This window comes from Cyprinus carpio, chromosome B7 (assembly GCF_018340385.1).
Source record: "Cyprinus carpio isolate SPL01 chromosome B7, ASM1834038v1, whole genome shotgun sequence".
Lineage (NCBI taxonomy): Eukaryota > Metazoa > Chordata > Actinopteri > Cypriniformes > Cyprinidae > Cyprinus > Cyprinus carpio.
Window position 1 is genome coordinate 36,676,054 of NC_056603.1, and position 242,337 is coordinate 36,918,390.

The 242,337-nt window shown below is 37.7% G+C and overlaps 7 protein-coding genes across 9 annotated transcripts; 5 read left to right on the forward strand and 2 right to left on the reverse strand.

Moving 5' to 3' along the window:
- Positions 1–22,731: 22,731 nt before the first annotated feature.
- On the forward strand, positions 22,732–42,504 carry cdh15 (cadherin 15, type 1, M-cadherin (myotubule)). Its single transcript, XM_042728493.1, has 14 exons — positions 22,732–22,960; positions 32,198–32,362; positions 32,771–32,926; positions 33,309–33,453; positions 34,078–34,259; positions 34,359–34,487; positions 34,585–34,764; positions 36,054–36,292; positions 37,726–37,868; positions 37,990–38,223; positions 39,539–39,778; positions 39,866–40,011; positions 40,665–40,859; positions 41,240–42,504. The coding sequence occupies exons 1-14, from the start codon at positions 22,910–22,912 to the stop codon at positions 41,438–41,440; spliced, it is 2,406 nt and encodes an 801-aa protein (XP_042584427.1). The 5' UTR covers positions 22,732–22,909; the 3' UTR covers positions 41,441–42,504.
- Positions 42,505–43,247: 743 nt separating this feature from the next.
- spg7 (SPG7 matrix AAA peptidase subunit, paraplegin) lies at positions 43,248–53,398 on the reverse strand. The gene is made up of 18 exons (XM_042728494.1): positions 53,228–53,398; positions 52,772–53,107; positions 52,384–52,483; positions 52,157–52,240; positions 51,200–51,441; positions 50,955–51,094; positions 50,739–50,841; positions 50,525–50,650; positions 49,027–49,189; positions 48,767–48,940; positions 48,195–48,319; positions 46,451–46,553; positions 46,254–46,364; positions 46,041–46,156; positions 45,391–45,547; positions 44,872–45,035; positions 44,639–44,716; positions 43,248–43,574 (listed from the first exon to the last, which is right to left on the reverse strand). Exons 2-18 carry the CDS (start codon positions 52,943–52,945, stop codon positions 43,359–43,361), a joined length of 2,376 nt encoding a protein of 791 aa, XP_042584428.1. The 5' UTR covers positions 52,946–53,107; positions 53,228–53,398; the 3' UTR covers positions 43,248–43,358.
- Positions 53,399–54,045: 647 nt separating this feature from the next.
- ankrd11 (ankyrin repeat domain 11) lies at positions 54,046–186,613 on the forward strand. Of its 2 annotated transcripts, XM_042728495.1 has the most exons (13): positions 54,046–54,765; positions 97,742–97,823; positions 161,662–161,807; positions 167,590–167,728; positions 173,558–173,731; positions 174,987–175,187; positions 175,361–175,503; positions 175,607–175,754; positions 175,855–182,876; positions 183,205–183,303; positions 183,671–183,814; positions 183,906–183,998; positions 185,250–186,613. In XM_042728495.1, the coding sequence occupies exons 3-13, from the start codon at positions 161,721–161,723 to the stop codon at positions 185,433–185,435; spliced, it is 8,436 nt and encodes a 2,811-aa protein (XP_042584429.1). In that variant the 5' UTR covers positions 54,046–54,765; positions 97,742–97,823; positions 161,662–161,720; the 3' UTR covers positions 185,436–186,613. The 2 variants fall into 2 exon arrangements, with proteins under 2 accessions (XP_042584429.1, XP_042584430.1); XM_042728496.1 differs by lacking the exons at positions 54,046–54,765; positions 97,742–97,823; positions 161,662–161,807; positions 167,590–167,728 and adding an exon at positions 167,781–167,908.
- Positions 186,614–192,499: 5,886 nt separating this feature from the next.
- On the forward strand, positions 192,500–204,169 carry slc22a31 (solute carrier family 22 member 31). Its single transcript, XM_019115751.2, has 9 exons — positions 192,500–193,017; positions 195,150–195,253; positions 195,616–195,770; positions 198,148–198,316; positions 198,725–198,870; positions 200,012–200,120; positions 200,665–200,879; positions 201,096–201,207; positions 202,944–204,169. Exons 1-9 carry the CDS (start codon positions 192,511–192,513, stop codon positions 203,374–203,376), a joined length of 1,950 nt encoding a protein of 649 aa, XP_018971296.2. The 5' UTR covers positions 192,500–192,510; the 3' UTR covers positions 203,377–204,169.
- A 7,400-nt stretch (positions 204,170–211,569) lies between these two features.
- On the forward strand, positions 211,570–217,776 carry ist1 (IST1 factor associated with ESCRT-III). 2 transcript variants are annotated; one of them, XM_042728497.1, is made up of 10 exons: positions 211,570–211,726; positions 212,487–212,583; positions 212,672–212,852; positions 212,932–213,019; positions 213,108–213,191; positions 214,332–214,442; positions 214,554–214,730; positions 214,833–214,943; positions 216,270–216,318; positions 216,402–217,776. In XM_042728497.1, the coding sequence occupies exons 2-10, from the start codon at positions 212,496–212,498 to the stop codon at positions 216,566–216,568; spliced, it is 1,056 nt and encodes a 351-aa protein (XP_042584431.1). In that variant the 5' UTR covers positions 211,570–211,726; positions 212,487–212,495; the 3' UTR covers positions 216,569–217,776. The 2 variants fall into 2 exon arrangements, with proteins under 2 accessions (XP_042584431.1, XP_042584432.1); XM_042728498.1 differs by having other exon boundaries at positions 216,309–216,318.
- Positions 217,777–219,840: 2,064 nt separating this feature from the next.
- pkd1l3 (polycystic kidney disease 1-like 3) lies at positions 219,841–231,750 on the reverse strand. The gene is made up of 21 exons (XM_042728499.1): positions 231,412–231,750; positions 230,453–230,581; positions 230,197–230,309; positions 229,669–229,731; positions 228,736–228,873; positions 228,507–228,610; positions 228,309–228,426; positions 227,814–227,942; positions 227,386–227,605; positions 227,073–227,254; positions 226,757–226,987; positions 225,194–225,295; positions 224,924–225,102; positions 224,117–224,251; positions 223,454–223,656; positions 222,856–223,040; positions 222,612–222,747; positions 221,913–222,108; positions 221,377–221,593; positions 220,694–220,778; positions 219,841–220,576 (listed from the first exon to the last, which is right to left on the reverse strand). The coding sequence occupies exons 1-21, from the start codon at positions 231,734–231,736 to the stop codon at positions 220,530–220,532; spliced, it is 3,237 nt and encodes a 1,078-aa protein (XP_042584433.1). The 5' UTR covers positions 231,737–231,750; the 3' UTR covers positions 219,841–220,529.
- Positions 231,751–232,438: 688 nt separating this feature from the next.
- dhodh (dihydroorotate dehydrogenase) lies at positions 232,439–237,809 on the forward strand. The gene is made up of 9 exons (XM_042728500.1): positions 232,439–232,564; positions 233,261–233,473; positions 234,352–234,551; positions 236,014–236,096; positions 236,356–236,543; positions 236,963–237,076; positions 237,169–237,322; positions 237,463–237,622; positions 237,724–237,809. Exons 1-9 carry the CDS (start codon positions 232,547–232,549, stop codon positions 237,806–237,808), a joined length of 1,215 nt encoding a protein of 404 aa, XP_042584434.1. The 5' UTR covers positions 232,439–232,546; the 3' UTR covers position 237,809.
- The last annotated feature ends 4,528 nt before the right edge of the window (positions 237,810–242,337 follow it).

Consider the following 242,337-nt stretch of genomic DNA (forward strand, 5'->3'; position numbering starts at 1 on the left):
CTTGCTTGTTTGTTTATAATATGAAAAATTATTCTTTTACAAATGTAAAAGCCTTTTCACAACAAAATTGTGTCATTTTTCTTAGTATGGTTGAACTGGATCATCGAAGGTCAGTAGCAAAGACATTAGTTAATAAAATGGGATTAAATAAATGACATGTGAGAAGGTGGGATCAACAGAGAATGGTCAAAGTACTACAAATGCATGTGCATAGACTGTATGAGGACTGAGAGCAACAACAGGAAAACAAAGGCAAAAACCGGACGTCTTATGTCATTTAGAAATCTCAATCAAGACGGGTCTGGGAAAACAAGAATGTAATGTCACCTTAGCCATGTTACTAAATTTGTGACTGTTAATGCTGTTCTGGGCAATGCGAATGCAATGAAATTTTGTACAGAACAGATGTAATCCAACTGCAAATGCGAATTGCAAAGTTCATGGTATATAACTTTCAGAATCTGGAATCGGATTGGATTCTATTGTATTGATTCATTTTAACATATTTTCTGCATTCATTGCACCACATTTTGTCACTGCACATTTACATAATGTTGAGCTCAACTGATCAATGTTGATCTGGCCTGAACACCGCCTGGCTCAGACACCGCTATCAAGTTAAAATCAAAAAAAGAGAAAGGGGTGGGCGGGGAAGGAAAAATCGATAAGAAGAAGCCAGCATTCTAATGCCTCGTTAATGGGCCGGAGTATTAATTATTCAGCTGAGGCCATTTTATCTGCTCGTTAAAGTGGCAGCTGGGAGGAGAAATATGCAGCATTGTACAACATGTCTAGGGTCATTACCAAACCTCTCTTCTCCTGTCTCTCTCTTTCTCACATACACACACACATTGTGCACCAAGATGACCTTATCTACTGAACCTCTTTACCGAGAGAACATGTGAGTGAGAGTGTGAGGCGAATAAAAAATACCAGTGCTATCCAGATGCAGATCAGGCTATCACTGCGCCTCTCCCATCCAATCCATCAAGCTCCAGTCCGTCTCGAAAGCACGCAGGGGGAATTCAGATTCCTCCAGCTGGCCCACCATGGCTCTGCATCAGCGGCGTAGGCTCGGTGGAGGTGCGTGACACGATTCCTAATGACACTGCAGCAGGACTCTAGATCTCATTTGATTTATTTCTCTGTCCATTACCACCACAACAACACACGCACATCATCTTCCACCATCACTGTCATTATGACATCACAAAGTCAAATGTGCATGCATTGAGCTTTGCTGCTGTAGGATGGCGGTGTCAGGGAACATCTGTCAGACGCTGCCTTTGCCACATGGTATTAAAGTCAGGCTGGCCGGCCCATGGCCCGTGCCTGCAGGGTACAATGGTATCTGCAGGTCCGCCTTCTTCTTTGTCTGGTTGGGCTGATGTGGAATCGGCTTGGAGCACTGGGGACGGTTGGGGGAGTTTTGGTGGCAAAGGCATCAAAGGGCTTGACAGAGTGTACCAGTCTGGATTCTGTAAGCTCCAGAGACCCATAACAACAGTTCTGTTTGACCTGTTTAATCTCGCACATTTAGACTGTTTAAACTGTTTCAGTTCAGTTGAGATGCTGTCTATCTTACCATACAGGACAGATATCAATCAGGATGCTTTTGTCAGTTCAGTCACAGATAGCCTCTTCTCTGTGTGTGAGTGTGTGTGTATACATTGTATACCAAATGTCCCCACAAGGATAGTAATACCAGTAATGTTTGACCTTGTGGAGACTTTTTTTGGCCCCCATGAGGAAAGCATCTTATAAATCATATAGAATTTTTTCATATAAAGTTTTTTGTGAGGGGTTGGTTTAGGTGTAGGTTTAGGGAATAGAAATTACAGTTTGTAAAGTATAAAAAACCATTGACAGACTGGACTGTCCCAATATAACATGGAAACCTATGCGTGTGTGTGTTTCCTGGTATAAATGGTTTATGAGGACCCAAATGTGTACAATGACATGGGTATTACAAAGTGAACATGATTTATAAGGACACTTACTCTGTCCTTGTAAACCAAATGGCTTGAAAATATACTAAACTGTTTTTGTTGTTGTTGTTGTTGTTTTTTGCACCCTAAAAATGCAGAAAGATTTGTGTAAGGGGTATAGGGGAAAGGTTAAGGTAAGGGGATAGAAAATACAGTTTATACAGTATAAAAACTTTTATGCCTGAATCTCCCCATAAAACACAGAAACCTGTGTATGTGTGGTCCTGGTAAACCCTACGTTATGGGGACAAAATGTCCCCACAAAGATAACAATATCTGAATTCCTTGTCATTGTGGGGAAATTGTTGGGTCCTCATGAGGAAACAAGCTTATAAATCATACAGAATTAAGTTTTCTGAAAATCTAAAAATGCACAAAGTTTCCTGTTAGTGATAGGTTTGGTTGTATGGTAGTTCATACAGTATAAAAACCTTCTTTCTTTCTTTCTTTCTTTCTTTCTTTCTTTCTTTCTTTCTTTAAATCTTATTTCTCCCAAACTTTTTAATAGTAACACAATTTACACACACACACACACACACACACACACACACACACACACACACACACACACACACACACACACACACACACACACACACACAAATGTTAAGCAGCAAAGCTATTTTCTGCATTGATAAAAATAAGAAAAGTTTTTAACCACCAAATCAGCATATACTGTAACTTATGGAGTAGCTTAGGAAAATGCAATTTTTATCACAGGAACAAATTATATTTTTTTTCTTTTTTTTTTTGTCTTAAATTAAGTTGTAATTATCTTTAACAATATTTTTGTATTTACTGTTTTTTTTTTTTATCAAATAAATGCAACCAAGGAACGTGTTTATTCAAAAACATTAAAATAAATTGCAATTATCCCAAACTTTTAACCAGTAACATAACTACTTAATACTTTTTCAAATATGTAGCTTGACACCAGTAACTCGTAGCCTCACTGATTTGTACTTGGTTACAATGGCTTTTTTTGGGACTGTGGTGCAGTAGTTCAGGGTCATCAAGGGTGACACAAGTCCCAGTCCAGCTTCTGATGTCCTGATCTGACTGCCCTGTCTTTCAAAAATGATTTCCTGTTGATCTCCATAATAACTGTTCAATAAAATTCCATTAAGTAACATATTTAAGGTTTATATGATACAAGTTGCATGCACAATGTTGAATGTATTTTTACTCTACTTCTAACCTGTCCTTCCACAGATCTCCTACTCTCTCTATATATACCCTCTGTTCTCTGTTCCCTCCCTCTCCTTATTTGCCCTCGTCTTCCTCACAGGCTGAGGTATTTATCATCTTTATTCGAGGAGTTTGAGAGTTGTGGGTCGGCTGCAGTGTTGGGCTGATGAATGGGGCAGTCAGTGATGTGCAGCCACCTCAGGGGGCCAAACGAGACAGCTATTTAGTGAGTGAACAAGACACATCGCTTTTCTTTTATTGTTTTCAAACTGCACAGAGGGAGATAAAACTCAGTCTGGCAATAGGAACAGAAAAAAAGGAATATCTTGCAGGCAGACCCAGACATAGGAAATAGCATCTGGATCCTCACTGTGAATACATACATACAGAGAGGCTGGAAAATCTTGATTCATAGTTGTCCATTCTGTATGTGCACTAGCTAAAAATTCAGTTGCCAGCAGTGTCCATTCATATTCAGGTGATTTTTCCTGAAAATCAACTGAAAAAAATTATTTCATCATACACTGTACATCTTAAAACAAAAGTCAGATTCTTTTTACAATGCACATTTCTTTCAGCAGAGCGTGCAGTGATCGTGTATTGTGATGGATATTAGCATGTCCATTTCTAAGTGCTTTACCCAGCAGGAGTCAGTCACGCTGTAGTTCATGTGCCAAAGGGCTGTGGACATGTGGAATGGAATATCCATGTTCCGCTTGCTGCATACTACCGTATGTACTGTATGAAAAATAGTATGTGAAGAAATGTGAAACTAAACTGCTAAACTTGGTCAGCTTACATTCATGCTACAATATTACAATAATTGCATCAATGCAATCAATGGCAAGACTGTTAAAACACTCTCAGAAGAAATAAAAATAAAAGTATGAAAGCTGTCACTTTTGAAAATGTACACCTTTGTACTTTATAAAGGTACACAATTGTACTTAAAGAGCACATTAGTTCCTAATTGTACAAAAGTGTACTTTTTGAAAAGGTATCACCCCAGTGACAACATTTGTACCTTTCTTTTCTGAGGGTATAGGAGCCATGGACTGCCACATAACTAAGTATTTTAAGATTGAAAAATTACACACATTACCTTACATTTACATTTACATTCAATCATTTAGCAGATGCTTTTATCTAAAGCGACTTACAAATGAGGACAATGGAAGCAATCAGAATCAACAACAACAACAACAACAAAACAACTGTATAATAAATACAAAGAAAATAGAGAATAGAGAAGATAGTGTTAGTTTATTTATTTGTATTTTTTTTTTTTTTTTTTTTTTTTTTTTTTGAAGAAAACAAGCAGTTAGTAAATGAATAGAATGCAATACTTGTAATTAGGTTATGTTCCATTTTAAAATGCTCCAAATTGTAAATAGTCATTCAGTGATTTATTTAACCATGTTATTTGCTGTGTCCTTGGAAGGCTTTTGTCTTTAAACACATTAAAATGCACAAGTTCATACCATTTCTTATTTACATGTAAATGAATGCAGGGTTCCCAAACTTTTGTGATTCTTCATTTTCTTTGATGTAATTGTAATTTATTAGAAGTACCCCCTGAGATGTGAAGTAGTTAATAAATCAATAATTTAACTCATTTGCATGTTCACAGTTCTCTGATGTTGATTAATAGTCACATGATATGCAGGTAAACAAATAAAATATTCTTTTTTTCTTGCAAGTGTTTTTTTATATGTATTTTATTTTTAAAGATTTAATTAATTATTAGCTTTTCTTTAACTTACGAAATCCTGGGAAAATCCTGAATCCTGGGAAATCCTGACAAAATCCTGAATCCTGGGAAATCCTGACAAAATGTAATGTATAATGCATTTTATGTTGTTGATTACAAAGAATGGAACATCTTTTCTTTCTCTTTATATTAATTTGATATGAGATATCAAATCAACGTGACAAATAAGTTTGGTCAAAAGTAATCTAAACATAGTCAGATTATATTGTAAAATGTGTATGTAAAATTGTAATAGATTATGTTCCTAACTACAATTTTCATCATGTAATTTGTACTCAGTAACAGACTACAAATTGTAAGTAAAAGCCAGCCAGCACAGTATAAGTTAGGATGGCAAACATATTCAAATATTGAATTATTGCATATTGCATTTTCAAAGTAATAATGTTATTACTGCTTATTTCCAAAGCAGTATTTATCTTATCTATAGCGATCCTCCAGCAGTTGTAGTCAGAACAAATGTGGGCAGAAGAATGTTCTAGAGAATAGGAGAATGAGTAAAATTGAGAAGCACAGATTTTCCAGAAAATACAAAAGGCTTTGAAAAATGGGCTGAAACATGTTTTGATGTAGTTGTGGTGGTAGAGAAAGAGAAAAGGAGGGAGACGGAGATGAGGTTAGGGAGGGGAGGGTAAGGTTACCGAGAGACGAGTGTAGGGGACGACAGGAAAAAGACGGAGGCTGCCCATGTCCTCGCCTCTCCTTCCATACAGACGAGCATATGTGGGCTGACAAGCTGACATTGCCAGCGGAGTGTGTGGCACCAGGCAGGCATTAGTGTGTGTGTGTGTGTGTGTGTGTGTGTGCTGACATCCAGAAAGCAGACAGCTGATAGCACAGATTAGCTTCAACCTTACTGGTAACTGTCAACCACCACCATTCCAGCACCACTTACACACACATCTCACCACTATGACCCCTGACACACACACACACACACACACACACAAACCCACTGCTGCAACACCTCACATAAAGACCCTATGAATATGTATAAAAAATGTCTTTTTTTTTTTTTTTTTACTGCTCTGTTCACAAAAAATAGGTAGTAACCATGAGATGGCCTTTTTTGGTGTATTTTCCACAAATAGAAAAGACTGTAAATGTGTACATTTGTTAAAAGTGAATTGTTACATTAGAAAATGGATATTTTTGTGGATTAGAGAATGGGTCTTTAATGTTGAAGAACTCGATATTTAACAATTTTTAATTCATTTTCAACACACATTCAGGAAATGGGATGTTTTAACATTTCAACATCCAAAATGGAGTGTTTGGGAAATGTTTGGTTGGGAAACAAAACTTTCTTAGCTAAAGTAAAGATCCACTGAACTGGTTCCTTACCTTCAGTTTGATTCATCAGCATCATTGTTGATTCAGTCCAGTAATCTTGATTTAAACGATTTAAATATTATTCTTACATTTACTTTATAAATATATCAAGATTTAATTGCAAAAACATGTCTTGTAGAGTATAGCCTCAGCTCGTCCCGTACCATACCTGCCTGGAAGATTCTAGTAACCCTGAAGACCTTGATTAGATGCTTCAGATGAGTTTAACTGGAGCTCAAATTTGAAAGACACTGGCCTTTCTAGAGCAGAACTGGACATCCCTGCTTTAAATTAATTTTGTATAATTGTACAGAGTAAGCACTGTGCTGACTATTAAGGCAGCAGGTGCACAGCTGCTGGTGGCCAGAGTACCGTAGATAACTTCTCATAGAAGAAGCTGAGACGCAGTATTTGTAATTGGATATTTATGTGTTAATGTTCAGTCGTTTTATTTTTATGTGTGTATACACCAGCTGACATTTGCTCTGACAGCGGCTGTAGGAGGTATTTTGAGGAGAAAGGAAGACGGGGTGTCATCGATTGAGCTGCAGACTGAGCCCTATTATCCCGGTCCGGTCCGCGGTTCACAGCCGCAGTCAAGCAAGACGCTCCGCGTGTCATCCGCGTTCGCTTTAATTGGCAAAGCGTGCCAGTGCGGCTACCGTCTCCTCTAATTCAACCCATGTCCTTTCTTTCACCCTCAAGCACTCTGTCTGTGCACATTTGGGTTGGTGTATTTGAAATAAGTTTATTTTTTGGCAGGGTACCCGGACGGTTGGGTAATCTGACCTTCCTGTCCAGATAAGCAGCGGCACAGAAGTGTCAGGCAGGAGAGGCAGTATTAGGACTGTGTTCGGGGAGCTCATTAAACAGGAAAAGGCAGCAAATCTGTCAAGTAACTCTTTTGTAAAATGCACTAAATTCACAAAATGGAAAAGGAGAAGATGGTTCTTAGAGCTATGTGCTTGTGTGTGTGTGTGTGTGTGTGTGTGTGTGTGTGTGTGTGTGTGTGTGTGTGTGTGTGTGTGTGTGTGTGTGTGTGTGTGTGTGTGTGTGTGTGTGTGTGTGTGATGAGTCATGTTGTTTTGTAGTGAACACCCAAAGCCCCACAGCCAAAACGAGCCTTTGCACACACATCACTGCACTGCTACAGAGAAAATATGAAAGAGAGAAAGACGTGGGCAAAAGGGAATAGAGAATTGCTAGAAAGGTCTTGTGAATAGCTAATAAATCACACGCAGCAGATACGTCTGATGAATGATTGACACTTAAGGGAGCGGCGCGATACGGTCCTTATTTTGTCAGATTCAAATGAATTCTTAAAATAAATCTTCAGCTCTGTAGGTTTGTGAGGAAGAGTTTGTTTTATAAACACAAAATTATAGAGAAAAAAACTGAACTATTGAGGCAAGTAGAATATTGCTGCCAGGTCTATTTGTGCAGCCACTTAACTGATGATCTTAAACTTTTAATAAATATCTTCCTGACTAACAGCTATGGAGTTTTGTCTTCTGTAGAGGACATTAGTTTTCAGACCTCACATGTCGCAGTGTTAAGTCTGTCCTGTAAAGAGCACATTCAGGGCTTTTCAGAGATATCAAATAATATCAAAATAAGTTTCACCATGAACACTCCCTCTCCTTGGTCTTTAAAAATGGCTGGCATTGATTTAACACAAATTTAACACTCTTATTGAAATTGATCATTTCAATCTGACTAATTTTCAATTTATTTTTGTCATAAATCAACATCTCAGGAAAATGTTATGGGGTTTCAAATCAAAATATGACTTTCTGTTATGAAACTGGACATCAATTTCACACGTCCACTGTAGAGGACATCAGGATTTAAAGCATGTTTATTAGGCATTTTGGAAAATAAATTATATTTCAATATTGCTATGAATATATTATTATGAAAATCTTGACAATTATTACTCCCATTATTACACTAATTTTTCATTATATGTTGCCCCAAAAACACATTGATATGCAAAATAGATACAGTTTATGGATACATTGTTTATAATGGGAAATCTTGTTTATGGCCATTTTACACGTTTTTGCTAAAGAAAAAAATGGCATATCAAATCATTCTGTTATATCTTTAATAATATAGTTGAGAATCATCTTTATACAAAGTTTGGTATAAAAAAAATTCAAATTGAAAAAAAAAAAAAAAAACTGGTGTCCTGGTGTCCTCTGCATAGTATGTAGCATTACATATGAATAAAACATTTTTTTTTTTTTTTTTTTTTTTTAACAAAAACATTTTTATTTTTTTATTTTTTTTTCATGGAGGGGGCAAAAATACAAAATTCACAAAACTTTTTTTTTTCCTAGTAGTCAGGAGGATATGGATATCACATTTTAAACAAGATTTATTGAGATTTAATTCCCGAAATGTATAATATTCCTGCATTAGGTAATTGTTAGGAACAGCTTTCTGTAAACATAAAATAAAATATTTAATTAAAAAAAAATATTAAAATAAATATTTCTAAATATATTAAATAAATATTTATAAAATGTTTAAGACTGCATGTGATGGAAGAAGACTGAACACTGTGTTATGTGAATAGCAATCAAACTTTGATTTGTGAGGGGTGATTTATAAACTGGTTGATGTTTGGTAGGGGATATTTTATAGCTATTAGAAAATTGTAGAAAATGGAACAAATGCATTTCACAAAGTTGAAAAGTGTCATTATCAATCTTGAAACATGCTTTTAAATTCCATTAAACTCTATAAAACAGTTTATATAGTTCATCCATATGGTTTGAATGGAATATATTGAGTGCATTAACGGTAATGGAGAACAGAGACAGAGAGGAACTGCAACCAGAGCTGCAACTGAGTCAGACAGTACAACACTGCCATCTGCTGGCCACTGAATATAGCCATTTCTTTTGCCACTATATGTACATAGATATGTATCCATCTATCTGTACACACACAAACCTATGAAGCTCAGGTAAAAATAAATATTAGAGCTGTTACTTTAGAGCTAAAATGAAATAATGTTTAATATCATAGAAAACAATATAAGGTTAATTCAGGTGAAGTGGACCACTTTTATTAAACTTGTGATTTAGATTCCTCTTTTCTTTTCTTTTCTTTTCTTTTCTTTTCTTTTCTTTTCTTTTCTTTTCTTTTCTTTTCTTTTCTTTTCTTTTCTTTTCTTTTCTTTTCTTTTCTTTTCTATATATGCATAGCTAGTGAGACATGTCTGATTTATATATATAAAAAAGACTTATTTAAAATATTTGTAACAAACCCAAAAACATATAGCCAAGGCTATGAAAAAAAAATCATAAATTCACTAAAAAAAAAATAAAAAAAAATAATAATAATAATAATAATAATAATAATAATAATAATAATAATAATAATAATAAAATAAAAAATACTCTGGTTCTGTTTTGCTCCTTTCATCCTTTTTACCCCCGGATTTTCTTTCAACTCCATGCCTTGCCTTCCCTTTCTGCTCTTTCTTTTTATCCCCCCCCCCCTTTTTTTTTTTTTTTTGAATATCAAACATGAATTTCATAATAATAATAATAATAATAATAATAATACATTTATATAGATCAGTGCTGCACACTTATCTCTGTTTTCGAAAAAAAATTAATAAATAAAAAAATATACATTAACAAAATAATCAGCGTATGTCCATTTATTTAATAAATGTGAGTAGGTACAGTGAAGGTTCAAGGTGGCCCACTTTTTCCTAACACATTTCACAATAGTGGGCTGGTAATATCTAACCAACTTAGATGTTTTTTTTTGTTGTTTGTTTGTTTTGTTTTTTTGCATTTTAATCCATGTTGTCTGCAGTAACAAATAATACAAGGACTGTCACAAATATATTTGTTTACATTTAGTGAGAAGCCTTATGTGTTAGAAATGAAAATCTGAAAGTAAAATGTTCTTGCTAGCTTTCACGATGCGATGGAGGTGGCCACAATTACCAGGGTAATACTGCACCAGCCAAAACTGTTTTATCATTTAAAGGAATAATGTTCCTTTAATTAGAGACCATTGTTATGCTCTGAGAGTGAAAGCCCATTGAGCAAAATACAATCAAGCTTAAACAGCTCACTTTACCTTGAATTCATCTTAATATATCAGCAAGAATGATTGTGAATGGCGTAACTACACCAGCTGGGAGTAATCCTGATTTCTCTATGAAGGATGCTGTTTACATTCAGTCTAAAGTTTGACTTTGAGTACATTTGTTCATTTTCAAAGTGTGTCAATGGTTGTACAGTGTTTTCATTATACTTTTATTTGATACTTGGTAAGTTACAGTCAACACAACATAAATCAAATTTCATATATACAAAGTAACCAATAACACACAGGGAAGCCTAGATAGAAAAACAGCAGCTGTTACCATACCTACACCTGCAGAGGGCGCCATTACAAGCAGTGCGAGGAGAAAACAGCTTTTAGATGCTTTACAGATAATTAAGTATTACTGTAGCTGTAGGCATATGCAAACAATTTAATAACTATTTCACAGGAAAAAAAAGAGATTTCGATCTTATAAGTGACTAGATGTTGGCTCACATAAATTAAGAACGTCAATGGCGTTTTGACACATTTCTAAATATATTCAGCATTGCAAATTCATTAGCATCTGCAGGCAGTCCATAGAGAGGAAAAAATGATTAATAAGAAAAGCTGCCGTGTCCAAGAAATGTGTGGAACCAATCTTTAGAAGAGACAAAAACAGTGTGGGAACCAGTCTTTAGAGACAGTTGAGTCAGCAATGGGCAGCAGAGACGTCTCTCTCTCTCTCTGAAGTGAAGGGTGGTTTTGTGTGGATGAAGGAACAGACCGGCTCCTGCCAGCTGCTGCCCAGTGTGACAGAGACAGGTGCTGTACATTCATCCCTCAACACACACACACACACTACACATATTTGCTCACGTAGTTGACAAACCACCCATTTTATAGCATACTACAACCTTATCAGTTTTCTTTCATTTGTCTTATTTCTTATATGCAGTAACCAAATGTTGCTATACACTCATTTTTATTTGCCTGCTTAATATGACTTCTTGGACTTAAACTGACAAAACCTTAATAAAAATGCTCTATTCACAGCTTTTATTAGGTTTTATTTTGACAGGAGTCTTCATCGCATATGAGTGTACATGATTTTAAAAATACACTGGTGTAGGATCTGCTTTAAAACAATTGCTGGTAAATTTTGCAAATAATTCCAAATCAATGCCGAGTAACACACTGAATTAAATTTTGAATCAGAAAGACTGAAATGGTGTTTTCTTTCTATTTACAATTTATAAAAAGTGTTACTATGTTGTTTCTTTATGTTTGGAAATTTTAAACTTAAACCATGATATGTGTCATTTTAATGATGGCAGTGGTGCACATAACCTAAGAGTAATTCTGGCTTGAATTAGGTTTTTTGAAACATATGGCTTTAAAAATTGAAATCAAAACCATACAGCACTGGGGTAAAAGTAACTTAAAGGGTAACATCTATTTTAACAAGTGTTATTTGAGTCAATAAAAAATAAAAAAATAAAAAAATAAAAAAATATTGACATCACTGTACCAACATCTCATAATAATAATTCTGGAGTGAGTAAACATACAGATAACTTTATATGAAAAAAAATAAATAAAAAAAAATTATGGGTTAAATTAGATATGAATAGCTCTTTAAGGTAACAGTTGCAGGTTACTGTACTTTTTACAGTGAGATTTTATAATTCTTAATATCACCAAAAAAAAAAACATTAATCACAAACTAACAGGCAAGAACTATTATAACTTTTACCCATACATACATTCACATAAATCAATTGTTTATTTTGTCACCAATTTATATAGTCATATTGCATATGAACTACATGGCATTAAGGTATTTTAAACAGTACAAATATCTGTACAACTAAGTAAACTATTGCTAAACTAAGTAAAAAAAAAAATGATACAAAAATACAGTTTACTTGACTTCTTAAAATTGCTGATTGTACTTTTACCATTCCCTGTTTATAATTCTGCATACGTCATTTGTATTTCTCCAAATATTTCGCCAACAGTGGAAACTCATACATACATATCTGCTATACAGTCTGAACACTAGGACACTAACCATGCATTCATGAAGAACTTGGAAACATTCACGCCCACCCCCAGCTGTCATATTTCAACTACCACGCAGAGCGGGAAAAACAGCAAACGAAGAAAAACAATCTGGGGGCCAGAGGTCTAGAGCCTGAGTGTCCAATCAAAACAGGAACAGATCTACCCCGTCTTACAGCATCAAAGACCTTTTAACACCAGTGACACGCATGTACTGTAAGATGAGTGGGACAACCATCAAACTACAATCTACAATTCCTATTCAATTACACTTTTCCCATTCTTGTTTTACCAGTGCTGTGCTTTTATATACATAACGATCCAGCCACTGACAATACCATATCATGCAATTATCCATGTTACCTGGGCAATTATAAAAACAGTATTAACATAATAATCAATTTAAAAGGATTGTTCAACCCCCCCCCCCCGAAAAAAAAAAAAATCTGTCATAGTATACTCACCCTCAAGTTGTTCCAAATCTGCAAAAAATATATTTTGAAGGAAGTTGGTAAACAAACGGTTGATAGTAGCCACTGACTGCCAAAAAAACAAAACAAAAAAAAACCCTACAGTATGGAAGTCAATGGTTAACTGTCAATTATTTGGTTTCCAGCATTATTTAAAATATTTATTTTTGTATTCAACAGAAGAAAGAAACTCATACTGGTTTAAACCAACTTGAGTAAATGCTTTCACTTGAGTAAAATAATAATAATAATAATAATAAGCAAACTATTAATGCTTTAAATGGATACTTCGCCCAAAAACGAAAATTCTGTCATTAATTACTCACCCTAATGTCATTCCAAACCCATAAGTCCTTTGTTCATCCTCAAAACACAAATTAAGATATTTTTGATGAAATCCAAGAGCTTTCTGACCCGCATAGACAGAAATGCAACTGACATGTTCAAGGCCCAGAAATGTAATAAAGACACTGTTAAAATAGTCCATGTGACATCAGTAGTTCAACCATAATGTTATGATGCTACAGGAATACTTTTTGTGCGCAAAGAAAACAAAGATAATGACTTTATTCATCAATTTCTTCTCTTCAAGGTCAGTCTCCACCACCAGAATACCATGACGCAAGCGCACAAAAAGTATAAAACGTTTCAGTTGCTTTGCTGTCTGGAGGTTCAGAAAGCTATCGGATTTCATCAAAGAAATTTTCATTTGTGTTCCAAAGGTCTTATGGGTTTGGAACAACATTTTGGAACGTAATTTTTCTTTTTTCAGTGAACTATACCTTTAACATTTATAAATTGCTCAATAATTTAAAGCAACACTGTGGGGGCTTAATTATTGTTATTTGAAATTATTTAATGTTGATTTGTCAACAAAAGTCAACAAATTTGGTTTCCAAATCATTTTTATTGCATATCCAGAGGTGTCACCTTATTTATAATGCCTTATACATTGCAGATTGTTTCGACACAGCTTCACAGTAATGAAAAGGGAAATCTTTAAACTACAGAGCTACTTGAACTACTTACAGTGTTGACAGCTTTTTTCATTATATATCCGGGTGATCTATTTTTGTTGTGTTGTTTTTAATGTGTTGATTTTAAGTTGTTTGTGTTTGTAGTTTTTTTTTGAAACAGTTTAGTTTGTCAGAGTTGCCTCATTACAGTCGCACTTGGTCTCAACTGCTTTAAGGCAAATTCTTATGGCACAAAACACTGGCGTTGTTACCTCTGACATGGCATGCTGGCATGCTCCGAGCTCATATGGAAGATGTATTTGAGCATATGTGTTTGTATGACACCTGAGTCATATGAATCTTGGTGAGATGATGGTGCACATGAGAGGAGGGGCCTAGCAATCTTCTCCATCTGCAAGAGGAACTTAACCTGTATGTGGACATGCATGTGGAATGCAAGCTGAGGATCTTTATGGTATCACATGACCAGTCGCTGAGTTTGATGTAAGCATGTCCAGTGGTCATGGGTGTTTGAGTGGAGCAGTTTGCAGATGGGCAGACTGACACCTAGAACCAATGAAGGGTCACGGCAGTACTGGATATCTATAATACCCACTAAAAGACTTGGTGTGAAAATACACACTTTTGATTTCACCAGTGTGTCATATACTACCTTGTGAAAAATAAGAACACTTTAGCATACTTTCAAAAAAGAGTTCTTATACAGAAATAATATACTTGAAAATGATATACTTCAGTGTGAATTTAAAGTAATGTTTTCAGACACTTAAAGAGATAGTTCACCCCAAAATTAAAATGCTGTCATCATTTACTCACCTTCCACTTGAAAAAAATATATATTTGATCTGAAATAATATGATAGAATAAATCTGTTTTCCCATCTTACTAAATATTTCTTTAGATATAAGGCATGCAATGTTTTCACCTAAAATAATAAAAAAAAAAAAAAAAACTTTTGTTGGTCAATGATTAATTTAGTGTGCTTACTATAAAGAAAACTTCTTTTTAAAATATGAATCATAGTTTGTTTTACTAACAAACAATCAAACAATAATTAAATTAATAAAAACTACAAAAATAATCAAAAATAAAAATGTATAATAATAATAATAAATAAAGCTGCAAGCAGTGATTACAGGGGTTCAAACACTTTAAGGCATTTATTGCATATAAGCTGTTATGCCCTAAAGGCCAAACTGAAATTTTGGACTGACGTTACAACACATCCCCGATGAAGAATATTGTAACACACACATACTCAACCTGAAATGAAAGGGCTTAAGTATAATACTTAATACAAAGTAAGCAAACTTACACATGCAAACACATTTTGTTGAAGATATAGAGATTTAAAATAAATAAAGGTTAACAAAAACTTAGTGCAAGTCTTCTCTTTATAATGCAATTTTCAAGTCTCACTGTAATCATGTGTGGCATAATTGCAAAATGTGATGCCTCCAGGTAAATGAAGTGTTAAAGGTTGACAAGATGTGATATTGAACGTTATTATTTTAGTGACTTTATAATTTATAGACATGAATACAAATGAAGTTCAGACCTGTAAATAGAGCTGTATTAGTGTGCAGAATGAGCCAATTGATGGTCTTCCGCTGCCATCTAGTGGTTAAAATGACAATTCCAGGGATTTTTTAAATGTAATTTTAAATGTACTGTTTTTCACCTTTTTAACTGTTATAGAGGCAACTAATGTCTGAGCAGCATAAATTTAGCATTTTGCATGCTTGTCTACAATCATATGACACGTGATCACGTTCATGAAGTGTTGAGCGTTCTTTTGATATTTATAAGGTCTTGGGTACACTATGTCAAGGCCATAATATTAAATGGCCCTGTTATAACTGTCCAAATACAAATGTTCAACATTTTTTGTGATAAATATTGACCTAGAGAGTCTAAAGTGATTTTATTGATTTTGAGTTTAAAACCTAGGACTAGTTCACAAAAGTAGGTTTTTTAAATATTTTTAAATATTTAATGAACAGTTTGATTGATAGCAGTGGTCCTAGAGGCAAAGTTGTTCAGAATGAGTAGATCTATCATACAATATGAAAATGTAGTGTTTGTGTGAATATATGGACATGTTCTACAATTTGAGGTAATTTTCTATAGAAATATTGTGTTTTTGAGGCCTTTTTAACTTTATAGCTGTTATAGCGCCACCTATGGTCCGATCTCCATGAAACTTTGCATGCTTGTTAAGAGTCATCTGACACATGTTTTCAAGAAGTTTTGTAAAGTTTTCAGTTTTCTTTTAGGTTTTATAGGCTTGTGGGTAAACTTGGCCATGCCTCTTTTCTAAAAGACCCCATTATAGGTAACCAAAGGACAAAATAATTTTATATATATATATATATATATAATAATTTTGACCAAAGATTGAGCTCTTACACATGTGTACTGAGTTTGGTGGAGATATCTCATTCCGTTCAAGAGTTATAGCCATTTTAGTAAAATTGGCCCTGTCCCTTATGAACTTTTTGGTCGAAATTTCAACTCTTTTTGATAATTATTGATATTCACTGTCCAGAGGATTTTTCTGCACTGGTTTGGTTCCGTTTGGATGAAAAACGTAGGACTAGTTCGCAAAAGTAGGTTTTGGACAAATTTCAAAATGGCAGGAAAATTTTACCAAAAACCAATAACCATTTTGTTTGTCGTGAGCCAAGGATTCCAATGATATAAGACACTAGTGTCTACAGCGGTCTAGGAGATATGAGCAATTTCACGTTTTTGTTTGCTGTAGCGCCCCCTACTGGCCGATTGGTGTGTGTCTTTGTCAGGTTCTCCCCAAATTGAGCTCTACCATCTGGCCAAGTTTCAAGTCTCTAGGGTCACGCTGGTAAATGAAAGATCCAAATGCAGAGATAACAGGAATAACAGTCTTTAATGAAATTATATATAACAAAGGCAGTCCGTCTTTTCAGCACACAGAACTGGTAAATAGAAACTTGAACAAACGGAAAGACTCCTGTCTCGATGAGTAACAGAACAGGACTCCCTTGTAGCAGACTTGAAGCTCAGGAGTAGATAACTCAGGCAGGGTGAGAGAACCACATTGGGTCTACAATCAGCAGCAACAGCAGCAGAATACAGCAAAAACTTTGGGGCTAGACTGTTCCAGGCAGACAAGACAAGAATAGGTGAGTACCTCTCAATACAGACAGGATGTAACTGCTGACAAAACGCATGACATGTAACAATAATCCAACAAAGAATCTACCAGAGCAAACACCAGATAAAGGGTGAACACTTAGGCAAAGTAGAAACAGGTGTCTTAGCAAATCAGCGCGAGCGCTGATTGCAATGACAAACAGGTGCATGAAGAGAGAGAGGTCAGCGGGACAGAGAAAGAGTAATATAATAAGCTAATAAGGTGTGTGTGTGTGTGTGTGTGTGTGTGTGTGTGTAAATGAGTGAGAGCGTGCGAGAGCGAAAACGGAAGAAAAACCTGACTCATGACAGTGTGCCTCCCTCAACGAGCGCCACTAGGCGCTCGAGGAAGGAGCCTGACGGGACCGGTAGAAGTCGTCAATCAGCGAGCGGTCCAGGACATCCCGGGCTGGAATCCACCGCCTCTCCTCAGGACCATACCCCTCCCAGTCCACCAAAAACTGGTGACCACGCCCCCGGGGACGAACGTCGAGTAGCCTTCGAACTCTGTAAATGGAGGCCCCCTCGTCAATAGGAGGAGGGGGAACGGAGGGACGTGCGGGCGCACGAATAACGGGTTTAATGCAAGACACGTGAAAAACCGGATGAACACGGCGCATCTGACCAGACAGTCTTAGCTTTACAGCGACTGGACTGATGACCTTAACAATAGAAAAGGGTCCAATAAAACGAGGCATGAGCTTGCGAGACGTCTCCTGAATAGGCAAATTGCGGGTGGATAACCACACCCTCTGACCGCAAAAATATCTGGGAGATCTCACCCTGCGGCGATTAGCGGCACGACGAGTACGTTCCCTAGTCTGACATAAGGCAGATCTCACCCTCCTCCAGGTACGCTTACATCTCTGAATAAAAGCCTCGACGGACGGAACCGAGGCCTGAGACTCCTGGGCGGAGAAAACAGGCGGTTGGAAGCCAAGGCAACCCTCAAACGGAGATAACCCAGTGGCGGACGATGGGAGAGAATTATGAGCATATTCGGCCCATGGTAACTGCTCGCACCAAGACGCGGGATTCTGAGAGGTAAGACTACGCAGCATGCGACCAAGAATCTGATTGGTCCTCTCGGCTTGCCCATTGGTCTGTGGATGGAATCCTGACGACAGACTGGGGGAAGCCCCTATCTGGCGACAGAACTCCCTCCAGAACAGAGAAGTAAATTGCGGACCTCTGTCAGACACAATGTCCGAAGGAAGACCATGGATCTTGAAAACGTGATCCACCATAATCTGTGCGGTCTCCTGAGCCGACGGTAATTTAGGGAGCGGAATAAAATGCGCAGCCTTAGAAAAAACGGTCCACGACGGTGAGAATGACCGTATTGCCAGACGAAGGGGGAAGCCCGGTAACAAAATCCAACGCAATATGCGACCAGGGACGCGAAGGAACGGGAAGAGGTCTGAGAAGACCCGCCGGAGGATTATTACTAGACTTAGTCTGAGCGCAGATAGAACAAGAAGCAACAAAACGACGAATATCGCGCTCACGAGTGGGCCACCAAAATCTCTGGCGGATGGCCGCTAAAGTACCTCTAACTCCGGGATGCGCGACTAATTTAGAAGAATGACCCCAGCGAAGAACCGTCGAACGAGCAGCCTCGGGTACAAACAAAGTTCCCTCAGGAGCGCGGGGCGGTCTTGCAGTGTGAGAAAGAGCACGCCTGACCGCTTATTCCACTCCCCAGACGGCTGCCCCGACCACACAGTGCTGAGGTAAAATCCTCTCATCGGTCGAGGCACCCTCTGATGAGTCAAACTGCCGAGAAAGGGCGTCAGGCTTGAGGTTCTTGGAACCGGGTCTAAATGAAATGGAAAAATCAAAGCGATCAAAAAATAATGCCCAGCGGGCCTGACGAGCGTTAAGACGTTTAGCAGAGCGAATGTACTCCAGGTTGCGGTGATCCGTCCAAACAATGAATGGTACACTGGCTCCCTCAAGCCAGTGTCGCCACTCACCTAGCGCCAGACGGATAGCCAAGAGTTCTCGATTACCCACGTCATAGTTGCGCTCCCGCGGGCGAAAGACGGTGGGAGTAAAATGCGCAAGGATGAACCTTGTCATCCTGGGAGAAGCGTTGCGACAAGACAGCTCCTATCCCAATTTCGGAGGCATCGACCTCAACAATAAACTGACGTTCTGGATCAGGAGTGATCAGGATGGGCGCAGACGTAAAAAGCATCTTAAGACGGTCAAACGCATCCTGAGCAGTCTCAGACCAAGCAAATTTGGACTTGGACGAAGTGAGAGCGGTAAGAGAGGGGCGGCAACCTGGCTAAAGTTACGAATAAAGCGCCGGTAAAAATTCGCAAACCCCAGAAATCGCTGGAGTGCGACTCGAGAATCGGGAACAGCCCAATCCAGAACTGCTCGAACCTTGTCAGGGTCCATACTAATCCCCTCCGCTGAAACGACCGAACCGAGAAAAGTAACCGATTGGGCATGAAAAACGCATTTCTCAGCCTTGACGAATAGGCGATTCTCTAATAAGCGCTGCTGCAGGACACGGCGAACGTGTTGAACGTGTACCTGGAGAGAGGGTGAGAAAATTAAGATGTCATCCAAGTAAACGAACACGAAAACGTTTAGCATGTCTCTTAAGACATCGTTTACTAATGCTTGAAATACAGCGGGAGCGTTGACCAAACCGAAAGGTAGAACCCGGTACTCAAAGTGACCGACAGGAGTGTTGAACGCGGTCTTCCACTCGTCTCCCTCCTTAATACGCACTAAATGGTAGGCGTTGCGCAAGTCTAACTTTGTAAAAACCCTTGCGCCCTGTAGGATCTCAAAAGCCGACGACATAAGAGGCAAAGGATAACGGTTCTTGACTGTTATGTCGTTCAGCCCTCGATAATCGATACAAGGACGCAAAGAACCGTCCTTCTTCTTTACAAAGAAAAACCCAGCGCCGGCGGGAGACGAAGAAGGAGTAATGATCCCCGCATCGAGAGATTCTGTGAGATATCTTTCCAGAGCCTCTCGTTCGGGCGCCGAAAGAGAGTACAGTCTACCGCGAGGAGGCGTGGTGCCAGGAAGGAGCTCGATAGAGCAGTCATATGGACGGTGAGGCGGTAAGGAAACCGCCCGGGAACGACTGAAAACCGCCCGCAGATCATGGTACTCCTCCGGGACACCAGACAAATCATCAGGCTCCTCCTGGAAAAGAGGAACAGAAGACACGGGAGAGAAACAGCGGAAACCAGACAATTTACATGACAAGCTAAACTCCATGAATGAATAGACCCCTTAACCCAATCAATGTGAGGATTATGTTGGATAAGCCAGGGATGTCCTAAAACAATGGGGGTAAAGGGAGACTGAAAAACATAAAATGAGACTGTCTCATGATGATTGCCGGAAACAGTGAGACTAACCGGACTGGTGACACGACGAACAGAAGAAAGCTCTCTGCCATCCAGGGCAAAGACAGTGGCGACATCAGTCAAATCAACTAAGGGAATCTTGTTCTCACGAGCCCACATCTCATCGATAAAATTGCCCTCCGCACCCGAGTCGACGAGGGCAAGACCGGTAACAGAAAAACCAGCCCAACGGAGAACAGCGGATATAGTGGTTCGAGACCTTGGTGATGAGGAGATGACAGAAGCGCTCACCAGTACTCCTCCGTCTACTGGCGAGCTTTGGCTTTTAAACTGCAGGATGAAGCGAAATGGCCCGCCGTACCACAGTAAAGGCAGAGACGGTTAATAATTCGCCGCTGTCTTTCCTCCGGGGAGATGCGTACGCCCCCCAGCTGCATGGGTACAGCATCAGGTTGGTTCTGAACAGAAGCAGTAGCAGAAGGAAAGTTATCACAGGATGTGAAAAGTGGAGAACGAACTCGACGCCTCTGCTCGAAACACTTGTCAAGGCGGATGGCCAGGTCGATAAGTTGATCGAGCTGAGTTGGCGACCCCCGCGCGTAGATCTCCTCCTTAAGGTCTACATTCAACCCTTCAAGAAAGCGAGCAGTTAGTGCAGGATCATTCCACTCACTTGTAGTAGCCAGAGTCCGGAACTCTATCGCGAAGTCAGCTACAGATTTTCTGCCTTGACGTAGCACAGCAAGTAGACGTGATGCCTCGCTGCCGAAGACGGATCTATCAAAGACCTTGATCATCTCATCCTTGAAAAGAGTGTACTTGCTGCAGCATGCAGATTGCGCTTCCCAAACTGACGTACCCCACTCGCGTGCTCGTCCCGTGAGGAGAGAGAGAACATAAGCAATGCGGGCCCGATCCTCTGCATACGTCTGGGGCTGAAGGGAAAAGACAACTTCACATTGGATGAGAAAAGCTCTGCACTCCGTAGGCTCACCCGCATAACAGGAGGGATTGTTGACTCGTGGCTCAGAGGGCAGCTGACGATTGTGAGACATGGCAGATTCCTGATGCAGGTGAAGTAAACGGGCAGATAGATCAGCAACCTGAGCTGAAAGACTCTTAACAGCCTGATGAGCGGCGGCCAACTCCTGCTCATGTTTGCCAAGCATAGCTCCCTGGATCTCGATCGCCGACCGGACAGGCCTCTCATCTGCTGGATCCATGATGTTTGGATTATTCTGTCACGCTGGTAAATGAAAGATCCAAATGCAGAGATAACAGGAATAACAGTCTTTAATGAAATTATATATAACAAAGGCAGTCTGTCTTTTCAGCACACAGAACTGGTAAATAGTAACTTGAAAAAACGGAAAGACTCCTGTCTCGATGAGTAACAGAACAGGACTCCCTTGTAGCAGACTTGAAGCTCAGGAGTAGATAACTCAGGCAGGGTGAGAGAACCACATTGGTCTACAATCAGCAGCAACAGCAGCAGAATACAGCAAAAACTTTGGGGCTAGACTGTTCCAGGCAGACAAGACAAGAATAGGTGAGTACCTCTCAATATAGACAGGATGTAACTGCTGACAAAACGCATGACATGTAACAATAATCCAACAAAGAATCTACCAGAGCAAACACCAGATAAAGGGTGAACACTTAGGGCAAAGTAGAAACAGGTGTCATAGCAAATCAGCGCGAGCGCTGATTGCAATGACAAACAGGTGCATGAAGAGAGAGAGGTCAGCGGGACAGAGAAAGAGTAATATAATAAGCTAATAAGGTGTGGTGTGTGTGTGTGTGTGTGTGTGTGTGTGTGTGTGTGTGTGTGTGTGTGTGTGTGTAAATGAGTGAGAGCGTGCGAGAGCGAAAACGGAAGAAAAACCTGAATTTTTTTTTTTTTTAAAAATAAAGGTTCCAAAAAAGGTTTTCACCTCATTGAAGAACTTTTGTTTTTTATATAGCATGAAGATCATTTTAGAATTCTAAAGAACCCAAGAACCTTCTGTGCATTTAAAAAAGTTCCATACATTTTAAAGGTTCTTTGTGGAACCACTGATGCCAATATAGGACCTTTATTTTTAAGATTGTAGGCTAATACAGGCCGCTAATACAGACGCAGATGTGCATTAAAAAAAAAAAAAATTAAAAAAAGTCTTAGGAAAATGTTTATATTTTCAGCACTAATTCTCATGTTTGTTTACTGTTTAGGATGTGTATTATGTGTCCTCCTTCAGTGTTCTGTTCTCGATGTTCTCTTCATTGGAGGTATATAATTGTCACTGAATGGGTCATAGATTTTCGAACCTAGAAGTTGTGGGGTGTGTCCATGCCATGGGAGAGTGTTGTGGGGGCTGGGTTCAGGAGGCCCTGCACACATGTGCTGTCACTCAACCAGACTGAGAGACGAGGAACAAGAGCTTCTAGTAGCCTGGAGACGCCCGTGTCCCTGCCTCATTGCAAATTTAGCTTGGACACTGCTGTCCAAGTCTCCAGTGTTGTATCATTTGGCAGTGGTTCATTGTGAGCAGTAAGGATCAGAAGCCAGATGATGAAGGCTGTGGCGGTCCTGGGTGCACTGCTGGCTGTTGCGTGTCAGGTGAGTTGAGCTTTACATATTAAGTGTATTCTGTGGACTTATACTTCAGACTCAGTAAACTGAAAGTTTCACTGTAAAATATTTCAATGTTAATATAATATTAAAATACATGATAGAATCAAGCAATAAGCCCTTTGAAGTTACTATTCAAGAACAATTTTTCACACTGTAAAAACATTTTATTTTTTATTTTATTTTATTTATTTGTTTTTGAAATTTTGAAGAAGAAACAAGTAAAACAAGCATAACTGGTGCACATTTTAAACGAAAATACTATTTTAGTTTTTCTACTTCAAAATGTCATATTTAGTTCAATTTGAAATTGTTTGCATGTAAGGCATGGCAACACTTTTTTTTATATTATGAAATTTTATATGTAAATATAATATTAATTCAATAATACATAATTATTCATTATGTTTATCTGCATTTTACAATAACATTTATATTTTATGCTTTACTTTTATTACTGTCATCATATCTTCACGTCCTAAAACTCAATGACCACTTTTATGAACATCAGATGATTTTTTTTCCTCAAATGTTTGCTTTAGATTGTCAACATGGTCTTTGATAATTATAGCATGACTTGCTCAACACAATCAAATGCTAGAAACCTCAACAAAGGTGAAGCTACTGTAATTAGTTCTTCATGGCTTGCAATGAAAAGCAGTTGTATTGGGCTTTAAGTGTTAGTTTATCTTGTTGGCTAAAGATTCAGTGTTTAAGAAGTGGTTATAGTTTTGGCCTTGGGGCACATTTGCTAAAATCATCTTTAGTGGTATAGTGTTTGATAATTGATTGTTAACTTTGTCTTCAACTGGCTGAACTTACAAGCTGTCAGATGTATTATATTGTTGGTGGAAATGAATGGTCTAAATGCGTCATTTCTGATCAATTGAACGATGACAGATAAAGAATAATAAACCTCGTTTGACATTACGTTTCAAGGCCCCTTTTGGTCTGTCACTAGTGTAATCATGAAGACAACAAATCAGAATGCAAACAAAGTCACACTGCCGTAAATATTCGCCACAATCACTGATCAGAACTGTTTAGATTTGCAATGGGACACAGATTCTAAAATGAGAGATTTGTCCTGTAGTTGCCCTCATGGGCAAGCTTTCATCAGGCTATACATAAACAGGAGAAAGCTAGTGGTTCCATGTTATTAATGAGCAATTCAGGAACAATTGCTTCAAAGTTACTTAGGCTTCATGTTTAAAGGTACTTTGGCCTTTTGATTTAATCCAACCCCTTTTCCAAAGCATTAGCAATTAGCATTAGAAAAATAACTCATTCATAACTCATTCTGTTTTCAGATGTGTTTCATTTAAGGCTTAACTTTGTCTCAAACTTTTTGCCTAAAGTACTTTAGGAGAAATATAAATAGACGGTCAATACATAAAGTATTGAGCTATAAAAATGAATGTGGGTATCTCAGATAATTTAGTTTTTTTATTATTATATTCAAATCTCTTTTGAAATCTTGCCACACCTTAAAACATTAAGAATTCTTCTGAAATTTTACTAGGATATTACACTAAGGAGAAAAAAATGAACTCAGAGACAAAATCTTTGAGATCTGGTTTGTATTTTTTTTCTATTGGTGTAATTCTGTGATAAACAATTCTATCATATGTACATTTAATGTGTTTCCTTTCCTCAACTGATGTAACAATACAGAGAGAATGTGCAATACATTACATACAGTAGTGCATGCTAATGTTAGAGTTGAAAGCTTCTATATCATTGTCTCAGCTTGCTGATAACTTTGTAATTTTCTTTAATTCTGTTCATCAGTGCTGGCGATTCATAACTTTGGTAACACTTTATTTTAAGGTGTCCTTGCTACATGTTACATATACGTACTATTATAATAACAATAAATTAAGAATAATTAGATGCAAGTAACCCCAAACCAAACACTAATCTTAACCCTAACCATATAGAAAGTACATGTAGTTAATTAATATTACTCGGTATTTAAATGTATAATTGCACTGTAACAAGGACACCTTAAAATAAAGTGTAACTGTTAATTTTTATAGCTCTGGACCCATTGGTAATAGTTAATGTATTTCATGTAAGATAACTTAGTTTGTTAAAATTCTCTGGTGATCAGGCAGGGAGTGCTAGGAATTCCCAAAGCTCATGTCCCACGAGAGGCTTATGTCTCACTGAGAGTATAGTGGGGTTCATTGAGATTCACACATGCCTCTGGTGGCGTGGTCCTGACATGATGGTGCGCAGCTGTTACCAGATGCAGATTCAACCCCATTTGTCTTACATGGTAATCTTGGCTGCGGAAATAGGAGGCCAACACTCCCAGGCCATGCAATGAGCAAAAAATGTGTTAATAAAGCAGCCAGTGTTGAGTTCATGCACCAGTCCAGCTGGTGATAGTCAGTCTAACTGGCGACTCTGGGTTTCTCTTAGTCCCATCCTGGATGACAGCAGGATCAGTTCTTGGAAAGGAAGAAAGAAAGAAAGAAAGAAAGAAAGAAAGAAAGAAAGAAAGAAAGAAAGAAAGAAAGAAAGAAAGAAAGAAAGAAAGAAAGAAAGTGTAGTACTTGCAGATAATATAATATTAATGAAATAAAAGGACGTTTAACAGTACACTTTTAAGTAGTGCATTTTTTTTTATAATGGATTATTGTTTTTTTTTTTTGTAGTTTTTTTATAATTGTTTTAATAATCTTTTATCATGCTTTAAAGTGCACTTATTTTGATATGTTGACTAAAGTACTAAAACACATGCAGAGTACTTAATATATATATATATATATATATATATATATATATATATTTATATATATATATATATATATATATACAATATTTAAAATGAAGATATTTGAAGTGTATTAAATTGCAAAATCATCTTTACAGTTGTGTAAGTACACATTATTTAAATACATGTCAAGTTTCCATAGAAATGGCATTAAAGTATATTTTAGTTTAGAAAGAAAGAAAGGGGTGACCTTGGACACAAGGCACTTACTGGACTTGAGAATGACATGACAGAACATGGCCACCTGTGTGACCCCTCCAACCTCTCATCCAGCCCAGCATTCTGTCATGCCATATACTGTCTCTAAAACACACAGGATCACGCATCCCAACACCAGTTAGATAAACAAAATGCAAAATTTGGATTCATCAAAGAATTATGAGGTTTATATATACATGCTGGCCTTTATCCACAAAGCTAGTTTTAGTTATATACTTTATATATATGTGTATGTATGTATGTACAGGTCCTTCTAAAAAAATTTGCATATTGTGATAAAAGTTCATTATTTTCCATAATGTAATGATAAAAATTAAACTTTCATATATTTTAGATTCATTGCACACCAACTGAAATATTTCAGGTCTTTTATTGTTTTAATACTGATGATTTTGGCATACAGCTCATGAAAACCCAAAATTCCTATCTCAAAAAAATTAGCATATTTCATCCGACCAATAAAAGAAAAGTGTTTTTAATACAAAAAAAGTCAACCTTCAAATAATTATGTTCAGTTATGCACTCAATACTTGGTCGGGAATCCTTTTGCAGAAATGACTGCTTCAATGCGGCGGGGCATGGAGGCAATCAGCCTGTGGCACTGCTGAGGTGTTTTATGGAGGCCCAGGATGCTTCGATAGCGGCCTTAAGCTCATCCAGAGTGTTGAGTCTTGCGTCTCTCAACTTTCTCTTCACAATATCCCACAGATTCTCTATGGGGTTCAGGTCAGGAGAGTTGGCAGGCCAATTGAGCACAGTAATACCATGGTCAATAAACCATTTACCAGTGGTTTTGGCACTGTGAGCAGGTGCCAGTTCATGCTGAAAAACGAAATCTTCATCTCCATAAAGCTTTTCAGCAGATGGAAGCATGAAGTGCTCCAAAATCTCCTGATAGCTAGCTGCATTGACCCTGCCCTTGATAAAACACAGTGGACCAACACCAGCAGCTGACATGGCACCCCAGACCATCACTGACTGTGGGTACTTGACACTGGACTTCAGGCATTTTGGCATTTCCTTCTCCCCAGTCTTCCTCCAGACTCTGGCACCTTGATTTCCGAATGACATGCAAAATTTGCTTTCATCCGAAAAAAGTACTTTGGACCACTGAGCAACAGTCTAGTGCTGCTTCTCTGTAGCCAAGGTCAGGCACTTCTGCTGCTGTTTCTGGTTCAAAAGCACACGCCTGTGCACGGTGGCTCTGGATGTTTCTACTCCAGACTCAGTCCACTGCTTCCGCAGGTCCCCCAAGGTCTGGAATCAGTCCTTCTCCACAATCTTCCTCAGGGTCCGGTCACCTCTTCTCGTTGTGCAGTGTTTTTTGCCACACTTTTTCCTTCCCACAGACTTCCCACTGAGGTGCCTTGATACAGCACTCTGGGAACAGCCTATTCGTTCAGAAATTTCTTTCTGTGTCTTACCCTCTCGCTTGAGGGTGTCAATGATGGCCTTCTGGATCAGCAGTCAGGTCGGCAGTCTTACCCATGATTGCGGTTTTGAGTAATGAACCAGGCTGGGAGTTTTTTAAAAGCCTCAGGAATCTTTTGCAGGTGTTTAGAGTTAATTAGTTGATTCAGATGATTAGGTTAATAGCTCGTTTAGAGAACCTTTTCATGATATGCTAATTTTTTGAGATAGGAATTTGGGGTTTTCATGAGCTGTATGCCAAAATCATCAGTATTAAAACAATAAAAAAACCTGAAATATTTCAGTTGGTGTGCAATGAATCTAAAATATGTGAAAGTTTAATTTTTATCATTACATTATGGAAAATAATGAACTTTTATCACAATATGCTAATTTTTTGAGAAGGACCTGTATGTATTAATTTAGTTATCTTAAAAAATTGCATAATGCATACATTCATGAATATAACTCCAAAAAGCACTAAAACTAGTTCAAAACTCTGTTGGACTCACATGCTTAGGCCTAATGTGTTCCACACTCACTTAGTTTGTTCTCCTCCTCAGAATTGTAGCATATCTCATTCTGTTAGTCACGCCTGCACCATCAGTGCCATGGTTCAGACCAGCTGACCCTGCCATATGTCAGTGGAGCTTTAGGAATGCCTTACTCCGGTAAAAGTAGAGCTAAACTGGGATAAATGTGACCCAGAGAGCAACAACTGTGATTTTTTTCTTTTTTCTTGTCTTTTATTTCCAGAGTACTAAAAGGCCCAAAATGATTACACTTTCTCAGACCTTCATAAAACTATCATGAAATAAGTCTAGGCTATGTTTTGGTGGATAACTGAATGAGAGTTTGGGGGTTGCCACAAAGTCTGCGGTTGGCACCTGTCGTCTCTGGGGGTATTAGTATTTGGTTCAAGACAGTAGGGTATTTTCAGCCCTGTGACAGATTAGTGCTTCCCTTGAGCAAATGTTTTCACATACAGCTCACATTGCTCAGGAGACATAATGGAGTCTCACTTACGTCTCATTCAAGTATTTCTCCCAGAGTTGTATTTTACAAAATTCCTTACGAGAAGCAAAAATGGACGAATTTGTGTAAATATTAAAGTAAGTCAGATTTGATTCACAGCATTTAGTATTTGGGCAAATCCGAACTGTTTTTTAAACATTGTTGAGATTTTAAGGAGAGAGATGTGAGATTACTGGGGCCTTTTTCTGAGGAGAAAGCTGTGTTCATTTACTCTCCGTTTAATTTAATCTCACTGCTTCTCTCTGTAGGAGAAACAAATGTTTAATCTTTCCAGGAGGACAGTCTAGGAAGTTCAGATAAGAATGCACAGACTAAAAAGCACTCATGCACGTCGTAAATGAGGTGAGGAATTACATAAGCAGACCCTGGGTAAATGATAAGAGAAGTAACCAATTGTGCAGCTCTGTTAAAGACATCAAGAGACCTCCTGTAAATGCCACCCAGAATACTGACTTCCCACCAACACACACTTTGATCTAGGAGACTACAACTACAGCTACAACTCAACTGAAGTCAGCTGAAACTCAAACAGCCAACTCGCCATGTGTCCGGATTTCTGCTGGTTGATATTATGTTGATATGTAACTATGACAATAAAATATATACAATTATGCTTAAAATAAATGGAAATGAAATTATTTTTACAATATCTACATAAAATTCACAAACAAAATATTTGAAAACAAAAAAAGTAGAAAGGGATTGACCCTTGATTTTTGGAAGGGATACTAGTTGTTTCTATATTAATATTTGTTACCAGATTGAACGATACAGATCTATCACTAATTTGAATTGAACATGTCTTTTCATTTGCATGTTTATTTGTGTGTGTTCAGTTTAAAAATGTTGAAATAGTCAAAACATGTGACTGTTGTTTGGGAACTGAGTCCTGAAATACAAGAGTAAACACCTTAGAGTGAGTGGAATGCAGTACTACACTAGCAGAAGGGAGAATTCAGGCTGCTCTAAGATTAGTGCGCTCTAGCAGGGTTTGTGCATGCCTGTGATGTCCAGCATTCTGCATGGGCTGCTCAGAGGCATGCCTTCAGGAAACAGTTCCACCACTGCGCCCATGAGGAAATCAAAGAACTATGACAGCCATCGCTGCTATTTAAGATTTGATTTGAATTCTTAAATGAGGTCTTCTTAGTCTTTTGTTCCTCAAATGTGTCACACAGACTCCAAAAGGAACACTTACAGAGCACCAAATGCACAAAAAAGAATTGCCTTTGGTGAGTACTGGCCAGTTTATTAATAGCTCTTTTTAGGAATTGCAACATAGTGCAGCAGAATGTTCAAAACAATATTTTGGACTTTTGGATTTTATTAAATAAATAAGTAAATAATTGGAAATCACACTTTCTTTCTTTTTTTCAAATTTAAATCATTAATCATTCAATAATCATTTGAAACAAAATACCCTTGTGAAAAGGAATTACACTTCAGCTTACTTTTAAAAAGAGTACTTATTATGTAAATTCAAGTACAAACTGAAATAGATAGAAATAGAAATGTGTGTCTGAAGTATATTGTTAGATGTAATGTCATAATTACTGCTAATGTCTTTGAAATATGGTTAAACTGATGAGCATTTATGGTAAACTAAAATATACTTTAATGTAATTTCTACTGAAACCTGGATATCATTTAATTATATTTGTAAATACACAACTATAATGATTAATTTGCAATTTAGTACATTTAAAATATAATCATTTTAAATGTAATGTTGAAAAACACACTATAGTTCAAATCATAATCAAGTAATTCATGTCCTTTGCACATCGTGTCATCAACACCAAAATAAGTGTATTTCTTCACACTGAAATATTGTTAAAACATGATTTATAATGTACTCTGCATTAAAACTTTTAATATGACATTTTTACAAAGTGCTCTTTTTAAAAGTGTGTTAAACTGTGTGAAACTGAGTCATTATATGATGTGAAAGTAAACTTTTTAAAAATATATACTTGTATGATTTGAAGTACACTACAAGTGAGCATTTAAGCGCACTTCTTTTTCACAAGAGTATCCTAAATATAATAAAACAAAGCAAAGCAAAATATATTTTCATGGATGTAGTATTAATAGAGGTATTTATGGCTGGTAAATTTTAATTACATACTCACCAGTGACAGGTGTGGCAAACAGTTCATTTTAGACCCTGATGTTGCAGTTTATTTACTCAAAGCCATTTACATAATGTTACTTCTCCTTGCATTTATCTTAGGCAAATGACTACAGTTACATAGTTCTTGTAGTTTCATAAATCAGGCTTGGTCCATAGTGAGAATTTTTCACTGTTTGACACACATTGTGTCAGTGTATGTGAGGATTCTGTCACCGTGTGTGGAATTTTGTCACTAAAGCACGTTTAGCAGCTGACCTCTGACCCCAGTCAGGTGCAGGCAAAAGAGAGTGTGTTTCAGAGTGACAGGCCTCGGGTCGTGAAAACTGAGCCTGTTTCCCTGCTAAACAGCTGCATGAGTGTGTGTGAGGGAGAGAGAGGGGAGTATTGTATGAGCCCTTTATTTTGGCTGAACATATCCATATAGACCTCGATATATGATAGTGTTTATGTTTATGAAAGAAAAAAAAGAGGTGAGGAAGAAAAAAAAAGAAATGTAAGTTAGGTTCACTCCACTCCCACAGGCCTTCAAAGCACACTGGATTCCACATTAGAGACGCCATGAAAGATATCAGCTCCACACGCTTTGTGAAAACACTTTGAAGCTGGAAAAAAGAGTCAGAACTGCAGTTGTACAATATAATGACAATACTAACATATGCAATCAACAATTTTAAAGCAATCCAAATGAATGTGGTTGTCAGGATTTCCTGCAACAGACCCCTAGAGGTTTGTGGTAGAAATGCAGGTTTGTGAGACTGTGAAAGTACCAACCCTTGTAAGGCTTTATCATACTTTTTCTTAAAAGTATGCAGATAATATCCTTTGAAAGAACTTAATGAATGTAATGCTTTAAAACACTTGACTGCATGTTATTTATAATTACCTGAAAATTTATTATTTATATTTACTTAAAAGTGCTTTTCCGACCCACTCAAGAAGGACTTATGTACATCTGCATATCTCATTTCATAATTACTTCTATTGTCTTTAAAATATGGTTAAAGTGTACTGCAGAATGTACTGACAAGCATTTACGGTCAACTAAAATATATTTTAATATAATTTCTATTGAGACTTGTATGCAATGGTTTTAATACATATTTGTAACAACATTTAAAAATATTAAAATTTTAAATGTAATATCAATAATACACTACAGTTAAAAGTACTTTTTTTTACATGTCAAAATAAATGTAGGCCTACTTCAAAATAAGTATAGGCCTAATTCTTAAGTGCAAGTGCCTTTTATTTTATTAATATGATATTATCTGCAAATACATTTTTAATAAATATTCCATATACTAGATCTAAAGTACATCTGAAGTGCACATTCAATGCAATTAAGCACTTATTTTACAGAAGGGAATGCTGAATTAAATCAAATTAAAATGCCTCATTTAATGATTAATGTGTATATGAATGTATAACTGTATAAAAGGATTGCAAAATATTTAAGTCAGAATACAGAGGTACTTTTGAGTCCTCAATGGAGAAAGATTGCTTTTCATGACATCAGCCAACAGGGCCATTATTTTTGCAATTTACTGACATTAGCGGCACAGAAATTATTCAGATGTAGAAAGACTGCAGTGGGTTGTGTGCATGTCAGATTATAAATAACTGCTCCATGTGTTTTTTGTTGTAGGTCAGCAGCAGCAGTCGGGTAACACAGAGCGATCTGAAGCCAGCTGCGCTGTACCCATGGAGACACAGGAGTGCAGGTCCACAGGTCAGGGTCAAGAGAGACTGGATCATTCCACCAATCAGAGTATCAGAAAACAGCAAACAGGTCCCTGAAGATCTGGTCCAGGTAAACACACAGCCCACCATTAGTTGCTCAACATAGATCTGAAAAAGATACTGTGTAAAAAAAAAAAAAAATCAGTGATCACTGGAGTATACTAATTTAAAGAGGTAATGTATTTTTATGAATATAACTATCCAACAACAAAATTAGTACTTTATTTGTTATATTATTCTGGTTTAAAACAATTACAAAAATATCACAAAGAGCTAAATTTTTATAATATATGCAACAAAATAAAAGAATTAGCAAGGCTCTGTGTGTAACACACACACACACACACACACACACACACACACACACACACACACATAGTAAATATCTGGTATAACATGTAATATATCCTCACACTCTATGAGTAGATATAAGCTGTTTACCATACGGCTGTAACACGTTCCATGTCCACTCTCACAGATCAAATCAGACAAGATTTTCACCGGGGAGGTGATATACATGCTGGAGGGACCCGGGGTTGACCAGGACCCCAAAGGCCTCTTTGAAATTGATGAAAAAACAGGATGGATCAAGAGCAAAATGCCACTAGACAGGGAAAAACACAAGAGCTTTAAGGTAAACATGCTTGTTGGAATTGTGTTTTTATAATGAAGTCATGAACAGAACCGAAGTCTGAGACCGCTGGTGAAAATGGGAAGCTTCTATTGCATTTTTAATGAAATTGAATAATTGTGACCAAGAAATAATGTAGAACAGTATCCATTATATGATGTTAAAATATATAGTATATATAAAATATACTAATTTTATGTCTTAAGCTTTCTTTCTTTTGAATTTTTTATTTTTTTTTCACAATTATAATACTGTTTTTTTTCCATATTTACAGTATGGTCCCAAACTTATGAACCCCACTAGAGCTAACAGATAAGAGATTCTAAGCTGAAGCTTGATGAATTATGTGATATTTTTGAATAAATTATATGTATAATGTCCTCAGCTCAAAGCTTTTGCACTTTCCCCAAGTGGAGAGAGACTGGAAAGTCCCACCACGATTGAAATCTACGTTTTGGATCAGAATGACCACAGGCCTGAATTTACCCAGAAGGAGTTTGTTGGCACTATCCCAGAATTCTCTGTTCCAGGTAAGATACGCATTTCAAATAAATATTTTACATAAAAGAAGAAAACACTGTCACATCAATGCAATGGATAATTATATCATCACCTTAATTTCCACTGAACCGTGTATGTTTTTCTTTCTTCTTCTCAAATTTTGTTATTGTAGGCTGTTCTATTCCATATTCCACATCGCATGTTTAAAATACATGCAAGCATCAATTAAGTTCATGCAGCATGTCTTCTTCTTCTTCTTTGGTGTCGAGTGCACTGTATTTCTGGTTGTAAGCAAACAAAGATATAATTGCGTATCATAAATGGATCAGGACCTCATAATGAGGACATGACTGTTTTTGTAAAGTAAAAACTTAGATTTTGTTCTATTCCTCACACAAAGCTATCATATTGGTTTAGAAGTCTTGGAATATATGACACAAGTCATACAGATCACTTTTATAGTACCTTCTGGTACTTTTTGGAACTTCAGCAGTCAGGGTCACCATCCAGTTTCATTGGATGGCAATTCTGTTAAATATCTTCTTTCATATTTTACAGGAATTTAGAATTTTTAGTGAATTGTGCCTTGACGTCAGGCAGTCAGACTACACATAAGTATCATAACTGTTATGTGTGTGGCTCTCTGTCATCAGGAACTTCAGTAATGCAGGTTACAGCGATAGATTCTGATGATCCAATGACAGAAAACGCAGCTCTGAGCTACTTCATTGTTGGACAAGAGAGTATCCCTCCTCACAGCATCAATAAGACCATGTTTGGCATTAACAACAAAACTGGAGTCATCTACACTCGGGATGTGGGACTAGACAGAGATGTGCGTTATATTGTGTCTCAGAAATAAACAGCACAGACAAAAATACTGATTTCAAAGTCTGAACAAAGAAAGCAGTAACATGCCCTGATGTGTTGTCAGGTGGTGCAGTCCTTCAAGCTGACTCTGCAGGTGGCTGACATGTCTGGAATGGGCCTAACCTCCACCGGTCGTGCCATCATTCACATCTCTGACATCAATAACCATGCTCCGAAATTCCATCCTACCATGGTATGTAACAACAAAAAAACAATTGAAAACATGCAGAGTCTGTGATGTTCACTTGATCATTGTTTTCTGAGCTCTTGGTCCAATTCTGTGACTGCAGTACAACATGAATGCAATGGAGAACAAGAACATTGCGGAATTGGGCAGGGTCAATGCGACAGATAAGGACCAGAAAGGTGGAGATAACTGGAAGATTAAGTACACCATTGTAAATCCTTCAGGGCACTTTGCTATCCGCACAGACCCAGTTTCCAACCAAGGCATCATTTCTGTGGCTAAGGTGAGATTACTGCCACAAATGTGATAAATTTAATACTGTAGCCATGGGACTATCAAAATCAGTTACTGGCCAATTTCGACTGGCAAACCAAGCTTGTCCCATTTTTAAAATAGATTTAATGTGAAACCTTAAGATTAACATATTCATAATAAAGCCAGAAAGCTTCAGTTTTGATTTTAGGGGGACTTTAAAGGGATACTCCACCCCAAAATGAAAATTTTGTCATTAATCACTTACCCCCATGTCGTTCTAAACCCGTAAAAGCTCCGTTCGTCTTCAGAACACAATTTAAGAAATTTTTGGATGAAAACCGGGAGGCCTGTGACTGTCCCATAGACTGCCAAGTAAATAACAGTGACAAGGTCCATAAAAAGTATGAAAGTCATCATCAGAATACTCTATCTGCTATCAGACGTGCAATCTGGGATATATGAAGAAAACAAAAGAAAACGACTTTATTCAACAATTTCTTTGTCAACAGTCTCCTCTGTGTCTCTCCATATCACCATATACTGCGTACACTCTTCTATATCATCCGCGCCACAAGGATGCGCTGTTTTCTTTCAAATCAAAGCTAAATACACGTAGAAACAGCGCATCTTTGTGGCGCGGATGATATAGAAGAGCATACGCAGCATACAGTGATATGGAGAGACACAGAGTCACTTCATATAACCCAGATTGCACGTCTGATGGCAGATGGAGTATTCTGACAACGATTTTCATACCCTTTATGGATCTTTACACTGTTTTTTACTTGGCAGTCTATGGGACAGTCACAAGTCTCCCGGTTTTCATCCAAAATATCTTAAATTGTGTTCCGTAGATATACGAAGCTTTTACGGGTTTGGAACGACATGGGGGGAAAGTGATTAATGACACAATTTTCATTTTGGGGTGGAGTATCCTTTGAAGGCTAAGTATTCATCATACATTAAATCCATTAAATCAACTAAAAATAGCACAAAACAAAAGCATTTCTCAGCTGAACTCTGATTTGACAGTGTTAAACATGATGTATAATAATAATAAAAAAAAATGATTTTACATTAAAAAGCTACGTTCTTAAAAACATTTAACTACAAATTTTAAAATGCAATCTAAATGTGAGCCTAAATCAACATTTACATTTAGCCATTTATAGTACAATGGTTTAATTTACATAAAATGTAATAGTTTGAGGTTTCATCCCTTCTCTTTCTCATCAGCCCATACCTCAGAAAACTGTGATTGTGTTTCTTATTATTTCTACACTACATTTCAAATGCAATGTCTCTACTCTCTTGCAGCCACTAGACTATGAATCCCAGGCAGAGTACCGGCTCATTGTCAAAGCAGAGAATGAAGTCAGGCTTAAATCCCCATACAAACAAATACACAGTGCTACAGTCACCGTCAGAGTGATGAATGAGAACGAGGCTCCAGTCTTCTATAAAAATCCTATTAAAGTGACTGTTGCAGAGTCCATTGTTCCCGGTACTGTCCTGGTCTCAGATATTGCTCACGATCCAGATAATTCCAAGCTAAGGTGAGGCTTACTTATCTGTACCATCATTCCACACACACTTTTATTTTGCACAGCACAATGAAGCCATGTAGGAGATGTTCTTGGATCGACATCCTTTGTCAGTTCTGGAACAGCATTCTTATCAAGCAACCATGTGCAATACCCTTGAGCTTATGCTACTCATAAAAAAAAAAGGATTGATTTATTGATTGATTGAAGAATGTTATTAACTCAAAACCTCATTTGATTGGTAGATTAATAACAAGGATATTGATTTTAGGAACATGAATCTGTATACTTAAGTGTAAAAAGTTCACTTTTTAATAATATCAAATTAAAAGTTTAAAGTACATTTTAAATTCCATTGTCCTCATTTGTAAGTCGCTTTGGATAAAAGAGTCTGCTTAAAGACTAAATGTAAATGTAAATCACTTATTTATTAGTCTTTAGATATGCTTATGCTTAAGAAGTACATTTATTTTTATGTGTTGACTAACAAACTAAAACACATGTAAAAAAAAATTATAAATAATTTTAACTGTATAGTGAGATATTAATATATTTTAAATATCACAATTTGTAATCACAAATACATACATTAGAAATAAAATTTCTAGTATAGTTTAGAATAGTATAGTTTAGTATACATTAAATATATTTATAAAATTGGTGTAGAAAACATTTTCACTTAGAAATTGCTCATAATTTTCACTATTAATTGAAAAGAAATAGCAAGTAACATGCTAAATCAAACATGAAATTAGAAAGTAGAAACATATAAAGACTGAAACTTTCTTGTAAAATGTACCCCAAAAATCTTTATTTACAATTTTGAAAAATTATTTCGTAAATATTCTACAGTACTTTAACCATATTTCAAAGACAACAGCAGTAATAATGAAATTACATGTAAATATGTACTTAAGTTCTCATTTTCATGAGTTAACAGCACTCTCTAGTTTAACTAATTCCATTTAATATCAATTTAAAATATAAATAGTAAATATATATTAGCTTAGTCATAGGTGCATCTTAAAAATAAAGGTGCTTCAAAAGGTTCTTCAAGCGATGCCATATAGAAGAACCATTTTTAGTTCCACAAAGAACCATTCAGTCATAGGTTCTCTAAAGAACCATCTCTTTCTTACCTTTTTATAATCTGAAGAACCTTTATTCACCACAAAGAACCTCTTGTGAAATAGAAAGGTTCTTTATGGAACCATTTACACAAAAAGGTTTTTCTGTGGCACTGTGAAACACCTTTATTTAAGAGTGTAACATGCAGTTAATTGTCCCAAAAACAGTTCACACTTATAAATTAATTACAGTATTAATTCTGTAATAAGTGATCTTCTTTTTTCACAAGGGAAAGATTACATACATGAATCCTTATGCACTGTATGTTATTAATTTTATGTCTAGTGACCTACTTAGGATTGAGAATTTTTGTTCAGGTTTGAAATCATTCAGGATCCTGAGAGTTGGCTTGCTATTAACCATGCAACTGGACAAATCACAGCCAGGAGATCCTTCAACATCCGGTCTCCCCATGTCAGAAACAACATTTACTCTGCTATTGTGAAAGTCATAGATCAGGGTGAGCACCTCAGACTTGAAGTACCAAAAATCTGATACTGTGACTATGCCATCACAAAATAACCAGTGTGCCTTTGTTTTAATAAAAATGGCAATCATTCATAAGATAACTCTCTTTTCAGATGCTGATGGTATCTCTGCAACAGCTACATTGGAGGTCAATCTGTGGGAGACCAATGATTACCCACCAGTGCTCATACCCTTGAGTGGGACAGTGTGCAGTGATCAGGACAGAGATAAACTGGGCCTTCTGCTTAGTGCTGTGGATGAGGACATGTCCCCTCAAGCTGACCCCTTCACTTTTTACATTGCTGATCAAAACGTGGCTGCCAACTGGACCATCATAACTCTTAATGGTAAAACATGAGACATACATTTATTTTTTATATCTTTGTACCCTGCTGAAAGCCAACTTAGATTAGTATGAAAGTCCTTGCTGGTCCTGGTTGATCTGGGTGCTGGTTTGGTGCAAGTATACCTGGTGCACCAGCATAGCCATAGTGAGATGGTTAAGCCAGTTAACCAGCATGGTCTTTCAGGTGGAACTGGTCAATAAAGTAAGTCTTGGATAATCAAGCTAGTTAAGAAGCCAGGAGTGGAAACAGACTGGTTTATGCTAGTTCGGTACTCTTCTAGATGTTGTTTTATTGGTCTTTGTTGAAGCTGGAACTAGAAATCTTGCTGATTTGAAGTTCTGACAGGTGGAGCTGGGGAAGGTGAAGGGTTTTTGAAGCAAACTGCACTGCTACGGCAAGCTCTAGTCATATATTCGAATGCTGAGCAGCGAGTTCATTGGCTACCAGTACAGGAGAGAACCAATCAGCTGTGCCATGTGATAATGATGTCATTACGTCATATTGAGTTAGACCTATCGGACTGCGCCATCTAGAGTTTCATGCTAGAACTATTTAAGAAGACTGCTGCATTTTTAAGATTAGATTGCACATCATATTTAGAGAAAACCTTAATCAAACACACTTGAACAAGCTAATGAAGGTATTCAGGATTATTAGAAAGGCAGGTGAGTCTGATCAAGGTTGGATCTAAACTCTACAGAAAAGTGGACCTCAAGGGCCAGACTTTAGAGCAAGGGTAGCTAACCCTTCTCCTGGAGGGCGACCATCGTGCAGAATTTAGCACTAAACTCGATCAAACGCACCTGCCTTTTCCTTTCTAGCAGTTCTGACCTTGATATTTTTTTTTTATTTTTTTATTATTATATAATATTATAATATTAATATTTATATGAGTAGGGTTGGAGCAAAACTCTGCAGGAAATTGAACTTCAAGTGTAGCTAACCCTGCACTTGGAGGGCTTGTTAAGATGAATTTGAAAAGGGTTGGAATAAAACTCTGAAGAAAAGTGGATCTTGAGGGCCAGAGTTGAGAATCACTAGTTCAAAATAAGGGTAGCCAACCTGGCTTCTTGAGGGTTTACCATCCTCCAACCATAATCAAAAATATTTGAAGCTAATAAAAGTGCTCAGGATTACCTGAAAATAACAGGCAGGTGTGTTGAAGAAAGGTTGGAAGTTAAGTCTGCAGGAGGATAGGTAGACCAATAGGAGCAGGGTTGGCTGCCCTTGCTTTAGAAACAGATTTCACAGAGTGTACTTTGATTTCTAAGACCCTCTTGTTTCTGGTTCTGTCTCTTTACATGTCCGTTACCAGAGACCCATGCGGTTCTCCATCCACTGATAGACATAGAGAAAGGGGAATTCTCTATTCCTGTGGTCGTATCAGACTCTGGCTCTCCTTCCCTTTCCTCTAATGCTCTGGTCAACGTGACTGTATGTTCCTGTGACAGTTTCGGTGACTGCAAGAGCTACACTGCAGCCGTCTTTGGAACCAAAATGGGAATAAGCTTCATTGCCCTTATGATTATTATGGGATGCATTGCTCTTCTGTTGTGTAAGTAAACACTATATTTATGTGAACATGCATAAGCTGTAGAAGATGTACTTGAAATTTGTTCTAATAAATCTTTTTTTTTTTCAGTTCTGATTGTTCTTGCTGTGGCGGTGAATGGCTGCACAAGGCAGAACATTAGAAAAGGAGGAGGTCTGCTGGTTGGAGTGTCTGATGATGACATCAGAGACAATGTCTTTCACTATGATGAGCAGGGAGGAGGAGAAGAGGATGAAGTAAGAGCAATGACAAAATTTAATACATTTGATTTAACATGTAAATACATTGTATTCCGAACTAGAAAGTGAATATATAAAATATATCATGCAAAGATCACGCAACATAGGAGCAGATGTGGAGAGTAACTTACAGGAAGGACATACTATGATTTGTACACAGTATGTGCACTTTGCCAATTCTGCATATACTGTACTGCAGAATGGCCTACTAAAATTATCAAAATGAATAGTAAACAACACAGCACACCAAATAAATTTTTTCACACAGCAGGATTAAAATGAAAAACTTTTTTTCTAAAATAAATAGACACTACTCGCTAAATTATATGCCTACATTGTGTGGTGAGCTCATATGCATTACACAGTGGTATCCCATTCATCATAGGATGAGCATTGAACATAGCTCCTGTCTGAGTCAAAGACTTTGATTTATCCTGGGGATTTTGCCCATCTGACACATGGATCCTAGAGTGATTGAGTGGACAGATGTATAGGGCCTTCTGACCCACATTAAATGCTTGCAAAATCCGTTTTCAATCTTTTAGTTCAGTCAATTATAATAAAGCTGAATGTTTGTTGGATTTTTTTTTTCTGCTTTGAGGTGAAATGTTAAACTTCCTGAAATACCTAAAGCGGTTTCTCTCCTATAGGATGCATTTAATATTGATTTTCTGAGGAACCCAAGAGACATGGTCCCTGCCCCAGCCTCATTTTTCCCACAAAACTGCAGCCTGCCCAGAGGAAAACAACCTCTAAGAAAAGATGCACCCCATAACCTACCTTCTCCTACATATCCACGCAAACCTCCCGGAGACCCAACAGACATAGAAGATTTCATCAATGTTGTAAGTGAGGTTTTTTTTTTTAATTATTATTATTATTTTTTTAATATAAGAATTAAGATTCTTTCTGGAATATTTGTGAGTAATATTAGGAAATTTCCTTAGCATTTACTTTGAAAAGGTTAGTAAAAAGTAAAATATTAGTTAGTGCTATTTTTACTCTAAGTTTGGAAATTACAAATTTAATAGCTAAATCAAGAAAACAAAATTCAAGAAAAAAAAAAAACTACATTGTAAAAGAATCGAATCAAAGGCATATATAAAACTTTATGTGACCCTTAAAATATAATTAAGATGAATGTAGACACATTCTCTGACTGCTATGCAATTACCAATGAAAATCAAATGCACTTTTTTTCATTTTTTCTGCTTCACCTCAACAGGGGCTTGACGCTGCTGACAATGACCCTAACGTCCCACCATATGATACAGCTCTGATCTATGACTATGAGGGCGATGGGTCGGTAGCAGGCAGCCTTAGCTCTATCGCTTCCATGGGCTCAGACGATGACCAGGACTATGACTACCTCAATGACTGGGGACCAAGGTTTAAAAAACTGGCTAACATGTACGACCCACGCTAGGCAGCAGACTGAAATGTCCCATCTTCAATATGAGAGAGTGGTCATGATGTAAGGACGAGGGGGCGGAGTACATTGTTGATATTGTAGATAAATGGGGGTCTCTATCTATTCTCCAGTGATCAGTGTAAAGGTCATCATTGTCAAAAAGAGACTGCACACACTGTCTTTTTCCTTTCCTTCATGGGTCAGTGAACTATTTCAACATGCTGATGTGATGTGCTTACTGTGGGCAAGAGTGTAAATGGCTCACATTGTGAAAGCACCAACTGGAGGGAGGAACCATGTTAGTGCATACTGATTACACATGGTGCAAAAAGAGATGCCTTGTTCATAAACCATGCGTCATGTTCTTGAGAGATTATTTTAGCTGATGACCAATACAGAGGTATGCTAAGCATGTGAGGTACACAGAAGGAATAATTCACCCAAAAAAGAAATTGATATTCATAAATTGTCATTTACTTATAATCAAAATTCTAAACCCATATGACTTTCTTTCATATATCGAACACAGAAGGATGTTTTATATGTTGGTAAGCTTCAGAGCTGCTCTTTTCTATGTATATAAAAAGATATTGTCAAATATGGTGCATCAAGTTACATAGTGCCAAATTTGAATAGTAGTAACACCAAAGGACACTGGTTTTAGTGTATAAAGATGAGAGTGAAAGCACCAATGAGAAATATTCAATTGTATGCAATCAAAAAAAAAAAAAAACACTCAATGGTAGGTATATATCCCTCATGTTTTCCACCCATGGAAACCTTTAGTTGTACGGAAAACAGCAGCTCCCAAATTATATATTCTTGTGTATGCATTAATTGTTCAATATCTACTTTTAAGACAGATCGACTGATAAAATGATTTATTCCTTTTATACATTGTTAGTATCTTGTGTAATAATTGTGCTTGTAATACTATTTTTGCTTGCCTGCAGTTAATGTCAGTAAGAAAAACAAAGACATTTAAAGATAATTAATATTAGGAATAATTATCATTTTCATATGCAGCATATTAACAGTTTGCCAAATGAATGATGCCTTAAATGTATTTTTTTTCGTTCCCCTCAAGAACAAGTTTTTCCTAATTACATAATGCCTATTGTAATAATTTTGGTAGTTTCTGTGTTTCTCAGTTTTGAACTACATAGTTTTGTTTTTAATATTTATTTCATAATAAAATGTGAAATGTTGTCGTTATCTTTTCTTTTAGTTATGAATAAAAGACTGGAATGATACCAGTCTGTATTTTTCATAATAATAAAAAAAACAAAAAACATTTAGTCATCTGCCAAAAACATTTACGATCAATGGTAAAATAAAACTAATAATGATAACTAAATAAAGCTAATTGGTAAAAAAAAAACTGACATTCAAAACAATTTTTTCATAATTTATTGCATATGGTGCAGAATATCCACTGACATCACAAGATGATCTCAGACATACCACTGGCAATGCTTATCTGGTCTAACGAACCGGTTTCTTAGGCAACTAAGAGCTGATCTGTATGGTCTGGAAAGAAGCTCAAAAAGCATTCATGAACTTCTCAAAGGAGGTATCTACTACTCTTTAAGAGAGAGCTACCTTATTAAAAAAAACACTTTAAATTTTACCCTTTAATGTTTGATTGATGCTTGTAAGTTGTTGTTGTTTGTCGTAAAGACATTTCAAATATAATTACTGCTCAATGATCAGCCTAAATCAAGCACATACGTTGCCATTATTTTTCAGGCAATCAGAGCAGAACGGAGCTGGAACATCAAGGGCAAGAATAGCATTTTTTTCCCTTAAAAAAAAAAAAAAAAAAAAAAAAATCACACTGATTCTCAAAGGCAGCCGATCCACTCTTGAACTTCCACGTGTGCCCGTTAAAGGCTGTTTACACATGTGAATGTGACTGCGCGTGTTGTGGAGCTCACGCTGGACTCAGGTTGATGTCATCATCTTTGTCTTTGCGGAGGGGTCTCTGGGGTCTGCGTGGCTCATCTTCACCAGTGTCCTGCTTGTCTCTTTCAGCCTCCACCCAGCTTTGAGGGGCAATCATCTTTTTGGGTCCAAACGGAGGAGGTCCCAGCAAAGCCTCAATGTCATCATAGTTGACCACCTCTCTCTCCAGCAGGGTATTAGCCAGCTGAAAACACAGCAAACAACAACAATGCAACAAGTCATCATGCAAGCCAAAAAAAGTAATAAAAAAGGCTATACTATCATGATTTTCTACCTAGTTTGACCATTTTTAGCTTCTGTAATATATATATATATATATATATATATATATTACTTAAAATCTTATGTACATGAGAATGGAACAAAAAGTGAGTGTATTATGAGTATAAAATAAGAGAAAATGAGAAATTACTGAATCAGCTAAGATGATTTGGAGCCACAGTTAGAAAATATTCTTAAGAAAAAATACATATTTTTTCCCCCTTATTTTCTAACTTTTGTTAAACTGCATTCTGCATTCCCAAAAAAACATTTCTTAAGAATGACATATTTTTTGAAGATCTAAAGCTTAAAAGGATAGTTCAACTTCAGTTGCTGGTCCCCATTTAATTTTTTCTTCTTCTCCATACTATGGAAGTCAGTGGGGACCAGCGACTGAAGGTGAACTATCCCTTTAAGATCTTAAAAACAAAAAAAAACAAACAAACAAAAAAAAAGGTCTGCTGTTGACTGGTTGTCAAAATGTAAACAATCATCAGTCATGATTTATTAACAACTCTACAAAAACGATTGATATAATGCATTCATTTTTAATTCTATTACGGAGATATAATTTTTGGCAGCATTCAGCACTTATGATATTGTGTATTCTCACTCTAGCAAAGTAACTATTTAAAAATACAGAGCCCATTAAAAAAATGCTAAATAAATTCTGAACTCCCTTCAAGCCAGTCGTGATGAAAATAGTATGCATGTTATGATTATCTGCATGACAAAAAGATGGTCTTTAAAGTGTTTTTCAGTGAGTCTTCAACAAGAACCACCATACAAACAGGTAACCCAAAGCTTGCCATTTTCCTCTAAAGAAAACAAAAGATCTCAATTTTTTTTTTTTTTAAACTTCCTTAGAAGAATTTGACACTCTTTTCAAGAACTACAATTAGGAACATTTTTATGAATGTCTTAGAATGATCTTTAGAAATTTCTTAACTTCTTTCTTGGGGAGATTTTCATGATTTTAGATCTTACCAAAATAAGTTTGTCTCTGTTGTCCAAGAGCAATTTCTCTGTGTGCCTGTAGGCCTTTGCTATTAGCATCTTAGCTTCCTGAACATGAGAGAAAAGAACACAAATAAACAACCACACAAACACACACACATATAAAACAACTGATATTTAACACCCATACAACCCTCTGTAACATCATACCACCCACCCCACACCAGTACAACAATAAACAGGGAGTATGTTCTTTCACTAACATGGTCCATATGCTGTTGGAGTCCTTGGCTGAATGGTCTGCGTCCAATACCGCCCTGATCCTCGGAGTCAGGGAAGGACACCTGGCCCACACTGGCAACCATGCCATACTGCTTCACCATGGAGTAGGCCACGCGGGTCACCTTCCTCAGGTCATCCTGAGCACCTACAAAAAGTTTTGAAGTTATCTGATGTCTAATACTACCTTTAAGTATTTATGAGGTCAGGTCTGCATCTGTACTACAGGGTACAAAATTGCTCTTTGCAAATAACTATTTCCTACTAGTCAATATGCATTCGTCCTCCAGGGGGCGCATGAAAGCTCCATTTAGATATTTTTCTCTCACTCATGTGTCATAATAACAGAGAAATCATTACATAAACACCCTATTCTGTTATCACACTGTTTCATGCTAATTACCATTCTTTCTGCTAGTTCTGTTTCTCTAATATGTATTCATAATTCTCTTAAAGGTGCATGTGTGTTATATTAGATGTGTGTCAGTGTGTATTTGTCATACCTGTGGTGACCTTATTGAAGGTGATGGCTTCAGAGGCTCGTCCACCCAAAGCCATACACATCCTCTCAAACAGCTGCTCTTTAGTAAATAAATACTGATCCTTTGGCAGGATCTGAGCAAAGCCCAAAGCAGCATTTGTTCTGGGAGCAATTGAAACCTGGAGATCAAGTCCACAGTTAAAAAACAAACACGATATCTCAATGGATTCGGGTTTATTAATACATTGTTAATATTAATCACAAAGTATTAGGGCTTACTTTGAAATGATTTTCACTCAGAAATTGCTAGTAAATAACATTAATAAATTTAAAGAAACAGCAAGCACCACACTGAATTAAACATGAAATTTGGAAGCAGACAGATTGAAATAGTATTTTCAAAAACCTATTCCAGTAATCTTTGGTTTATTCACAGCTCATGTCAAATCTGTGATCTGGCATTACAACATGTTCATAATTGTCGCTGGATTCCTTTATCACTCTTCTGATGCCTAAACCTGAACAGGCCTACAGGTAGTTCACATAAAAATGTAAATGCCAATATTTTTAACAACCAAAAGTTTGATCTGTCCCACACATAGCTTTTTTAAAGACTTGAGAATATAGCACAAAATTCACATGGACCACTTTTATAGTACTTGAGCTGTTTACCTTCATGACAGCTTCTGTGTGTTCTAGCAGCCATCCCACTAAAGCATGACCAGACTCATGAAAAGCCACCACCCTCTGCTCTTCTTTAGATAAGATTTTACTCTTCTTCACACTCCCTACAAATCACACACAGAAGAGCCCATTGTGTAGAAATCTGTAATGCAATATCAGAGTACACTATTTTTAGCTCAACTGAATCTAGGAGCTGAATACCTGCGATGACTCTCTCCACAGCATATTCAAAGTTAAAGGTGTCAATAGACTTGTAGCCCTCTCTGGCAGCATGAAGGGCGGCTTCATTGCAGATGTTGGCGATGTCAGCCCCTGGAAATATGAACAATGCACAAAGGGCAGCTGTGGCAGGATGTGGTGTTAGGAGATAACACAGTCACAGTCAAAACAACACTCACCACTGAAGCCTGGTGTCAACTCTGCCAGACGCAGAGAGTAGAAGTTTGCCGGCTGAGTAAGCTTCAGGATCTTCAGGTGCTGCTCAAAGATTTCCTTTCTCTCCTAGACCACAATCACACAATCCTTCAGGAATCATTCTAGTATGCTGATTTGGTGCTAATTTATTAATAATAGTTCTTCTTCTTATTATTATTATTAATGTTAAAAACAGTTATATTTTTGTGATGCATTTTTTTCAAGGTTCTTTGATGATTAGAAAGTTCAGTGAATAATGTTTATTTGAAACTTGTCAATGTCTTTGTTTTCATTTTTGAACAATTTAATGCATCCTTGCTGAATTAAAGTATTATTATTATTTTATTTTTTATAAAAGTTATTTACATCAAAATATTAAATGGTAATGTATCGTGGTTTCCACAAATACATTAAGCAGCAAAAAATTGTCAGCACTCATGATAATATAAAATGTTCTTGAGCACAACATGTTCATCACTGTTTTTACAATATTTTGATCAAATAAATTAAAGGGATACTCCACCCTAAAATTTAAATTTTGTCATTAATCACCTACCCCCATGTCATTCCAAACCCGTGAAAGCTCCGTTCGTCTTCGAAACACAATTTAAGATATTTTGGATGAAAACCGGGAGGCCTGTGACTGTCCCATAGACTGCTAAGTAAATAACAGTGTCAAGGTCCATAAAAGGTATGAAAGTCGTCTTCGTCAGAATACTCTATCTGCTATCAGACGTGAAGTGAAAGTCGTGACATTTGTCAAGTATGGTAACCCATACTTGAAATTGGTGCTCTGCATTTAACCCATCCAAGTGCACACACCGTGAACACACACCCGGAGCAGTGGGCAGCTATATCCAGCGCCCGGGAAGCAACTGGGGGTTCAGCGCCTTGCTCAAGGGCACTTCAGCCGTGGGTATTGAGGGTGGATGAGAACGCTGTTCATTTACTCCCTCCCACCTACAACTCCTGCCAGCACCGAGACTCGAACCTGCGACATTCTGGTTACAAGTCCAAATCTCTAACCGTTAGGCCACAGCTGTGCAATCTGGGTTATATGAAGCGACGGGAACACTTTTTGTAAGCGAAGAAAACAAAAATACTGACTTTATTCAACAATTCCTTTGTCAACGGTCTCCTCTGTGTCTCTCCATATCACCGTACGCTTACAAAAAGTGTTCCTGTTGCTTCATATAACCCAGATTGCACGTCTGATAGCAGATGAAGTATTCTGACGATGACTTTCATACCTTTTATGGACCTTGTCACTGTTATTAACTTGGCAGTCTATGGGACAGTCACAGGCCTCCCGGTTTTCCTCCAAAATATCTTAAATTGTGTTCCGAAGACAAACGGAGCTTTTATGGGTTTGGAACAACATAGGGGTAAGTGATTAATGACACAATTTTCATTTTGGGGTGGAGTATCCCTTTAAGCCTTGGTGAGTAACATGACAAATTTTGGAATGTAGTCTACATGTGTTTATCTCAGGACAATTATTAGAATTTACTTAGAAAAACTGCCCAATTCACCATTACTAGATTGAAAGTCTCCAGAAAGAATGCAGAGATGTGATTATGCAAATGTAATGCAGTGAGCAAATCTACTTTATAAAGTTATTTACACTTGGAACATCTAATAAGCAATCAAAATCAAGAACTTAACAATAGAATAAGCCGGCCTATAGCTGCTATATGTTCCCAAAAAAGCATTTTGAACATTCATTACCTGAAGAGTTGGCAGGTCTATAAATATGTGTCTATCAAGTCTGCCTGGTCTCATAAGTGCATTGTCCAGAATGTCTGCCCGGTTAGTGGAGGCCAGGACAATCACATGATCTGTGGTACCCATTCCTAAAAAGAGAGAAGGAAAATATGTTGATAATCTCAGAAGGTCACATACTGATCATGTTAGCCAATACAGACATTTATTAAAATCAACTGAATAAATATGCAGTGCAGCACCAACTCAATAGTCTACTACATAAAAAAAAAAAAAATCTAATAAAAGTTAGGTCAGCACAGTCAAGGTTTTGCTGTTATCCTGTTACCATAGCAAACACTTACGCATCCAGGAGACATAAATGAACTCATGCAAGATCTGAGGTAAACGATTTTGTTTTATTTCAAATGAATGTATTAGTTTTAAAATGTAACATTAACATGACTACAATTAAACACAGCCTTTAGCGTACATTTAAAGCAAAACATATATGTGAATAAATAAATAATGTAATTTAGTATTTCCCATGTAAAGCGCTTAGATTTAGTTGACTAGTCTCGCATATCCCTAATTATTACCATCCATCTCCACAAGCAGCTGGTTAAGGGTCTGCTCTTCCTCTGTGTTTGAGAAACCAGACATGTTTGTGGAGCGTTTCTTCCCCACAGCATCAATCTCATCGATGTAGACGATGCATGGCGCTCGAGCACGAGCCTCTTTGAAAAGACTTCGCACTCTTGCAGCACCAAGGCCTGGGAGGGGAAAGATCATTCAGATGTGAATATGAAGATGTTGCTAAAGGATGATGAAATATATAGAGTTTATTGCACTGAATTACCTCCGATCACCTCCACAAACTCTGAACCTGCCATGGCAAGGAAGGGCACCTGAGCTTCTGTTGCCACTGCCTTAGCCAGCAGAGTTTTACCACAGCCAGGGGGCCCCAGGAGCAGAGAGCCCTTAGGTACCTTGGCCCCAAGCTGAAGGTATCTATCTGGATTCCAAAAAGAAAACAGATGATATGCAAAGAACTCTTTGTAATGTGCATTCCTGCATTACTGTGGCAGTAGCAACCCAAGTACTCAAGGGGGCGATAGAGTTATCTTCAAATGTCTGTACAAAAACTAGATGTGTTATTATTGAGCTAGCTAGTAATAAACATGTTGACAGCTAAATCTTTTGCTCTGCCATGACAGCGGCTGCCCTGAAAAAGAAAACTGACTGTAAAAGAAGGTTAACACTTATTAAAGATTACTGTGATAATTATACTGCAATAATAATTGTGCTAACAACAAGAACTGTATAATTTTAAGCAATTCCAAAAAATAAAAAACAAATACATGGTCTACTGAGTATGTTACTCACTTTGCGCAAAAAAAAAAAAAAAAAAAAAATTTTTCTGTTTATTTCGATATTCAAAGATTTAAGTATTAATCTCATAGCATTATTTATGGAATTGCAATATAAATATTTTTTATTTATTTTTTAAGATTTAGGTGGAGATTCTGTGGCACTTCTGTTGGTACTGAATTCAAATGATTGGTAATAGCCTATCCACCTTGTTTTTCAATGCAGAAGTAAGCCGTTTTCTCTGAATGTGCGAGATTTCCGGTTCATTAGCCGCTGTAGGGAAATAATGAAGAGAAAAACAAAGTGCCGTAAACGGTGAAATTGTTTGCACTACAAACCAGTGTGTTCATAATTAAGATAATACATTAATAATAGGGTAAGAGACACCAGTTTGAAATATCAAGCGCAAAACAAGCATTTTTGTACAGTTAAAATTAGCTGGAAGCAGATGACACCGCAAGCCATACACATTAAATTTACAAATGACTGCCTGCTCTTACAGGAAAAATAAGGTGGATAGTGTTGCACAATTCTATTCAAACTAACAAGTTATTGACTAAATGGAAGAATCTGACCTGATGCATACATCTAACAAGGATAGGAAAGAAATTGCCCTTATAAAAGGTAAAAGTGCCTCTGGAAATCAGTTTAAGGGGACATGAAAAGTTTCTAAACACCACACAGAATATGAAAGCTTTAGGAGTCAGCTGTCCACAACAGGCCTAAACCAGTTAAAGCACCAGCACAAAAACACAATCAGCAAAACATTGTCTAATTATCGTTATTCCCAAAATATCAAGATGGCACAACTGTAGTTTATGCTAATGCCTGTTATAGGGTCCCCTTTTGCTGAGAATGCAACATTCTCAAATAGCATTATGAATTGCTCTCGGTAATGCAGCACCAAGTAAAACTGAGCATGGAGAAGATTTCACTGCAACATAAATGGAAATAAAATTTTGGGTCTAACTTTCAGATGCCCTTACCTTTAGATAGTCCACAAACTCTTTGACTTCCATCTTGGCCTCGTGCATTCCCGCAACATCTTTGAAGCTTACACCTTTCCCAGATTTCCCATCGACAATAGTGAATTTAGCCATTTTTAATTGATTCTGGTGGAGCAGGCAGATTATTTGCCATTAGAAAATATCTGAATTGTACAATTCTAGAACGAATGTAAATGACGGAATCCTGACTTACAAAAGCACTAAAGCCGCCATCTCTCCCACCCATTCCTGCCAGACGGAAGATGTACCAGAGAATTGCAACCCCAATGGCAGCCATACCGAGGGCATAAAGAGCACTGTGAAGGACAAGAAATTGATCTAGTGATACTTTGTTTTGCCAACAGTCGATTTTAATCTTTTTTTCAGCTTGCCAGGATTGCACTCTCTGTGGAAGGTCCAAATTACTCACTTCCCAAAGAAGCCTGTGCGCTTGTAGGTCACTGGTATTCTGTCTCTGGTATCTATATTCAGCTCTTCCTCTGCTGCTCTAAGCTTCTCCTCAAACTTGTCGATATTGGCCACCTGCATTCGATACATCAGGGCAAGTCTCTACAACAGACAAAAGGGAAATAAGCCAAACTGGAATTAAATAGCAGCATAACGATAACAATTATTTTAAAATCAAATATGGCACTTGTACATGAAATGACGTACAGGTCTGCCGAAGATGACTGCGCCAGGGTGAAGGTAGATCTCTACAATGTCACTCTCTGGTACCACCTGTACTCGTGACACCTCCCCTTTGGCCAACATTTCATTTACGAAATCATTCCAGGATATGTTCCCCCCACTGGTGTTGATGGAGTTGAGCAAGCTCATGATGACAGCGATAATAAAGAGTGTGCGCAGTCGTTCCCTATACATCTGGTCCTCCTGCTCTCGTCTCTTTTTCTCTTCTAGGGAGTAAACAATGAAATAAAGTAAGCATGAATATTCTGGCATGAAAGTATATCTGCCTGATTGAATTACTTGTGTCTGATTGGTCAACAAATTGCATTTATTGACTGTTGCCCCATTCAACTTGATGTCCTACATAGCTGTGCCAATTCCAAGCCTGTCATTTTCTGTCTTTTTGGTTTATGGTTTATTTTTTTAATTTTTTTTTTACTCAAATCACCTGTTTGTAAATGAATTCATTGAGTTTCAATGACGCTAATGGACATTGTAGGAACGTGTGATTTAACGCTGATTACAGAACTGGCTTTACTGATGAGATGTGCATTAATATCGTGCCGATATTTATCATGCATCCCTAGAAATTTTTAATTTAGTTGAAAAAAAATGCCCTTATAAAAGGCAAAAATCATGAGGAAACTAAAGTAGTGACAGACGTTTTGCGCCGTATTGTGAGGCACATTCCAGTGTAACAAATTATTGAAAAAGAAAAAAAACGTCTTTACAACTTGGTTCTACCTATCAGTTGTTGATTGGATTTAGAGATTTACAGACGCAGATGGAAACAAGCTTGTCAGAGTGGGTTTAAGCAGGCTAAATGATCGGAGAAGTCCTGCATATGATTTTCTAAATTAAAAATATACAGACAAACCATTCACAATAAGATGCATTTAGAAAGCAGTTTGTAAACTATGGTTTCAAACATTCAGAAAATACCTTCATCCTCCTCTGGGGTCTTCCCTTTTTCACCTTCTTTCTTTTCATGTCTTCGGTTGGATGTGCTGAAATAGTGAGTAGTGCCTGACAGATGTGGAAACATATTTGCATTATGCCATGCAACATAATTCAGAAAAAGCATTAAGATTCAAAAATCAAAAGTTCTGCATCACAACTCTGTCCAGCCAAAACAAAAAACTTAATTACTTACTAAATTTCAAACTTACCTAATAGTTTCCAAAGTTTCACAGGATTTGTGACCAATTTGTGGCGACAGTGGAACTCAAGTCCAATAAGCCTCGGGATTAAAGGCCTTGTCAAAATGTTCTGTGAAACAATGGCAACCTGGTCAATCACAGTCATGCTCATGCATAATCATAGAGATTTTAGCTATTATGATGATTCATCTGCTCTGTTTTCTCAAGAAAAAAAATAACAAATTATACCAAAAAATATACCAAAAGACTAAATAAATATATCAAAGATAATGGACTAATTTATTGCACATTATGTGCAAGCTGCCCCACATATACTTAACATTACTGTTCATAGGATAGCATAAATTCGTAGCATACATAGTTTACATAATGCTTGGTCGACGTTTGAATAACCCACCTGAACATGTCCTGATTTTAGACCTCGTTTGTTAGGAGTCACTAAAGGCAAGTATGAAGTCACACTGCTCTCCAGGAGTTTTTTGTAGGTTTGAAAACAGCTGAAACGAGAATATAGCGACCAAACCCGTTTGTCGCAACATTTGCTTCCACGCTGCAAAAGTAGCGCTGCCATGCTTAATGCTGGTTTATCGCGTCGCTTGGATCATAAACATACTAAACCAAAACAAATGGCAGTCTTTAATGTGACCTCCCTAAGAGGTGCTATCATGCATCTGTCATTGTGATCCTGCAGGTCTTATCCAACACAGCCAAATATAGCTGCTGAGCGCGTCTCCTGTTCGAATATATCACACATATACAGAACAAATACAATGCTTTAATACAAAACGGTCTTCAATTATACAATTACAAAGCTGTACTGACTACTAAAGCCGTGAACTTTAATGACGTTTACCGTGCGGGCTTGAAAAACATGTCTGTTCAACTTTCACCTTCGGAATCAGCCAATCAAAACGGAAACAGCTCGAGCACCGGCTGACGGGAAATGTAGTTCTCCTTGCATGTTTACGAAACCAAAAAACTACAAACAGTTCTAGTTGCGCATGCGCAAAGACAGCGACTGTAATCTGATATTTAAAATTTAGTTATAGTGGAAAAATAAATATAATATAGTTATAGCGCAGAAATATAGGCAAGATAAATCATTAGTATTTAGTTTTATTGGAATAATATATATATATAGTCATGTTTATTGTTTTTTAGGATTTGTATGTTTTAAAATTAGTTATTATTTAGATATATATATAGTTACGGTCTCATAGGCAAGATAAATCATTAGTCATTATTAAGATATATATATAGTCATGTTGATAGTCATGTCGCACTAGTCAGCTTTTTTTTTATGTTAGGATACGAAGTGAGGGCAGAACACCTGAGTGTAATAAGATGGTCGAGAATAGAGGATATATCTCAGACAGCTAGTTTAAGATATTTTCAATAGAGGGAGCCATTGCGTTATTCTGATCGCAAGAAATCGGTGTCAGTCCTGAGGCTTGTGACGTCAAATTCTGATCGCAAGAAATCGGTGTCAGTCCTGAGGCTTGTGACGTCAAATCGAAATTAAAACAAAAACAAACCCATCTACTATACATTTACCAGACAACAGTCAAAGAAAGCAAATCGTGCTGTGGCTGATGATATCGCAATCCGTCACCGACAAACAGTTTATACTATTTATAAAGTATGCTGTAGATAGAAATAAACTGGTGTTTCAGATCAGTCTCAATTAAAACGGGATAAGGAAAAACAATTCCGGTAGAACTGTTCACTCGTTACTTAAAAAAAAGCAAACAACTTTACTACACAAGTTATACCCAAGCAGGCTCTCCATTTTCCTCTCACTCAAATGGAGCTCGCAAAAACATGCCACTGTCTCCGCCATTACGGCTCGAGGTCGCCAAAGAAAACCGGAAGCGTCCCTGGCAAGAACCACAATGGCGCCAGTTTCGCCGTTGCAACGGGGAACAAACAGTGACCGCCCATACGCGTCAGCCTATCACAGTCCGCGTATCAACGCCTCGCGTCCGCTCTTCGTCAGCGCGAGTCAAAGGCCGATCGAGACTGTTCGGAAGGAGTCGGACGGAGAGGATTAACTTAAAGCGGAATTTTATTTTACACCTGAAATCAAGCCAAATCAGCAAACTTAACGTCACTGAGACCCGTGGACTTTTAAAGGGGCGGATGGAGAGTTTATAATCCCTTCTCTTACCAGTTTATCGGAGCCCTGAGAGATTTTAATCATCGCATTTTTGGAGGAGGTTATCAGTGATTAGCTTAGCACGCTGGCGCGAGCGCGGACTGCGATGAGCGTCGCGCGCCTCGGATGTTCCCGCATCGGAGCTCGCTGAAGCAGAAGGCCTCAAATGGGAAAAACAAGCATCGGGAGGGAATACCAAGTATAATTTTGTAGATGTAGCTCACGTTTTGAAGAAGGTAAGCAATTTGAAACGTCCCTTTACTCTTTTGAAAGCCATTTCGTGTCGGGAAACCTCTGTACGTCCTCTCCGCCGTCGACTTTCACGGTTAGTCCACTAACGGCTTTAGCTCCGTTGCTAACGGGAGTTTGTTTTCCTCCCCCACCCCGAAGTCAAGGAAATGTTGGCGTATTGCTCAAAATATATGCATTTTGTCAGACTGTGCACCTTTATTCATTCCTACGGGTTGTAGAGCTCTATAATAGTGAAGGTCTGCAATAATTGAAGCTGAGCGTCTGAAGCTGGAGAAATGAAAATAATCCTCGTCATGTTGATGTTCTCTGGGAATCGGATACGGCCAGACGGGCTCAGCTGCAGAAATCAGCTACTGGGATGCATGTTAATATATGCATGTTTCAAGGGCACATATGGGAGGAAATATCGTCTCCACATTGATTTTAAGTGCTGAAGTAGCTGCAGAGATTATGGAAATACAGAATAAGACCTGTAATAAACATTTACGCTGGGTTAGCAGCGCACCAGTCAGACTATAAATACTAGATCACTGCAACACTCAGTTCTCAGTGTGTTTATGAGATTGGTCATATTATGATGGCGACACGAAATCAGTTTTGGTTTGGTTTTCAGTTCTCATGTTTGACAGAGGAATTTGTTTCTGACGGGAAACGTAGTATAATAGCCTAAAGATTTCACTCTATATCCATTAAGGCTGATCACTGCTACAATCATTGTATTTTACCAAATAAAGGGTTTCTCAGTGCAAATCTGTATTCTTAATGTGGCTAACCATTCTCGGTATATTAAATGTTTCTTTTGATTTGGAACGATAGTAAGACCTGAACTTCACTGTTTCTTATGTGGTGTGAGCAGAGGCTCTGAAAACACATTTTGTGAAGGCTGCATGTGGATGTGACCTGTCTACGTGCTTGTTTAGACATTATGTGGCGTGATTGTTTGCTTTATCAAGGAGCTGCATTGAAGCAAGACCTTACAGTACTTCTTTAAAGGGTGATCTGAAGGATAGAGACAGAATCTATGAAAGTTTGTAATGAAGTAAACAGAGCTGGTGTTGGTGCAGTGGAAGAACACTGCGGCGGTGTTGGGGCGTTAGCACACTCTCTCTCCCTCTCTTCACATACTCTGCTGCCACTTCACATCCCTCCCTTCCTCACTTTTGTTTATTTCTTCTGAGCACAACTTTTACGCAGCAGCATTGCAAAATACACTTTCCTGTTTCACCCCATAAGAAAACTCAGTTGACTTATGGCACTTGCAGACTGTTTACCAGAAGGTGGTTTAAGAGCACTAATCAGGATTTAGCTAAAGTATGATCCGTAGGTGTTAGTCTCAGGTTGTCAGGCCTGTTTGTCTACCCAATTCTTGTATTTCGAGAGTCCTGCTCATTGTTTGGCAGAGAGGGGAAATGGGCTTTTGGTTGGGGTGTGGGGTCAGGAATGCTGTTACTGGGAGCTTCAGAAAGCATTTCCTTTCTTTGACGATGGCAGTCATACTCATAATTATTTGCTTTGTCTCACTCAATGTAGCCTTTTGAGAGCTAATTCTGTCAAGCTGAACTCATAGAGTGCCTTAAAGATCCTGTCATTTAAGTTATAACATTGCTGTTATAAATGTCAGCATATATGGTGTGAAAGCATTTTTTTGGGTTTGAAACAAAACCATGCTTTGCTCAGTCACGATGAGAATTATGACATATTTGGGTCTGCTGGGACTTGCCTTTTTTGACCCAGCGTTCCTCATTGCCGGGCTTTTTTCAGTCTTACTTTTTGCTAACATAATCAGTTCTTTAAGGACAGTATGTTAACAAAATTCTAGGTCTTTCGTAAACGTATAGAATATGCTTAAAGGCCAGTTGGTTTGTGGGTGTCTAATAGTTTGGAGGCAGCTGTTGTTTTAATGCTTTGGTTATTGCTAGTCAGTGTCTCCTTGATGTTCTGCTGATACTTGGAGGTTTTAGGGTTCCCACGCCAGGGACTATCGTGGAATGACTCTTCTTAGAGCCATTTCCAGGCCTGGGAAAAAATAGTAAAAGTCACATTTCTGTAGTTTTATTTATTTTGTAAAGTATTTTAGTTATTTGTTAGGACATTTCTGGAAAGCTTATTTAGGACTGGGTATCAATAACCAAGTTACAATACATATTATAATAATGAGGTGCCAATATGTATTCTGGTATCCATCATTACTGACCTAATTTTCTTCTAGCAGGTTATTGTGTAACAGCTGTTTATTGAATGCTGTTTACAGGGCCGGTGCTAACAGAGTAGGGCCTCCATGTTATACACATTGTTCAGATATGGAGGTTCTCCCAGAAATTGTGGTGTACTTACTGTAGTAAATTCTAAAAATTAATCTCTACATTTTTGAAAGTGAAAAGCTTCTCTCAAAAACTGAAAAATGGAGATATAACTACTATTTCAACATTTCCAGCTTATGTTTTCTCATTAAAACAGGAAAAAGATGGACTATTCAAAGCCAAGACATTTTTAATGTGGACCAGAGGCTGCTATGTAGCACATTTATTCAAGAGCCAAAATCTTAGACAGTTGTAGATGTTTGGATTTATTATAGTTTATCACTGAGATGGCAGATTTAGTAGCAGCAAAAAGCACACAAAGCCTCCTGAATGGATACAGACTTGCTCCAGTATGCTTTTCTTTAAGTAGAATATTGCGCTGGAGATCTCCAAACTTCAACATGCTTGTTGTAAACATCAGTGTTTTTCCCTCAGTGGAGAGAGAGCATTTGTGCATGATTGCCATGTTGGGAAAGTCAATTATAGTGCTGTGCGTTATGGGGAAAATATCTAATTGCGAATTTTTTTATTTATTTTTTTTTTTTTTTTGACAAATATTGCAATTGCGATTTGATTTGTGATTTTAAATTTGCAAAGTCAAGCTTCAGCTCAGTATTATCAATAATGTGCAGCACAGAACAAGTATCAAAAACAAACAAACAAAAAAAATTCCAGGAAAAAAAAAATCACAGAAATTCTTCGTTTCCATTAAACCATTACAAAATTCCTTTTTGTTTTTGGCATTATTCCAATAGGAATTACTGTTGTTCTATTGGCTGCCATCTGCCATATTACATCCTACCAATAGAATCCATCAAATAGACACCATTATAGTTTACATTAAAACCAGTACAATTCCTATTATAACCCTGAAATTTTGGGAGGGGTTCTATATTTTTATTTATTTATTTTTCAGTAGGCAAGATTATAATGGTATAACTACTTTGACAGAATTAACGTAATACTAAATTTCACTGGAAAGATTTATTTTTTTATAAATAAAGAACTGTATTTCTTTAGTCAATTATTAAAGTATTACATATGCAACATTGTATTTGGGATTTTAAGAACAAGTGGAAAATGTGCTGATTGTTTCATTTCATCCAAGTGAAATTAGCAAGCAGTTATACTGAATTTACATTCGTTTTAAACGCGGAGCCAGCCGCCAGTCGACGCAGGTTATGCACGTGCGTCAAGCCTCATCCATACTGCCAGATGCGCTCGTGGAGATTTGCGGTTTAGGGCCCCGCGCGAATATAACCGAGCGTTACAAAAACAGGCTGCGTGAGTGCGGCAAGTGTGACCGGCTCGTCCGTGACGCAGGATTCGCGCAGCGTCGGGAAGAGAGGAGCGAGTATGAGAAGCATTTAGAGACACAGGCTGTGTGTGCGGTCTTCTGAATTGGGAATAGCGAACATGCATTATAAACTTATTTCAGATTAATCTGTTGGTGAGATAAAATGTGCAAGATAATGTTCATGTACTAACAAAACATCTAAGAATGTATCTTTTATTCTCAAGTACTGAAAACAAAACCGATAAGGGATGCTCTTGATATGCATTGTTACGCAGCTCTTTCAAATGACCTTTTTTGTTCGTTGTCTGTCATTTAGAAGCTTACATTACATACGTTTTTCTTTAGTTTTAATTTGCCTAACTATCGATCTGACCCTGTAGACACCATAATCACACTCTGTCTCTCTCCCGCTTTTGGGTTTTTTTTTTAATGGTGGGCATTTACGCAGTTGGCTAGAGCAGTGCTGATTGGGGAGAACGGAGGTGCGCTCACTCTATTGGTTAGTAAGACTGCCACTCAAGGCTGGCAGTCATGCATACACTCTGGAACAGAGTAATATTGCGTCCACATTGCAGGCTTTTGCGATTAGCAAATCGCAGCGTCTCAAATTGCGATTCGATTTCGATTAATCCCACAGCCCTGAATCGCCTTCGATAATGAATGCGATATTGCGTAGCTTGTCAGTGAACTACGGCCCTGTCTATTGAATGGTGCTCCATTTGAAAGCAGGTGATGGTGATTTTTGCGGTAATCAGGGAACCGGATTTACTGATGAAATGTGCGTGACAATCGCATGCAATATATCGCCCAGCCCTAACTGGACTTGAGAGCTGTCATGTCATGTCGCGTCGCCCCACGCCACAACAGCTATAGGCTGTCTATAATGGACAAGGCCATTGCAAATCATTTGTGACCCTGTACCACAAAACCAGTCTTAAGTATCAATTTTTCAAAACTGAGATTTATACATTATCTAAATGAATAAGCTTGCCATTGATGTATGGTTTGTTAGGATACGATGATGTTTGGCCGAGATACAACTATTTGAAAATCTGGAATCTGAGGGTGCAAAAAAATCAAAATATTGAGAAAATCGCCTTTATACTTGTACAAATAAAGTTCTTAGCAATGGATATTACTAATCAGAAATTAGGTTTTGATATATTTACGGTAGGAAATTTACAAAATATCTTCATGGAACATGATCTTTACTTAATATCCTAATGATTTTTGGCATAAAAGAAAAATCTATAATTTTGACCCATACAAAGTTTTTTTTTTTTAGGCTATTGTTAAAAATGTACCCCAGCGACATAAGACTGGTTTTAAGACAAAACCAGTTATAAGAGTCAAAAATAGTGTAACAGTATATTGGCTCACAGCAGTTTAATATTCCTGAGTCTTTTTGTGTCAAGAATGTCTGCAATTTTTTTTTTTTTTTTTTTTTGAGTAACTTGTCAGTGAAATTCATCTGTGTAGTAAATGCTGCTCCATCTGAAAGCACGTGATGATGATTTACTGCTGATTACAGAACCGGCTTTACTAATAAAATATACATGACAATCGCATTCGATTAATCTTGCAGCCCTATCCAGAAATGACTTGGAGTTCTTGGAAATATAGAGGAAGTGGTGTGGAAACCCAGGAGATGTATTGCTGAGGCTCCGTCGGGGGTCTAATGTAGTGATTTTGTGCTGCTTTTATGTCTTTAACTCTGTAAGTGTTCAGATGAGGTTGAACTCTTGGCTAAAATGTTGGCATATTTTAGGGGTGCACGAACCGGCTTTTACTGACGAGATGCGCATTAATTATCGGCCGATATTTATTGTGCACCCCTAGCATATTTCACCAATAGGGTGGCAACAATTAATTGATGATAAAAATAAATTCCACTATAAATTTAATCAAGTTGTGCATGGAAAAGCTCCTACAGTCACATCATTTTATGGCTGTGAAAAAAAAATTATGAAAAAAGCTTAGCTAAAAAAAGGGCGAAGGTCGCAAAGTGAGCGTTTGTGGGAAAAGTGCACAATTCAAGTGGTCCAAAACATGACAGTGCTGCTTAAAACTCTTGTGGCAGATCAATGTTTGTGAAGAAAAAAATATGTGCAAAATGTAATAAAGCAGAGATCAGTTAGCTCCTCACTATCTGTGCTGAAGCTAATATCGTTCACCAGCTTAAGTGAAACAGAACACCTCGCATCGTAATGTCACGTGTCTTGACAGGATCTTTATACATAAACAACAATGTCCCTAGTAGCTGATTAGCTGCCATGTTTCTAAAGCAATAAAAACACTTCCGCTTTGCTTCTTCTACTTCTTCCCGTTTCTTGGTGGCCTAGCGTTTTCAGCTCGTACATTACACGTCACATCCTGATGTCATGTGTCATTACGGGACCTTTACGGGTTGTCCTTGAACACACGCACAGATTCAGGGAAATCACAGGCAGTGTGAATGAACCAAAATCTAACGAGCTGGGAACAATTGCCGGGACACAATACCCGTGTATTATCCAGAATCTCAGTGTGAAAGGGGCTTTAGATTTGACAGTTATTTCTTGTCTGTAAATGGTAGAATTTCACACAAGTTATTTCCATTCTGACGGCAAGTGAGTCTTTGCTTAATGGGTCATAGATTACGATTACACCTTTTTAAATTTAGTTTCTGTGTAATGCAGCTGTTTGAGAAGGCCTACAACAGATAGCTGGTAGGGACTTCAACAAGCTACTTTCTGGGTTAGTGACATCACAAAGTCAACAGACTGCTTTAACAACAATGGAGAAGCGGTGCATAATAATGGTAAAATATGTGAAAAATACATTTTATATAAATATATATATATTATTTTTTATTTTATTTTTTTACGAAGCATGAACCAGTCACAGTGCACCCTATAAACATAACCATAAACATAACCATAACCAACATAACACACTACAGTGTTGCCAAGTCCGCGGTTTGGGGAACCCCTCCATAAAACGTGTATTTTACTGCCTGGAATACCGGTGGACCCCCCTCGAAACGCGATTGGGCTAGTTTAGAGTAACAGTTGGGTGGGTTTTGTTGTGAAAACCCGGCAACCCTGACACGCTATATGCGGAAATGTTTAAAAGTGTATATAATATGAACGTACTTTTAAATGGCACATTGAAATTACTCAATCAGTAACAGTGTTATGGTGCATTTCATTATTGAAGACTTCGGCCTTAAAATAATATATATAATAAGGTAATATATATGTATTTATTTAAAGTCTTTCTAAAGCACTGGTTTTCAAAGTGTGGGGTGCGTGGGGCATCAGCAGAAAAAGAAAAGAAATAAAATGGTAAACAGCCAAAGGAGTCGGACCTAACTTAGAATGGGAGATGGATCGGTTTGTGAAAGGGAAGAGAAAAGCCATAGATGATGTCGCACAGACCAAGGCAGATGCTGGTCATTCAAAAGCTAAATGCAGAAAATACTACAGTTGTCACGTTACACCGCAACAGCTCTACTGTACACAAGACAAAACGACCATTCCAAATCATTTAACTTTGTGTCAGTAAGTCATAAATAGAACAAGGCATCAGTTTAATGTCGGGTTTTGTCGCACCTCGCCGCATCCAGTGTAGACAGCGTCACTGATTGGTTTTTCTGTATTTTGCCGCTCGCGTCCGGTGTGGACACGGTGTTTAATATCGTTGGTGAGGAGGAAAGCCTGTGTGTGTCCTGACTATGCCTTAGCGGACAGCATGAAACCCACAATAAATGAATAAATAAATAACAGAGAGAATAATAATAATAATAAAAACAGTTATTCTCTCTATGCCATTTTTCAATGTTTCAAGTGTTGCAGGTCTTTTTTTGCCTGTAGGTTTTTAAATTAAAAAAGCATACATTTTTCACAATGTTTAGTGAAATTATTTGGCGCGACCAAAAAGTTTGAGAACCACTGGTCTAAAGTTAACAGACCGTGTTTAAAAAGTGCAGTCCATATGTAGTGTGGTAAAGCAACAGATTTGTTTTTATGTTTTTGAAATATTGTTTTGTTTGTGTTTTTTGTATGATTGTTTTTTTATTTATGCTTTTTTGTTTTTTTTTTGTGTTTTGTTTATTATTATATGCTTACAAGGTTGGAAGTTCAACAAATCAGTCAATATACTACTGTGATTGTAGTTTTTTAATAAAAATGTCATTCATATCAATTCATGCATCACCTTATTTCTTCGTAACATAGGCCTGGCCTACAGAAAAGAATATTTCTGTTTAATCTATCTAATATTGTGCTGGTCATACTATACAATGATTTTTAGCTTGTCTTTGTTGATAATACTATTATAATATATAATACAGAATATTATAATAATACAGAACACAAAGAGCTTTAAAAAAAATTGCATATTAAATCGCAATCGCAATATTGGTAAAAAAAAAAAAAAAAATCGCAACTAGATTATTTTCCAAAATCGTTCAGCCCTACTATTGGTGTACTGTAATAGTGTGAGCCAGTACTCACATGACATTATTGTGTGCTGGTTTCCTTTGGCCTTCCCCTTCCTCATTGCATAGCGTCTGTAAACAGGAACGCTCACTCTCCTCTCTTACGTTTCACTTCTCTCCTGTGGTGTAAATGTTTTATAGGCCCCTCAATACTCCTTGGGCATCCAGATGCCATATAACCCCCTTTGAAATGCTCTCTCTCTATGGCAACACACAAATGCACGAACGCAGTCAATGCTGAATGGCATCCACCCACAAACACCTGGGAGGGGGAACTTGATTTTGGGGTTTGAAGGTTTTCTCAGCCTGATGCTTCTTCTCTTGGGCACAGGTTGTGCTTCCACTGCAGTGTGTTTGATAACATTTCTCCCCAAGTCTCACACATCAAAGGAGACACTTCTTTCTCCCCTGCTCTCTTCTTTGCCGCATTTCTTCTCTCTGTATATTATCACTCAGTGGTTTGGTTTGATCTTTCAGTATCAGCTCTTATGAACTAAGGCTTATCTCTTAAACCATGTGTATAGGGTGCGATAGTACGGTCTTAGTACGGTACTGTTATATCATATATTGGCTGCATTATACAACAAAATATTTCCTTTCCTGTAAATGTTATATGTAGTAAAATTTATTTATAGTGAATTTAAGGTTGCAAATGACATCACAAGATATTTGTTTAGCAAATCTACTATTAGTCAAATGACAGTATAAAATTTTTAGCTAAAGCTTTTATCACAGTTTTAAGGTTTAATTTAAGGTTAGGTTCACTGATTTTCAATCAGATTTGTATTGTATTGTTTTTCTGTGTCACCTGCATCAACATATCCCCAATATTTTGTGAAAACTACATATCAAACTTCCACCTCACTCATGGATAGTGCATTACGGGTGTTGTTTTTCCTTTTTAAATCTTTTTTGTTGTTGTTGTTGTTGTTGTTTTCTCTAGTCATGTAGGACCAATTTAAAAATAAAAACACATTTCTACTGTATAGACACCTAAAGTTTATTAAAACCACATAAGGGATAAGCCTGGCTCACACTACAGGATTTTTTAAATCCTAACTGATTATGAAATCTGGCTGCAGCACACACATTAGGAGAATCTTCGCAGATTATCTTCACTCAAATCTTAAATATGCACACACTACAAGATTTGAACATCGCGGCGCAACACACACTAAAAGATAGCATTAAGATTATCATACCAGAGGGAGCACCTCACGTGATGTCACGCAGCAGTTTGTCAATGATATTTGTTTACGTATGTTAGCTAGCGTGCTAGCAGCTTTCTGCACTCACCCAGTGCATTCAAAACTGAGGCAGTTTTTACTCCAGCGCTTCTCTTTCTCCTTACGGTTGTGATGCGTTTTCGACACATTATACAGACTGTCGTGTTACTACAAAATGTCAAGAAACAGTTTCCTCTGTCTCCACTATCCAACGGAGCCGTACATCAGCTGTTTTGCACATTGGCTGTGAAAGTACTGACATAATCATATAGCCATCATCATCCTGATTTAAATCCTAAATATCAAACATGTTTGATATTAAATGATTTGTGTGCGAGCAGATCGGGAGGTGCAAGATTCGATTAGTGAACGCCTCACATTACCAGATAATCCACGCCGAACATCGGGACCGATCGAGGTGCTCGACAAGATGTTTGCTTCGATTCTCGGGAGAGGGAAATCGGGGCTAAATCGGGCTAAAAATCCTGAAGTGTGAGCCAGGCTTTAGTTCACCCAAAAATTAAAATTACACCATGTTTTACTCACCCTTAAGGCATTCTAGGTGTACATGTCTTTCTTCTTTCAAGATGAATCCAATCAGAGTTATGTTAAAAATTGTCCTGGCTCTTCCAAGCGTTAGAATGGGAGTAGGTGGGTAGTTTTGTTCATCAGTCCAAAAGTAGTCAAATAAAGCGCATCCATCCATATTAAAACATGCATCACGCCGAAGGCCTCCTGTAGTGAATTGATGCATTTTGTAAAAAAAAAAAATTATAAAATCCATACGTAAAACGATATAAACACCTTTTTCTCACTTCCACTAACTGACGTGGGAGAAGGAAAAAAAACATTCTATAAATCTAGATGTCTAGAATTATTCATATTATTTTAAAATGCATACGTTAACAATACAGTGCATATTGTTCAATACAGTTCAATATTAGGGATGCACCGGTTGACCGGCCATAAATCGGGACCGGCCGGTTTTTGGTCTTTTTTTCGGCCGATTTTTCTGGAAGTGCGCCCGCGTGCACAGACTACATTGTTATTATTCGCTATCATGTCATTTATGTGGAAGTATTTAGAAACCTGTGCGCAGGACACGGGCAGCCGTTCAGCACTGGAAGTGCAGCGCTGCATGTCTGAGGCACAGATAGCAGGAAGTGAACAGCCTCCTGAACAAAATAAGAGCCCCTTTCCTGCGCTCAATGAAGCTGCGCGAGGGTACTGTACCTGTCCGCACCCGGCACAAGCGCAGACAGTGAAGGGATGTTCAGCTCAACTTTTCACGTGTTGGATGACAAACGAAAAGGACTAAAAAGCTTTTTTTTTTTTTTTTGTAAAGTAGAACTTGCATACACGTTTGAAAAGCCAGAAGTAAATATCAGTTCTGTATAGGATGATTATTTTTATTTTACCTTAAAATTACATCGACTTTAATTTGATTTAAAAATCACCTGCTGTAGCACACTGAAAAAAGTGTTTCATTCATCCAATTAAATTTTCTTAGGGTATTGATTAACATCTATTTTTTTTTAACTTAAGCCAATAGTTATTTATTTTTCATTGGCTCAAGTAAAAAAATACAGATGTGAATCATTACCCTATTTTTTATTTTTTTTTAATTGGACAAATGAAACACTTTGCATCTTTGTTTTATTCGCACCAACATTATTTGATTTTAACATTTTGGAATAATTTATTTATATAGCATACTTTTATTTAGTCTCACAGGTAAAGACCTTTTTTTTATTTAAAACCAAATTTAAAAACTAAAACAAATACTGAATGCTGATTAAGAAACATCTTATTGAATGTGTGTTGATTGTGTTGTTTGGATTGTAGAACTATGCGGTTTATGTAGTTTCAACCCAATTAAAAAAATAAAAAAAAGCGAAATGCTAATGTCTCTACCATCTATGTTCGTATTGAATGTAGGCTACTTACTGTGCAGTTACTGCCGTTAATTTCAGATGGTTACGGTTATTGTTTTCAATAGCCAAAAGCCAGTTTGGCCTATTAAATACCAAATAAACATCTTGTTTATGCATACTTTCCTTCTTGTTTGTTGCTTAAAAAAAATGTAAAAAAGAAATCGGTATCGGAATCGGCCAGTTTGCTTGTAAAAAATCGGTATCGGAATCGGCCATGAAAAATCATGATCGTGCATCCCTATTCAATATGACCTTATATTGTGTCACAGAATACTGGTACATGTCTATTTACCTTCAAAAGCATAAGAGTATTTTGTTACAATTTATGTTGTTTACACTTAAGTTGTAATGGATATGAAAGAGGTGGAACTTGTTTGGTTACTGATGAGTTCAGTTTTTACCCTGTTGTTCAAATGAAATTCAGCTCTGAATAAGCTGTATATAGATGCTGATGGCAGGGGAGGCAGAAGATTCACTTGTGTGGGCAGATGTGAGTGAGGTCGGGGAGGGGGTTGGGCAGCAGGAGACAGTGGTTGTTTTGATTGGATGTACTGAGGTCTGAGTAATACATCTGTATGAGTGGCACAGGCTGTTGCTGGCTTACTGTTTACCAGCAGATACTGGTCTTCAGTTGCAGAGATGTTGTATCAGACCTACGCTGTTTGTTTTGTTTCTGGTGTTTTTTTTTATTTAGAAATGGTTTTCTCAATCTCTTTTTCAGTTCTCAGAAATCATCCACTACCTTTGTGTCCTGTTGCACCGTCTCTCAAACATATCATAGGACCATGAATTTCATTCTTCATCACTGCTTTCAGGATCACATTTGCTCAGGTTTACATGGGGCCATTTTCTAAATTGAAGAGCACTTCCTGCGGGCTGCCGCTCGGCTCTTCTTGTGATATGTGGGGGTGGGGGAGCGTGGCTCGGCTGAATCTCAATGACTGTGCCCTTTAGCAGCACTGTCCTTTTGATGGGGCAGCTGCAGCCATTCAATCGGCCTATTTACATTGAAATGCAGGGACAGGAAGGGGGGAGGGCCGAAGCCTGTGCGTGACTGAAAAGCATACCTAACCAAAGACCAAAGAGAGGAGGTCCACTGCGGGGCTCTGACACCTCTTTGTTTTCGGCAGCCCTGGTGCCTAGTGCATCGCACAAAGGCTTTAAGCACCCTACTTTGACCACTGCGCTCATTTCCACTACTCAGTTTTTTGCATTTCTTTCACGCAGACTGTCTGTAGTCTGTCGGTCGGCGCGTTTGAAATGGTCACTGAAAGACATTTAAGTACACGTCTGTAAAGAAATAACTTGCCTAAAAATCTTTTGAATTTTTTTTTCATCTTTTAATTACATGTGTCCTTTTAAACCTGTATGCTGGTGTTGTCTTTAATTGGTTTTTTAGTTTTTAGTTCTCAGCTGATTACGTTAACTTAAGACATAACTGATATACCATAAGACATAAAAATAAAACTATATGTTTTTTTTAGGTAGCCTATTTGTATGAAAACAGTAGTCTAAAAACATTCAGTATAAATGCACACATGCTATAGCTTAATCACAAATACATACTACAATTTTATACCATTACTCTGATGGAGATTTGTAGATTGAAAAGCCTTCTGACCGTCTCGTTGCACACAGCGTTTCTCCTGTTTGGCTTTAAACTAGTTTAAATCACTGAGTCATTTGTGTTCATTGCTTAATTCAAGCGCTTCACACTGGATCTCACAGCACTGCGTGACAGAGTAAACGCATCTGCTCTAGTGAGCTTGCGCCGTGCGTTTGAACTTTGATCCAAGTGCATAAATGGTCCGTGTGGCGAAATTCAAATGAGTTGCGCTGTTTCGTTTTGCTTTTGGCGCATAAACATTATATCAAACATTTATCGAACTCTTCATATCGTTTTATCTAGGAAAATTATATCCGGATAATTACTGTTATCGAATTGTCGCCCAGCCCTACTACTACAACTCATAATTTATCCTAACAGACTCCTGGAGACTTTTTTACATTTTTAATATTTTTGTTCAGATTGTTAGGTTTGTTTTGTGGGATAGAATTGCCACTTCTGCATTACTTTGGTCTGCAAATCCAGTCATAAAATAGGAATTCATAGTTTAACGCAAAATGTCACGGAATTTGTCAATTTGTTTTATGAATTAATTCATTAAATTAATAAAGCTATTACACAAATTGCGATATGGATTCGTATCTGTAAATATTAAGCCGCAAAAGTCAATTTAAATATCAATTCTGCATGTTCTGTGTGTCTCTGTAAATGAATGGTGCAGACGCTGGGTTTCATTTATTACACATACTGAAGTGTGAGTGACACTCGCGGTGATTTCAGCATCTGTAGCTCACTAAATGAGGACATAAACACATTAACAACATCTCCAGAGCTGCTCTGAGAGTCACGTTATGAGCATTTGGCCGTTTGATTTGAGTAAACCAGCATCATATCACATACACAGAACTATAAAGGTATTCATGGCAACCCGTCACAATAAAAGTCCGGTTTGATTTGAAGACAAAAGAGTAGAAGTGGTAATATAACTGCATGAGAGGATAATAAGAGCTGTAAATTTCGCGCTGACATGTTGCAAGTTTTATTTAACATCACAACTGACAAACATATGGAATAATCGGAGTCAGATATGGAAATGATTTTTGACATCACTAAAGGGAAATAACCTGATTTATTAATAAAGTCATGTAAATGCAGAATATTTGCGTTGTCAGGTTACTGACGTGCATGTAAACGGGGAAACCTGCTTATTTTAATAAGCTGATATTTGTGAGTTATCAGCTTACTGGTGTGCATGTAAACATGGTCATTGTGCCTATTATTATTATTATAGTAATTTATAGAATTATAGCCTACTACTACTACTACTACTACAACTACTATTTTTAAGGAATAATCACACAACGTTTCTTCCATGTTTTAATTTTAATAGTAAAACCCCTTTGTTTGCCAAAAAATAAAGTTTGCTTAATTTTCAATAATTAAAAGATAAATTAATTGTTTTAGTGTTGTCACGGTACCAAAATTTCAGTATTCGGTACCGATACCAGTGAAAATCCACGGGTTTTTCGGTAATTACCAAAGCAAAAAAAAAACACTCTTTTTATCACTAAAAATAAAACCAATGCCATTCTTTATACTTATTTACAATTGTGTTTAAAAAATTTTCTACAAGTAATATAATTATGAAAAACAGTAAACAAGTTTCGCCCAAATTTAATTTGTCTTTTAATTAATGAAATTTGAACACATTTTATTTTTTGTTAAATAAAGGGGATTTGCTATTAAAATTAAAACATGGAAGAAATATTGTGTGATTTATTTATTTAAAAAATAAAGTTTTATTACATTTTTCAACAGTAGTAGCAGTATCACATACATTCTACTAAATAATAGTAATATTTCTAGCACAATGCCTTTATGTAAAAATTAACTTTTATTTTGACGGGTTGCAGTGTTTCCCACAGCCTTACACTCTATTTGGGACGGCACTCCCCCGCCCCCATATATACATATATATGTAAAACAAATTTCTGCCAGCAGGAGGCGCTTTAAGAGCGGGAGAGATAGAGGTTTCTCCGGTAACCGCTGCAAAGCAGCGCTGAGCTCACAAACGCTGCCTTAGCAAGCATTACATGCAAAATGAAATGAAATCGAAAATTTTCTAAATACAGTCGGTTTCCTTCTGAAATACAGTGATATAAAAACACCCGCATTGGTTTTTGATTTTGAAATGTGCAGTGCTCATGTTTATTCAGTGAAGTCAAAGCCTTTTGGAAAATCTATTTGTGACGGTCAGTTTTGATATTGTGGTGGCCCGCCACAAATAAATCAATGTGTGGGGAAACCCTGGGTTGCCGTGAATACCTTTAAATTGACACTGGTTTTACTCAAATGAAACGGTAAAATGCTTGTGAAGTGACTCGGAACAGTTCTGGTGATGTTGTTTATGTATTTATGTCCTCATTGAGACGGCAGATGCTGAAATTTCTGCAAGCGTCACACGCTTCAGTCTATGTAGTAAACAAAACCGCACATCTCTGCCATTCATTCATTCACACAGAGACTCGCAGAACATGCAGGATTCATATTTCAACCAACATTTGCGGCATAACATTTACAGATACTGGTCCATATAGAGATTTGATTTTATTAATTTATGCTAACTTTGACAAATTCCGTGACTGTCCATATTAAAATGTAAGTTCATTCAATCATAGCGCTGTATGCGTCAAGAACCGGGTTGACCGGGTACTCGGTACCACCGGTACTTAAAGAAACCTGGTACCGACTTGGTACCGAAGTACCGGGTCTTTTGACAACGCTAAATAGTTTTATGCCTTCATTTGATAACCAGAAAAAAAAATAGATACGTAACAAATAATTTATGAGAGCAGAATTTATAGAAAAAAAAAATGCATAAGGCTACTTTAAGAAAAAAATTAATGAATTAAGTTGTTTCATGCATTCAAATAATTAGACATGCTAAAACACAGAATTTGGTAACAATACAAAATATGGTGAGAAAAAAATAAAAGTAATTTTTGTTAACCTTTTAATATACTGATGTGAAAATGTTTAAGTTTTGTGGTTTTTATTATTTAGACATGGTTTTTGATTAATGAAATGTAATTTAACTATTAGTAAAGTAGTCAAGAAAAATTAAAATGGGAAAAAACAGAATCCAGAAAAATTTAAATGGGAAAAAATGAAATTTGGAGAAAAAAATAAAATAAACCGAATTTAGGAAAAAATAAAACTGATTTCATAGGGCCCAAACTCATTCCTGTCAGACGTGCAGTCAGAGTGTTTTAGTGTGTAGGCACAGTCACGGCACACAGCGTGCAGTGAAAATATATGTGCTCAACTCCTCCATAGTCTCTACATCCATCACCGTTGAGTGGAATCTAAAAATTTATTAGCCAGATTAGGTCATTGTTGAATGCTATTTAGCATGTATATGAAACCATTCTTTAAAAAAAAAAAGAAAAAAAAAAGCTGCCCGTTTATTGTAAGGGGGGAGTGTTTTTCCACTGCTCCTTGTTGGGACAGGTTTGGTAAGGTTGTCATCCTAAACCCTGAGGGCCTTTCTCTCCTTTTTGCTGCTGGGTTGCACAAGTGAGTCGCAGATTGTTTTGAACCCAAATACTTGTGACTTCCTGGTGCAACAGCACACAAAACCAGTTTGTGGTTACATGAGAGTGTTTTTCAATAGCAGCATGCTGCTGTGCCCATCTGCCGCTTTAACAGCTTTTGGGTGAGCTTCAGATTTGAACGCTCAGTTTCAGCCTGATGCTGTTATTTACGCTGCATTTTACATTTAAAAGAATAGTTCACCACAAAATTTTCCTTTTCCTGTGGAACACAAAAACAGTGATTGCCTATGCTGCTGTTTTTAAGCCATGTAATTGGGTAGTAACTCAGATTGTCAAGCTCCAAAAATGCCTTAAAAGCACCTCAAGACACAGCATGCCGGTTTGATGCCACTGACGATGAACAGCGTTTGTCACACTTGTTTGCATTTGCTATTGCTTGCAGTTTCCAATGAGATTTAAGCGTTTTCAGCGAGTACGTTTTTGGACTTTCTCTAGCACAAAGCTATCATATAGCTTCAAAATATTTAATGACTAGGAAAGTAGATATTAGTTGTGTTGTGTCATAGTAATCACTGGTAATTTAATGAGTGGTTAAAAGCGAATTCTAATTCTTCCTGTTCCCATCTACTGTGTATTTTGTGGTTTTTGTCAGCAGGCCCTATAGAGTGTTTGTGTACTGCTACCATTGTCGAATGCACTGCCCATAATAGAATCCACGTGTTCTTCCAGTGCCAAACTCCCACATCGCTCTGTAGCTTTTAATAGAAGCACACTTGTCTTCTGTGTGTGAAGCAGAGATTGTTTTCACTGTGCATGGGACTTAATTTTTGTTCAGCTGCTTTTGTGGTTTTCAGTGGTAGGTACAAAGTATGAGTTGCAAGAGACCCTTTAATGTAGAAATCAGTTGTTTGTGCTGACAGTTACAAAAATGCAATGTATGGTGCACCACAGGATTTAACCCAGTTTGCACGGTTCACTGATGAGGACAGAATAATTATAATTTGGGAGCTTCCCCAGTACTTTCTGTCCATGTCTCTTGTATGGCTTTTATTTCTTGCATTTTTGGTGCTCTTTTACCTGTTTGAGTTGCTTGACTAAATTTGAAAGCTATTTAAAGCAACAACCGTTGCTTCATGATGAATATTTTACATAATGAATAATTCAGTTGTGCGTAGGGGAATATTTTTGTTGGGGAGAGTGGTTTCTCTACAGGGGCTGCCCAGAACTGCTCATGTTCACGTGCTTTCTCTTTCTCCAGAACAGCAGGGTTTATCTCTGTCATGATATCTTCCAGCATTTGCACATTAATATAATTTTGCATAGGTCACAGGGTTAGCACTAGGGCTGAAACGATTCCTTGAGTAACTTGAATGTGAAAAATCATTGAGGCAAATTATTTGCCTCAAGGCTTCGTTTAGTCCATTTACTGCAACTACACACGGAACACTGTTTCCACACGGACCATTATTACTGATGCACAACCCAATAAACGTTGGACATATTTAAGACTGTAAATCAATATGGTGGCTAGTTGTGATGTCCCTAAGTTAGCTATGTTTTGTGAAAGACTAAGCACCATTCATGTTGATTGTCTCATTCTCTCTCTGACACACACGCACACACACACATACACACACACATACAAATTCCCCATACATTTATGCATAAAAATACCACAGAAAGAAAGTTTTTAAGTTTTCACCTCTAAAAATAACCATGATTACAAATGTGATACTGATTTTTATTTAACTTTAAGTTAATATTAAGGGATTATGTTTTAGACACTTTATTGCTTGTTTTGCTCTATTTCATCAAAAAAAAAAAAAAAAAAAAAAAAATTCCAAACCCTGTTTTGCGTCTCTGAGCAACATGACAGTGTTTCGTTCCTGAATGAATCAACCGCTGACTAATGAGTTTATGGACACTTAATGGTTATTCTGAGGTAAATGTATATTACGGCAATGTTTACAAGCTTTACACGTTTTCTGCAGTTTGAAACACTGAATGAGCTTTTACATGAGGCCTTTCATTAACTTGTCCTGTAGGCTTTCTTATAAAATAGCCTACCTTTTGATATTAATTCATGTTCATTATGTACTCTAGTAGTAATGAGAAAGATTAAATGGGTTACTTGCCCTTGAACTGAGGCGCCAAAACGACCGCGCCTGCTGCATTAAAGAGTGCCAAAACTGTATTTATTGTTTGAATTTCGTTATGAATTTAGAATAGTTTTAAAGCTGGTACTTTGTTAATTAAAAAGTGACAAAGTACAGAGCTTTTTGTGATAACTGGACAGCAAATGTGCTTCAAATAATGTAGTTCACACATTAAAAGGACACAGACCAAGATCTTGTTAAGAAGCAGCAATATTAGTAATTATTATAAATGAGAATTGTTAACGATATTGCCAATATCCACACAGCTGACAGCTTTATCTATTGTAGTTTGTTCAATTTGTGCACGAAATAGACGCTGTTTTTCTGCACTTTCCCTTCTTACGTCTCCGTCATTTCTCTCTCTGTCACGCTGCACATCTGAGTTGCGTTTAGCAGACTGTGTCAGCACTGAAGTGCGGCAGAGATGAGGACTGTTTAAAAATCTTTTTTTTTTTACTAAAACTTTGATGCACATCGTCTCAGTTTAATACGTGAACATAAAAGATGTGATCGCAAAACAATTAGGAAAACAGGCATCACAGCAATCTGTCAATCCACATTAAAAGGCACCAAAATGGCATTTATTGTTTGAATACTGCAATACAATGTACAGAATTTGAAATCTGAGACTTTTTCGTATTAAATTACCAAAGCACATATGTTGCGATATGTTGGATGGGAAGTGCCCTTCAATGTTCTGTCCATTGATTGAAAACAGGCTAGACTAATCGATTCTTGGGATTTAAGAATCGATATCGTTCCATAAAAATAAGAATCGATTAATATCGAGAGGCATGTAATAATGCAGCAAAACTGTCGGCAGTGTGAAAGTATTTAAAACTATTAGAGAAAGACAGCGAGAGACTGTTTAGTGCTGCATTACATCTCCGATGAGAAGAAGAGGTGGCTAATGCTGGTGGTTAGGTTACTATATGATGATTGAAATTGCAAAATTACCTCAAATGATTAGTAAATAATATGTTGGTTGTTTTATTTTTTTTTGAACGCAGGAATTGTATGTATTCTGACAGTTCTGCACGAGTTGGTGGTGCAAAGGTTCAAAGTCAAAAGCGCGAGGAAAATCTGAGCTGAACTTGTTACTCGTCAGTTGCTCAGTAACATTTTTGTGAATTTTTTTAAAGGCATGTGACAATGTGATACGTGCGACAAACATCTTCCCAAATTCGTAATGACAATCATTTATAAATCTGCACGCTGTTTTCAACAAAAGAAGCACTGAGATCTTCCTGTGGGTTTCTGCCAAATTAAAGCAGAGAAACTCCATCGACATTCATTAATAATAGTATTGTAATTTTACTGTCGTGATAATAATAATTACTCTACAACAGCTCTATTAATACATTTATTATAACATCCACATATAGTGTTAAAATTGGGATCTGTAATATACTAATGTTTTAAAAGATCTGAAAAGCTTCTGCTCAGCAAGGTTGCCTTTATTTGTAAAGTGAAAAAAAAAATACATGCCTGATTCAAGTTTCAAAAATGGCAAAAAAAATATTATTTTATTAACTTGTTATTAATTTTAAGTTAAATTGTGCTTTGTTGGTATAATGTCTGCTAGAATGTTAAAAAAAATGTTTGGTGTCATGTAATTATTTTTAAGTTGTTGTTTTGTAATGGATTTTTTTATTTGAAAAGCAGGACAAAACAGTAAAAAGCACATTTTGGCAATTCAATAAATGCAATGGTGAAAAAATGGCAAAGTATGCCTACATGGGGGAAAAGTGTGAAAAACCGTATTCATCCTTCAGCCCAGTGTTTCATTTTGTGTGGCTTCGGCCAAGAATTTTCATTTCGGTACATCCCTATTCTCAATGCTAATTTTAATAGCAGAGCTTAACATGCTATTGAACTTGCTAAATAGTTTAATAATAAAAACATACATTGATATTTACACTGAACAAAATTATAAATGCAAGAAAACCAGTCAGTATCTGGTGTGAACACCATTTGCCTCACGCAGTGCAACAAATTTCCTTTGCATAGAGTTGATCAGGTTGTTGATTGTGGCCTGTGGAATGTTGGTCCACTCCTCTTCAGTGGCTGTGTGAAGTTGCTGGATATTGGCAGGAACTGGAACACGCTGTCGTATACGCTGATCCAGAGCATCCCAAACATGCTCAATGGGTGACATGTCCAGTGAGTATGCTGGCCATGCAAGAAGTGGGATGTTTTCAGCTTCCAGGAATTGTGTACAGATCCTTGCAACATGGGGCCGTGCATTATCATGCTGCAACATGAAGTGATGGAAGTGGATAAATGCACAACAATGGGCCTCAGGATCTCGAATGCCATCAATAAAATCCACCTGTGTTCGTTGTGCATAACATACGCTTGCCCATACCATAACCACCATGGGCCACTCAATCCACAATGTTGACATCAGCAAACCGCTCACCTACACGACGCCATACACGCTGTCTGCCATCTGCACTGTACAGTGAAAACTGGGATTCATCCATGAAGAGAACACCTCTCCAAAGTGCCAGACACCATCAAATGTGAGCATTTGCCCACTCAAGTCGTTTACGACGATTAACTGCACTCAGGTCGAGACCTTGATGAGGACAACGAGCATACAGATGAGCTTCCCTGAGACGGTTTCTGACAGTTTGTGCAGAAATTATTTGGTTATGCAAACCGACTGTTGCAGCAGCTGTCCGGGTGGCTGGTCTCAGACGATCTTGGAGGTGAAGATGCTGGATGTGGAGTTCCTGGGCTGGTGTGGTTACACGTGGTCTGCGTTTCTGAGGCCAGTTGGATTTACTGCCAAATTCTCTGAAACGCCTTTGGAGACAGCTATTGGTAGAGAAATGAACATTCAATTCATGGTCAACAGCTCTAGGGGACATTCCTGCAGTCAGCATGCCAATTGCATGCTCCCTCAGAACTTGCAACATCTGTGGCATAGTGCTGTGTGATAAAACTGCTCATTTTAGAGTGGCCTTTTATTGTGGCCAGCCTAAGGCACACCTGTGCAATAATCATGCTGTCTAATCAGCATCTTGATATGCCACACCTGTGAGGTGGATGGATGATCTCGGCAAAGGAAGTGCTCACTAACACAGATTTAGACAGATTTGTGAACAGTATTTGATAGAAATAGGCCTTTATTGTACATAGAAAAAGTCTTGGATCTTTGCTCATGAAAAATATTGTACATAGAAAAAGTCTTGGATCTTTGCTCATGAAAAATTTTTTTGCAAGTAGTTAAATCAGTAAAAATAAATAAATGAGTGAGATCTAGAGCTGGGAGATTTTATTTTATTTTTTTATTTTTTTATTTTTTTTTTTGGTCAGATTTTTTTTTTTTTTTTCAAATTTAATGTTTTGCCAGTGTGGCACTGTAACACAAAATTGTAAATCACCCCTCCTGACTGCAGTCCAATAGTAGGGCCCTATGATTTCCGCAATGCCGAAAACACGGACGGAATTGCGGTATCCAGTCATAAAATCGGAATTCACAGTTTAAGACAGAATGACACGGAATTTGACCAATTTTTAAATGAATTAATCAAAAGTAGGTCATTACACTTAAATCAAATCATGATGCGGACCAGTATCTGTAAATATTAAGCCGCAAAAGTCGATTTAAATATGAATCCTGCATGTTCTGCGTGTCTGTTAATGAATGGCGCAGACGCGTGGTTTCATGTAGTCTGCTAACTGTTACACATAATGCACACACCTGACGCTCGCAGTGATTTCAGCGTCTGCCGTCTCGCTAAACACATGAATAACATCTCCAGAACTGCTCTGAGAATCACTTCATAAGCGTTTGACCATTTGATTTGAGTAAAACTAACGTCATATCACACACAGAACTGTAAAGGTATTCACGGCAACCCGTCAAAATAAAAGTCAGATTTGATTTGAAGACATTTTTCAGTAGAGTGTACAAAGCCTACTACTACTACTAAAATGAAATAAACATTATTTTTTAATGAATAATCACACAACATTTCTTCCATGTTTTAATTTTAATAGTAAATCCCCTTTGTTTGCCAAAAAATTAAGTTTGATTAACTTTCAATAATTAAAAGATAAATGAAATTAATTTTTATGCCTTCATTTGATAACCAGAAAAATGTAAATACACAACACAGAATTTCTGAGGGGGAAAAAAAATCATAAGGCTACTTTAAGGAAAAAAAAAAATAAGTTAAGTTGTTTTACGCATTTAAATAATTAGACTTGCTAAAACACAGAATTTGGTACCAATTTGGTACCAATTTGGTACCATAAAAAATATGGTGAGAAAAAAATAAAACATTCCATAGAGCCCTCAATTTTAATTTTTGTTATACTTTTAATAAACTGATGTAAAAATGTATAAGTTTCTTGATTTTAATTAATTAGATATGCTTTTTGATTAATGAAAATTTTATTTAACTATTAAAAGTGAGTGAAGAAAAAAAAAAAAAAAAAAAAAAAAACAATCCAGAAAAATTTAAACAAAAAAATTAAACATAATTTAGGAAAAAATTAAATGGATTTCATAGGGCCCTACAATATAAGACAACAGTATAGGGTGGGAAAGATTTACACAACAATAAACAAAAAAGCTGTCGTGTAAAGGCCCTGATGCTCACAATACACTCATCATCACTTTTTCGTTCTTTGCTTATGGGTAAAAAGTTCTGTATTTTCAATATTTGCAAGCAGCGATACTGCTGAGAGCAGCGTTTAGATGAGCATGGAAAAATGTGCTGCTGCTTTCTTCTCAAAAATAAACACGCAACAAAAATGACAGCAGTGAGAAAGCATCTGTTAAGAAAGCATTTGATCAGAGATGTGGACGTTTACACAGGCTCTGCGAAAGGCACTCTAGTAAGGTCACATCACTTTTATAATAAGAATGCTTTAAAGCAAGCAGCTTTAAGAATCAGCTCTAGAATAGAATCTGTGTAACTCATTATTTTAACTCATTGCAAAAGCTGAGTAATTGATCACAGCCGATTAGTCTATTATCAAAATTATTGTTTGTTGCATCACTAATGTTTACTGTGTGTTTTGAAAATGTTAGCCAGCTTCATTTCAGAATACATGTCCAGTTAATCTGATATACAGAGAAGAAAATTCCAACAACATTTTCTCATGCTTCCACCATGTCCCTTCTTTAAAGCCCTCTGTAGAATTGAGCCTGTTCTCATTTGAATTTTAGTGGCTGTATGAGGAGTTGACGTGCCCCAGGGTCATATTGATGATTACATATGCATGAATTCAGAAGAAATTACCCTTTCCTCTGCAGGGTGGAATTGTCAGCCGGCATGATGGCTGCTCTGAGAAGTGTACTACTTTATATTTAATTTGGATTTTTCTGTCAAGGACATTTTTAGTCTGTCAGAATGCTTTCCAGCATATTGCCACTACAGTCTTGCTGATACAGTTTGTTTGTTTGAGAAACAGAGTGAATGATTGAACTTGCTGTAATGATTTGGACCTGTGTAATGTTCATTTACATTTCATGATGGCATGTCCTTTTGACCTCCATTTTTGTCTTGGCTCTCTGGCCAATACGAAAGGATGCTTGCGATCTCAACGCTGTTTTTGTGTTGCCTGTAGTAGGGCTGTGCAAATAATCGAATACAATTAGCATGCGCATCTTGTCAGTAAAGCCGGTTCTGTGATTAGTAGTTAATCTCCATCACGTGCTTTCACAGGGCCGTAGTTCACTGACAAGCTACGCAATATCGCATTCATTATCACAATGTAACACCTCCGATAATGAACGCGATTTTGCGTAGCTTGTCGGTGAACTATGACTCTGTGTAGTAAATGCTGCTCCATTTGAAAGCATGTGATGGAGATTAACTACTAATCACAGAACCGACATTTGATTATTTGCACAGCCCTAGCCTGTAGGAGGTTTGGTGAAAATTATGAATCTGTATGCATTGACAGCCCATTCAAATGTGACTTGTTCATGAGGACAGCTTTGGATTGGCCTGTGTATTTCAGACTCTGAAAGAACCTGAATTTAGTAATCTGATTCACATCTTCATTTACATGTGTGTTTGTGTAGATAGCCATATTCAAGCGTTTATATGCTTGATTTTTTTTTTCTTTCCCTATTGATAGGATTATTTCAGGTCTACACCACCCCTTTCCTTATAATGAAAATTTCATTCAGATCGAGATTGTAAACCCCCTCAGTCATCAGTCTGATTTTGAACAGATTATTTTGGTGCATGTAAACGTATCTACTGAGAAACTAGCATTACAAATTATTTAGTCATGCTGCTATTTATTAGTAATGCTTACTAAAGCAAACCCTAACCCTAAATATTACACTTTATCCCATAACACCCACACAGTCACTGCTTAAATTGAAGGAGGAACCTAAGCAGTATTATGACACCAGAATATCTTAGTGACTTGTGCTCTTTTGACTTTGTGACATTAAAAATCAAGCAGATCGGCTCATCAGTCAATCAGGACATGGCACATTTACACTTGGCAACATTCTTCTGACAGTTTGGGAGAGAGGGGGTGGGGTTTTGTTTGACATCGACCATTCCGATCAGAAGTGCGTTTACACTTGTCTTTTCAATGTGTATGTGAACAACATCCAAATACAGTGTGCATGTTGCCACTGTATGACATGAATAGGCATATGACGGTATGAAATTTTCATGTTGCGATTAATTGCTAATGCTTTTATCACACGGTATTTTCACGGTATTGAAATTTAGTTGCAAAAAAAGTGTTAAACTATAACAGGTTTAACAAAAAGAACTGAACATTTACATACAATAAAGTAATACACAAAAAATGTATACATTTTAAAAGACATGAATCCCCCTAACTAAATAAACAATTAGTCTTTTTTTTGATTCGCTGAAAATTAAAGGGGGAAAAAACATTTTGATCTTGATATTTTTAAGTAGCCAAGCATTAACATAATTGTTCTCCATTGCTGTAGTGCTGTTATTTTTAAGTAGCCAAGGATTTAAATTGTTTTTACTATGGATTTGATCACTTCGTTCCTTAGTGATGCAAGTGTATGAAATCACTGATTCTGTTAGTCCTGAACCCTCACTGAGTGACTACGTTAACATGGACATCAGTAATCTAATAATTTACCTTATTCTAATTAAGACAATATTTTGATTAATGTGTTTACATGAGTTGTTTTTAGAATATTCCTTTCATGTTCCCGGTTTACATGTCATTACGTCACCACGTGACGCCATCCGACGTACCCTCCAGAATTTCACGTTTAAACATGTAGTTTGTCTTCGTGATGATGCCATATACAGTTTTGGTACAGTTAATTATTTGTGCGTGCATACAGATGATGGCGGTGTTGAAGCTGTTTTATTTGCTGTCAAATGGTTGACCATTGCTGTGTTTGTATCTTGTCGCAAAATGCGGTGAAAAGTCATACACAATGGTAATAATGTGATTAAGGTGTGTACATGTCTATGCTGCACTTCAATAATGCAACTAAAATAGGAATACATGTCTTAATTTGATTTGTGTTTACTTCGAGTATGACTTTAGCGAGATAAAGTTAATCAAAAATCTGTTTACATGGTAGATTCCTAATCAGAGTATTGTCTTAATTGTGTTAAAATCAGAATATTGTTGTCCATGTAAACGTACTCACTGATTGTCCTTGTTTGGTGGTCTGCCCCTGTGGTAGAGAGAAGCAGTCACTCCTTTCAGGTAGACTTTGGTTCAAAGCACATATACACGCACACACTTTCGCAACCTCCTTTCCACTGCCAGACTCGTTTTCCCCTGCGTTAACTCGACCGTGATTCTGCCCAGCCTTAATTCATACATATCCACCTCTCCTAAAGAGACAGGTTTCCGATGAAGAATAAATGAGAAACTGGGGGAAAAGTGGAGTTCGGTGGTGGGTGGTGTTGTGCATGTCTGATGGGAGGAGATTGGATGTGACATAAGGGCCACGCAGAAGACGGTGGTCCTCTGAAATGTGACTGCTGGCCCACACGCTCCTGACACCTTTCCTTTGCCCCGCTCATCAACTCCCATTACCTTGAGGCCCTGACCCGAGTTCTGCGTCACTATCTGCAATAGGACCAGAAGCCCCTCTCTGACCCAATTACTGTGAGCCTTCACTCGGCCCAGTTGATAGAGGAGAGCTGACGTGAGAAGATTATGTCTGCAGAAGCTGCTATACCTCTCTCCTGTTATTTACCAGCTGTGAATAGTAGCAAGGTTAAATGTGGAATAGTTCTCTGGGCTTCTACTTGGAGTGCCTAATGTACCACCTTGGCTGTCGAGCATTACTCTCTGGCTATGCTGACACTCTTACTACCTCTCTTTTTTTTTTTTTTTTTGTCGCTGGTCTGCATGCTGTGCCCGTGTTGTTGCACCACTCAATGCCTCTGCAGTTCCATTCATCCCTGAATCTTAAGTGCATTTAGACAGGAGCTTCAGAATCTGGGGAATTTCACAAACCCCAGCCCACTCTCTGCTGTTTAACATAATGTGTGTCAGATCTCCATATCTGCATATTGTGGAAGCAGTACGTTTTCAGGGATTTCTTTAGCTCGTTCTGTTACTGTTCTGAACGAGCATCCTTGCATCTGTTGCTTATGTAACGTACATGGATTGTGCTTTAAACATAACAATGCTGCCTCTTTAAAGTAGTCAACTCCAAGTGAGCACAAGGTAATTTTGGCTTGTATTTAAAAATCATCTTCCTCTTTGAATAGAGAAATTGTAACATAATGATTTGTAATGGCATTGAATATGTGCTTTACGTTGTTTGGTTGAAGCAGTGTGGCATGAGAGGCTGTGATAATGGGAATATTGTCATGGCTAAAGGATATTGCTACACTGTGTCCTTACTGTGAAGTAGTTAGAACATCACTTCATGATTCACATACTTACAATGTAATTTAAATTTTATATGCTGCTTTTATTGATTTTTGGAATGGAGCTGATGGTTGCCTTTGTACATGACCACAATGTTTTGTATACAAACAAAAAAATATGTGTCCTTGATGGCATTGGCACTTCATTGTGAAAGAGCAGTTTTATTAGATGCATAACTTGGAGATTAGCTTTGCTTGGTTAATTACTTTCTATCACTGTTCTAGTCTACTGCAATAGAATGCGTAGATTGCTAAACCTTGCAATAGGGATGTCAATTTTCGATAATTTCCATGATCGATCATTGTTTAAATTAATTAATTAATCGATTAATCGTTAACCTTAATGCTGCAAAATGCGTTTATTGCAGCGGCATGCAGTCACCGTATGACAGGATGTGCAAAAGCCACATAGTTTTGGGTTTTTTTTTTTTTTTATATTTAAATTATTTGTTTAAAAATTTGTTTAATTGTGTTTTGTTGTTTTTATTTTTTATTTTTATTTAAATTTGTTTAATGATCTGAAACTTTAAAGTGGGACAAACATGCAGAAAAAATAAGAAATCAGGAAGGGGGCCAACACTTTTTCACACCGCTGTATATACCGTCACTGTCACTCACAGCCGCTCGGACGTGTTTTGCGCACGAGCCTCACGCAGCCCAAAAATAAATAGCTTAATCGACCATCGATAGCTTTAACCGATTGCATCTCTTATCGACAATTAATTGATCATCAATTAATCTTTGACATCCCTACCTTGCAGAAACATTCCGTTCATTTAGCGTTCAGACCTTGAATTGCCTTTGCACAGGAGGAATGTACAGTCATTGCGTACAATTGCCATAGTGACAGTAAATCAGAACCTGAACTAGGACACTTGTCAGGATGTGTGTTGAATTGTTGGATTCATGCCCGTGTTTCTCATAAATACTTGACTGTTAAATTGAGGTTGCACAATTAGTCATTTATAGAAATCCATTGTTATACTTTTATAGGCATAAATCACAAGATTAGGCCGTATATTTACATTTCTAGGAATGTGGGAGTTTTTTTATCCTCTTGTCCAGAGAAACAGTTGCCTTGACAACAGGAGAGTGTTTGAGCCAAGCACGGCTGTGCTGTAGAAAACTGTGTCAGGAATGGTGCAGATTCTCAATTCACTGAGCCGCCTCTTCTGCAGTTTTTTCATATCACACATTTCATATTTTATCCATACACTCTTCATGGTTCATTATCGCTGATTCTTTGCCTCTTCAGTGGTGCTTGTTTTGTAATTTCTCTTCACATAGATTGGCACGTTTGCAGCAGTGTAGGCTGGAGCAGAGCTGAGCTGTATGTGTATGCCAGATGGACTAATCTGCTCATGTTGGGCCGTCCCCATCCCCCCTCTCCCTGAGCTTTTGCCACACAAAGTAACTTGTGTTTGTGTGCTATTATTTATGATATTTTGGCTGGGAGATTAGAGTTGCATGATGACAAAAATTTTTGGGTTACACTTTATTTAAAGGTGTCCTTATTACTGTCTAGTTTTACAATTAAGTACTGAGTTACATTAACAACAAGTGCTGGACTATATGGTTAGGTTTTGGATTGGGTTAGTTGCATGTAATTATGCATAATTTACTGTTAATTATTATAATAAGTTATGTCACAGAAAACAAGGGCAAAATATTTTATTACAGATTTCTGTAGTAGATATCAGTGAAATGTAATGATGCATAGTCCAATTTCAATAGCACTTAATAGCACAAAAAAAATAAATAAAGTTCATTATTAGGTTGCATTTACACTGCAGTGTTTAATTTGTGGGTCCAGTATCTTTGATTTATCAGTGCTCAATGCTAAGGATTTTTTTTAACATCCACAGGGTTCGTACAAGGTGCTTGAAGTGCTTGAATTTGACTTTTTGAAATTTAAGTCCTGGAAAACCCTTGAAAACAGCCATATTTATGAAAGGGACTTGAACAGTACTTGAATGTTTAAAAGGCAGTATATGATTTTTTTTTTTTTTTTTTTTTTTTTGATTAATACAATTGTTTTCTCACAAAATTAACAAAGCTGCACGTCTGATATTAATATAGAGCCATTTCTCCTGGCTTTAAGCAGCACACGAGATCTCACGATATTGCTCCTTGAGGTGAAAAGCGGACTCGCGATATCAGTAAAAAGATGATTTTGTGGTGAAACCTTTGATAGTGCTTGCATTATGTTGTTCGGTCTTTTATTGCATGCTGGTGGTTTGGGTTTCATTTGGGAATGCAATAAATAGTGGTCGACCGATATATATGGAAAAATGTATAAATTTTTCTGCTTGGCGTGTGTTCGAGGCTTTTATTTTGATGGCGCGCCAAAAATTTTTAACGGAGCTGCTCATATTCTCCCTCTTGTTTACTGTCATTGTTAACAGTTCTGTCTAATACAGATAGAAGTCTCTCTAATAATCCGATAGAACAGTTAAACAAAGTAATTAATGTATACAGAGAGTATTATAAGCATTGCTTTTATATTATTAGTAATAGAAAGACAAACATTATAATACTTTCTCGTTTGCCGTCTGCATTAATCAAATATGCATTTATATAATTTAAACAGATCTTTGAATGACTAATGAATTAATTTCACAAACCTTGCTTAATCGAATCCAGCTGTGAGATCTTGTGAAGTGTGCATTTTTATCCAGCATGATTGTTGTTCTCTGTGTGACGGTCGTTCCGTGCGAATTGAATGCTTTAAACTTTAACTCTCCTCAACCACCACCAGAACCGGGGATGGAAATTAACTTTTTTGTCCACCGGCCACTGTGGCTGGTGGATTTCAAAATCTACCAGCCACTCAAAGTTTTTACCAGCCACTTTCTTGTTTTTAACCGACAATGCGTAACTGCATGTGAAAATTAATACTACAAGATCTACAATACTTAAGCTGTTCATTTAATCTCAAGTCTCAATGAAATACTGACATTTTCTCTTTCGGTGATGCTCAAAAATGCTGCCTATCTAGGCAGCTTACTAGATTTTGAAACAGCCGACTCTTGCTGAAGTAGCTCATTCTCACAACTCCGTAGTCCAACCGGATGATACACTGCACTGAACCTTTTTAATGCACAGAAACATTTTTGCGATATTAAAAGACCAGCATCTACATCAGATGGACACGGTCATAGTGAAAAAGCCAAAGACAACAGACCGGAGTATTCAAATGAATCCTGATGTTCTAAAAGATGCATGCATAGAGCTAGTAACTACCAACGGGAGACCATTTACATTAATGGAAGACACCGGCTTCAGAAAAAGTATCGAGCCAATACAAGAGGCTATAGGAAATGATTTTGCCATCAACTCCTCAAATATCTGTGATATGGTGTCAAATGTTGCTCTGGTGTGAAGGGAAAAGCTCAAGAATGAGTTAAAGGGAAGGCTACTAATGCTTAAAATGGATTCAGCTACATGCAGAGACCAATCTGTTCTTGGCGTAAATGTACAGTACACCGACGGAGAAAAAATTGTGTTGCGCACTTTGGCCATAAGATAGCTAACTGAACAAGACACAGGTGAATACATTTCATCCGTGGTGAAGGATGTATTAGAAGAATGTAATGTTGAATTAGGGCAGGTTTACTCAATAATGTCAGATAATGGTGCTAACATGTAAAAGGCAGGGTCTTTACTATCTGATATGCAAGAGGGGACCCCATCCCATGGGCACAGGAATGGAAGAGGATGAGCTAGCTGCAATCCAGAGCGAAACTCCTGATTTGGTAATTGAACTTGACTCTGTGATATCAGGACTTGTGTTGTGCAGTGTGAGGTGCTCGGCTCATACCCTGCAGTTAGCAGTTGATGACGCATTAAAAGAGCAATGATCATTCAATTTGATGTCTAAATCAAGGTGTTGTAAAAAAGTTGCGAACACAAAATGTTGTCACTCTTCTTAAGAGAATGGGGCACAAAAGGGCAGTTGTTGACTGTCCAGCGTGCTGGCATTCTACACACGATATGCTGGAACGGTTTTTAGAGCTCAGGAACTTTTGCGAGGACATGTCACCAAATATTAAAGAACTACATTTAGGTGAGAATGCATGGGAGGCAATATCCAGCTTAGTGCGTGCACTGCAATCAGTGAAAATTTCTACGAAAAGCCTCCAATCCGACCAGCTCACAGCGGGTGACTTCTACGGTATTTGGCTTCAGTGTGTACTGTGTACCGACAAAATTGACAATCCCTTTGCAAAACGCCTTGTTCAGTGTCTCAAATCATGACAGACAGCCCTCTTTGACAATGTCTTTGTGGCTGCTTTATTTCTCGATTCTAGATACAGACTTTTTCTTAGCGATCTTCAATCCGAAAGCGCAAAAATTCACTTGTCGTGCCAGGGAAGCCATTCAGAATCTATCTGGCAGCAACACGATGGCACAGCACAGTCCCACAGCACAGTCCGGTCCAATCATCTGAGGATGACGACGAGATAGAACAGCTGTTGATGGCAAAAGAAAAAGAACGCACAACAATAACCCACTCGTCCTTCAATCTCATCTGTTTTGGATATGTATTCCAGAGAAGCACGCCTTAAGAGGAGTGAGTGTCTTTTTAAGTACTGGGCAAGTGTTGTTCCTACTAACCCAGATTTGCACAAACTTGCTATGAAAGTAACTGCACTACCTGTAACGCAAGTCAGTATAGAGCGCGAACAGTTGAACAGTTCAGTAAAACGGGTCAATATTTTTCCAGCTGTTTATGTTTTATAATTAATGGTATTTCTGTTGTGGTTTTAACCATGTTATGCATTAAATGTTCAAGTTTAACTATCATGTGTTAGCCTATGTTATTTTTGGGTGAAAATGAGTTTGTTTCTACATTTGTTTAAAGTGTATGCAAAATGAAAAATATTGTTATTAACCGTTATTTTTTCAAATGAAACCAGTTTCGGAACGGTAATGTTTAATGAGGAATGCAGGAACGGAAACGTTATAATACCGGTTCTGTGAACCGAAGTGAACCGAAATTTTTTTTTTGTTTGTTTGTTTTTAAGCCCTGCTCTAATGTTCACTAAAAATATAATCAGCTGTGTTTGTGATCACAGGGATTTTCAGGTCATTTTGTGAGCATTTGCAAGCACAAGTCACAAAAAAAATTTGTTTTGCTATTAGCATGCTGTGTTTGTGGACAGAAATAGGCTTTCAGACAGTGTGGATTTTTTTCTCTTCTCATTAACCTCTTATTGTGCTTGAACATTTAGACTGACAAGCCTTAAAAACACATAGTAAACTTTTGTCGACTGTCCTGTTTCTCATGCTTGTTGTCCCCTGCATTCACTTTAGACAAGATGACCGTTTACAATAATACCTTTGCGACATTGACCCATTGACCAAAACAATCTAATTCGATTCTCTGTGCATACAGCCACATGAGTATTCAAAACTAGCTGCCAGACTCAGGAGGACCGCTTAACATTCTACTACAGCAGCTCAATAGAAGTGTAGCTAGCACTGTGGTGGAATGGTGTCCATAGTTGTATACCTAATGGCCCTGTCCTTGGCCCAGTTTCATTGGCCAGATAATGCCATTGGATGGAACATGGAGTGGTTCCTACAGAAGCCAAGCTGATCAATAATGTAGATGTCTTTGAAGAGGAGCAGAGATCAGCTTTTGCTACTGTATTACATGGCTTTTCACAGTCTCTGGCTCTTCCTCTTGCTGCTTAGGAGATGGTGTCAGGTTCCTCTGAAGGTGCATGGGACAGATAGGATGGCTGAATTTAATTTACCTAGCTAAGATATTACAATAAACTGCTGTTGCTGATATTTGATGCCGGACTCTGCTTTTGGTCTCGTCAAACCATTGTTATGAATGTCTGGTTTCAGACGCTGGTGAGAGACACTAGAGAAGCCTTCAGCTCTCAGTTTCCCTGAATAAGCAGTGTGCAAAGCATGCTTGTGTATTTTTTTGTTTTTGTTTTCACAACTTCTGTGTGTCCACTACTGTCCGCAGGTCCCCTGCGATTATGTGCATTCTGCTTTGTCTTCAGTATTCAGACAGGGCATCATGGCCGCAGTCAGACATGTAGTGAGATAAGAGAGGCAATGTTATCTGACAAGAGAGGCACTTTGTGGCATAGGGCGGGGGGAGGGTAGCTCCCGCAGCCTGATTTCCCACATAAATGGAGCTGACTGAATTGTGGAAATGGTGGCGCTTCCTGTAATCCGATGCCCTGGGGAACAGCACAGAGAGTACGGGCTGCAAACAGAAGAGATGTGGGATAAAGGATGGCTGTGCCCTCAGGCTTGCATTAAAGCACCCGTCTCCTCCTTAATCCAACAATGCCCATTGCCCCATATAGGTCTATAGCCACCTTCACACAGCAGCAGAATACAGTTGTCAATCCTGTGTTTGAGTCCTTAATACGGTTCCTTTCACATACAGTACGGTTATTTGCAGGTAGGGTGTTGAAATTAATCAATGCATTGTGATGTGGACAATACTGCATCGATGCAGTAATAGACCATAATCAGTGCTTGTGGTTAAAGTACTTTAAAATGTAACGTGATGTGGGGGTGATTTTTGTCTTTTTCTCTGAGGACATTTCATCTCCAAAGCACATCACACATGCATTGCGGCTTTGAGTGCAGGAAATGCATTCTCTGTACAGCCGCTGACTCCACAGCATGTGGGAATTGTTTTGATGATCTCGAGTTTGATTGCTGTCGAGAGCATGTTGGCAGACATGTTTCCATGTGTATATCTTCTCAGATATGTTTTAAGGTCCTCCGCCAGCCATTTCCATCAGAACTACTAATGGACTAGACCACCTAGTGGTTTCTCTCACTTCTCTCTCTCTGCTTCGCTCTATGTAGTTGAATGTCATGAAACCCATTGAGAACATGCCTGGGTTATATTTTACACCCCACCCTTAATTCTTATTACATCATCTTAAATGATGTAATGATATGTATATGTAGTACATCTGGAATAAACTGTAGTGGGAAGTAGGGCTGTGCAAAAAATCGTATGCAATTTTCATGCGCATCTCATCAGCAAAGCCGCTACTGTGATTAGTAGTAACAAGTAGTAGTAGTAGTAGTAGTAACACTGACAAGTTACACAATCGCGTTCATAATCGGCAATAAATCATCTGAAGTTTTGAACACGATTTTGTGTAGCTTGTCAGTGAACTACGGCTCTGTGTAGTAAACGCCGCTTCATCTGAAAGCACATGCTGGAGATTTAGTACTAATAACAAGAGCGGCTTTACTGACGAGAGGCTCATGAAAATGGTATTCAATTTTTTGCACAGCCCTTGTGGGAAGTAATGTCAGGGCTCCAAACTGCAACTAAAATGGTAGCATTTGCGACCAGAAATATTAAATTGCGAGTGAAGTTTTTGCTGAGGTCGCCACTGGTGACTAGGCCTATCTATTTACATGTTATAACTTAAAAATTTGCATGTAATGCGTTTCTTCACGATTGTTTTGCGATCGCATCATTTGCTATGTTCACACATTAAACTGAGATGATGCGCATCAAAGTTTTAGTGGAAGAAAGAATTTAAAGAAGTTTCAATATTAACTGTTTAAAAAAAAAATCATTATTAACTGAACCTCTCTCTCTCTTCTCTCTCTCTCCTCTCTCTCTCTCTCTCTCTCTCTCTCTCTCTCTCTATTCTATATATATATATATATATATATATATATATATATATATATATATATATATATATATATATATATAATATATGAAATTCTTTTTTTTCCCCAATTGAAGGTGTTCTCTGTATTTTATTTGCAATGCAGTAGATTCGCTTTTACGGATCAGAGTACTTTATGTGCAGGCATTTTATTACATGTTGGTTGGTTGGTTTGATATGGTAAGAAATCTTTAGGACATTAATTGTGGAAGTCTTGAAGTTTGAATTTTGGTTGAATGTGGTAGTCTTTATATGAGGTAGAGTCTTTAAATCAAATTCATCTTGATCATTTGAAATAAGGAATCAATATACTATGAAACCTACTGTAACCCCAAACTTCCTCCCCAGCCTAAAAATATTGCTTGAAACTAAGCAGCAAAAACTGCAGAAACTCAAGAGTGTTCACCGAATTTTGTGCTGATTTCTGGCTGTTTGTAGCACCTGCTGTTCTACATATCCTTTCAAAGGATTCCAGTGTAACAGGCAACTTTCATAACCCAGAGTGAAAAGCAGTGCTAAGCCCCGCTTTTAAATTACTAGTATAAAAGTACCTTTACGCAGGGTTAAAAGTGGGGTTTAGAATGACAATTACCCAGAGTTGAGCTAAGTGGGAAAGACCTAATGTTTATTTTTAACAGTTTAATTTTTTTTTGTGTCACATTTGAGTGTTTTATGAACCTGTTATTACAGATTTATTCAGGCTTTGCAAAGAAACTGTTATTGAAGGTTGGAGCAGCCCAAACTATATTTGACCCAACTTTAAACCGGCAGCTTGTGAATAAATGGAGAAAAGTGCTGTTTCTCAGTTCACAATGTTTACACACTCTTAAAAGCCCAGCAGCTAGTAAATTTCAGTGTGATTGTAGAGGTCAGAAAAAAGATGGAAAGTAGTCATAGAAACCCAAATTATGATTTTATTTATTTAATAATTTTTTTAATTGTGAGAGAACTTCAAGAAAACTTTTCTTAAAATAAGAAGTACTCTTAATGTTTTGAAAGAACTTCTGTTTAGTGTTTTGCTCTTTAAACAACACAAACACCTGTAGACAAATGTATAAAAATTATGTAAATATTATTGTTATTTACATATTTATTTACCCATGTTTGCATACTAATATATATATATATATATATATAAAAAACCCTGGGTAAACTTGGGTTAATTAAGCCACTTGTGCAGCCACTTGTGCTCACCAAGGCTACATTTATTTATTCAAAATACAGTAAAGGCTTTAATATTGTGAAATTTTGTCAATTTGCTTTATCTATTTGAATGTTTTAACATAGAGGCTATTGTATTCCTGTGATGCAGAGCTGAATTTTCAGCATCATTACTCCTGTCTTCAGTGTCACATGATCCTTCAGAAATCATTCTAATATGCTGATTTGCTGTTCAGTAACCATTTCTGATTATTGTCAATGTTGGAAACATTTGTCCGGCTCAATATTTTTAAGGAAACTATTTATTCATGATTCTCTTATGAATATTTGAAATGGTCCTTTGTGTCAGAGCACTGAAAATCGTCAGAAATAGAACACGGCTTCAGTTTACTGTCATGGATGTCGCGTCGTGCCGCATCCACAGCAGAGAACATAACTGGGGTTCTATTTGCTTTTGTCATGTCGCGCCGCTTGCGTCTGGTGTAGACACATTGTTGTGGTATTTGTGAATCTTAAGTATGTTCATGATCTGCTTTACATCTACCTGGCACTAGAAGACCTTTCACAAACTTGTAACTTTCATGCTTAGAGCAGAATCATGCATCATTCATTTTTATTTCTACATGGCTCCCTGAAATACAACTCTGATTATGCAATCGTACTATCTAGTGGTCTGTTATTGATACAACTATGGATGTTTATTTCGGTTATTTTTCCAAACCAACAACTGCCGCTTATTAACCGATTATTAACCGTTATTAACCGTATTAAGAATCGGAATCGATAAAATTCAAACGATACCCAACCCTACCCTGTAGGTGTGTTTTGAAAATTACTTTTTACTATTTTTGCAAAATACACAATGTCAAGACATCATTAAAACAACATTTACAATATTATCGCAGACGATATATTGCACACCCCTACACATTTGCCGTAAACTGGTCTGGGAAGCTTAAAATATAAAGAACTACTTTTCTACCTGATCTCAAACTGGTTTTGACTAACACAAGTTGAGTGAGTTTTTTCTTTGTCATTTCTAGTTTTTATAAATTCTAAATGACTTGTTCAGCATATCCTCTCATAATAACCTGGTGGTCTTTCAAGCTGGAAACTTTTGGTGGGTTTAACTATGGCTAGTTGATGTGTATATGAGCAGGGAGCCAAGCTACTCTTTTTCTCTGTATTCTGAGGATTTTCTCTGTAAGATTACGGTTTCGTTTTGAAGCCCAATTAAGAGGGAGTTCTCTCCACTCAGGATAAATCCAATCTGGCACATTCCTGCTGGGAGAATCCTCAGGGTTCTGATCCTCTCAGACGCCCAATCTGAGTGAGGACTGCCCTTAATGTGGACTCTTCTATTCTTATAGTGACTGGAGGGGGCCTTCGACACTCGAAGTCAGATGATAAAATTTAGTATCTTTTGCATAAGATGCGTAATGTGTTTTGCCATATTTATGCTTCAGACAAGAATGATACTTCTGTTTGTTTAGATTGTTGAAAAGTCGTGTACTACATGTTTTTCGAAGTGATCTAATTTGCTTTTTTTTGCCTGCCAGTTGGTGAAATATGCTAAATAACCCTGCGAGGAGGTCTCATGAGTTTTTTTCATTTATTTTATGACCCATAAATATTATGTTTGATGTTATAAATCTTTTCTTTTACCTGTTGTTTTTGGCAGAATGGTAGATTAAGGGTTTAGAATGCTGCAGGGATTATGTATATTTGTAGGCCAATGCAAAGGAAAGAGTTAGCATTAGTGTAAATTGGCCTACATCTAAATGCCTCTTCAGATGCAGCTTCTGTGTTTCCTCTGCCTTGCAAAGATGAATTTTGATACTGATATCATGTGTTTGGTAACAGCCCAAATGTCTTATTATTAGGGCTGTGACGGTGGCAGATTTTTACCACCACGGTGGTAATGGGACCAACTACCGCCGGTAACACTGTGTTGAGATATATATGTACATATAATAATTTATATTAGATTAAATATTAATTTAAACATAAACTGAAAACATTAATCACCTGCACAACTGCTGCTTCTGTCACTTTTTCTCTTGACAAGAAGTGCATTTGTTCAGTCGCAGAATGACTGAGAACGGGAGACGTTTCAGACGCGTGCTCCTCTTCACTTTAGTGCTGTAGCCTGTATCCTTTCATATCAAAGCGCGAAATAAACTGCAAGCAATGTTGTGGTCAGTTAAGTCATGAAAAAAGGTGATTAAAGCTGACTTAAAACTGTGCATTCATTTAATAAATTTTATATGAGTCACATTTAAAATCATGTCTCTGGAATGGTTTTCAAAACTGTCCTGGAGCAGCCCAGCACTGTCACTCATCTAACACACCCGATTTAACTCGTCAGCTCGTGTTTATTTTAGCACTTCCGTTAGTGATTACGCAGCCTGCAAAATACTAAATCAAATATCAAACAAATAATACAGTTAAACAAGAAAGTAGCCAAAATAAGAAAGTTAAATACACCCTGTCTACCGAACGCAAGAGGCGCGGTGCGACAAAATACTTTATAACTCATTATAATAAGTGATGCTACACTGGATGCGGCACGACACAACATGACAAATCCCGACAGTAAACTACGTCGTCCTATTTATGAGGTACTGACACAGAGTTTAAATGTCCTGTTTAGACCATAGACTGTAAAAAAAATATGGACGTAGTGTCCGTGACGTCACCATAGACTCCTCAATAGCGGTTTTGAAGCTCAAAGTGTGCAGAGCGGGCCGTGCCATCTTGGCAGCGCGTCACCGCGCGACTCTCCCGGAAAATCGAAAATGGGCAAAAAGGCGGGAGCTGGTTGCAAGCCACGCCCCACCTAGCGCGACGCATTGTCAGCACTCCACCTGTCACGTCAAGTGGCCACTTAATTATGAGAACTTTAAGGCTTAATATAATTTAAACGGATGAAAAAAAATTCACCCCCTCACAGTTGTCATGAAGGGCAAAATAAGTATAGACCAAAATCATTTTTTTGAACCAGGCTGTAAAGCATGTTTTTTTCTGCTGTAAAGTTGGGCATTTTAACATGGGGAGTCTAGGGAACTGACTCCCTTTTTTGCAGCCAGCCTCAAAGCGGCCAGTCGTGAATTGCAGTTTTAGTCACTTCCTTATTGGCTTCACGAGAGAAGAGCGCGAGGTTGCCGCCCTGTTTAGACAAGAGACTCAACCTGTTCCGCCGCCAAGCAAGCGGAGCATTAACTCCTCATCTGCACGAGCTCTCTTTTGAAATAGGAATCGTTGCCACATTTCTTGTTAACATATTTCATTTATCGCTGTCTCATTTGTATTTGGCCAGTTTGGAGAAAGCCTCGCCAAACCTGACCAGCCAGGCGTTTGCGATCACGGGAACTTGAAGACACTTGTACAAACGCGGATGGGTGACATGAATGGAGATGGCTTCAGATCAGCGATGTAGTATTTGGTTTCCCAACAAGGTCCATCGACCTAAAGAAAATTAATTTGCTGAATGCATAACTGTTTTCCTGCGCTCAAACCTGCCAATCTAAAGGAAACGCTGCTTATGCCGTTTGAGGTCATTTGTGGATTACAATAGACAGTCTAAATAAACCAATTTGCAAATATTACTGTTATTACACTTGTATACAAAACTTATTATTATGCTTGTTATAGAGTGCGTGACGTCACATGCACTACCGACGGTGGCAACCGACCACCACGGTGACGCGGTTGTCACGGCGACCGTCACAGCCCTACTTATTATTATAATTTTCTGATTAAATGTAAGATTTGACTTGCACACTTGCACACTTTTAGAAAAAAGGCTTTATAAAGGTAAAAATGCCCATAAAATTTAAAAATCATTTTAAACTTATTGGAAAATATTCATTTCTATCACTGCTGTGAACTGACCAGCACGCAGAATTTGAATGATTTTAAAAAAACAAGCATTACACACACACATTTACACACACCAGTATGTAAAGGGACATTTAACAGGGTTTATTCTCCAAATAACTAATTTCATGTTGCAGAAAAATCTGTTTAGAAATTGTGTATGGTCTCTTGTTCTTGTTCCAAGTTACCTTCCTGTCCACTGATTTATGCCTTTTACAAAAGCCACAAAGCCTTCCAAGAAGACTGTGAAGGATTGTGTCATGCTTGAGCTTTAGTTAGGCTGAAACTTGAAAGTTAAGTTTCACAACATAAATGCAGTGTTTAGGTATTATTATTATTATTATTATTACAATTATTTTGATTTATGTCTTATTTCTAGTTGATTTTTTTGATTTATATTTTCATTTTATTGATTTTTTTTTTATTGATGTATTTGCATTTTGAATGTATTTTGCCAAATAAATGCATTAATTGGGTTTAGTTTTCACGGTTATTAATGTATGCAACTTTGGCAATAAAAATATAATTCTTTCTGAAAAGAAAACAAATTAGTTGTTTATTTTAAGAGACCTATCTTATTATCTCTTGTATATTTAGTATTGCTCTTTAACCCTCTGGAGTCTAAGGGTATTTTTGGGGCCTGGAGAAGTTTTGTCATGCCCTGACATTTGTGCTTTTTTCAGTTTCTTATAAATATCTAAATGGCTAAAGTCTAATCTCACTGTAATCAGCACAAACTAGGCTATAATAATATGTGAGCAGCATGTATGTACATGATTGTGTTTTTGAGAAAAAAAAAAATGTTATGCGTGGCTTAGTGAAAAACTAAAAATGTTAAATCACTTGAATAAGGCAATAAAACACATACAGAAAATTGGTTCCCAGATATTTTGAGAAACTGGAGCTTGAGCCTAGATTTTTTTTTTTTTTTCTAAATGATGTGAAAATCATCTTGTTTACTCACTTACAGAAAACAATATATTGATTTAAATTTTCTAAGACACTTTTTGTTGGTAAAAGTCATATGCGAGTAGGCGTCAACTATCATGAATTCACACCTGAGAAGACAAAGGCCTGCATAATGAGCTGCATAATGAGCCATTCAGTCCGCTGTGTCACTGAGAGGGATGAGTTACCAAGAAAGAATGTGAGGACAAAATAAATGTATATAATTTTATGTTTGTAGTTTATTTAGAATATATTTAATTATCCCACAACATAATTTAATATTCACTTGTGAGTGCAGTTAAAACAGTTTATTAGGATCAATCAAAGCTGACTTTCAAACTGATTTTTTTGCATCATTACTCCAGTCACACAATCCTTCAGAAATCCTTTTAACAATCTTATTTTCTACAAAAAAAAAACATTTATTGTATATTATATTATTATTATTATTATTATTATTATTATTATTAATGTTGAAAAGAGCTGAGAATATTTTTTTAAGGTTTTTTAGGGGGGATAAATTGAAAGAACAGCAATGTTTGTTACATTTGTTACAGTTACATTTATTGGTACATTAATATTATTTACATCAAGCTTTTGAATGGTATAGTAGTGTATATTGTTATTGAAACTTCATAATATTTCACTTGATTATACATTTAGTCAGGAATTATAGTTTGGAAAAAGTCTAACCAGTAGCCTAAAATGTTTACACGTTATGTGAAAACTAGTACAAGTATATAAATAAATAAAAAGAGACTTACTCATGTTTATGATCTCTGCTGAATAAACTGCTTCATTCTTTTTTCTGAGGAAATCCAAATCTCAAATCCTCAACCACATCACATCTTTTTGGGGTGAATTATGTCTTATTCCTCTCATCGCGAAGCAAACAGTAAAATAAAAAAAACTTGAAGAACAGTCTCGCTGCGTTGTCTTCTGTTGTGTGGGCGTATTCAAAAGCCGCGCGCTTCAGTGAAACATTTGAATCTCAAAAGCGCGCTCGGCGCGGGGGCGTGGTCGCATTAGAAGATAATGAAGGGAGACGTGAAAAACGGACATTGTGTTGTTTTCATATGGATTACTTTATCACAGAATATTTGTTTTCAGCAGCACTTGTTTAGTTTAAAAGTAGACATGTCAGGCTTTCTATAGATATCTCTCTCATGTCTCTTCGTGAGTTACAGTTCATTTTAATGACGCATTTGTAACTGAAGATCAGCGCAGACAAAGGCTGCAGACAGCGCTCCTTGTTTGTTATCTTTATTTTATAAGTGCACAAAGTTTTGTTGTTATTATGTCTGTATACAAAAAAAAGTAGACCCTTTACAGATTCGATTGATGTATTGCTCTTATCTGATCAAAACTGAAAGTGTAATTTAAGTTCTTTTCGGGGTTATCAGGAGAAAATACCCCAAAACGCGTATACGCATTAATCGACTCCAGAGGGTTAATAAAGAAAAATGACTTATCCGATTAATCGATGGAATAATCTGTAGAATTCTCAATTACTAAAATAATTGATAGCTGCAGCCCTACTATCAAGCCTTGAATACCACTCTTGTTGCAGCTGTTTATCATGATGAAACTTGCAAAAGAGCTTGTGGGATTGGGTGACAGTGACATAGGAATGTGCCCATCGTGTCCCAGCACACCAACTGTCCCTGAAAGTGTGATTAACCCATTCCTGGACCTCTAACCCATTCCTGGACCTCTGAGCAAAAATCACAATGGATGAATTTGCTGCTCTTTTTCTCGTCTGAACTGGCCTTCCACATTCTGTGTGCTAAAATCAAGGAATACAGTAAAATTAATCTGCGCTGAGGAAATGACTCTGTTCATGTTTGAAAGGTGAACTATCAGTGTTTGGGAGATTAATCTGTCTTTTATTTTGCTTTCGCAGGATTCCTTGGACTTCACAGCCACATCTTCAGCATTTTTAGCTGGATTTTAACCTTTCCCACCTGAAGACGGCCATGGAATCGGTAAATCCCTTCTTTCTTTCTGTTGCAGCTAGTTATGAATATTTCTGTTAGCGGCTAGTTTCGTGTTTTTGGTGCGAGGAAGCATAACTGAGGCTGCAACTGTCTGACTTCGGCTGCAGTGGGTGTTTTCTTTAGATATTGTTCGTTTTAGTCAGTTTGAGAATAGTGACTAGGCACTTTGAGCTGGTGTTTCTCACTTGCGTTAAATAGAGTATATATGTTTGAACATGTAGCTTTTATTTGTGAATGTGATTCCTTTGAGTTTGTTGGCGCCCCTACTAGTACCAACAGGCAGGTGGACGGCTCAGCTGTGGAATGTGTGCATTAAGAGCAGGGCTTATTGCATGCCTGGGCCCTGCCTGCCTCTGCTTTTGTAAAGGGTTTTTGTTTTTGAGTGTGGATTTTGCCTCCTCTGTGTATATGTGTGCATAGAGGCTGTTGTGAAAATGGGTCACTGCTTGCAGAGAGCTCGCTTTCTCTAATCTAAAGTCCCACTCCAGCACGCAGCTCATGTGACCATGCTTCTTCATCAGTAAGCAGCGGCAGCCTATGACAGTCATTCCCCCATGGAAGCCAGCAGACCCATAGTAGTAGAACAGATAATGTGCTGTAGTGTACTAAGAAAAGCTTAAGAATAGTTCACCCAGAAATCAAAATCCTGTTATCACTTACCCACCTTTCAAATCAAGGCCTTCTTCCATGGAACTTGGTACAACCAATTGGTATACAAAAAGTGCAGAGCATTAATGAATATTAATTCTTGTTGTTTTTCTCAGAATTTGTGTGTCAGATGGTTTCATAAGACTTACAAAATATAGTTTATCTCCTTTTGTGTTCCACCAAAGAAAGGCAGGGTTTGGAACAAATTTTAATTTTCGAGTGAATTATTGCTTGAAGTTTTGTATGTAGCATGATATTTCTACATTTGTGAATGCTATTATCTCTCAGCATACAGGCTAGCAGAGTGAAGTCAAGCTCCTTTTTTACCCTCTGATGTGCTGATAATTTCCTCCATTTTTGCTGTCCATGTGGAGCTCTGGAGCTTAGAGATCTTCTGGTGTTTAACTCTGAAATCAGACTATATCTGCTTACCATCAGTGGAAACCAAGGAGAATTATCTCAAAGCTCATTATGCCTGCAGTACGCGCTGTGTGTGTGTTTCCTCGCCCCCTCCCAAACCCCTTCCACTTCTCCTCATGTGATGCCAGTCACATGGTTTCCAGGCACCCGTAGCAGTAAATCAGAACTCTCTAAATCCACCGCCATGCTGATGGTTAGCAAAGGCACTTGCATTAGCCCTCTCTACCCCCATTTCCCCTTGAACCCTGCGCACCACCTGCCAAAGATCTGATCATATTTGCAGCATTATCTGCTGACTGCAAGAGGGGAGGTGTTTGGTATGGTCACAGATGAAAGGAAGCCCTCTGCTCATAACAAGCGTGTTTTTCTTGTCCTCGCTTCTTTCCAGAGCAGCTCCGTCCCTCAGTGAGATTAGTCTGCAGTACTCCAGTGGGGAAATGCAGCCTTGCCAGTCAAATTATATAACTCTCATAGCCAGGCTTGAGACAACTATAGAGGCTTTGTTCCTAAGTTACTCCCCCTCCTCCTTACCCTCTTGGCGGCCCACATGTTAATGTGGTATTGAAAGGGTCTGTGTGCTTCGAACAGGCCCAGCTCTGTGGTGAGAGAGCAGAAAACTTGCATCATTAACATGCAAAATGGCATCATGCTAGTATGCAAGCACAAAGATTAAAGCAGCAATCAGTCTCTTCCTGTGAAAGACAACTTTGCATTTTGACTGGGACTTTTAAACTGTGCTTCAGGGCAGTGGGGCTTTCTCTGCGTGTTGAGCAGTGTCCTTTTTCTAAATGAGTTGAGTTTTGTGCTTATCCATTCTGGTGCTAATATTAGTCAGGACAGCAGAAATGAGAAGTCTTACTGCATAAGTCTGCCTGTAACACATGCATGCAGGATGAGGCTGAGCTTTTTGTATTGACAGACATGCTATTCATAGGGCCCTATGAAATCAGTTTTATTTTTTTTTTCCAAATTCTGTTTTTTCCATTTTAATATTTCTGGAATCTTTTTTTTTTTGTTTTTTTTTTTTTTCTCGACCCCTTTTTAATAGTTAAATTAAATTTTATTAATGAAAAAGCATGTCTAATTAATTACAATCATGGAAATTATACATTTTCACATCAATTTGTTAAAAGTTTAACAAAAATTAGTTGTTTAGGGCCCTATGAAATGCTTTTATTTTTCTCACAATATTTTTATTGTGACCAAATTCTGTGTTTTAGCATGTTTAATTATTTGAATCATAAAACAACTTGATTTATTCATTATTTTCTTCAAGTAGCCTTATGATTTTTTTCCTCAGAAATGTTGTGTTATGTATTTATTTTTTCTGGTTATCAAATGAAGGCATAAAACAATTTATTTTATCTTTTAATTATTGAAAATTAAGCAAATTTATTTTTTTGGCAAACAAAAGGGATTTACTATTAAAATTAAAACATGGAAGAAATGTTGTGTGATTATTTCTTAAAAAAATAATGTTTGTTTCATTTTAGTAGTAGTAGTAGTAGTATTAGGCTATAATTCTACTGAAAAATAATAATAGGCACAATGACCATCTTTACATGCACACCAGTAAGCTGATAACTCACAAATATCAGCTTATTAAAATAAGCAGGTTTCCCCGTTTACATGCACGTCAGTAACCTGACAACGCAAATATTCTGCATTTACATGACTTTATTAATAAATCAGGTTATTTCCCTTTAGTGACATCAAAATATATTTCCGTATCTTACTCCGATTATTCGTTTTTTCAGTTGTGATGTTAAACAAAGCTTGCAACATGCAAGCGCTAAATTTACAGCTCATATTATCCTCTCATGCAGTTATATAACCAATTCTACTTCTGCTGCTCGAGATGAGAACACTCTTTTGTCTTCAAATCAAACTGGACTTTTATTTTGACGGGTTGCCGGTTGCGTGAATATCTTTATTTTTCTGTGTATGTGATATGATGCTGGTTTTACTCAAATCAAATGGTCAAATGCTCATGAAGTGACTCTTAGAGCAGTTCTGGAGATGTTGTTAATGTGTTTATGTCCTCATTTAGTTAGACGGCAGATTCTGAAATCACCACGAGCATCACGTGCGCTTCAGTATGCGTGTAACGTTAGTGAATGAAACCGCATGTCTGTGCAATTCATTAACAGAGACACGAAAATTTCTCATGTTTAAGATGGTCACACAAATTCATTGTGCTGACCAACTGAAAGCCACTTGGGTTGAAAGTGAAAGTGCTTCATGCATGTCTACAGCATGGTAATTGGACTTTGTTTGCACACTGATTTTTGCTATTTAGACTGCATCTTTAGGGTGTAGAAATTGAAAGTATTTTACTGTTTAGTTAAAAGTGGAAGTATTAGAACGTGAATCTTTAAAGTTAATGGGTAGAACTTGGGTTTGCATGCAAAATTTTTGCATCCAGCTAAATGTATTTCCTTCATTTTATTTTCTACAACTCTTCTGTTGCGCAAGAAGGTTTTTAGCAGTATTAGCATGCAAAAAAAAACAAAAAAAACCACGCATGGATGCACTTCACAAATCCGCTGGAAATAGTTTACCATCTGGGTACCTTTTGGCATACAGCATGATTTGGAATGCACTGTAGGCTCCGGCATTCAGTGCAAGTCCTGCCAACTGCTCTGGTTTCTGATTGGTTATGGTGCAGCTCATTTCAGTTTCAGTCTCTCAGAGTCAGCTCAACATTAATATACCTTGTTTAAACCAGACACACTGAGAATGTTTCAGAGCACAAGGTCAGAGGAAGCGCTGTAGGTTGCTTGTGGTTGTGGGTGTGGTCCTCCAGATTACATGCAGCACTTGTGAGCAAGGAAGTGCAGCTCTGAACACTTCACTTGCCTCATCACTCATCTTCCTTCTCTTTTGGCAAAGGAATGGACATGTCCATTTAGTAAATGAAGAGACGCTCGTATCCAGAGTGATGTGCTGCCAAGACTTTAGAGCCAGTGTTTGTCCTTCTGCTTGTGTCCCACACTGATGGAGAACAGAAACTCTCCGAGACCCATCATCATGGCTCTCGGGAAGTTAAGATGAGGAACAAATTATTTGGGTGCTGTGGTGGGACAGTGCAGTGTGTGATTTTGGTATGTCAAAAAGAGTTGCTTAGCCTATGTTTTTGTCCTTGGTCTAATCTTAGCAAAAAAGCAAAAAAGATGGCATTTGCCTCAAGCAGCTCCTTTAAATTTTTTTTTTTTTTTTTGTTTTTTTCATGCAAACACCTTGTTTATTGATACTTGGTGACTTAGGATCGACTTCCATAGTTGTGTCTCTGCAAGACATCTTGTTTTTGTGGTGCAGCTCTAAAAGAAAATGACATTTTAGGTGTTTCCCCCAGGCCTAGTAGAGCCGCCACAGGTCTTGAGCATCAGACCGTGTTGCTGTGTTATGCATTTACACGGCATCAAATAAATGCTAAGCCCACTTGACAGACAAGAGGCCCAATGAACTACAAAACCCAATGGAACAAATTAGAGTTTTATGTTCTAATCTGAGCCAAAGAGCCCTCCCATGGTGCCTCAGGGCAGTCATGATTTTAGAATGCTGGTTCAGCTGTATGGGGCTCCTGCACGGTGATTAAAGTACATTGAGAACTGCGTAGATGGTGCATTGTTTTTCATAGACGCCCTTTCAACTCAGTCTGCGAGCAGTAATTGGATTCTTTGTAAATGTATTTTATCTTTACTTTGTCAGTACAATGGAGGAAGTCCCTGTCTCTTTGCTAATATACTAAATGTATAAAATGCCAGCTGCTGGGGCTCCACAAAGCTGACCGTGGAGCAGAGGTTTTACATTTGCACATGTAGCATTTGCAGAGAAATAGCAGTTAAATGAACTGTTCCCATTGACCATTTGTCATAGCAAATCAATGTTTCCGAGGTCACCTGAAGTTACATGTGCTCTAAATGTTAATAAAATCTTGCATGTCAGTGTCTCTATTGCCAATCATTTCTTCATGAGGGAAAAGAAAAGAACAAGCACGCAAGTAAAAATCTGAGCTTGTATGTATGTATGCACTCGTGCTCTCCACACACCCCCTCCTTTTCATTCCTCAGTGACGTTTTGGTTTTCCCCCTGCTTCCTTGTATTGCTCTCTCCCTCCCTACATGCCATGCTCCTCACTGGCTTGAATCATGATGACTGTGCTGTTAAACTATTGTTGCTGCTAACAGAACTGATTTATAACCGTAATGTCTGATCTTAGGTTATGTTCACACAGTCTGTATTTGGGATTGACAACCGTATTTACTGTGTTAGTGTCAACAGAAAATCTAAATTTGTATCACTTTTCTGATTTTATATGAACAATTCATCAGTGTGTTATTCCAAAGGAAAACATGTAATCTTTCATTAAAATATAATATCTTGCTCAACATCTGAAATGACTGAAATTAAATTTTATATAAACAGGAGACTGCATGATTCACTTCAGCGCTCAGAAATATCATGGATAGGTTTGATCACGGCAAGGAGTAATGCTATCTATCAGGAGGTGCTACCAACACTGCTGTTAGGGGTTAGTGTTTGTTTCACAATTATGTAAGCGATCAGTGCTGTGATTGACCTAACCAATTACATTTTTAGAATCTTTTGGGGCTTGGGCCAAAAACCTTGGGCCAAAGAGGGCCAGCTTATACTTGAGGAGTGGCTAGGAACAAAGGCAGAGTTTCTCTGCATCTGGATAGCATCAGTGCCGTGGATTATTCCATATAATTAACAGCTATAACTCCAGCCATAATGACTTTTAAAATAATTTTAGCTCAAAAATCACTTTCAGACAGCAGCGATTGTATGAAATAACTTCTGTGTGAGATCCGATCTGGATTATGATCACCGTACAAGGCAGAAATTTTTATAAGAGATGCAAAGCACACTAGCTATTACCATAGTAAACATGGTAAATATGAACGTTTGAAGAAATCAGACAAGTCATATAGTCACAATTGTGTATTTATTTAGTAACATATTTTATCTGTCAGTAAGTATCGTCTCGTTATACCTGACTGTCTGATGTTCATATTTAGCTCCACGTATGTCATAAAATATATCATAATCATTGTTTTTGTTCGGAAGCTCCCTCTGCTACGCAGGTCGTATTTTTGATGGAAAAAAAAAATATAGAAATGATAATTTTTTTTGAATGTGATGTATACTGTGACTGCAAATAAACAGAAAAAGACGCGAAATACCACTTTATTTCTGAGACAAATTTTCAGTTTTGACCAGTTAATTATGATCAATGTTTCACGTATTTTTGTAAAACTAGTAAAACATTGATGTTTTAAATCTTTAAGTAAACAACAAAAAATGAAAACAAATGGCCACTTTTTAGGGCTTGTCTGAATACCATTTTTTGAGCTTCAAAGCTTCGGTAGTAATCAACACCGAATATTTACATAGTATAAGTTTATAATTTTTTACACAAAGCAAACAAAGTATTTACACAAGCAAGCAAATTTTAAATAATTCCAGAAAGAAAATGTGACTGTGTATCATTATATTGCATCTGTGCATCGGGTCTTAAAGGGACAGCGGCCTATAAATACTGCTGCAGTCGTTAATGATCATCAAACAACAAAACAGCTGTGATAAAAAATCTGTATTTAATTTATACAGTAAATACTCTGCGGTGTTATTTTTCTGTATTTGAATACCACCAACCTTATTATATTTGTAACATATTCTGTTGTATTTATCTATGCTTGCAAATTATGTACTTGTTCATATTTTTACTGGCTGTTCTGTTGTCTCTTTGATCATGTTTAAACTTTCTTAGTTAATCTAGTATTATTTGCTGTGGTATCAAAGAAGTACTTCGCTTAAAGTAATAAATGAAAAGCAAGTTAAATTGAAATATTTTTCTTTTCTTACTGATCCGAAAAATGATCCGATCCGTGGGTCAAAAACCGTAATGTGATCCGAACCATGAGATTTCTGATTCGTTGAACCACTAGTTAGTACTTAATGTGTAAGTGGATATTTTTCTAAATGGCAGGCAGTGACTTATCACACCTTATTTGAGAGCTATAATTGCAGAGCACCTATTTTGGGGAGCTGCTCTGTGGATTCAAAACCAGAGATGAAGGCTTGTTCACCAGCATCTAACCATAATGACTTTGATTTTTCATTGTCTGTGTTAGACAGACTGTGGTTTGAGGAAATAGTGCTGTTAACATTTTGTCCAAATATCTGAATTCCTATAAAAGGCCTGAGAGCTGTGTTCTGTTCCCGGTCTGCTTGGGCTGGTCCCGCATTCCCTTTTCCCAGCACAGTGCTCCATGACCTTGCTGTCATGTGTCCCTCATCTGGTCTCAAGCCAACAGCACTCTTGGGATGGAGTGTCTTTGTTCACAACCCCTCAGTGTGCGTGCATGCCTTTCTCTTCTCTCATAAGAGGTGCTGACCTTTGCTCACTGTGATATTTGCATGTGAAAACAAGAAATTGGGTGAAAGAAGATGCTCGTTTCTTCAAATATCCAGTGTCCTGTTGTGTAAATATTGTCAAATTGTGTAATCTGCATTAGGCATATGACTGTATCAGATTTTCATGTTGTGATTAATTGCTAATGCTTTTATCCTAGTATACGGTATTATCACGGTACTGACATTTACTTGCAAAAAAAGTGTTATAAACTATAACAGGTTTAATAACTTTTGCTGCTTTGTTTACGGGGTTTCCAGGGTAACGGCTACATTTCTGCAGTTCAGCACCATCTGCTGTCGGAGAGAGAATGTGCTTTCATTCAGCGTGTCTCCTTCACGTTTACGGCCATGTGCTTCTCAACGTGCTTGTTTACATGAGAGTGTGCATGCATTTTTCACGAAGCATATAACGTGTTGTGAATTGTGACCAGTTGATGGGAAAAATATGCTTAAAATGCATTCAAAAAATCAGAATAATTTGTAGTAAATAATTATTCACAGTATTTTGAAGTGCCCACGATAACAATATCGTGCAAATTCATTAGTTATATATTGCATTACCGAATACTGGCACATGTCTATTCTGCATATGACTCTCTTTCACCTCAAGAACTATGGCACAGGCCTCACTAACTGGTATTAACCTTGGCCTGGAACATACTTAGTGTTAAAAAAAAATAAAATAAACAAGCTCTTTCATGTTGTTGCTTTCTGAATGCTGACACCAGAATTCATAAAGCAACACAAAAACACTTTGCTTTGTCACAAAGGATGCTTTAGCAGATGTTAACATGTATTTTTTCCATAGAAGATGTTAAAGGGTTAGTTCACCCAAGAATTAAAATTGTCATTAATGACTCACCCTCATGTCATTCCAAACCAGTAAGACCTCCGTTCATCTTCGGAACACAGTTTAAGATATTTTAGATTTAGTCCGAGACCTTTCTGTCCCTCCATTGAAAATGTATGTACGGTATACTGTCCATGTACAGAAAGGTAATAAAAACATCATCAAGGTAGTCCATGTGACATCAGAGGGTCAGTTAGAATTTGTTGAAGCATCGAAAATATGTTTTGGTCCAAAAATAACAAAAATTACGACTTTATTCAGCATTGTCTTCTCTTCCGGGTCTGTTGTGAGTGCGTTCACGTTTTGTTATTTGGCACAACATGGCAGCGGCGCTGGCAGCAGCAATAATACTACAGCCAGAATAAATGTTGCGGCGCCTTTCTTTGCTTGAACATTTGGGCGGCGTTATGCAAATCTTCCCACACAGTGACGTAGATGTGGGGGCGTGTTAGAACGAGCCAATTTAGGAGGGCATGGTTGACTCTTTAACTTTTATAAAGAATATCTCTTTGGATTTGAGACTTTAGTCTTTGCAACTTTACAGATCTTCTTTATGCACCAAGAGATTGTAACACTCCAAAGAGAAAGGAAAAAATTTAATTGCATCGTATGACCCCTTTAAGTCTCCACTTCTCTGGGTGAATGAGCAGCAGTTTCATCTACTACATGTATTCAAGCACGCATGATGCTTGTTATTGTTTTTTTCCTCACTGTGAGGACAGTCCACATTAGTGGTCAACCGATATTGTTGTTTTTTTTTTACATCTGATGCTGGTATCTTGGAAAGCAGGGTGGCCAATGGCTGAAATAAAGCCAATGTAATTTTATTTAATAAGAAATTTGAAATCATTTGAAAATTGATTAAAAAATAAATGTGTAAAATAAACATGCTTTTAATTTAAATGACAAAGTATTTTTCACAAATATTTAATAAAAGTATAATTAAAAAAGAAGTAAACACTGTAACCGACAGGGCACTCAGTAATCTGGGAAATTTGTGTGCATTGAGAATCACATTTTTTCAAATAAAGCCAAGGTAACAGTCATTTTACATACAGCACACAGTGAAAATGACATGAATATGACAGTCAATAAAAGCATGAAGCACAGCATAATTTGCAATCACAAGTTTAAAGTTTGTCGATCGCATGTTTTAGTGAAGCTGAACTCTCCTGTCCGTATTCAATTCGCAAAGACCAACCGTCACGCAGAGAGCACGCGATCATGCAGGATACAAATGCACACTTCACAAGATCTCATAGCTGGATTGGACTAAGTTATGTAAAAGCATATTTGCTGAATGCTTTCTGTTACTAACTATATACAAGCAATCATTATAATACTTTTTTTCTGTATACATTTTATTTCCCTTGTTTAACAGTTATATCTGATTATAAGGCAGATGACTTCTGTCTGTGGACAGAACTGTAAACGACAACAGTGAACAAGAGAGAGTGTTCAGGCGCTGCCGTTCTCAGAGCCGTAAAAATAAACATGAACGCATCAGCCAAACAGAAAAACTTAGCGGGCGATGCCGATATTTGAAAAATGACAAATATCGGCCGATATATTGGCCTTGGTGATATATCGATCGACCACTAGTCCACATTGACTTTTTGTAACATTTTATTCATTAACGCTGATTGTGATAAATTTGGAATCAGTTGTATTTTTTTTCCTTGTTCACAGCCAGTGTGGGAAAAATACAACTGATTTTATAGGGTCCTAATGTTTGCACACTTTTTTTGACTTTATATTTTCACATTGACATATTTAATGTCTTAATATTGCCTGTACGGTTGGTTGCTGTTATCTGTTTCTATTGGATTAGGGGTTGATCACATAAGCTCCCTTTCTGCAACAAATACCAGTCTCTGCCTCAACTTTGTGGCATTGTCAATAGTTACTGTCCTCTGGAATTGCCAACTTTTGTTGAAAATGAATCACTTCCGATATCTTTGTTACTGTAAATTGTTCACACAATCTGTTGTGTTCCACCATTGCAGCAGATAAAAGGTTAGAAGTCAAGGAAGCATTTGTTGAATAAGCCCTGTTGTTCATCTAATCTACATTTTGTTTGGTCTCCATATAGAGTAAAGTTTTCTTTATAGAGAGATGATGTATTGTTCTGTTGAATGTTTTAAAGCCACTCTTATCTGAGAGCATTCTTAAAGCAGGTGGGAATGTTTGTGTGTGTTAATAACCTCACTCGAGTCTCACTGAAAGAACTGTGCTTACTGTGTTTTGACTCTAGAGAAGGTTGGAGCTCCTCCGGATCCAGGTGTTCTTCATATCACAGGGCTTGCAGTGACAGCAGCCATGTTTGTGTGTGTGCCTTATCCCAGTGTCTGGCTTTGATTCCTGCCAGCTGAATGGACAGAACCAGTACAGAATGGGCCTGAACTTGTGAAGAGGAATTTATGTTTGGCATTATGGCTTTCAGTTGTTTCTTTTCCTGGTCTGCAATGAAATATGTAGTGTAGTGCTTGTATTTAGTAGGGCTCAGTGATTTATGCTAAATATGTACAATATATTTCCACTTTTTACTAGCTATTTAAAATGAAGGAACATGGTGAATGTTGCAGCAATTTTGTTACATTTTTGGTCCTTAGTTTTAAACAGAACATGTCTGATTCAGGGTTTTGAGCGTGAATGAAATCTATATTATAAAAGTGTTTACAGCTCCATAATGCTCACATCGCCCCATTTTTGGTATAAAAAAACTCTGATAATCCTTAAGTTTTCTCCAACTGAGCACACATTTGGACTAAAAGCCCTGCCCTAATGAGTGTTAATTAGTTAATGACAAATTGTTTCTTTGCATTTATTTTGTCAGTACTTGTCATGCAGTTCACACGGTGCTGTGTGTATGGGTAGCTGTTTTCATCAGCCACCAGCGAAGACTCATTTTTGACCCAGGAAAAAACTGCAATTTCAGCATGAGAATGTTAAGAGGGCTGTTTTAGTAACGTGATTTAAAGAGCATATTAATTAATATATAACCTTGTATGAAAATACCATATGAACCGTTAATGCAGGATTTGAAAATGTTTTACAAGACGTGAGGGCACAAATTTCTCAAAAGCTGTTTTTTTTTTCTAACATCGCGTCATTGCGTCACGAGAGGGAGTCGTGTGCTGAGCTCTGCTTTGAGTGGGCGTGAGTCAGTGTGTTTTCAGTAGTTATTTTTATTTAAATTTTTCATCGTCATGGTAAATCATTGTGTTTGTGGAGGATGCACTAACTCCAGCCTGTCAGGACATCGTGTCCACAGGTTTCCTAACAAGAAATAGGACGGTGTCTTCCAGACCTGTGTGCGTTTGTGTAGGTGAAGAGACGGGACTTCACTAATGCATCTGCTTTGAGAAACGCGGTGGTGTGTAAAGTGATCACTTTACACTGGAGGAGGATTATCATCCTGGCGATATGATGCAGTTCAACATGTGATACCGAAGCAAGAAGCGAGTGAGACTCCGAGCTGATGCACACAGCACCTTCATCGGGTCCCGGTGTTCGCCTGTGGCTCGGCCGCCGGCGGGAGACGTGATGCTCACGGATCCGTCAGAGATGCTGCCCCACGAAAACGTCAACTGTGCACCGTAAGTCTTGTTTTTAAACATTTGCTACCTACCAAATCAGTGAACATAATTATTTAAATAATGAGACACAGCGAGATGTGTATAGGTTGTTGTAAAGCACCGCAGCTAGCTTGTAAGCATTAGCAATAACGTTATATATACCGTGTAAAAACGTTACCATATGAGAAGGCATAGCTGGAAGGTTAACCTCAGTTTGCTAATATTATAACCATCAAGTCTATTTACAGCTTAGTGACATTCTTTGCACATCTAATTGTTTTTTTGTTTTTGTTTTTTGTGTCATGTGGTGTTTACAAGGCTTTGGGAGACATTGCAAGTAATGAGGGAGTGTGAAGATCTGAAGCAGTGGAGGCCAGCTGTTATTAACCACCTCTACTGGACTGCAGCTTCTTCTCCTAATGGAAATGCAGATGTGATGGAGGCCATGTGGAAAAGCCGGGTCAGCAGTGAATGTGATCTAAACTTGTGCTTGCTTCTCCCAGCATGCATCAGGTCTCATGGAGTCTCTGAGAGAGGAATAGTGCAGGTCACCACAGGCTCCACGAGAACGCAGCACTGTCTTGTCCTCCACTACACCTGCTCCTCTTTCCAGATCCCTCCAGAGGATCAATAAGATGAGGCTGTTGTGTATCTAGCACAGCATTCACGATTTAACACACATTAACAATACATTAGTGTGATATCCACAATGAAGATTGTTAAATGTTTTTAAATTGGCCAGATGGTATATTTTTTTTTTTTTTTTAGGTTGTATATTTTTAGTACATTAACATTTATATATATATATATATATATATATATATATATATATATATATATATATATATATATATATATATATATATATATATATATACATATATATATATATATATATATACACATAAATACACACACACACACACACACACACACATATATATATATTTATATATATATATATATATATATATATTTATTTATAAAAATGTATTTAGCTCAGAATAATAAATGATCTCTGCCATAAACATACATGTGTCTGCTGGCCTGGGGAGGTCAATGCTCCTGTCTTAAGTGCATATAGGCTGTCTGTAGCACATACGGGTTCAGACAGCAAATCTCAAAGCCTGGGTGCAGAGTCAGACGCTGCACAGCAAGTGTGAGGGTCAAATTCTCCACTGAGACCCAGTATGCATCTAACTCCCTGCAGCACTGACTTTCCTCAGCTGTGACCATGGCCTCACATTTCCCACACATAATGAAACAAAAACGTGTTTATCTCTCTCCTGCGGTGATGAGAAATCGCTATATCACATAACGTTAGAGTCGGATATTAAAGAGTGTGACACGCCTAATCAACGCTTATCAGTTTCTGTTACTGGTAAGTATCAATACTCATAGACGACCAATACTAGCTTTGCTATTGCCTAATTACATATCATTAGCCAACGTGTGTATATTTGTAAGCTAACACTGGTCTCTTACCAAGACACCTGCCTTGTTCTCCTCACACAACTCAGTTTGTCTCCTCTGACCGTTGTTCTGTCTAATCCTGGCCTGTCCCTGCTCTCTTGGCCGCATAGCAGGCTCATAATTGTATCTGTGGTCCGTCATAAGTGTAAATAAACACTTAAAATTTCCTCAGCGTCCAAACTGTCATTGCGATCCATTGTTTTCCTATTGACCACACTCCCTCTCGCACACTTCCGGTTTTGAAGGTTTTCAGATGCGGAAGTAAAATTCTCTCACAAAAACGGCTCCAGAAGCCTGAATAGTGTATTTTAAAGTATAGTTTAAAGAAAATCTATTTCCTACATTATTTTTCTATACATCGACTCACTGGAGTCTCTAACCTGGAATATGTACTTTACATTTTTTCTTTTTTTCAATGGCTCTGAATCATTTTAAACTGTTCATTTAAATGAATTGATTTTAAACAGTTTCTATGATTTATCTGCTTGAAAGCTAAAAGTGCCTGGTTGACATTTATGTATTCAATTATTTAGATAAAATTATATGTATATTTTGTGGGGGGGTTTTCTACAGCTATATTGGTGCATATAATGCATGTTTGTATTAAATTTGGTTCATTTAGTGAAAAAAAATATTGTGCAAAAACATGCATTGATTATTTTGAACTTGATAACATTTTGAATCTAATTAGCTACAATGGTTGTCTGATTGAAATAAAATCACCATTTGAAACATTTTAAAGCAAAAACAAAAAATACAAAAATAGACTGAATTCTATAAAAGGGCTAAAAATATTTTCTCTGATGGCATCAGAGTTTCTTTAAGAAGGGGCTGGGACATTCTGGGCATCCGTGGGTAATCAGCTACTCAGAGACTGAAAGAAGTCACAGTTCGACTTTGTGGCCATTCTCTGCTGGAGCCAAGTAGGGGCCAGCAGTCAGCCTGCACAACAGACGAGTCGGCAGATGGGGCCTGCTCAGACTTAACCCTTCCCACGCCACACATGCCCCATCTGTCCAGCCTAGCATACTTAGTCCGCCATCTTACTCAGCCTCCCCGCTTCCTTCTAGCCTGTCCGAAGTTCACGTGAACCGTTGAGGTCTCTAATGGGTGGCAGGCCGGCATAAGGACATATGGCCTCCTCAAAAAGAGGAAGTCCAGAGTGCTCCCCTTGTCTGTTTGCTCCCTCCCCCATTTTCCCCTCATCCTGTGCCACAAAAGCTTCAGTAGAGGCTTGTTTTGCTCTGGTTTTTGTGTGTGCAGACATGCCACACCCTGGAATATCAGTTGGCAGGCAGCCATCTCGGTCAGATGACTTAAACTGGCACAGCCCTCGTCTGTGTGTAACACTTTTCACATGAAGAGGTTGGGCGGTATAACATGGTAGTCCAGTTTGTCTCACAGGGTTTCTTTTTGCTGCTCATTTTACTGATATGGTTTTTGTAGCTATTCATGAATTGTAAACTCATTTGTACTTTTTGATTGTCATTTCTGAGCAAATGTTGCAGATGGTTTTCCATTACTTGGGGACGATTAATAGAGACTATAGGGTAATTGGTTAGCAGAGGGTCTAAAATGTCCCCTTATCAGTGATTGAAAGAGCACAGAGCCCTCACTCTGATTTCAGAAGGATTGCTTTATTGTTCTAGTGTGTTTTAACTGGATCTGCAATTTGGTGTTCACTTTTATTGTCCTCTTTTGGTTTAACTGGGTCATCTGCTTTCACTAGTGGCAAATGTAAGTGCATAGTTTTCTCTTATTGTTGAGATTACTTATCAGTTGTTAAGAGGAAATGCCATCAGTATAGCAGTGAAATCACAAGTGTCATGCTCTTGAATAGTCTGTTAGTCATTTGTTGTCAATGAGCGTTGAGATTAAGCAACAACTGAGAATGACTGTTGGCGGTGGGGCAATTTGAGTTCAGGCAAATACAGTGATGCAATACGATAAATGCAAATTGGAGTGCAGAAAGTAAAGTTCATGTGATTCACTCCCTAATACAGTTGAATACCGATTCAAGTTTGAATGCCTGCTGGCAACCAACAGTACAACCATTTGGAGAACTCCACTGATTTTAAATGCATTGTCAGTATGAACATCTTTTTATAACATAGTGGTAATCTGCACTTTAATGCAGCTGCATAGCAGTGCAATGGATAGAAGAGATCTGAAAAAGTGATGTAAAAGATGATGCTTGGCAGTTTTCCCCTCTGCTCGTGGGACCTCCCTGAGGCTCGGTCACATCTCTAACTGAGAGAAGCAAGAAGAGAGCTTGGAAAAAATAACTAAACTAGATGGGTGTCAAGAAGGAGATGGGTCTCGGCTCTTTTCAGTTTTTTTTCTTTGTGTGCTGCTAAGCTATGAAAGGGAGCTCTTTGTATTATAGGCCCAGCGGCCTGACCTTTGTCCTGATAGGAGATCCAGGGTTTGGTCAATGTCACGTTGCTCACCCCTCCTGCTCTGTTCCCTGCTCTGCTGGGGGTGCTCGGCAGCTCTCTCCATATTGCTTTTGTGCGGCTCTAGTTGTAATTTCACTCAGGCAACCTTTCAGGACACAAGTGGCCTTTTCCATGACCTCTCACTGGGTCCTCTGACTTCTCAATGATAGACAGAGGAGCTTTACACCCTTCCTAAATCCTATTGTATTGTTACTGGACAGAGGGAGAAACTGCCATGGGTCCTTTCAGGCCCAGATGTGAGAGCAACGGCTGTTGTGTGGCCTCAGATTGCACCCAGGACTGAATGAACAGTTGCCAACAGGGTACAAAGTTAACACTCCCCAAGCAAATGAAAGCAAGAATCACGTTGGTAATAAATATGGAGCTACTTGCCATTTGACCGGTAATGTCCCCCCCACCCCCCAAAAAAGTTTATACAGCTGATACTTTATAAGTAAAGGAGATCCAAAAGAAACAAAGTGTACTAGAGAAATGGTCTGTGACCATTGCATGCCTTGAAACTATGTCTTCAAACAACGATGAACCTGATATTTAGGTAGTACCCCCCCCCCCACACACACACATAGTGTAAGTAGGTGATGAAGTGCTCTTGTCACTAGGTCACTGAAAAGAAACTCTTCAGAAACAAAATTTAGATTGGTCTTGCTGGTTTTATGAAATGTGGAGTTCTGAAGAACTAGACTACAAATCAAGTTAAAATCAGCAGGGTCAGGGACTAACTAATATTGAAAGCTTTCCTTTTACGTGGTCTACTTTGCAGATTAAATTGTCTGCCATTCTACAACAGAGTCTGACAGACCCCTGCAGTGTCAGACTTGGAAGGGGTTTACTACCCTTGTCACCAGCTCTTGTTTGACTTGGACTCAACCAAAGAGACCCATTCAGTAAATTGGTGTTTAAGGCTATTACTACATGTGCTGCCTTGTGTATATTTGCTGGTCATACTAGGGCATTGGTGAAACACTAGATCAAATTGAGTTCATTTTCAAATGGGTGGAATATAGGTACTACTGGTCAATTATTCTCTGAAATAATCTTCATGGATGAAGAAATGGTTTGTTGCTGTCAAGATCTTGCTTTGCCTGAAAGGAATGTGTTGTTCCTGCCATTTCACTGTGAACTTGGTTCAGAGAGCGCCACATCCGTCTGTTTTTGTCACCGAGGCACTCTGTGAGTGAGTCACAGCGCCCATCCATGTTGCACATTTCTGAACTGAAACAGCATGGCGATCAGTGTATTTCTTTCATTATCTTTCTTTCTCTCTTCCACCCTCTCCTTTACTCCAGGAGAAGAGATGTGTAAGTTTCCTGTGTAATTACATTTGCTATAATCACTGCATAGCTGTATGCCATGGTAGTTTTATCTTTCTTTTTAAATCACTTGGTAAATGTTACCTGTAACATTTAACCTATATAAATGTATGTCTAACTGTTTTTGTACATTGAATTTTGATTATGATTGTTAGTGCAAAAGTTTTCTTGGTCAGGTTTTCACCTTTTCATAGTATAGTACATTGTTTCTTTTTTGCCTGAGTTTTGACTGACCTCTCACCCTGTTGAAGTCCAGTCTCATCTCTCAGGCCTGTGTCACCTGTGTGGCCAGAGTGACGTGGCTCCATTGCCAGTGCAATGGCAGGGCAGTGATCATCCCTAATACTGTTTCTTTCTGTTTGTCTCTTCCTTTCCATCTCAGTCTCTCTCTCTCTGTCCCCAGGGTTGGCGCATTATCTCTCTGACTGTAAGAACTCCATTATTTACTGAGCACTGAGCCCATCCTAATATAATGTTCCATTAGATTGCATCAGCCAGATTTATTACTGGGTTTTCTCTCTCTCACCCCCACTGACTTTTTCTCTCTCTCTTTTGCTTTCCATTCTGTCTTTTCCTGTCTCTGGCCAGTGGGAATAAGGTCTTGAGTGGGATTTGGTAGGAGGGTGGGATTTAAGCAAGCATGTTAAAGCCCATGCATTATAACCATGACTAATTCGAGACTTCTGCCATGTCAGCATGTCTGTGAACTGTCATCCTGTTTTTCAGGTAGATGAGGATACATTGTCACAGCTGTCAATTTGCATAATAAGTCACTTAACTTCCATGGCACTTAAAGCAAAGTGAGCTAATCACAGTAAAGGCCAGTTCACACCGACAACGATGATTATATTAACGTCTGCACCAACACACGATAATGTTCTGTTTATTAGATGCACATGCTGCAGTCTGCCCCTTCAAATCAAAGTCATTCCGATGTTTTTTTTTTTTTTTTACTGTATTGTTATTGTCATTGTGGATGTGTATGCTTATCAATATAGTTATGGTCCTTGATGTGAACAGTCCTTAAGACTACAATGAAATTTCCCACAAGCCTGTTTCTGTTTAAAATTTATTTTAATATTTAAAGACAAATCTCACTTTGCCTTGCACTAAATGTAAGCATAATATACAGTTAGCTGGTCATTATAGCAAAATTAACCCCTACAGTCTTGTATCACCCTAAAGGGGTTTATTTTGTGACCATGACCTGCTGACTGCACATTTTCCTGCTTATTACGTAGCCACTTACTAAATTCACAAAATACAAATGGACAAATCCTTTAGAAGTGGCTGTGCCAGTGGAGACAGTGCCAATGTGTTAATCATAAATATTAAGGCCATTAGGATTGTTAATTGAGGGTGTGCTGTAAAAGTGCTGAGAAAGCACAGCTGCATTACTTGTTAGTTACATTCCACCCTCTTATTGCTCTGCTTTCGCTCTCTCTGTCCCTCACTCTTTTATCCATCAATTTTCTCGTATCCTTCATTGTATATTCTCCTTGTACCTCCTTCCCTGAAGCTGATGTTCCCCTTTTGCTCTCTCTTTCTTTCAGTCTTTCTTTCCCTGTCATCCCCTTGCTGCTCTTATGACTCTATCAGCTAAAGTGAAATGCCAGTCTAATCTAGGCATCTCTGCCTTTGCCAGAGCTGCTTGTGCTCTTAGAGCCACAGTGCTGATCAGGTTGAAAGTGCCTGTCGATTGTAAGACATGAGCTTGCATCTTGAATATTTCCACTAAGCTGGAAACACGTGCTGCATATTGAGAGAGCCGCCCCTGCCCACACCAACACACAGCCCCTGCCTTCTACCATCCTCTAAACCGCACCGGGCCTTCAGCACGCATCCATCAGATCATCTTCCATCATCGTGCTATGTCTGATGGGTTAAAAATGCTGCCTGCTCTTCTGAAGGAGCTGTCTGGGGAATTGAGACGAGAGGGTTGAATATTACACAGGCTGAATGTGATGTGAATGGGTGGAGGATCAATAATATTATTAGCATGAGAGGGCATGATGGAAAGGAGAAAGGGTGTGTGATGTAGCGAGAGAGTAGGGCAGTAGTAAATGGAGTTCAGGGCTTTTTTTGGAGGTTTAAAAACTTATTGAAATGCTCTTGCCCATGTCTGTAATAATATAGACAGCCCTGCTGACATGTTTCACCGGTAGTCCATAGTTTTAAAATCATGTAGGAAAAATTCCACGTTAGCTATGCAGTATGATCACTAGTAATACCCTTATACCACCGTTTTTTTTTATTTTTTTTTTTTCTGATTCTAATAACCAAATACTGAAACATCTAATTAACAAAGTTAATTAATGGAACTGAAAAAAACAATTACAAACTATATATAATGTGGAATTTAATATGAAAACTGATATGATAAATACAACAGAAAATACTAAATATTATTAATCTTTCAATTAGCAAAACTGTCATAGTATGAAAGGCTTTTAGATTTGTCCCTTCTGTCCAATACACAGTCACGCAAAAATGGTCTGTATTGGTGACGGTACTCATTCCTGTGTTGGATCAGGATGAGTTGGCATCAAATCTTTGATCTTTAATCGTATCTGTGCAGTCTCATAAATCTGTCATTTCTGTAATAATTGTTTTCTGTTATCCTGTTCCCAAACTGACACAGCATCAACTATTTGTTAACCCACATCACAACAACAACATAACACAAAGCCAACCAAACTTTGTGTTTGTGACTGTCAGACAGTTTCTTCCTATCTGTTTGAGCAAAACAAACTGTAGAGTTGACCAGACTTGATGCCAGTAGTCAAGTTTGACTGATGCCAGTTTAGCGTGAGTTCAGTATGTTGTTTTTGTTTTGTTTTTTCATCTCGATTTGTTGTCCTGATTTGATGTGCTATGAGCAGGTCAGTATGTTCAAGCTATTTCTATATACAAAGACGTAAGCTTGATTATCTCTTACATAAATGATCTATTCCACTCAGTTTGTTCTCTTTCCTAAACTAGCTTCTCTTCTAATCCTTGGCAGCATGCCATTGCTTTTGGCTCTATTTTTTGCTAAAATATATTTAAAGGGCTCAGTTGTGAAGTAAACAAATCTCATTCTTGGTTAACATGGTGTTGAGTTTGCCAGCTGTTGCTTCTACATTTTGTCATGGTTACTGTGTGGCTATTTTAGCCGTGACTGCTGCTTTCAGCGGATGTATTGTGCTCCTAATGCTTCTCTGTGTTTGCAGTGATTGGCTTTCGATAAGAAACAGGATATGCACAGCTTGCCTAATTTATTTTGCTTAAAATCTGTAAGAATGACACCTGTTTTGATTACCCCAAAATAAGTGATCTATTCACTGTTACTTATCTGTTACTGTTTATTACTTAGATTTATAATCACTGTTTATAACTGCACTTATGAATATGCAATATGATATTCTGCTATGCGTTTCAAATGTGCAATCTTTGATGAAACAGCACTCTTGTTCACTGTTGAACATTTGAAATCATCCCTAGTAGCTATTTTGAAAATATGAAGGGTTTTGTACATTCGTATGCGATGGGGCTGGCCACTTGCAGTTGCCTTGACAACAGCCCGTTGGACTGCACAATTTGCATGGGGGGCAGAGAAGTAAGCATCAGCACATTACGTGACTGGGAATGAGATGAGCCTGATATACTGTTCACCTGCACCTACTTTGACAAACACAGCTTATATAGCGACCTAACCCTTCTGAGCTTATGACTAAATGGAAATACAGAGGGAATAGTATGGAACTGCACAGGTTTTGAGTAGAGTAAGTTTGATTTCATTCTATGAAAGACTGGGGCAATGTGCAGACCACTGGGTTCTTTCAGCATAGTATGTGTCTCCAGCACAATTAAATAATGCTCTTTCATTTTTTTTTATTCTAATAATTACCTGTAAATGAATTACTTTGTTTCACAGTTTTCTCATTTTGCTTACTTAAATTGCATGCAGCAATGCTGAAAAGGTTATTTATTTTTTTTTATGCCAGTAAAGCACTTTGAAACTGAAAGTTTGAAAAACATTCCCAATCTTGCTAGTTCTTAATGCATTGGAGTAGACACTGTGTCCTTTCATGTAGCCCATCTCTACTGGCCTTTCACTGACACTGAAGGCTGAAGTGGCCTCTTGTACAAGCTCCTGTCTTTCTTGCTTCTGTACGTTGGAGTGCTGTGGTCAGGGGAAATAAAAAGCCACGTCTGTCTGCTCCATATTAGATTTCCAGCTCCACAGACACGTCCAGTTGAGATTTTCCAGGGCTGTGACCTTTAGTGAGACCCCAGCCGCCCTCCTTCTTTTTTTCGATCTCTGCCAAAGCCATGGCAAAGGCACAGCACTTCAGGCCTGCAGATTACGCCACGTCATGGGACCTCGGAGAACTACTGGACAAACAAAGCAGTGCTGTTCAGTTTGTTTTGTGCCTTCCACGCAAAACCTACACAGAATGATAACAAAAATAAATAAATAAAAAAAATATAAAAAATAAATAATGTGTCATCATAGCAGATGTGAATTAAAAAATGGCCAGGAAATAGTATCACTTTAGTCAACCTGTGACATTTCTGTATGAACCCAAAAACTACAACTCTGCCTGTGGTTAAAACAATTTTACATTATAAATCAGACCCTTCCACCCTTCCCCATCACACTTTCCTCTGGCATGGCTTTCGGACTTTCCATCACCAACTGCTAAGTGTATGCCCAGTGCTTCACAAGTTTCGTTTGGCCAGTGCTGTAGACTGCTTGGACACAACACTGAATGCTGCCGGTGAGACTGGAGATTTCTTGTCCATTTCTTGTCCTAAACCTTTCACCAGATGTTCCGCTTAGACCTGCAGAGCCTTGTTCCGTCTGGCTGGGACAGAGAGGAATGGCTGTAAAAAGCATGTCTGTGCACAGATGCTGAGCGTGGCAATTCCGGCCTTAACATCTCTGGTACCGCCTCCTCCCCACACCGCATTTTGACTTCAGCAGCAAGGTGATTGTGAATAAATTGCTGCATGGGCCAGGATTTTGTTCTGTGCCAGGAGAATTTTCAAATGCCAGATTTAAAATTGCACTGTTCTCTCCCCTTATCTTTTTTGATGCTTTGTTCCTTGGTTGAGCAGGCAAAGCGTTGCAATGCAGAGCCATCATCCATGCCGAGCCGCATTCATGTGGCTAGGCATACTGATGAAATTGCGTGAGAGCACAGAGGGGAGGTTGAGAGCGTTGCAGAGGCTAGCCAGTTTATGGAGGTTGCCTTTATTTATGGTGCCATAGCTCATGGCATCTCAATCACCTCCCCTCTTTCTTCCTCTGTTCTTCCTCCCCCCTTTCTCCTCTTTCAACTCACCAAATCTTTTCCCCTCCTCTTCATCTCTCTGCAAGTGATGAGCCATCTGAGGAAAAGAGAATGTAAGGAGTGGGAGGAGGGAGCCAGGCCTAGAGTTGTGAGGCTCAATGGGGGGTGAACAGCTAAATATAGAGCAGCTTTGGAGGAGTGATGTCATGGTCTGGCAGAGAGGTGGAGAGCTGCTTGAATCTCCAGGATGGAATTTAGAGTGTGCGGACACAGGAGGCGGCAAAACCACAGAGGTTAAAAGATGTCTAGTCAGCTTAAATCAGTACAGATTCTATGGCAAAATAGACAAAAAATGCAGGCCAAATTTTTGAGTGGAATTTGTAATTTTTTTTTTTTTTTTTTTTTTTTTTTTTTTTTTTTTTTTTTTGATGGTCATAATTCAGTGCAAAGGAAGTGGACTTTGCTAACTATCACACGTTCAAGAATACTCTCCCAGAGTTACAGCAGCATCAATAATCTATGCACAACATAAATCAACACCTGTTCTCAGAGTACCAGTTTCCTAACCATTGCAAGATTGCAACCTTGCATGTTGGGACTAGCTGTGAATCTAGGTGTGTTTTGGGCAGGATTTTACATAGTGCTACTTCTATTTGCTGTTTGCTATAATATCAAATGTTTTGCATGTGTTTAAGATGTCACTGGCAAAAGGAGAGCTGGCAAAAATTTTGTTGACTCCAGTCCAGACTGATTCATTAACAGGCCCCACAGCTTCCTCAAGGTCAAGGACGGGAGCACACAGGTGCTGTAATCCAGTGCCGGGGCCAGGTCTAAAGCTCACTATGCTCACACCTATACATCCTTTGGATCACTCTGACCTGATGGCTCTTGCCTAGGCAGATTACTAGGTATGCTTAGAATCTGACCCCACACAAACCTGTTAACAATTTAAATGCCCGTCATTCACAAAGTACAACTGTCTTCTTCACTAAACATTCTGCTGTGATAGTAGTACTCTCGACTCTGTTTTGTAGGTCTAGTGGAAGGATGGCCCATAGTAAACTGGAAATTTGAGGCTTTTCAGTGGAGTTTTAGGAGATGGTTTAATTTGGTGACAATCTTTCCTTCTGTCGTCCCCCCTAATCTTATTTGCACTTGCACACAATAAAACATGGCATCTCAATACAGGGTATGTGAAGTGACATCAAACATCAGTGGCTTCACAATGTCTTGAGAACCATAACGGAGCAATGATTTTCAGTTTTTGAATTGAATCCTGCTATGAAAGAGATTTGAGATCTTCAGAAAAGATTTTCATCACATAACTTTGAGGTCAGTCCTTTACACAAAGCTATCGTAAGGCTTCAAATGACTATAGCGCAAAAGTCACTTTTATGGTTGAGCCATTTTCTTTATTCTTCAGTGGTCTGCTTAGATATTGGAGCTTGGCAAGTTGTGTGGTTTGCTAGGTTTGTGAGTGTGTGCACAGTGCCTTGGCACCTATGCAGAAGGAAACAGCAGGCAGGCGACAAGGTGGTGGGTGGCTGCAGGTGTTGGGCAGTGCTGTGGGGAGTGGAGCCGAGGGCAAAGGACAGGGAGTGTCAGAGACATGGAGAGCAGCTGTTGCTTGAGCAGGTGTGAGGTCTGTCCTGCCCTATCTAGTCCAGCTTTCACACAGCCATGATCACTCATTGGAGAGTTATCTCCTACAACTCCACCATTCTCTACTTTAAGGCTACACACTCCTTTTGTGAGAGTTTAGTGCTATGTCTTTGGCCTTCCTGAAGTTTCTTGACAGTGGAGTTGTGTGTAAAAAGTTAATACACTCCCCCTCAGCCACAAGCTTATTTAAAGCATTGGGAACTAGAAACTTTCTGTTCTTACTGCTCATGTCTGAGAGGTAGTGAGGGCAAGTGTGTATGTTTGTTGGAATGGAGCATGAAAGGGAGAGAGTAAATGGCAATGCTTAGTTTCTGAAGAAAAAGTGGCATTGCAGTGAATGTAATGAGAATGTGTGTGATTAATTTGAAGCTTTACTAAGAAGACATTTTTACTTGCTTTTATTGTGCCACATGTCAAATGCAATGGAGTTCAAGGTGAAAGTCTTCTCAAATTCTGTTTTTTTAACCTCTCTACATATTAATACATGTCAGCAGTGTGTGCTGTTTCAAAGAAAAACATTTGTCTTAAACTTACATTCAGCAGTCCCACCCAATTTCCTGCTTCACTCGAAACTGATATAGAAGTAAAAAGGGTTATAAATGGCAGTTCATGTTTATTTTAAAGACTTAGGATTGTTGGTTTTGTGTCTCAGTTTATTACGATGTGATTCAAGGTTTTGAATCTGTTCAGAGGTTAGAAGATTAGATTTAGTGTATTAGATGTTTTGGTAGTACTGCTTCTAGGCCGAAAGTGCTCAAGATATATTTAAAGATGATTTGTTGATTGTGTGAGTGAGAGTTGGTGTTGTAAAGTTGTGAGGTCATGTTGATTTTATGACATGTGATGAAGAGAACACATTGCCCCTCATCTCCTGTCAGTCCTCACTGTATCCCCCTCTCATTGTCTCGTTTATGTTCTAATTCAGCACCAGAACACTGCCATTACCATTCACACTTCCATAGGATTTTGCCACAATTGTCTGATCGGTTTAATTCTCAAAAATCAGCAGTTAGTTTATGCTTGTGGAGTAAACAGCCTGTATTGGAAATCATCCAGCTGTTGTTTAAGGATGTTGGCGTACGAGGGGAAAAAAATCTGTTTTGGACCAGAAAAACATCTCCATGGCAATGGATGTCACTCTTTACCCGCTAATTGTCCTTTGCCCTTCCTGTACTTCAGAAAGTAGATGGTCAGCTGCTATATTAAATAAAAATACATTCTGCTTTAGCCTGTGATCCTTCCCCTTAGTCGATTTAAAGCTGTAAAGGGATAGTTCACCCAAAAAGTCTTTTATTAATTACTCACCCTGATGTCATTCCAAACCTGTAAGACCTTCGTTCATCTTCAGAGCACAAATTAAGATGTTTTTGATGAAATACGAGAGCCTTCTGACCCTGCATATATAGCAATGTAACTGAAATGTTCCCAGGCCCAGAAATTCATGTAAATACTATATTAAGTTTCCCTGGTTTGGACCTGTGCTGCCAGATCTGCCATTACGTCCATCACATGTATCCCCCTGCAGTGTAGCGTGAGTAGGTTGCTTAGCAACATGCCTAGATGTCCGCAGGTTTAGGGATCTTCAAATTGTCTGAAATTGAAGGATGAATGAGAGTGAGGGTGCACTACAGAATAGATACTTGCACAATGTATCAGGTGTGAATTACAGCCAAATTACAGCATTATTACAGACGTGATGTCTGTAATGCTGTAATTTGGCTGATTTTGAAAGTCAATAATCAGGGCTTCTTTTGCCGAATTTGTTCTGTGTTTATGAAATACACTTCTATGTTGTAGTATTTTGTTGTCTGTCTGATTTAATTCAGTGTGTATCAGATGCTACATAGCATTTTTTTTTTTTTGTAAGGCAAAACTTTAAAAATATAAACCTAACTTGGCCTGTTTATACATCACTTCATCATAACATAATTATCGGATTGCTCAATTTTGATGTCAACACATCCTTGAGTTTAATAATAGTGGTAAGTTGTGACCAAAAATTTGTCACAGATACTGTTCTGGTTTGGACAGGAGGGGAAAGAATAATGCTGAATGAAGTAATAAAATGTAACAAATGTAACTAACTTGCCATCTTTTAAATGGGAGGAGAGAACCAGTCTTTTTTGTGTCAAAAACTGGAGTCCAATCAAACTTTATTGTATTTTTGTGCAAATTTATCTGTTGATTAGCGGTGTGGCTTTTACTCATACAGTATTTGGCCCAGTATTTTTTCTTTTGGCCCTAAAACGGCCAACTAGGGAATGTCATCTTCCTACAGGAATCACTGATGTTGTTGTTAGTACTGCTCTTCTTCTGCTTCACTTTAATTTTTCTTCACTAGCCCGCCTAATGATAACAGTCGTATTCCAAAGATAGATGGTAAAATCCATCCTGTTTGCTTTCCCTGTGTTTATTTATTGATTTATTTATTGATTTATTTATTTTATTTGTACTTTTTATGCATGAATGCACTTAATGTGTGTCACTTTGTTAGTGCATTTAAAAAGTTGGCAGCACATTTTCTTATTCAGCATATATCATTTTAACAGTTCTGCATATTGTTCGACCAATGCAGTTAAAAAAAAATAAAAAATTATATATATAAATTATTATTATTATTAACTCCATGTAGAATTGTTGTTTACATTCATAAAGAAATTCTAAAGAATTATCTTACAGCATCGAGTCACCACTTGACATGAAAGCAATTGAGAACCCCTGGTTTATAGGGTTTACTGCTCAGTGACACCAATCCGAGATTACTATTTATTTCTGTCAACATAAGGGAATAACCTTTCACTGAAATCTAGTAATTAACAGCACAGAGAGAGACGGGGCCACTCCCCTGAACTGGATCTGGGCACAGCTGTAGAGGTAAAAACTGGCCTGGCCATGGAGACCAAACAGGAGAGACTGAAAGAGAAATGACTAAAAAGAGAGAAAGAAACAGCAGCGGCGGTGACGGTAGCAGGAATGAAAAGCCTTTGTGTGCTTAATAACAGTGCTGGCACTCAGCCAAGGACTCGGGGAGTGTGGGATTAGCCTGAACAATCAGGACTGCAGGATCAAAACAAGGAGGCAGGAATGACGAGGTCACTGAGCTACCATCTGCGCTGCCGCAGTGAGGGGGAGGGGAAGCGGCAGGCTGGCGGGGAGAGAGAGAGAGGGAGGACTGGTGGCACAAGCTCTACAGGCAGCAGCAGTGATGGAACTGAACACACTCTGAATACTCTAGAATCCAAACTGCAGCTTTGCATGTGCATGAATTCTGCACATCCGGCTTTGTTGGGGCTGTATATCATCAAATGGTCTGATAATGCCTAGATAACTTGATTATTCAGTCAAACTGTTTGATAACCCCTGGTTTAGATACTTTCTCAATAAAAGAGACATTTGTGCAGAATAGTGTTTCTAAGTGAGTGTTTTTATTTTTTTATTAAATGTACAGATTTGAAGGTCACAGTTTTATACTTGCAGTATGAATGTACTTGCTTACCTTGTGTGTGAGAAATACACTAGGCCTCAAAAACATGCAGCTTTGTGCGCACGCTCGTCTATGCAACATTGCAATTGCCATTGTGTTTGTTTGCTATAGAGAAGCTCTATCACACCGCTGAAAAGCTCATAGAAATCACTGGCCTTCAACGCTGATGTGCACAGAAGACATCCCACTCCTCTCCTATCCTTCTGTTTATTTCAATGTCTTGCTACGCATGATTTCTTGCTTTGCTTTTCTCTTCTTAAATCAATTTCCTGTCTTTTCCTCTTTTGCAGTTATGAGCTTGACATTTTGTTTCTCTGTGTACAGTCTAACATGTTTGTAACAATTTGTTGGACACAAAGTGTGCATTTTAAATCAGATTCAATGAGCAGGGGAATAACTTGCCGTGATGTATGTTTCCATGAGCTGTGATTGGTGCAAGTTGTGAAATCATGCCTCTGCATGTTAATATTACCCTCTGCAGTTAGGCCTCTTCTCACTACCATGTGGACTATTAATTATCTGCAGTGCAACACCATATTGTTTGGAATAATTGACAGCACACCTGCATCTTTATTAAGTAAGATCTTTGTGCATGTTTTTTTTTTTTTTTTTTTTTTTTGCTTTGCTTTGCTGCACCATTCATTAGTCAAATATGTACTGGCACAGAGATTCAAAATGGTACAAGCCGTTTATGAGGTTATTGAAGGTAATGCACACTCTTGTAGCCACAAACCCCAAACGTTGAGTATTATGCTAAGGCACATAATCGTTTTTTTGTTTCACAGTCACCTTCAAGATTTGCGATTGCACGGACTCTGTTTATACTATGGAGCGGCAGTACTTACCATACATTTTACAGGATTATATTTTTGTCAATGGTATTGAGGATCTGCAAATCATTCGCCATCATCCTCAGTCATCTGTTCTTACACCGTGTCTACACCGGACGCGACAGTTGTCGTGTGGCGCCGCATCAGCTAAAGACTGTCTACACTGGATGCGACAAAGCGACCGTTGAAAATCATTTGAAATTTGTGTCAGCACGTCATAAATAGAAGGCAGCAGCAGTTTACTGTCAGGGATTTGTGGTGTCACGCCACACCGTGCCGCATCTTGTGTAGACAGCATCACTGATTATACCGAGTTCTATTGACTTATCTATATATAATGAATCTCTATTATAGATCAATGGTTCTATAGTATACATCGTCCATCCCAATGTTTCACTGTAGACATCGTCCGATGCCAAATTTGTAGACAACGTCCAACCCTAATTTCTGGTTGTTCTTGTCCAGCTTTGAAAAATGCAGGTTAGTATTACTATCCAGTTACAAACTGTTTGCAAAATGTTTTTGAATGTTGCATTTATAGATCAGTGTTAATCAGATTTTGTTTTCCATCTTGTGATCAGGATCCATGTGGACATTTTTCATTTATGCTGCAGATGGGGTGAGTGAGTGGATGCGGGAGGTTGCTGGGTGATGTAATGTGTAACGCTATATTCTTCACTTTGTATGGATGTTCTGTGCATTAGGGCTTCATAGCCCTGCCTGCCGTATTTTGTCATCAATAATGCACAACGTTTGCAACACACACACACAAGCACCATTCTATCTGTCCAGTCATTGTGGGCCACGTCAGCATTCATCCATACTATATATTGAATTTCATATCCAGAATGGGCCACTGCTCCCTGCTGGAATCAGCCTGATACGAATCATGTTGAATGGAGTCTTGTCTTGTAGGTTGAATGAGGACTTAGGCAGTCATATAGTAAGAGCTTCTTATAAAGTGGGGGCAGTGCTGATTGAGCGTAATGAGTCTTGTCGAGTCCCTTCGGGAGGTAGCCTCGCAGACAAAGATGAAGTAGATGGGCTGCCCTGGTCTGCTGTTGTTTGCTTTGCTTTAAGAGCAGCTCCGATTGAAAGCAGACATCCTAAGTCTGCCGCCTGCATTGCCATAACACTATCAACCACAAGCTCAAAAAAAAAAAAAAAAAAAACACAGACCAGAATTACCCTCACTTCTGATGCTGACACTCTCTGATCAGGCTGAAGATGTGCAGGATGTAAATTGATGCCTTAGTGGACTCATGCTTTGACCATTGTTGATTTGATACCAGTGCATTTAGTGTGGATTGCTACAAAGTTGTCAAATAATCGATACAGTGAATCAAATAATAGATTTGGGGGGATGGGGGGGTGTTATTGGGTGTGCACAAAGCGTGAATCCGTTTTTAGAAAGGCACAGAAAAAAACGAATAACAATTGCTAACGGTTGACTGTTACATTAAAGCGCATAAAATTTCACTTATCACATAAACAGAGTAATGAGAGATGACTGAGGATGATGGTGAATGATTTGCAGATCCTGAGCACCACTGACAAACATATGATCTTAAAATGTGTGTTAAGTACTGCCGCTCCATAGTATAAACGGAGTACGTGCCATCGCAAATCTCGAAAGTGATAGTGAAACTAAAAAGCGACCACGCATTCAAAACTAGATTCAATACAATTTGGATGGGGATCATGATGCTAGCTCAACATGGTATCGATGGACGATGGCATCGTCTATCGGCCCAACCCTAATTTGTACGTTCATTTATCTCCTATTTTTACACTTTTATACAGGTGCATCTCAATAAATTAGAATGTCGTGGAGAAGTTAATTTATTTCAGTAATTCAACTCAAATTGTGAACACGTGTATTAAATAAATCCAATGCACACAGACTTAAGTAGTTTTAGTCTTTGGTTCTTTTAATTGTGATGATTTTGGCTCACATTTAACAAAAACCCACCACTTCACTATCTCAACAAATTAAAATATGGTGACATGCCAATCAGCTAATCAACTCAAAACACCTGCAAAGGTTTCCTGAGCCTTCAAAATGGTCTCTCTCTTTGGTTCACTAGGCTACACAATCATGGGGAAGACCTCTGATCTGACAGTTGTCCAGAAGACAATCATTGACACCCTTCATAAGGAGGGTAAGCCACAAACATTCATTGCCAAAGAAGCTGCCTGTTCACAGAGTGCTGTATCCAAGCATGTTAACAAAAAGTTGAGCAGAAGGAAAGTGTGGAAGAAAAAGATGCACAACCAACTGAGAGAACCGCAGCCTTATGAGGATTGTCAAGCAAGATCGATTCAAGAATTTGAGTGAAATTTACAAGGAATGGACTGAGGCTGGGGTCAAGGCATCAAGAGCCACCACACACAGACATGTCAAGGAATTTGACTACAGTTGTCGTATTCCTCTTGCTAAGCCACTGCTGAACCACGGACAACGTCAGAGGCGTCTTACCTGGGCTAAGGAGAAGAAGAAGAAGAGAAGCAAGTTTTGTATTTCATTTGGAAACCAAGGTCCTAGAGTCTGGAGGGAGGGTGGAGAAGCTCATAGCCCAAGTTGCTTGAAGTGCAGTGTTAACTTTCCACAGTCTGTGATGATTAAGGGTGCAATGTCATCTGCTGTTGTTAGTCCATTGTGCTTTTTTGAAAACCAAAGTCACTGCACCCGTTTACCAAGAGATTTTGGAGCACTTCATGGTTCCTTCTGCTGACCAGCTTTTTGAAGATGCTGATTTGATTTTCCAGCAGGATTTGGCACCTGCCCACACTGCCAAAAGCACCAAAAGTTGGTTAAATGACCATGGTGTTTGTGTTCTTGACTGGCCAGCAAACTCACCAGACCTGCCCCCCATAGAGAATCTATGGGGTATTGTCAAGAGGAAAATGAGAAACAAGAGACCAAACAATGCAGGTGAGCTGCAGGCCACTGTCAAAGAAACCTGGGCTTCCATACCACCTCAGCAGTGCCACAAACTGATCACCTACATGCCACGTCGAATTGAGGCAGTAATTAAAGCAAAAGGAGCCCCTACCAAGTATTGAGTACATGTACAGTAAATGAACATACTTTCCAGAAGGCCAACAATTCACTAAAAATGTCTTATGAAGTATTCTAATTTGTTAAGATAGTGAATTGGTGGGTTTTTGTTAATTGTGAGCCAAAATCATCACAATTAAAAGAACCAAAAACTTAAACTACTTTAGTCTGTGTGCATTGAATTTATTTAATACACAAGTTTAACTATTTGAGTTGAATTACTGAAATGAACTTTTCCACGACGTTCTAATTTATTGAGATGCACCTGTATAACCTTTATTGTTATCTAACACTCACTTACAGTTAATCTTTCCAAACACTACTTTAATGAGACTGTTAAATTTAGTCTTTAGCAAATCTATATCAAAAATATCAAATCAAAAATATGGTAGGAGTTTAATATTCATTGGGTATCAGATCTAATGTGAAAACACTAATAGGTATTAGACAGAATTTTAATATTAATACATTCCTAGTTTTGAGGTTTGTTCAAATGTCACTTGTGCTAATATCGCTATTGTTAATAATAATAATAATAATAATAATAATAATAATAATAATAATAATACTGTGGTTTGTAGCAGCAGCTTTACAGAGAGATTTGTCCTCTTTAAAGGGATTGTCCCCTAATTTCAGTAGACATTGGACAGAAAAGTGTATGGAGATGAGCATGAAACGTTCTTGTCTGGGGGAAAAAGCAATCCAGACAGAATAGCGAGTGAAATTAATAGAGCTAATTACTCTGATCTGTAGCACACCTGAGGCCAAGCAGGTTGTGAGAAGGTTTGTCTGGAGTCAGTCCATCGACGTTGCACTGTGGTGGGTTGTTGCTCATGCTGGGTTTGTTTAGTGCTCACCTCTTGCCTGATCAATGTACTGCTTTTCTGTTTTCTATTCTTTCTGCTTCCACAAAAAGAAGGAAAGCTTAAACAATTAAGAATATTTAGCTTGCTCTCGCCTGTCCTTACCTTTCCATAAAGTGCCTTTTGGTTTCATTAACACTCTGTGATTGGAAAACTCTGGGCTGCACTGACAGTAAGCCCCTGTGCCATTGGCTGAGGGTCTGCCTCAAAATGTGACATTTGAAGACTTGTTTTGTGCCAGTTTTTGTCTAATGTGATGTAGTTAAGAAAGATATTGGATAGAAATTCTCTTCCTCTTTGGTTTCTGCCTGAAGTGGCATTTCTCTGTTGTCCTTCTGTAAGCTGCTGCTCTGCTCTTAAATGTAGTATGTGAAAACAGCTTCATTGTATTGGAAAGGAAAAAGGGTGGGGGTGATTAGGAAACCAGATCCAGGCCTCTGCTTCAAAGGGAGCTGAAGACCTCTGCAGAGCCTATTGATTAAAGATAGAATGTAGTTTGCCCTCGCACTGCAAGAGAAACACTTCAGTACAGCCAGCCTTGAAGGTACATTAGACAGCAAGCTAGCCTCACGCTAATGAACACAAGGGCCATGAGCTGAATGCTACTGCTGCATAATGTGTGTTACTTCTTACCCCTTTTTTTTTTTTTTTTTTTTTTCAAAAACTGATGCTACCGTGTTTGAATAGCATCCAGTATTACAACAAAGTTTGGCTTATTATTTTTTACCATGATACTATGTATTTTTTTTTTCTGTTTAAATGCCCCATAATGAATAGGTAAAACATTTCAAAATATTTGTAATGTTTGCATTAAAAATATTTTTGATTATTAGTAGGAGGAGGTAGACGTTAATGGTGGTCAAGACTGCAACAACTGATTAGTAGGGCTGGGCGATACATCGCATGCGATTGTCACGTGCATTTCGTCAGTAAAGCCGGTGTTCGATTTGTCCTACGCTGTCAGATTTTCATACCTCCCATTAAAACAGTGGGTAGTAAAATACAGTAATTATGTGTTATATTCGCGGTTGAAGCTTGAAGGGATACATTTACAGGAAACCAACAATAAATATATTTTTTCTGCCCATTAGATTGCGTTTTATTAAAGTCTATAACTATCCCAACCCTAAAACTACCCTTACAGTGATGCAGATACATTAAATGTTGTTTAGCATGAGAAAAAGGGCGCAATATTGCTGTGCGCATACGCAGTAAACACTGGTGGGAAAATCTGACGGGTAGGATAAAATGTCAGGACACCGGTTCCCTGATTACCACTAAATCGACATCACGTGCTTTCAGATGGAGTGGCATTTAATAAACAGAGCCGTAGTTCACTGACAAGCTACGCAATATTGCTTTGGTTGTGTGATATGTTTAACGATCAATAATGAATGCGATATTGCGTAGCTTGTCAGTGATCTACGGCTCTGTCTATTAAATGCCGCTCCATTTAAAAGCAGGTGATGGCGATTTAGCGGTAATCAGGGAACTGGCTTTACTGACTAGATGCACATGATCATATCGTTCGCTATATCGCCCAGCCCTACTGATTAGTAAAACTGATAATTGTTGATGACAACAAACAAGAGATTTGATTATTGAGGTTAATCACATCTGTGCACTGTGCTGGTCATGTCATTTTACAGTGATGAACAATTTATTTTGGTGGGCAAACTGCATGACATATAGCAAAAAATGGCACATAACAAGGACACACAGTGGGCTGCTCCAGGACCCAAGTTGTCCTATACATGAGTGTATATTAACTTGTAGGATGTAGAATAGCATTTTTTAAATAATAGATTAAAAGTATTTTTAATAAGATGATTGCAATTTAATAATAATATTTGGATTTTTATTAATCGTGCAGACATTTTTGATTAATCGATTGTCAAAATAAATGTTAGTTACATCTCTAATGTTTATGTTGTGATTTAAATGGATACAAATTGTTATATTTGTTTTGGACTACAGCTAACTATTAACTTAGAAATAATATCCTTTTAAGGGCCCTATGATTTCCGTGATGCGGAAAACACGGACGCAATCGCGGAATCGAGTCATAAAAACCGAATTCACAGTTTAACGCAGAATTTCACGGAATTTGTCAAATTTAGATCAAAAAGAAGGTCATTACACTTAAATCAAATCGCGATATGGACTAGTATCTGTAAATATTAAGCCGCAAAAGTCTATTTAAATATGAATCCTGCAAGTTCTGCATGTCTCTTAATTAATGACGCAGGCACACAGTTTCATTTACTAACGTTCCACACATAAGCATGCGTGATGTGACGAACACATGAACAACATCCTCATTTGCATTTGACCATTTGATTTGAGTAAAACTAGCGTCATATCACATACATAGAACTGTAAAGGTATTCAAGGCAACCCATCAAAATAAAAGTCCGGTTTGAATTGAAGACATTGTGCCTATTCCTATTTTTCAATAGAATGTACGTAGCCTACTATTACTACTAAAATGAAACAAACATTATTTTTTAATGAATAATCACACAACATTTCTTCCAGGTTTTAATTTTAATAGTAAATCCCCTTTTTTTGCCAAAAAATAAAGTTTGCTTATTTTTCAATAATTAAAAGATAAGTGAAATCAACGATTCATGCCTTCATTTGATAACCAAAACAATTTAAATACACAACACAAAAATTTCTGAGGGGAATAAATAAGTCATAAGGCTACTTTAAGGGGAAAAAATGGATAAATTAAATTGTCTTATGCATTAAAATAATTAGACATTCTAAAACAGAATTTGTTAACAATAAAAAAAAAATGGTGAGAAAAAAATAAAACATTTCATAGGGCCCTAAACATGTCATTTTTGTTACACTTAATAAATTGATGTGAAAAAAAGTTTAATGCGTTTAATTAATTAGACATGCTTTTTGATTAATAAAATTTAATTCAACTATTTAAAAGGAGTCAAGAAATATTAAAATGAAAAAAATAAAATAAACAGAATCCAGAAAAATTTAAAAGAAAAAAAAAAACGAATTTGGGGAAAAAAAAAACTAAACAGAATTTAAGGAAAAAAAAGAAAAAAAAGCAGATTTCAAAGGGCCTTACCTTTTTAGAGACCCAGTAAATACAATATTAGACATTGATTAGACAAATATAAATATCTGTTCAAAAAAACTCTAGGAAAACTGAATATCTGTGTATCAAATCCAAAAATGTAATCTAGTGAAAGTGCTTTTTCTGAGATGCTGTATCTTATGCATGGTCTTTTGATTGTATATTGCATGTTTTGCCTTATGCAGTAAGTCATCCGGGTATTCCATGCATAATGTGCACGTACTGCTAAAACAGTGAGTATGCTAGTATGCCTCCTTACTATTCTGTGCTCAGTGTTTGTGGATGGGTGTTTACTGGTGAGCTTTTTGTGGCGTTTGTCTGAGGTGGAGAGTGGTGAAGCAGTGATGGGGAAGAGATATGAGCGCTGTTTTCAAGCCGCAGATATTTATTCTCTGATTAGCTGATTTGTTGTGCTGGAGGCAGTGAGTAGAGGACCCTGTCATTTAAGAAGACTCTGTAATGGCCGCCTCTGCAAACACTTCCTTTGCTTGACGGCTTGCTATGTTGTTTTCCAGTTCTCTCGCTCTCTCTCTTCTTGCTTGTGTGTTCTCCTCTCTCAGAAAGGTACAGAATCTGACTTGGTAAATAATTAAATATGCAGAAGCCTCAGCCTCTCTTACTTACACTGCCTATGTAGGTCACCATGACTCATTTTTTTACGCTTCACATACCCACGGATTTCTGCACTAAGCGGCTCCTTAAATTTATGGGAGACAAAAAGAGCATGCTATACTACATGATGTACCACAGCCTGTGTCCTTCCAGAGATGTTTTTATAAATTGCTTGTATTTAAACATATGCCATATTTAATATGGTACGACTCATTCTTAGTGACGTTTTAAGATATGGCACACATTTCTGTAAAGTTTAGAAGAGGGATCCAGTCATCTGCGGTTCAATGGAGGGATCAAAACAACTAAACCTAAAGCCCCTGGCACTGATTTCACAGAGAGTACTTAATGGCAATGCGTCATCTTAATCACGTTGCTATCAAACCCAAACCTCATTCACAGTCTTTAAACATAACGTCACCCTTCCCGTGCCTTTCATTTGCTTTCTGATGAGTGGAGTTGGTATGAAAGGTATTAGTTTTGCTGATAAGAGTAATTTCATTTGGACTGAGTTGGTTGCAAATTGCCATGTGCTTCAAGATACTTCACCAGATCATTTGAAATCAGGCCAAGCCCAGTCCCCGCTGATATTTCAGACTTTTTGTTTTTGACTTTGGACCAACAGTGTTCATGAGCTGCAGTGAACTTGGTGTTTGGCATCATTTACTTGTTTTTTATTATTGTATCTTTGCGCAAGACCTATTTGGTCATGTTCCGGACACACTAGAAGTGGAGAACACTAATGGTTTGGACTTCCTGCAAGTACATCTTTTACCACATCTTTGGCACTGTGGTTCTCCTCAGATGTTCACAATTAAATGCAGTGCTGATTAAATTGAATAACAAAATCTACTCAAACTCCATTAACAAACTAATATCATGATGTTCTTGATGAGGAATGTTATGTTACTAAAGGACATTGTGTTGCCCTTAGCTCCCCCAAAGCTTCGACTTTTAAAGGCTCAATCCTCTTTGCTAAGTTCATTTCTCTCTAGTAATAGTGTAACAGCAGCTTAACATATTGGTTGCTGCAGGGAGGCATCGGCAGAATTTATGTGTTCATATTGAGCATTTGTGTAAAGCCAGACCTGACCCTAATAACTAATGACTATTTAAGTAATGCACAAAATAATACCTCAAAATACCATATTGGTTTTTTGGCCAATGTTATTTTTTTATTAAATTATAAATTATATCTTGCCGATATGGGATGTTTTAACTGTGCGTGCTCATTTGCTTGTTTTTACGTTTAGATTAACTTTGCTGTCACCTGACACTTTACATTACATTACATTTACATTTAGTCATTAAGCAGACGCTTTTATCCAAAGCGACTTACAAATGAGGACAATGGAAGCAATCAAAAACAACAAAAGAGCAATGATATATAAGAACAACAGTCAAGTCTCAGTTAGCCTAAACGCAGTATACGTAGCAAGGGCTTTTAAATAATATAATAAATAAAAAGAAAACAGATAGAATAGAAAAAGAATAGAGCAAGCTAGTGTTAGAGGTCTTTTTTTTTAATTTGTACAATAAATGAAAAGAAAATAGATAGAATACAAAAAGATTAGAAAGGTAGTTAGATTTTTTTTTTTTTTTTTTTAAATAGAATTAGAATAGTGAGTGCAAAAGTTAGAGGGTCAAATAAAGATGGAAGAGATGTGTTTTAAGCCGATTCTTGAAGATGGCTAAGGACTCAGCTGCTCGGATTGAGTTGGGCAGGTCATTCCACCTGGAGGGAACATTTAATTTAAAAGTCCGTAAAAGTGACTTTGTGCTTCCTTTTTGATTTACCACTGTTTTGATTAAATCTCTAAATGGAAAATAATTTTTTTTTATAATGATGCCTAAATTCACTTGTAGCATTTAAAAAAAAATAGCCTATATCGATAATTGATAAGTTCTACCAAGAACAGTAATATTATTAGTGCATACCTATTTTTGACCAATATGATGACCAATGTGTATATTTTTTTGTCATGTAAACAAAAACTGTTGTCACTTCACATATTGAGATGAAAAAAATAGCAGATGGAAAACTGTTTAGTGTCAAGTAAAATTATACTAAATTGTATAAACTAATGTCTAAAATGATCTCATTTCAGTAGCAGCCTAATCTGACTGAAATACTTTAATAACACAGATGTCCAATAAAAATAAGGTCACAGATACATCAAGCATTTTTACGTTGTTCTCAATCCTTGCCTACCTGGAGGCCGGCCCTGTTTTGGCCATAGGACTGTTTAAAATGCTGTGTAATTGTTTTTAACTACTTTGATTCCAAACTCCTATTATTTGTGGCATGTAGAGGGCCAACTAGTCGGAGTGTGGGAAGCCAGCTCAGTTCATTCATCACACACATGGCTGAGGATCTGCATATGAAAGAGACCTTCTGCTCGTGGAGAGAAGCACCCTGACTCTGCTATTGTCCCCTAAAACTCGGTTGGGCCCCTCACTGCCCTTTCTCTGTTATGCAATCCTGATCTCTGTAGCGGTAATGCATGTGCGTGCTTGTGTGTGAGAGATGGGGCCCTGGTCAGAGGGGCCAGGTTTGGGGAAAGAGGAGTGGGAGACTGCTGTCAGAGGCAGGAATTAAGGAGACGGTTTAAGAAACGGCAAACTGTGACCTACTTTGGAGAATGTTTACAAGCATGTCGGTACGTGCGGGTGCAACAGAAAGAGTCTGCTTGTTTGTCAGTGTGAGAGATTCTGATGAGTCACTTCAGCACACAGCCACGGGGCAATTAGAAGACAGACACTATATCCCAGCTACCCTTTTACCACAAATATCCCAATATTACAACCTCCCTCCAGAATGGAGAGGATCCATTTGGGTGTAAGGTTATCGTGCAACTGAACCAGCATCATAAATAGCAATTTTTGCATGACGTTTTTCAGGGAGACTCAAAATGGAACAACATGCGACTGGAGTTAGCACACATACGGCAGTCATCTTTCTCCTCTCCCATAGCTCAGTGAGCTTTGTGTATTCATGACTATATGGTCTGTTGTGGCTTCTGTGGTCCTGCTGTTCCTTCTGTAAGACCAAGGGTTCTCTTTACACCACCCGGCCTTTCACAAGTACACCAACGCATGCAATCTGGTCCGGTAAAGAAACTGCTTGGCTGTCCCTCTGGCTCTTCCATTATTCTGTCGTCAGGCCTACCTGATGGTGATGCCGAGCTACCTATCTAATTCAGTGCTCGTTGATATCATATTGCATGCATTTGATACCAGTCTCTCCTAGCACTCGCAGGACCAGTCAGAAATTTTGGAAAGCCGTATGCTGTACACATGGTACTGAAATAACAACGCCCCCCCTGCCTCTTTTTTTCTTGTTGTTGGATTTTGTGCTTCCTCTTGGTCTAGAAATGTTTTATAGCTGCAAGTTTTTCCACCAAGTGTGGGCTGTTTGCAATGGGCCATCTAAAGGAAATTCCAAACCGAGAGGGAGAGGGAGAATGTTGGACTGGAGCAGTGTGGACCATGGAAGCACTGCTGCGTAAGGCTTTCTGCCTGGCAAAAAGTGTGGTCTCCCAGCCAGCAGAGGAAAATGCTTATGGATTAGAGAGCTGGTCAGTGAGCCCTGAACAGAGGCTTATTTGAGCTGGAGCTCTGCTGGCCTCAGTTGTGATGCGGCTGGGCTGCTGAGAGGGATGGGACAAGCCTTAATTGCCTAAATTGCATGCATCTGCTCAGTTCCGATGTCTGATGGTGTTGAATGGCTTTGATGCACCCTGGGACGGCATTATAGAACAAACCCATTTTAGCTGTGCCTGGCTCTTATTTACTCGGCTTGATGTAAAAAAAAAAAAAAAAAAAAAAAAAAAACCTTGTCTTCACAACTATGGCATGTTGCTCTGCGTCTGCGCTGTATTTGAAAGGCATGCTGTTGCTGAGGTTCAAAGGCTCAGCTAACATGTCAAATCTTGTCCCATTTCAGTTAAATGTCATAGTTTGTGTTTAGTTGACATTATGCAGACCTACTGTGTTTGATTACTTTAGAAGGGCAGCATGATTTCTGCATTGCTGAAGACGTAATTTGAATGCTGAATTCAGTCATTAAAATGGAACTACCTGAAATTACCATGGAATTTAAATGAAATTAATGAAAACTAATGTTGCACAAATCTTGAATTTAAATACATCTGTATGGTCTAGTGATTTATTATAATGTTAGCTTATTAGCAGGGTGCTTATTAAAAATGTTCAAATTGTTTTGGATATCAGTATGTCGGCGATTCAGGTAATCACAGATTTTTCGTCCATGCTTATTTATACTGTAACACTATATTGTACATCACATCATTTGACAAAGTAGTAGTGTAATGTTTTGTTTGCGGTATTGCTGTATATTGAAGCACTTCATTTGATGAAAATGTTATGTTCTGAATAATTAGTATATTTTAATTTGATTATTAGGATTTAGGTTTGCAACATAAATCACATGCAATTGTCATGCGCATCTCGCCAGTTCTGTGATTAGTAGTAAATCTCCAACTCACGCGTTCAGATGGAGCGGTATTTAATACACAGAGCGGTAGATCACTGACAAGCTATGCAATATCACATTCATTATCACAGCACAAGAAAGAAATCGATACAGGTTTGGGATAACATGTGAGTGAGTAAATAATGACAGAAATTTAATTTTAGGGTGAATATCACATTCATTATCACAGCACAAGAAAGAAATCGATACAGGTTTGGGAAGACCTTCACGCATCTAATATACAGGCACAAATCCCACACATTTTTAACTGTTTACTTTCATTTTAGACATAACCAACTGAGTCTATATGTAAACCCTGTGTGTTTTGACAGTATTAGCGCAAAAGATAACTTAGTTCAGTAACCAGGCGCAGTTTGACAGGCTTTTTTAGTGTGTGCTCTGGCCTGAAGCAGAAGCATGAATGAAATATTTAACTGGCAAGGCAAATAATGAACTTTTGGGAAAGGGATTAAGTGCAGTGTCCCATGAGAGTAAGTCTACCTCTGAGTTAAACACTGATGTGAATGTGTGTGGCATTGTACATAAAGTCCCTTAGTCTTTGGTTGTACAGCATATTGAGATGGAGGTGGCAAAACTGCAATTGATAGAATGTGCGCTATATACTATGATATTTCTTCAATAAACAGATCGTGGAGACATTTTTATCGTCCACGATCAAAAATCGTCATATCACACACCCCTAGTCTAGGGCTGGGTATTGTTCAAATCTTTCGATCCGGTGCCAATTTCGATACCTTCAGTTTCGATACCGGTTCCTCAAACGAAACCTTTTTTCGATACCAATTTTTATGAAATCCATTTGAACAAGATTACAGAACACATTACCTCAGAAAAACTTTGGTTTTATTTTTTCAGTTTGACTCATGCTCCTTAACCAGTGCACAAACGAACAAAAATGTTTTATAAAGAGCTCATGCTCCCCAAAGCTGAATTTATTTTTAATAAAAAATAAGTAAAACTTGTAATATTTTGAAAGAGTATTACAATTTAAAATCGTATTTGAATATATTTCAAAATGGAATTTATTCCTGTGATGTCAAAGCTGAATTTTCAAAATCATTACTTCAGTGTCACATGACCCTTCAGAAATATGAAAACAGTTTGCTGCTTAATATTTTGGAAACTGATACAAGAAGAACAGCATTTATTTAAAAACGAAATATTTTGTAACATTACACATGTTTTAATGTCACCTTTGATAACTTTAATGCATCCTTACTGAAAAAAAATTCTGACTAACCAACACATTTTTGAACGGCAGTGTACATTCAGTAGTTATTATTTATTGCAATATAAAACACTGTCAGAGTGATCAACAAGGTATCTCTTCATTTACCAGTCGAAGACGGGCAACTTTCTGCTCTTATGTTTATTCCGTGCACTGCCAAGGTCTTCATCATATTTGTCGTGGTACCGGTCTTTGTAGCAATTATTTTACCGCAAATACTGCATTGCGCGCTGTTGCCATCGAGCCTGGAGAAATGTACCCACACTTTTGATCGACTTTTCCACATCTTTAAGGTATCGTGTGCTCGCGTCTCATATAAGTATGCGCGTGTAGAGTTTGTGCGCGCGCGCGCCTCATATGAGTATGTGTCAGTCTATGGTATGTGCGCGGAGAGTTCCGCGCGTCTCGTGTGTGTAGAGTTTGTGTGTGTGTGAGTGACTTTATGTGTGTTGTTGTGCATTTCATATGTACTTGTTTGAGCACTGATGTCGACGAGTTAACTCCTTAGGTATCGAAATCTGGAACCGAACAACATGTCATTTTTCGATACTCGATAGTATCGAGGCAATTCGGTCGGTACCTAAAAAGTATCGAACTCGGTACCCAGCCCTACCCTAGTCTGAATAGGATGATACTGGAAGCAGATAATATTATGACCATAATTATGACCATTTTTACATAAAAATAAAACCAAAAAATCTGCTCCGTGGCTGCTACTTAACTTCTTTAACGAAGGAAAGAGCAGTATGTTATATGCTTTTAGCAAAATATTCATATAATGCATACAAATATTTAAAAAGTAATTTACGATCATAGAAAAAAATTGTTCTACAGGGTCTCAAGGGAGTGGATGGGTGCTGAAGTGTTTGCTTTTCTTGACCGTCTTACTGGTGGGTAATGTTAATTTTTCTAGTGGGTGTATGGGTGGTGGATTGTTTGTTTTTTTTTTGCGAAGAAGATCCGGTTACATCGAGTGATTCGTTCGCGAACCGGATATCACTAAACTGCAGTGTTGTGAACGCGCTCCTCAAAAGACCCGGAAGAGAAGACAATGCTGAATAAAGTGGTAGCTTTTTGATATTTTTGGACCAAAATGTATTTTCGATGCTTCAAAAAATTCTAACGGACCCTCTGATGTCACATGGACTACTTTGAAGATGTTTTTATTACCTTTCTGGACGTGGACAGTATACCGTACATACATTCTCAATGGAGGGACAGAAAGCTCTCGGACTAAATCTAAAATATCTTATACTGTGTTCCGAAGATGAACGGAGGTCTTACGGGTTTGGAACGACATGAGGGTGAGTCATTAATGACATAATTTTCATTTTTTGGGTGAACTATCCATTTAATTGGGCATTAAAGCTGGCAAATAAACTTTAATATGCAGTTGTACCCTTTTTATATAATGTAGTTTTCGACCAGGAATTCCGCTGTTGATTACAGGTTTTGCGGTTGTCAGCTGTTTTCTTCTTGAGTAATTGGAGCTCTTGGTCAGTTTCTGCCGGAGGTCATTACATTGGTGCCTGGAAAACAAACTGAATTATGAAACGATGGTCACCTAAGCAGATTGTTTTAACGTTACTTGTGCAGACTAGTGCATAACCTGGATAAACTTTTCTTCTGGACATGGATCAGCGGCTTAGTGCTACAACACTCAAACTCATGAGCTTGGGAAATGTTCTTGGCCTCAGCAGAGCTTAGTCCAATCTAAACAGCAGAGCAACATCTAGTTTCTAGGTCCTGCCGCCACATCACAGAGGTTGATTGGGTTGAATGAGGACAGTGGGACATTGTGTAAACTCTTGCTGTAAATTAAAGAGGGTGACAAAGTCTTAGTGGAGCCTCTTGGAAGCACTCAGGCCTGTCGCCATTTGCAAAGAGGGAAAGAGAGGCCCAGTAAAGGGCTTTTATAACAGCCATCACTTGTCCCCATTTAGTGATGTTTACTCCACAGCATGCCACGCTCAGCTCTGCATCACACTGCACTCTGGCTGCCTGGGAAATGTGTTCCAGCTGATAAAAACAAGTACCCATGAACCTAAGCTGCAGGATTAGAACAGGTCACCTCAGCCTTCACCATATGTCATCTTAACAACTGCCCCCTGCCATCATTTGTACCCAGTGGTCTTTTTTAGAGGTTTTCAGAGTTTGTTTACTACATTTCATAAACTAGTTGCTAATGTATCGCATGTGTCCTAGGCATAACATAAAAGGGACAGAATAATTGTTGTCCTAACCAGCCACAGACAGCACTGCAGTCCTTCTGATTTGGTCCCCTCCACATACTAAATGGCAAAAACAGTTTTCTTTTCATGCATGATTTTTGCCTGTACTGTGACAGAAATAGCGATCAGTAATAAACAGCTCAATTGAGTATGGTAGTATCATAGAAACCTCTTATTTTTAGTGACTGTTTGTATCATCCACTAACCTAAGCCTCTCACTTTCTTTTTCTTCTTTACTACCTCCTCCTATACCTTTAGGAATAGTATTACGAAAGCCACAGTCTTTTTAACTGATCCAGATCTCCAGCAAGGTATGCATTGATTAAACATACTGGTGTTACAGATTCAGCATCCCTGTTACTAGAAGGCACAAGTCCAAAACCGCTAATTGGTGCAGCTCTACTTTGCCTAATGAGAATATTGATTATCACGATGAGCAGCTGGCCATCTGTTGACACAGTGTGCTGGAGATACACACAGTGCTTCTTTCTCAGCACCGTATCACCACAATCAGACTAGAGCCACTCATCGGAAGGTTTTTTTGTTTTTGTTTTTTTGTGCAAAACTAGCTTGCTGCATACAGTACTTGTTGCTAAAACAAGTGTGAGGAAACAGTATGTTACATGCAATAAACATTTGCAGTCGTAGTATGCTGCACTTCTAGTGACATGACCTCATCATTTTACCTTTTTTCCTAGTTTGTAGAACAGTACAATGTCCATTTTTATTCAAATTGTGATGTCTGCAAATATGATCATTTGGTGTGTTTAATATAGTGTTGTGTATATTATGTCTAACTGACAGGTAGCTGCTTTCAAACACTTCTGTGATGAGGGTTCACACCTTATTTCATTGATAGTATTCAAACTATATTAATAAACAATAAAAAGTGAAACACGCACTCCTCTTAAAGGGTTAGTTCAACCAAAAATGAAAATTAGCCCATTAATTACTCACCCTCAAGTCATCCTAGGTGATATGAATTCCTTCTTCCAGACGAATCCAGTCGGAGTTATATTAAAAATTGTCTTTGATATTTCAAGCTGTTTAATGGCACTCAGTGGGTGTTGCAGTGCATCAGTCCAAAAGAAGTTAAATAAAAAGCGTCCATTCATTAAAAAAAAAAAAAAAAAAAAAAAAGTGTCTCAGACAGCTCCGGGGGGTAAACAAAGGCCTCCTTTAGCGAATCGATGTGATTTTGTTAGAAAAATATCCATATTCAAAATATAATAATCACTTTTAATGTAGCTTGCGCCAACAGTTGTACACGGAAGCAGATACGGGCGGATGCAGGGCTCCAAACAAAAAAATCGAGTAAGGAGCAATTGGCTCCTATAAGAAAAAAACTTAGGAGCCAAATAATTTTTTTTTAGGTGCCACAGAATAAACGTGTTTTATTTATTTTACGATTATTATTATTTATTTATTTAAATTTTAACATTTTAATCATACTGTCATGGGTTTATGTCTGAACTTTTCTTGACTTTATCAGCATTTTAATCCATCTTGTAGAGACCTAGGAACTAAGGTTCACTTAAAGTGGGAACTAAATGTCTTTTCCAGCTTGAAATCTACAGTCACAAAGAACTGTTCATTACACAGAATCTGTACCAGTATCATGGAGCATAAGCATCACTTGGCCACTGAGTGTAGCTTGGGCTCCTCCTACATGAGACATTTCAGTAAGTTGTACTGTAGGATCTCTTATAAAATAGCCTACCTTTTGATGTTAATTCATGTTCATTATGTACTATATTAGTAAAGAAAAAGATTAAATGGGTTCAGTTGCCCTTGAACTGAGGCGCTAAAGCGACCGCGCCTGCCCCATTAAGGAGTGCCAAAACTGTATTGTTTGAATTTCGTTATGAATTCGGAATAATTTTAAAGCTAGTACTTTTTATTAAAAAGTTACAAAGCACAGAGCTTTTTGCGATTACTGGACGGCAGTTGCACTTCAAATAAAGTTCACGCATTAAAAGAACACAGACCAAGATCTTGTTTAGAAGAAGCCATTTTAGTAATTATTATAAACGAGAATTGTTAACGATATTGCCAATATTCACACAGCTGACAGCTTTACCTGTTCTAGTTTGTTCAAGCTGTGCACGAAATAGACGCTGTGTTTTCTGCACTTTCCCTTCTTAAGTCTCCGTCGTTTCTCTCTCGCTGCACAGCGGAGCTGCGTTTATCAGACTGTGTGCGTCAGCACTGATGTGCGGCAGAGATGAGGACTGTCTGAAACTCTCTTTTTCCACTAAACTTTGATGTGCATCGTCTCAGTTTAATACGTGAACATAACAAAAGATTTGATCGCAAAACAATTAGGAAAAAAGGCATTACATTCAAATTTTTAATTTGTAACATGTAAATATATACCCAGATAGCAATAACACTCTGGCTGATTCTGGCTGAAATGCGGCTCTGTCGGTTCAGTCTCAGCATCGGTGAGAAGATAATGGGCCAGAGCCACGCCGACTCTACAAAACACTTCTGGCTGACAGACGGCTTTTTCTCTATGGGCCGATCTCGGCTGAAAGCTGTTGTACACGCGGCAGGTCCACACTCGGGGTTGTTGTGTGTATTAACCTTCGGCCTGAGTTCGTTTCATCACAGACGGGGCACTGCTAGAATGAAGCAAATCATCCGCCTGAGAAAACTTTTTTTAGCGTTAAATCCTAAGGAGTTTACGGCGGGTAGTCGCCAGTGGCGACCTCAGCAAAAACGTTACTCGCAAATTAATGTTTATGGTCGCAAATGCGACTGTTTTAGTCTCAGTTTGGAGCCCTGCGGATGACATATGGGGTCAGATTTGCACATGCGCCAGTGAGTCTCGTGAAAACCAACATTTGCTAACAGGAGCAAAGGAAGCAAAGTTTCCTTAATTTAGCAAAGGAAAACCACTCTCCTCTTGGCTTATATCGAAATCCTCAGACATTTTTCTTTACAAATCCTCGTTTTGTACTTCTAATTAGTGACCGTTGTTTTGTTTTGATCTCTCCCCTGCGCTTCCGCGTTCGTCACTTCTGAGCAGTGCATGCACATAGCCGACCTCATACACCATCCACCCGGAGCTGCTTACTTGTACAACAGTGAGCACAAGCTAGATTAAATTGATTATTGAATTTTAAATATGGTTATTTTTCTTACAAAAATGCATCAATTCACTACAGAAGCCCTTTGTTTGCCTCCCGGAGCCGTGTGAGACACTTTTTATTAAGGATGGGCAATTTTTATTAAACTTCTTTTGGACTGATGCACTGCAACACCCATTTAACAGCTTGAAAGATCAAAGACCATTTTTAATATAACTCCAACTGGATTCGTCTGAAAGAAGAAAGTCATATACACCTCGGATGACTTGAGGGTGAGTAATTTATGGGATAATTTTCTTTTTTTGGGTGAACTAACCCTTTAATACATTTATTGGCTTTTCCGGAGTAATTGAAAAGTAAATACGCACATTTTGCAATACTAGGTATCCTGTGCATTTAGAAAATGTCTGTTCTGTGTACACTATCCATACTGTGTACTACAAAATAGTGCAGGTATTTTAATGCATAGAGTGGTATGCAATTCCGAACATACCATTTGAGAAGGTTATGACTTGACTGAATGTTTTGAAGTGTTTTAGGCTTGTTCATGTAGTTTTTAGCACACATACACAAACGCTTCATATCACAGTGGCCAAGTATAATCAGGAAGAGTGAGAACACTAGAAGGGGCGCCACCCCACTAACTGTGAGACTGGCTGCTTTCATCCCCCTCCCTGATATTTAATTCATGCCACTGCTCGGGTCTAGTTTCCACTCCATAGCATGTCTGCACCATACCCACCAGCACCCGCCCTGTGCATGTGCAGTAATTCCTGCCATACTGTGGCCCCCGCCACAAAGTCTCCATCAGGGGTGCTCTGGAATAAAGGGTGGTGTTTGCTCTGCGTTCTGTCTTCGTGTGCATTTTTTAGTTTTCCACTATGGGATCAGGTTCCACCCACTCACCCCCACTGTTTATACCTACATTTCTGGCATCTCCGCCAACTGCTCTCTTTTAGCCAGGGGCCACAGACTCTCTGCCTTGTCGGGACTCAGGGCCTGGACCCCAGAGACACTGTAGCACTTACTGACCACTGCTGACCCCAAAATTAATCAGGAGGTTTGTTTGGGTATAATGGTTGTTCTGCTGTAATTTATGGCCTAATTTTCATTTTTGGGTGAACTAACCCTTTAAGTGCATGGCAGCACAGTCCTGCTTAGAACCTTTCAATTCAAAGGGCCTGTATTGTTAGATAAAGGATGTGTGTGTGTGTGTTTTTAGACTGCAGTGCTCGAGTGATTGGTTGTTTGGGAGTCTTTGTGTTGAAGTGTGACCGTGGTGCCTGCGGCCCAGCCTCGGGGTACAGATGACAGGCGCTCTTGACACCTGTGGGCTTCCACTCTCATGTGCCCTGCAGTTATCACATCCAGCGGCTTTCACTTGAACAGCTCTCATCTTTTGGTTTACATGCCTTTTTTCCATCATGTGACATAATCAAGGTTAAGGATTTTGAATCGCCATACAGTTAGTTTAGAAGTTGTCTTTTACTTTGATAGTTCTTAAAAAGCTCTCGAGTCATATTAATGCAGTAGCATGCCAGTTAACCATCAGCTTTCTATGGTGTTTTTCTGAGTTAGCCAAAACAATCAGATGTGCACAGCAGCTCTTTGAATTATGCAGGCATTCAATTGTCGTTTGGTTCAGTTGAGCTGAATCTTTGGCTTCGTTCAAACTGTAGGTAAAATTGGCCCAAATCTAGTTTGTATTGCTAATATGTGACTGATAATTTTTATAACAGATTTTACGTAACAGCAACAACAAATTTTACGTGTAATCTGATATATATATATTTTTATTCTGATTTGGGGTACTTCCATATGTGCTCCTAAATCAGATACAGGTGTCAAAAACAGTCTCAATTTTCATAATGGAATTCATTCGACGTTGTATTCCACTCTAGATGGATGTTCATTATTCTCTGCTGATGGGAGTGACTCCAAAGATTTTACATCCAAGTAATTCTTTGATCACTCTGTTAATATGAAAGACTGCTTTGAGCATAATAAATGGAGGGACAGTGAGTTGTTTTAACTGAATTATAAGTATTATAGTGACTGCTCTATAAAAGCACAGCTTAAAGGATCATGAAACCCCAGACTACTTTTTCAGAGATTTTAGCAGACGTGTTTGTGTTGCACATCATAGAAGACAATGACCGTTTCTCAATACCAAGTATGCAAAGTTCGGATTTGCGTCCTTGGTAGTTCGAACTTCGCAAATGTTGCCCCAACTAGTCAAACACAGTTGTCTGAACAAAGAATTTCATATTGTTGAAATGTTAAGGCTTTGTGAGTTCCCAGCATGCATTGCAGCATGAATAAATTATGCAGTTACTATTATAAGATTGTTTTGCTGTTTGCTGACGACTTTTAAAAGAAATTGTTTTATCATTAATGTTAGTTATTTGTTGTAGTTTGATGTAAAGAGCTCATATTTTTAACATTTGTTGGTCGTCACCATTCTTGGGGCAGCTGTGGCCTAATGGTTAGAGATTTGGACTTCTAACCAGAAGGTCACAGGTTCGAGTATCGGTGCTGGCAGGAGTTGTAGGTGGGAGGGAGTGAATGAACAGCGCTCTCTTCCACCCTCAATACCCACTGCTGAAGTACCATTGAGCAAGGCACTGAACCCCCAGTTGCTTCCCGGGCGCTGGTTATAGCTGCCCAATTCTCTGGGTGTGTGTTCTCGGTGTGTTCACTTCTCACTGCTGTGTGTGTGCACTTGGATGTGTTAAATGCAGAGCACCAATTTCGAGTATGGGTTACCATACTTGACAAATGTCACGACTTTCACTTTCACTTTTGAGGTTAGTGTGTCTAGTTTTGAGGCCTAGAGTATGTTCAACCACTCATCTCTCTTTCCTGGATTTCTTAGTCTTGTAAATTGTTTTACAAGCAAAGATAATGTTATCTACTTATTTGACAAACTTGCCAATTAACATCTGCATTTGTAAACAAACATAAATTCAATAATGTGATGAATTTTACACTTTTTTTTTTTTTTTTCAAAACTTCTTGATTTTGAGGTGTTTTGTCTTGTTTTACATAATGTTAAGTGTTCTTGAGTCCCTCTTGGAAGTTTGCTGTGGGCTTCCTGCACTAAAGGCTCATTTATACTTTTGCGTCGGACCTACACCGTGGCCTTTAAGCCGTAGGCTATGCATCAGTTTTCATTTATACTTCTGCGTTGTTGTCCGCATCGACGTGCAGTACATGTGTAAACTGCTAGGATGCAGTGTCCACGGGCATGTTGCTGGTGTAACCTGCAGTACCACGATAAAAGCCGAAGAAGAAGAGGTGGGCTGAAATTGAAGTATAAATGAGTATAAATTGGGCTAAAGGCTTGCAGGGTGAACATAATCATTGACCTTTTATATACTTGTTGTTAGTGCTGCACGATTAATCGCATGCATTTGTCATGCGTGTCTCATCAGTAAAGCCGGTTCCGTGATTAGCGGTAAATGTCTGTCACCTGTTTTCAAACGGGAACGGCAGTTAATACACAGAGCCGTAGTTCACTGACAAGCTACGCAATATTCTGTTCATAATCGAGATTAATCGCATTCGATATTGCGTACCTTTTCAGTGAACTACGGCTCTGTGTATGAACTCCCGGTGCATTTGAAAACAGGTGACGGATATTTACCGCTAATCACGGAACCGGCTTTACTGATGAGACACGCATGACAAATGCATGCGATTAATTGTGCAGCCCTACTTGTTGTTTCTTCATCCGAATGAATTTCATATTAGCTGAATTTGTGTGATATGCATAGGCCATAGTTATTTGTCCTGTTAAAATTAAAGATTTTTTGCAATAAAATAAATATTTGGATCTATAGACTGATTTCGTAGAATCGTAGGTGCAGTACTCTGAATGAAAGGTGAGAAAGCATGCTGCATCCCTCCCGCCCACCCTCACATTCTCCTGAGAGCTACTGTGACATGATTTGGCTTGGCAGGGGCTGTGGCGCTGCATGGCTGCTCTGGCAGGGCTTGCATTTTTTTTGACACTATAGTGTTGTGCTCTTGGGCACACAAAAGTGTCTTGCTGAAATAGCATGCCATGCCAGTCACTAAGTATGTTGTGTGTGGTAACAGCATGTGATTTCTCAACCTCCGACAGCTGTTTTTTAACACTTACATTTGCCTGCAGTTTGTCACCTTTGACAGCATGAATGATTTTTGGTCTGATGTAGAAAAGTCTGCAGGGTTTAGAGAAAGTTCACTGATTCTAGACTTTTTTAGGTCAAATTAAATCATTGTGATGTTGGAAATACAGTTGGAATTGCCCCCCCCCCCCCCCCCCCCCCCCCCCCATGTATAAACTCTAAAATTAGCAACAACACATTTTGACATGTAGTTTCTTCAATAGTATTCTTTTTGCTTAACAATTGAACATTGTTTAGAGAATTGTACACTTAACTGGTATTGGTATTGACTAAAGCTTTGATATTGTGTCAACCTTAATGGACAATACATTTTCTAAATTCCTTTACTAAAGTTTATTTTAGACCCCGAGTATATGTGCTAGCGGGAAGGAAAGTGACAAATGGCTTCATTAACTTGAGCGGTGTGTAGCTGGCTTGCCGGACTTGTACAGGTCTCTTTATGTGCACATGAGGGCTAGTGCGAATCTTCTCTCAGGACTAATCCTACTGCAGCCTTCATGTCAATATGAGGATCCAGATTATGCATTCTGCTCCATCCTCTTCCTCTGTTATCCCTCCATCTGCTCTCTCACTGGAGGAAAGTAAGAGTGTTCACATTTTTCATTATGAAGATTTTACATTTACTGAACACTGCTTGTGGCCCTTCCAGCACTGCTGTTGCAAGATTTCACTCATTGTTTGATTAGCAAATTTGGTAGGTGAGGGAAATCCCCGCAGAATTCAACATCAGGCTACGACACGGGTCCATCAAATTGCAAGCTTCTCTGGTTGGATAAGAGCTCTCATAGACGCAGCACTCATTTGAAAGCATTTAGACAGCCATTGTAAACACGCTTACCGTTTGTTGTTTTGGTTTTGCAGCCAGGCATAAGTGATGAAAACCATTCACATTTTGCAACAAGTCTCTAAGGGAAAGTGGTTTGGCTGACCGTAACTCTGGTCTGTATGTGTTTAGGTTTGTTTTCTTTTTTTATTTCCTGAGATGCAGGCCTCCCTGATTGGTATCTAGATTTTTCCACAACATGGCGGCTATAGATTCACTGTAGGATTAACCTACAAGCAGGCGTATAAAAATCACTATCTAATGTGCAAGATGCTTACATAAGCCGCCACAGGCATTTGCCTTGAAAATCAGTGGGGAGGAATGTTATTACTCTAACAATCAGCTCTTGTGTTGTGATGTTTCCTTGATTTACCAACACATCACTACAGCCCTGCATACAAATGCACGGAAATATGACAGTGTCCCCAAAAGGGTTGTCACAATATCTCAGTCATTTCTTATGAAACCATTGAGAATCACAATGCGAACACTTTTTGTTAATCAAAACAGCACATCAAAGCGAGCTAATTCATAAGAATCCAATAAGGAAAATGTAAGGGTTGAGTCATTGTTATTTTTAATTTAAAGTTTATTATTGTATACTTCTATTTAAACTTTGGGTGGAGCAAATAATTAAGATTTTCTTTATCAGGGCTCCAGACTGCGACCATTTTTTCTGCCGGTGCGATTAAATCTTGTGCACAGTTGCACTGGCGTGACCACTGCATTGTTCAACTCGCGCTGCCATTTCTGTCACATATGAGAAACATCAAACGGCAAACAAAACTAAATGTAACAAAATCCTGCAACTCGTTTGAGCACGGACTGCGACACAAACAAATTAGTCCGAACTCAGAACAGCTTTACTTGGGAACCAAAGTTGATTTTGCAACACTGCTACTGCACAGCGCTGCAAGATCCAGTGAGAAGCGTTTGAATTAGCCGCAGAATGAATAAAGGTTGCTGCAAGATTTACTAAGAAGCATACAAATACTTCCCAGAAATCTCTGTTATAAACAGATCAGACAGCGCTAATATAGAAAACCAGAACCAGTAACTAACTGTAAACATGGTGTTGTGGCAGAAATAGTTGAATGTTATTACATTATTCATTTTAGGGTTTGTACAGCCTTTTGAGAGATACATTTTCAATCAAAATCAAGCAATTTTCAGTGACTTACAGTAATTTCATACAACATTTACCAACACTTTAAAGCTCCTAAATGATCCAACATTCCAATCCAATTTGAATGTTATTTTCAGTGAAAACAAACTTTTCTTGAATTTGCGACTAAATCACACATGATCACTGAAGTTGTTGGTCAGTTTCCTATAAGACTATATAAGAATAATGGTTCATTTAATAAGAGAACAATACAATGTTTTTTCTACATTTGCACGTTACTGTTGTTAATAAAATACATTTTGTAAGCTTCCCAGCTCAAGCTTAGTGCTTTACTGTCAAATGTGTATAAACATGAAATAAACAAGAAATGAACATGTAATATTATTTGTAAATGCACTTAATGCAAAACAATAGTAAATATAGATAGATAGATAGATAGATAGATAGATAGATAGATAGATAGATGTATGTATGTATGTATGTATGTATGTATGTATGTATGTATGTATGTATGTATGTATGTATATATGTATATATATATATTTATATATATATATATATATATATAAAAAAAATATGTGTGTATGTCATAGCTCTCTGAAATTAAAAGAATACTGCACATTGTAGTCTCTAGGAGTTAAGTCTATGTATTATCAAAGCAATTGTCAGTAATACAGTTAAATGGTGAAAATATGTGAACGATTGCATTGCAGGCTGATTTAAAGTGTATCCCTAAATCTTCTGCTTGTGCACCTAAAAATTTTCAGGCAGAGGCTACAGTGCTCCAAGTAATAATGGTTAGTCTAGAGCCCTGTTTATATGATGACTTTACTGTTTACAGTAATGCCATTTGGGGGAAAAATACAATTTTGTGTCTTGGGAATAAAGTGACAATACTGTACCATCAGTACTGTGTAACACTAGCCATAAACATACTGTGACCCTCCATCTGAATGAATTATGTATGCTAGTATTTACTGGATGCATTTGAGACACATACCAAGTGTAATCTGCATTCTGTCTCAGATCACAAGACTGATGTTGTGGACACCAGGTGTGAGCAGAAAAGATGGCACATTTATTGGGAAGCTCCTCCTTGGAAAAGGTTAAGAATGGTTTTCCACATGCATATATGTCCACGCATGTTCATTAACACTCCAGTCCACCTACTCGCCGCACCATCCTCCGTTTCTCTCGCTTTTCTCAGAAACACGTGCCCCTATTCATGCGTTGCTAGGCAACAGGTGGGGCTGTGACTGTCGCTGTGACAACCACATCACCACGGTCTACTGCCACCGGCGGTAGTGCATGTGATGTCACGTACTCTATAACAACCATAAAACAAAGTTTTGTATACATGTGTAATAACAGTAATAGTTGCAAATTGTTTTATTTAGACTGTAAGTCTGTGGTAATTCACAAATTAAATCAAACACCATACACAGCATTTCCTTTAGATTGGCAGGTTTGAGTGCAGGAAAATACAGTTTATGTTTTCAGTAAATTAATTTTGTGTTGGGCGATGGACCTTGTTGGGAAACCAAATACTACATCGCCGATATGGAGCCATCTCCATTCATGTCACCCATCCGCGTTTGTACAAGTGTCTTCAAGTTCCCGTGATGGCGAACACCTGGCTGGTCAGGTTTGGTGAGGCTTTCTCCAAACTGGCCAAATACAAACGAGACAGCGACAAATGAAAAGTTAACAAGAAATGTGGCAACGATTCCTATTTCAAAGAGAGCGTGTGCAGACGAGGAGTTAATGCTCCGCTTGCTTGGCAGCAGAACCGTGTCTACACCAGACACGATACCACCACGTCACAACAGGTTGAGTCTGTCTAGTGTCTACACAGGGCATCTGAACTCTGTCAGTACCTCATAAATAGGACGAGGCAGTTTACTGTCGGGGATTTGTCATGTCGTGTTGTGCCTCATCCAGTGTAGCATCACTGATCATAATGAGTTCTATAGTATTTTGTCATATCACACTGCGCCACTCATGTCCGGTAGACAGGGTGTATTTAACTTTGTTATTTAGGCTACTTTCTTGTTTAACTGTATTATGTCTTTTTAAATTTATTTTAGTGTTTTGCAGGCTGCGTATTCACTGACCGAAGTGCTAAAATAAACATGTACGTTTGTAAATTGATGATTGAGCTTCATTTATTATTATTTGGGTTTCAATATATATATATATATAAAAAAACACTGCGCCGTAGTTGGTCCATTACCACCCCAGTGGTAAAAATCTGCTACCATCGCAGCCCTAGCAACAGGACTTGTGTGTATATCGTGTATGTACGTGTCAGCTGGCGCGCTATGATCTTTCCCCTTTCTCTGGTTGTCTCTGAGTCGGATATATTTCTGCATGTCAAACAGGAGGAGGAGGAGTTGAGCGATGGAGATAGAGATAAAGACATGTTTCTAGTTAGAGTATAACATGTCCGGAAAGAGTGAGAGTGATGAGTCAGAGTCTCTGTTTTTGAGAACGGATTACACTTTCACCTTTCTGTCAGAAATGAGCGAGCGGTGTTCATTGCAGCAAAGCTTGAGCAGTGATTCAAAGTTGCCTCAATTTTAGCACAGACGGAATCTATGCAGTTTTCTCACATTGTCCATGTTGATTGTGGGGGAAAATCTGTAGAATTCTTTGAAATGCATTTGAAGACCAAAATTGGAGTTTTGTGGTTTTAGTCTATGTCCGTGAGAACCCTAATATTTTTCTGACTAGTAATGGCAAGTATCAAATAGTTGTTCACAGCTGTGATGTATGGCTTTATTAAAAAAGAAAAGAAAAATGTGCTCTTTGATATCTGCCGCTCTTATGTTGGGGCATTTTCCTGTGTTTACAGGACAAAAAAAAAAAAGTTATGAATCAATTTCAATAAATTAAAATGTGGCAAAAATAAGGGATGGGTTTTGACTCATTCTACTATTCGATTCGACTCTGACTCACAAATTTCTGATTCGATTCAATTACTTTGGGTACATGTCAGGTACAGTACATGCCAAAATTTCTCAAGGAAAAAAATCTCTCAACTAATGCTGTAAAATATAAATGAGAATCGGTTGGTACTATGTTACTATAATATTGAAGGTTAAAATAAACTGATTTGTATATAAATGTATGTATTACTTTATAAAGCCACAATTACATAGCCTAATTATTAATTATTTCTACTCCAATCCTTTTTTAAAAATATAAACATTTAAATGGTGGCTGTCATAAAAATTTCTTTATTTAAATTAAATATTGAAGAACAGTCAAAATTTTTATGAATGTTATATGTTGTGTATATTTAGCATAATAGTCATTAATTTTTCTAGCTGACTAACGAGTTTGTTTTTCTGAGGCAAATGTGATGTAACGTGACATTGTTTACAAGCCATTATATCTGTGTGGTTAAAACGCCAAAATCTGTATCCTGTCTTATATAATCGCATGTAATCAGTAAGTTTCTTCTAACATGCCTTCGGATGTTTATTCATGTTTGTTTCATGCTGAAACTGGTATTAAAGCAGAGGAAATGATCCATTCATGTGCGCTTTGCATTGCCACTTCTCTTGAACTGAGGCGCTACAGCGACCTGTCACTCCACATTGAACAGTGCCAAAACTATTGTTTGAATACTGTAATAAAACGGTAAGAATTTGAAATCTGAGTCTTCAAAAGTAACCAAGCACAAAGCTTATTGTGATTAATTGAATGGGAGGTGTGCTACAGTGTTTCGTTCATTAACTGAAAAACAGGCTAGACTAATCGATTCTTGGGATTTAATAATCAATATTGTTTCGTAAAAATGAGAATCAATATTTTTACCCAGCCCTAGTAAAAATCAGTGCTGAAGATCCTATTATTGGTAACAGAAAGTGTTATCAAATTCACCTGTGTAAATGCAACATTTTCTTTAAAAATATGCAAAGGATTTTTTAATTCTGTAGAAATCTACTGAGCCATTCCTTGCATTTCTGCAGGCACAGCTTCAATTTGGGCCTACTCATTAACAGCTACGCATTCCCAGAATATCACTGCTATTCCTTCAACACTCCTCCCGCTCCAGCACCGCCATCACTTTTTTTTTTTTTTTTTAAAGGAAAAACAGCAGCATGAATGCATATATACAGCCTCCTCACGTCACTGTGAAATAATAAAGGGTGACCGCATGAAGAAAAGCGTGGCCTGCCGCCTCTCTCTTCCACTTGTTTGTCTTCTTTCCTCTCGGCACAAAAGCCTCTAATCAAATGAATTGGTGTGGGTCAGGGGCTGCTCAACCAACCCCATCCCGCCGTTGCCTGGAAACGGCAGTGGGCCCGGCTGGCCTCTGCAGTGTTCTATTTGCACACCAAACAGGGCTCGCCGCCGCGGCCGCTCTTATATGAAATGTAAATAGGCTGTTACAGTACCAAAGCAGAGAACGAGCGCTCCATGCCTCAGAGCTCCGTTCATTAAGCTGCTCTCAGCAACACCTGGGAACCATCAAGCCTCCATCATGGCCCTCGTTATACCCCACACATCTCCACGTTCCTGATGCAACCATCACGTGCGCACGTCCTATGTGTCAAAACTTCACGATTATTGTTAGTTCTTTTATTTTGAGTGTACTTTTGCTTACAGCTGATTGGTCTGTGGTTTGTGAATATTTCTGAAATGAGGACGTGTGGACAGCCTCAAGCTGTTGTGACTCCACTGTAGACGTGGTGAAAGAGGCCTGAGCTGATGTAATGTACATAAACACACAGTCATTTCCACATTGACTCGATGCAACAGTTCTTTTCCACTCAGAGACAGCTGCACTAAATACCAGTGGACGTGATGACAGCACCCTACGTTACCATGGTGCAGAGCTAGGGGGTTGTGGGCCCTTTCATCTCAGCTGGAGGCACCGTTACCAAAGCAGTCCATAATAGTCATACTGTGCAGCAGCAATTGTATGAAGAATGAGGAAGAACTGGACTGAGGCTTCCTGTGGCAACACACTGTGATGGCCCCTGTTTGACCACAGAGAGAGGATTGCTACAGTGAAGGAGAGGAGAGGAGAAGGTCCTATTGATCGATGGACAGAGAAATATTTGTTTGAGCTGAGAGTTCAGGTGCAAAGTCATTTATTCTCTGTGTCTCACCAACCATGCTGACAGTTTATAGGTTTTGCCAACAAGAAATGGCTGGATATGCTTTAATGACCATATGCTATCACCTGTGCTTACGTAAAATAACTAGAATGTGTAAGGCTGGGTATTGACACATATCACAGTTCGATTTTGATTCACAAGCTTGGGATTTCTGTTCAATTCTAATCTTTATTTAATTGGATTCTGTAGCTGTTCATTTGTTGATCAGTGGTCAGTGTTTATTAAATATCTCAAACTATACATGGAACCATCACATTAATCATTACTATAAAATTTAAAGTAAAAATGGAATGAATAGGTAATATTGTCCATATATTTATTAATATGCTTCTCTCTAGACTTAATTTTTGTAGCTGACTATTAAGCTATGTTCATTGAATGCCTTTTCTGAGATAAATATAACGTTACATGACATTGCTTACAAGCTATTTCATTGATATCTTTTCATGGTTAAAATACTGATGGAGTGATTGCATGATACATTTTTATAAAATGTATTGTATCTTAAAGTGTGCCAAAACAGTATTTTTTTGAGTTTTATTTATTTGTATTTTTTTTTTTTTATTAAAATTGTCAATTTAAAATCTGAGACTTTATGTCAGAAGTATCAAAGCACAAAGTTAACTGTGGTTTCTTGAATGGGATGTACATAACAAATTATGTTTAGTGAAGTATTCAAACTGAAAACTGCATAGACAAAAAAAAATGACTCTGGTATTTGGTATTTAAGAATCAATATTGGTTCATCAACATGAAAATCAGTTAAAATCAAGAAATCAACCCAGCACTAACCATGTGCCACATCAGAGCAGGTTCTGCAGGCCTGACAATGACACTTGTTTGAACATAGAAACGGACAGAATACCGGCTTTGCATTTAGTCTTTTTTCTGGCAACACTTTAAGATCTGGTGATTCTACATTGGTGTGGGTGTGTCATGCAGCAAATCAATTTGTATTTTTATTAATTTATTTATTTGCTTGTCATCATTTTGTTTTCCATGAGAGAACAGTCATGCTATTCTGTTTTCCTATCCAAATCTGTGTAGTATGCAAATGTGCTTGTGACAGGGGCCATCGGGGCCGGTGGAAGCAGGAGATTAGAGGGAGCTTTGTGTTCCCAGCTGAGCAAAGGCAGGACTGCACCGTCAGCAGGCAGGAGGAAGCTGTCTAAGCACTGGTCGGCTGACCCTGGGTCAGCCTCAGCAAACTGAGAGGCCTACATTCCTCCCAGATTAATCCCATAACCCAGAGCCAGCCATCCACTAACAAGGCCTGTCTATCTGCCCATCAGCTAGCGTGAAAAATGCAACCGGTTGAACCTGTATGTGTAGCCTGTGATCACTCTTATTAAAGACTGGAGTTGTTGCAATAGCACAGTTTTAGTAGTCGATACCAGATTTATTCGTAAATCACAATTGTGTAATTGAAAGAAACCAGACACTGCAACCTCTGACACTGCAGTATCAACTAAAGTACTAACTCCAACCTGCAACTTATGTATACTTTGTAACAAATCTCAACTGTCATAATTTATGCTACATTATTACAGGTCTAATATAAGACATTTCACTGTTGAAACTCATGCAACAAAATTTCACTTGGAACCCAGTTGTAAGTAGATATAGATAGGCATGGGCCAGTATGAGATTTTGACGTTATGATAACCTTAAGCAAAAATATCATGGTTTCACGGTATTATTGTTATAGCTCTGAAATGTGTTATTTTTAAATGACTGGGTAATGGACACAATATATTTTGTTTTTGAGCAACATGCAGAATATTAGAAACAGTAGAATTAGTTTATTTATTTTTTTATTTGTTTCCTAAAAAGAAAAAAATGAATACTGACATCTTTATTTAACCTAAATCTGTAATTAGTTATTTAATATTAGTTTTTATTCATATACATATAATTTAATATAATTTAGTTAATATAATAATAATCATACACATAATTTGATTTAATAATAACCCAATTTGAAGCAAAAGCAATGTTCTGACAAGCTTTGTGAAATTATACTACATGCCTGAATGAAACAAACAGCAGAAGCTCTGAATGAGATGCATATTCACTTTCTGACAGCAGGAGGTGCCTCTGGAACACCAGATACAGAGCTGCGCTGTGCTGAAACGCTGCTTTAATATGAACTAACATTATACAGAGACGATATGAAAGGAAAATACCACGTAAACTTTTCAGGAGACAGTCAGCTACCCTCAGAAACACATTCATATAAACCCCAAAAACAATATTTAGGATTTTCTTCCAATAGTCTGTGCATCATAAACAGTGAGCGATCTGCCTGCTACAGTTTTTTTCTCTGTGCGTCCATCTTCAGCATCTCTGGCCTGTGTTAACGGGCATTAATAGACTTCATATTTTCACATAAATGACATTAAAATGACAGCATTGCAACGCAGTTTGTGCAAGTCCAGAACAGAGAGTTGCAATAAGGCAATGATGGGACATGATGTCAACATTTTCCACTCTATACAGTCTAGAAAATGGAGATTTGCCTTGGTGAAAGTCTTTGCACAGTCTGCTAGGGTCCAGGAGTATGCCAGACCCCTGCAGGGAATATGTACAACTTGTGTGGTTGTGCTGCAGGAAGCGGATGCAGGGACATGTCAGTAAGCCTGGGCCTTGTGTCGTCTGCTCCAGCTACAGTAGAGTACAGTGCTAAAAGTAGACCTCATATGTGATGAATTACAGCTGGCTGCAGGCAAAAAAAAAAAAAACGCTTTGTCTGACACAAGCACCCACACTGATGGCAGATGCGCAGCAGCTTTTGATTGGGGTGGAAAGCAGAGGAAATGAGCCGTGTTTCTGGAATGGATGTTATTGTGTTTCTTCTCTGGGTGCTGTTCCTGAGTGCGTGTGTGCATTTCTTTTCCTGCAGTAATGCTTGCAGAATACACAAGTTCAGAAGCAGACTACACAGAAATGCACATTCCACAATATGATCTGTGCATTCATGTACATATATGTTCTGTATTTGTGTTCAGAGCGGACTTCATGAAATCGTTGTTTTTTGAGATTCGTTGGCTGTTCCCTGCAGCCAGTTGAATTATGGGATCTCACAGCTAACCTATAGAAATAGTTGAATGGCCTGTGGTTGTTTTGATCTTAAAGCAGACCTGTGTAGGCCTGTATTGTTCTAGATCTTGCATCGACCTACTTTAGGGTACAAGCATGTCTGTGTCTGTGTGTCTGTTCCACACCATAGTTGTTTATCCCCATTAGAGCCTGACCTTTCAAACCACTTTGAGGTGTGGAACTGCTTTGGGGTGAGGATGGGGTGTGGGAGACGTGCCTGAATAACAGAAGAGCAGTATTACTCTCTGTCTGCATGCACGTGCGTATGTTAGCTGAAGTTATAAATAGCTGTCTTTGAATAGGAGGGCAGGAGAGAGATGGCTGTGGCGCCAGAGTAGTGGTGAGTGTGTTTTCCTGAAGAAGAGGAGGCAATGGGCAGCCCTGCGCATCACACAAAACTAAAACATGCATTATGGAGCTGGGGATGATTATAGTATACAGCTGCCCTCACATTAATCCTTGATGTTCAGCATACAAATATTTGTTCAAGGGTGGTATAGAGATTATCCAGGCATTATTACCTGTACAAATCTTAGTTGAATTTCACTAGATCTCTGTTGAGGGTCACTTGTCTTTTGCACTTTGACAACATTTGGGTGTGATGCAATGCATTTTTCGGTTAGTAAGGCTTGCAGTACAATAGATTGCTCTGCATCCCCCCTAAATTGCGTCGCTTGCAAATTCCATGCATTTTATAGAGGTAGTTTGTCTCCAAAGTGAACCCACATGCTTTATTTAAATTGCGACAGGGCATCTTGAATCTACAGTCGTGCTGTGGGAATTTTTAGCATAAAAATTGCTTCCAAATGAGAAGAAAAAGATGACTCTGCTGTCTTAGAGATTAAACAAAAGCATTTGTTCTAAATACCATACCATTGTCAAAGCCTTGATGCAAAAACGTTCATTTCATCAATATCGGCTGTCTGTCCAGTAAGTTCAAAATACTATAACAAAGTGATTTTTTTTTTTTTCTTTTTCTAATCTCTTGCAGCAGCCATCTCCACCCTGCAGTACTAATGAATTGCAGTATACTTGCGCGCTCTGCACTCATATATATCTTTATATCTTCATCTTATCACTTTGTCGGTAGCTCTGATCTGTGTGTATGTGACAGAGTCCGGGTTGCTTTTTTGTTTATTAGCTTCTGAATCACTGTGCAGATTTTTGTATTGTGTATTGTAAACAAGAGAAGATTTGTATTCCAGAAATTGACTGAATTCTGTTGGTATCTAAAGGTGTTGCTTGAATTTGCAAATTCCAGGGGTTTATGGAAATGCTATCAAAGCCAGACAACATCTTGGCTGGTGTTTGCGATTGTTTTCTCACTTGACTGGATCAAATTGAACCGTGTTGCATTTAAAACATATATTAAATGTGTCATTTATCCTTATGAAAAGACTCATAATTTAGGTTGCTTATCAGTTATCTACAATTAATTACAGATCAATGTTATCTGATGAACTGGTCTACCTCACAATGAAAAAAAAAAGTGATGCAATTTTTTAACCGTAGGGCTGTCAAGAATATGAAATTTTGACTGGCGATTGTGGTAGTAGCTGATTTTATAGAAATTCTGAAATGTTCATGTCGGTTACAGTGTACCTGGTAATTTTTATTATACACTTAATGTTTTATTAAAGTGTGCGATTAAAATTTTGGAAAACAGAATACAATAATTTTGTAAGAGAATATTGCATTATTGAAAAAGATTAGTAAGTAGTAATATTTCTGCCATAATTTATTCATGTCTTTCACATGAAGACCTTTGTGTTTCTGTGTGTAATTGGCAATGGTTTTTTTACGTGCCTTCATTCCAAACCGAATGCTGTCATCACCTCTGTATCATAGCATGTAATTTGTTTTATATGGTAATTTGTAAATGCCGGAAATGTTTATTACACAAATGAGAAGTGAAAATAAAATGCAAACAGATGCCAATATGCTTGTAATTTGAAATGTTCTCTGGTCACTGTTATATCAAATAAACATGATCAGTTGATTTTGTAATAACTGTGACAACTCTAGTTTGATAGATTTTCTGATGACTGTTTGTTTTTACCATTCAGTTCTTACATCCGTCTAACAGGTTGACTGGTTGTATATAGAACATTAACAGATGTCATTTCGTTCAGAAAATAAGATCAGTATATGCATGTTCTGAAATCAGTACATAAATGCTATTTGTTTTTGAAGATCTGTTGCTTTAAAGAGCTTTGGGAATGGGCAGTTGAGTAAAAATGGGAAAAAATAGAGAACTTGGTGTGCTGAGTAAAAAATAAAAAAGGAGATTGACAGTAAAGTGCTAATGTGTCCTTCCCTCTCTCTGTCTCACAGACGGTCGATGACGATGCGATGGAAGCGTGAATGAGGTTTGGCGTGGCAATAGCTGAACGATGCCCAAGGGTGGGGGTTCTAAAACCCCCCAGCTGGAGGACTTCCCATCCAACACCGACATGGTGGAAAAGCAGGGTGGGAAGAAGGTGAGGAAAATTGCTTTTATATCAAATGCACACACACTCTGCTGGTATAACCGCCTATAACCTTTCCAAGCAGTCAAGTAACATCATCACTGTGATGTATATTTGTTTTTTCACAAACCATTTTTGTAAACATTTTTATTTAAGATAGTCAAGGCGCTTAAAACCCATCTCTATAGGACCTAACTGGGTAATGTCATCACTAATAGATAGGGATGTAATGATTCAATCAACTCACGATTCGATTCGATTCACGATTTTGATATCGCAATTCGATTCAAATTTTTTTTTTTTTTACAAAATTTTTGAGACAAATTGTAAATTAAATGTGTCCTTTTCTTATTGCTTGGACAAAATGCTGATAATATACTAATATAGCACTTGCATATTATTGCCCTTTTGTTGGTTTTGATTGCTTCTATTGTCCTCATTTGTAAGTCGCTTTGGATAAAAGTGTCTGCTAAATGACAAAATATAAATATTATGTAAATAACACAACTAAATTCTAATTTTTAACAAGGCCCAAATCAAATAAATAAGTAACACAAATAAAATAAATCTCTTCATATAAACAAAATAAGGCTCTGTTTGTGCTCTTTCCATTTAATATTAGAGGCAGGCAACCACTGCATTTTAATCATTATCCAAAAAAAGATGCTACATACATGCAACATGACCAGTTTTTAATCTAAATTAGATTGTATAATTTCGAAATTTGAAGCAAAAACTGCATGAAACGAACAGTAGACGAGCTGAATGAGAGGCAGATTCACTCTCTGCGGTTAATCGTCACAGCCCTACTAATAGATATCATTTTGCTAGATACACTACCAGTCAAAAGAAGTGACTGATTCAAATAGAAAGCAGTTACTTTAAATAGTAAAAATATTTTTGCAGTATTACTGCTTTTGCTGTATTTTGGATCAAATAAATGCAGGCTTGGTGAGCAGAAGAGAATCTTTAAAAACATTACTGTTCAAACACTTTTGACTGGTAGTGTGTATTTGGTTTGTGAAGTTTCTTGTGTAAATTTACATGGATTTTGTCCCTTAATGCTGTTTATTGGACAGTACAGACTTTTTACAGTTTGATTGTTCAGAAGTTCTGATGTTATTTGTTTAGGCCATGCTGTTTTCCCTGTGTCTTGTGTGCTGTGTGCACTTACTTTTAGGCTGAATATGTCTGATTTTGATATTTCATAATGCTACAGCTGTAATATAAGCACGTCACTTTATGCCCCAACATTGCAAAACTAAACTGTGAGAATATGCCAATCCTTAGTTAAGAGACTTAAGTATCTTGAGGGTTTTCAACATGCGGATTAATGAGATTCACTGGCGTCCATCCCAGTATTGGTAAATGTAGGCAAAACAGCTAAACCAACATCAAAATAGCACTCAATATACACTCACTGGCCACTTTATTAGGTACACCTTGCTAGTACCGGGTTGGCTTCAGAAGTTGCCTTGAGAACTGCCTTAATTCTTCATGGCATAGATTCAGCAAGGTGTTGGAAACATTCCTCTGAGATTTTGGTCCATATTGACATGAAAGCATCACGCAGTTGCTGCAGATTTGTCGGCTGCACATCCATGATGCGAATCTCCCATTCCACCACATCCTAAAGCTGCTCTATTGGATTGAGATCTGGTGACTGTGGAGGCCATTTGAGTAAAGTGAACTCATTGTCCTGTTCAAGAAACCAGCCTGAGATTTGAGCTTTGTGACATGGTGCATTATACTGCTTGAAATAGCCATCAGAAGATGTAAACTGTAGTCATAAGGGGATGGACATGGTCAGCAAAAATACTCAAGTTGGCTGTGGCATTTAACCTGTTAACCTGCACCTAGACGCCGACGTCCTCAACTCCCCTTGTTTGCATGTTTCAATATTTACGAACAGATTAAATGAAATGGGACAAATTTAAACTTGACAAACTATATATCATTATAAAGATCTAAGCCTCAAGAATCGACGACAGATTGCTGTTTTTCAATGGAAAGCTTATAAAGAATGTATTTGCTAAATTTGTGTAAGCCGTACACATCAAAACATGAAGAATGAAAACGCAGTACATACCAGATTCGTCGTAATAACGATTCATAAACACATCCACAGCTGTAAATCCCGGATTAGTTAGAAAGGTAAGGGTCCACTGAACGACATCTCATGGAGCACGTTTAGACCAACGAAGCAATAACGTTGTAATATGGATGAAAATTCCTTTGTTTACGTTTCAGTTCTTCAGGGACAGAATTGTTTGTGTCCGTTATGGAATAACTCGCGCTCAGAAACTGCATCTTGGTAGTAAAACATAGCATACAGTGTCACAAACAGAATGAGATGATCCACAAATAAAAAAAAGTGAAAGATAGGCGGAAGATTGTTTATTTGAATTCTGGCGCTCTCTCGTGACGGCTCGTGACGCACCTGTCATCTGATGAATGCGGAACTTAGCGATTGCCTTTTTCTTTATTTTTTTATTTTTCAAAATTTTTTATATATGTGTGAGTGTGTTTAATGTTGAATGTGCCTGTATCTGCATGATTACCATCTGTTTGAGTGCAAATCAGCTCGCTATTACTGTGTAATCACAGCTATCGATGTGAACGCCATCTATTTGAATAGAGTGTGATTTATTGACTTTATGACACATTTATATGATTACCATCTCTATAACTGGCCATCAGCATGTATTTTCATTGTAATTCATTGTAAATGCTGCATTTCTAGCAATCTCAGGATGTTCTGTAATTGGCATACAAAGTTAAATCTTTTTTTGATTTTTCTGATTTTTCTTACTCAAATTATTCTTATTGTATTTTTCTAGTGCTCAAATAAATCACTTATGATGTCCAAGTTTCGGTCTATTGTTTTATAATTGAAAAAAAATATGCAGTGGTATGTTTAATGACTAAAATAGTTTGTAGAACCTTTCAATACAGTTGGTAAAAAAATTTTTTTTTATATTTGTGGGGGGGGGGGGACTAGACATAGTGTCAGAAAAATGGTTGCAGGAATCTCATTTTTCATGGTATCTCCTTCAGATTTGAAATAGAAACTCATGAGACATTTGACTTTCAACCCATTACTTTTTTAGATTGCTTCCGGACTGATTTCATGTATTTTTATATCAAAAAAAAAAATTCAGTGTGGTTAAAAAGGCACTTCAGTGTCTATAACTTTTAATATTTTTGAGCATTATCAACTCTGGTTGAGAAAAAGTACAGCCCAAAGAGTCTTCTTTCCAAAGACACCGAAAAATTGGGTGTAACACACTGAAGTAAGGAACTATTACAATTTTAAGTTAGGTAGGGCACTTTCAGCTGTGAGTCCCATAATGGGGGGTGCTAGCTAACAGGTTAAACGATGCTCAATTGGTACTTAGGGGCCCAAAGTGTGCCAAGAAAATATCCCCCACACCATTACACCACCACCACCAGCCTGAACTGTTGAGACAAGGCAGGATGGATCCATGCTTTCATATTCTTTACGCCAAATTCTGACCCTACCATATGAATGTCGCAGCAGAAATCGAGACTGCTTCCCATCTGCTTCAGGGTTCGACGTGTTGTGCGTTCAGAGATGATATTCTGTATACCTTGGTTGTAACGAGTGGTTATTTGAGTTACTGTTGCCTTTCTATCATCTCTAACCAGTCTGCCCATTCTCCTCTGACATCAACAAGGCATTTTCGTCCGCACAACTGCCACTCATTCGATATTTTCTCTTTTTTGGAACATTCTCTGTAAACACTAGAGATGGTTGTGCATGAATATTCCCAGTAGACCAGCTCGTCTGGCACCAACAACCATTCCACGTTGAAAGTCACCTAAATCCCCTTTCTTCCCCATTCTGATGCTCGGTTTGCACTTCAGCAAGTGGTGTTCACCACATCTAGATGCCTAAATGTATTGAGTTGCTGCCATGTGATTGGCTGATTAGCAACTTGTGTTACCAAGCAATTGAATAGGTGTACCTAATAAAGTGGTCGGTGAGTCTACAGCTGGAAATTGTATTCTAATGTGTTAAGCATGAAATTACTGTAGAAATTTAGTATGGGATTGTATAAAAACAATGTATAAATTAAGAGGCATTTGATGCCATAAGTGTTTTTGAATCTGAGGGTCATTGTTTTGGTGCAAGACAAAGTGAATTTAGTGAAGAGTTTATGGCCCAGATGGTGTGTGTATGTACATCATTCCGTGTAGTATTGCATCAGACTCTGCAAGGGGGAGGGAGCGAGCATGTGAGCGGACGAGGAAGAGTGAAAGCATTGCTAGGAGACCAGCAAGTAAACAGGGCTGCTCACACAGATGGTTTTAGAGAAAGGCAGTGAAAGATTTTACTTGATTTAGCTTCGGTTTCTCTACGTGCTGTAAGAAAGCCTGCTTTCATCTATCTCTCTCTCTCTGTCTCTGGCTCGCTGTGTTTTCATATCTCTTTGAGCTCAGTTCTTGGAGGCAGATATTGTCTTTGTGTGTGTGTGTGCGTGTGTGTGTGTGTTTGCACTTGGATGACATCATAGTCTCATGACAGAGGGGGATGTGGGCTGGACAGAGAGGCTCTCGCAGTAGAAACAGCTCTATGCTGCATTCAGCTTTAGCTTTATCACTGCACTAAGAGCTCCTTAATTAGCCTTCATTAGCACTGCCAGAAGCAGATACAGCCCCAGCTGCTTCAGTCCAACTTCCTCTCCCAACAGTCAGCCCATTGCTTATGTACATTCATAGTTGTATTATTTGTACAACCATGTTTTTTTTTTTTTTTTTGCCCATTGCTTATGTACATTTGATAAAAAAAAAAAAATTCTCTTTCAGTGCAGGCATGTTTCTTCTTTGTTTATTTCATAATACCTTCAGTTACAGATTTCAGCTACTCTCAACTCCATTTAATATTTTTTTTTCTGTAGATGTTGCCCCACTATCAGCATGGAAAATGTGGGAGAAGGTTCCATTAAGGCCTAGTTGAACAGTAATGGTAGGAAAGCACAGGCAGAATGGAAATATCCTGCATTTGTTACGTAGGCTGCTGTGTGTGTGTGTGTGTGTGTGTGGGTAGTCAGGAAGAAATTTTTGCAAAATGGGCTGGCTGTATTTGAGATCTGAATATTAAATGTTTTGATGATGGGTTTTTGTCAGGACTGGGTGTGTGCAGCTTTGAAGAGGCTTGTTGAGGTGGGGGTTTTGATGGGTTCCAGTTGTTGATGTGAAGGGTCTGGAACAGTTTCAGACCCCTCCCCTCTTTTTTATATTGTATTTCTTGATAGTAGTTTATTGAGGTTTTTTTTGGTGGTATTTTTTATGTTGTTTTGTTGTTGCTGTTATATTTTGATTGTGTAAATGTTCTTGTTTTATATGTTAATTAAATGTGCCACAAAGAATAGTATGTCCATAAATGTACAATTACCTATATATTCAAATGGTAAAATGTTTTTTTTTTTTCTAAGAAGTTACAGTTTTCACCTCCTATCAAATTAACAGCATCAACAACATGTATTTACCATTATATAAGTATATGCAAGTAGTATACAAACTCATATTGTATGTGTAATGCAAAAATCCATCCATGAACAGGTCCATAGCCGTATATATCTGCTAAAAATAATGTACATAATGTATGAAGCTTATGTAGTTGGGTATTCTGCATTTCAATGTGACAGCAATATTGTCCCAGAGCACTGTAATCAGCCCTTACATCAGCCCTTACTCTGAGCTGAATCATTTGAAATACTTTTATATGCTGTTTCCTACTAAACTTACACGATTTCCCATGTTCCCCTAGGATAAAGACAAAGGCTCGTCAAACAAGACCCCTAAATTGGATCACAGCGATGGTGTCAAAGAGATGAAAGAGAAAGCTCCTAAGAGGAAGCTGCCCTTCACCGTCGGAGCCAATGGAGATCAGAAAGATTCTGACTCTGGTAAGGGGGCGGGGCCAGCATGTAGCACAGAACTGTGGGTAACAGGAAGTGTGTGAATGTTTGTGTGTAGGCTACTGTTGTTGTTTTTCTGCAGTAATGTGTGCTGGATGATAGAAGTGCTGATGGAGAAACCATTGGCCCTGTAATTTGAAATTTGTCGGATATGATATGCTGTGAAGGGTGAGATATCATACTCTTTTATTTATTGGGATCTTTTGATGTAGTTCAGCCTGGATCATTATCATTTTTGTTCAAGTATTTCAGTTGATCCTAGCTGAATGCGGGAGTTTATGGCAAGCTGCACTGTTATGTTGCAATTTGACTAGTTTTTCCCATTTGTTGTGTTTTTTAGCTTGTGTAGAAAGACACAGTGGTTTGAATGTATTTTGAGTTGTGTGGTTTGTTTTATGACTGTAATTTCTGCATGTTTTTGCAGTCGAAGCGCAGCCTCTCTGTAACCTTTTAGCGAGCCGTTGGCAGAACCCCCCTCTCTTTTGAGACGTGGCTGTAAGGCGTGAAATCTTGCCCATTTTCTCTGTCAACAGACAATGCCTGAAGTGCTCATTGTAATGCTAATAGGGGGTGTGGTCACGTCCATTCTTTGATTGGCCTGTCTCTATGTTTGTCTCTCTTTCTCTGTCCAGTTACAACCCTTATTTTGCTCTAAACACTTAAGTGGAGTATTGCTTCTCCATTTGTTTCCTCTATTAATAACAAATCCACTGAATTATCCTTCAGATTTTTTAGAATTCAGAGATTCAAATCCTCACTTTTAGGCCATTCAGTTGCAGCTGCAGTGTCTGTGACGATAGCTTGGATTTTGTTGCATGTTTTTGTGCTGTATCATTGTCTGTTCCTAATGGAATCTGTCCAGCTCTTGGCTGTACTCCACCTCATGCACCCTTACTGGGACTTTTTGATGTAGTTGAGCTGCTCTCTCCATGGTCTCCTCCCCCAGTTGGAAGGTTTCCAGTACAGGACTAGTTAGATCTTTGTTCCATTACCGCAGTGAGCTCACACAAACACCCTTTCGGCTGCTGCTGAAAGTTGGATGTGCATTTAATGTTTTTTAATTAGTAAGCATTAGCATTCACTATGAAAGCCAATATTAACTCAGTCCTAGCCGGAATGAAATGGAAAGGAAGATGTTAGGGCTGGGCCATATAGCTAAAGATTGTATCTCTTGATAATTTTCAAAATTTTGTTGACAATTGATACATTAATATTTTTCCATTTGTTCTCAAATTTGAAAAGGTGTGGGTTCATGAAATAAAACATGATCTGGATAGAACTGCTGTTGTTACGAAGTACATACCAGTTGCAAAATCAACACTAGTTAAAAAAAAAAATCTATACAGTGATGGCTTATTGCTTTTTACTTAATGAAAACAAAAAGAACATTTATAATCAATGAAATATAAAAATATGAAAATTTTTGGATTCAGTCCCACATTTAATTATGGTTGTTAATCTATAAACTTTGCAGTGTGTAGCTAACAGCATGAAAAATTAAGCTTATTCAAATTGTGTATGTTATAAACAAAAAAATGGGTAAAGAATGCTCCCTGCACTCTAGTGAGAACAACCATTATAGTGTTGAAGTTGTCTACACTGCACAATGAATATCTTATTTTCATCATATAAATCAGTGCATGTGCCACTGACTAAATAAAACACCTCTGATTTGTTACTACATTCATTGCGTTTGGCACTGATTGTCTACAGTACTCAGTGTTAAATGTGTTGTTGTAAATAGAAACCTTTGACACTCTTCATAGAGCGTTCACATATGCACAGAGACATTTGAATGCAGCATGCCTATCAGTTTCTTGATCTTAAGACGAGTCAAACTGGCTTACTATCTTTAAGATAAACTTTACACAGTATTGTGATGTACACATTATTACATTATTTTATATCATCAGCAAAGATATTGCAATATCTCTAATCCGATGTATCTCCTAGCCCTAGCTGATGGTGCAGATGGAGAGTGTGTTGTTTATTAGGCTGCAACAAGTTGGAGTTGGTTCCCTAGAGAAAGTAAACCTAAGAATAGCATGAGTACAGCAGAGATGACAAAGTTGGATGTTCTACTATTAAAATTGCAGGTGATACTGATAAATAAATTTTGACTGATAACTGATGTGATTATAAATCTATACTGTTGTGGTTGTTTTTAAAACCACCATAATTAGTTTTTAATTTGCATTAATTGAAAACTTAAATGTAAAATTTATATTTGAATGATTTCATTTTAACTATCCACAACTGCTGCTTTAATTTTAAAATGTGGTATAAAAATTATTCTGTTAGAATTGGGGGAAAAATAAGGTCTAATAGTACAGTTTTTTGTAACGTTGTTGACACAAAAACCTGTGGCTAAAAAATAGCTAACAGTTATCATGTTCCTGGCAGGGCAAGTAAAATGTTAAGGCCTGATCGAGATTGTTGTTGGGTCAATACAGATCACCAATATGTTGTGCGTGACTGTGTATCAAAGCCAATGCCGAGGTAAAACGGAGCCATCTTCACTGTGTCACCGAGGGTGTTTCCTGTCCTCCATTTTCTGGAAGATTCCATTTGAAATACATAATTTATCTAGCTGATATTTTTACACCTCCCTCTCTGCATCTCTCTCATGGGTTCTCGGTGCGTTCTGCATTCAGGGAGACTGCAGAGATCGTCTGTGCCACTTAGCTCTAGTGCAAGAGCAACCCACAAGGCCCAAGAGCACTCAGAATTCTTCCTCCATCTCTGTCTTCCTGCCTCCATCTTCTGTGTTTGCTCATTGCCTCGCTGCGCTTTCTCAGGCCGCAGACATCTTTGCTGCATTATGTATTAGAGGCAGAACTTGGCATGGAAATAGAATGCAGTGCCACTGCTCTAAAGAGCCTTCGCTAGTGGTGATGCATTTTAGTGTGCAAATAATAATGCATTTCCAGAGGATATTACAGAGACTGAATAGCGTATGAGGTGCTTTTTTGGGATACGCACTGCATGGTTTGAGAACTTTGGGCACGCGGGCTATAGCAGATGGTGGACGGGAGCTGTGGAGGGAGAATGTTGTGGGTAAGGGTAAAGGGAGTGGGTTGGCTGATAAGAGACAGTAATATTTGCTGCTCCACTGCTGCCCACGCCTTGCTAACGCTGGCAGGCATGTGCGCTGGTACACTTGCACACGCAGTTGGTCTCTGGCTAACATGCGCGCGCACTTGCATTTAGAACATGTCTGCTTCCTGTAGGCAGAGAGAAGAGATTGGCTGCTGTCTAACGAATCGGACCGGTGATGTTTCTTGGCCTTCATACGACCAAGCCATGGAGCATTACTCATATTCCTGGAGGGAGGAATGTTTTTGTAGTATTTCATTTTCTGTCATGCAGCGCTCTTATGAATTATTCACTTGTGATTTCACCGTATATATCAGATCTGGTGGGGCCTGAATTGTGTCGGCATCTGTTTTGCCTGGGTTTTATTACTGCGTCTCCCACTGGTGCTGCTGCCCTTGCGTTCTGAAGAGGTGAAGTGTGGCCTGCGTTCACACTGCCTCTGTGTTTGAGAAACTCTGATAAAGGAGTCTGATACATTAACATTCTATATTCTCTCTGAGAATAACCCTCAAGTGCTCCGTGGATGACTTCCTTGATCACTGCGGTTGATGAAACCAATCCCCTCACTCTTTTTTTTTTGTAACCCCCCCTCCCCCATACTGTCCTTTCATCAGCTGTGCGTAAAGTATTCATTCATCCTGTGGGCACTTCCTGTCTCTTCTGCCTTCATTTCCTGTTTTCTCTGGGCTGCTCGTGGAGAGTTTCTGCCTTATGGTTTTGGGGATTGACTGAGGATCCATGTCTAATGTTGGGTTCTTATGAGTGGTGCTTTCTAAGGCAAGCATCACTATTAATATTGCTATTTTTGTGTTTGTGTTTTTCTATTCGGTGTTTACACACTGAACTGGAAGTCAGTGCATATCTCGCACCTTTTGTTCTCCAGAACTGAATGATGTAGTGAGTTGTACTAGTTTTACTTTCACTTTTCTAAGCAATTTGATTTTGTCGGTGGGTTCTTGACTTACCAGTAATAAACCACCCAGAACACCCAAGCAACAACATAGTTGTTTCATATACTTGTTTGTTTACCATTGGAATTTTCCCTAGTCTATTAGGCTGATGTCCCTGTAACCCTCATTACTGAAGACTCTTGTGATGTCCCTGTAACCCTCATTACTGAAGACTCTTGTTTTTTTTTTAGGGCCTATTCAGTTTTAATTTTGAACAGTTTTTTTTTTGTTCTCTTAGCTGATTAAAGACATTACAAATCTCACATCTAACCAGCTGTTCTTGTTTGGGTTGTTTATAAAAAAAAACTAGTTATGCAACTTCTATTACATGAGGTGGTTTTCGGCAATGATACAAGTCAGTTAAACCTGTAAGAAACATTCAATTTAAGTGTTTTATGTTGGTGATTTGTGCTCCTAGTATATCTGCTTTTGTGCACATGGTCTGTTTAGGGCCCTATGAAATCAGTTTAATTTTGTCCCAAATTCCTAGTATATCTGCTTTTTTAAATACTAATGGTTTGGAGTGTCCCAAATTCCGTTTTTTTTTTTTTCCTGGATTCTATTTTTTGTCCATTTAACATTTTCTGACTCCTTTTAAATGGTTCAATTTTATTTTATTAATCAAAAATAATTTCTCATTAATTAAAATCATGAAACTTAAACAATTTCACAATCCATTTTTTTTTTTTTTTTTCTCAATCAGTATTTTACAAAAAAATAATGTTTTTGGTTGTGCAAGGTTGCCGTGAACACCTTCCTACAGTTCTGTGTGTATATGATATGATGCTAGTTTTTACTCAAATGAAATGGTAAAATGCTCAGGAAGTGACTTTCAGAGCAGTTCTATTAGTGCAGTTATTTGTTTTTTTGGTTTGTTTGTATTTTTTAATCATGTGTAGTCCGTTTGTGTTTTTGATTGTTGAGTGGTTGGGTACATTAAACGTAAGTGTTTACAGGTGTTAGCAAAAATTCATCAGCCCAAAACCGTAAAGAATAATTCCTGGAAAGATCTTTGTTGCTGGAAGCATTTGTGTCTGGCGTCCTCTCCCTATAAATTATGCTTGTGGCCTTAAGCAAATCACTATGTTGGGAACAACAAGCTGGCTTGTAGATCTTCCATAGATTAGACAAGAGCAGAAATCTAGATGACAGGATTGTTGTACCTCGTTGGATTTTTATTGGTGTTAATGGCACAGGAATGCCTGTGTGACATTTGGGTATGTTTGTGCAGTTTGAGGCTTGGGGATGTCGCAGTGGAAACTGGCAAACACAAAGATGGCTCTCCCGCTGTAAGTCGATAGTTCGGGTGAGACGGCTGTAAAGAACCGGACGGCCGCATTGTAAGGCAGATATGTTGACACTGACATACTGAGAATAATTGATGGGTGTTTCTGTGAAGAACAGCTGCTTTTGTTCAAACGCAGCGTTGACCTTGCCTCAGCCACATTGAAATGTGAACACCGGCCATTTTGTAATCGGTGACAGGCTGCCAAGTCATAGCCTTAAAGAAACACACACACACACACACACACACACACATGCTAGAATGGCATCGGAGGACCCCTCCCTCCCCATGAGGCTTTTGGGTAATCTCACACCATGGCTGCTGCCACCAGCAGACTTTCACATGGGCCAAGCGGCTGGGAATTTACCCAAGGCTTCACTTGACCTTTGGGCTTCTAAGGATGGCATGTTCGAGGATATTGTGTCTTTTCACAAGTGTGTATAACGCTGGTTTGTGGGTTAATATGCCCCTTTTTCTCCTCAACAGAAAAACAAGGTCCAGAGCGGAAGCGAATTAAAAAAGAGCCCACTAACACCAGGAAGTCAGGCCTGCCATTTGGGATGGGCATGCCAGGGATCCGGGCTGGGTACCCCCTCTCAGAGCGGCAGCAGGTGGCTCTTCTCATGCAGATGACGGCGGAGGAGTCCGTAAACAGTCCAGGTGCGTGTTTGTCATGGGCGCCACGTCTCGGGGGCTGTGAGCGGGCCCAATGGCTTCAGTAGCTTCCACTGTCCCTGCTGCACTTTCACGCTATTCTTCATTTAAACACACACCACAGCACTTAATTAGAATTCAATTAAACAAGATAACCCTCATCAATTTCCATTACTTCAGTGGAATGAACCTCTGCAATCTTAATCCACTGTTGTTCATCAGCCCTCCAGGACTGTTGATAGAGCAACAAGGGACTTGGTTGTACTGTCTCGATATGAATTGTTCAGATTTGATTGAATTGGCTAGGGTGGTTATGCATTCTAATGTTGGAGCTTGAGAAAAATAAAACCCTGGATTGATTGCGTTGCATTTATTTCAAACGTCTGTTGTCAGTTTGTTTTCTAAGATAGACTAATGGTATTCCATAAAGTTTAAGTATGCATGTCTATTAGATTACAAAACTTTAGCTCTTCCTCTTCAAATAGTTCACCAGATTTATTTTTCCAAAACAAAAGCCTACAGGAAATACCCCTAACCCCACCCCTGCAGAGCACTTTTGCATGCCAGCTATTGTTGTGCATACTCTTTATGTTGTTCTGAATGTAAGTGTCTGAAAATAGAAACTTAGTGTAGCTATATGTAGTAGCTCTGTCTTCCCTGGGGTCATTAATAAATTACCTTGTTTACAAACTGAATAGTTCCTCAGTGTGCTTTAATTTTGTTATTGACAATATCATCCAAATCTGAGATGTGAAATTCTGTTGAAATTGCATACTTTAGTCAAAAGGTGTAACGCAGGCAGGAGGTGTCATTTGGCATGTTTGTTGTACAAGACTGCCACCTTGAGGTCAGAGCAAACAAAAGCCAGTCAGTTGCTCAAATCAGTGGAACTTAACTTTTTTGACTCCAAGACCCTCTTGTGTTGAAGACAGTGTTTGAAGCCCCTACTCTGTGTAGGTTAATGTTTCCTCTTATATTTCAGTCGATGATTACAAAGCTAGGAACTCAAGAACTGGGTGTTTTTTTTTTTTTGGAACAATACCCTTTTTCAACAAGTTGACTTGTTTTTTTAGTTTTTCTTGATTACTGGATAAAGATTTTTAGAAATATTTTTACTTGCAAAAAGCATAATTATTTTTATTATAGAAATTACTGAGAAATTCCCATCCCATCTTGTGACCATCCCATAGAGTGCCCCAGCCCACATGGTTGAGAACCACTTTTATAAGTAATTGCTGTTAATACTGATATTTTTGTTCAGACACAACACCAAAGCACCAGTCGCAGTCAAGTCTGGGTCAGAAGGGAACGCCAAACTCTGCCTCAAAAACCAAAGACAAAGTTAACAAGCGGAATGAGAGGGGTGAGACGCGGCTGCACCGGGCAGCCATACGTGGGGAGGCACGCCGGATAAAGGAGCTCATCAACGAGGGGGCTGATGTGAATGTAAAAGACTTTGCAGGTAACGGCAGCCATCAGAATTCACCTGACCTCCACCTTAGTATTGTAGCATGCTGTTGATATTGAATGGTATATTAAGTGATTAGGTGATTTCAATCTGGTTAAATTGGTCATGAAATTCTTTCCATAACATAGATGAGCAGACGCTTAATAATGGCATGCCTTTTATTTTAGGCTGGACCGCACTGCATGAGGCGTGTAACAGAGGGTATTACGATGTGGCCAAGCAGCTGCTGGCAGCCGGGGCTGAGGTTAACACCAAGGGCCTGGATGATGACACGCCTCTACATGATGCGTCTAACAATGGCCATCTTAAAGTACGTACCTCAGAACAGATGTTCGAAGTTAAGATTTATTTTAAGAATTTAAGAAAATGTTAACATTGGCATCCTGATCAACAACCATATTCTGGTTTTATAGGTTGTGAAGCTGCTGTTACGATACGGAGGGGATCCTTCTCAAAGCAACAGAAGAGGAGAGACTCCGTTAAAAGTGGCAAATTCGCAAACAATGCTTAACCTATTGCTGGGAAAAGGCACTTACACCTCCAGTGAGGAGAGTTCCTCAGGTATGTTATCATGCAGTTCTTGTTTGAATAATTCCAAAAAGTGTCTTACAGGAAATGTGTACCTTGCGTTTATATTAAGAGTTCTTGTTTGTATCTACAGAATCTTCTGAAGAGGAAGACGCCCCATCATTTGCCCCATCCAGCTCTGTTGATGGCAATAATACAGACTCAGAGTTTGAGAAGGGCTTAAAGTTAAAAGGGAAGGGCATGGACCCACCCAAATCCACCACCACTCCTGTCAAGGATGAGTACGAGTTTGATGAGGATGACGAGGAGGAGCGTGTCCCACCTGTGGACGACAAGCATCTGCTCAAGAAAGAGTTCCGCAAGGATCCTGTCAGCAAGACAAACAACTTTATCTCCATACCTAAGATGGAGGTTAAAACTTATTCCAAAAGCAACTCGCTAACACCAAAGAAGGCTGTGCGCAGGATCCTGTCGGACAGCAACAGCTCGGACGAGGACGATAGGACGTTGTGTTTCACACCCACAACCACACCAAGGCAAACTGCAACTCAGACAAATGTCAAGAGCCGGGACTCGACGTCGCTGAGCTCCAAGCAGCAAAAAGACAAAAGTAAAGTCAAGAAGAAGAGGAAGAAGGAGACGAAGAATAATGTTAGTAAGGAGGTGCGCTTTGGTAAAGTGAACGACAAGTTTTGCACCTCAGATTCTGAAATTGGGGACTTGGAGAGCGAGGATGATAAAGGATCCATGCAGAGTGCAAATTGTGTAAAGGACTCTTCTACATTGAGCCTCAAAGACTCCTCTGTTTTTAGTTCTCTGGCTGTCTCGAATTCATCCTCCACGCATGGGAGTCTGAGCTCTCAGAAACACACACAGTCTCTGGCAGAGCAGCACCCAAAGCAGTGGAGGACAGATGGCTGGAAGACTGTGTCCTCTCCAACATGGTCTGATGTCAGCTCCCTCTCAGACTCCGTCAGAACAAGGCTTTCCAGCGAGTCAGACTACTCTTCTGCTGACTCCAGCATTGAGTCTGTGAAACAGGTGAAAAAGAAAGTGCAAGAGAACAGAAAGAAAAACAACACGCATGCCAATGCGGTAGACAAAAAGAACTCTGAGTTTTACAAGAACTCGAACACGGATGGGGCCATTTCTAAAACAGACAAAGATGGAAAAGTGTTAAAGAAACACAAAGTGAAACACAAACACAAAAATAAGGAAAAAGATAAGGCTCCAAGTGTTGTGTTGAGTCAAGACATGAATGAAAAGTTTGTCAAGAGCTTTTCTTTTGACTTTGACGATACACGGCAGAAGTCGCTCATTGTTGAGACAGAGTCACCTTCTGAAAATAGGGTCAAACTTTCCAAACATGAGAAAGATCATTTTAAGAAGGAGGACAGACTGTCAAAGGGTAAATCAGAAGACAAGGACTGGCCAGGTAAAGAAACTCAAAGGATGATCAAGGAAGAGAGGTCAAAGAAGACAAAGGAGTCCAACAAGGAAAAGGTGAGCAAAGAGGAAAGGGACAAACCTTTGAAGGCTGAGAAGGAGAGAAGCATAAAAGACAAAGACAAGGCAAAAGAGGAGAAGCAGAAAGCCCATAAAGATGATAAAAAGAAAAAGTCTAAGGATAAATCCCTCAAAATTGACAAAAAGAATGAGCAAAAAGAAGACAAACATTTTAAATCTGAGAAAAGCATAAAAGAAGAAAAGGAAAAGTGTAAGAGGGACAAAAACATCAAAGAAGACCCTGATTATGAAGACTTTGACTTAAAAAATCACCTACTAGAGGACACCAAGATGAGTGCGTCAGATGACCCCCATGATCGGTGGCAGTCAGACATGTCTTCTGACAGTTCGCTTTATGGCGATGATAGCTGGGACGCTCCTGTAAAAGAATACAAAGCTAATAATGCGGTCAAGTTAATTGTAGAAACAGTGAAGGAGGAAAGCAGGGATAGAAAAAAGGAAAATAAGGTCAAAGATAAAAAGCCAGATCATGGAGAAAAACGTCCTGAAAAGGAAACCGCATCAAAGAAGAAAGACAAGGAATCCTCTGAAAAGAATGCTGAAAAGAAAAAAGACTGGACCGACAAACAAAAGTTTAATTCTGGTCAGTCACTGGAAAAGGAGAAGAAACGAAAAGAATCAGCAGAGGGTGTCAAAGAGAAGAAAGAGAAGGATTCTGTGGATGGCAGCAGAGACAGAAAAGATTCCTATGAGTTTACTAAAGAAAGAAAAGACTCCAAAACAAAACAAGAATCTTTGAGAGATGACTATGGGAGTGAGGCCTTCTTTAAAGACAAACCAGAGAATGAAACCACTTGTAAGTCTGACCCCAGGGAGAGGAACCACTCTGGAAAGGAAAGGGAGAAGAAAATGGATGGTGTGGAAAAGAAAGAGAAGTCCAAAGGAGAAAAACACAAGGACAAACCCAAGGACAGAAATTTGGAGCAGGAAAAAGAGAAACCTGAGAAAAACTCAATTGATAGGTCAATGAAAGAGAAAGATCCAGAAAGGACCTCCAAAGACAAGCGAGATGGGGTTAAAGAAAAGCATAAAGATTCTCATAGCAAAGAAAAAGAAAGGAAGTTGTCATCTGAACAGAATAAAGATAAGAAAGAAAAGACATCCCAGGACAAACATGCTGATAGAGACAAAGATTTCTTGGAGTTTAAGAAAGAAGAGAGAAAACCTGAAAAGGTGAGAGAGAAGACATGGTATACAATTGCAGATATTTTTACAGATGAGAGTGAGGATGAAGATGACGGTTATAATGGGGGTGTTGCAAAATTTAGTGACTCTCTTGGACTGTCAGATCTACACAGGAAAGATTCCACACCTGACAGAGATGAAATGGATAATTTCCAAACAGATAAACATAAGAAATACTCTGAGGGCAAAACACATTCCACAGAAAAACAAAAAGACAAGGAACATAAAGATAAGAAAAAAGAGAAGGCAGCATTTGATGCTGGAAAAGAGAGAAAAGCCTCCATGGAGAAACACAAAGATAAAAAGGACAAAGATTCAACTGACACTAAACACAAGGAACGGAAGGACAGAGCATCTGTGGATTCCAATCAAGACAAGAAAAGCAAACAGAAACTTCTCGACAAGAGAGACGTCAGTGAAGAAAAGGGCAAAAATAAATACAAAGACAAAACCGAGCACTTAAAAGAACGAAAATTTTCAAAGGGGAGTGGTGAAAATGAGAAATCCTTGTTGGAGAAACTTGAAGAAGAGGCGATGAATGATTATAAAGATGATGCCAATGATAGAAATAGTGAAATTTCATCAGACAGTTTCACAGACAGAGGTCATGAGCCGATTCTGAGCAGCTTTTATGATTCCTCCAACATTAGCATACCCGACATTTCCGAGGAGAGAAGAGAGTCCATCTCCATCTCTAATGCACAGGACAAGTTCCGAGAGAAAGAGAGGCATAGACATTCGTCATCTTCATCATCCAAAAAGAGTCATGACAAAGAAAAGGAGAAAGTCAAGAAAGAAAAGGGGGAGAAAAAAGATAAGTCAGAGGAGATCAGAGAATCCTATGGCCGCAGAGAAAGCTTGCCCTTTGACAAAGAGCCCATGCCTTTGGAGGCTGACCCTTACACTTTTCCATATGGTTCCAAAGCTGATGGTGAGGATGACTTGGAAAAAACTCTGGAGTTTGAGAAGGAGATGTCCAAAAAGGACAAAACAAACAGTGTCATGAACAGTGAGAAAATAAAAGACAAAAAGAAGAAAGAGAAACACAAGGAAAAAGTGAAAGAAGAAAAGCATAAATATTCAGATGGTTTTGGCTCCTTCAGGCACTCAAAAGAGGAACAGAAATCTGGATTGAAGGAAATCACTCAAGTCACAAGTCTTAAAGAGAAGTCTAAAGAAGACGGTTCTAAATTTGATGGGAAATATAAGGAGAGAAATAAAGATATCATGGATAAAGAGAGAACAGATGTCAAGGCAAAGGTCAAAGATGAGAACGACAAATTCAGCCAGTCAAAAGAGACAGCTCGAAAAGACAACCGCCCTCGTGAAAAGCTGTTGGTTGATGGTGATCTTAGACTAACGAGTTTTGGCAAAATGCTTAGTTTAAAAGATCAGGAGATTGAAGAGCGCCATAAAAAACACAAGGAGAGAATGAAACAGATGGAAAAACTGAGGCATCGCTCGGGCGACCCAAAACTCAAAGATAAAACTAAGTCAAATGAAGAACTGAAGAAGAACCGCAGTGAACTCTCCAAAAAATCTGCTTCAGTGGAAACTGCTTTGAAAGAGAAAAAGATAAAAGATATTGGCCTTCCAACCCAAATGATGTCGCCTGATAGAAAACCACAACCTATGGACAGCCAGAACTCAAAAGACTGGCTCGCTGGCCACCAAATGAAGGAAAGTCTTCCTGCATCTCCACGACCTGACCAGAACAGACCAACAGGTGTCCCCACCCCAACATCTGTGATCTCGTGTCCAAGCTATGAGGAAGTCATGCAAACTCCACGCACTCCATCCTGCAGTGCAGAGGACTATCCTGACATCATGTTCGAGAGTCTTGAGTGTCAGAATTCCTCGGCCACAACCATGTCCATGAATGCCTGCTCTCCATTCTTCGATAGATATTCTAACTCGTCAAGTAACTTCCAGGAGGGAACTTGCATAACACCAGCAAAGAACATGCAGTTACCCCTTAGTCGGTCTGTCACCTCTGATGTCAGAAGACCACTTGAGATTGAGTTCAAAGTAGAGGCAGATAAGTTAAGACAGCAACATATACAAGAAGGCACAGCATTCGAGTCTTCAGCGTCACATCTTACTGAGGACAAGATGGCAGCTGACAGACTTAATTGCATTTCCTCTTCATTCTGTTTATCGCCTATCGACATGATGTCTCCCAGGCCTGACCCATCACAACACGATAGCGTACCAGATGATGTACCATCTACTGTAAATTCCATCAACGATGGCATTGAACACCCAGGGAGTGTCTTTAACAACTATCTCATGAAGCCCTCAACTCCAGTCCATAGACCCGACCCCCAGGAGCCTTGTCTGGATATAGCTGCTCCCCCAACTCCAGCACCTGCTGCCCTGCCTCCCATGGATATTGATGATCTTTCAGAGACCCACCAGAGTGGACCCGGTCTAACACCAGCCCACCCTGTTAGTGGGAGTGACTACTTGCCTCCTGTTGTTGAAGAGCAAGAAGATGATGAGGAGGATGATGATGATTTTGTTGAGGATACCAGAGAAGGTCACCACACTGAAGACGAGACCATCCAGTCTAGAAACGATCCCACTTATACACTCGGGATTGAGGAAACTGACAAAAAGCCTTGGCTTGAATGTCCGGATAGAAGAGATTCTGATGTACTTCCCATAACACCAGCCCATCTGCAAGACAACTACATGGACAACTCGTGTGATCAGTCCTTAGGCTGGAATTCAGAAGTGATCATGAAATCACCTCATGAGAGTTACAGAGAGGTCGAGGCAGCTGTCTCAAAGATTAGCAGTCCCTATTCACACTCCGATTGTGAAATGCAGCATATTCCAGGTGTAATGCCTGTGACACCACCTCACTCTACTTATTCTACAGCATACTGTCCATCACAAATGTCTGACACTCATTATGAGGTCCACAAAGACACAGTGGAAGACATTCAATCACCAGACAGACCTGTAACAGAGGCACTGGAGACAGAATCGCCTCGACTAGAAACGTTCTTCACTGATTGCAAACCAAATCCTGAGGAAGCTCAGATGGACCTAGAGCCCTCATGTATGATGAAAGACAATATACAAGATTCTCCCACCTATGCTGCAGAGAACAGCATGCCTGTAGCCCCACCAGTCAGCCAAGAACCTGTTGTTTCATGGGCAGATCCATTCTCTGGTGCAGCTGATGAAATGGATGACATGGGTCCCTTCTCTATACCAGACCTTCCTTTTCAAGAGAAGGAGATGCAGGATCCTGATATAACAGCCCCAGAGACTGCAGAGAGTAAGCAGACAAGACCTCCAGTCATTGAGACAAGCGAAAATGACATAATGGATGTTGACCTGCCAAGTTTGTCCAAAGCTCCTTGTTCTCCTGCAGTTGTGCCTCCGACTGAATCTGGTCAGGATTTGATTCCCCCAATAAGTGACAGTGGCTATAGACCACAGTGTGAGTTGGAGCCAGAGCCTCAGAACGTCCCTGATGTTCCTCCCATAAAAGAAGCAATTCCAGAGGAGAGGGGAGCATTTGAAGAAGGGAGTGAAAACAACAGTAACTTGTTCTCTACTGAAAGTGAAAAGGAACATGAATACAGGCAAAAAGAAACAATCCCAGATATCATGATGCCATCTGTAATGGTACAATATTTGGATCTACCAGTCACCACAAAACCACTTTCATTAGGACAAAATCCTGTGGTAGCTTTGGGTCCCTCATGTAGCCCTCATCCTTCTGTTCAGGTCCCAACTGTCTCAGTGCCTAGCAGCACTCAAGTATCAGAGGCACTTGAAACAACCACCAAGTTGTCAGTGACCATACCAGTGTCTGAGGCACCCAAGAAAATTGAGGAAATACCTCAGAGGATGACCCGGAAAAAGGCTCAGATGCTGGCCAATCAGAACAAACAGAGTACTGCGCTAAGCTCGTCAAGCATCACCTGTTCAGTATCCTCCTCATCAGTCACCACAAGTGTGACCACCTCTTGTGTCACTGTAGAAAAGGAGAAAGAGCCCATCAGCTCCACCACAGCTCAAACATCTACTCCTGCCCCTGCACTAATCACCAAAACAAAAGGCAGGCCTGTTGAGGAAGACGACAACCAGTCCCAACATCCACGCAAGAGGAAGTTTTCAAAATCAGGCCAGCAACAGGTGCAAGTTCAGCTTGTGAACACAGCAATGAAGCAGACTCGGGAAATGATCCAGCAGACACTGGCAGTCATTGTGAATGCCATCAAATTGGATGAAATAGAGCCATACCACAGTGACCGCTCCAACCCTTATTTTGAGTACCTTCAGATCCGCAAGAAAATTGAGGAAAAGCGGAAGATTTTGTGTTACATAACACCTCAAGCTCCCCAGTGTTACGCAGAGTATGTGACGTACACAGGATCCTATCTACTTGATGGCAAGCCTTTGAGCAAGCTTCATATTCCTGTGGTAAGATTTTTATGTGTGCACTTGTACTCTATGTATAAAGACTCTTAACACTATGTCCTAACCAAGAGTTGAATTATACTGACAAGTACTTTTCTGTCCATGCTGAAAGCAAAAATGTTGTGCAACAGTGCACAGCCACAATCAGAACATATTTGATGTTTAATGTATTATATGGAGCAAGATTATGGACCGTTCTTGGTTAGGACACGGTATATTATCCATGTTAATGTTTCTATTGCTGAGCTATAGGGATGTCTTGCTAAAGATTAGTCATTCAGATTCAGTTTTCCAGAATGACAAGACATGACAACCATCTCTACTTCCTTAGATTGCTCCACCCCCATCTTTGTTGGAGCCTCTGAAGGAGCTGTTCAGACAACAAGAGGCAGTGAGAGGAAAACTAAGACTGCAGCACAGCATCGAGAGGGTAAACTCTTACTCTTTGGCTTTATTCTTTCCCTCTGTCTGTTTTCTCCCCTCTACGCATCATTGAGCTCATTTCAGAAGTCACCCCATTAGGATGCAATGATCACACGGCACAAATCCTTTGATGAATCATCAAAGGCCTTGTGTAATAGAATAGCAACTTATCTCTGCAATATACATTTTAACTAAGTAAGCATATTGCAGTATGATCAGGCTCCCAATTTGATTTTCTTCTGATGTTCTTTCTGTGACTTGCAGACCTTGATTTTTTTTTTCAATACTTTATCTGCTTTGTCCCTTGGTTATTAGATTAATGCTCATAAGGTATGAGTCGTCCAGTCTGACTCTGATTTAATGTCCCCTTACAGGAGAAGCTGATTGTATCTTGTGAGCAGGAAGTGCTTCGTGTTCATTGCAGAGCAGCAAGAACGATCGCAAATCAGGCAGTTCCCTTCAGTGCTTGCACAATGCTGCTGGACTCAGAAGTCTACAACATGCCATCAGAAAGCCAGGTGAGTACTCATTTTAACAATTAGTGTTAACACACCAAAGATGTTAAAAGCCTTTCAACATAGATTTTCTGTAACAAATCGTGTTCCTTAGGGCGATGAAAACAAGTCTGTGAGAGATCGCTTCAATGCTCGGCAGTTTATCTCCTGGATTCAAGATGTGGATGATAAGTACGACCGCATGAAGGTGAGGAGCTTCCTAATGCATCACTCATATATAGGCCCACATGTGTTAAATGTTCCATGTTTTAAATGGACCTACACTTTTATTGATAGAACTCTTGAATTTAGCATTATAACATTTGAAAAAGCATTTAACAAATGCAATGAAATTTGGAACTTTTTGAATGGTGGTCAATAACATTCTGTGGAAATCTGCAGAGCTTCCATGTCAATAATACATTATATTTTTATTAGGCCTGTCAGTTTAACGCGTTAATTTAATTAGTCATGAAAAAATATAACAATTAAGATATTTTAACACCGTTAACACACTGGCCCCGCCCCCAGACCTGTGAGTCCATACAGTTGACTATTGATAAACATGATTCAGGGCAATAACCCCATAAATGCAGTTATGCTCTTAAAATTCAAGATATTGGGCAAAAAATGGCCCTGTATGAGTTTTTGTCTCATGTTTATATCATATGATAAGAGATATCATATGAGCAGCGAGACCAATATCACACAAGTGCTGTTTTGTCACGAATATCACGACAAATTGTCAGTGAAAGTTGAAAGTTTAAATGTGATTTTAAACAACAGTTCAGTAAATAAGTAGTTAATGTTGTGTTTTTAAAAAACACAGTATTGTCTGTTTTGCTCAATTTTGTAGAGAAAATATTACTTTAAAAGGTGCTGTAGAACTGTTATGCATCTGTGAGCAAAAGGTCAGTGTTTAGTTTCTGAAAGAATCCGCATTTTGAAGAATCCAATGGTTTTAGTTTCTTATTTAGAACATCATTTCATTAAAAAAAAAATAAAGAAATTAAATGAAAAAAGACTGAAAAAGAAGACTGCTGGTAAATAAACTGTTTCAGACTTTCATTGTATGAACAAAAAATACAGAGACGTTGCTCAAATTATCTTCTTTTATGTTCCATAGTTTATATTAGGCAATTGTAGCCTAAACAATTATGTACAATACATTTTATGTTGAATCAAATCAAATATTTATTTCTAAAGCTACTGTTTGTAATGTCTACTTGATACTTTCTCATTTAATACAATAATGGCTTTAAATAATCTTCTGTGTGTAATGTCATTGGCAAATTTAATTTGCGATTAATTAGATTAGTTAATCAACACATCTTGTAATTAATTAGATAAAAGAAAAATTTACAACTGACAGCCCTAATTTTTAGTTTTTTTTTTGTTTTTTAACCTTAAATGTGCAAATATTTTCCAAAATCTAATTCTAATCTTCATCTTCTGTCAGACGTGTTTGCTAATGCGGCAGCAGCATGAGGCGGCTGCTCTGAATGCAGTGCAGAGAATGGAGTGGCAACTCAAGGTACAGGAGCTGGACCCTGCTGGACACAAGTCCCTGTGTGTGAACGAGGTCCCCTCCTTCTATGTGCCAATGGTCGACGTCAACGATGACTTTGTACTGTTGCCTGCGTGACACCGACACACATTCAGACTCTGAGAGTTCGGTCTAACATTATTCATCTATCAAAGAGACATCAAACAAAGTTCGGTAAGGGCTAGCCAGTTTGAGGAGATTTCTTTGAGGAGAGAAAATATATATTATATAGAAAAAGGTAAATGACAAAACTCGTCCTTTTCTGCCCGAGGAGGAACCGTCTTTTTTTAACGGGAGAAAAAAACACAACTTGCACTTTTATCCTCAAGTTTTTATGGTTTTGTTTGGGATTTAAAAAGCAAAACTGCTTTGAACCTTGTCCCTCCTTTCTTGGGTTATATGGGTGAACATATGGGACAGAATTTTTCTCTGTCCCATCCCATACTAAGTTACAGCAAACAAGGAGCTTGAGACAGGTTCGTCCACCTATGTGCTCCAGAACAAGGGGACAGACGGCACAGTGGTGGACACAGAACTCCGAACACGGTCAACACCTCGATGTGCAGGCACAAAAAAGACCCGCAAGAGTGCGACAGGAGTGCGAACTAACCCTCTACCTGTTTAAACCTGAGTCTATAATGCCTACAGCAGTGGAGAGAGTGGCTTTCCTGCTGTATAGCACCCCATGCGGCCCCACGTTCAGGGCAGGAAGCTGCATGCAGGGGGTGGCAGCTCAGTAACAAAGCCAGGAGGAGAGACTGCGTTCAGTTTTAGGGCATGAGACCTAGAGTGCCCTCACATGGTGACAACAGTGCATTTGGTCCCAGATGCTGGATCAGAAGCATGGAGGATGGACGGTCCCTAAGCCAGGTCTGACATGTCTGGTTACAAACAACGGCATAAGGAAAAAGACTAATAAAAGAGCAAATGATGCTGTCAAAAAATCAACGAGACAAGGACTTACAAGATTATAGTTTTCCTTTTTTTTTATGTTTGTTTTTGGTTTATGTCTTTCTTTACTTGGGCATTTCATTGTTCCCTTTCTGAGGAAGTGACTTGAAACACTACAGAGCCAACATTAGTTTAATGGAAAAAAAAATAAAAAACTGAAAAAAAAGGATTCCGTAAATGATGTACAGTTTTTATAATCATTAACCAATGTATTCTCGCTGCCTTCTAGATAATTTATTTTGCCACACATTACTGCACAGTTGTAAATAACTTATGTACTGTAACATCACTCAGTTAAGTGTAAAAAAATAAATGAATAAAAGTTATCATTGTATGTACAGTTCACTTTCGGGCAGCACTTCCCCCCACCCCAACATCCCCCACCAAACAAACACACCACCCCCGCCAAAAGGTGTACTCATCGTCAGTATTTTCAAGACTTCCATGCAGCGGTCCTCAAGGTTTCTGTCCAAGGCTAGTCAAAGTAAATGTAGATCGTCATCACCACCGTCATTAGGAAACACCATTTCTCCTGATTACTCTGTCAGGGCCAGGACCATAGTTTTCACATGTAGCAGAGTGATTATGGATTTATTTAAAGAATAGTAGAAGTATATTATTCATCGTTTTATTACACAAGTATATATCTTTAAAAAGTATAAACCAAGAAAATGCCTTTATACAGTTAACGTCTCTGATTTCTTCTAAAGCTGCACAAGTCATAGGTAGGAAAGGACGTGATTTGGAGCCTACTTCATTTGGGTCTGTCTAAATATAAAAGCACGCCATGAACAGTGTAGTACATATTTGCATTTATTACCCATCATACAATTAGAATCATGGAAGTTTTTGTTTTGTGTGTCATGCCCTCTGATCACGTTACATTCGTTATTAAGACACAAAACTGCACGTGTATTTTAATCCCCCTCACATACCCTCTCTTCAGCACTATACGACCGTTCTGAAAGATCTTCGCAATTAGGAGTTTGGAAAAATGTCTTACAAAAAGCAAGGTTCTAAATATTATCTGCAAATAAGAGGAAATGCATTATCGCATCAGACAAACGTTTTGCAATTTTTCACTCAGTCGCCAAGCAATTTTTAATTTGTCATTAATTAGTGTTAGAAGTAATGTCTCGGCACCCTCCGTTATTAGCAATGTACTGATACAGACTTTTACAGATCATAATGACAGAAAAAAAAACACCCACACCTCCGTTCCTGGACTTACTATTTGTATACATGGGCTTTCAGACTGTTTTTCCATATTTTAACATTCTTGTGAATCTCCCGTCACAGTATTTTCTTTTTTTTTATGCACCAATGTCAGTTACTTTCTGATTTTGGTTTATCCTTTACCATATGAGTACATTTTACAGTACATTTAGATGTTGAAAATCACCAATAAACAGAGGGGACAAGCAAGTTTTTTTTATTATTTTTTTAATTACGGAGGGTTTATTTGTAATTATTAGATATTGTTTTTGTTTTCATTTAGATGTTGAAAATCACCAATAAACGTTGAAATGTTTTGATATTTTACCCTTTCTCATTACATGCCTGTACTTCAGTGTGAGGTTGTGTGATGTTTGCCTAACCATCCAGGCTAGAGTGTATTTTATTTTTTTCCCATGTAAGGCTGTGAGTCTGTGAAAATCCCACATGACGCAGTTCTGTATGTGTGCATTGAGTCTGGGTGCAACAGGTGTCACTAGTTCCACAGGTAACTGTTTTGGATGACTCATGTCCTGATATTTTGTGAGTACTGTGCAGTGCAAAACAAAATGTCTACAAACAGATTCTTCCGAGTGCATAATATGAATAGCTTTCTGTTCAGATTCTGTTCACTTTTAGTGCTTTCTTTTGTGTTGGGTGGTTTCTCTAACTAAATTTCAGATAAGCGCTTTTGGTGTTATTAGGTGCATTTTTTCACCTCATGGAACTGAAATAGTGACTTGTTCATCAAATGGTTTATGTATCATCACTAAGCCCCTGTATACTTAGTGTTTACACGATGATATGTTAATTTCCACTGTCCTCTGACCTGTTGAAAACTTTTTGGGTTCCCACAACTGATTCAATTTAAAAAGGCTTGAAATTGTGATAACCTGATTTGTATTTGGGCTTTACAATTCAGCACTCACAAGCCATAAAACCTTTCAACTTTTATTTAATAATCACTCTGATTTATACTGTATTGGGACTTACTGACCATGCGATTGGACAACAGAAATCTTGCATATGCTTGCCTGTTGACTCACTGACCTCTGTCTGCAACACATTACCTCTACAAAGTACACAGATTACTGATTATTCCATTTATGGATGGGATAGATTGTGTTGAGCCACAATTTCAAGCCTTGTTTTAACTGTTTTTCCTCAGTATCCACAAATCTAACAGACAATTCTTGAAATGGAACTGAACTCTTCTCACTCATGTTGAACTCCTCATAAATAGTGAGAAATAACCTATTTATTATCTTTCTGACACCTGTGGTATGTTTGAGTTGAAGGTCTCCGCTGTGTAAATTTTCCTCTTGTAATGCGTAAACGAGACGTTGTACATAACTGTAAATAATATTCCAGGACGTTTTGCACCCTCCTCTTTGTACTAGTCTAAACTTGCGTAGAATGTGAGGTTCTAACAGCAACGAGACGCGTCGCGCTCGCTGCCGGTGATGTAACAATGTATCTTTTTTATTTGTACAATGTAGTTCAATTGTGTACATATTGTTGGAGCAGCTATGGGAGGGAGGGGTTTGTTGATGCTATCGTCAGTGCTGTCAAAGATCCAGTACTTTCACCTTTAGCTGTGTTGATATCCTGCAATTCAAAAAGCGAGAAACTAAAAATCTAAAAAAAAAAAAAAAAAAAACCTTAACTGAAAGGAAAAATTCAAAATTGTTATTTTCTACACTTGCATGTACAGAGAGCGCGAGAACTGCTGTTGTTCCTCAGAGATTATGTTCGTAAATAAATTTTTGAAATGACTTTGCTTCTGTGGTTTGTTTTTGTGAGCTGCAATATGACACATCTGCCACAAGAGGGAACCAATGTGATAGACTTTTAGTTCTGTCCAGTGACTATTGTAGGATGAAAATGCTTAATGTCTTAACTTTAAAGGATTATTTTTGGTATGCAAATGGTAATAAATATCATATTTTACATAGCACTCAACAGAGACCGTAGATATGTTGTCAAGACTAATGTTCATTTAACACCATACCAGAAGAGGTTGTCACAAGGTGTTGCCACATTTTGAATTATTAACAATGAAATGCAAAAAAATAAATAAAACAAATAATGACCAGTACCTCATGAATTAATAAATGTGATTAAGTAAATAATATTTTTTTTAGTTACTGATGTCCCCTCCAGCAACACATAATACTAGAAATTGCACAGAGCAAGTACGCAAAATAGTCTATTAATAGTAACAGGCTATAACTTAACTGCAACTGTGTGACAAGTCACAAGGTGATTCAGCTTTGAACAGACAGTGACTCTCATCTGCTGGTACACTGACATGTAACTAGGTGAAGTGAGTGGTGTGCCCTGATCTGTAGAAATAAATGGGTTGCTCATAGAATCAGACAGTGAAGCCTCCAGTGTTTGTGCAGCCAATGTTGCTATTCAATACAGACCGAGAGCGTCACTGACTGGCAGCCAAAACCTTGACCCAAAGTCAACTTATCTGCAGCATATCAGTTGCACAAGTGGCTTTTACATTTACATTTAGTCATTATCCAAAGCGACTTACAAATGAGGACAATGGAAGCAATCAAAATCAACAAAAGAGCAATGATATACAAGTGCTATAACAAGTCTCAGTTAGCTTAACACAGTACATGTAGCAACGTTTTTTTTTAGTATTATTATGTCTGTTAGCTTATGGAAGCAGAATTGGAAAGTATTTTTGTTATTTTGTGTTAGATGAAATTTTTTGCTTTTGTTAATTGTATAATAAAAAGAAAACAAAAAATAAACATTTTTGTTTGACGTGTCTGTACAGTGTATATTTATTATGTATATATAAATACGCATAATATATATATATATATATATTTGCATGTATTTACATGTATATATTTATATTCATATATAATTTATAGTATATATAAATATATTTAATATATAAACAAATTTTTTTTAAATATATACATGCATTTGTGTATTAGTGCTGTCAAACGATTAATCGCATCCAAAATAAAAAGTTTTTGTTTACATGTGTGTACTGTGTATATTATGTATAGATAAATACACACACATACAGTATATATTTATATATATATATATATATATATATATATACATATATATATATATATATATATTTGCATGTATTTACATGTATATATTTATATTCATATATAATTTATAGTATATATAAATATATTTAATATATAAACAACATATTTTTCTGAAATGTATACATGCATATGTGTGTATTTATACTGTATATACATAATAAATATAGTGAGTGATGATCAGTCAGAAGGGTCACATTCACATTAGTTGTTTTTTGATAGTTAATGCCGGTATCTTAGAGAGCAGGATGGCTGACGTCCGATATAAAGCTGATATGTTATATCATTATTTTTATTTAATAAATAAGTAAATAACACATTCATTTGCTGATATGTAAATGTGTGTATTTAAACAATTGCTGAAATTACATTCCAATTTTTTATGTAATATTTACGAAAATACTTAGAAATAAGTAAATAGACAGCTACTTCTTGATTCGGTGGTGGTGTGTATATATACTTAAGTATAAAAAGCTAAATATGCATCTCTTCCATCTTTATTTGACCGTCTAGCTCTAACACTCTCTATTCTAATTTTTTTTTATCTGTTTGTTTTTTATTTGTTTTTATATATATGAAAAAACACTTGACACTCTAACACTTGCACTCTCTATTCGTTTTAGAACTGCTTGTTTTCTTTGACAAAAAAATGCCTCACACTAGCCTTCTCTATACTTTATCTATTCTATCTACTTGTTTTCTTTATATTGTATATATATATATATATATATATATATATATATATATATGTGTGTGTGTGTGTGTGTATACATATAAAACCCTGTACGTGTAGTATGTTGGGCTAGTTATAGCACTTGTATATCATTGCTCTTTTGTTGATTTTGATTGCTTCTATTGTCCTCATTTGTAAGTCTCTTTGGATAAAAGCATTTACTAAATGTAAATATACACAGTAGACACACATATATTATGTAAACAAAAACTTTTATTTTGGATGTGATTAATCGTTTGATAGCACTTATATGTATGTAAATTAACTGTTACTTCAGATGTTATCTATAATGTTGTTGCGGGGAAGTCATGGGCTAGTGGTTTGACTCCTAACCCTAAGGTTGTGGGTTCGAGTCTCGGGCCAGCAACACCACGACTGAGGTGCCCTTGAGCAAGGCACCGAACCGCAGCATAAATGGCTGCCCACTGCTCCGGGTGTGTGTTCACGGTGTGTGTGTGTTCACTGCTGTGTGTGTGCACTTTGGATGGGTTAAAAGCAGAGCACGAATTCTGAGTGTGGGTCACCATACTTGGCTGTATGTCACGTCACTTTTTTTTTCTTTTTCACTCCATGGGCTTTTGGACAGGATAACGATGTATTGAAATAAAGTGGAGATCAAAAATAGAGAATGACCTGCAATTTCCTTTATTTCGAGGTCACTGCTCAGTCCTATTTGAAGTTATCATAACAGGAGTAAAAGCACAGTTTTTGAACCATATTTAGGAAAAGAACACTGGAGAACTCTCAGATACCTAATTTCCTTAATTATCTGATGAACCCTATTTAACTGGCAGCCTAACTTTCCGGTTTTCACAGCTTTGCAAGATGTTGAGCCGTTCTGAAGTGACCGAAAGCCTCTGAAAGCAGGTTGTCCGGAAGAAGGCCAATAGCAGCCACAGCAAGAGAAGTTGCTCATTCCAAATCGGTGATTTCTAGAACACTGCATCTTAACTGTGTCACTAACTCATTCAACTCTGATCTAAAATATCCAGATAGAAATCTGTTACCCATTCTCAATGGGAAAGTGCCCAAGCAAAATTGCTCAAAAAGTTGCCCCGTGTATCATCAGCCAAAGAACACTTTTCAGTGAAACTCAAAAGAATCAGTGAGTCGGATCTATTTAACAGACTCGTTCACATGAATCGCCCGAATGAACCGATTGGCTCAAATGAATCAAACTTCCATGTGTTACTTGGTATCAGTCAGTGTTTGTGGACAGCCCTCCGTCAGTTCATTCCTCAGCACTTCAGGGTGCAATGTCTGTGAGAAACAGCTGTTTCCGTCGATAAGGATTCTAGTCATGGAGTTTGAAACTAAAATCTACCCTCAGATCGGTGGATATGGGCGATACAACAGGATCATAACGCTTTTCAGCTGGTTTCCAAACTTTGCGGTTTCGTTGAATCTCTTCAGCGATGTTTTCTTCACGCTCATTCCCGAGTCTTACCACTGCAAACCCGATCTGGCGTTACTACCACCGTCTTCTCTTCTCGGAAACCTCTCCAGGCAAGCGTACCTCAACCTCACCGTCCCGTGGCTGAAGGGCTCTGGGTTCAGTCACTGCGAACTTTACAAGTACCCGCTGAATATGAGCAACTACACGGAGAGCGTGCCGAGAGACGTGGTGCCGTGCACTAGAGGATGGGAGTACGGCAAACCCGCGGGGCTCCAGAACAATTTAGTGACCGAGGTTAGTATGCTAACGGAGCAATGCAAGCAGTACACTCAAGTATTCAGACACGACTTGTCTGAAATCGCTTGCTTTGTAGTAGGTGTGTTTCAAATAGTCGAGTGTGTTATTATATGCTATTTTCGCTTTTTATGCATTAATTGGTATGTTTATTAATTTATAGATTTTTAATTTTAGGGAAGTATGCAAAAAGTGACAGGTGGTAGAGCCCTGATAAAACTGTGTGTGTGTGTGTTTGTGTGTGAGTGAGTGTGTGTGTGTGAGAGAGAGAGACTGTGACTACTGTTTTGGGCAATAGTATCTCGTTTTGGGGGCACATTTGTTCTCAGAAGTGAGATAAACCTGACGAAATCCCCCAAAACCATAGTTTCGTGACGTCATCGTTTGTTAAAAAAAAAATCAAGATATTTCATATTATTTTAAACATTTGTAAAAATGCTATTTTTATTTTATTTTTCTGTTGGGGTGTGGGTTAGATTATAGCATTTATAACTAGCTGTATATAAAAAAAAATGTAATTGCCCCCATTATAGATAAGTAAACGTGTGTGCTTCCATGACCCTCCCAAATGTAAATAATTATTATAATTCATATAAAATCTGCTAGGCTTATCCATCTAAATTAGCTGTGACCATCATGGTCTAGTAATAATCCATGTATCAAAAGGATACAGATAAAAGCCTACCATATGTGACCCTGGATAGCAATAGCAAAAAATACATTGTAAAAGTCAAGATTATTTTATGCTAAAAATCATTAGGACTTTAAGTAACGATATTCTGTAAATTTCCTACTGTAAATATATCAAAATTTAATGTTTGGTTAGTAATGTGCATTGCTAAGAACTTCATTTGGACGACTTTAAAGGCAATTTTCTTAATATTTTGATAGATTCTTTGCCCTCTCAGATTCCAGATTTTCAAATATATTAGTCGAGATTTGAAGTGCATCAAAAAAGTTAATCAAAGTTGTCCTGAGACAAGAATGCGTTTTGGTTTTAGGTTTAAGGACAACTTTGATGAAAGGTTTTGATCCACATCAAATGTTGACTAGTGCAGTTGTATCTCGGCCAAATATTGTCCTATCCTAACAAACCATACATCAATGGAAAGCTTATTTATTCAGCTGTCAGATGATGTATTAATCTCAATTTCCCAAAACTGACCCTTATGACTGGTATTGCGGTCCAGGGTCACATATGGGCTGTACATGTTCGAAAGAACAGCTTGTTTCTTTTTGTTAGTGTTGACCAACCATATGGTTAAGAATATTGTGATTACATTACAGTGAAGTCATGAGATCATATAATGTTTATCAGGGATTAGAAAACGCTGTGATCCTCATCCCCGTCATTAAAAGCCCAGGGAGCAGTGGTGAATAAGTCCTTGTTGGGTTCCTGTTCCACAGGAGGTACATAGCTGGAGCTTTTTGTGAGACCTTGACTAGCAGTATATTTCCTTTTCCATGTTTAGGAAAAAAAAAAAGCTTTTTACGTGGAATTTTTTAGGAAGATACATCTGAAAGTTTGTAAGACTGGAGTAGCATGGCTTCACATTAGCTGTAATGTAATAATAGAAGTTGATTTTATTATAGAAAGAAAGCAGCATTTACAAATCCTCAGCCTACCTCAGATTTCTTGGGTGTTTTGTGTTAGCAAGAAAATGTACAAATTTAAATACCAGAGCATTTAAATATTAAACTGATTTCAGTTTTCAGATACGTTTGATTAACATCAGCATAGTGATACATGATGGTGTGCACTTTGAAAGATAAAAACATATTTTTAGACTGTTTACTGTAGATTACCCTACCATAATATCCAACTCAGACATCTTCTGATGGTTATAGCTGGTTTTACATGGCTTCTGGTTTGTTTGTTTTTTTCATTATTATTGCTGGTTATTTATTTACACTATTCAATATAGTTGATCAGCTCGGGCTGGAAAACAACCTTGAATGAGCAACAAACCAGCTACCATTTTCCAAGATTTGTATGGTGACATATTTACCATACTACCCTGCTGGGGAAAAACAACTCATGCCAGTTTGCAGAGGTTTGGCTTGCTTTCCCCAGAATTATTTTTATAAGACAGTCTGACTGAAGTGTGTCTCTTTCCTCTGTATGCTGACAGTGGGACTTAGTGTGTGCCAACTACTGGAAGATTCCACTCCAGCACATATGTTTTATGACAGGCTGGACCCTGGGCTATATACTCCTTGGCACTATATGTGACTGGTGAGTTTCCTTAAATTATTATTACTTTGTATTGTATTAATTGTTTTCTAAAATGTTTAAATGCACAAGCTGAACTGCATTAGATGCAAAATGTCAAACCGAGTGATTTCTGCAAATGAGTGATGCTAGAAAGTTTTCGTAATAAACTTTTAAATCACTTGTGTCAAGGTGATTATTGGTGAATCAAGTCAGTCAGTTCTCCTCAAGTTCACAGGTGCCCTAGCAGAATAACTGCAACTAACGTTTGCCAAATGTAATCTGTTCAAATTGTTGTCTTGATCATTTCAGAGAAACGTTATGCACCGTTCTTGTTTGAGCACGTCAGACATGCTGAGGTTCTTTGTGTTTGTGTGTTGTCTCAGGTTGGGTCGTCGGTGTGTTCTGCTGCTGTCAGTGCTTCTCTCTGGCTTGCTGGGAATCATGTCTTGTCTTTCTAACAGTCCTTCTGCGTTCCCATTTTTTCGACTCTGCCAAGGCTCAACATTAGCCGGAGTGTTTTTGTCATCTTACATTGCACGCAAGTACTCTCCATCATTTGACCTCTGTTTAAGTATGCAACTGATAAGACACAAAAGGATGTCTGCTATACACAAGTGGTTTTGCAAGGTACATGTTTAGCTAGGGACATTGAATAGATTTGGCCTGGCAAAAACACTTGGTTTCAAAGGACTATTTCAGACTCTCTAAATATACAAGTTACTTAACCCAGAACCTATACAAGTTTTTGAACCACCATAAGGTTATAAAAAGCTCAGTCTCTTCCTACAATCCCCAACACAGCAGAAAGTCCTCATGTCCTCGCAGCACAATAGATCACAGAAAATGCTCATTCTTTCTTTTGAAAATCCATCTGGCTTCAGTTTCCACAACATACACATATATATATATATATATATATATATATATATATATATATATATATATATATATATATATATATATATATATATATATATATATATATATATATATATATATATATATATATATATATATTAAATGTTATTACATTATTTACAAACACACACTTTCACACTTTCACCCAAAGTTTGGTTTAAATGAAAAAATTTAATACGGTAGCCAAATATAAAATGTCCATACATGCTAATTTCATTATAAAACTAAGTAAAGTGAAGAAAAAGCAGCCAACAGTTGTGCAGCAAATTATTCTAAAGGTGGACAGTAGCTATACTAAAGATGTAGAGTAGACATTTGACTGTAGTGTGTGTTTGTGTCTGTTTATATGTTTTTGCGAGATTGATCCTTCAGACTTGCTCAATAGTGCACTTTTGATAAGGAGTGTCTTTGTTATTGCTTGATGTTGGGTTTCGAGTAGCAACAGGAGGCTTTCTGGAATGTTCCATGGGTTTCTCCATCTGCAGGGGAGGGGTGAAGGGATTGACGGGGAACAGCAGTGCACAGCATTCCGTTTCTATCTCACGAACAGACTGTTCAAAACCTTAGAACTGTCTCTGTTACATCACTTTCTGTGTAATCAATTGAGGAAAGTTCAGGGTGTTTTGTCTACCGTCCTTTTATTTTGTCTTATCATTGCACAAGTGAGAGAGTAGACATGAAGTATTCTGAAGAACGGACAAGATCTACTTTGTTCTTTCCATTGTGAAGAGGTCCGTGTTTTTGTCCCACACTTCCTGTGATTGTTACATGAGGGTTTATGTGCATGTTGACTGTTAGCCAGAGCGCTTTTTCCAACACGCAAGCCCCTTTAGGAACTGGAGGAAGCTGGATGTACACCTACTCATTCTTTGTCATTACTATTGTCCAAATTTTAGAATAAGAGTGTTGAAAGAGTTTCCATGTAAACTGGCCACTGGATGGTTTTCCTTCACTTTATTTAGTTTTAATAAAGAAATGTAAACTACTGGCAAAAATGCTCACCAAGGCTGCATTTATTTGATCAAAAATACAGTAAATATGAATAATATTGTGAAATGTTATTACTGTTTAAAAGAACTGTTTTCTGTTTTAATATATTTTATGTTGTAATTTATTTCTGTGATGCAAAGCTGAATTTTTAGCAGCTATTATTAAAGTCTTCAGTGTAACATGAGCCTTCAGAAATGATTCTAATGGTAGCTGGTTTGCTGCTTACATTGTGATACACCAGCAAGAATTCAGATTATTCATTAAAGACACATTTAAATTGGTCAGAAGTGACAGTAAAGATATTTCTATCAAAAACAGCAAAAACGGTTTCAACATTGATGATAAGAACCATTATCAATAAGTGAGCACCAATAATAAATGATAATACTTGAGCACCAAATCAGAATGATTTCTGAAGGATCGTGTGAGACCGAAGACTGGAGTAATGGCTAAAATTTCAGCTTTGCAGGAATATTTAATATTTTTAAATTGTAATAATATTTCACAATATCGCTTTTTCTACTGTATTTTAATCAAATAAATGCAGTCTTGGTGAGCATCTTTTTCAACAACATAAAAAAAATCCTTGCTATTCCAGTAGTATATAAATTCACAACTGATATTTGTCTACTGTTTTTATAAAATATCAAAAGATCATAAGAATGATAAATTCAGTAAAATGTATCCAAAAACTGGATGTATGTGTGATGTACTTCCTAAATTTGTATTAAAATATGTTATTATCCAAGGTGGACAATTTCGAAAGAGTGAAGAGTAGTTTCATTGGTCTTTTGTGCTGCAAGACTTTAGGAACAATAATTGGATAGAGGACACGGGGACTTCCTGTTATGTAGGAGTCTGTAGGAAGAGACTGACTTTTTGCTAGAGTTAAGGTCACTCTCACCAATAATTCTCTTTAATACTTCCCTTGAAATACCAAATTCATACATTAACTTTCACAATTTTGTCTCTCATATTATTCCTCTTTGTTTTTCTATATGGTTTAGGACTGGAATGGTGTGACCCTCCTCACAGACTTATGGTGTCCATGGTCAGTGGCTTCTTTGCTGTGTTTGCAGAGCTCCTGTTGCCAGGGTTTGCCGTGCTCTGCCGTGATTGGCCTGTACTTCAGGCTGTTGCCACACTGCCCCTGCTGCTACTACTTTCCTATTGGTGGTGAGTCAGATAAATGCTGTCATCTTCATGTCCTCCAGTCGCTCACAATCCTTTGCACACGTTTCAGTTCACTGCAAAGATTTGGCTAAAAATGAGTCGGTACTAAGATCATCGTATTTAATGATTTGTAATAACCGTTAGATCCGCTGGATAGCTGCTGAGTTCAGGTTACGGTGCACCCAATGATAAAGTTATTCTTCCCTTATGACATGTGAGATGTAAACATGAGTATGCCTTTTACAGATTATTTAGTGGATAGTTCTTTCGCTCAAAAAGCCATTAGAATATTTACATCAAGCCCATAGGATTACCAATGTTAAGACAGATGAATAATTTAAGACCAGGCATCTATAATAACGTGTTTGTAACATGTGTGTCTGTGTGTGTGTGTTGCGAATGTGGCAACAGCTGTGCTTCAGTTTTCCCAGAATCTCCTCGTTGGCTCATGGCCACATCTCAGATTCGTCAAGCAAAGAAATGTCTCCAGTCTTTTTCAGCACAAAATGGCATGTGTGTTAGTGATGAGCTCTACCCCGCTGAAACACTGCTGTCAGGTAAAAATCTCTGCCTTACACACATCAGCTACTGACCTAAGAAGTGCTTTAATCAGTAAAAGTTTTAATTATTTCACCCTCAGATTCCAGATTTGCAAATGGTTGTATCTCAGCCAAATATTGTGCTATCCTAACAAACCATAGGGCCTGTCCTAAAACTCACACTGGCGGCATTTGCACTTGACCACATTTCTTAGAGGGGTCATATGATGCTGCTAAAATGAACATTATTTTGTGTATTTGGTCTAATGAAATGTGTTTATTCAGTTTAAGGTTAAGAAAACACATAATTTTCCACATAATGTACATTATTGTTTCTCCTGTATGCCCCGCCTTCTGAAACGAGTCGATTTTTACAAGGCTCATCGTTCTGAAAAGGGAGGTGTGCTGTGATTGGCCAGCTATCCAGCGCGTTGTGTTTGGCCGAATGCCTCAAGTGTGTGTTGGAAATGTTACGCCTCTTAACATATTGTGATGCTTTGTCCGGCCGGAGCGACGAGACATAAACATAAAACCCATTATAAACATGATATAAACATGATTTCTAGTCGTGTTTTCATTTGGAAGGCAAAAACAAAGTAGTTTCGCTTTCTCAACAAAACAGCGTCACACACCAGGGCCTAGAGTGAGCAGAGGCTGGAGGCCTAGAGTGAGCCGCGGCTAGCTTGAATGAGCAGAGGCGGGCGGCTTGAGAACGGTGCGGAAGGCAGATTCTACGAAGGAGCGTACCTTGGTCTTGCAGCAACCACATGTGACCACCCCGGGCTGGACTCGACTTAAAAAATAAAACTTATTTTTTATAATAAATGGACTTCATGGGAGATTACTACCCAACAATCAATGCAGCTTTATCACCAGAATGTAGTTTTAAGAAACCATGGCCTGAGGGTGGCATTTGAGAGATGGTCAGAGATATTTATGGCATGCAGTAATGATACCCAGCTCACTGGCTGAATTACATTACAGCAAATCAAGGCCCATCGTGGATAGTGAATAGAGCCATTTAGAGTGTTTAATCTGAAAGAATTGAGCCCGTCCCTCCCAGAGAATGTTTCGTTTGGAATGTGCTGGTCAGGTGTTCCTGGAAAAGCCTTCACTCTTTAACCCTCTACTTTACATTCCCTCTGTCTTTTTTCTGTAGAGATAGATGAGGTATTCCCTGAAGACATCCAGCCAGAGTATCATCATGTTGTCGAGTTGCGTCACACCAGAGTCATCTGGAAGAACTGCCTCATCTTGGGCTTCACTCTGTAAGTTACACTAGAGAATGTAGCTGCGAGCCAATCACAAACTTCTATTACACATTTAAGTATGTAATATTAAAAAATGGCTGTGGAACCCAGCATCCCAGCATTCATCCCTGTTTTTAAACAATTGGAAATAAGTGAATCGGCACAAACTCCTGCATTTTGTGGGCAGAATATTAACCGAAAAAGCAAAAATATAGCACATTTTCAGCATTCTATTATTTGGGAAATGCTCGTTTTGATCTTGCATTTAATGTAAATGCTATGCAAGTGGGTATACTTCTAATAATAAATGTATAAATCTTATTCTAGTTTAATTTCAGCATTTACTAATACATAATTAAAACTGATAGTTTTATGGGTTAATAATACTTAATGGACTTGAACTTTTTATTATCTAACATTAATAAAGATGAATTAATACCGTAACAAATGTATTTCTCATTGACAGTTAATGCATTAACCAAAGTTAAGTAATGGAGCCTTATTGTAAAGTGTTATCATTTCATTTTGATTCAAATAAAAATGTGTTCCTTGTCGTCCTCAGCTTCATTGGCACAGGAATCCAGTACTGCTTCACGCGTAACCTGCATATCTACTCGCCACACTTCTACTTCAGCTATTTTCTGCGTGTGCTGACTGGAGCTCTGGCCTGCATCTTCTTGTGTGTGTCTGTGGACCGCTTTGGCCGCAGGGGGATGCTGCTGCTGGCAGCCATTGTCACGGGTCTGTCTTCACTGCTGCTGCTGGCTCTCACACAATGTAAGCTCCTCTTCAAGCGTGACACAAAGACATGTGCTGTTCCAGAAGTTAGGTGGTGAAACTAGACTCAAAATCAAAGAAACTATGGCATGCATGCTTTATTGAAAAGGCAATCACAACAAGCTCAGTGAACATGTGGAAAGCCTTTGGATCTGTCCAATGATTTTTGGTTCGTTTTTGTTTTACTGAGTCTCATTCTCGATTGTCTTCTTTCAGACCTGCACGGAGGGCTTGTTCTGGTTCTGTCTGTAGTGGGTCTCCTCTCGTCTCAGGCTTTGGCCATGCTCAGTGTGTTCTTTGGCAGTGAAGTCATGCCAACTGTTGTCCGGTAATCAGTTACTACATACATCTGTGGCATGTTACACAAAGCTAGTTAAACAAAATCTTGAGTTTCACAGCAGGTCTGTGAAACCAAAAAATCCAACCCAACTGAGATCAGGTTTGCAACGCTCACTATAAACGTTCTCTGTTAATGCACGAGAATTTAATTAATTACATGGGTTCAAAAAGAGCTTAGAAGAACACGTGAAAGTTTGGCAATTTTAAAAGCTTTATATATTCTAAAGTTTGTATTAATGTATGTATAATTTATATATTTATTTAAATTAAGTTTAACATTAATTTTCAAAGTGTAAGGCATTGATATAATGTATAGAATTTAGTTTTGGTTTGCAGTATCTTAGTCTCAGGTTGGTTTATGATGATAGACAACCAAATAAAAACCAACCTGAAAATCCAGAGTTTGCTTAAACTGAACTCAAACCTACCTGGGTAGACACTGAAACCTGGTTTGTGAGGTTTCATAAAATAAAAACGGCAACAAAAAACCATGTATTTATTTATTCATTCTTCTGCCAAGCAATGTAGTTCTCAAGCAGTGTTTAGCAGAATGGTTTTCAAGCCACAGAAGTGTAGTGATACTGCAGTAATACTAATATAATGAGGTCACAGGGATTGTATGAGGAGTGTCTTACAAAAGCTTTGAATACAGCATAGCAAATAATATTAAGGACCAGAACTATCTGATGTATAAAAATGATTTTAGCATGTAAACTCCATATTGTATTAAAAAGAAATGTTCAAGAGTCCCGTGGCAGGTAAGTTAAAAACATTATCAGATAAATATGACAAAACAAATACAGAGTTACAGAGAGTAGATTCACAGTGTTGCAAAATAGTACAATAAAATGATAAAACCTGCATTGGCTGTCAAAAGTTCAAAAGAACTGATTAAGATTGTTTGTTTGTATGTTTTTGAGAATGTTATGCTCACAAAGGCTGCATTTATTGGATCAAAATTACAGTAAAAACAATAATATTGTGAAATATTATTACAGTGTATCATAACTTTTTTATTTTAGAATATTTAAAAATGTAGTTTATTCCTGTGATGGCAAAGCTAAATATTCAGAAGCCATACTCCGGTCTTCAGTGTCACATGATTCTTCAGAAATCATCCTAATATGACGATTTGGTGTTCAAGAAACATTTTTAATTATCAGTGTTGAGAAAACATTTTTGCTACTTAATATTGTTTGTGGAAACTTGACACACCACTATTGAAATGATTAGGTAAGACTTTTATTCTGCAAGGAAATATTAAATTGATCAAAAGTGAAATGCATGATGTTACAAAAGGCTTCTATTTCAAAGAAATGTTCTTATTACTTTTCATCAAAGAATCCAGAAAAAAATTTATCACATTTCTGCAAAATTATTAAGCAGTTTTTAACATTGATAATAATGAGAACCATTACTAATAATTAAAGGTTATTAAGTAATTAACATCAAAATTGAGCACCGAGTTGGAATGATTTCTGAAGGATCTTGTGACGCTGAAAACTGAAGTAAAGTCTGCTGAAAATTCCACTTCAACATCACAAGAAAAAAATTAATTTTAAAATGTTAAAATAAAAAAATATTAAAAACTTTTAAATTGTAATAATATTTCAAAATATTACTGTGTTACTGTATGTTTGATCAAATAAATGAAGAGTCTTCTTTCAAAGAACATTTTAAAAACCATAATTATTCCATGCTGAGTGTTAACTGTGTGTCTCTCAGCGGTGGTACACTGGGTCTGATCATGGCTGCAGGCTGCGTGGGGATGGCTGCTTCCTCTCTAATGGAGCTGCAGAATAACGGCGGCTATTTCCTGCATCATGTGATCTTTGCCTCCTTCGCCGTTCTCTCAGTCCTGTGCATCATGCTGCTGCCAGAGAGCAAACACAAGCCACTGCCAGACTCGCTTAAAGATGGAGAGCGGCAGCGGCGTCCTCCTCTCTTCCTCTCACGCATCAGCCGGGACAACCCCCCACTACTGCGCACGCAGCCACACAGCTCCGAGTACAACCGGGACAATTACTCCCGTCTCGTCACTGCCACCAAAAAGATGCTCACCAAAGATGCTCTGCCATACAAGATCTCCATATCACCACAAGCGCCTCTACTGGCCAGTAATGGCACTGCTCCAGACGCCAATGACGACTCGTCCTAGCATTTCACCAAAGCTGGTTCTGACACGCAGGACCTCATCTCATAGCATGGCCAGGTTGGCCACTGCGTCTTTTCCCAGGGAAGACGTCGTCTTGGTGTTTAAAATGTGGAGTATGTTGAGTATTTGGTTGAGTATTTGGTTGATGAATGGTAATGTTTTCAGTGTGTTGTGACTTTGTACATTGATTTTGTATAGGTTAGGAATCCCAACTCTATGCACAGATGTTGCTGGGAGACTCTGTCCATAGTTTATAAGCTTAAACATCATGTCTTTCTTTTATGTTTGAGTGAAGTCTAAGATTTAGTATCGTGTCCACTAATAGTCACCTGAGAGCCATCGCCTGTCCACTTAGCGGGTGCATCTCATGTCTCTCATTACAGTAGTCCTGTGACGAAAGCATAAAAGCTTACTTAGCCTCACCGACTGGTGATTCACTGAGGGGGGCTAAAGCTTCCACTCAGTATCATAGTTTTATTTCCTGAGAGTGGAATGAATGGCTCTCGATGACGTCAGAATCACTAGGGAAAAGTCTCCTCTTTATAATGTTGGAATGTGTTTTGTTTCTGTGGAATGGTAGCTCATCTCAGTTTCTCCTTGTGGAGGTTTGTGGCATCACATTCCTATCTTTCTGCCATTGTGTTTTGTCTATGTCAAGTTGTGTTTTTTCGTGTGTTGTGAGCTGAATCAAACCTGACAAAGCAAGGGAACTGTTTTTGTCATTGATTTTGCTTTCCTATTTCTGTTGTTATTTGTTACTCTTTATGTTTGAAATGGAAATAAACTGTTTACTGTACCAAGCTGTAGTAGTACTCCTTGTATGTCTGATCCTGAAGTTAATATTTAACAAGTGAGCAAATTTGGACACTGGGTGTACCAGAGAGCTGCTGCATTTGCGTACTTTGTGTTTAATAATAGAAATCAAAGGTCTGACAGTGTGGTTGTTTATGCTTTGACACGTGCAGTTTTTACTTGTATGAAATGTTTAGCACCACATGTCTCCTCTTTGGCAGAGATGTGGGAATTCATTCAGTGCAGCCTTCATACTGCATTATAGATATTTTCTAGCTGTATAGTGAATTGGGTGTGCATGGCAGTGGTTCCTAAAATCTTTTTTTTTTACATGTCAAATTACATGTCAAATATGAAATGCTTACCTCTGAGTTAATATTTAAATAATATTTAAATAATTTCACTATTAATTTAATGATCTCCATATTTGTCTGATATCAGTTAGTGATCACAATAACATGCCTGTAAAATTTTTTCTCCTTTTTTTTTTTCCTTCTTTGTGTGTGTGTGTGTGTGTGTGTGTGTGTTTAGGTGTTTTCTTTTCAATGTTTTAATTTTAAATGTTTTTTCCCCCTTTAATTTTACATTTTTATGATTTAATTAAGTAGCCCCCATACAGGTTCTTCACAAACCTCGGTTTGAGAAACCCTGATATAAAGTAGCAACAACTTTTACATTTACATTTACATTTAATCATTTAGCAGACAAGCGACTTACAAATGAGAACAGTAGAAACAATCAGATCAACGAGAGAACAACAACAGTATACAAGTGCTATGACAAGTCTCAGTTAGTCTAGTACAGAACAAGTAGCCAGGGTTTTTTTTTTTTTTTGTTTTTTTTTTTCAATATGATAGACAAGAAAAAGAAAAGGTAAGTACTAATATTAGTTGGTTAAGTGCAGGCGAAAAATATGAGTCTTTAGATGTTTTTTGAAAATGAGTAAAAGACTCAGCTGTTCGAATTGAGATCGGGAGGTCATTCCACCAGCTGGGAGCAGTCCAGGAAAAAGTCCGTGAGAGTGATTTTGAACATCTTTGGGATGGCACCACAAGACGTCGTTCACTTGCGGAGTGCAAACTTCTGGAGGACGCATAAGATTGAGCTAATGAGTTTAGATATGTTGGCGCCGTGCCAGTGGTCGTTTTGTAGGCAAGCATCAGTACCTTGAATTTGATGCGAGCGGCTACTGGTAGCCAGTGTAACCTGATGAGGAGAGGAGTAACATGGGCTGTTTTCGGCTCATTGAAGACAACCCTCGCTGCTGCATTCTGGATCAGTTTGCAGAGGCTTGATAGTACATGCAGGAAGGCCCGCCAGGAGAGCATTACAATAGTCCAGTCTGGAGAGAACAAGAGCTTGGACAAGAAGTTGGGTGGCTTGCTCTGACAGGAATGGTCTAATCTTCCTAATGTTGTATAAGGCAAATCTGCAGGACCGGGTGGTTGTAGCAATATGGTCGGTGAAGCTTAACTGATGATCCATCACAACTCCTAGGTTTCTGGCTGTCCTGGAAGGAGTTATGGTTGACGAACCCAGCTGTATAGAGAAGTTCTTTTAACAGGGGCGGATTTAGTGAATTGGGGGCCCCAGGCAAATATAGGAATGGGGCCCTATACATTTGCACACATTTACCTAGATCAACCCTCGAGGTCCTTTTTTGTTGTGATGCTTGCTGCTGCACAATGGTGCCACATTGTTGTGTCCAATGTTTCTACATTTTTTATGTACATGTTCTAATGGGATTCTTTAATTTACATTTATTCATTTAGCAGATACTTTTATTATTTCATGTTGTAGACCACGAAATAGCAATTGATTTACAGTTTTTTTAGTTTTAACATAAAACAAAATAAATTATAAAATGATAAAAAGTGAAAGTGAAAGTGAAAGTGACGTGACATTCAGCCAAGTATGGTGACCCATACTCAGAATTCGTGCTCTGCATTTAACCCATCCGAAGTGCACACACACAGAGCAGTGAACACACACACACACTGTGAACACACACCCGGAGCAGTGGGCAGCCATTTTTATGCTGCGGCGCCCGGGGAGCAGTTGGGGGTTCGATGCCTTGCTCAAGGGCACCTAAGTCATGGTATTGAAGGTGGAGAGAGAACTGTACATGCACCTCACAACTGAAACTTTATATTTCTGGGATGAGTCAGAAGTATAAATTATTATATTATTTAAAACAGATTTATGTGAGTGAATATTCGCATTGGTCTGAACAAAAACTGCAGACCGGATTATTAAAAATGCACATTCATTCTCTGCCAGTAGGAGGTGCTTTTGGAGTCAGAAATATAGTGGTTTTCCCCGGTAACAGCTCTAAACAAAACAGCTCAGCTCATAAATGGTACTTTATCAGGTAAAATGAAAATGTGAGTTACCAGCGTAAGCCTACATTTTATTTTAGTCATTTTAACTTAGGGCTGTCAATCAATTAAAATATATAATCACAATTAATGGCATGATTGTCATGAGTTAACTTGTGAATAATCGCAACTTAATTGCACATTTTTATCTGTTCTAAATGTACCTTAAATGAATATTTTCCCCATGGTTTCACAGACAAGGCTTAAGATAGTCCCAGACTAAAACGCATGATTGAGCTGTCTCAACTGAAAATATCTTGCTCTGACATATCTTAAAACTCATTGTTCTGTGTCAATATGCACACCTGTAACACTTTCTTTTAAGGCATTTTTGTAATGCAAAAATTAATTTATGCAATAAATGTTTATTATTAGTGAAACCAGTTAACAGAGCATGAAGAGTAGACATGTTTCATAGGTCATAGATGTTTTTCAAAGAACTTGTTCATGTCTATTAGACACATGAAAAAAAAAAAATCAGAAATACTAGCTTCCTATTACTTCTCTTTCTTTGCACTGAGCACTTTACACAAACCTGTTTGCATTTTCGCATGACAGGGCAGCTCACTTCTGAACATGCAAAATGTACATGTAATATTTATTATTACATTTGTTTTGCCTCTCTGTGCCACATACTGTATTTTGATGCAGCTAAATTCTCAAAACTGTTTTCATTGATACATTTGACTGTTTGTTGTCAGACAACGGGATGAATATGAAATAGTGACTGAAACGCGACCCATTAAGACTAACCAGCTCTCCCTTCCGAGAAGTTAATCTGCACAAAAATATATAATCGTGCCGTCGTCTGATAAAAATCAAATAGGCTACAGAATAGCTTGAAGACAATAGCTGTGCTGTGATTTCAGCTATACTTATATGTAAAATTAGAGAAGCAACATATCAGTGTTTTAACTGAAAGCGCAGCTCCTTTCAGCCGCGCGCTGAACGCAGAGAGAGAAGTGTGCGCGCGCTGGGAAAGAGGGACCTCGCGCTCGTGCGGCAGTCAGCTTTAGATGCATAAAATTTTATTTTTGCTACAAGCTGGATACACAAGAAGCACGTTCAACTCGGACGCGCAGACGAATGTCTTGCATAAACACCGTAAACAGCAACCGTTCGCGTGTCCGCGCTTAATGCGCATCTCCTATATGAAAAGCATTAGGGGGCCCTTGGCTTTTGGGGGCCCAAGGCAGTCGCCTACCTTTGCTTAATGGGTAAGTCCGCCCCTGTCTTTTAATAAAGAATGACATTTTTTTCTTTATTTTGATATTATTCAGTTCGATTCAATACACTTTACTGTCCCCAATGGGGAAATGTGTCTTGGACCCTGGAGCCGCATACACATACACTGATTAGCATTAGATTGCGTAATAAATAAATAAATAAATAAATAAATAAATAAATAAATAAAAATCGACATAAAAATAAAAACCAACATTCCAAGCCACAAATAACAACCATAACCAACAAGGAGTTACATGAATGAATTACATGTTATTATTATCAATATAATATGGTAAACGAGACTAGTGATAAATCAAACGTAATCTAAAAGTCAGAATATAGCTATTACCCAAAATATGTAAATGATTATTTTTATAATACTGTTTTCATCATGTAGTTTTACAATCAGTAGGTTAATGGACTACAATTTGCATTGCTGTTTGAATCTTTAAAATCATATACATTTGTTGTTGTTGTGTTTTTTTTTTTTTTTTTTTTTTTAGCTAGATACAGTAGACGGCGTTTTAGTGCCACGTAAAAGCTAAAATTGCGAGATTAAAGTCGAAATACTTCGAGAATAATGTCGAAATATTACGAGAATAAAGTCGAATTGTTTCGAGAATAAAATCGAAATATTTCGAGAATAAAGTCGAAATGTTTCGAGAATAAAATCGAAATATTTCGAGTATAAAGTCGTAATACTACGAGAATAAAGTCAAAATGTTTCGATTATTTAAATCGTAGAAATTAAAGTTCTATTATTTCGAGAGTAGGCCTTTATTGCGCATGCAAATATCCCGGATTGAGAGCATCGGGAGAAGTTGCAGGCCACCGGGATTGATTTGAATATTGTTGCGTCCGAGCGGCGCATCATCTTACTGGGATGAGAAAGAGTCAGTTTTAATTGATAGCGGGGGGAGAAGTTGGTAGGGAATATGATTTTTTTTAATATTGTGATGTGTGAGTGCTTTTTTATTTTTGTTTGGGTTAGGAAAAGACCAATAGACATTCGTTTGGGGGGGGGCGCTGTAGCTCTCTCATTTAACGCTTTTTTAATACACTACAAATATATATGGGATAATTAGCAGAAATCATACCTTGTGTCATACTCGCGGGGACAGTATGCTATGCTTGGAAATAATATTTCATGTCTTGCATTGCATTCGTTATTTTTAGTGCGCCAGCCCATATAGCAAAACACAAATCATGTGTCTTACTATAATGTGTTTTTCAAGCTTTTTCATGATCAGATCGCTGTATTTATGTGAAACAATTCATTAAATTAAAGTATTTTCTTTGTGAAAATTCCACCACCTACTCCGCAAAAACGTCTGTGGCGCGCAAACTTTTAATCCTCACATGTAGACTATTTGTTTAATAAAACGTTCTGAAAGGTGAAGTGGGCTCCAACTTGTTGACATAGGCTAAGTTATATTGTTTTATTTTCTGAGGTAGCCTGTAGGCTATAACATATAGGCTAAGTGACCAGGCATAATCACAAGCTGTTTTATTCATGGTATGGTATAATACAGTAAATGATTGGAAATAATATTTAACGTCTTCCATTCATTATTTGCAGCACGCCAGCCACCCAGTAATCGCAATAATTTTGTGCCTTGTTGCGTTTAATATAACAGCTCAGCTTTCTAATTCTGTCAGTTTTATCACGAAATAGGCTACAAATTATACGTGTTTTTCCTCTTTATTTCAAGTTTATAGCAAGATTTTAAAGTGAAGGAACATCAGAAGGCATGAAAAAACAGTAGCCTATATCTTACTTTATAATGAAAATAATGTCTCATTAATTGAAAAGACACATGCCACTTAAAATGAAGCAATTTGTCACGCCACATTAAAGAGCTTGAAAAACACACATTATTGTAATAGCCTATATTTCGCTATAAAACTGATAGATTTTGAAAGCTGAGACTTTGGAATATCTCCCGGTGCTTCCAATCCGGCACGTACATTTGCATGTGCAAAAGGCCAATTCTCAAAATATTTTAACTTTAATCTTTATTCTCGAATCATTTCGACTTTATTTCGAATTTATTCTCGTAATAGCGATTTTATTCTCGAAATAGGCTATTACGACTTTAATATCGTAATATCTGTGTGTTTTTTTTTTTGTTTTTTTTTTAACGTGGCACTAAAACGCCGAGGTACAGTTGTACTAGCCTGTGTATTATGGTAAAGTGTCATTTAATGACAGCTGCTTCTCAATTTCTCCAAATGATGGCAGCAGTGAGAGGTGTCCATGTTTACACCTTTCCTCTCCTTAAATAGATGTCTAAGTATCTTTAAGCAAGTTGTCATATAAAGCCTGTAAAAAAAAAAAAACCTTCATATTTTCAATTACCCAATTAATATTTTTAATCCAATTTTAAAGCATGACCACCACAAAATCATTATTTGATCATATTGAGCTTAAATACAGATTTAAAAATCATAAGATATAGTTTAATAGCTATGATGCTGTTTTTGAAATCAAATATTTGTAGCTATGACAGGAAACACTGGAATCTAACAACAGCTTATCTTAAAAAATAAAGCATATACATTAAACAAAATAGGAAAAGAAACAGTTATACAATAAGCATGTGTCCTGTTCTGTGTCCTAAACTCCTGAAACATTGGTGTCACATTATTTTAGAGCAGTCAGTGCAATTTGGGAAGGAAATCAATCAAATTCATACATGTGAAAATATTCAGATGTAGCCCCTTCCTAATCATTAACATTTTCATAAGTAACCATTACAATTACATTTATTTTGTAATTAAGTTGCATGTAATAAAATGTTATATGTAACTAGTTACTCCTCAACACTCCTCTCTCTCTCTCTCTCTCTCTCTCTCTCTCTCTCTCTCTCTCTCTCTCACACACACACACACACACACACACACACACACACAAGACATAACAAAACAAAAATGAAATATTATTACTGTTTTCTAATTTATTCCTCATTAAAAAAACAATAAGATATGAAGAAATTAAAGAAAATTTTTTGTTTCCAAATCAACATATTAGAATAATTTCTGATCATACTAATCATTCTTTAAAAGATAAGAATCTTTTAAATTGTAATAACATTTCAAAATATTACTGAGCTCGCTGATGCACTGATCAAGTTCTGGCTGGAGACCCCCGATCTGCCATCTCATCAGGAGCATGCAGACATTATCAGTTACTGTGATGAAATTCATGCATGTTGGATCAGTCTGTAATTTACTTATTTATTTATTTTACTTTGATTTTTGGTGTGAATTTGACTCCAGCCCTTAATGGGTTGATGGTTTTGGATTCCACTGACCATTGTGACATCATTTAATTCTCAACAAATTACACATCGTAGTGAAGGTTTTCAACTTGAATATTTTGTTCATCAAGATCTAATGTGTGATTTAAATATTCCATTCATTTTCCATACAAACATAAACCCAACAGTGGCGAGGCCTGCATTTTTCAAGTGAGTGGACATCAGTGCTGAAAATATATGCCTAAATTAAAAAAAAAAAAAAAAGTATGCCTAGAAAATGTGATGAGCTGGTTTATTTAATGTGTTGTTGTTATTATGTAGCCTCGCCACTGAAACACAATGCCTCAGTGCACTCACACTAAAAAAAAGTACAGTATTGTTTCACTATTCTGAACAATTACTTGCCCTATTTTAAGGTAGTGACTTGTGAGCTCAGGCATTTCTTGCCAACTTGACTATCTGGACTATCTTGTCATGTGATATCAATAATGATATCATAAACATGACCTCATTGGAGACCTGATTTGTCCGCCCTAGTCACGGGGGTTTCCCTTTGTGAGCGATTTTCCACTGGCGACTATGTGTAGCGTCACGAATGAAGTCACGTCCAGTGCGGAAGTGAATGCTAACTGAGCAGCCGCCCGACCATTCTATTCGAACCCGACTCTTTCCCAGCGCCTGAAGAGGAACCGACACGTAAATATGATGCTTATTATATGTTTTGTACGATGTTTATGAGATATCCGCGACGTTTTGATGACTTGTCAGTATCTGTAGGTTCTTGAGTGTTTTGTTTAGCTTCTCTAGCCGCTAGTCGAGTCTCTTCCTGGTTTGAAAAGTCAGATTTCTGATAAGTCGAAAACCTGTTCAGATATAATTTGTATGTTTGTTAGAGATCAGTATAGATGCATCGAATCGATCCATATAAGTAATAACGAGTGACTGCTTGTCAGCTACTCCGTTTCTCTGCTTTATGTCATTTTATTTTATGAAAGAGACTCGAATAAACAAATGAGCCACCGTTTCTAAATAAGTAAGAGGGTAACCAACAAAAAAAGCCACACTATTACTATATATCTGAACAAGAAATTTACAATGGTATTTTTTTGTAGTTATTGAGAGAGCTATGTAGACACCATGATAAATAAATCATTCAGTACAACAGTTCAGAACCGGCGTAATTTGATCCGATACCATAGTACTGCCACTGTTGGGACTACTGGTGTCCTTTACACTGTTTTTGGGTTCCTGGATGTTAGACGTAACTAAAGTCGGTTTCTAAAAGCTCACTTGTGCTGTTGTCATCATATGGCAGTGATGTCACTCCCCAAACAGGAGGCATATCTCGAATGCAAATCTCTGTATCTGCTTGAGCTTTAGCTTTAATACCGTGTGAGATGTTTGAGTCTTTTCTGCCCCTTTTACCTGATGTTCGGCTCTTGACATTTTTCCACAGATCTCCATCATGCTTGTTGGAGGGTTTAAATCTGAGAGACTTCGTGTCAATCTCAGGCTGGTCATAAACCGCCTTAAACTTCTTGAGAAGAAGAAAAGTAAGTTTGGTTGTCTACAAGTTGCACGTTGTTTTAAGTTTTGGATGTTCTAAGTTTAACGGAATTGAACCCGCTTGATCTGAATTAGCTGAATTAGCCCAGAAGGCTCGTAAGGAGATCGCAGACTACTTATCGTCTGGCAAAGATGAGCGTGCGAGAATCAGAGTCGAGCACATCATCAGGGAGGATTATTTGGTGGAGGCCATGGAGATCCTGGAGTTATACTGTGATTTGCTGGTCACCCGTTTTGGCTTAATACAGTCCATGAAGTGAGTAACCTTTTATTTTATTATTTTAAAGGTGATTTTATTTCCTCCATGTTCTTTAATTTTTCTGTTCTCTTTCCAGAGAACTGGACCCTGGCCTACAAGAAGCAGTGTCCACTCTCATCTGGGCCGCCCCTCGACTGCAATCAGAAGTGGCAGAACTGAAGATTGTGGGTTTTGTTTGTGTCTGTCTTGAATCTATTTCTGGGATGTAGTTCTACTGTGGAATATTCATGTCTTTTTTCCTTCCTTTCGCAGGTTTCAGATCAGCTGTGTGCCAAATACAGCAAAGAGTATGGAAAGCTATGCAGGACAAATCAGATCGGAACAGTTAATGATAGGGTATGATGAAACACATTTGTTTAGCGGTGGTGGGCACAAAATTTAACTCGTAGTACTGTGTGCTTGGGCAAATATTACATTAACTATTGCTCATTCTTGGATTAGGGCATTTCCAAAACACCTTTAAGTAATTATTATGCTAAAAGTATTAGATTTTTGGCATGTAGCAGCACACCTGATCTACCTCAGATCATACTGCTCGATAAGTAAGTATCCTTACTTGTTTGTATGTGTGTGTGATGCTTATTTAGTGTATGATGGCCAGTTTTTCATCTCTAACCATTCCCAGTGTTTTAAAATCTGTTCAGTGTTCAAAAGTCATGTAGTGTATTCCAACCTTAATCAGTCAGAGATATGACTTTTACCTGGGCGATGAAAAATGTCCTAGTCTTAAGGCTCTTTCACACCAAGAACGATAACTAAAAAGCTAACTATTACAATAACAATATTGACATACACACCAATAGATGATAATGTTTTTTGTGTGTATGTGTGTGTATATACAGTATTTGTGCATATATGTATATATGTGACATAAGGGTCATAAGGGTCCATTTTTTTAAAATAAGGTTTATACATCATTTGAAAGCTGAATAAATAAGCTTTCCATTGATGAATGGTTTATTAGGATAGAGCAATATTTGTCTGAGATACAACTATCTGAAAATCTGGAATCTGAGGGTGCAAAAAAATCAAAATATTTAGAAAATCACCTTTTAAAGTTGTCCAAATGAAGTCCTTAGCATTGCATATTACTAATCAAAAATTAAGTTTTGATATTTGCGGTAGGAAACATACAAAATATCTTCATGGAACATGATTTTTTTAATATATATATATATATATATATATATATATATATGCACATATACATACACGTGTGTGTGTGTGTATACTGCTTTAAATGCATAGGTGGATTCTGATAGGCTGTCGATATTTTTATCATTCATCAGCTGGAAAAAAATCATTCTGAAGGGGATTGCAATCACATAATTTCTTTATGTTACTGTTCTAGTTTTATTCGTTGGTGTAAATGGACCTTGTGAACATTGATTGATCCAAGCCAAAGTCAGAATATCATAAATTCTAACAATCTGCTTTTAAACCGTTGTAAATTCATATTGCACTTTATTTCTGTAGCTTATGCACAAACTGAGCGTGGAGGCCCCTCCCAAGATTTTGGTGGAGCGTTACCTCATTGAGATCGCCAAAAACTACAACGTTCCCTATGAACCTGATGCCATGGTTCGGGTAGGAATCTATTTCCTCTTTTTATTTATTTATTTATTTATTTTCTCTTCAACTTTCTCATCACTAAAAGCAGCATTTGTTTTAAACTCTTCTCATCTGTATCATTCACAGCCAGAGGTGTGTCCGGGTGAAGAGGCCGATCTGATTGATGTGGACAGCGACTTCAAGAAGCCAGGAGCTGGTGGTGGAGGAGGTGGAGGAGGGTTTACGGCTCCCGCTGTAGGCATGCCAATGCCCATGCCAATGCCCATGCCCACAGCTTTCAACTACCCAACGCCCAAAGGAGCTGTAAGACCAACCTCTGACTAACTCATTTTACTTGACCAATCTAAGAAGTCTAATTGTTTGGCTGAGAGATGAGATCCATTTAAAATAATGTTTCCTCTACAGGAGCCCTTTAATGGTTCTGTTGGCACCTATGATGGCTTTAGCAACTTCCAGCCTCCAGTGAGAGGAGGGCAGCCCCCACAGCTGCCCAGCTGCCCACCAACCTATGAATCTGTAAGTGCAAGTGATCACCACTCCTCCCACTCTTCCAGACAGACGGGGACGACCTGTTCACCTTGCAGGGAAGAGTAGTTTATTCCAGTTCACATGCTGTGTTAGTCCTGCTCTGTTGTCAGTCTTCTGATCTCACACAGGCATGTGCTACGGGCTGCAAAGGATCGAAAACACTAATTCTGACCTCTCTTGCACCAAGTGTATGGTTTTTTGGGGGAAGTGCTTTTAAGTATTTAAGTAGATATGCTATATGTGAAAATGTGCAAACAAATATATATTAAAAAGGTGAATCTCATATGGGTTGTCAAGAACATGTCTGGCAAAATGAAAAGAAAAAAGTATAATTTTGCATAAAGAAACTGAAGCATTTTGTTTTGATCAGTAAGACATTATATTAATATTATTAAAAATGAGACAAAAAATATGAATTGTCATGAAAATATTATCACACATTGTCTTTATACAAAAATGCAACATTTTTTCTTTTGATTTTGCTTTACGTGACATTCACCTTGAAGCATTTACCCCAACAAATCCTCTGCTGTGCATGGAAACAGGAAACCTTCCTACTGACAAACCATATTGACAACAGGGGCTTTGTTTATAAAACGCACAATACGATCAGATTTAATCCTAAATTCCATGGATTTCTGAGTTTATAAAGGCTACAACTGCATAAAGGATTTTTATCCATAGCTAATTGAAGAGCATGTGTACAGATTTTTTTTGTACACATATATATCAGTAATTAAAATAATCCAGCATTGATAATGAAAATGTAAAGATACACAGACAATCACAATATGCATTAATATTATATCTGAAAATTAGTAGGTTTTTTTTTTTTGATAATTATGTCACTGCAGTTAATTAATTAATTGTATATAATTTCCTGGAATTCTATAAATTCCTAAAAATAAAAACGTATGCATGCCATATAGGGATATTTATGGCAGTTCTGTAGATTAAGTTAATGTGCATGTTCATAATGCACATGAATTTAAGATAAACTGCAACTTATAAAGTGATGCATTTAGCAAATGCCTGAATTTCTTTGTGTGTATGACCGTTTAAGAATCAGTTTGTTTTAGAAACATTTTGGAAAGTGTTGTACTTCAACATTAAGGATCGTTCTGTGCACACCTTTATAAATGAGACCCCAGGTTTTCCAAATATTAACTAGGTTCACTCACTACGGTGGTCTGTTCTAACTCAGTGCATGGTTCACAATTCTAATCCTTCACAGTATCACTATAGCAGTATTGATTATTTGCAGTAGTTGCTGTGTATGTATAAGATGCTAACATGTTTTCATGTGTTTTTTAAATTGATGAGTTGTCTGTCAAACCCTCTAATCCTTCCCAGGTCATCCCAGGTATGTGCTCTATCCTAATAGAACTTTTTTTTATCGCTTGTATTATGATATTTTTCTTTCTAAAAGCTGTTTTTTCTCTCCAGGCCCAGCCCCGTCTGCTCAGATCTATGACAACTCTTCCTTTCCTGAACTTCCATCTGTTCCCGACACACTCCCAGCCTCCTCCTTCGGAGCGAACGCCAACACTTCAGACGACATTGACTTTGACGACCTGTCACGCCGCTTTGAAGAGCTCAAGAAGAAGACCTAATTACCGAGAGCACATCTGGGAGTCAGAACATCTGTCTCAGCTGCCACACGAGAATGATTCAATGTACCCTGTCCATAGTCACATACTCGCAGGTCTTCTGGTGGAGGTGTAATATAATACTTGTACTTAACACAATGAAGGATCGGCTGCTGTATAGACACTTGTGAATGGCAGTGGCAGAAATTTATATGCTCATTTTAGACTTTTACATAACATGGACTGTTGACAAAAATCGCCTTTCCTTTGAATGAGCACTTTTCTTAGAGGGCCTTGCTGACAGCTAAAACTAGTTAATCATCTGTAGTGTAATAATCTCTGCTCCTTGTATGACCACTTGAGAAGTCTATTGAATATTTATATTATAGATTAGATTATAATTTCATCGATTGTTAACTTTCCCCCTTTTAAAAAAAAAGAAAGTTTTTCCCCAGCAAATCAGAAATCTCTGACTTTTCTAGGAAAAAGCAGGTATAACCTGTTGCCATTATTTACACCCAGAGTTGTGCAATGAACTATGATCCTGCAAACAACTGTATGATGTCATGGATTGTTAGTGGATCACAATGTTTGTGCAAAGTGACTCAGCTTTTTGTTATTGACAGAATGTGTTTTGATGGGATGGTTTGGTGAACACAAAAGTTAGCTTGATTCTGGTGAACTGAGCACAGAATTGAAGAAATATTGCTTTATTTCAGCCTCTCATTTAATGAGTCATCTCTGTGTCCTAAAGTTTTTCTGTTAAAGTAATTACTCCTGTCAGTCATCTTAATTTGACTCGAAAGGAAAGGCTTTGTATTTTGTCTACAATAACACTCCTGTTTCTAGTCCTGTCTTTGTGTGCGTGAATTTGCTTTAGTTTCCACATCTCAAGCTGTGGCCTTGCTGTTCCACGCCTTTCTCTGGGAAATGTGACTTTCCTGACAGCTTCTACCATGAACTCCACATTTGAATAATATTTACATCCTAATTCTTTTCTTTGGTGGGGGTTTTTATCATATATCATTGACTTATTTGTTGTAAGATTTGACTGTATAAAGTGTCTATGTCTTAAGTTTTGAAAGCGTTGTTTTGCTTGCTTGATTATATAACACTAATTTGTGCTTTCTCTTCTCAAATCACCCAAATACAAATCTGGCAGTGTTTAGGTATGTTTGATACTGACTTTAGCTTGCACTGAAATGTAATAAAGTCTATTTGCTCATAACTTATACTTCTCACCTAAGTAATCTTATTTTTTTTCCAACGAAAGATACCATAACACAAACTTTACTAAACTGCTACAAGTTTTTTTCATTAATTAATACAGCATGGATACATACAAATGAATATATATATATATATATATATATATATATATATATATATATATATATATATATTAATAAGCGTTTGCCTGTACTTGTGACGTTATAGCGCTCCATCGGCTTTTACACTTTAGAACCACTAGAGGGTGAAGTAACACAACTACTGTAATAATAATCTATTACTGTTTTCCTCAATCGGTTTATTCTGCTACCACCACCCCCCTCCCCCCCCACACACGCACACGCACACACAAAACAAGAAGATCTCTGAAAACGTGTATTGTTCACGCCATATTTGAATTTTGATCCATTTAAGCAAATTGCAGGTGTTTTGCCATGTGTGCAAATGTGTAATATAATATAATTATTGCACGATGACTATACTATATGCACATGGCCTGTAAAAAAAACAAAAGAAAAAACTGACGAATTCATTCTGTGAAATTGTCATACTCTTCACAATTTTTAAAAATAGTTTCATGATGAGGCAAGACGTAAAATGTACAGATTTTCTCAGTAAACTTTTATCTGCTGTTGAAAACAGTGTTGTTATATTAATTATATTTCAAGTACATTTTTTGTGTAGGCCTATAATATAAATATTTCTTCACACAAGCCTTACCAAATACTCTCATCTGAGGGACTGCGAGAGACATGGGTTATTTTGGCACATCAGCTTCTTTAAAAGGGCTGAGATTGCCACATGCACATCTTTGAACCAGCATTTTGGCGATTCATTCACATGCTAGATAGTGAGCAGTTTGGACAGCTTCTGATTTGGAGGGGATGAGGTGCACAGAGACAGGGACACGGGACACAAACCTACTGCCTGTGAGCGTCCCTTCAGGATCTCACCTCTGTGAAGTATAAACACACAGACCCAGAGGAGATTTCAGAGGCCAGGCACAGTGAGAGAGAGTCTGCATGTGACTGCTAACAAATGTGGCCTGAAGCAGGACACAGTGAGAGAACACAGTGACGGCTGCGGCTGGGATGAGTGGATGTACAAGTGAGGCAATGACACACCTTCCTAAAAATAGTGACCTGAAGAGAAGGTGGGGGAAGCACCTTCAGCTATAAATCCCGTTATCTGTAAAAAAGGTCTTGCGTTGCCAGTACCAGCTGAATGTTTACTAGCTGATTTAGAACATTTCACAATTTTCAGCCACTGAAACTATAGTAGCCTATTATCTATAGATAATGATTTTACAGGTAGAAAATGAGTAAATGATGACTGTGCAAAGTCTTTGTATATGATAACTATAACGTGGTGCATGATGATATATTCAAATAAATAACCATTAAAACAAAACTATGTAGTTAATTGTGTTAAACATGCTTATTTTTTATAATCATTACTTGTATTTATCAAAAATGTATTTATTTATAGAAATAAGTATCTTATGCTCACCAAGGAGGTATTTATTTGATCAAAATATATTTAGAAAATATAATTAATTAATTAATTAAATAATAATATAATATTTAGTAGCCATCATTTCTGTCTTCAGTGCTCAAAAAACATGTAATATTTTTAGGAATGTTGAAAACAACTTTTGCTGCTTTATTTATTTATTTTGAGCGTTACACTACCATTAAAAAATTTGTGGTAAGATTTTTCTTTCTTTTGTTTATTTATGAAGGAGAAATTAGTCATTTTATTCAGCAAGGACTCATTAAAATTGTATTTATTAAATGTTATTTATTTATTCATTCATTTGATTATTCATTTGTTTATTCATTCATTCATTTTTACATTTATTAAATTGTTAATTGTTAAAAATGCTTAATGTTTTTACAAAAAAAAATTAAGCAGCAAAAACGTTTGAACAGTAGTGTATATTTGAAAACTGTTGATCATAATTGCACTGAACGTCAAATATATTTTGATTGATACACTGAAATGCATTGGAAAATAATTTATTTATTGAAGTTATACTAAAATACATTTTATAGAGTATTTATAAATTACATAAATTAAACTGAGACATAATAGTGAGAATATTCAGTGGGTTTTTTATGTAATATAGTTTCAACTTTGACACTGACCTACCCCTCATACTGAGATGACATTAAGCAAAGCTCAACAATTACAGCAGACACACAGCAGTATATTTACTGAACAGTTACCAAAATGTGAGCGAAATGAGAATCTGCTCTTGTAGTAAATTAACCCAAAATTGTAATGTATAGAATGATACTGCCCACCAAAATGTAGATATGTTCATGTAAATAACCTTGTGCGAATCTCAATTTGACAGTTTTTTAAAGTGACATTATTGCCATAATCTATTAGAAAACCCTTTGTTCCTGATTTAATCAGAAAACAAAAAGTAAAGAAAAACTTGAGTGTGCTAAACTATACACCATTGCTATTGTAACAGTATAGACTAAATCTATAATATGTTGCTAGATTGTGATACAAAGATCTGTACACATAGTAATAATTACTAAAATATAAACATGAAAAATAAAGTCTGCCTACACAAATGGATTATAATCTGTAAGAGACAGTGAGACGCCAGTCATTTGCATAGACATGAAAATGGCATATCTTTCTGTTCCCAACACCAAAATCTAGAATAAAATTGTGTGAGTTTGATGACTTCTCAAATCAAGCTTCCTCCTTTCCAATTTGAGTCCGAGGTGAGATGTAATCAGGATATTGACCTCCCAGCGTATTCCTCACATTTTCTCTTTTGCTCTGTGAAATGGCAATAAAGCATTAATGAGAACACTGTTTGATATTGGCAGAGACAAAGTTCTTTAAGTTTTTTATGTGTGTGTGTGTGTGTGTGTGTGTGCGCGCCCATGTTCTCACCCTGCAGGAGCAGTTCAACCTCCTCGTTGTTCTCCACAGCTACTGGCCTCAGGATCATTGCAAAGAAGATCGCCACAAATATCACCTGTCACCCATAACAGTTAGGAGGAGAAATCACACATGAGATCTCAGTTGTTTTTCCTAGACATCAGTGAGATTAAATAGAGAGCAACCTGAGACTGTTAGTTCACCCAAAAATAATGTATTCACTCGTTCATACTCATTACTCAGCGCTTAAGATAGAACACATTATTAATTTACTAGTCAACATCACTCAGTCGCCTCATTCTACACCTGTATGACTTCCTTTCTTTGGAGAAAACAAACAAAAGGAAACATTTTGAAGATAGTTCAAGTCACTCTTTTCCAAGAAGTAATAGCATACCACTTTTAAAAAGAGATGCACCTAATTTTAGTGAATGTGTACTTGTAGTGTACTTAAAATGGTGTTTTAATAACAAATATCCATCACAATGAATAATACATTTTATTTTATAAGATTACACTGAAGTGTATGTAAAGATGACTATGCTTTTGTTGCGTGAAAGAGAAAAAAAATGGTGTATGAACATTCTGCAGTGTTCCTTTTGTATTCCAGGAGAGAATGATAGACATTTGTCAATTTTGGGTGAACTATTCCTTAACGTCTCTTCTACTCTTGAGAAGACCCCACTGGTACTTACCTTAAGGGGCTGCAAGATGAAGATGCTTTGGACGAGAGATAATGTAAGAGTGATCACCCACTGTATGGAAGACTCCCTTCCATACTGGAAGCCATAAAACAGGGTAAAGAAGGTGGAAATCCCGCTAATGACAAAAAGCAGGAGCCAACCAATAAAGAGAAACCACCAAGGCAACCACCAACCCTGTTTCTTCTTCTGTACTTGCACAGCTGGTTGGCTGGAACAACAACAACAAAAACAAAATCTGTTTTAACAGAAGAAACAGGATTCTTGCGTTTCTGCTAACAAGAACATCTGCTTATTATTGTACATTTCAAAGAACCAGCTCTTGCCACTAAACAGTTGATGTGTTGAACTGATACTGATAGTGAATTACACACTAGTAATCGATCAAAAATGTTGAGAAGAAAAGAAAAAGAATGTGAGATTAGAAAGAATATGGAAGGACAAAGAGATCCTAAAAGGATGAGTTGAGTTTCTTGTAAAATTGAATCATCTTTTTAATACATCGTATCTGCAGAGTTGACAGTCCTGACCTTTGGGGAGCGTGCTGGAGAGTAGCCATTTCAGCCTTCTTCAGCAGGACACCGACCGTCCCCCGTGCCTGCCGAAGCTCCTCGTTAAGGAAAAAGCCCTTTTCTCCCACATGCTCCAGCAGGTTAGAAATGTGGCTCAGTGAATAGAACACAAAGCGGCTGCAATACGACCAGTGAGGATCACCAACATTTTCCACTGAAAGAGAACACACAACAGAGCTATGATGAGTCTTTGTACAAAAAACATTTTAAAATATTTCTGATGAAGGATTAGTTAATTTTAAGCATGATGTCACATTACAGAAGAACATATATAAAGTTTAATACAGCTACTTATTTTCATTTTAGTCCTTAATTTTGCAAAATTGCTTGAATTAAAATAAACTTGAAATAGGAATACTTAAACTTGATTTATTTTTAGTTGGTTAACAAAGCAACTAACTAAACTTGTAAAACTTTTTAGTTATAAAATGTACATATATTCATATTTTTAAAAAATTATAAAATGACAAAAGCACAACAAAATTAATTAAAACTTGAAAAAAATAAATAAAAACAAATTAAACATGTTAATAAAAGCTGTAATAGAATCTCAATGATACTAAAATAACACTGATTTGTTTTATCATTAATAAATGACATTGACATGATGCTTGATATTAAGAACAAATAGAAAAGAAATAATACAGAACAAGCAACCTTGCATAATCTGAAGGACGTCATTCACTTTGTTCAGGGCCCAGAAAAGATCGCCACTGGTCTCAGGCTGTATCTCTTTGGCAGCCAGCATGTTTTTGGGGCTTTTGCTCAGATGATTTAACAGTCCTACGGTTTCCTAAGATTAGGAACAGAACATCCACTTACAATAATATAACATTTTGCTCACAAGTGTGTATTACTGCAGAAAGCAATTATCATGCTTTGGAGTTACTTCTGCAAGAACCTTTATGATATCATTCATAGAAACAGCAGCAGCAGTTTTCTTGGAGGTGCCAGCCTTCTCTGTGTTCAGGAGAATGCGTGGTTTGATGTGTCTGAAGATAGTAATGATCAGGATGTTGATGGGGAACATTAAAAGGCCGCTCTCTATTGCCACCATGAACTCCTGCCATGTCAGTTCAAAAGAGCCTGTAATATCCAACAAAATATTGTGTACTTTTATAAAAGTAAATACTATTATTAGGGATAATTCACCCAAAATTAAAATTCTATTACTGGGGAAGTCAATGACTACAGCAGCTCTCTAGTAGTTACCCACATTGTTCAAAAATCTTTTGTGTTCAACAGATGAAGAAAATTTATGCAGGGTTTGAACAGGATTTTAATTTTGGGGTGAGCTATCCCTTTAACTAGCTAATATTATTATGCATTCTTTATATATATGCAATAAGCTACTGAACAAAACATGCTCCCTCAAAGCATGACTCTCTCAAACATGACGCATAGCATAAAAATACCCCAGTGGTGTTGAGGGTGAGGCGTCGCATTTGTGCATTACATAATTTTAGAAAATGAAAAATGCCGCAGGGAAGTTTTCTGACCTATCTTTAGAAGGACAGGAGACTCTGCATCAACAGGAAGGTTCCAGAACATGATGTTAATGGCCATGGTGCAGAGCAGTAGACACATGCAGCAGCACACTCTCTGAACACGCGTGAAAGGACTGCGCCGTGGGGGGTCCACGATTGACACCCAGATGTGCTCATCCCGGAAGCCAGAAGAAGTCCGGGTCTGGAAGATATTGCTGGGATGGGGGTTGGTAGGGAGGGTAAATTATTATTTAAAAGAACTTCTCTAAAGCTTGGCTGTTTCTTGTTGTTTTAAAGGCTTATAGAGAATGTTGTACTGAATATAGTGCTGATATTATTTTCATAAAACAGTTTAATAAACAAAAAGTAAGTTACATTTCAGATCAAAATGTTCTAAATCTAAATGAAGCCAAACAATAATATCAATTATTATTCTTGACCTAATGCCCAGAGTGTAATGAGCAATACGATAAAGAGTGGTTACTTTGAAGAAGTTGAAATGATAAAGTTCTTTTAATTTGATTCATTTGATTTGTTGGTCACTACATCATTCCCATACTGCCAATAATGCTATTTCATCATTTTGAAGACCTTACTATTCAAACGCATTCAAACGTTTGACTGGTAGTGCAGGTATAGCTTTAATAATTAAATTATAGAAGTTAAAGTTTTTACCCAAAGCTTGCAACTTCATTCAAGTTAGCTGAGTTGAAGGTCCTCTTGCATATTTCACCTCTCAGCCAGGTTGAGCACAGAAAGTGTGTGACCTCCTGCATCTGTAAATCCTGCACCAAGATTCTGTCCAAGTACCTGATGGAACATTTTGTGATGTGAGACACATGCAACCTAATTCATTCATACACATATTTCTTTCACCCATCACTTCATAGTTCAGGGTCCAGTCCTGCTCCTGGAGGTACAGTGTTATGCGACCTTCCCAAAGAGACTCGCTTAGATGTTTCTAGTAATATTAAAGACTTTTATTAGATGGTCCAGGTGTGTTTGATTGGGACTGACCCTAAAGACGGACAGGATTGGACACCTCTGCCATAGATTAAGGAAGAATTTTGAAAGTGAAATTAGCATTTGGACCTTCTTTAATGAAATCAGAAATCATTCTTTGATCAACAGCTATTCTTACATGATCAGATAAAGGGTAAGGAGAGCTTTCAAGAGCTATCACGTGTCACAAAGTCTGATGGTTTGGCCTTGTAGCTTCAATAGATTTCAAGTTTCAACACGTTTGGAAAAACCATACTCTTGTATATTTAAATGTATTTATTTATTATGGAGTTATTTAGAAATGCAAATTTGTGTTTTTGTCTTCTATTCATGCACATGTTTGTGAATTTAATTGGGAAGATTAAAAAGGAATAGTAAACTAAACAAAATCCTCGCCTCATTTTAAAGTGTAATCTGTTTCTGCCTTGCTATGCAAAAATAAGAAAAAGCATGCAAAAGCCGGGACGAGTAGACACTCACCAGTCAGGGCTTCCACCTGAGTTGTCATGCGATATGTCAATGCTCTGCAGTTCTCCAAGAGAGAAGGGCATACTGAGCAGGAACACATCCACCCCTCCCCTCTCAAACACTGGCTTCTCATGGTCAGACAAACTGTAATGTTCACTTTGCCCTTCTTTGAATTGGAGGGTCATCATAACCTGACGAAGACAAAGACTTGAATTAAGCTCCTAATAAAAACATATCAAAGTTGAGAAGTAAAAACAAGCATATAAATACAGTGTGTATCACCTTGGCAGTGGTGCCAGCTCCTTTTCTGTGGCCTGTTTGCACATGCACAAGGTAGTTGTACATGGCACATGGATGGTTGTCCTCCAACAGTGTCATCTTACGCTGTAGACACAGGTATTTGACCACATTAAAGGCATATTTATCAAGGATCTTGGTGTATCAATAGCAATGGATGCCGTGGAATCAGTTTAGCATTGAAATTCTATTATGCGTCAACATATTTAGATAAAATCACACCCTGGTTAAAGTAAAAAATCATTTACATTTATTTGAAAGTGGTGTCTTGTCTCCTAGATTTTGAAACTAACTGAGGACATTAAGACACAGTAAACAAACATCTGTAACTCTAATGCACAAAACAAAGCAACCTTTTTAAAAACATATTCCTTAATTTCAATATTTCCTTAACATGTATTGCTCTATAACTCTTTGTAGATTCTGTTAAACTGAAACCAGTATCCTGAAAAGTTTTACTTGTAGATGATTTGACCATTTAGTCTAATTAATTCTAGTTTGTCTTCAAGGATGATTGTGACATAAGTGAAGCATACTGGTTTAAGTTAAAGACTACGTGTTGTGGTGACTGAAGAAGAGGCTTCTCTTCATAAAATCAAATGACCATTATATGTGACCCTGGACCACAAAACCAGTCATAAGGGTCAATTTAGGCAAATCTGAGATTCATACATCATCTGAAAGCTGAATAAATAAGCTTTTCATTGATGTATGGTTTGTTAGGATTAGACAATATTTGGCCAAAATACAACTATTTGAAAATCTAGAATTTGAGGGTGCAAAAAAATCAAAATATTGAGAAAATCGCTTTTAAATTTGTCCAAATTAAGTTCTTATCAATGCATATTACTAATCAAAAATTATGTTTGAATATATTTACCGTAGGAAATTTACAAAATATCTTCATGGAACATGATCTTTACTTAATATTCTAATGATTTTTGGCATAAAACAAAAATCAATAATTTTGACCCATTCAATGTATTTTTGGCTATTGCTACAAATATACCCCAGCGACTTAAGACTGGTTTTGTGGTCCAGGGTCACATATTTTACTTGGAAATGTACTTAAGTGGCTGTTTTAAATAAAAGGGGAATGTGATTTTACTTGTTAGCTCAATTAGGATAAAGAAATATCTTCATATTCTGGGGCCAGATTCAAACCATTCTTAAGAATAATATTCCAAACTACCATTTTCTTCTTATTTATTTATTTTTTATTTTTTATACAAAAATACTTAATGTTCTTATCTTTTTCTGAAGATACTTTTTTTTTTAAGAAACATTCAAAGTTTTAAATAATTGCTCTTAGGGTTATGAACATCTTTATCTTAAAGTCATTTTTAACATTTAAGAAGCAATTAAAGATTATGTGAATCTTGCCCCTTATGTCCAAAAATGGCTTCATCACTCCTTGAATTTAACTGGGTTTTTGTCAGCTGTTTTATCGTCCATTAGGTGAAAACTCTAGGTTTGGTCATAACACCTCTTTCCTTAACAAGCCACATGAGTGTGTTAAGTAGGAGAGTAAATGTTAGTATACTGTACCGTTCTGAGAGCTTTGCGGTCTGCATACCAGGCCCACATTATAACCACCAGAAAGAGGGCAAAGAAGCAGCTGAGTAAAACCACCACTATATAGTTCTCATTTACTGTGGCAAACAAAGCTGCCGTCTTGGACAAGTCAACTTGGTTGGGCATCACGAAGAAGGAGCTCCCAAAGAATGTTGTGTGGTTGCACAAACAGTGAGTTAGGTTAGGCATTGTTTTGTGACCAACCTTTGGATAGACATGATATCACAAACATCAAGAAAAGACTGTATATTAAATGTACATTATTAAATGCAACTATCATGGAGTTTACCATGCAGCCCTCTCTACTCCAGGCTCCGAGGTTGGTATCCCAAAACAGGCACTTGGTTACAAAAACTGAGACTTTAAAGGTCAGCATCTCACTTGGGGAGTAATGACTTGGTAATACTGCCACCTTCCAGGCCCCCTCAATTCCCTTTAACATTTCAGGGGTGATCAGCCAGCGATAATTGTCTGTCATACAAAAAATGCAGGGGAAAGGTTAATCTCATGATGATAATATTTATCTCTTACTGAGAGTAGCAACAGTCTTTGAATAATACATGTGAACTTTTCATTTTATTCATTTATTTTCCAAACTTTACCTTTGTAGGTTATATTAGTGCTTTGATTCAAATAGGTGGCGTTTGCCTCCTCTGGTGGGTACAAAGTAACAGTGAGAGTTACGTTTCGATTTGGCATTGCTGTAACAACCACAGTCACATTCACGTCTGAGATGTTGAATTTTGAGGTGACAGCGAACCCTGGTTTCCAGGTTATATCTACAACTTTAGGCTCAGGGGCTTCAGGCCGAGGCAGATATATCTGTACAGAGAGAATCATCAGTAGCTACTTAATTCAACTAAAAATTGAAAAGCTCTTATCACACTGCTTATTGTTTCAAGGCAGCTTTACAGAAAATAGTGCCTTACAAATCTCATAGAGCAAGTCAAATGCATCTGTGTTCAATGTTCACATATTTGAAATTGATGAAGTAAGCTCAGTTATGGTTCTCTAACTAATTTGTTTTCACCTCAATGTTCTCTGAAAGATTTGAGAATTTGAGTAGAGAGCTTCCATTCTGCAAAGAAAAGCTGCAAGTTGCTCCAGTGATGCTTTCGTTGGACTTGGTTTCCAATGGATTCTGTTTAAATTGGAAGAGCTGTAATGATAAAGTTTTTATCAGCTTCAAAGCATGATCATGACTGTGAAATGATTAGTCTATAATGGTCTATTTATGACAGAAGAGGGGTTAAAAATAATAAGCAAAAAAAAAAAAAAGATTAATAATAATAATAATAATTTTAGAGGCAAAGCAAGTTACAGGATTATTATGACGAAAGACTTTTTTTTGTCTCTTTTGGAATAATGTGCACTGATGAATCAAGCACAATAAGACCAGAAATATGTACTATATTAAGAAAGTAAATGGAATTAATTTCGTTTTTAGATTGACTACTGTAAAATATATTAATATTTACTGATTTTATGACTTGGGTTTAAAACCAGGACTTTGATGTTAGCAAACCTGCACATTGACATTCCCAGATGGCAGCTGTCCAGTCATTGCAGTAAGAGATGGAAGCTGGCAAAATCCTCCATCCATTGAGCCAATGGCTTTTCCACCCAGGGTGCTTGAATCTTGCCTATGGAGACACAGCTATACATTAAATACGAGCCATTGCATGTGATAACACAGGGCAGTAATCATTCAACTAATAATGACCTTGTGATATGAATAGTGCCCGTTGGAAGTTCCTTGACAATGTCACCATTATTAGCCAGAGCCTTGGTGTAAATGTAGCCAGCAAGAGTGATGAGTTCCTCAAACTGTTCAAAAAAAATAAAAAAAAAGGAAATATTCACAGTTGAAAAGCCATACCAATGTAAAGCATTTTTCTAGAGAGACATAATCAGCCTCAAAATCATTTTGATAACTTGACAAATTGACTTACATCATCCATGTTGTCAGGTTCACACTCTTGTGAGTATAAAAGCATGGCCGCAGTGCTGTTCATAATTTCATCAAGCTGGATTTGACTCATTTCAGCACTCGTTTGGAGGTGATCATATATGTTTTGCAGGTATTTGGTCTATCCGATAAAGAAGTAATAGAGAACAATTTATTCACATCCTGATTTTGCAGTTAGATGTGTTCCTAGGTCAACATATTTTGTCCAACTTTTTAATCCAAAAATGTAGTCTTGACCTTATCCCTGCACCTAAACCTAACCTTAACCATGAGTAATCCCTAAATGATAGATGAATGACAGTGATGTGCAAGCATCACATACTGATTTTAAGCCTAAACTTCACAAAAACTATAAACTGGTTCTTCAAATCTGATTGGTTAATCACAATGTTGTTCCAGGGGCAACAAAGATGCTGATCCAGGAACATGCTGCACTTGGTAAAACCAGATTTTGCAACAAAACAAGCTATATCGATACATCACTGTGCTATGCTGAAAATAAATGGAATTATAAATGAAAAATGATGGTTTATGAAGCAATGTTGCATGTTTGCGCATGTAGGGCAACTCTAAATTAGAGAGTTTCAGGCCAGCTTAATGAACTGTTCTTTAGCCTATTGGGCCAATGCTGGGTTGTCACTACATTTACTTTTGTTGATCATGTATGCATGGCAGACTTGCTCACTTGCACAAATTAGGATTTTGAAAATTAAAAGCTTGGTAAATATTTTTAAAAGCGTATGTAAAATGAAAATTATTTCTATACTGTTATGGAAAATTTGAAAGGCCCGTTACAAATCTGATATGCTAGACCAACAGAAAAAACTAATAAATACTTCAGAGTGATTATTAATTACTATATGCAATAATGTTATGTATTAATATTTAATTTTGTATAATATAATGCATGAATCACCTTATTGTCCTTTGAAAGTACTTCTGTTGTTGTCTCCAAATCCTTCAACATTGTTTTGGCATTCTGCAAGATCGACAAGAAGGGTTAAAATGATCACGAGTTCATGAATTGTTGTTGAGATTATAATTTACACTGTATGTCAACTCTTTTAAACTCTTTCTACATCCATTTTTTTAAATGATATTATTCACACAGTGTTTGATTATGGTCCAGTCCATTATAGAAACAGCAAGTAGTTAACTTCTTTACAGTCGTAAACCAGTTCAAATTAAAGACATTCATCATGGTATATAACGAGCCATTTTAAGCAAACTCACAGATGCCGAGTAGCCTTGTATATCACTAATTTCTACAATGAAATTGATCTTTTTTTTTTTTTTTTTAGCTTTTTCATACCCTTATCCCAAACTCTACCTTTCCTTTTCCCCTTTATTTTCTGAGGCCTGCTTTCATAAAACAGTTCTGAAGAGGCCACTTTACGGAAATAAAACATAGGACTCTATTCTTTTACTGAAAAAGCTCACCAACCTCCACAAGCTGAGCAGTATTTCCTATATTGATTCCTAGTGACCTCAGTGTGTCAGTAAGACTTCTGCGGCTCCTTTTGTTTGGTTCAGTTGAAGTCAGATGTGTATTTAAATCTGTAACAGCATAACTACATTAAATTCTGTTCCATAGTTAAAAGAAATCTTGTAGTAAGCAATCTCATTTCTGTGATTCACATCATCAAACAATGTTGTTTTATGTAATGTTTGTGTTGAGGAGAGGTGATTTGTTTCTGTACCTCGCGTGCAGAGGGAGCTAAAGCTCATGCTGCAGTGGGGTGTGGTCACCAGCTGAAATGGATCTTTGACCATATAGGTGCAAGCTAAGTGATCTTTACTGACATTGCCATACGAGACAGTTCCCAATCCTGTAAACACACACAAACATATATAAAAAATCTCCATGAATGATATAGTGTCATTTATTTCATCGGCATAAACCCTTAAGGTAAAAATTCTGAATAAGCTTCTTTAGTCGCTCTTTACACCTCCTTACGATCAGCAAAGAATATTTGTATAGACATCTTGAGTTGTATTACTACATGGTTCTTTCGAGATTAAAGCTATTTTTGAGATTACGTAATAGGTTCTTCATTTAAACACACTGACTTCTGTGTTTTCATATAGCATCAGGCCTTATTGGTACTAACTGAACCTTTATTTTTAGGCAAAGCAGTATGTTATGAACAGCATGATACCTGCTATTTTTAAAATACTGCACTAACATCTGTTTGCCTTGCCTTATAAAATTAATTCCTTCATACAAACTCCAGGATGTCATTGGAACACCAAACTTGGTCACACTTTAGTTTGGTTCTCACTATTAATTAACTATTAACTTTTGCCTCAATAAACTCATAATTTGCTGCATGTTAATATTTATTAAGGTAGCTGTTCAGTTAAGGTATGGGACAGATACTGTATGTAAAATATGGCCATGCAGAATAAGTGCTTTATAAGCAATAAACAGCAAATATGCTATGCATGCTGATAAGTAACTAGTTAATAGTGAGAACTGGTCCCTAAACTAAAGCGTTACCCAAAACTTAAATCAAAAAGTCCTCATGAGACCAGATATAGCTTGTTACATTTAACACCATCTATCAGCACTTTCTATTATAGGCACAGGTTTGAATTACATAGTAAGGGTAAAGAAGTAGAGACAATCTACAAATAGAAAACTGTGAACTTTACTCACGTCTGATGGACTTTTTATACATCAACTCCCGACTGACCCACCACGGTCCAGTTTCTGTGGACTGGGTTTGTACGAGCTCCTTAATCTCAGCATTCAGGTCCCTCAGAAGATGCCCCCCTTGTTTTTCACAGCTCTCATGGGCTTCAGCCCATGGCATGGATTCCTGAATAAACTCATACACTATTCCCTCATGAATTTCCAGAATTCTCCTGCCGTAATCTTCTGTCTCATGTCCACTTTCTTCTGATTCATCCTTACAAGTTGTAAGCGGCATCAAAAAAACTGATATCCAACAATAAACAAGCACTTGCTTTGAGAAAGCCATGACTGATAATGCAGCCTTCAGTCTAGGAAAGTTTGTGTGGACTAAAAAACAGGGAGCCTACGTACATCTTAGGCAAATCTGAAATCTCACTTTGTGAAAACAGTGAATGTGAACTAACTTGATTAGGGAAATGGGAGCAGGCACTCAAATACATGCAAAATCTGACTTTAAACCAAGACTCTCCATCCCAAAAGCCTCCAATACTTTGTTTTCCACGATCACAGATTTGTAAAATAAAGACATTTTGATTTTAAATCATACTATCCTGTGCAGGGATTATGGAAAAGAGTTCTTTGTCATTCTCTGTATTACTAATTACTTAACACTGTATAATAGAAAAATAAGGAAAAGCACACTGTAAAAGTAGCCTACTTTGGCAATACTGATGGTAATTCCATGGAATTTCTGTAGAACAAAATAAAAAAAAAAAGTTATGGAAGTTCTCTCTGGTCTTAGAACATGGAACGTTTTCATAATTTGAGAAAAATATATAATTTTAGTACTAAATATATTAAGTAATAAAATATTTGTTAAAAATATTCTAATCGTATATGCCTATTACACGTCTCTCTTTTACCCAGTGGAACATACACCGTGCTTAAAATTGTCAAAATTAACATTGTTGAATGTCACAGTAATTCCACTCAATTCACTGATTATATCACACGTTTAGCTGTGTTATATAACAAATATTTTAAATTAATTCCGCTCTCAGGGGCTCGCCTCTACTTCATTCTCGCGAGATTTCGTCCAGGAAGTGAACAGCGAAGCGCTGCGAACACGTTGTTTGGATGGTGTTACGCGACACTCATGGCGGGACGACTGAAGGTGAATAAGCGATGTATCGCTGGTCTTTGATAAAGATTTCTGTTTTTTAAAGTGTCGCCACATCAGGCAGAGCATACATTTACAGATAAATAAGTGGCACTTTCTGTTGTTTTACGTCTTAGGTTGAATCAGCTCCCGATTTTCACAGTTTGTGTGAATATAAAATCACAGAAAGCCCTCTGTAATCCCCTGAAATCAGGAGAAAAGTCTCAGTTTATTTGATTGCTGTGGTCACTTTAAATGCATTACACACAAAAATAAAAAATAAGTTATTAAAACAAAAATCGGGGATAATATCTTTTGTATTTTTGACATTGAAATATCACAAAATATATTACACACAAAAATAAAAAATAAGTTATTAAAACAAAAATCGGGGGAATTTGTTTTAGTGACATAATGCAAATATATGCATATGGTGACATTCAGTACTATGGTATTACATGGCATTATATCACCCCTGATCCACAGTGCTGACCTAGGATTTTTGTGAAGGTTTTATGGTGGTCTTGTTTTAGTGGATATTTAAATAGCCTGTAATATATGCACATTTCTTTGATGAGCCTAAATGTTCCGTTTTGAGCTTTAGTGCACGTTTAGAGTGTTTCTTTTAAAATGGGGCACTATCTTTTTGATGATACTGTAGAAAAAAATGTGGTCTCTTGTTGCTTAAGTATCCTCTCTTGATCTTTGCAGAAACAAGCGAAAGATGCCTTAAAGATCATAGGATGTGGCAGTGCCCTGTTCCTGGGATACCTCACAGCCTCCGGAGACGAGCGTTTCTATGCCAGCGCTCTCATGCCTGTGCTGCAGAGGTTTGTGGGAGCAGAGACGGCTCATGTCATGGCTGTTCGGGCGATTGGTCACGGACTTGTGCCTTACAACAACTACAAGGACCCAGCCTCATTGGTCAGTGTGTTAAGAATTTGTGATGAATTGTTGAAAGAGTTGTTTTAGATTTTCATTTTTAAATTTTAAAGGGATAGTTCACCCAAAAAATGAAAATTCGGTCATTAATTACTCACCCTCATGTCGTTCCGAGCCTGTAAGACCTTCGTTCATTTTCTTAACACAAATTAAGATATTTTTGATGAAATCCAAGCTTTCTGACCCTGCATAGACAGCAATGCAACTGAAATGTTCCCAGACCCAGAAAGGTAGTAAGGACATTTGTAAAATAGTCTGTGACAGCAGTGGTTCAATTGTAATTTTACAAATACTTTTTGTGCGCATCAAAAAAAACAAAAAAAAAACATCAAGAGTACCTCTGCACTTAACGCATGCACGTGATGCTGCTGACGTAGAAAATGTTTGCGCTAAGCCTTGTTTACATGCAGAGGAACGCACACGCATGCGTCGTGATACTCTTTAGGGTGACGTGAAGGAGAAGAATTGTTAAATAAAGGGTTTTTTTTTTTTTGCACAAAAAGTATTTTCGCTTCTTCACGTGAGTGTTTCTAATACAAAGGCTGAGGTAGTGATGGTAAATTTGACAATTTTCTTTCTTTTTACCAATGTAATCAGTCTCTTTTGTACAGTCATACAATTTTTTTTTCTTCTTAAAAAAAACCTCCAAGTCTAGGCTTTGTGCTGGCTAGCATTAAGATATATTTTTGCTGTAATCACGGAGTGGTTGTCCATATACTTGGCCATGTAGTGTGTGCACATTATATTGGCCACTCTAGGTAATGATATAGGTAATTGAAAAACCTGTATCGGTTTATCACTGTTAGTTGGTCTTTTGTTATTTCAAGGGAAAAATTTATTTTCACATTTATTTCCATCAGGAAGTCCATGTGATGGGTCAAAAGTTCCAGAACCCAGTTGGGTTAGCAGCAGGCTTTGACAAGCATGGTGAGGCAGTGGATGGCCTCTATAAGCTGGGCTTTGGGTTCGTGGAGGTGGGAACTGTAACCCCAAAGGCGCAGGATGGCAACCCAAAGCCACGTGTATTTAGACTGGAGTCAGACCAAGCCGTCATTAACAGGTATGGGTACATTTCTGCTACAAAGACAAACCCACTGTTATATGTCTCCAAGCTCTCAGAATATAATTTTTGGTGTCAATTTTTCCTTTATAATTTAGAGTTTTCCAACCTTTTTCTTGGGTATCTTTGGGTTGTCTTCCTCAGTAAGGTTCACATTCTCCTTCAGCATAAATGAGTACACCCCTCTGGGAATTAATCAATTATTCTTAATTTAGAAGACATTAGGATTATTTGGAGATATAATATTCAAACAAGTCTTTCAGATGTTCTTATCAAAGTGATAAAAGGTTGATTCAAAAATAAGTACAGCCACCTGAAACTTGCATAATAAAGCTAATACATTTTTATTTTAAATGTATGTTTTGTATAATATCATTTCTTTTTTTTAAACAGAAAGGCAAATTTGGCAAATTTGACCAAAATTTGAGTTACATAGCCCACTAAGTTCTCAGATTTAATGCTGACAGAGAGAGAACACAGAAATAAAACAACAGACTTATGACAAGGTCCCTGAAATAATCAGGCCTTCATTTTAAGCTTTTACTTCATGAGAAGTGAATTTGCTAGGAAAAGAGCAAGAGAAATCCCAAGCAAGTGTCTCATTTCTAACAGCACTGGCGTTGCTGGAGTGCAGCGATCAACAAGAAGAACCTCTACAGCTTAAGTTGTCTTGTTGAGTCAAGTTGTACAAACTAGTTGGTGAAAGATTGCATAATTTTGAGTATGATGGTATTAGCGTCTCTGTCACACAAACAGTTGAGTATACAGTTGAGTATAGATTTAGTATAGCTGTTATCAGTCCAGTGAATACAGGTTTATGTTTTTGAATATTTCTGAAACTTCACTACACACTGATACATGTGCTTTTTCATTAATACTCAGTGAAAGTGATTTTCTTCCAAATGGAAAATATTTGAAGAAGTATATTGAATATGCTTGACATTGCTGGACAAGGTTTTCTATTTTATAAGTGAATAATGAAAAGAATGTCTTTGGTGCGTTGAAATGTTAACATTAAAGAATAAAAATATAATTGATATCAGTCGCACACCAATATCGTCAGCCGCTGTTGTGTACAGATTCTTCACAGGCATTCAAACAAGGGTGGAGTCCCTCCGGATGGAGTAAATGAGTGGTGCTTGGCCATGTTGCAGGTTTTGAATGCCAAATGCTGCTTGCCATTTGAAAGTTGAAGTTTGGACTTTCTCTTTCGAGCTTGTGATTTGAACAAACCCTAGCCTACATATTAAACTGTAGCATCACTACTTTTTATGCCACAGACGTGAATGATGGCTTCAGTTGTGTTATTTTTTTAAAAGCAATTGTAAAAAGACACATAGACCTAAACTGATGGAGGTGTCTTTTGACTTTATTCAAAAAGCAACGGCCTAGAAAACTAGTAAGACTTTGATTTCACCAATAATTCATGTATTATACCTTTTGTGCGGTTTGTGTATTTCAGATATGGGTTCAATAGTTGTGGCCTTTCTGCGGTGCAAGAAAGGTTGAAAGCCAGAAAGAATATCCAGTCAGAACTAACAAAAGGTAAATAATAGTCACGATTTCCTAATTTTAGTTGCATTTGCATTGAGGGCAGCAGGTTTATGTGGGGAACTGGGGATAAGGTTCCATATATATTTTTTTTTTCTCAAGACTGAACATATCTTTACGTAACATAATTTCCCTTAATGCCTTGGAAATAACAAAGACATTCTGTACTTTTTCCTACTTATTTGAATACATCTGTTCTGCCGTGCCAGGAAAAGTCCTACTGCCCAGTAACAGTATAAATTTCCAATATCAGCAGGTAAACCTCTTGGCATCAATCTGGGGAAGAACAAGCTTTCTACAGATGCGGTGTCAGATTATGTGGAGGGAGTGCGGACATTGGGCCCTCTCGCTGACTACCTAGTGGTTAATGTTAGCAGCCCCAACACTCCTGGCCTTAGAGACCTACAGGGCAAGGAAGAACTGCGCCACCTTCTGGATAAGGTAGTTTATCATTTCAGTGATGAAGGCATATATAAAGTAGGGATGGGCAATTCCACACTTTTTACATTGAATACCGATACAGCACTGAACATAGCAGCCTTATAACAATGCTCATTTTAGTATAAATTTTCAGATGGCATTTAGAGTCTTTTGCATCTAAACTCTTAAATTGCTGATTAAAGTGTTTAGTATATTTATATACTGATGTTCAATTAGTCCTATATCATTTCCATGATATCACTGCACTAAGTCTAGATTTTGTATAAAAGTGAAAACTTTTTGCTGTTTTGTCAGATGCAGGTTGCATCTTGCATTTAAAACAAATGTATCACCAAAATGAGTTATTGCTTTGTCCTAAGTGTTAGTCAGCTTTATATTTTCTTTTTCCACTCTACCATTTGGTGTTGGTGGTTATTCAGGTGCTTAAAGAGAGGGATTCCTTGCGGAGTGAGAACCGACTGCCTGTGCTGGTGAAGATTGCTCCAGATCTTTCTGCACAGGACAAGCAAGACATTGCTGAGGTCATCATGGAGGTCAGTCTTACTCTTCACAGGATAAACAGATTATGTGAAAATTTTGTGCCCAATTCATTTAGAAGACAGGAACATTTTTGTTTGTTTTTCAGGTCGGTGTTGATGGTTTAATGGTTTCCAACACCACTGTTTCCAGGCCAGACTCTCTAAAAGACCCAAATAAACATGAAATAGGAGGCCTCAGTGGCCAGCCTCTGAAAGAGCTGTCCACTCAAACAGTGCGAGAGATGTACACATTGACACAAGGTACCCTTAAATGGTAAAAGGCCAAAGCCTTATTTTTGTCTTTTACGTATTTAATTTGTATTTGGAATTTGGACTGATAGATTGAAATGTGCAAAGTGGATTTGTTTAATAAGAAAATAAACTTTTGTGTGAGTTTGTAGGGAAGTTACCCATTGTTGGAGTTGGTGGAGTGGCCAGCGGACAGGATGCCCTAGATAAGATTCGTGCAGGAGCTTCTCTGGTCCAGCTCTACACGGCTCTAGTATACCAGGGTCCACCTGTAGTCAAAAAGATCAAAAGAGAACTGGATGATCTATTAAAGTGAGTATACAAATGTTTTGATTTCCATTTTTTTCTATGTATTTAGAAACCCATTTAAAGGTATTAAACATATTTGTTCCTGTTTTGTTTCCTTTTTTTAGAGCGCAAGGTTTTACATGTGTAGCAGAGGCAGTAGGTGCTGAACATAGAGCAACAAAGAAAGCTGCCACAAAACCACAGACCTAAATCAAAAAGGCTCACACACCAGATGTGATGTGTTGTCAGAGAGTTTGGCTGCTCATAAAATGCTTAACATTCTGCATTTACTGTTGCACATTGGTCTCATTCCACGTTTTCTTTTAAGCATCGTTTTGGAGTCATTTATGCTATGATGACATGACTTATGCCATGTTGGAGTTGTAAATGAATTCTTGGTAATGTAAAAATGCAAACATGAGTGGCTAACATCTGATATTTTATTCAAGAAGTTCAAGAAATATATGAATTTGAATAAATGTTGTGCACTGCTTAAGATTTGTATATAAAATGTAAACTAATCACAGTGGTAATGCATTTGATTTCATTACATTTCTGAAATTTTGATGATAATTTCCATAGGATGAGTTTTATACTGTTTGTATCTTTAGATTGTGACTAAATCCAAACCTCACTCAATTTCTGTGACATACCATTAGATTTAACTATAACTTTTCTCATAATCTGTTTGACTTTAAATTTAAAGTGTTTTGATATTGATAAACCTACAGTAGGCATCAGAGTAAGACGATTAGCATAGTAAGCATTGCCAGCAAAAAGAAAAGAAAAAATTACTGCTGCTCTTATGATTCCAATTAAAGCAAATGTTGTACGTGCTACACCTGCCAGGCAGACCAAGCTAAATCCTATACTCTGCCGTAGCCCATTGAAAAAGGCATTACAATTTGCTTTAAGCAAAGTGATACCAGTACATACTGGGAGGGCAAGTGACTTTGACCACATGACATTGCAATAAAAATGGCATACTACTCTTAATGTTTATATAGTGTAGTATAGTCCTATGCACAACACACACACATTTTCTGTTTGCATTAATTAACTGGATGACTTACAGCATTTGTCAGTTTCTGTATTTCCTGGCAGCTGATAGGCTTGACATCTCCTTAGATTAAATATGTATATAATATAGAAAATCTTAAGTTTTTAAAGCAGTGTACACGAAAAATCAGTGTGCCCTGTAAAAGGCATCAGGACTATTTTGAGAAGATTTTGCTGCAGCATGACCTGAAGGCCTTGGAATGCACAGAGGGAGCTGTATCAGAACTCGTCATGACATCTGTCCATGTACTGAAGCTGAAGCACAGTTGGGTTATGCAAGAGTGTACTAGCTAGTTTACTACATATGTAAGCTTTGGAATGGCCTAGTTGAAATCCAGATTTAAATGCTGTGGCAAGGGCCTGAAATGAGCGGTTCATACTCGAAAGCCTACAAATCACTGAGCTGAAGCAGTTCGGGAAAGGAGTGAAGCAAAATATTTTTGAAACCATTGTACGTTGGCAATTGGTTGCAGTTATTGCTGCTAATGGAGACGTAACCAGTTATTGGCTTAATTAACGGGGCAATCATTTTTTGCACATAGGATGTTATATAACATCAAATATCATTTAAAATATATCGCTCAGTCCAATGAAATAAAACTATATGATACATGTTTTTAGTACTTTAAATTGTAAAGTACTAAATCTTAAGAAGGTGGAGCCAAATCTTTATGGAAACAAGGCAATAAAATTGGCTGTGCTTAAATGTTACACCTTGCAAATACACGCTGCTACTACAGAACATGAGCAGCTAAACAAATCACCATTACCTTTACCTCATGGAAACAAAGACATTGTTTCCATGAGGCAACCAAATCCATTTTTTTTAAATCCTTGGTTGGATATGTGTGTTCCCTCTGTTGTGTTAACATTTCCAAATCAACCTGGCCAATCACTGTTTGTAACAAAATGTGACGACAATTTAGAAATGCCCATAACCCATCTTCAGAAACACTAAATCCATGTTGTGTTCTGACTCTAACCATCCTATTTCTGACTTGATTTTATTATCTTCTTTCTGTTTGTCATGAACACCTCTCACAAATTAGTGTCAAGTAAAGAAAATTAAACTTGAAACTTTCCTCAAAATGATTCAAAATACTGTTGTGTTGCTATAATGATATATATATATATATATATATATATATATATATATATATATATATATATATGAAGAAATCTGAAGGCATTTGGTCGGGTTCACAAATTGTGCATTATATTTATATTGAATATTTAAAGAAATAGCTCTACCAAAATGTACAGTTTTGTCCATATTTACACACCCTCATATTGCTTACTCTTTCTCTCTCTCTCGCTCTCTCGCTCTCTCACTCTCACACACATACACAAATAAATATGCAAAGCTAGTAAACAAAACATCTTAGCCACTGCTAGCAAAAGTGTGAAAATGATTAAATATATATATTTTTTAAAAGTTATTTTCAATGATCTTATTCACTAACTATTGTTCCCTCTTTAGTACGCTGTATCAACACCTCTTGTGTGATTTTATTAAGTGATCTCATGTGTGTCAGACTTTTTTTAAAGAATAAATCTACAATTTTTGCTCAGATTGGAGAACAGACAGAACCTTTTGATTTCTGTCATAATCTATCAAAGTCCAGCAGGTACATTAGGGATATTTTCAGGAAAATGTGCAATTTGTAGGTGGATTTAGAAAAAAGAAAGAAGAAAAGAAAAATTTCAGAGGTTACTTCTGAACATTTAGGAAGATTTATAGTATGAGGTACTACATGTACCATATTAGCTTTGTCACATGACCTATGGCATGAGTTGCATTGCTTTACTGCCATTCACAACTCCTCTCTCACAGCTTTTTGGGATAGCAAAGTTTCCACTGAATTTACATTTCGTCAGGAGGTAGTAGGTCATTTGTGTTCTTCTCAGACTGTTTTTTGAATACTATGAATTTGGACATACTACCTTTTTGGCATATTTTTTTCTTTTCACTGTATAGTAGGAGGTATATTCAGATGCAAAGATCTTTAAAATTAACAAAGTGGTCCAAAAAGTCACTAAAATGAGGTGTTATTTCACATTAAAGGCTCAATTCACTTCATCAAATAAAGTGACTAAAAGCTGGAAGGCACTTCACTGGAAATTACTCATGTTATTAGACATAAAGACCATTTTCTTTTTGTTCTTTTAAAGAACATTTGTATTTATAGATTCACTGTGACAAAATACATAACTAATGATGACATCATTCTTCCATGGCCTCTTCTGTCAGGTTCTTTGATAAGTGCAACTAAACTTCTGAGAAATAAAAGAGAGTGACCGGACCTGTTACCTAGGTCTGAGTTATTCATTGGGCCTGTACTTCGCCGGAGGCACTGTGCTGGCCTGCTCTCTCATGGGTGAAATGTGTGATGCACATGGACCTGGACCTGCTAGACTATATGACACAAAGCACAGAGTCCACAAACAGGTCTGATGGGGTCAAAGGGAAGATGGAAGCCTGAGGTTTCAAACAACTCCCCATTATATGATGTATTAAGGCTTTTAAACGAAGTCCATGACAACTCCATTCTTTCCATTAATATAGATGCATGAACTGAAACAGAGGGGTGCATTCTAGATGTACTGTATATGCCCATAATGATATAACTAGTTATCACTTTCATTTTGATGACAAAATGTTTATCCGTTTGCGCTCCACTTTTTTTTATAATAGTAGGAAAATTCAATATTAAAGAATTTACATACAGGTAATCTTTTATTGCATTTTTAATGAATATTTGTACCATATATAAGTGTCACATTGACAGCCAACAACTTTTATAAGTTTCTGCCTCAGATGGCAGCTGTTGATCCTGAAGAGGTACAACCTTAAGGGCATGACAGTCATGAATTTAACAACCGTCACAATTCCATTTCCCTCTGGCATACACATGATCTCACATAGAAGATTAACACAGAAGATGAAGCATATAGGACCACAAAATTTGTCCATATGACTTGTCCTCTACATCTTGTGTCTTCTGGAGCCATTTGATATATTTGTCATGAACGTGGAAATGTAAACCATCTTTTTCGCAAACCTCATCTGGCCTGGTTCATGTCCGTATTCAAAACTCAGCACTAGGCAATATGTGGTTGACTGAAAGAATTGCGATGTGCATTGATCTCACTGCCATAGGGTGATTACATATTTACTCCATGTTCTAAATGGTTTCAAGGCTGATATATGTACACTTTTCCAAATCAATAGAGCCAGAATCAACAGTATGTCTCTATAATGCTGTAGTGCAGATACTGGTTCATGTTCCTTGCTAGGCTGCCCTTGATCATCGATGAGCAGGCTAGGCAGTTACCATGATGATTACTAAAATCGCTTGCCTGTTCAAGTCAAGTTGTCCAGCCTCATGCTGCTACAATGTTCTAATGTTCTGAGTTTTTATTTGTTTCAAAGTCTTTATGACATTCTGATCTGCAAATATGATCTAATTCCTTGTCATAGAATTTTTTACAAACCGGATCATTCAGATGTTGGATGATTTTACACCTCTGTTATGGGTGTACAGTAATTAACGTGAGACAAGTTGGATTCTAAAATGTGTATGACAGAAGAAGAACTGGTTACACTTTATTTTACAGTGCCCATATTACAGTGTAATTACTGTACGCACATTTAAGTAACGAGTAATTAACAACATGTA

What these genes read in the sequence shown, in the direction of transcription:
- cdh15 (XM_042728493.1), top strand. Translation starts at nt 22,910, where the DNA reads ATGATGAAGGCTGTGGCGGTCCTGGGTGCACTGCTGGCTGTTGCGTGT. An exon ending in TGCTGGCTGTTGCGTGTCAG is followed by an intron (nt 22,961 to 32,197) that starts GTGAGTTGAGCT and finishes TTTTTGTTGTAG; the next exon opens with GTCAGCAGCAGCAGTCGGGT. An exon ending in TGTGAAAGTCATAGATCAGG is followed by an intron (nt 37,869 to 37,989) that starts GTGAGCACCTCA and finishes CTCTCTTTTCAG; the next exon opens with ATGCTGATGGTATCTCTGCA.
- spg7 (XM_042728494.1), bottom strand. Translation starts at nt 52,945, where the DNA reads ATGGCAGCGCTACTTTTGCAGCGTGGAAGCAAATGTTGCGACAAACGG. An exon ending in AGTTTGTGGACTATCTAAAG is followed by an intron (nt 49,190 to 50,524) that starts GTAAGGGCATCT and finishes TTTTCTTTTTGG; the next exon opens with AATCCAGATAGATACCTTCA. An exon ending in TGTGGAGAGAGTCATCGCAG is followed by an intron (nt 46,157 to 46,253) that starts GTATTCAGCTCC and finishes TGTGATTTGTAG; the next exon opens with GGAGTGTGAAGAAGAGTAAA.
- ankrd11 (XM_042728495.1), top strand. Translation starts at nt 161,721, where the DNA reads ATGCCCAAGGGTGGGGGTTCTAAAACCCCCCAGCTGGAGGACTTCCCA. An exon ending in CAGTGAGGAGAGTTCCTCAG is followed by an intron (nt 175,755 to 175,854) that starts GTATGTTATCAT and finishes TTGTATCTACAG; the next exon opens with AATCTTCTGAAGAGGAAGAC. An exon ending in ACATGCCATCAGAAAGCCAG is followed by an intron (nt 183,815 to 183,905) that starts GTGAGTACTCAT and finishes CGTGTTCCTTAG; the next exon opens with GGCGATGAAAACAAGTCTGT.
- slc22a31 (XM_019115751.2), top strand. Translation starts at nt 192,511, where the DNA reads ATGTGTTACTTGGTATCAGTCAGTGTTTGTGGACAGCCCTCCGTCAGT. An exon ending in CTTGGCACTATATGTGACTG is followed by an intron (nt 195,254 to 195,615) that starts GTGAGTTTCCTT and finishes GTGTTGTCTCAG; the next exon opens with GTTGGGTCGTCGGTGTGTTC. An exon ending in TTTGTCATCTTACATTGCAC is followed by an intron (nt 195,771 to 198,147) that starts GCAAGTACTCTC and finishes TATATGGTTTAG; the next exon opens with GACTGGAATGGTGTGACCCT.
- ist1 (XM_042728497.1), top strand. Translation starts at nt 212,496, where the DNA reads ATGCTTGTTGGAGGGTTTAAATCTGAGAGACTTCGTGTCAATCTCAGG. An exon ending in AACCTGATGCCATGGTTCGG is followed by an intron (nt 214,443 to 214,553) that starts GTAGGAATCTAT and finishes TATCATTCACAG; the next exon opens with CCAGAGGTGTGTCCGGGTGA. An exon ending in TCCTTCCCAGGTCATCCCAG is followed by an intron (nt 216,319 to 216,401) that starts GTATGTGCTCTA and finishes TTTTCTCTCCAG; the next exon opens with GCCCAGCCCCGTCTGCTCAG.
- pkd1l3 (XM_042728499.1), bottom strand. Translation starts at nt 231,736, where the DNA reads ATGGCTTTCTCAAAGCAAGTGCTTGTTTATTGTTGGATATCAGTTTTT. An exon ending in GGAGTAGAGAGGGCTGCATG is followed by an intron (nt 226,988 to 227,072) that starts GTAAACTCCATG and finishes GTCTATCCAAAG; the next exon opens with GTTGGTCACAAAACAATGCC. An exon ending in AATGAAGTTGCAAGCTTTGG is followed by an intron (nt 223,657 to 224,116) that starts GTAAAAACTTTA and finishes CCCCCATCCCAG; the next exon opens with CAATATCTTCCAGACCCGGA.
- dhodh (XM_042728500.1), top strand. An exon ending in CCAGTCAGAACTAACAAAAG is followed by an intron (nt 236,097 to 236,355) that starts GTAAATAATAGT and finishes TTCCAATATCAG; the next exon opens with CAGGTAAACCTCTTGGCATC. An exon ending in GAACTGGATGATCTATTAAA is followed by an intron (nt 237,623 to 237,723) that starts GTGAGTATACAA and finishes TCCTTTTTTTAG; the next exon opens with AGCGCAAGGTTTTACATGTG.